Consider the following 243793-nt stretch of genomic DNA (forward strand, 5'->3'; position numbering starts at 1 on the left):
ACCGGCCCAAATCCCAAATCCATCTTAAAACCTCTGACCCCCATGTACAAAACCAAAATCCCCTGTACAGCACTAAAAATTCTTCCCTCTACTTTGTGCCTACTTCTACTCTAATATCTAAACTTTTGTGACTCCTTGTTCTTCCTGCAAGGCTGGTAAATCATTCCATGGTTCAAATCCAAAATCACAGCTGTTTCCAGCTGCCTGCCAGGGCCTCAAATGCTTCTGACCTGGGCCTGGAACCTCCAAAAATGTCTGAGGGACATTGTGAGTTCTGACATTTCCTCACAGTCAGTTTCCCTAGAAAAACAGGTTATGTTGTACCTAACTGAATGTGAGGGGTGAAAAATACACACTTGAGCAGAACTCAATTAATTGTATTAATTCATCAAAGTGCTTTAGTCTGTGGTGTTTAATGTAGCAACAGCTGAGGATAAAGTGCCAGCTGAGAAGTTCTATTGGGGATGCCAGATGCCCATATTGTGACTCCACACTTTTTATTTTCTTTGCTTTTCAGTCTCACCTATTTTTTCCCTGTCAGAATTAAAAGAAAAGATAAACCAGAAAAAGCTTACAATATAATAAACTTGCATCCATAGCATTCTGATGTGACTGATGTTTGCACCTTCAACAGACATGAACACAGATTCAGGTTGGAGACTAAAATCAGGGCCAGATTTTGTGGCTTTGAGTCCTTTCAATGACTGCTAACTCCCAAAGTATTCCTTTATTTTCTTCCCCAAAAGAGGACTCTGTTAGTTTCTTCCCAATATGAGAGGGGAATATAAAGCTAATTACAGCCTGATTGAGACTCTTTCAGTTTCCAAGTGAAACAAGAGCATCCTTTCCTTTATAAAGAAATTTGGAAGTGTTAATATGGGATATCAAAATGAGTTTTTCTTCTCAAAGAAGTCTGGGATGCTTATCCCTCACCCATTTGCCTTGGACCAGTGCTCAGGAACAGGCTGTAGAGCTGGCATTCCCAGGAACAGAGTGTGCTCCTGCTCAGTGCCACAGACAGATGACAATGACAATGAGGGACGGTTTTCACCTGAAAAATCTCTTTCAAACCAGTTAACTTCAGGACATAACCTCTTGAATTATAAGAGGAAATCATCTACTTGCAACTTTTGCAGGAAGTGGGAAGGAATCTTCTACACATCACCATAGGGGCATGCTGAAAGGACAGATTTTTCATCTAGTTTTGGGGACCATTTTGAGGCATTTCATACTATTAAAGCTGTGCTTATAACACATAAATCAGATTCAAGTGCATGTCGATACTCTTTATTCATTGCTGCATATGTTTTCGAGAGTGGGAAAAGCTTTACTGAAAGTTCCCAGAAAGGATAAATGTACTTCCTGGGGCAGACCCAATTAACAGGAGTTTCTCTAACGAGTTTATGGCATTTATTTCATTTTTGGCCTTTAAGACTTCTTTCTACTGGGAAATCTCTGACTCTTATATAACACAAGTACAGTCTGGCAGGGTGGAGTCATTGGTAAGAGGTCATTAAGCAATACATTGCTTTAAGTTGCTGCTGTAAAATTGTGTGGTTCACTTCAAAACACAGCACAGAGTTGCAATTACCTGCATTAGCCTGATTCTCTGTCTGAAATTACTCAGTTGTTCCTAATATTCCTAGTACGAGCCACACTGGGGAAATGAAAATTCCATTTGAAGGGAATTGGTCTGTTCCACCAAAGGTCAAAGAGCAGCTTGGCACAGCCTTGGCATACACTGCTGCACTTGTCCTCTGTGCAACCCCTCTTCCTCTGCTCCTCAGCATCCAGAATTGTGATTGTCACTGCCCTGGGGCCTCAGTCTGGCTCCCTCAGGACCTGGGAAGGTCTTGAGGCTCTGTACATCTACTGAACGCTATCCCTGATGAATTAATCCGAGCACACAAATCCCAAAAGGTCTTCGTATTTTGGGAAGGCAAATGGTGTCTTACAAAGTCAACTGAGATCAAGCTGGATTTGCCAGTTGTACATAGATGCCCCAGCAGTTTGAAGGGATTGATCTGATATTTTTGGTGATCAAAACAACCTGACACGTGCTGTTTGTGCATGTCAGGGAAGCTTCCTGGGGGAACGTGAGCAGAGGGGAGGAGAAGATGCCGGATTTCCAGTGAAGGGAGAGCCAGGGAAGAAGTAAGTAGCTGCAGATAGCAAGGTGTAATCTAGTAAATCCTCTGAATAACTTAATTAGATTTGATTCAGCAAAACACATGTCCAGCTTCTGCTGAACACCACTCAGTGTTGGGGAGGCAGGGGCTTTTATGAATTCTGCAGGAAACTGCTCTTGCAGAGATTAAAGGAATTGGGCAGAAGAGGTACTGAGATATTCCTGCTTTGATGAAGATTTTTAATTTAAAGGTGCCAGATTTGCTGATGCTGCCAGAGAATCAAAAGTATCATAAACTGGTAAGGGAAAGGGGCAAAGGGTTTCATTATGTGAAGCTGGGACGAGAGAGGAACCTGTAGCCCAGTCAGGCTTTGCCCATCTCTTTTCCTTCCCCACTCCCCACGCTGTGTGAACTTTGCACTTGATGCATAGGGAAAAAAGTAGAAACACCACTGAATTCAAGAGAGAATGCACTATTCTTTTATGTGGCACCAAAGATACAGGGCAATTTTGAATTCTGGGTTTTTTCCTGTTTAGGTTTTGCTGTCAGACTCCAGGTTGCTGTAACTCAGCAGAGGTCCATTTTGGAACCAGCTGGAAGTCTGGTGGGTGTAATTGCATTGCTGCCTGTACAATTCTTGACTTGCATCAAGGTGAAAAAGAGAGGCAAGTCCACTGCATTGCAAAAATTTTGGAAAGTGCTAGAGAAACAAAGATGTCTCTGTGAAAACTGAGGTTGTAGAAAGCCTCTCTGTTCACTTCTTGTTTTAAAGGGTAGCTTTCCCCACTTGTGCCAGACGATTTGGCTCTTCTTCATCCTTCTTGCTCCATAATGCTTGGATCAGCTTTTCAGTGGGCAGTGCTTTTTGTCGGGACTGTCAGGAGGTGATCTCCAGAGCAGGATGGATTTTCTGTCTTCCTTTGGCTATCTTGCTGGCTGGCTGTGTGCTTTTTGCCTCCTCTGCATTTTGTCTACTCATCTTTGTGTTTTACTCTGCCTTTTCGTATCTTTCCCAGTTCTAGGTCTTTCTGACTGTTTTTGGACAATCTTTTGTTTACTTTTTGCCAAGTTCCATTCTTTTAGCTGAGGATGTTCAGAAACTGGATCTGGTCCTCAGATATAGACAATCCAATTTATAATGGATGCCAAAAATACATTTTCATCATGACACTTTGAGGATGTTTATTTCAATTTACTTAAAATGTGCCTAGGTCAAATCCTGCATGTGTATACAAACTTCACAGCAAAAAGAGACGTGCCTCACCACTTAAGATTTCTTTGAGCAGGATTTGATCCTGCACAGACTTGCAGATTTCTGTTGAAGAGCTCATATCAGCTTGTGCTCATTTTAAATTTGTCTACTTATAAGCTTCTCATTATGATAGTATGTCAGCATCCCAAAGGCAGGTGGTTGGGTAAAAAACACTCTTAGCCCTGTTTGGAGTTAAATGACCTGCTGGTGGTCATTTAATGCCTGAGGTTCACAGCAGAGCTTGTAGCTGAGCTGTAGTTCTGAGAAGAGCTGGAGCTGGCAGTGTGAGCTGTGCTGGGCTGGCAGCCTGGTGTCTCAGCTGGGAACAGCAGCGAGCGTGCTGCACTCCCAGGATTTTATCAGCAGTGACGTGACCCCAGTCCCTGCTGCAGGCACTGCCACCCAGCCAGGGAAGTGAGATGTATGGCAAGAAGGGAAATACTCGGGCCTGTGAAAAATCTGTAGCTCAGGGGATGGCTCCAAGGCCAGAGCCCAAGGGCTGCAGTCCCAGCTCTTCCATTGCCAGCTGCTGTGTGAGTCCACAGAGCTTTGTGCTGCAACCTTGGGGTGCAGCCACAGCTCAGAGAGCTTACCCAAAGTCACTACAGGCAGAGCTGAAAGTATATGCCACACGTATTCAATGGCAACACGTAGCCGATCCCAGGATTTGAGAAGGAAAAGAGGAAATTCGGTGCTATTTTGGTCTCCTGTATCACCCACCCCAAGTCATTCTGTGCAGCCAGACCAGATAAAAGGTTTATGACTCTGCCTTTCTTCTCTATCAAGTACTTTGTGTCTTTGGAGTTCACATTCCTGGAGTTCGTTCGCCTCAGCAGACTCAAGTGACACTGTTGTTACCCGTGTGTCTGCAAGTATTTGATTTTCACTCAGGTTTTCCAAGAGGAGGAGGTGTTCCTCCAGTCATGGCAGTGTAGGTACAGATTCCTCTGCTGCTTGTTTTCTGCCGTTGTTGTACTCGGATTAGTTAGATGAGACTTCTGACATGGATCTTCAAGTGATATGTTCAAAGCCTGGGGAGAGGAAAGGGCTATGGCTATAAAATGAAAATAAATCCCCAGGAGTATGGGCTGAAATAACCTCATGACACATAACCTACTTGGTAACCTCTTAAGTGTGCAGTACTTTTGCATTTACAAAAGAGTTTTCATTTAAAAACAGGGTAAGTCAGGCTTCATCCATGGCAGATTTTTCCCCACACAGCAAGCTCCCAGCTGAGGCATATTTTGGGACTCTGTAAGCCTCGGGTTTCTAAACTAAGAGATGATACAAGAGGCCAAAAGGCACAATGTCATCTGCAAGAGAATTAAGATTTGGACTGTATGGGTGTATCTGACTCAAAGCTATTAACTTTTGGTGGTAATGATGTGTCATCTCAGTTATGATCTTCATTACAAAATTCTCCCTGTCTTTGCAGGGGTTTTCCCTGTCCTCTCCATCTGCTTTCATAGATGAATCTAGGAAGTTTTAAGAGGAAATAATTCGGTGATTTTATAGGAAAGCAGCAACTTTCCCCTACTGCCATCCTGCTACTCCCCATGGCTCCTGTTTTGCAGTCACTTCTCCCATTCCTCAGGATAATAAGCAGTTCTGAAGCAATGGGATGAACATCACCAGTTTCCCATGAAGTTTCTCACATCTGGGTGACTGCCTAGTCCAAAAGCTACGATCTCTCTTAAATGTTGCTGCGTTTTGGGGGGGCACAGTGATGGAGTTTGTGTGCAATTTCTGCAATCTTGTAAGGTTTAAGCCCACAAGTGCTCCAGCTGAGGCACGGGCAGACTCCCTCCCCCTTTTCACAGAGAACAACTGCTCTCCAAAGGCTCAGGAGCGACCGCTGGGTCTTCTGGCTGTCGCGAACAGAGTCAGACGCCGGCCAAAAGCCTGCAAGCTCATTTGGAGCAGCACACGGGCATTGCCTTGACGCACAGGTGATCGCATACGTCTCAGTTCTGTGGGAAGCAGCTCAAAACGCGGCTGGCAGAGCTGCAGAGCACCAGCTTCGGGAGCTGGCAGGCTGTTGGATGAAGTAAACTCCAAAGCTGAGAATTTGTCGTAGACATTTGCCTCTCTTCCCACATCTGCTCTTAAAGGGGCACTTTCAGCCTTCCCAGGACCTTGCTGGGACTCTCCGGCTCTCAGCTGAACTGCGTTCTCCTCGCCGCTCTAAGTGTGGAACGATTTAAGTCTTTACGCGGCCGTTGTCCCGCCCCGCTGGGGGAACCCCGGGCAAAGCACCGGGGCCCGCCGCAGACAAAGAAGGGCTCGCTGCGCGCTGTCCTTGCCCAAGGACGGCGGGCGGCCCCGGAGCGCCGTGCGCGCCCTGCCCGCCCGGGGATGCTCGGGGATGCCGGGGATGCCCGGGATGCTCGGGGATGCCGGGGATGCTCGGGGATGCTCGGGGCGCTCCGGCGGCTCCGGGCGCCGCGCAGCGCCCGCGGCGGGGGCGCGGGGCGGGGCGGGGGCTGCGCCCCGCGCGGGATTGGCGCGGGCCGCGTGATGCCACGTCCGGCGGGGGAAGCCCTGCCCGCCCGGAGCCGCCCCGCCGCCGCTCGGCGCGCAGGTGGAGCGGAGCCGGCACAGCCCAGCCCAGCCCGGCCCGGCCCCGCCGCGGGAGCAGCCCCGCAGCCCGCCCCGCGCCCCGCCCCGCCGCGCTCCGCCCGGCCCGGCGGCGCCGCAGCCGGCAGCATCGCGGCGGGACTGCCCGGGGATGCGGCCGCGCTAAGAACAAAAGCCCTCAGCGCGCTCTCGCTCCAGGGCTCTGAAGCGGCGCGGCCGAACTTGGATCTCTGCCCCCCTCGGCCGAGCCGCGGCGGCGTCCGGGGCCGAACTCGCCGTTGCCTTCCCCGCACGCCGCGGGCAGCCGGGCTCGCCCGCCGCCCTCGCCCGCCCGTCCCGCCGGGGCTGCCCGCGGAGGGGCCGCACCCGGCCGCCCCCGCGCCGCGGGACCTTGGCTTTGCCCTTCGCTCGGCAGGTGGCGGGGCCAGCGGAGAAGGATGCGTGTCTTCCCGTGGGGATTTTGGCTGCTGTGTGTCGCCTCCGCCCCGGCTCGCGGTGACAGCGGCAGCAAGGCGAGGAGCTGCGCCGAGGTCCGGCAGCTGTATGGAGCCAAGGGCTTCAGCCTCAGCGGCGTGCCCCAGGCCGAGATCTCCGGTGAGTGCCGCGGGGCGCCGGGGGCGCGGTGCCCGGGCCGGGGCCGCTGCCAGCCGGGAGATGCCCGGGCACGGCTGGGAGCCGCGGGCTGGGGAGCGCTCGCCGCCCCACGCTGGAGTTTGTCTCGGCTCGTGGGCGGCCAGAAGTCGGAGCGGGGAGGTTTCCCCGGAGCCGGGCTGCCCTGCCGCTCTCAGCGCCGCCGGCAGCCCTGCCCTGCCCGCAGAGGGGCTCTCCCCGGCGCTGGCGATGCGAACGGAGCTGCGAGGGGGGCTGGTCGCGCCAAGTGTTCAGCGGTGGTTCTTTCTTTTTTCTCATTGTCTCGTTGCTTCTGTGCTGAGTACAACTGAAACGGGTTTCAGGGTTTTGATTCGGAAATCGGAATAATCGGAGTGTAGTGGGTTTCGGTGTCAGAGGTGGAAAGCGCCACAAGGTTGTGAGAGAGGAATTGATCTATTTAAATCTTCTTCTGGATGGGAAGCAAACGTGTAAATGATATTGGCTACTTAATAAAAATGAAGCAGGAGTAAAATGACCGCGTCAAACGTGAAGTGCAGGGGAAACCTGTGTAACCTACGCTAGAGTGTGTCCTCTTGCTTTCATTCTGGCTTTAGATAAATCTTGGTTGATTTCCTCCTCTTTGTAGAAACAACTGAAATAGCAAGGAATATTCAAGGTCTGGTTTGTGTGGGTTTGGGTTTTTTTCTTTGAAGGCTTGGGGAAAATATGCTGAGGCATTGTAGGGTTTTCTAAAATTCTCATCAAAGTTTTGATACACCAACTTGTGACCCATATCCGAGAGCCTTCTCCTCACTTGTGGGAGCTTCCTCCTTCAGACAAAGCATAAAACATGCAGGCGTACGTGCCAGAGCCAACCCACAGGGACACCCCAGTAAAACTGCAGTTTGTACTGCACATCTAAGCTACACAATGCCTTATGCTGAATATTTCATCAGGTAATTTTTCAGAGAAACCAATTTGTTGTCTGACCAATGAAAGGAGAAGGCTGAACCATATACATCCCTCATAAATGCGAATAAATTAATGCCTTCTTTGTCAAGTTACAACTGAGAGTAAATTTCCAAAGTAAGACGAGCAGCCCTCAAAGTTAAACAGTGGGGAGTTTCAGAACCGTTTGAACATCACTATTAATGGCATAGCACTTCAGCTGAGCAAGAAAGCGGCTTTTTATGAGTTTGCATCTCATTATTGCAGATGTGAATACATTAGCTGTCGTGTTTCAAGTGGGAAGTTCTTGGAAGGCTGAATGTTTACAAACACGCTGGAGGTGGCTGCAGCACTGCGCACAGGGATAGTACTACGGGCAGCACCGAGGCTCGCAGCAGCTGCGGTTAAAAGGATCACGTATCGCAGGTCAGCTGCCAGTAAAACACCTTGTACCTGCAAATTGTTGAGGTTCCAGGAGTGTCAGGACACAGATTTCCAGGATGCAGGAGTTCTGTTTCCTGCTGTGCGTTGGTACGAGCATACACACTGGCAGTCACAAGCCACAGTGGTTAAAATTGGAGTATCAAACCGGAGTCTCTGGCTGTTACTGCAGACAGGGAAACTCTGTAGATAAATGCCATGAAAACTTGAGGAATACTGCATGGAAAGTAATGTGAAGAAGTGCTTGGAGGAAGAAGGTCCCACACATAGAGCCGCTGCTGCTACCATTAGCCCAGTGTTTCAGACAGCTGCCAGACTAGATGATTTTCATTGGTAATTACCTCCTGACCGATGCACATTCAGGAATGCATTTTTGTGTCAGTGTGTTACTTGCCCAGTGCAGTTAAAACATCAGTGAGCGTAGATATAACCTTAGAAACGTCCTGACAAAGCAGTGTTCTGTATCCTCTTTGCTTTTTAGCAGCTGTGCAGGTTAATGCAAAGGTTGGTGCCAGTTTTGCTTGTCTCCAAGAAGAGGCATCTCAAGAGCCTCCTTGCAGTATCCTTATGTGTACCAAGTACAGGACCATGCAGTTTATAATTCCACATTTGCTCGTTGTTTCAGGCTGGTTTCAGTGGCAGTGGTTCAGCTTGCTGTCACTTGAATGGAGCCTTCTCAGGTGACACCACTGACACCTGTGAATGCATCCCCAGGCATACAGCTGAGGAGGGGCAGGTGTCTTCTGCTGTGTCTCAAGTGAAGGGAGAGGAAAGGGTCTTAGGTTGCCAGGGCAAGTCAGATGAGATATTAGAAAGAAATGTTCACAGAAAGAGTAGCTGTGCATTAGGCTGAGCTGGTGGAATCACTCAGTGATGTGCATTAGGCTGAGCTGGTGTAATCACTCAGTGATGTGGATAAGGGGCTGTTATGGTGGTGCTGGGTTGATGACTGGATGAGATTATAGTGCAGGCTTCCAACTTTGGTGATTCTGTGGTTGGGCAGCTTTTGGATTAGTTAAGAGATGTTGATGAACTGAGATCAATGTTGTCTCCTATTGGACTATGCTGAAGTTTCCTGATGGTGGCCTTCTTCATGTTTTAAGAGCTGCCCCATGAATCATGTTTTTATTTTATTTCTGAGCTGCCTAGAGACAAAATCCCTTTCCATTGTCCCTCTCTAAGGAGACCTCGCTGTTCCTTCCCTCCACTGCTTGCCCTGAAGCAAAGGGGAACATTAATTTCTTAGCCCTATGACCCCAAAGTGGTGCTGACCTTGCTCCTGTCTGCCTGTGCCTGGCTCCAGGCACTGCTTGGGGTGTGTTGGTGTCACAGCAGCCCAGCCCCAGGAGCCAAACCCCACACTGCACCCCCAGAGCTGCCCTGCAGAAGGAGTTCAGTGAGCTCCCAGCACGCAGGCTCTGACTCAGACTGAGATTGGCTGTGTTTGTGTTGGGTTTAGAACACTCACTGCACGCTTTACACCTTCTAATCTGTATTCTTAGTTATGATTTAAGAGGATTATGAATAATCTAGTGTCTCCACAGCTCACCAGAAGGTAGTCCCTGCTTGTGGCTGCATGGATCAGCTGGAGAAGAGTCCCACAGTTATTAGCTGGCTAATAGATAAGCATCTGATGCAGGGATAGACTCTTGGCTTACCAGATTTCTCATGAACCACCTAGACAGGGTATCCTGGTTTTTTGCTAATGTTGTACAATGCCTTTAACATGTCTAAGCACTTTAAATGTGTCAGGTGCTGTTATTAAGTGTGTTTAGGGAGTACACAAGGTGTTATATCTCAGTACTTTGAAGTCAATGGCAAAATTCCCGAACACGATAGCAGTGTCTGCTCGTGTTAGCAATCCTGACAGACAGCTGTGCACCCAGAGTCTTGGGTGAAGATCTGCCTACCAGAAAGTTTCTAATGCTGGGGGTAAAGCCCCCTACTCCTTGAGTTTGGGAAAGTTACACCACTTGCTCCCATGGGATGTGCTACTAGCTCGATCGCAGCTTTCCTGCGTGTTGGGAGAGCGTTCCCACTCTCCTTTTTGATGACCCACACCCCCTTTCTCTGATTGCTACAAAATAAGGGAAACCTTATTGTAAGTTGGAGAGCTTCCAGTGTTTTCGTTTCCTCTCGAGTTTTCTGGAGGTGGCAGCTGTTCCTGCTGTCTCACATTCCTGCAGGATCCCACTGCGGGTCCCTGCTCTGGTGGTGAAGGGGAGGCATACCCTGCTCTAGGGTGCTTCTTAGTGCCCCTCTTAGGGACTGGTTACCTCAGGCTCACAGCATGGCTTGTGATAGAGTGAGCCCTCACCACCACGAAATACTGCCCTGTGAGGGGGGTATCCCGTTTTCTCTGACTTGTGGCAGTGTCTTGGGGTTACTGATGTTGGGTGGGTGACTGCTCCCCAGTATCTCGAGCACAGGTAGTTCCCTCATGGGCTGGAGAAGACCTAAGGGTTGTGATTTGATGTGAATGTGCTTGGCCCTTGTTCGCTGTTTGGTTTGAACTTCTGCTTTGGTTTGTTTATTCCTGAGACTAATCGTCTAGCCACTAGATGTGGCTTGTGTTAGGTTGATCTTGTTGACACGGGCAGTGGGTGCAGGGCAGCCAGAGAAGAGGAGGGTACAGAAAAAAGCCAGCTGGACTTTGCCAGGCTGCTCATCCAGTGACACGTCTCACACAGATCCTTCCCTGGCTCTGCAGCTGAAAGGAGTCAGAGCAACTGTTTTAACCTTTTAGTCCTTTTAGGCTATATAATTAGGTTTTATGATGAAAACATTGTCAAGTGTATGTGTTTGAGCCCTTTAGAGAAGTGTTATCTGAGTAGAGAACAGGTCTGGCAACCAGCTGGGACTTGATCAAGCTCTTGGAAGGGGGACTGGAACCCCATCTTGGAGGGTGTTTCAGCTGCTGGCACTTCCAAAGTGGGACAAGCATACATCTGTGGTGTGACACATAATCTGGGGCTCCTCCTTTCCCAAAGAAAGATCTGTACCCGTGACTAAAGGGGTGCTCCAGTGCTTTCTGGGGTGGTCACTCCATTTGGGCTGTATTTCCTCAGGGCAGAGGGATTTCTCAAGATCAACTCCACAGAGGACTCCCAGATGCAACAGCATCCCGTTAATGAGCCGAATTCCTTGGGGGCGGATGGGAGCGGCCTTTGCAGCCTGCAGCTTTAGAGGGGGAAACACGGGGAGCTGTGCCTTCTCCTCCAGCTGCGGGTGTCGCGGTGGGATGCCCGGGGAGGCGGCCGGGCGCTGCGCGGCCAGAGCGGGCTGGGATCCGCTGCGGGATCCGGGATCCGGGTTGGGATCTGCTGTGGGATCCGCTGTGGAATCCGGGATCCGGGCTGGGATATGCTGCAGCATCTGGGCTGGGATCTGGGCTGGGATCTGCTGCGGGATCCGGGCTGGGATCCGGGATCTGGGCTGGGATCTGCTGCGGGATCCGCTGCGGAATCCGGGATCCGGGCTGGGATCTGCTGCGGGATCCAGGCCGGGTTCCCGGGCTGGGATCCAGGATCCGGGCTGGGTTCCCGGGCTGGGATCTGGGCTGGGATCTGCTGCGAGATCCGGGCTGGGATCCGGGATCCAGGCTGGGATCCGGGCTGGGTTCCCGGGCTGGGATCCGCTGCAGGATCCGGGCTGGGATCCGATATCCGGGCCGGGATCCACTGCGGGATCCGGGCTGGGTTCCCGGGCTGGGATCCAGGCCGGGATCCAGGATGCGGGCCGGGATCCGGGATGCGGGCTGGGATCCAGGCTGGGATCCAGGCCGGGATCCGGGATGCGGGCCGGGATCCGGGATGCGGGCCGGGATCCAGGCTGGGATCCAGGCTGGGATCCGGGATGCGGGCCGGGATCCAGGCCGGGATCCGGGATGCGGGCCGGGATCTGGGATGCGGGCCGGGATCCAGGCTGGGATCCAGGCCGGGATCCGGGATGCGGGCCGGGATCCGGGATGCGGGCCGGGATCCGCTGCGGGATCCAGGCCGGGATCCGGGATGCGGGCCGGGATCCGGGATGCGGGCCGGGATCCGCTGCGGGATCCAGGCCGGGATCCGGGATCCGGGCCGGGATCTGGGATGCGGGCCGGGATCCAGGCTGGGATCCAGGCCGGGATCCGGGATGCGGGCCGGGATCCGGGATGCGGGCCGGGATCCGGGATGGGATCCAGGCCGGGATCCAGGCTGGGATGCGGGCCGGGATCCGGGATGCGGGCCGGGATCCGGGATGTGGGCCGGGATCCGGGATGCGGGCCGGGATCCGGGATGCGGGCCGGGATCCGGGATGCGGGCCGGGATCCGGGATGCGGGCCGGGATCGCGGATAAGGCGCTGCCCTCTAGCGGCGCGCCCGGCCCGGAGCCTCCTGCCGCTGCCCGGACGCTGCTGCCGGTATTTCTGAGGGAATCTGCTCCTCTGTCGCCGTGAGATGGATGACTAAGCTCTCCACCACGTAATTATCCTTATCAGCTGGGATAAAAAAACACCGCTATTTCAACAGCTTCTTTTGTTGGTGAAGCAAAAGCCTGCTATTTCATTTTCCAGGGAATTTGCGTGGATGTATAGCTGGAGCACCCACCAGCACCACTGTGGGAAGCTGCGGAGCTCGCCTCATCTCTCCTTTCCCTGCTCCTGCCCTGCAGGTGCCCCGTTCTGTTTAAGAACACGTGTCAGTCGGTGTCTGGGTTCTCCGGATGGGCTTGATAGGAGACGTGTGGTTTTTGGCAGCGATTGTAAAACAGTTGGTTTGATGTTCTATTGCTTTCAGTGCCATCGTCTCACATGGAGGGGACCAGATAGATGTATTCCTCTGGGTGTTTTCAATTATTAACTGTGCTTTGACTTAGCCAAAGGCAGGGTGGGAGCCGGTAACTTTGTTATCAAAAATGCGTATTTAAAGCCAGAGGTTTTCCCTTGCAGGTCACAACAACAGCTGAGAACAGAGCAGCAGAGGCCCTGGAGCACCTGCCCATGAGCAGCAGCTGAGCATAGGCTCTGTGCCCAGCCCACCAGTGCCCGCTGGGCTGGGGAGGGGGTTGAGGATCATCTATTTTTATTGCAGCATCAAATTGCATTAGGCACAGTACGGCAGGGGAAGGCAGGATGAAAGGATAGCTCCAGCCTCAGAGAGCTGTTGGTCTGAGCAATATCCTGGCCCTGCTGTCTGCAGTGGTCTGAGCACTGTGTGGCTGGGCAGTGCTGCAGTTCTGCTCCGTGGCAGCAGCTCGTGTGTTCCTCCCGTCTTGTGGAGCTCTGGATGTGAGGAGCAGGGTGGCTGGGGATGTGACTGACAGGTAGCACTGGCACAAGGAGAAGTTTTGTATTTGCTTCCAGCATTCAGCTGAGAATTTCAGGGGAAGACCAGGGAAATAGACATCTCAATTCTGTGGAAATCCACGGGCTTCCTTGGGGAAAGCAGCTTTAATTTCTGTTTGCTGCCCAGGTCCCTGCTGACTGCTACATGTTTCTGTATATTGGGTTTATTTCTTTGCCCCATGGGAGGCTGCTGTGTACAAGCAGCAGGCAGGTAGCCCCAGGGAGGGAATACTGTCAAAACAGCAGGCTGCTCGGGCACACAGCTGGCTCTGCTGGCTCTGCCCAGCTTCTGTGATAGGGTGGTGTTGCCTCCAGACAGGAGTGCTGCTTTCCCCCAAGCAGCTCCATAGGTGGTGAGTGCTCATGTTGCTCCTGCTCAGGAAGCTCTAAGAAAAGCCCCAGCAGAGAGTTGCCAGCAGCAAGGTGTCCTGTCTCATCGTGGTGGGGTGTCCCTGATGGAAGCACACCCAGCTCCACAGCAGCAGGGCTGGGCTCTGCCTGCCCTGGGCACAGCAGAGGGGCCTCTCCTGTCCCTGCCATGTCCTGCCCTGCAGAGGGCACAGAGCAAACCCAGAGTCACCTTCTTGGCTTTTCCGAGTGTTAGCTCAGAAAGGGGCTGGACGTGCTGATTGTGGTTGGGTGGCAGGAAAGTCAAGTGTTCTCCTTGTGGGAATCCAGAGCTACCCTCTGACTGCCCTGGCAGGCCTGGGACCCTGGCAGGGGTCAGGAACCCCCCTGGACAGAGCCCCCAGAGACACTGGCTGTGATCTCTGTCCATGGAAAAGAGTTTTCAACCTTACAGCATGAATTACCAGCTCTGAATGTTCGATATAAGTAATAATTAAGTGTGGCATGGGTGCAAAAGTAAAATTTTAGGATTCTAGATAAGGGGTCCAAAGGAGACAAGATGGAGGAAATTGGGTGTGCCTTGTCCTTTTTCTCCTCCTTCATGCCCTCCATGTTTCACTGTGGTGTTGGCATTTTTCTGTTGGTTCAGGCTGGGGACACACTGTCCAACGTAGGTGACAGATATTGGCACGTTCTTGTAAATCCAGCCCAGGGAGTTTCTGGTATTGAATGTTTGTAACATCCCACTGAGGGCAGAGCCCCACACGCTGCCCTGCAGGACAGAGCTGGGCAGGGCAGCAGAACATGTGAGAGATCAACAGAATAAACAACCTGGAAACCAGCACAGACCAATTATGGCTTCTGCTTTGGCAGCGGGGCTGACAGACAGAGACTTTCTACAATCTCGGGATCATCAATACCTCAGATTCCAACACTCCTCAGCTTTCATCTGCCCCTCCTGAACTGCTGCATAAATTGAGTCTTTCTGAAAATCCTAAATCACTCCTTTCTACCTCTGTAAGTTAAGCAAGAGTTGGCCCTTCTTTTTCAGTTTTCCTCCAAATATTGACTCCCAGGCACAGCTGTGAGAAGGAAGGAGAGGTGGGCAGCTGGTGGGCCAGACACGCCACCTGCATGGGTGGTGGTCTGGAGTAGGTTCATAACAATCCCTTCACCTTTAAATTTACCTGGGGAAAAGTGACACTTTTGTTTTGCTGTCTGTGTCCTGCTGATGGCTGTAAGGGTAACTCTGCCTCATGGAGAGAGACACAGGGAGGGCAGATCCTAAAGCTTGCAGGAACCCTCGCAGCAGTTGCCTGAAGGTTATTCCACTGTTTTGTAGTTTGTTTGTACAACACTGCTGTAGCTGCCATTGTGTTAGAAAATTTCCCCTCAGAGTTACAAAAAATAGATAAAATTTAAAACTCAATGAAAGCAGAAAATTTCCTCCATTCTCTGTTAGCTGTGAAGGACAGACTGCTCTCTCCTCTGATGTCTGTATACTCTGGCACTCTGTTACTCAGAATATGTTTTATCCCTGACAGGTGAAACCTGTCTTTAAGTAACATTTGATTCCCAGGGAATCGGGTTACCTACATTGCCAGATTGTTCTACAAAAAGTAATGAAGCTTTAGGCTGCAGACACTTAAAATTCTTGTCTGAACGTGACAGGGCTGTGAGCTTGGTAAGTCACTTCTGCCCGGTAATGTGTTTCTGTTTTACTTGGAATTCTTCAGATACAGAAAACTTTTCTTTCTTAAAGTTCAAATAAGCAGAGCGCTGTGACAGTTTTTCCCAATGCTCTTGCCTCTGAGTTTTAAAAAATACATTCATCACAACTGTGTTGCCTGTATAGAAATTATAAAACTAATTTGATTTTATGTGTCTTTCTGTATAGTGCAGCGTGAATCAGAGATACAGAATTACCCAGCTGTTACAGGCTCCTGTGCTAGCAACATGAGTAAAACCAGTTTTTCAATTGCCATGCACTCTTCTGAAGTATAAAAAAGAGAAGAAAACAAAAACACAAGTTTTGCTGTGGTTTTGGGGAGAAACGTGGTAGTACTTATGTAGACAGTCAATCTTTTATATTACTAAAATGCAAATACTCTATGACAAATAGTTTTGGCTTGCAAAAAAAAATTAGTATTTTATAGGACTGTAAAACTATCGTGTATAATTCAATTGGATGGGCATATTTCTAAAATATGAGTATTTTTAGAAATTCATAGTTTTAATTTTCACGCATAAATAAATCGTAATAAAAGCACTGTCAAAATTAGCATCAATTTGACATTTTAAAAAACACTGACATAAAAAGGCTACTCCAGTCTCTTCTGCTGTCGGTGGACGTTGTTGCACGGAGGTTTGCATTGTGTAATTGATCCTGGAGCGAGTGCCAAGGCAGCAGACGTTTGTGTAGGGCTGTGTCCCAGAGCTCTGTTCCTCCCTGGATGAGCTGCGTGGTGCCAATCGGGTGCTGCCATCGCCGCCTGCGCCTGGCACCAGGGACGTCTGCTCCTAGTCCCCATCTGGATGCAAAGTTTCACCATGGAGCTGGAAAAGCCGCTTCACTTTTCTTGTTTCAGCAGTTTCCTCTGCCATAAACGCTAAATTGGAATGAGGGAGCTTGAGTAACCCATGGGAAGTTTGGTTTATTAAACTCTAGTCCCTAAATGTGAGAGCAGTGGTCTTCTCCCCCGATGCAGTTGCTGGCTGTGCACAGCTGCACGACTTTAAAACAGTTGTAGAACCAGCTTAGATTTTTACAAACATCTGTTTGGCTTTGTGACAGAATACCAAACAGCCCCTGCAAAAGAACCCCTCTCTGTCTCTCCCCCGTTGCATTTGCGGGAGGTCTCGGAGAGGCTTCCATGAGGGAGGAGGAGGAGGCTGGTATTTTTATTAGAGAGGCTCTCAAGGCCAAAGCGTAGCTAAGGGACTCATGTGCTGTGAATTTGAAGAAGGGCTGCACAATAGTGGGAACCCATGGGTGGGAATCCCGAGGCCTGTGCCCCATCCTGTCCGATGGCACTGGGGTGTGGCAGTGCCCCAGCTGCTGGTGTCTTGAGGGATCGGTGTGGAGGAGACCTGGGGAGGCCAGAGGAGTGTTCCAGTTTGCTTTTTGCGAGTGGTGGGCTTGGCAGTGCTGGGTTAATGGCTGGGCTCGATGATCTTAGAGATCCTTTCCAACCTGAACAATTCTGTGCCCTGAACACAAACTCCTGCAGGTGGCTGCACGCTGAGCTCGTGAGGGGTGAGTGCTAGCTGGACGTGTGCCCAGTGCCCACAGACACACCTCTCATGCAGGCAAAGTCCTCTTTGGGGCACGATGTGATCCATGGGTTTCCATGTAGCACGTACCTTTGCTTGGTGTGGCTTTAAAGGTATCCCTAGATGGAGGAATGGCTCATCCCAAAGCTGGGACTCCACTGCCCTGCTTTCACAGTTGGTATAAAAGTGCCATTGGCATCCAGAGCTTGCCTCTGCCACCCAGCTGGTTTGTCCCACCTGGACAGCAGCACGGGGGACAGCTTGTTTTGCCATATCCACGTGTCCTGCACCGTTCAGCTGTGGGATCCCTGCAACCCCAAATGTCTCTGTGCCAAGCCTTTTGTATCAGGATAGCTGAGTGGGCTGACCGTGCTGCTCCTTAGGGCAATGCATTCAGGGAAAACCTAATCCAAATGTTGATAGCACTTCTGCAGAACTAATTAAAAGGAAAGTTTTATTGGTAAATCTTCACAGGTGCCAGCAGATATAAATAAGCAAAGCTTAAGCTGTGACTTTATTCTTAAAATAAACAGAGAGCAAACACCTTTTGACAGGGGGCACATTTTACTTGTAAACCAGGGGGGAAAGACACTGTGTTGAAATGCAGTATCACTTCTCCCACTATCCTGGATCAGCTGTCTGGGAGCTTGAGTTTTGGTTTAATTAGTAACACTGCTGCTACTGTTTGTGTTGCACTGAAGACATCTCCTGTCACGGTCGTAAATGAAATATTTTTCACTGTTAGCAAAACACTGTTGGACAGGTTTTAGGACTGAAATTCCTGAATGTATCTGCTGATGTATGTGTGTGTCCAGCAGCATGGTGTCTTGTGTTATCCTGCTGTCGCTGATATATTTTGAGCACTTTACATCACTCTGGCTGACCTGGCTATCCTTTTTGCCAGCTACAGAAAAAGACTTGTGAAATGTCTCTTTGCAGGGCTCTTTATGGGAGCAGTGGTTGCTCTGGGAGCCCGGTGTGCCTGCATATGCTGAGACCCTTGGAACAGCAAACATCCACAAGTGATGTGCTAAAATAATGTTCCTGTGTTATTCTGTAAACTGGAGGCTGCAGGATTTGTGTAGTGTAGATTGAATAAAAATACAACAACTGATAAAAGAAAATTAGGTATTTGCATCCTTTATTTGAAAAATGGTGTGAAGTGCCTTACAGTCTTGTGTTTGGTGGCTTTGGGGCTGCATCTGAGCATGATGCCCATTTCAGGGTACCTGTCTAGGAAAGGTATGGCTGCAGTGGAGCTGCTCTGGAACAACCACCAAGCCGCTGGTGGGGGCTGCAATGTGCCCAAGGGGTAGCTCTGAGTGCTGGGCAGGTTCAGCAAGTGAAGTCCAGCAGAAAGAGGGCTAGAGGACATCCCATTGCTGCCTGCAACTACTCAGTGTGTGGGAACAGAGGAGACAAGCTGGACTTGGTGCATGGCAGCAGGATAGGACGTGGTGGACACAGCTGAAATAAACGTCTGAGTCCCAACAAGAAATTCCATCTCAAGCGTTCAATCCCGACCCTGGCAGAAAAGAAGCAAAAAAAGTCTTTCCATATATGAAATTCTCATTTCATACATGGAAAAACTTTTTAAACCTGAGTTAAAAAACATAGGCTTGAGTTTGGACACAGGCACAGGAGTCCAAAGAAGTGTTGTGATTTCCATCTCCATCCTTGAAGATACTCAAGGGTTCGTGTGGGCCAGGCCCTGGAGCATCTGCTCTAGTTTGTCCTTTTGAAGGAGGCCTTGGACTCGATGGCTGCAGAAGACCTGTAGGCTTCAATTATTGTGCGATTCTGTGCAAGTGCTGTAATTGTGCCAGATCAGGTGTAGGCAGAGGGCTTTTGTTAATGATGATCTTCTGAGGAGGGAGGGATGAAAGAAAATCCTTCCAGTACTGCCATGTAACATTAGCAAATTTTGAATTTATTTATTAGCTTATGAAATATGACATCTAGTGAAATCAAAGAGGAGCAACAGCATTCTCCTACATGAGTAAAAACCTGTGCTGGTACTCCAGAGATAGTTAAATTTTCTGCTCTGGCACATGTGTCTGGCATGACCTTGGGCAAGTTGCTTAATCTGTCTGTGTCTCCAATCCCCATCTGTTCATTACTGTCTTTAAATTACAATACCTTGTTTTAGTAATTTGTCTTTGAATTACAAAGTCTTGGAGTACAGATTCTCACTATGTCTCTGAATTTTGCTGTACAGTACTTAGCACAATGGGACCATAAATCTTCATCAGTCCTGTGATACATGAATAATAAACAGTAACGGCATCATTTTGGGCCACATTCCGCCTCTGATCTCATGATGCATAGAGACAGGAGGGTTTTGTTGATTAAAATGCTGTTCTGTTCAGCCTAACGAAGATACATGGGCCTTCCTGAACAGATTTTTACAAGCCTGTTGTTGGCTTTTTGGTTTGTTGCAGTTTTATTCTGTTTCATCATTACTCATTGATTGCAGGTATCTAAAAAATTTGCTTGGCAGATCAGGGAATAATAAATTCCTTTAATCTGTGTTTCTTTCAGTTTAATTATTGTTAACTCATTACTTTGTGTTTAGTTCAATGGATAATGAACTCCGTTCACTGTGTGGTGAAACAGAGTTGGACTACAGAGACAGAACTGGCTTCTCTGGTTCTTTTGAAGATACAAACCAAAATTGCAGAGTCACTGAGTGTTTAACTCCAGGCTGGATTGAAGGTTACCAGCAGGCACACTGTGGTTGCATTTGCAGGGCTCCATGTAGGTTGGCATTATTCCGCTTGGTTCTGTGTCTGGCACTGCCTTACGTTTGTCGCTTTATTTTTAGACAGTTAAGAAACTGGTAACTACAATGTAGGCAGCTATTTCAGTCTTGATTATAAGACACTGTCTAATAAATCATATGCAGTACAATCCTAATTACTGCAGACAGACTTTACATTTGTGACTGTGGTAATACTGTGTTGGACTACTTCCTGCAGAGTTTAGCACTGTGTTCAGACCTTCCCACTTTGGCTGCAGCTGGGGGAATAAATCCTTCATTCTCTCGAGGGTGCTGTGGTCTCAGTGCCATGCCACTGAGCATCTGGGTTCTTTTAGGGCATATCCCATTTCTCTCGTTTCTTCATCCTGAGATTCTGGCCATGTTCTGTGAGCTGCACGCAGCTGGCCACGGCTGCAGGCTGTGCCAGCAGCACACGGGAGGGCACTGCTGGTGCTGAGGGCTCTGTCCCCATGTCCCCAGCCCCGGGGTGCACACGGGGGCCAAGGCCACCCCTGTGGCTTTGCTGTCACATCAGCAGCTCAGTTCAGCCCCAAAACCAGCACACATCTAGCACAAACTGAAATACACCCATGTGGGTTTTAGCAGTTATGGATCTTACGTGTTCCTCCTGAGGCTGGGCAGCAGGATTTGGGGGACACTGATGCACCAGGGAGGGGAGCAGAGCATGTGGAGTCCCTTCAGGCATCCCCCTCTGCTGTGCAGCCATTCCCAGCTAGTCCACAGCAATCAGAATAAAAATACTACCAAGGCTTTCCCCTCACCACCAAGGCTGGGTCTCTGGAGCAGAGCATGAAGCCTGCAAACACAGCTGCCCTGGTAGAAACATAACTTTCCTATCATCAGCTAAAATGAAATAAGGAAAATAGTGATTTTGGTGAGATCCATGCTGAATGGCTTCTGAGGGTTTGGCAACGTGTCATGGAAAGCTTGAGTATGGCTATATGTCAAAGATCACTGTTGAAATGTTTATTTTGGGCTTGCTGCTGTATTCTGTTCAGTCATCAGGAGAAGACAGTTTCTAACATTCACACTGTCTGACCATTTCCCACACACATTTAATGCAATAACTTTCTTGCACAGTTAACAGGGAGACAAAACTTGAGAGTCCCAGATGACTAAATTGCTACTCTGGAGATATTTTTCCTCTCCTGGGGAAGGAGTTGTTTTTTGCAGTGTCCCCCACAAAAGCCCTTTAATACAAATGACATTACTCACATTTGCAGAAAGAGAAAATGGCACTTGCCAAATCTGCAAATCACAGTTGTGTTTCTGTCAGCTTTGGCAGCTACATGGCTTCTGGTAACGCTAATGAAGGCAATGTGCTTTTAATTTAAAATCCTCCCTGCAGAAAAAAAAAAAAAAGTAGCTGGCAGTTGAGGGATTCGGCGGTGTCTTTGTGTGAAACTTCTCTTTCTTTATTTTCTATGGCTTGCTTTAGCCAAGGAGAAACTGTTAATTAAAAAATATTCCTAATGTAGCCAAATATGCAGGAATGTACTTATGCAACAACTACCTGCACCAGTTCTGCAGTAAATCACTCCTTTGTTTTCATTTGATGAGCAATTCTAATTAACCAAATAAAAATACTGCTTACCTTGCACTTAACTCAGCATATTTGCTGCTTCTCGGATGATTGAGGGGCCCGGGATGGATGGGGCCTGGTTTTGTTTGGATGACTTTTGGATTCAGCACGGCCAAGGTGGTCAGATGACAAAAGGAGAGGATAACCCTGCCTGGGGAGCAGTTCCTGCAGGGTGGGAGCACCCAAGGGTGCAGGCTGCCCAAGAGGCTTGCCCTGGCTCTGTGCCTCCTGCAGGAGAGAGGAGGGGAGAGGACAGCATTGCTCTGACCACGTTTAAATGCAGTTTCTTTGAAGGCATTTTTCCTTAGTTCATAAAGCACTGGACCAAGGAATGGATCCAGTCCACATCACTTGGTGCTTTGCAGAGCAGTGGAAAGTCTGTGCTTGGAGAGGAGTGTGAGGAACATGCCTGTGTGTTGAACATGTTCAGTGGTGGTGATGTGGTCCTGCAGCAGAAGCATCCAGAAATGATCCAGGTGTGTTGTGGTCCCTTGCTTCAGCCCTTGGTCCTGCCCTGGAGCCTTTGCAGCAGTCCAGAGGAGCTGCAGGCAGGAGCTGCACCCTGGTATTTTGCTGTTTTTGTAGAGCTTAGGATGTCTCTGGAGCTGTAGAATGAGAAGGTTGGGCAGGAGATACAGAAGGCTCCTGACAAGTGTAAAAGTGATCTAACAGCCTGGTCAACAACTGGGGTGCTCCAAGTGCAGCACAAGTCCCATTTGATGGAGCACCATCAGCTGCAACCAGTCTCCCACATCTGGGAGCAATGGAATTTTTTTTTTTTTTATTTAAAAAGAGAAAATTTTCTCTAGCTTTAGAAAAAACCAAGGTTAAATCTACTGTTGAGTTGTCTTGAATTTGTCTATAACTAGGGTAAGTATTTATATTGTCAAATGATGAAAGTATTTTACGCTTTATTGGATTGTAGTAACTTCTTCAGCACTGCATTTCATCTGTGCAGGAGGGAGGCGTTTGGCTGGGTTTGCAAATATATCACAATGATTTGAAACTTGTTCCTTTTTTCATCACAAATGAAAAATGGCCAAAGTTGTTGGGCCTGTAGCTTACTGCCCTTTCACACGAACACTTGTTTTGGAAGGGCTGGGGAGCTGATGGAGGCACTGATACACCCTGAAGCAGAGACTGCTGCCCCTGGCTGTGACAGCAGGAGTTATTGTAAGGCAGTAGCTGGAGCTGATGCCTTGTGCAGGCTGCCCTAGAACAGAGACTGGGCAGAGCTAAGGAATAAAGCAGGGATTTATTAGAAGGCCTCCATGGATCCACCTTGGGCAGCACCAGAGCCCAGCCAGGGCTGCACCCAAGATGACCCAAAATGGTCACAAAATGCACGAGCGCTCCCGGGGTCTCTCACTTTGATCACTTCTGCTCCATTTGCACCTTGGAGTTCATTGTCCAATTCCAGCTTTAGCCCATGAAGTCCCATCCTGCTTGTTTTTCTCTCTCCAGCCCACGTTGTTTGTGCTCTTGGGCCTGAGATTTGGATCATTTGTCCTTGGTGCCCAGCTGGAGAAGGAATTGTTTTGTCTCTCTGCTCTGTACAGAGGGCTCACCATCCCCTGATATGAAACCCAGACCCACACACTAAAGCAGCACAGAATGTGAAAAATGTAAAAGCTAAAACCTGAGGCATCAGAGCTATATTTTACTTCCCAAAGTCTGGGTGTTCAGCAGGAGTCGTGACCGCCCCGTCAGGGCTGGTGTAGCAGCAGCTGGTGCAGGAGCTCCACCAGGTCTTCACAGAGCTGAGAGGTTGGGCACAGCCTCTCAGGGCTCCACAAAGAGTGGTTTGCTTGACAGAACTGACTCCCTGCTCCCATCTGCTTTAAGGCTGTACCCCAGGGACAAAAATCTGGCCTCATTGCTTCCTCCCAGGGGATTTATCTTGGAACTTTGAAACCTAACCTCCTGCTCCATGCCTAAATTTAAATCCAGAGTTTCTGACTGAAGATGGAACCATATGTCAGGGAAGCACTGGGGCCCAGCCGTCCCCTGTATATTTATAATCTGCTGTTGCTCTGGGAGTTTGCTGTAGAAACAGGAGCAAGAAGAGGGCCCAGCTTGGCAGGAGGGGTTTATGTGATGTGCAGCCTGAGTGCTGCCCTGTTAGGGGCATGTGAGGAGCCCCGTGCTTGGCAAATGAGCACTGGGAGGGGTGCAAGGATGCTTGGTGTCTAATCCAGAGGTCACCTGAGGTAATCCAAAAGCACTGTGGGAGTGCCATGGTCATGTTTCCAGAAGCAGCCATGGTCTTGGAGCCTTGCTGCACAAAGGAAGTCGCTTGAACAAAATGCTCACCAGCCCAGCACAGCCTTCTGGAGACTGCAGGCCAGCTGCATCTTCCCCAGTGACCCTGGGGAGGGAGCAAGGGGTCTAACAGATGGAGAAGATATATTCTTGTGATTAGTGGGTGATGGGCTCCTCCTAAGCTGAGAAGGTCTGTTCTTTTAATTAATTAGCTGGGTAATATGTTTGTGCAATGGCATGCCTAACTAATGTGCAGTTTCTATGAATACACATACCAATGGTAGTAATGGGTGCAGATGGCTGTAATCACCCAGGTTGGTTTCTGCAATAATCACACATGCAACACATCAAGTTGGCATAAAAATGACATGTATTGGGTGATTTGTTTCCCTCCCCCATTGCATGTGGAGTTGCTTATGTGGCCCTGGTCTGTACACCCAGCTTCCCTGGGCTCGCTGCTGGCCTGACCCACCCAGCTGAGGCAAGGCTTTAGGTTTTGCTGTGTGCAAAAGCAACTTGGGCAAGGTGATGACAACTCCAAGTCAGGTTTCCTCTGCAGTGACCTCCACCCTGTGGAAGCTTTGGACAGTGTTTTTTCCTGATGATGGTGCAGAAGCAGGCCTCCAGAGCTTCTGAGCACTTCAAGTGCCATATGTGTGTCTGCTTGGCCTCCTCAGGCAGCTGGTTCTTGCTCTGACAGCCAGGAGTGCTGTGTGAGGGGCCTGGGTGCTCTGCAGGAAGGTCAGAAATGTCTGACAGGGCTGGCACAGGACACATTTAGGAGCAGAGTGTGGCTGTGCCACCTTTCTGAAATCTGTCACTTTGAACTCCCAAACACCCTCAGCTTCTCCAGAGTGGGTATCAGGGGTACATCCCTGCCCAGTCCTTCATAGACCTTCTGTCCATGAATATTGCCTAATCTCTTTTTAAACATGCTGGATAAGTTCTGCCCCACAAAGTCCCATGGCAGCAAGCTCTGTAAGCTCCTCTCCCACTATATAAAATATGACTTTTCCCTCTTTTAAACTAGCAAAGCCCTTGAACTTGCACAGCTGTTCTTCACTTGAATGAATCTGTAAAATGGCTTTCTTTAATAAGCCTAATACCGAGGAGGAGCTGCATTCAAAAGACAATTGAAGATTTGGGGAAGTGATTGCATCTTCTTTTCTATAAGGGCTGTGTGGAGTGAGGGGACAATATCAGATAGCTGTAGTGTGGTGCAGCTTGAGAAGGGAAATTGAGCTGCTTGAAATGACTTGGGGACCTAAAGATCTTGGCTAGCAGCAGCAGTGGGTGCTGCCAAAACCTCTTTTTGCATCCTGGCTGAGTAGTGCTTACTGGAATTGGATGATGGACTCCCTTTGAGCCAAGAGACTGAGGAGCTACTAATCCATGAGGCTGAGCTCTTGCTTAGGGAAGGGCAAAGACAGTTTAGGGCAAGTCCACATCAGAACACAGCATTTCTGAGATTGCTGAGCCCTGCTCCAGGTATAAGCTCCGAGCACCATCTGCTCTGGGGTTGTTCAGCATGGGGCAGGAGCTGGGAGAGCTGCTGCCACTCCTGCAGCCTGGATCCAGAGGGAAGCACCTGGGGAGTCTTTGCCTCTTTTCTGCCAGGGTTGGGATTAAATGTGTGAGATGGAATTTCTTGTTGGGACTCAAATGTTTATTATCTATTATCTATGTCACAGTCTCAAAAACTGTCAGTTCTGCAGCACTTCACTCTAACAAACTGAAAATGGAGCTGTATCTCTCTCTCTACAAGGCCTTTTAAGGATAAACTGTCCCATTAAGAAGTGGCACCTAAATTATTTTTACTTTTAACTCAATAGCCAACCACTCGTGCCTGAAATGTGGACTTTTTTATCCAATTACACAAAACCACCCAAACCCATGGAGAAGAAGGTGAAGAAGAAGGTGAAGAAGAAGGACCAGCTCTGCCTTGAAACCTCTGTCTTGCTTTATATATATTACTGTATTCTAAACCCTTAAACTCTTAAATTTTCCACGTGATATTACACACTTCTATTCAAACTCCACACCCACAATCCCAGTGCTATCACTCAATTTTGGAAGCCTTTTCCATGGCCTCAGGTCAATGCAGTGTTCTCCTGCGGGTCAGTGCCCGTCAGCACAGAAAGCCTGAAATTCTCAGCATCCAGGGTTCCAAGAAGCACCCACAAGGAAAAACTGCTGGCTGCTGCCCTTCATCCCTGAGCATCTCTGGGGATGGGTGGGGGTGTGTGTGTACCTGTCTCACACTGCTCTGGGCAGCAGGCTCTGGGAGAATGGAAGACCTGTGGATAATTCATGTGTCTGCAGTTCTTTGTGGAGTGCCATTAATCTTTGCATCAGGAGGCCGCTGCTTTGTCTCCCAGCACTAAACCTTGAAGGCTCATGATGGCAGTTAAAAAGCTGGGGGTACAAAGGGAAGTTTAAAGAGCCTTGTAAGAGAAATTTGTGTCAGGGAGTGAATAATCGGGAGGCTCTGTGCAGTGTAAGGGAGAGCCAAGCTCAGGCTGATGGCTCTAACGTAGTCAGTAGTGCAGAAAAGAGCTGTAAGTACTTCCAAATCCTATGGCCATCCTTTTCTTTCTGCAGCAGAAAACACCTCTCTTGTGATCAGGGCTTTTTTGTTTTTCTCTTAGCAGGTATTGGGCCCTGTTAAATATTTATTTTTCAACTAACGTTTTCCCGCTTTGGTTCATTTGTTTTGGGACACTATTTCTCAGTTTTTTAAAGCTTGTTTTGTTAGGCTGCTAGGTAAAGCCTTCCTTTTATGACAGCCTTTTTACTGGTTCTTTAAAGCTTTTCTTTGATGTGAGCTCAGAAACACAGATCTTACTCTTTTATCGCTTTCCTCTGTCAGTTTAAAACCAGTTATGAGCACCACAAACTATTAAAAACAATCTAAGCTAACCTCCCAAGTGACAGATGCTCTGGGCCTAGCTCTTCTTTTCAGGCATGTGTATAGGGCAGACTTTAGTTTTGGGGCAGCAAGAAAGGATGCTGCTTGGTAAAGAAACAGGATTGTGGAGGCTCAAAAAATTGTTTTGGAAAATTCACGTGGAAAAAGGCAGAGCAGTGGGATATCCTGATGGGTTTAATATACCAATAAACTCACTGTCCATGTGGTCTTGCCTGTCCTGATCTTCTTGCCTGTCCTGAAAATTAGTGTTTTCTACACTAATTTAATTGAGCCTTTGTTGATAATTGAGTTACCTGAATTCATTCCTTCTTCAGCAAGAAGGAATATTGGCCTGACATGGGGAGTATGGAGCCGGAGAGGACAGCTGGGTCATGGCTTAAGTCCTCTCATACCTCATGCAGCCTCATGAAACAACTCCCTGTGTCCCCAGGTATCTGAGGTGCTGCAAAAGCCAGTAATAAGGGGAAGTCAAGCAGAGCAAAAGCATCACTGGGGTCCCAGTGCATGGTAGAAAAAGAACTGTAAAGAACTCCCCAAGCTTTTTGTAGTTCTCCATGAGAGAGCAACTTTAGGGTTCTCTGAGCAGCCCATCTCTGCTACCCCATGAGGCAGAAGGCTCAGTTGGTGCAAACTAAGTGATGTTTTATCACTTGTCTTGTGCAGTAATGGTGCTGCTGCTGGTTTTTTGCAAGTAATACCACCCTGGAGGGAGGTGTGTGCTGGCAGCCCCTGATCCTGCACACCAGGAGCATCCCTGGGCATCTCCTGGTGCTTCCACCTGCTCCAGCCTTTGGCTCCTCACTGTAATCCACCCAGGAAACCTGCAGTGAGCCTTGGTTCTGTAAGAGCCAGGTGAGAGCAGGAGAATTGAGGAATTCCTGGGCTGAACCTCAGTAAAATTGCCATCTCTTTGCAGACTTCTGTCCCTCAGAAGTGGCCGTGGCTGCCAGGTCCTGGTAATGAGAACTGGTAGAAACATCTTGGAGTGGAGCACTCCAAGAAGGCCAAGCACAGCACTGGCAAAAGGAAACCAGCTGTTAAAACTGCTAGGAGAAAAGCTGGATACCTCCTTAAGAATCTTCTCACTTCTGCAGCCAGCTCTGACATGGCAGTGCAAAGCACTGGTTGTACACACAAAAGAAGGAAGCCACCATCACCTGCTGCTAATAAGGTGAAACTGTTTAAAAATGCCTTACTTTTGCCTCTTACAACACTGCCATAATTTATATTAAAAAATAACATTTTTCTGATCTGTAACCATTCCCAAACAAATATGATTTTTTTCTTGCTGTACAATCACCTGGCGTTGCTCAGAGGTCCCTGATGTGCTGGGAAATCTGTGTTTCTCTGGTTCACTGCTCAGAGGTGCCACTGTAGCTGTGAACAGCAGCAGCTGGGCAGAACTTGGCTGGTTCAGGGCTCTGACAGGCCAAGATAGTGTCTTTTGACTCTATCAGATTGAGTTTCCCAGATCCAGACTTTCAGTAAGGGGGGTTGGTAACTTTGCCCTCAGAAGATCTGCCAAGCTCTTTTGCTCTTGCCTTTTTGGTCTGAATTAACCATTTTCTTATGGGCAATTTCCTCATCTTCCTTTTGCACAGCTGCCTGACAGTCCTTCAGACATCTGCAAAAGCTGGAATTGTTTGTTTGCAGTAATGCAGGCATTTGAGCTACCAAATCCCACAGAGCCCTTTATCTTTTTTAGCAGCTGGGGGATGCTTTGTGAGGCCTGTGCCATGCCCTGGTGGAGACAGCATTTATTGGTGGTTTGCCTGCTCTGCCTTCTCCCTGCTTGGTTGCTTGGGCAGGTTTTGCAGAGCAGCTGCAGGAGGAAGGGGCAGTCCCAGCAGCATTGCTGGCTGAGGCTGCAGGGCTGGAGCCCTCCACGTTGCCCTCTCAGCCGCTGGTGGACATGGGCAGCTGCTGTTGTCTCAGCATGGGTTTTGCTTTGTTTTGTTTTAATCTGTCCACTTCATTATGTGCCTGAATTAGAGGGTTAGAGCTCTCTTTGAAGATCCAACTGTGTTTTTGCAGCCTTATGGGAGTACTTCTGGACGTGTGTCCCTTGGCTTCTGAATGTTTTTCATTATAAAGTCACACCAGATTGGGAAGTGAGGTGTTTGCATGGTTTTTCTCCCTCCTCCCTTGCATTTAGCTGAACATCAGGGTATCTGGCACTTGGTGCATCTGAGGGCTTCTCTATAATTCATGCAGGAGAGCTCTCTACCTTGTCCAGCCTGAGAGTTAACAACAGGACCTTTCACAAAATGCTGCTGGGATGCAACCTGTCCTAGGTCCTACCCCTCCTGAAGCTCTCAGGGCTTGTGTGTCACCACTGCAGCCTTTGCTTTCATTTGGTTTCTGTAAACACCAGCCTCCTGCAAAGGAACCAGAAGTCAAGACAAATTGGAGCTGCTTCCCAGGTTGCAGGGCTTTCCAAAGCAGCCATCTGGCTGGGCTCCTCTCCTTTCAGCACCATTTGGTAAAGCCCCACGAGGGCTGTCCGTGGTGTGCAGGCACAGTCTGTAAAGACCTTTCTTCAGGATTGACAGGGTGAAAATCTGACTTGTCACACACAGGGGTCGGGGTGCTGAGGTTTATTGAGCTTAGTCGTGAGGAAAGGACATGCACTAGTGGCTCTGGGGCTGGAAATCTCTGCAGCAGAGATGCAGCCAGGGTTTCTGACTTCCCTGAGCAGAGCACAACCTCAGTCTTCGTGCTGCTGTTGCATCCTCCATCAGCCAGCAAGGCTCAGGCCAGCCAGGAGCCTCAGTGCTCACAACAAAAGGGGAGAAGCAGTTTGGCTGAAGCCTCAGGGCTTCTCAGTTGGCCAAGGAGCAGCTGCCAACACACAAAGGATTTTAAGAGTAGGATTTTCAAAGCCACCTGTGTTGACTGAACTGCTTCCATTAAAGCTTCTCTTACAGCTAAACCACTGGGCTGGGAACAAGTGCTTTTGCAGCTCCAGTCCAACAGGTACCAGAGTCCATTCACCTTGCAGCCCACTGGCTCCCCAGGTCCTCCCCTCAGGACTGCTCTCAGTCCATTCTTCTCTCAGCCAGAAGGGGGAAGGAGTGTAAAATCTTGACCCAATGAAAGCTGCTCTTCACAAACCACCCTGCCAGGGACACTGCCTGGTTGAATGGAGAAGAGGCAGCCTGTGCCTTTGAGCCTGTGCTGTGAGAGGCTAAAAACCACAGAGCAGGGGCTTCCAGCAGCAGAGCCCTGGTTGTGATTAGGACTGAGCTCCCCCAGAGCAAGCTGTCTGTGGTTTGGGTGCGTGTGTGTATCCGGAGTGCATTTCCTCTGCCCTGCTCAGTGACACAGGGAAAAAAAAAGTTGTCCCAATTTGGTGCACGTGTCTAGCAGTATGGCCCCTTATTTGTCTACCAGTATGGCCCCCATTAGATCAGCCCTTGTGGTTTGCAGCACTTGGCAGCTGTGCAGCTGCTCCTCTCCTGGATGGGATAGAGCCATCTGCAGGAATTTCTCTTGTCTTGGGAGAGCCACATCAGTGCTGCTGATAGTGCTGCATTTCCTTGCATTGCCTGGCTCTACAGCACACACCCACCCTGCTCTAGGGACAGCAGGCAAAGTTGGGTTGAAGTTGGGCTTGGTGCCACTTTCATGGTGCATCTCCAGAGCCAGACATCCATGAGGGGAGGAGGAGAGGGGATAACCCATCAGAGCAAACATCTGTGTGGCTTGGCAGTCCAATTGCAGATGTTAGAGGAAAAGAGAAGGACAAGGGTGAGAATGTTGTGACTCTTTGCCCCAGGATGCTCTCCATACCTTGAGAGATCTGTGGCTTCAGGTATCCAAGGGTTTAACAGCCTTTTTGGACTTTCTCTTCAGGGCTATGCAATGAAGAACACGTTGGGAGTTTCAAGCACCTTTTCTGTACTTCACAAGGATGGAGAAACTTAGCACATGATTTCCTGCACAAATTCTCTCATCCTGTCACAGAGTAATGAGATGAAGAGGTCTGCCCATCTCAAATATCAGGTCCCATTTTGTCAAGCGGGGCACAGGAAATAGCAGTGTGATTTCTGCACTCTGCTTCAATTTCAACTCTCTTTGAATTCCATTCCCTCTCAGAGATAAATTTGTTGCAGAGAAGCTCAGCTTTCTGTGTGGTGGGTGCTGGCTGCCCACAGCCTGACGGGGCCAGGGCACTGCAATTACACCTGGCAGAGGCAATCCTCAGGCTGGGAGGAGTCCGTGCTCATGGCTTTTAAGGAACCTCCTCGTGTGCCTTCTCGCTTAAATGGAAAGCGTTAAATGGCCTTCTGCAGCCAAAAGGGGGAAATAAGGATAGGCTCCTCAGGGCACTTCTGACACATGCTGACTGCCTGACTTTTTATAATTCACATTTCTTTCATTGAGGAAATAGTCTGTCTGGTATGCTGTCATTTTGCCCCATTGCCTGCAATTTCAATTTCTTCATTCACTTTCTGCTTTTGAGACTCCAGTTTCTTGGAATTATTCCTTGTGTAATGACTTCCGTTGCTAATTTAGTTCTAAGTGATCCCTGGACAGCCACAACCATAAATGCATGGAGGTGGCTGGGTGATTTGTCAGGACTCTGCTCTAGGAGATGCTGAGTTCCAGTACTTTTATGAAGTATTTTAAATAGTTATCATCTCTTTTATGTCTGCGTTATAAAGCACTCCTGAAATATTGCCCTCTTAATTTTTAAGTCGGAACGTGCTGATTTCTGTTAGCAGTCCCAATTCTCTGGCCGGCCCAAAACATTCCCATACTTTAAGTATTTCCTTGCTGGGGGTTTTGCATGGATCTGGGCTGCCTGTCTTTAATGGCTTAGCAAAACACAAACAAACTCTTCTGGGAAATAATTTCACAATTAAGCGTTTAGGAGATGGGCGCCGTCCAGAGCTAACAATTTTATCTGGAGACATTTATGCAATGTTTTGCAGACTTGTTAGGACCTCTGTTCCCACAGGTCATAAAAAAATATCTGCAGTCTTTTCCCTTGATAAGTTATTTATTTTCTCCTGTTTGTCCAGGTTCTAAAACATAGGAAAGTGTGTTGCTAGAAGGATGAACTGTTCATAGCTGGTGAAATGAGATCCCACCTCACTTACCCAGGCAATTGCACCTGTGGAAGGAAGGAAGGAACTCATGCTGTTACACTTCTGAAAGCTGCCATCATGAGTTAAATGATATTTTCCACTTTTCTTTGCCATTGCTGCTTTGCCATGTTGGAAGCTCAGCATGCTGGGGCATATGAATGTTTCATATATGCATATATATATATATATATATATATATATATATATATATATATCCTCATCAGCTTCTCCATCTGTGAAGCATATCCTAAGAGACTTCAGAACAGCCGCTCAAATAAAGTAACAGCACAGCATTTGCTCTTCTGTTTTGTGGTTGGGGAAATCAAGTTGCTATGAAGTAGAATGATTTGCTCAAGGTTGCTTTTGAGAACTCAGTATTCAGAATTACATTTCCTGTTTTCCTTGATTTTCATTAATATGGTTTCAGTCTTTACTGTATTTTAAGAGTGACACAGGATGGTCAGGGAACAGTGATTGATTCAGCTGGGCTAAGAACAAAATGAAACTAAATTTGTGATATAGGCAAAAATGTGATTTCTCTTTCTCTTCCTCTCCTCCTCCACTGCAGCTTTAGGCTTGCTTTTAAACTTGTTTTTCTGAGGCTGGCAGCATGGTTCTTGCTGGCCATGTCACCCTACACCAGAGAGCAAAAGTTTGCTGAGTGAATCCAGCTGCTCCCAGGCTGGTGATCCAGGAGAGGCTGCCTGGGCCAGAGGGGTGTTAGGGGTGCAGTAAAGAGCCTGAACAGATAAAACCTGACCTACAAACTAACATACCACAGTGTTAAAAAACAGACATCATACAGTTATGGGGGTGTCCACTCATATTAATTGAGAACCAGCTCTTTCATGGTTAGCATGAAATTTATTTTTTTAGTCCTTAGTGCAGACCATGAATAGATAAAATGGCTTTTCACTGGCAAGATGATCAGAATGTGGTTGTGTCTCTGATGCCTGGGCATGGTTGGTGTGAGGACAGGAGGAGAGTCAGGCTGGCAGGTTGGAAGGGAAGTCTGCAGGTAAATGCTTGTATTTCCCACTGATGCTGTAGTCTGAAGCCTCCTGGAGACCCACTGCCCGAATGAAAAGCAAATTATGTGTCTCTGCTTCTCCAGGAAAGGTGGCTTTGTACAAGGTTTGCTGCTCTGTCTGCAGTGAAGTGTTGGGAAGGCTGGTAAAAGCTGCATGTGCAGCCTGCAGAGAAAGGAGGGGGACAAAGGTCCTTGTCAGCCTCACATAATCCTCAGCTCAGTTCCCCTCAGACTCCAGACAAAGAGATAATAAACCACATTTTCCTCGAGCGTGAGAAAAGCAGATCTTATGTCAACACAAATGCTCAATTTGTCATGTATCTTAACGGGATATCCCCTTCGGAGGAGCCCGGTCCTCGAGCTCCTTCCAGCTGTTGAGCCAGCGTGTTATGAAATATCATTTTTTAAAACAAACAAACACAAAGCTGTGTGTTTCCGTGCATTCATATATTCACTATAATGTGTTTCAAATGGACCTCCAGGGCAGCACCTTGGTGGGAAAACATCTGCTTTTGCTCATGGACCCCTAATGGTACAAAATCCAGTTTGGAAAATCCTTCTGATAGTGGGGGAAGCCCTAAAGCCCACAGGAGTCAAAGGTTGGGTGTTGCAGGGGTATGATTCATGTGTGAATTGAGGTATCAATGCAAGAGCTAATAGATTTATAAGGCCAGAAAGATCCTCTCCATCTCAGACTGCGGGCTGTGTCCCCTCTGAGCATTAAAAAAAGATGTAAAGTACAGTGGGCTGTGAACTTTTATCAATAACCTCATAAGGTGGGTTTTAAAAAAAACAAACAAACCAACAACCAGAAAACCCTTGCCAATTATTGTGAAAGAAAACAAGATAAAAATAAAAATCAATAAAGTTAAGTGGTTGCATACACCTTCTCTTTCTTACTCAAGTGCTGATTGTGAAATTTTACCCATTGTTTCAGCCTGCAGCAGGTTTTATGAAGACAGGTGAGCCACGAAGCAAATCAAGCTTTCAGAAAGTTTGATAAACTCTGCCTTTTTTAATCACCCAGCATAGCTCTGGATGTAAAATTTACACAGAATGCAGTTTGTAGATTCAGGGACTAAGTAATCATTTTTCCAGAGCTGCAGAGCAAGCCCAAGAGAGCTGTTAGACATCCTAAAATAAATAAATATTGAGCCCAAGGGAGAGATGAGTATGTAATTACATGAGGTCTGGCTTTTGTGCCCTCTCAGAAAGTTAATTTAAACTTTGCTTAGCTGAAAGCTCTCTGCAAGAGGCGACACCAGAACTGGTGAATTTGTTTGGTGTGGCATTTTTATCTGTCTGCTTTTTGACTGAAATCCATGCAGATGAGGAAACAAGATAATTTGGAGGGGAGCCATTGTGGGGTGCATCCAACAGGTGGGAGGGATCATGAACAACAGGAAAGAGAAGGAGAATAAAAGGCTGGTTCTTCACAGCCTTCAACAACTTTAACATTTCTGTTTGCACAGCAATTTTTGGTTGGTTGGTGTTCTGCTTGTTTTTGTTGGGTGCTGATTTACATCCTCATGCTTGGGAAGAGATGAACATGGGATAGCTGGGGAGAGTCAGGCTTCAGACACATTCAGCTAAACAAAGGCAAGTCAGTGGCATGATGCAAGTGTTGAGGACAGAAACAAAAAGTACTTACTAGAGATGAATTGTAGGTCAGCTCTTGGGGGACATGTTTTACCCAGTTACTCTTTACTCTGTCTCACATCATCATGAGCTCTCTTACCTTGGAATCCCACGTGCTTCCGTGGGATTGCCCTTATCTCAAATTCAGTAGCACATAGGAAGCTTATAAAACCCACTGGATGTTTATTTTCAGTCTCTTTGCTTTTAAGGATCTGATTTTAGATGTATTTTGCAATGTACAAAGTGATTCCTCATAAATCATATTAAAGTCTTCTGACTGCAGAAGTTAACCCAGAGCTGAAAATATGAGTTGAGAATTTTTTTTTTTTTTTTTTTTTTTTTTTTTCACTTTTCCTGCTGTTTTAAATCCCTCTACCTTTGCAGTACCCAAGGATGGTCCAGGCACACACAGGAGCCTGGTTGTGTTCTTTGGTCATTCCCTCTGCCTCTGTTCAGCCTTCCAATCTTTTTCTATTTGTCTGCTTGAGGCAAGTAGCAGCTGTAGCTTTAGCCCAGTGTGGAGGAGGTGGCAGTTTCTGTATATTGGATGTATAAATACTTGTGATCACTTCCCTAAACATTACAGCAAGCTATGAGTAAGTGGTGTCGTGACTCATTGCTGCTGTAGCTTTTGAAGCCATGCCCAGGTCTGTGAATCACAGAGCACAGCAGAGCTGGGCTGGCACAGGAGCAGCGTCCTTGGGGCAGGGAGCCACCGCTGCCCTGGGCACCCCTGCCATGGCTGGGATGCCTTGGGATTTCAGCTTTTCTATCTTTCAGATCCTGTACTGCATCAGGGTATAACTCCAAACTCCATACAGAGTGCTAGTTAGTTAGTTAGTTAGTTAGTTAGTTAGTTAGTTCATTCGTTCGTTCGTTCGTTCGTTCGTTCCCATTTTGGTCACACAAAACAATCAAGCCTAAGAACCAAGGACACCCCACAGCCTCAAGCCCCAAAAAGTAAAAACAAAAGTGAATTGGAGGAGAGCAAACTGGGGGTAAATGACTTCATTAGCTGAAGCTAGAATTGGACAATTAACCCCTGATATGCAGCATCAGCCTGGTGAAGCTCCATCTGCACACCGCTGCATGGGGTGCATTTGAAGAATGACCCAGTGTTTCCCCACTGAACTTAAATATCACAAGAAATGCTGCAGCTTTCCAAAGGCACAGCAGCAGGCTGTTCCTGGTGGCCTGGGGGAACATCCATCCCTTCCTGCTGTGTAACCTCTCCTAGACTGGGAGTGGAGGCAGCGCTGCCCAGAAAGATCTGGTTTATTGTTAGCCCTGGTCTAAGCCTTAGAAGCTCCAGTGAAATCCCAAACCCCACTGCAGCTGATGCCTTGGAATGGCTACCTAGAACAGAGTTAAAGTAGGTATTTATTAAAGGGCTTCAACAGGTACACCTTGGGCAGTGCAAAAGCCTCGCAGAGGCTGCACCCAAGGGGTTACACAGCACACACAGCCCAGGGCTGCGAGCTGGGGTGCTGGGGGGAAGCAGAGGATGTCCCCCCAGGCCACCAGGAACAGCCTGCTGCTGTGCCTTTGGAAAGCTGCAGCATTTCTTGTGATATTTAAGTTCAGTGGGGAAACACTGGGTCATTCTTCAAATGCACCCCATGCAGCGGTGTGCAGATGGAGCTTCATCAGGCTGATGTTATTTTGTTCCTCATGCTAATCCCATTTATCTTCTGGACAACAGGGCCTTGCAACCCTATACAGACTTTAGAACCCCAGCTTTTGGGAACGTTGTACAAGGTTTGCCTGTTATTTTTTGCTTTAAGCTGCTCAGGTTTGGAGATGTTCCAGAGGTGTTCTGGTAATTTTGGATGTGAATGTTCTGCACCAACAAAAGAGAAAAGGACAGTGAATCTGCCTTTCTCTTTCAGCTACTGAAGAAAGTGGCAACAGTCCAGTACCTCAGCAATGATATTCAGAGGAGGATGTTATTTTTACCTTTTTGCATTTGCAGAATTGCCTTGGCTTTTGGAGGAGGTAGCTAAGTCATTGTAAGTAAGGACCTCAGATGCAAACTGTACTTCTTGTACTATGTCCTTTGTCCTGGACCATTTTTGGGTAATTGCTCATGAGGTCTCTTTTTAGTGCCTTTGATTGCTAATGAAACAACATTAACACCTACTACAGTGGGTTTTAACCTTAGGCTTGAACACATCCTAAATCACAGCAAAATATTAAAAAAACATGGTAAAACCCCTGTATCTCAACAGGACTATGCAACAAAGCTGTGGGGGATTACTTCTTTTGCATTTTATAGTGCAGTAAATCATTTGAAGTTGCTCAGAAGTGAAGACAAAACCAGAGGGGATGTTTGTGCTGTAGATACTTCTCTTGCAGTATGTGGTGCAGCTGCTCACTGTTGCTCTTGAAGGTGACCTGTGCCCATGGAGAAGTAGCCCCACAAACCCAAATGGTTCCACACTGCAATCCCCCAGGTTTTAACCACTGAACCTGGGTGGGATTTTGGCACCCAAGAGCCAAAAGCACCTAAGCAAACCCTGGTCTTAGAGCATTAGTTATTGAATTATCTCTTCTGCTCTGTATGTGAACACTCAGGACTGGAGAAGCTGGAAGTTGCTTTTTTTTCCTACACAGATGCTCCTGGCCCTGGTTAGTACCTGGCTGTAAAAGTCTGGCCTGAATTGGTAGATTTTTAAGGCATTAATCCTGTCGCCTCATAATGCTCTAGGATCTTTCTGCACACCTTCCTTGTTTTCATAAGTAGAGGTTTTGTGTGTTGGGCTTTGCTAGGTGCCTCCTTCACCTGAAAAACAGCCTCAAGTTAAATTCAGGGTGACTCTTCTGAGTTGCATAAATCCTTCCTTTTAAAATGCACTTCTTCTGTGAGGCACTGAACTTTAAAACACTGTACACAGACACGAAGTATGAGGGGTTATAAGTCTCGACATAATCACTGTACATAACTGTGTAGAAATAAGGGCAGCTCAAAATGTGTTCTTCCATGTACTGTTTGTGACTGCTCAGTATTGTTTCTGCTTCACTTACAGTGAAATCTCTCTGAGGAAGAGGCAGTGTCTTCTGCTTTTCCACTGCAGGAAGCACAGCATTGTGGTCTATAAATAATAACATTTTACCTAATGTTCACCTTTCACCTTTCCATTCCCTTCCAAATAAATAACTGTACTGCTGTCTTTGCAGTATTCTTTATATTAAGCATAGAGGAAAATAGCAATATTTAGAGAAAGGTAAATTGAAGCATAAGGGTGTAATATATTTAGTGTGGAAGACCACTACAGTTGTTCCTGTTTCTGGTTTCTAATGAAGGCAGACTAGATTTACAGCTAGTGACTGATGGTTAATAGAAAATATTGCATAAATCCTGTGGTTAAAGTGTATGATTTGCATAGATCTCTCTGGACACTTCCCAGGTTTTCACTTTAGAAGGCAGCATTACTTCCCTATAATTAATTTTCCCTGGCATCCCTCATTAGACCATAACAAAGTGCTTTGCAGCAAATATCATTCCTCAAACTCACGACCAGTATGAAATTGTGCAGCCAACATACAACTTTGGTGCCAGGGGCTGCTGGTGGCTGCAGCAGGATGGGGTGTGTGGTGCTGCCCTGCATGGACATCCCCCTCTGCCTGCTCTGCTGGGACCCCTGTCATCATCATCTTCACAGCCACCTCCAGCAAGTCTCTCCCCTGCAGAGGAGAGGATCTGGCTCTGCACAGGGATCCCCCTGCCCTCCTGAGCTTTATGGGCTCCTGCTTATAGGGAAATTCCACAACAGCCTGTAATGCCTTTATGTCAAATACCTGGGATGAATATGAAATCAAATGGCTGAATGACTAGCTTGTGTTTCCAGGCTTCTCCAGGGGTTTGGGAGTTGAAGAGGGCTGATATGTGTTGCTATTGGACATGAAATGAGTACAGAGAAGCTTGGTAAACTGGGGGTAAATGACTTCATTAGCTGAAGCTGGAATTGGACAATTAACCCCTGATATGCAGCATCAGCCTGGTGAAGCTCCATCTGCACACCGCTGCATGGGGTGCATTTGAAGGATGACCCAATTCTTCCCCACTGAACTTAAATATCACAAGAAATGCTGCAGCTTTCCTAACAGTTTCAAAAGAGAAAAAGAGCCAATTTTATTTTTGACCTCGCAATATATAGAATTCTAAAAGTGACAGTGGATTGGAGGATGAAATTGCCACCTCTCCAACCACACTGGTCAAACCAACAGTCCATCAATTCTCTCCTCCCACAAAGAAGAATGCAAGACGATCATTATTTACATGAACAGTGCATGAGAACTGCAGTAGAAATACGTAAACATTATCAGAAGGCTAAAGATGTTTTATGATAACTTTAAAACTTTCAAATGAACTATAAAAACTTAACACTTAAAAATCAGGGCAACAGATATGCAAGTGATTTATCTGCCCCTTCCACGTGCACAGGGTTAGCTTTGGAGATTTTTAGAGTTTGACCAAATGATGATAGGCTCTGTATGGGCAATACTTGAAATACTGAGAAAGTATTAGCTCATTTCCTTTTGCAACAATGCTGGAAGTGAGTGCCCAAAATATCCTTTTGCATGTGGAGTTTCTGCCTTATCAGAGCAGGTAAAACTTCAGGCAGTCAGAGGGACTTTGGAAAGCTGATCTGGAGCTCATGGGACTTAATGCAGTTCCTGCAAAGTGGCATACACTGCACAGAAAGGTATTCCCAAGGCCAACTTCAGGTATTTTCCAGAGGCCAGCCTGTGTTTGTTCTTGCTCTCCAAGTTCTGGTCTGTCTGCATCACTTATGTAAGGAGATTAGCCTCCTAAGAGAGCCAGGGTAAATATTTATGCAAGTAATGTGTCTTCAGCCTGTATTTAATGTGCAGTGATTTCACTTGGACTTATTTCTTACCTGTAAAAATGAGGAGTAGCATGGAAATCTCTTCTCATTAGGTTCCCATATACATTGTGCAGTGTGGCTTGCACCCTAATTTAAATATAAATTTGGACTCCTGTGCATATTGGCTTTTGAAATCCTGAATTTGCTGCATTTCTACCCACACAGGGCAGTCTAAACCCCCTTGGTTTGGAGAAGGCTCCTTGAGGTGTTTATGCAGGGGCTTCGTGAAGCAGCATATAAAAAATGTTCTTGTTAATTACCTCCAGTCTGGCCTCTAAAGACCCTTATTCCATCTTCCAGAAAGTAATTTATTCACTGTGATAGAGAAGCGCAACTTCAACATCCAGTCCCAAATTGCTGAGGCTGCACAGGGGACTCCTTTTGCCAAATACACTGAGGTGGTTTGAGCCACTGAACAGATTTGGAGTTAAACAGACTATCTTGTTTTAAAATATCAGTCCAAATGAACTCTTTCTTTTCACCCAAGAGCAATCTCTCCTTGCTGGCTGTCTGTTATATCCACTAGAATTCATGGCAGCTACACAAAGCAGGAGAGAAGCATTTTACTTTGAATTCTTGGAACAAATGTTGGGAATTAGTGCTTGCAGCTCATAAATAAAATTGCTTTATTTTATATGCTTTCACTTTATTCATTGGATCAAATGTCTAAAAAACATGTGAAAAAGGTAACTGGTGGCACATACCCAGCTTTCTGGGGGAAATTTCCATTAAGATGAATGACCACATAAAAATCACAGTGGAGGAAAGAAACCAAGGGAGCTGAGAAGTGACAGGAGAGAGGTTTTTTGAAGAAAGTTTGGAAGCAGTTGGAGGATTGACGTGGCTGACAGATAAGAGGGCTGTTCCAGACAGCAGAGGTAGGCGAGGGGGGATGCAGTGTTATGAATAATGTTAAAATAATCTGAGGGGACAGCACAGGGAGTGGTGAGAGTTGAACTGGGAGAGGCAGAAACGTGCTTTGCATTGAGAACAGTGACCCAGCTTGCACTGAGCGAACAGGAGCTTCCTGCATGTGCCCAGAAGCTGATTTGTCAGCTACCACTGATGGCAGAGCACTAGGGGAGAAAACACTGCAAAATCCAGAATTCTGCTCTGATACTTTTGCTTTTCTGCATTGCTGGAGGTGCATAACGTGGATGGAGAAGAGCTGGTGGCCTTTCAGAGGGCACCTGTGTTTCAGGGTGGTCTCACTGCTGATCATTGGTTGGCTGTACAAAGCTGTGATAGAAGCATACACACAATAATTCCAGAGATAAAATTCAGATCTGTCAGGGAGGATAAAACAAACCAATTCCCTGTCTCTTCCATCCATGAGTTGGGCAGCAATGAATAAAAAACCCCAGGTGTCAGGCACAAACCAAGCGAGCTGTGGTGGTTGCTGTTTTTTCCTTTCTCTTATGCATGACTAACTCCCAATTTCAAGTATCAAAATGCAGTTTCTAGTGCATAGGATGGTATTTTCTTGCTGCTATAAAACTTGTAGTGAACTATTAAAGTGCAGCAGCTGCAGCATTTCATCCCTGAGCAGCCCATACCTCAGTGTTGGGTGAAGTGACCTGGAAGGAGAATGTGTACTTTATCTTGTTAAATTCATAAAACACCAAGATGGTTTTTTGAGAGCTGAAGTGCTATATAAGGATGCAGGATCTGATTATTTTGGGAAAGATGCTGTGGCAAGTGATCCTGATGTATATTAGCTCACCTGAGGGCAAAGTGGGCTTGGTAAGGGAAAAGAGTGTGTGCAGGAGACTTGGTGTTGGTGCTGTGGGCAGAGGTGCTGCTGTGGAACCCCTGAGCTGATGATTGTGCTGGATGAAGTGCCAGCTCCTGGCAGGTGCAGGTGCACAGCTGCTCCCTGCAGAAGAACAGCAGTATTTCATTTTGTCTTTTCCCCTCCCAAAACTCTCTGCTCCATCCAGTGCCTAGATGGGCTGACCCATAGCTAAATGTGCAGTGTGATTCTTATTTTTGTGTATCTCTTCCTCCTCTCCCTTCCTGGTTGTTTGCAGCTGGATGTGACATGTGAGTGAATTCCTGCCTTAGAGGCTGGATCACCCTGTGTTCTGCTGGGTTTGCCAGGCTGGATTTAGCTGTTTGTGCCTTTGTGATAATGCAGTGGGGTGGCAGTTTTGGTGTTTGCCTGAAATCAGGTTTTAGAGACTCTTCTTCTCCTCAATTACACCATTTTATTCACTTCAGCACTGGATTTTTATTTTTTTTTTTTTAATTGAAAATATTTTGGTTTTAAGGCTGTCCAGCTGGCAGGATAAAAATGGCATTACCAACTAGGAGAGGAGAAAATAAACATTTTTTGCCACAATGAGTTGCACCTAGGAGCTTTTCAGAAAATGACACTTATTTCCTTCTAACACCCAAAGCAGTGCACTTTGTGCTGACACATAGCTTGAAATGGAGGTGAACAGCACCAGATGTTGGTGTGGATTATTATTCATTGCTTGCATGATGACAGCAGCCTTTGGTGGCCTGGTTCAGAGTGGGTGGTGCTGTGGGAGGCTCTGCCACAGCAAAGGAGGCACCTGGGACCTCACCTGAGCAGAGAAGGGCATGAGGATGACAAAGGGACACAGAAATCTCCAGATGCGACTTGCCCCAAGTTATCAGCCTGACTGAGAACAGAAATCAGTTCTCATGAAACTCAGTAGAAACAGTAGGTAGGTGATAGCAGTTTTGTCCCTTAATCCCAGTGTAGTGCACTGGTTTATAGGTTTATAAGGTGACCAATCAGTTTGATCCTCTTTAAAGGTTCCATATCTTTAATCTCAGTGTCTGGCAGTTAATGGGGAAAGCTGGAAATGGAATAGGAAAGTGACAGTCACTTGAATTTGTCCTAATCCCACAGGTTCCAGTAAATCAGTGGTGGAAGCATATTGCCTATCACGGTGCCATGCATGACTGATCAGCTCTGTCCTTCAAATGCTATTAACTTCAGGCTGGTTAATCTATATTCCTGTATGTTGAGCACAAAGCAGAGCTGGCCGAGGGATTAGGGGAGAATTAAGTATTTGTTCTCTAATCCTAAATGTTTATAAATCAGTATTAATTACTTAAGGTGCTTTTAGAGAGTTTACATCCCAGTTCTGCTAATAATTTCATTATCCATCTGGCTAATAAAAATACTTAATTGCAAGAGAAGAAATAAAATCTGTGGCTGTGAAGTGTAAGCATGCAGATCCTTTGCTTAATGGGGACTAATTGCTGTTATTATGGATTCTGATAAGTTAATATTAATAGTGGGGGTAGCCACATCCCACATCACTGTCTGTAAACATGCTGCAGAGATTGGGCCCAGTCCTGGGAGACAGAAAAACTGAACCCAGGCCAGTGGAGCCCTTCCAGTTTCTAAGAGTAAATGTATGCCTGTGGTGCTTTTAAGGGTGTGTGGGGATTTTGAGGGTGGCATTTTTGGGCTGTGTGAGAGACTGGAAAGTCTGATTGTCTGGAGACACTCAGAGGTGCACATGTTGGGGGGAAGGGGCTGGTTTGGTTTTTTGGGGGGAAGGGCTGTTGAGTGATGAGCACAGGAATAGGGAATTGAGGAATAGGGAATTGAGGAATAGGGAATTGAGCATCCAGCAGGGTTTGTGTGGCAGTGGCATCCCAGGCACGGTGCTGTGGTACAGAAGTGCTGAGGAATGGGGTGTGTGGGCAAACAAAGACAGACGTTCTCTTCAAAGGATCATCTTTCCACTGATAAGGACAATGGTCTCAAAGCAAAGAAAAGAGGGTTTGACTGGAGCAGGAAATCTTGCACTAGGCATTAGCAGAGCTATTGATTGCCCCAGATTCAGCATTTAATCCTTCCTTTAATCACAAATCAATTCCACCGTGTCTTTGAGGTTTTTAAACTTTTCATCCAAATGCTTCAGACTTGAGAAGAGCAGTGTATCCTGTGCAGGGCTTTGGGGTCCCACAGCCCACCATCACCCTGACACTGCTGCCACTTTGGGGCAACCAGAAAAAAGATATTTGGGGCAAGTGAATCTCTCAGGCCCTGCTATGTTTACATCTTTATTTTGGAAGGGAGGCCTTTCTAATACTTTGTCTCCTAAAGTCCTTAATCAACTTGGAATTTTGCTAGAAAGAAAGTTTGGTTTTCCTTCCTTTGATCTGTGTGCAGCTCACAGAACAGATCATTTGACAGGGGTTACACTCCTGTATGCCTAACACTCAATTTTCTGCATTGGAATCATGCACTCATTTAGCTTGGAAAAGACCTCTAAAATCACTGAGTCCAACCACTAACCCAGCACTGTCAAGCCTCCACTAAACCCTGTCCCTGAGCAGCACACCCCTTGCATTTAGCCCCAAAACTCAGCTTTTGGGCTGTCACCCTGTTCTTTGAAAATTTCAAAGTTCTTCTAAAAGTTTTCTATGCCTTCGGATGTTGACATATTTCTACTGAAGTTTTCTCTCACTGTTCATATAAACACTGATTGTTTTGTATTCTTTGTGGGAGGAGAGAATGGATGGACTGTTGGTTTGACCAGTGTGGTTGGAGAGGTGGCAATTTCATCCTCCAATCCACAGTCATTTTTAGAATTCTGTATATTGCGGAGTCAGAAAGTAACCTTCCTCTTTTTGCTCTTTTTGCCCTCTTCTGATCTGTCGTGAATGTATGATTTTATTTCGTGTCATAGTGCGACATTGGGCCTGCTGAGAAACAAAAGCACTGGAAAATACCATGGATATGTGGGAATGAAATGGCATACCACTGGGATTCCACCAGCCAGTGGGACAGCAAACCCTGGGGATGCTGCCCCAGCCTCTCCTGGCCTGAAGACACTTCCATTGTCACCTACAGGGCAGTGGCATGGCTGAGCCCGGGTCCCTGGTGCATCCTGCTGGCTGCAATCTGCCATCAGCACAACACCTACAAGGTTTTTAGGGTTTTTAGGGTGCAATGCCTCAGCCTGCTATCTGGCTTTTAGGATCCTGCTTCCAATGGGTTGCTTAGCTAGCAGTCATTGCTCACACCTGAAATGGAAAGGGCTTGGTTGTGCATATATGTCACAGAAGTGCTTTTTAGCAGCTAAATAATAATCTCCACAAGAAAGAGAAAACAAAAGGGTCTGGGAGAGGAAAGCATTTGAAAGCTTTGGTGCTTCTTGTTCCTAATTAAATATGTTTTGTCATAATGGTTTAGGGTATAAATTTGACTGGAAGAGCATTACACAAAGAAAGAACTGGAGCTCAAGGCTTCTGAATTGAATAACTTTTTTATATAAATTATTGCAGCTAAATTTTTCTCTTGAACTGTTGGAGTTGCTCAGTGGGACAGCTGGATTGGGGGCCAAAGCTCCAGGTCTACAGCAGTGTCTTAAATGTTAGCACAGCTCTTGGGGCTGTTCCTGCCTTCCATCACTGATGCTTTGATCATTGCACTGCCAGTCTCATCTGAGGCCTCCTTCAGGCCCACTTCTATTTATTAGTTTCTCCTGAGGAGTTTTTAACCACTCTTTTCCATGATGGTGAAATGTATCAGCCTACCTGCAGAAAGAGGCAGGGGAGAAGGGAGATGTTAAAGAAGTGGTGGATTTTTGGCTTTTACTGCCATGGCTGCCAATGACACATTGCTCACAAGCAGGATGGCCACTGCTGACTTAGAGTTGCCCCATTGTAGTAAAACTCCAAAAATTTCACACTGCCTAATGTCATCTGTTATGTTTATGCCACATCTGTTTGGTGAATAATTTATCACCTGCTTTTAAAACCTCCCTCTGGTCTCTGTCACCACAGTAGCAGGCATGCTGTTTATTGGGCAAACAGGAGTGTTCCTAGTAAAATGATATTGGAGATAACATGTCAGTGGAAGGAGAATTACAGGTCGGTGTGGGGGACTTTTCCAGGTGTTTTTAGCAGCTGGAATTTGGACTGCTGGCTCAGTTACAATGCAAGATCTTAGCTGATGGTCCACATTCCCTGACAATCAAAGGACTTTCTGTGGCTGTAGTGTTACTTTTGGTTTTCTTCTTTTCTGGTTTAATTTTGTGGAATATTATAATCTCTGTCTTGTATCAGGCTGTGAAATAGCCTTTAAATGTCAGTCTTGACATCACTGAACGTGTCCCAGCACCTTCTCATTTTCCACTTTTCTGACAATTGTGCCTGTACTTGCCATATCACGGTGGCTGGCACAGGGGACACCTCACTACAGTACATCCAAGGTGAGAATGAATGGTTTTTGGACATGGGGAGGTTTTTTTTGTACTTGGCATGGGACTTTGTTTCATTGGGGTTTTTATATCCAGTAAATTTTATTTTTTTTTACATACTTATGTTTCGTTAGGTGTTGCTGGCTCAGACCCTGAACCCCTGAGAAGGGGATTCTTTCAGTACCTAGCCCTGAGTCAGGATCAACAGGATTTGGTCATGGTTGTAGTGAGTTTGATACTGTCCAATCCCAAATGTTCCTGCCAGCACAGTCACCTCACCAGGGTCACTTTAAGAAATACCAATTTGACCCTAAATATTCTGATGTAGGTCAAGCCTTTGCATTCAATAATGGTTTGTCATTTCCTCCTGAGCTCCCTCCAGTATTGTTTTGATATTGGACAAGTTGGTGGAGGAGAAAGTGGGCTCTGAGAATAGGTTATTCCTGACACAAAAATAACCACACAGGATGGAAAAAATAAACCATCTTTAGCAATTAACCGGAGAAAGAATGTGAAGGGTGATGAATGCTGGGTGATGAATGCTGGAAGGTATGAGAGGCTGGTTTTCAGCTGCTGAATTACTCTACTATCATGTGGCACCGTGAGAGAAGCAATGTGATACATGAAAATAAAAACATTGACTAGCTGAGCTGGAGACTTCTCTCGTGAAGCAGAAAGCTAAGGGCGCCAAATCCTGTTAAATTTTAATGAGATTTTAGATGCGACTCCTCGCGTGTCACTGCTTGAAAAACATCACTTGATAAGAGCAGAGCCTGTGAGCTGCCACCTGCAGCCCAGCATGTGGCCAGCAGAGCTGAAATATTGGCCACTCTGGAGGCTCTGTGGTCGGGAGGGGGGAGCATCTCCTTTGGCTGAGCCATCAGAGCTGCTCTGCAGCTTTTGCTGCCTCTGAGCCTTGTGAGAGCACGAGGGGCTCTCCCCAGGAGAAGGGAGGACTGGCAGAGCTGCTGCCCTTCCCCAGCCCTGTGTTCCCAGTGCCCTGGAGCAGAGTGGGAAGGAGGTGTGGAATCCTAATTGTATGTGAACAGAAGAGTGAAACTTTGGGGTTTGTTTTACTGCTGCAATCATAGCTTGGCCGACAGGTGATATTTCAGGTTTTGCTGTTGTTTTTGGGTGGTGCAGAGGTGTGATTGTGCATGCCTCCTTTTCCTTTTTGGGCATGTTTTCTTAACGGGATGCTATTTTTGTACCAGGCCCATCCCTTCTTCTGGTGGTTGCAGGAAGTGAAGTGTTCCTTCAGTCCTCAGGTGTAACAAGTAGCATAAGAACAGCAACATCATTCAAGTGGATGGGATTTGTGAAAACACCTCTTTTTTTAGTAAGTTTTGCAAGCAAGCTTTCATGAGGACTGAGAGGAAGGAGAAGGGGCAGAAGAAAGCTAAACCATCTCAAAACATGACTTCAAAATCTTTAAAGTACCAATACTTACTAATTCCTTTGGCATGTATTAGAATGGTATTAATCCTGATGAACTGAATTGTTATTAGTGCAGATATCATAAGCACTTCTACAGACATTCAGCTGCAATTTAGCATCAATTAAATACACCATTATTTAAAAGTGGGTTTTTAGTACATTAAATTTCCTTGTGTGTCCTCAGGCAGTTGCTGGAGCTGCTGTTAACTTCTCTTATCACTCTCCATTTTTATTTCTAGCCATTGCTGCTGCTGTCCTTTCCTTGACAGCTTGTGCTTCCTGCAGCCACAGGACAACTCAGGGTGCTTGGCAATGCAGTCCCACATTCTGTTAACCTAATTTAGCTGCAGGAAGCTGCTGCAAGGGGCACTCCTGCCTTTTCCCACACCCCCACCTGATACTCTTTACTTCCAGAAGTAGGATTTTGAAACTTAGATATTTTTTTATCGGTTTTGTGACCCTGAACACATCGTCTGAGCCCCACAGCTGCTGATCAGAGCAGTGCCGAGCTCCTGGTTGTATTGGCAGCACCCAGGGACGTGGCATTTGTTCTGTCCCTGCTTGGAGCTGTGTGGAGATGCTGGTTTGGATGCTGGCAGCTCTGTAGCCACACGAGCACCCTGCCTTAGGGGACTGCATGGCCTTGTCACAGTGCTGTGACAAAACAGCTGCTTGTTCAGGAGCTGCCAGGGGAATGCCTGTGCCTCCAGCTGCACAGCAGACATGGGGATTGTTCATTTTGTCTCCCCTTTCTTGGGGAATGCCCTGAAAACAGCTTCTGCCTTCAAAAGTTGATGTAGAGTGCCCCGTACAGCAAAGCATTTCTATACATTTCTGGAGCACAAATTAACGCAAAGACTCTGACACTGGAGAGTGGAACAACCTTTTCCCCACGTAATGTGTAGGAACTAGCCTGCAGTCAGTCGCTATTGTGAAGCAGGAATAGCCCAGTGGTTTGGGAAGTGTTGGTTGGTGTTTGCATCTCAATGAGCAGTAGCTGCTGCCTTGCTCTTTCCCCTGGTAAGGGCTGTCTCTGCTGAAGTGTGAGGCACCATGGCCAGGGTGTGATGCAGAGGGCACTTCAGGCACCTGCCCTGGCCTTGGATCCATCTTCATGGTGCTCAGGATGCTTCCCAAGGAGCCTGGTGAACAAACAAAGCTCCTGCTGCCCTGGCAGCTCCCACCCAGCCACTGAGCTGTATTCCAGCTGTATTCCAGCTCACATGCAGCGTGTCAGGACAGGCAAAATTCCCGTTTGTACAGAGTGCTGTTAACTAAGGCTTTCCTTAATCTCTGCCTCCAGTTTGCTATTCTCATTTACTCCCTCTGCAAGGCAGATCTGCGTGTCCTTTCAAATAACCTTTAGGATCTGCACTGGTGCCTGCAGAAGGCAGGGAAGTGGCTCTGTGGAAGCAGCAGCAGCTCTTAGTGTGGCTCTCACCCATGAGTGAAGACTCCTCTGTCTCACTTGTCTGGAGCAGTGTTTCTGTTTGCATTGTTCTCTCATGATACACAGACACTATTTTGGACTTAGGAGTTTTATGGTATCTCTTCCCTCAGCTTTATGGTGTTTGCAGTCTTTGTGCTCCTGAGCATGCCAGCCAAAGGCCACAAGCGGGGCTCGGTTGGCTGGGGAGGTAATAACTCCTGTTAAAACCAGCTGGTAAATTGAGACAAGCTAGGTCCTAGCCCTTTGCTTGGATAGAAAGCAGGAGCTCCTCACCTCCTCACCCTCAGTGTTACTACATTAAGCAATTTTTCTGCTTACAGACCAACAGAGCCTTGAGTGTGAGAAGATCATGGGAAATTTAAAATTTCTGAAGGAGTTGGCAAATCGCTATCAAAACCTCCTGAGTTCAGTAGAACCACCAAAGTCACTGCATTAATATATGTCCTGTACTGCAGTGTATTTTTGGTTTTGTACAAGATGATTTTGAGAGGCTGGTGTGGATTTGAGCAAACAACTGAAGAGTTCTGAAGTCATTGTACAGCATGGAAATACCCATTTACTAATGGGAGAATATTTATCACCAAACATCCACATCATCTTACTCCTTTCAGTAATAAACCTCACAGGAGAGCAATCAACAACTATGTAAATGAAAATTTATAACTCCACTAAGTCTCTGATTTTTAATTGCAGTAAAGATCATGGGGTTTATGTCACAATTGAATTTTCCCCACACACTCCCCAGTTCCCTCCTCCATCCCAGACACACAGGCACTAATTGTAGGTCTCCCTCCTCCTTCTCCTGTTCCACAAGCACTTTTCTCTTAAACTAGATCACAGTAGGTAATTCTTAATTTGTACTTAGCTTAATTTATGGCTTCAATTTTAGACTATAAGGAAGACCTGTGGCTGTGAAGTTTGTCATTTTCCATCAGTCTGATGATGATACCTCTCCCTATGGTGTATTCCTGCATTTACTTGTGTTTCACTTAGGGCCAGTGTTATGACTTCTATATGATAACTTTTTTCCCTTTTAAGCAATCAGAATTCTTTAAAGTGTTTTGCAAGTCTTCTTTAACAAAGCAGATGATTGGTACGTCCTGATGATTTTGTTGGCTCTCTTCTCTGTCTGTCCCTGTTGGACGTCAGCTCTGTTGGACACTGTTTAACCTCAGGGCTGTTCATCAGCCTGAGACTTTGATTTGCCATCTGGCTGCCACATTTGACTGTGCCTTCTGCACAGTGATGTGGCCTGAGATGCCTTAGAAATGATGGTCTTTTGTGTTGTTGTGCATGGATATCTAATCAGTCATTAAGTGATTAAACCCTTGTGACCAGTGTAGGGAGTTTTATTTATGCACTTCTTCTTGGCTTTCATACAAGCTTCTGTGATGTGTTTGCTGCAGTATTTTAGGGTTTTTTTGCAGCTCAGTGGTGTCATCCCTCCATCTCCCTGCCTCTGGGGTTCCTCCTCTTGGACTTGTGTAGCCAGAAATGGGCTGACATCACACCTGGTGAAGATTTCATCGCAGAGCAGTCATTACCTTCCCTCTTGTGTCTTTGTGCACATCAAAGAGCTGCAAGTCCCAGCAAGCGAGGTCGCAGGGAGTGAGGTTTGGTTCAAGGCTCACATACAGCCAAATTGGCAAGTCTGGGTGGTTTTCTTTTGCAAACTGAATCAGGAGTCTGGTCAGACGTGGAACCGGAGCAGCCACTGCTCTCAGACTGACTCACCTGGACCCAGCCACTTCTGGGCTTTTTGCTGCTGCCTGGAGGGGCTGGAAGGAGCTGCCAGGGCAGCCCCTGCTTCCTGAGGATGGAAAATTGGCAGTGAAACCCTGGGAGCTGACATTAGAGCTGAGATCCCCTGTGAGACAGTGACTGCCCTGACTGTAACCATTGGTTATGGCTTTCAGAAATCCTGAACAGCACAAGGGATCAAGAGGTCAAACCCAGGTGTTTATGAGGGCAAAGAGTGTGAGAAAATCAGTGATTTATATAAGTAAGTCACTACCTGAGGCATGGGGTGCAGAATTAAGGGATTTTCTAGTTTTATTGTTTGAAAGCAGAATTGATCTTCTCTTCCATTTCTGATGTGTGTAGTCAGTTGAGATGTTATTTATTTATTTTGACATTGGGCACAGGCTGTAATGCTCCCTAGAGACATTCAGCTGTCTCTTGGTCTTCTCAGGTTTGGATATTGCTGTCACTGTGGTTTCTGAGTACCTTCCAAGCACGTGTTAAGCAATATGACTTAGCATATGTCTCATTTAATGTCTTCTCTGATCCTTCAGGATGTTACTGGTTTGGATATGTTTTGCTAGTTAAGCTTTTTTTTTAATTTCTCATTTTTAATGAGCTACAGATGTGTCCATTTAAGCCAGTGAAATTTAACAGGGGCCTCAACAAAGTCAGTCTTTGCTGTGCATTTGGAGAATTCCTATTCCTAACAGTGAATCCTAAGGGATGCCGAGTGTCCACAGCTCCATAACTTCAGAAACAAACAGTGGGTGCTTGACTCTCAAATTCAAACTTTACCCCACCCCACAGCCAATTTGCTGAGATGCTTTCATTATACAGCATTCATGATATGTAAAACTCATACTGTTCTGAGGGCTCACTTCAGCTCATTGAGATGAAATCAGTTGTGAGTTTTTACCTTTGCAGGACTCCTGGGTTGCCTGTTCTATTCACCAAATCCAGCTGTAAATTGTGCTGTAATGTGGACTACAAATTGGAAATGCTGGGGACAAGGAGCTGTGTTGTGGTCCTGTGTCTCAGTTCAGCTGTATGCTTATGTTGTTTCCTTTACACAGTCCAACAGCTTTCAGAATTCAGCTGTTGGAGCTTCTGCAAACAAAACAGGCATAAACTCTGCCCAGCCCAGTGAACATTGTTTTCCCTCAGCCTTCTGTAGTAGAGATTGCAGAGTTTGAAGCTGTGTTTCAACTGCTTGCATTACAGTGTCAGAATAGATGATATCAGAAGAAAATAATCTCTTCCTGATAAAATTTGCTGCCTCATTGATACTCAGTTTGAAATGGAAGATTACAGGGAGCTGTGCAGGTCTGGGCTCTGTGTTTGAACACGCTTGCAGTCAGATGTCTGCGTTGGGAGACACCGTGAGTGGGTGTGCGTCGCTCCTCCTCTTGCTGGCTACTGCCATACGGAGCTTGCACCTTGGTAATTTAGGGAGGATCACTGAGCTGTTGGCTCTCTGGGCTTGTTCCTGCACCAGCTGAGTCTGATCCTTGTTACAGAGTCAATGTCACTGCCAGGTCTGCCCTCAAAGCACCCTGCAGTCATTGCAGCACCTGATACTCACTGAGGAACTGGGTGGTGCTGGCCCGCAGTCAGCCCATGAGACTGGGCTGGTCCCAGGGAGGAGGGCTGGGGGATGCAGACAGGGCAGGGATGATCCCTGGGGGATGCAGACATCCTCAGGGAGCAGCACAGGCACACAAGGTGCTGGGATGAAAGCATGGGAGTGTTCAGGCAAGGCTGTTCCTCAAGGGTTTGCTTGGAGTCAATGAAGGAAGAAGGGGATTTGATGGGACGCTGTGTGTACAACACTAATGATGAGGGGCAGGTGCAATGCACTGAGGGGGAGCCCATTCATGTCTTGGTTACATACAAAGCCATGGTGTTTTCTCTCAGCTCTGTGGCTGTGTAAACTGACTGAGATTTCTCTAGAGGCAGCTTAGTTCCAGTCTGTGGTTGGTGCTTACTCACAGGGCTCTCCAGGAAGATGCTGAATTTCAGTCAGTGACTTTCCCCCTGGTTTGTGAACCAGATTGGGGTCATCCTGTAAAGGCCCTGAAGATGACAGCTGATGGTCATGTGGAGGGGTCTGGGTGGCCACTAGATCTGCGCCTGCTGGAGTGCTTCTGTGAGCCCATCAGGTACTGGCGTGGAATTCGACTGAAAATGAGTTGTGGGGTGGAGAAATGCTCTTCACTCTCCTTACAGAAATGAACCACAGACAAAACTCTGCAGGGGGATGTTTTATAATTAAATTCCTAAGACTTAGCTCCTGCTGTCTTTACAAGGATTAATTTATGTTTTGAAAATCTCAAATGACTTGCAGCTATTAGGTAGAAATCCCCACCCTGGAGCTCTGACTTGCACCTTTCTGTGTGTATCCTAAGGTGTGTATTTAAATGCATCAGTGCATCAGCTAAGGAGACACTACCTGTGGGAATATCCAGCCACATGGAGTTCTGCCTTTTGGTCTCCAGGGATCTGGGAGGGCTCAGCCTGTCTGGTGCCTCCTTGGTTAAAGCAAAAGTTCTTCTCTGCAGCACCTAGAAATGCATTCAGAAACATGAGAATAGAATGCAGGGGGCACCAGTGCTGACATGAAACTGTCCCAGGCACAAGAGGAACCCACAGCCCCTCCTCAGGGGCTGTTGGTCCCAGTTTCCTGTGGTCCCATCAGTGTTGTTAGCTGTGCATTTCACATCAAATCATTCACTCTCTGTGCCCTGGATTGCTCTCTTTCCAATTAGTGGGTTTTAACTCAAACCCAGACACCTCCTGTTTGAGTTGTGTTTGGCTTTTCTATGTGTGCTGGAATTTGGTTCAGTTTAGCATTGTTAACCATATATAAGCTTTATTTTTTCAAAGGATGCAATCTAAAGCGTGCACTTCAACTAATTGATTGGTTCTTTCTCTTCCCTTTTGGTTTGGATTTCTGGTTTAGGTAATATTAAAAGATCTCATATTTAATTGGAACATGTTTTATATTGGAGAGGTCATGAAGTGCCATTCCCAAATATGCCAATACTGTTATTAGGCAAAATTCCTGTTTCAGGTGCCTTGTTAAGGAGGCCCTTCTTGCCAGAGTAAAGAGCAGTATGAAAAGTTGTTGGGTTTTACATAAAGTGGCAATATTGACATGCCTGGAGGCTGGCAGAGCGCAAGGCACACAGAGCAGTCCAGATTTATTTGTGTGTGTGACCAATGGCTTTGTCACAGCCCTGCTGTGGCTGAGCTCTGAGGGGGAAATTCTTGCACTCTGCTGCTGTACACAGATCCCAGTGCTGATAAGTCATGAGATTTCATCACAAGCCTGATGATAGGGAGCATCTGGTTGCCATGAGTGGGGATTTGTGAGAAGTTTGACTCCAATTAAAAACACACAACCTCAGACAATAGAAAACAAAACCTCTTCAGGATAAAGAGGAAGAAATAAAAGATACAACCCAAAGCATTAAACACTGGAAGAGACATACAAAAGATATGTATAAACCATACAATGTTTTGATTGTTTGGACTGTTTTTTAGTAATTTCTTTAAGTCTTGTGGTTGGGTGCTTCAGTAGTTTTCAGGGTCTTGAAGGGGTGACTTTATTTTTTGAAGTTTGGGTTTCTTGTGGGATCAGACTATGTGAAAACACCTCTTGTTAGTCTCCACTGGACCCATTAGGGAAAAACAGCTGAGGAGTTAACAGAGCTGAACAAAAGGTTTCAAGCTGATGGGCTCAGGATTTGGTTCAGGTGCCTTTTACCTCCTGTCCCTCTCAGGAACGTGGTTTGGAAGACCTGGCAAAAACACTCCCCTATGGCATCTCTTGCTGATTGTCTCTGTTTACAGAGTAGAGAAATTCTCATTATATTCCTTCAGTTTTGATCACTGCAATCAAGTGAGGATAATTTTGAAAAGAAAGAGCAACATTGTGCACTGCAGAACAAATAATGAGACACTACTAGATGGGAATAATGGATGGTAGAAGAGAGAAGTTTTTGGGAAAAAAAGGATTCAGGAGCTAAGTACATTTAATGAAAGCTATCTTTCCGAACTCTCTGACACAGCCTTAAATAAAAGGAATATGAAGTAAGCAAGAATTTAATTTAAAAGCCCATGGAGAAATTGAGTTGGACTTCAGATTGTGTGCCTAGATGTGACATTCTCCCTTCATTCATTCAGACTTCCTTTTATTTCTGTGTGATCTTACCGTGAGTGCTGCTGGAGTGGGATCTGCCCACACAGCAGATTGCAGCTTCAGTGCCGAAGGCAGTGTCAGCATCCATCCACTTTCTGAGTTTGGTTGGGAGGTGGGGGAATCCCTTCCCTTTTGGGTAGCAGATGTCAGTCTCCTACTCTCCCACAGCTCCCAGAAGTGAGCTCTGCCTGGCTCGTGTGGAGTACAACACGAAGGAAAGGATCCCCCTGCAAGCACAGGATGATAAATGAGTATAAGACCTTAAACTTCCTTGAACAGCATTAGCCATAGCTCTGCTCCCAGGGTAACCAATGCCAGCTCAGCTTTCTCTGTCTCCTCTCATGTTTTTTGCTCAGTTACAGCACCTTTGAAATGAGTGCTTTGGTCAAGAGCAGCCAACGCTTCCATCTTCAGCTGCAGGGTTCCTCTGGCTCTGAGCAGGAGGTGGCAGTGTGTGTGTGGCTCAGGTGACCAAGGCCACTGTCCTCACTGAAGCAGCTGGCACTGCAGTGCTGGGGGCTGTCTGAGACCCTGGGAGCTGGGAAAGGAGGGCCAAGGATTGTTGGTGCTGACTAGATGTTGGAACTCAAAATGTCCCTCAGACATTTTTGGAGGTTCCAGGCCCAGGTCAGAAGCATTTGAGACCCTGGCAGGCAGCTGGAAACAGCTGTGATTTTGGATTTGAACCATGGAATGATTTACCAACCTTGAAGAAAGAACAAGAAGTCACAAATTTTAGATATTATAGTAGAAGTAGTCACAAAGTAGAGGGAAGAATCTTTGAGTGCTGTACAGGGGGGTTTTGGTTTTGTACATGGGGGTCAGAAGTTTTAAGATGGAGGGATGTCCTCCCTCTTTCTCCTTCCTTTCCTACATGTTCTTAGTGATGTTGGCACTCACAGATTGGTTTAGAGTAGAAAGGCACCATTTAATCTAGGTAATAGGCATTGGGGAAAAACTATAAACATTTATCATGTAATGTACCATATAAAAGACAGCAGCAGCCCTGGGCAGGGAGAGAAGAAGCAGTTGGGAGTCAGAGAGGATGTCAGGGTGTGTGTGTGCCTCTGCCTGAGCTGTGAGCAAACCACAGCAGCCCAAGGAGAAAATCTTTTAGATAACTTGCAAAAAACTGCCTTGAGACCCAACAACAGAGACTGCCGAGCCTTTCTTTGGAAGCACGGTTTGGAGGAGAGACTTTTCCACCACATGGAGCCACCTCCGATCCAGGGTGAGCTCTGGCAACTAGAGATGCACTGTTGGCCTTTTTCAAGTGCTTTGCTTCAGATTGCTTCCCACGCTGGGCACCCGGCACCCAAGGGTGCTACTGGAATAGCAGTGGATTCTAAAGCAAGGCTGCTTGCTGAGGTGCATCTGCTCTCCTGTGGAAGAGGTCATACTTTAGCAAGGAGGACAACCTCTGTAAATGAGCAGAGTGAGCAGGCTGCAGGCCAGGATAAATATTGGAGGTGGTCACTGGTCTCATGTGCCTTCCCCTGTAGCCTGGCTGGTCCCAGCACTGGGACACTGCCTGCCTCTGGCACGGGGCTGCAGGGACCTCTGACAGCACCTCAGGACAAACTCTGCTGCCAGCGGTCAGTCTGTGCCAGGCAGATCCTCCGTGGCTCCGTGGGAAGGGCAGGGCCGAGGGGAGCAGAGCTGCAGCCTGGGCAGGCAGCAGTGGCCACCAGGACACAGAGGAACAGCAATGTGGCTCAGCACTGGCTGTGCCAGCACCTTTCTCCAGCTGCCTCTGGGCACTGGGGACTGGCAGGGGCTGCTGCCAGGCTGGAGCAGCCCTGGTGTGCTGCCGTTCATTGTGGGTGCCAGGCAGGCTGTCCATGGCTGGGAAGTGTGAGGGGTGGTAGATCCTGGTGGGCCTGGGGCAATGTGGAAACCACTGGCTCAGCTACCCCGGAGATGGCTGGGTTTGGAGATGAGAGCAGACATGGAGGGTCATGGTGGCCCCATGACACATCCAGCTCAGAGCTTGCACCAGAGCTGTGAGCTTGTGGTGGGTGCTGCCTCCAGCACTGCAAGGGAGCAGAAACTTGGGACATCAGATGTCGCTGTCACAGCTTTCAGAACATTGTGCTGAAATGTTCAGCAAAACCAAAACCACGTTCAGTTTGGTTTTGATCACTCATAAAGGCTTGCCACAGCCCTTGTGTGGAGTACAGCATGCTCATGGCTGTTGTGGGGTTGGTGCCTCCTCCCTGACCCCAACCCTGCTGGAGGGCTGGGATGCCCCTGGCCCTGCTCATGGCCTGGATCTGGCACTGGGGAGCTCCAGGGGCTGAGCTGGGCTGGGCTGAACTGAGCTGAGCTGAGCTGGGCTGAGCTGGGCTGAGCTGGGCTGAGGCACTGCCTGGTTCTGCCTCACCTGCTGAGAGCAGGGGTCAATCCGTGCGTCCTGGTGCTTTCCCCAAAGCCAGCCATCACCGTGCCTTCGCTTGTGGTCTGCCAGGAAAAGGTCTGTCCTGTGTGGGAGAAGGGGAGAAAACAGGGATTGTGCTCATTTGTTGGATGGACAAATGCCCTTTCCTGATGGAAGGAGCCACGTCCCCACTGCCCACAGCCAGCCTGTGGGAGCACTGCCCAGCACAGGCCGTGAGGGCTCCCCAGGGTGCCGTGCCTGCCCTCAGGAAAAACCAACAAATGCCACCATTCCAGTCCTTCAGCAGGGGGACTGCTCTGCCAGCCCTGCTGTGATTTATAAGCTGCTTTGTGGGTGCAAAATTGCAGATGGCTGCATATTATAACTGCAGCAGAAAAGGTGTTTTTTGGAATGGCCCCTGGCTGCGGTGCTGAATGCAAAACCCTCAGCGTGCTGTGGGCCGGTTCAAAGGGACCGGGCTGAGCGTGTGGCAGCCCGTGGGATGGATGCTCCTGTGGGACCTCACTGGCCCAGGCAGCTCCCCTTCCCTGCCAAGGGGCTGCTGCACCTCAGGAGACACGCCGGGTGCCCTGCAAAATCAAAAGGGAAAGGCAGAATTCGTCCCTGCAGGGTTTGGGGCTGGGGTTGGGTTCCCCCCGCCCCCCACCCTTGTAACAAATCATGCCCTGAAGTGGTGAGGCCTGGGATAAAATTACCTGTGATCTTAACGACTTGAAGTTTTAAACATTACATTCTACCAGCAATTGATGTGGCAGATGTAGTTTCTTCAAATAAGAGATGATGAAAAGTAAAGAAGGATGAATAGATTATTGTTTTTATTAAAGTTATTACAGAGGAATAAATTCTTCTCATGAACAAGCTTTCTTTGCTTATTCCCATCCTCTCAATAAATCATTGCCACGGTGTCAGTTAATGCTGTTTGGGAATGTTGCTCAGGAATGTTTTAGATTGGAAGAAAGAAATTCATATCACAAAGCAAACTGTCTCTGCGATCACCATAAGGGTTACTGTAGTTTAGAGAAAGTAAAATATTTACCATCTGATTCACGTAATAGGTAAGATAAAGATTGATGCTAAGGTGGGGAGAATAGCCCGAGGGCACAAGCCACTCCTACCAATACCAGCCGGGATTAATGAATGGCTTTCAGCTCCTACACGCTTTGCTTTGCTTTGTACTTGAAAGTCTTTGCTGCTGTAACTTCAGACTGTAATTAGATTGACTGGAAAACTGAATTATCTGCAAAGAGCTGCTCAGATCACAAATGAGGTGCTTGAACTTTATTTGTCCACCCTAAACGTGTCACCTTCAACAAGCAGCAAAATGATTCCAGCATTTAATAAAATAAAAGCAAGATGTGCCTTAGGAAGTTGGGCATAAAGACACAGCAGCATTAGGCTAGAGAAGGACAAAGTGTCGTGTCTTCTTCAGCCTGACAGTCTTAAATTAATGGTTTTGATAAGGGTACATGAGTGGCTCAAAGAATAGTGTTTACCTGCCTAAATTGGTGCACTTGCTCTGAGGATGGATAGATTTCATTGAGCATTGTTCTTTGAACTGACTTAAGCTGTAGAAACTCTACTTTCTAGGCTTGTAAGGACTGTTTTGGTGATCATCTCAGTTTCTTTTTAACTAGCCTGTTTTTTCATCTTGCCTTCCTTTTTGATGGAATGCTCTCATAGTTTGAGTGTAGTGTGTGATAATGCTGGTAGGCAAACGTGGAGGGTCTGAGCAGCCCTGGCTCTGGCACTGCCATTAAAGGCACCTGATGTTGCTCAGCAGCTGGAGAAGATGGACCTGTAATGGGTGTATTCTGGAAACTTTGCAGATGTCTCTTGGCACTGAACTGTAGTGCTGAGCTCCCACGGGCTCTGGGCAAAGGAATGGAGCTGGAGATAACTCAACTAAATGTTCTGAGCAGTCCATCTTGCAGACTGGGATCCCTAGGGAGGCTTTGCCCACAAGTAATCCAATTTCTGTTTGAAATGAGCTTGAGTCAGCTGCAGAGCTGCAGTCTGCCCTGGCTTTTCTCTCACAGCAAACCAGAGGGGACCACCAACCTTTTAAGCCCACACTGCACATTCCCCATCCCCTCTGCCAGCACCACAGATAGAGGGAGCGAGTGAGAAATTAATAGTTGGAAAAAGGAAAAACCCCTCTTTTTGTGAGGTAAGTTGTCAAAGGGGAAGCTGAAAAAGAGATTTCCTTCATTGTTTTCTCGTGTGGTAGGGTAGGCTGGGGTGCTGATGCTCTGCAGTGTCCGTCTGCCTGCAGCAGTACAATGCCAGCACGGCTGCAGGCTTGGGCTGAACTCTCTGACAAGATCTGGCAAATAAGGGCAAGGATTTTACAACTGAATAAAATGTGAAGTCTATAAATTTAACGGGGCTTGCATTTTGAATTACAATGGAATAAATTTTCCTCTTAAAAGGAGAAATTGTCTCACTTGTGACTTTCTCCAGTGTTTTACAAGGTTATGAAGGAAACTTCTGAGCATGTTTTGGCAGTTCATGTTCTGTGGTCTCTATTCAGAAGATATTTTTTAATTTTCCTCTACAGTTAAGTTTCTCTTGGGGCATCTCCCCTGGCTACCACTTTGAGTTAAGCACCTAGAAAGTTGGCAGCACACTTAAAACTTCAAATGCAATTGCAGCAAAGGCTCTTGTTGGGACATATGAGTGTGATCAGATGTGAAACCAAGTTTGACTGACTTCTCTTGAGATCTGCTTACCTTCAGTTTCAGTGAGACAAGTTGTCATCCGAGGAATCCTTTGAAGAGTCTCTCTTGCATGTTCAGATGAGGTACCTGCAGGAGGATGAATTACTTGGTGGCTGGGAGCCTGAGGTTAGCAGACATATCATATGTCACTGTGATTTTTTTTTTTTTATTATTAAATGAGGGTGGAATGCAGGATCGAAATTACCTCATGTGCTTTTAACTTTGAAGTTAATGGGGTTTTTTGGCTGCCATGAGAAGTGCCCTTTTAATGAGCTAACCAGTGATGGTGCTGGCACACACATGCTCCCTGCCAAAGGCTGAGCTCCCTCCCTGATACAGACCTGGAGCCTGGCCCCTGGGGGAGCAGGCACAGCACACTCTGTAGGCAGCTGAAGGAGGTGACAGTGATGGTTTTCCAGTAAGCACCAATGAGGAGGACAGTGAGTGCTGGGCTTCAGGGGCTGCCACCACTGCTGAGCCCCCCACAGCACTGAGCTATGAATAACCCCATTCACTCCTGCTGCTTGTGGGCTCAGCATTTCCTATTCTCTTCTGCTCTGAGTTCAAATATCAAAGGTCAACCTGAGTTCATGTTACTATTTTACCACAGAAGTGTTATATGGTTATTGAAAAATAATAAGAAATACAAGGGCATAAGGTTCTTTTTAATATCTGGTTTGCTTCAAGGAGGCATCAGTTCTCAAAATCTCTCTGGTGAGTCTATGGCAATAGTTTTGGTCAGTATGATCTTAACACTTCTGTAAATCTTCTAGTCACTGTGCTTGCCTAAGCTTTGCCACAGTGTTAGTTTTTAGGGTTTGCTTGATTTATTTCTTTCCTTTACTTTTTTTTTCTTTAATTTATTTTTTTCCGTCTAGTTTGCAAAGTCCGTCCTCTCTGTGATAAAGCAGAAACAGTGAAACTCTCATACTGCTCTGGTAATAAATTTTTAGTCTCTTACAAACTGCAGCAAACTTGAAGGAATTAAAATAAATGTGGAGAGCAAACACGTGTTTTCTCAGGAGGAAGCAGTAATTATGCTGCTCCTTCCTCTAAGTCCAGTGCCATTGGGTACCTATGGAAATACTGGACTATTACACCTATGGAACATGCTTAGCATTAAAAGCTGAAAGAGAGGGCTGACCTCAATATCCACACATTTCTGGCTGGCTTTCAGTCACAAAATCTGCTTCACTTAAAGACACCCCACCTCGTTCTCCACCCAGCTGTGGTAGAAAACCTCAGTCCCTTGCCTAAACACAAGTGTCATTGTGTGGCTTCTTTTGAGAGCACGCTGCAAAGAGGAGTAATTGTGCAGAGGCAGAGAAGGGCTAAGCTCAAGTATTAAAGTCCTTGTAGAGGAATGAGTTGAGTGCTACATCTCCATGCAGCAAGTGGCACTGTGAACCTGACCTGTAATTGGGTTTTCCTAACAAAAATTAGTCACTTTAAAGCCTTTCTCATAAACAGTTGAAATAGTTCAAAAGATGTGATGAAAACAGAACGGAGTGATAGTCCATGGGCAAAAAAAGGCAAAGACCAAGAACTGAAAGGGAGCCTGTGCTAGAGAGAACAGGAAAGGTATGAGAAGAAGAGAAAATGGGAGCAGGACTAAAATGAATTAAAAGGTGGGTAAAAGACAGGCGTAGGAAAGGAGAAAATGTGTGAACAGGAAAGTGTAAGAGTACAACTACAGAAATAAAAGCAGAGAGGTGGGCAGAGCCCCTGTCCATGTGTTGTACCCTGCAGGTGGTGCTGCCCAAGTTACACCTTCTCATGAGTCAGATGGGCAGGTTGGTGTTTCCTGCACTGGCTGACAGTAGTGCCCACGGCTGAGACCTGTTTGGTGCTCAGAGCACTGCATTCATGCAGCAGAGGTGGGATTTCTCCACTGCAGATGAAGGACCTGTTCTAGGAAGGGGATGTTTAGGGACAGTGCTGGGCACCAGGCACCAGATCTGACTGAGTAATGAGCAGAGTAAATTCACTTGCCCACAGCCTGATGGCTGGGCATGAAGAGAGGGGTTCAGAAGGCTCAAGTGTGGATTAGAGCATCTCACATTAAATCTGAAACACCAGGTCCAAAAGTCAGCTCTCTCCAGGCTGAGGACATACAGCAGGTGTGAAGGTGCATGCAGTGTTGCAGGTTGCAGGAGCTCACTTGTCCCCAAAGTCAGCCTCTGTTGCTCAAACCCAGCAAAACCAAAAGTAAAGAAAGAATTCAGGCTTTGACTAACACCAGTATAGTTAGGTGCAGGAAGCTGGTAGTAAAATGATTTCCAGATCTTTAAAAAATTGCTTTCTAAATGTTTGTAAAGTGGCAGCATGTAAAGGTCCCAGACCCATACTCCTTATAAAGCTCCTTATTGTTCTTTTCCCCCAAGTGGAGGACACATGGGCTGCATAATTCTAGAGCTCATGGACCAATACATTGGGAATGGACTTGTGCACAAAACTCTCCACCATCTCCAGATGCATTGCCCAGTCCCCCGCTCTTCACTTTGACATAGGCTTTTTTTAGGAAATAAATGTTTGAAAAGAAACCAACAAATAACACTATTGTGTAAAAATTCTCTGGAATGAGGGTTTGTTTTTATTTCTGTGGGTGTGGAGCTACAGATCAGAGGCAATAATATTCTTTATTATTTAAGATTACTCATTTTGAGAATTTCCCCAGTTCAGCTGTGTTTCTAGTCCTTAAAGGTCACTGCTATTACTTTTCCATAGCTTATTATGAGCAAGAAGCCAAGGGCCAATATCGTGCATTGGGTTTGTCCGGGACTCTGCCAAATAATTTCCCGTCCTGATCTTGACTTGCTTTTTTTTGAAGCTTATTGCAAGTCAGGTCACACAGTCCTGTCTCGTTTTTTCTGATGGGCCAGAATAAATCTCTGCCAGACTGAGAGGTGTAATGACTGCACCCAGCTCGCTCATCACCTCTGCCTGACTGGCTCTGTAATCACACGGGACAGCTGATCTCCAGTGAATATTGGATATTTGCTTCCTGAGCTCCCAGAGTGTCAATGGTAAAAGTCCACATTTAAAACTGCCCTCACAAGCTGCATGTCCCATTTCCTGCTGAAGTGCCCTAGCCTCAGGTTTATGAGCCTCTGCTGGGTGTGAGTTGTTTGCTCAGCCAGTGGTTTGGATCAGATTTAGCTGTTTGTGCCAAGTACAGAGTGTCTGTCTGTGCATGTGTGTTTGTAGGGAAAGCAGCTCCAAACTGTTGACTGGCACTTCTCTCTCCTGTGTTTGTGGAATGACACAGAGAACTGGGGTCATCTCCAGGTGAGGAGATGTAAAGTGGAGGAAGACCCACTCACCCTGCACTAACTGGCCTTCACAGTGACTTTTGTGGAGGGGTCAGAGAGCAGATGGACAAGGGGACTACATACTCCCCAGGCTTCAGAGGCAGAACAGCATCCTCAGACCTGCAGGTCACATTGCTGAGGAGCTAGACAGAGCTGTCTTTTCAGCTCCTCTCCATTCCAGCTCTAAGTAGCTTCTGTTACCACTGCTTTGGCAGCACTTTTGTGTTTGTAACATCTCAGCACCACGTTGCCCCGATGCTCAAACTAAGTTCACTTCTGCTTCTTTCCATCATACTTGACTTCCTTATGAGACCTGCTATTCCTTCTCAGCTGTTCTTGCCTCCCCTGTGAGCCAGCCCAATATCCATCTGGGATGTGCTGTAAGAGAGCAGCTCATGGGGTCTTGCTTTATTGACCACTCTTTCAGCACTGGTTCAGTGAGTTGTGACATGGGAGCAGAAAACTAAAAAGAGGCTGCTCTGATTAGATGATGCCACTCTGAGCAGGGGTGAGCTAGTGAAGATACATGCTACTACCACTCTGGCTCTGTTTCTGTCTTGAATAAATAGTACAGGGGCAGTTCACTGACAACTATTTTGTATTGTACTATGTGATTAACTGCAAGCCACTCTGCTGGCCTCTGCCCCTATTTATGTAGAGCAAAGCAAACTGCTAAGAGCACTCTTTGATTATTACGGTTCTGAAAATGAGTGTGTGAGGGAGTGCTACATCCTGTAACTGCTGGCTTTTAGGTACCACCACGTTTTTGTCATCAGACTCACTGACAGGCACGGCTTTACTCAAAGCCTTCCTGCCATGACAGCTCTGTCCCTTGGAGAGGGAATATTCTTCAGTCATCAGCACAATCCTGCTGTCATGCTGAGGGGCAGCAAGCCCACAACACAGCTGAAACTCCAGGAACTGGGCTTAGATCCTGGCAAAATGCTTCAAAACAGAATATATATATATATATATGCATGCTCAAAACTTCAGTGTAAGGAACTCTCTTCCCTAGCTAAAATCTACATCATTCTGGTCTAACATGGGAGAAGTTGTGCATTGCACCACTTGAATACAAAAGTGCTGCTTGTGTTCAGGCACTGCAATCTCTGGTTTGAATCAGAACCAGACTGCTGGTGCCCACAAGCTTTGCAGCAGCGAGGCAGTTCATCTGTGCCCAGTATGTGCTCTGATTTATGGACCCCACTCCAGTTCCTAGCAGCCACATCACACAAGTGCCCAGCTGGAGGTGTTACTGGGAGCCTCACATGGGAAGTCTGGGAATGGAAGAAGCTGGAAACTCAGAAGCTTCTGGGCATCAGAAGCAGACCCTTTGGATCAGGGTTAAAGCAGAACATTGCAGAGAGTTCTGAATTGACACTGGCTATGGTTTTTGTGTCCTAGGTATCAGCCAAATTGCTGCTAACATACTGCCAGTGCAGATTTAAAGGGAAAATATTTTCTAAAGCGGTGACTAACATGTCAAATTTCACTGTTCAAAAACTTTATTGTATGCCTTCTATCATTCATCTCTTCTGCAATTTTCTCAAGCAGGGCTCTTGCCAGTCCTGGGTAACCTGAGTCAGGCTCCATCTGGAGGCCCTTCCTGTGCCCACCCCAGGGAGGTGAGAGGGGAGATTGTGTTTTGTGTTCCCCTTTGGGCTGGACCCCAGAGACTCTGCAGCAGCTCCTGAGCGCCAGCTCATTCCAAGAGAGGGGCCACTGAACTCAAACTCATTTTATCAGTCTCTTCTGTGGAGTGTTTTACAGTCAAAAATTAGTTTTTTGGCTTTTCTCTCCGTTTGTAAATTCCTCTATTGTCAGCTTCTCCATGTTGAGTAGCCAGCCTTCTATTCCAAACATGCATACAGCAAATGGTCCTGTTCTGTGTAATTACAGAGCTGTGGCTTCTCCTCAGGAGGTGGGGCTTGGTGCTCCCAGACTCCAGCAGTGGGGAGCTGGGGCATTGGGACAGTCCTTTAGTGCAGAAAGTGTCCATGATGCCACACAGAGAGTGGAGGAGAAGGAGCCCAGCCCTTTCCACTTCATCTTTTCATCGTCAGCAAAACTAATTCCAGACCCCCGACAGAAAAGTCTCAAACCTTTGTTCAGCACTCCCCTTTATTATTTTTTTAAAGCAAATCTTAAGAAACGTGCAGGCACCCACACATGCACAAAGTTAGATTTCAAGTCCTAACAGGAAATGTGTAATCTGCTTGAAGATTAAAGTGCCAAGTGCTTCTCTTAAGATTGGGAACCTGACACGGATGTGATTATGAATTAGAGATTGCTTTGTGGTATCAGTGAGGGAAAAAAATGAAGGGGAAAATAGAAGGGTACAGACTTGTTGAGTTCTGCAACCATCTTCAAACAGATACGGGGAGCCTGGAGGTTTTGGATGTTAGGGGATATGTGGAAGTTAAGCCAGAGTGTTACAAGAATATATTTTCACTTTTGTTAAGCTTCTGTGATAGGAGAAAAATACTAATTTTTGACAAAATGTTGCAGAGTAGATGTCTGAACATGTGTCCTCAAAACTGAAGGTTAAAGGTGTACTATATAAGTCTTCAGAGAGAAATTCCTTAGTGCTGTATCTTGGTGGGAAAAATGGATCATCCCTGCTCTCAAGAAATCAAGAGCAGCAAGAGAAGAAATCTACATCCTGCTACAGGCAGAACTGTTTTTGAGGAACAGAGCACAGCACCTGCCAGATTATTTAAAGTTTACTCCTACTGCCAGAAGACATTAAAAATAAACATTGTCAAAAAGCACTCCAGCAGAGTAAAAGTTTTGTACCTGGCTTACAAAACTGGAAGCAAAGAAGCAAAGAGGAAAGACAGCAGATTAAGGTGCTCTGCCTGGTGACAGCTCTGCTCATCACTCCTGGATGCTGATCCCCAGTGCTGGACGTTTGCCCAGTACAGCTGGAGCTCGTGTTCTGCCTCTGAATGTGCCTTCCCAGAGAGAAAAGCTCTCTGAGCTTACTAGGGGTGTTTCCTATAGTTTAGGAACTGTACAAATACCTTAAAATTAACCCATTTAACTTCTATCCCATTCTATTAGAATAATGGCAAAAAGTGTTTGGCTTTACAGTTCGGAAAAAAAATGAAGGCGTGGTTGGCTTTTCTGAGACCAAAGGTAACTTCAGTCTGCAGAATGATTCCCCTGCTTTTGCTGTTGTAGCTGGGCCATCAGTGCTCATCTGAAGCCCATCCTTGCCAGTCTGCACTTCAGCCTGTGACATGAATAATGTCACAGAATCCTTGAAGGGTTGAGGTTGGAAAGAATCTCTGAAGGTGTCTTGTCCAACCACACTTCTCAAGCAGGAACATCTTGAGTGTTTAGACAGCACCTCGTGTGTTTGGGTTTGTGCCCATTGCCTCCTGTGCTGTCCCTGGGTGCACTGAGAAGATCCTGATTCCATCTTCTTTGCACCCTTCCCTCAGGTGTTTGCACACACTGGTGAGACCCCCCAAACCTCCTTCTCTCCAGCACTGGAGCCATGAGACTGCCATGGCAGGGCCTTGAGTGCACTTGATCTTCTTACTAATCAAGATCATATATATAAAAATACATATTCATATATTTATGTTTATATTATAATGTGTTGTATAATAGCACAATGTATATATATATAATATTTATCCAGATACATTATCTGGGTAAACTGTAAAAAAACTTACTGTGACACATAATTGTGTCACATGGGGGAAGAGCCACAGAAAGGGAAGAAAAAGCTCTCCTATGTTTTTAGGATGAATTCAAGCCTTGTCAGGAAAGCTTGGGAGGGAAAAAGCTTTGAGTGTGTTGATGGCCTAGCAGAGGCAGCTGTGGGCTCTGGGCAGTGCTCTCAGGCAGGTGTTTAGGTTGCAGAAGCCCTGTTCTGCTGATCACTTGTCTTCACTGCGGCACCTGCATCCCCTCGGGGCTGTCTGGGCACGCAGCTGGTGGCTGCCAGGGGCACAGGCCCATGTGAGTAGCAGCACAGGTACACCCTGGCCCTCCACAGCTGCCTTATCAGAGCCCCTGGCATTTTATCTCCTGGCACGTGGAGTGCCCGCGCGTTATCGGGGCAGCTTCTGCTTCCCTGAGCACTCCCGGGCTGCTCCCTGAACAAAGGGCACCAGCCTGGGCTCTCCCTGCTCAGCTGATGCCTTAGCATTTCAGCTTTTGTGGTTTCCATCTATTTCTAACCCTGCAGTTCTTTAGTGTATAACTCTAAACTCCACACACAGTGTGAGCTGCTGCTTTCCCATTTTGGGCAGACACAGCAATTCCTCTCCAGGCCTGGAAGTCAAGGACACCTCACTGCCTCAGGCCAGAGAGATGGAAACAAAAGTGAGTTGGGGAGAGTAAACTGGGGATAAATGACTTCATTACCTGAAGCTGGAATTGGAAGATGAACCCCCAATATGCAAATGGACCAAACTTATAGAAGTGTGAAAACCTGTGACCCATGGTCCATTTTTGGATGCAGCCCCTGGGGAGCTTTGTCTACCCTAAATGTACCTGAAGGCTCTTCAACACATAGAACTGCTTTTTGTTCCCTTAATTTTGTCTGACCTCAGTTTTTAGGTAGTCCTGAAAAGGCATCACAGGCTCACTGGACATTGCAGCAGGAATGTGGCCAGGCAGGAGCAAGGGTTTTGTCCAAGGGGGGAAAACCTGACAGCAGCTGCCTGCTGCCTCCTGTCAGGCAGTGCCCACTGGCAGAGCAGAGCTGCTCTGTCCTCTGGGATACCTTTGGAAAATAAATGTTGTTAGCACATCAGGTATAAGCAGAAGGGAGGTATTTCATCATTAGTTCTTCTGGTTTCCAGGCTCCCTAAGAGTTCTCCTTCTCTCTTCTGTGCACAATCCACACCATCTGATCTCTGTATTCCCAGCCTGCTCTTCCATGGGGGGTTTCTGGCACTGCCTGGATCAATAGGCTGAGAATGGATAAGCTGTCAGTGGGTGAGGTATGAGGGTAAATGGTACTGCAGTAGTGCAGAACCACTTACTTGGAGAGGTTCTACCTTGGCAGTTATTTCAGAAAATAATTTCCAAATAGCCAAGAATTTACAATACTGCTTGTTTCTTTTCTTTTGGCTTTCTAAATCTGAACACTTATGCAAGCCTCAAGCCCTCTTTCTCTGGGTTTGCTGGCAGTACTGCTGTAGGCTATGAGGACAAATTGACCACTAATTTTAGGAATTAGAAGAGTTTCAATCTAAAAAAAAAAATAAAAACAAAACCAAAAACAAACAAACAAAAAATCACACAAAAAAAAAGTTAAGAGAATTAAGATACCTGTTTCTGAAAGAACAAACAATGGAAGGGTACAGGACAATTTCTCCTGATTTCTCAAAAGAATTAAGATTGTCTGTACACCTGCAAGGAAGGAGTCACAGAAATAGCATTTAACCAGGGGACTTGGTTCTCAGGCAGGAGGGGCACGCAGGTTTTGGCACTGGTGCTGCTCAGGCAGGGACAGGCAGAGGGCTGCATGGTGGCTGTTGGCAGCAGCAGGACACCAGCCCGTGCCAGAGCTGGGGAGCGAGGGGGAGCTCCCTCACACCCCTCTGAGCAGGGGCTCCTTTGGCCACAGAGATTTCCCTTTGTGGTGGCACTGGGCTCAGCGTAGCACAGAATTGTCTATTATGGCAAGAGTAGCCCCCAGATAAGTGCATGTCCCTGAATTAATTTTCCATTGTCCACCACGAACTTCACTTAGGAACCTTCTTTCCCTTGGGGTACCCATGCTGCTTTCCTTTATTTTGCACTTCTGGTTTTTACCTTTCCTTGTAGCCCCGTCGTGTTCTTGTGCCCTTTCAGCTGTAACCTGGAGCAATCCCAAGCAGCCCCAGGCAGAGGTGGCTGTGGAGCCCATTTGGCATGGGTCTGATCCATTGCAGGTTCACTGGGGACATTTGTGGCCAAGCTGATGCCTCCCTGCCTAGCTGATGGCTCAGCTGGAGATGGGCTGGGCAGTGGGCAGGAAGCCTGGCAGGAGCTGGCACCTTCCACGGTGCCCAGAGGCCTGAAGCCTGTTTCTGTTGACATGAGGTTGTCCTGAGCCATGTCACCACCACCACAACCTTGCTGGGTGCCAGGGGACATCCAGCTGCTGACTGGCCTCTCCTCCCACTGTCCTTTGGCATCACACCTGGGAAAAAAAACAACTTTCTCACTGCTTCGAATTGGTGAGTGATGTGGCTGTTATTGCAGCAGTTCCCGTGCCCTGGGATCTTCCACTATTTGTTCTCATAAGGGTAGGATGAACCCAGTCAGCCCCAATAATAGAAATGTCAGAGGCTGCTGAGGATTTGCTGAGATAAATGCTTATTGGAATTTCAACGTGGCAGGAAGCATCAATTTTGATAGTAATTTCCTTTGTGGAAGAGTTTCCTTGATTTTTTCTTATTCAGATACAATTTTATACCATCTAGGCTTCTTTATAGCAAGAGTTTGAAAAGTAGAATTTTTAAAAAATTGTAATAAAAAACTTTATCAGTATTGCAACATGCCAGTGTAAGTTTGCTGAAGCTGAGCTCCAAGGCAGTGCTGAAGCTGCTATAATGACTGGGTTTTTTCCATTTCTTTTTTTATTTTGTGAGAGTATTTATTTACAGAAGTAGCAGCATAAATAATTACTGGAATTTGCAGAAAACATTTAAGCAAAACAAGAAATGTGTCACACTTTAGACTTTTCTACCTTGATTATATATGTGAGAATTGTTGTATTAAAATAATTTTTACTGTTGTAAACTTGAGATATTTGTTCTTCACTTAGATACCCATTGCAAGAGCACCTGATTAAAGGAGGTGGCTCCTTGGATTTTTAAAATATTTCTTTCTTAAGGTTTGGTTTGTTTGGGTTTGTTTTTAAGAGACACACTCTGTTCAGAAATATAAATCCTGGTATCACAGTCCCTTGCTGCAAAATATGCACTTGTTATTTTATCACCTTACACGTTTGTAAAGCAAGTACACAAAGTTTTGATGGTAATTTGTGATGTTGGGGCAACTGGAGAAGCAGACAAGGAGACAGAATATCTGCCAGAGTGGAAAAAAACCTATAAAGATGAAAGAAAACTGATCTCCCTGGACTGGTATGTACTAGTACGTTTGGCTTAAGGCCAAAGTTCGTATCAAAGTATCACACTTCAGGACTAAACCTACGAGAGAGATGTTTAGGATGGCTCTATCAGCTTTCACTGGATTATTTTTAGGGACTTCTATCCTGATGGAGAGAGGCTCAGGAGTTCCTTCTGTAAGTAAATTTGCCAGATGAGGCCAACTGAACTCTTGCTTTTTGTCATTTTCTCAAAAACGTTGGGTTTTTTTTCTAGACCAGGCTGCTTTGTGGGTGGTTTTACTATACAGGATCAACCTCACCCATTGGTAGAAGATTTCCAGGGGAGTTCTAGAAATTCTTTTCTCATCTCTTGCAATTTTTTAATTTTGATTTTTTTATTGTAAGTATTTGGACACAGCTGTGGAAATGAAATTAAACAGCTGCAGCACAGACCCATGGCACGTGTTGTGTGATGCAGTGTGAACAAACAGCTGTGGAGCTTTTGTAGATGCTTCTCGATTCCTGGGATCACTAAAGAAAAGCAGGATCAGTTTGGAATCTTCTCTGCTGCGTGCTGAATCTCCTGCTTGCTTTTATTGCATGGGGCTTTTTTTTTATTTTATTGAGTGGGACTAATTTTTTATTTCAGGGGCTGTGGTCCCTGATGTACATGGAATCGATGGTGGCAGCATCTTCATGCTTGTGTTTGCTTTGAATCCCAGGGAGCTGGGTGCCATCTGTGCCCAGTGATGACAGCATTTCAGTGGCACCCTTGCTGCACTGCCAGGGTGCTCTCACTGCCCCTCTGTGTGGATGTGGTTTCCAGCTGCCGTGGGATGCACATCCCTGTGGGAATCCAGGGCTTCCCTCTGGCTCCCTGGCAGGTCTGGGACCCTGGCAGGGGTCAGGAACCTCCTTGGACAGAGCCCCCAGGGACACTGGCTGTGATCTCTGTCCATGGAAAAGAGTTTTCAATCTTACAGCATGAATTACCAGCTCTGAGTGTTTGATATAAGCAATAATTAAGTGTGGCACAGGTGCAAAAGTAAAATTTTAGGTTTCTAGATAAGGGGTCCAAAGGAGACAAGATGGAGAAATTGGGTGTGCCTTGTCCTTTTTCTCCTTCTTCATGTCCTCCATGTTTCACTGTGGTTTTGGCATTTTTCTGTTGGTTCAGGCTGGGGACACTCTGTCCAACGTAGGTGACAGATATTGGCACGTTCTTGTAAATCCAGCCCAGGGAGTTTCTGGTATTGAATGTTTGTCACATCCCACTGAGGGCAGAGCCCCACACGCTGCCCTGCAGGACAGAGCTGGGCAGGGCAGCAGAACATGGTAGAGATAAACAGAATAAACAACCTTGGCAACGGGGCAGACTGAGACTTTTTACAATCTTGGAATCATCAATAGCACAGATTCCGACACATCCCCACTGTGCTGGTGATTCAGCTGCCCGTGGTGGGGGCCTGGGAGGTTCTGCCCTGTTTGCAGAGCTCCCTGCCTGCCTCGGCTTTGCCCTTGGAAGAACAGCAAACCCCCAGGAGCTGCTGCTGCTGCTGCTTTCCCAGCCTGTGTGGGGGTACTCACATCAAACCTCTGGCCTGCTGTGCTGCCACTGCCACCCCCAAGGTGTCCGTGGGCATGGCCCGTGTCACCGGTCCCTCTCTGCTGACCCAACCCAGCGTTTGTGCCACAGCCTGAACGAGGCTGATTCCTTCTGTGCTTCACCACCCAGCTCAGGCAGCTGCTTGGATGTGAAGGTTAAGCTGCAGCACCAAAGGACTGATTTTTCAGAGCCTCGCCAGGGAGACATGCTAATGGCTCGGTTGGGGATTTTCCTGCACGTCTCTCCACACAAGCACACCTTAATCAAGTACTCACTTGAACATAAGAAGTGCTTTCGTTAAGAGGGCTGGCATTTCAGAGATGCCCTTTGCTTAATTCCAGTTGTCTGCTTAATTAGACATTTGAGAGTGCCGTTAATTGATTGATGAACAATTAAAACAGCTCCAGCTTCTCTCCTGACTAAGATGCATTCAGCAACTAACCCCTTCTTGTCTTCCCCTCTGGGAATTTGCTCTGTGTTGGGTAGCTGTTACCTTGCCTGTTTTGGTCTGTAGCTCTAGAAACACACAACACAAACACATTAGAGAGGTCTCTAAATAAACACACATTAACGTTCTGGGCTTATCGTGCACTTGGAGCCACAGCTACACTCTGGGAAAAAGAAAGCTGGAATGGGAAAAAGTAAAAGCTACAGAAGACCGGGATTTCTTTCCTGGAATCTTGCATTTGCACTTCCACATTATATTTTAAAATTAGACTGAGGGTCATGGGGCATTGTGACAGTCATGCCAACTATAAATTGCCCTTTATCAAAACAGGAAAAAAAAATTGGAGTGAGCATGTATTAATTAACTCTGGCCCAAGCTATCCGTGACCGCCAGCCTCACCCCAATTTCTGTTGCTGGGCATGTTGTAATAACCTTTTTTCATTTAATATTTAGAATCCCCGAGGGAGTTGGCAATTTGGAAACATTTAGCAGATGAAGGGGTGGCATTAAAGGGAACGTCTGGCAGGGCAGCAGTGCCCGCTGTGCCGCTGCCTCGGAGCAGCAGCGTGTGCGGGCAGCCTGTGCCTGCCTGTCCCAGGAGCAGCACGTGCACAGGGATCCCAGTACCCCGGGCAACACAAGGAGAAAAATCTCAATTAAAATTAAGATTAGATAACAGAGAGAGCAGCTGCTCTGAAGTGTGCTCTTCACAGCAGCCTTGGGGGGATTTATTCCTTCTTTCTCCCACACAGCTTTGTAACAGAGCCCTGTGCTGTGAAGCAAACCCAGCTGGAAGGCTCATGGTGGTTTTCTGGAGGAAGCAGTGGGCTCCTTGCCAAGCTGTGAGGAGCCTCTCGACTTCTTTGGGTCCTTCCTGCTCGCACTTGTAGCTCCAACTTGGAGCTACCATATCCCAGCCTGCAGGGACAAACTGGACGTGCCCCACGTCGAAAGCGGGGCTCCCACACCAGCACCATGTCGTGCAGGAGCACGTGGGGCAGGAGAAACCACATCCCTCCCTTGGCCTTATCTCTCCTCAGCACCCCTTGGTGGTGCATCTTACTTCCAGCAAAAGCACTGCCTACCTAGCGGGCAGGGATGTGTATGTACTCCTTCGTGGTCCCCCCTGTGTGCAGGTTGGCAGCAGGTTCTGCTGTAGTGCTGTAAGGCCAAAGGAGCAGATGTGCTGTGTGCTCATTGCTGTGCCATGGTGTGGAGCAGAGCAGTGACTCAGGTGGACGTGGGCAAGCACAACACACATTTCTTGGAGAAATCTTGGTAGAGCTCTTCTTTCTCACAGCAGAGCAGCGGACACAGCTGAAGGGCTGTGCTGGGCTTGGGAGAAAGGGCAGTTTTCTTCCTTGTGGCTCTACATATTCTCATCCCTCTGTGTTTCATACAGAAACAGCATTTGCAGTTTTCCACAAAGCCTTGCTTCTGGAGGCCAACACGCCTCCCTGGCTGGCTCCCCAGCAGATTAGAGGTCCTTCCGTCTCTGACAGCAGTGTGAGACTAAGTAAGCTGTTTGTTCTCCTTTTTCCAGCAGGGAAAAGTCAGCCACTGTTTGTGTTACTGCCTTTATCTTGGGTTCTGAGCAGATTCCCCATGCTCTCCTGCTGCAGGAGATGCCGTGTGGAGCAGCTGTCAGTTTGGGAATAGCTGTTAGCTTTGGACAGAGTTTGTGAGTGGTTAGAAAATCATCACCTCTGCCTTCTGCTGTGATACCGTGGCTTCAGAGGCAGTGTCCCTGCTCCCTGGAACCTGTTAAGTTTTGGCTTTTTTTCTACAGTGATTCTTAACAATATGTTAAACTTGCCTATGTGCTAGTAATAGGCAACATGACTCGTAGGAGACTTGATTAAAACATCAAGCAAGATCAGAATGTATTTTAATGAACTTCCTTGTTCTCCCAAATGTGATTTAAGTTGCTTTTATGTGAAAAATAAATTTATCTGCCATGCTAAGGAAAAAAACCTCTTGAAATATCATGATGTTCTTGTTAAAGAGATGAAGAACATGCTCTCAGTGGTCAGAGGTATGATGTTACAGTCTGAGTTTGTCTCTGTGAAAGGTAAGAAGACCTGGCATTTCAAGGTGTTAATTTAAGAGCACAATAGAAGATAAGACAATAAGGCTGCTGTCTCTCCACTTTTTCTGGATACTGGGAGCTGTTGGGGACAGAGCACTGCACACATGCTGGCTAATGATGCTTTGAATTCCTCCCTAGATGTTTTATTACCTCCTGGCAGCCTCGTGAAGGCATCACCAGGGGCTTGCTCAGCAGCGTGCTGTAAGGTTAACTATGCTGGGTGCCTTGCCATGCAGGAGGTGGGAGAGCTCATGTGAATGTGGAGCTGCCTGTTTGTCAGTGAGATAAATTAATATTAGTTCATGCTTGAACTATTGCTCACAAAATAGTTCATTTTTTCAGTGACGTTTCAGAAAGTCCAAAGTTGGATGTGGAACGTGGTTTTAATGAGCAATACTTTCCACTTCTTCCTGCCAGGTAACTCCACCACAGGCACAGCCATAGCATCAGTACCTGATTTTCTTTTCTTTTCCTGGTTTTGTCAGGCCATCTTCCAGGCTGAAGGAGTACTGGTTTGTGGGAGGTTGGAAGCACTCAAGCTGGGAGTGATGCAGGCTGACGTAATGCCAAGCCTGATGGAACACTCTCCTAAAGGACTGATGGATATTTGTATTATTCAAAATACCCTATCAGAATTCCCTTCTCACAGTACTGATATGATTGCAAAACAGTTAAAGCATATTTCAGCTTTATATGAAGTCTTGAGGATCTTGTTTTTTCAAGCACAAGAGTTTTCTGGTATCTCCAGTATTGTTTTCCCAGATAGTTAAGTAAAATTGTCACCATTGCTGCTGGCATTAAGACAGCGAGGCCAGGGTTTGAGTCTGGGAGGATGAGCAAAGTCAAAAGTTCAAAATCTAGTTCCTATATGACTTGAAGCCATTCTTAATGCTGCAGCCTTGACATAATGAGTATATAGAAATCTTCAAACAGAAAAACCCAAATATGGCTCGTTCAACCTAAATTGAGGTATTTTTCTCAATTTCAGAAGGGCAGCTCAACAGCTTCCAGAAATCTGTTCACCCTTTGACTCTGATTTTAGAATTTTGCACTCAAAAACCTTCACTGTTCATTTCTGAAGCTCTGAGGATCCTGCAAAGGACTGCCCTTGGGGAATTAACTTTGTGTTAGCTACTGGAATCTTTTGTTTGCTCTTTCTATGTGCAATGACACATGCTCATGCTGGAACCCCATTTCAGTGTCTGGATTTCCAAAATCTCCTGAGACACAGAGTGCTTCCTGTTGGTCCAAAACTGCTGTGGGAATGACCCTTCCTGTGGCCCTTGAGTACAATCCCCTGAGATTACCATATGTCCAGCCATATGAATGGCTGTAATGTTTAATTCATGCTGTCAAAATAAATTATCTCATTCAGACAAACGTGCTGGAGCCAGTTTTGAAGGAACTCAAGTGCTTCCCAGACAGATTTCCCCCTAAGTTCCGTGCAGTTTTGCAGGTGGGGTGCTTGCTGAGATGCTGAGATGCAGATGTCCTGCTGGGAGGTGGTAGCTTGCTCCTAGCATGAGATTTTCCTTTTCTGCAAAAGGGAGGGATATCAACCTGGTACCACCTTTCTCTGTCAACAGACGGTCTTCAGTGCCCTTCTAGGAAGATCACAGCTATCACAGAGGACATAATTTTAATCTAATTATGTGATGCCACTTTGTACCACAGTGGAGAGCCCAGTAGTTGGCTTTCAACAAGCTCAAGTTGCAGCCCGTAGTGCAGCAGCAGTAGTGCTAACAGAGTCAGCAAGGGCTACTTTGGAACAGTTTTATTTATTTGGGTTTATAAAGTAGCTTATGCAAAAGTAAGGAACAGTTTTACAAAGCAGTTGTAGTAGACTAAATACCAGATTCCCCAAACATCTGTTGCAAAAGCCCTGTTAAATTCTCATTCCGTTCCATGGGGAAAGCCTGAGAAAAAAACAAGCAGACCTTTCAGAATGAGCTAAAGGAAATTAGTTGCAGACTAAGGAGGAAGGGAATTGAGGTTCCCAGGAACGTGTATTCTCATTTTTGCTACGGTGAGCTGTTAGCTGGAAAATTCCAGCTGCCGCAGACAGCATTGGACAGAAGACAAGTCTATTAAGCACATGCATCTTCCAGAAGAAAATAATTTAGTTAACCTGTACGTAGACAGGCAATGTGTAATTTGCTGGGACAGACACCTGCATGTTTGGTGTTCCAGGTGAAGCTGAGGTGGCCAGCTGTGTGCAGGTGTGGGTGCAGAGGCTCTGGAAAGGTGTTTGGGCTGCTCAGGGCAGAGCTCAGCCCTGAGCATCTCTGCTTTATGCAGGCGTGGGCCCTTTGCTTGCAGTTTGGCTGCACACTTGAATCAGCAGCCCTCGTCCAGCCTTTTAATGGTTGTACTTGCTTTGTCTTTCCTTAATTTTCTGAGGATATAGCAATAAAACCAACTGTAACTTGCATTCAGATGGACACACTGTATGTGCAGAGAGTGCCAAGTGCAGACTGTGGGTGCAGCCCAGCCAGCTGCTGTGGAGATGTGGTGCATCTAAATGTTCTAAAATGCCTCCTTTTTTAACTTGTATGTCCTAGAGTAATTTTTGGAATTTAATAAATAGCATTAGTCTAGTAAACTGGTCCAGAGAGTTCCTTTCTCCAGCTTCCAGCTTTTAATCATAGTCTGTTTTCACATTAATAAAAGAGGGAGTTATGTAAGTAATTTCACTAATATTAGCCCCAGGCTCCTCACTACTGAGTTTTGTGGTACAGAGCTATTCTCTGAATCCCAAAGCTATGTATAATTGTACAATACACAATTCAGCTCACCATATGCACTTCATATAATTGAGAAAATTTACTTAATTTTATCCACTATTATACCCAGCTTTAAATGAGAAATGAAACTAATTAATACAATGGACAATTCCTGCTGCCTGTAATAAACCCTGTTTGTATTTTGTTGGTATCAAGCAGGGTTTATTTTATTATGGAACAATAAATATGTCTGAGCATCCAGCCATTTGTCAGTGCAATCAAGGACAGACATAATTAAAAGGTAGAGCTGACTGACCAAATAAAGTTAAAAACTGAAACACACTTTCATATCTTCTCAGAAATCTCTGGTAGGTGTCGAGTCATGCCCACATCTTGGAAGGGAGAGGTTGGTAGTTACACAGCAGCCTGTGTATGGCTCATGTCCAGTGCTCATCTTGACAAGCATTTGCATATATCATAATTTTTCTGGCTTTGTTGCTTTGTTGTTTTTACATCTTTCATTATTCTGATACTGCAGAATGTCCTCCTATGCAGAAGTGTATCCAAAAGGACAAATGGGTGTGATCACGGACTTAGGATTCAACAGATGAAACTCCTGTGGATATCAGTTTTTGTCAGATCATGCCCTCTGCTTTCCCTGCCAAAAGTCACTGCAATCCATTGACACAATGAGAGCTAAGTGCTGGGCTTCCCTTGACCCTTTGAGGTTATCAGGTGTAGAGTTATCTCAATGTTCAGTGACTGGAATCTCAAGATACCTCCTGTATGGCAGAGAAACCAGTTGAGAGCAAAATAAACCTGGCTCTTCAAATGTTCTCTGTGCTTTTGACCCTCCCCTGGAGAGCCATCAGCACATGATGCTGTTGTTGCCCTGTGGATCACACAGACCTCCTGGGGACTCCTGTACAACACCTCCTGTCTCAAAATCTGCTGGATCAACATCTGGTTTTGCCCCAGACCACTTCTGCAGTTTGGAAGAAAGTGGAATTTGTCACACGGGCTGCATGTGGGTCACATCCCACTTTGCCTGCAGCAAACAGAACAATTTCCTTGTGGGACCTTTTTCTGTAAGACTGGCCCACGTTCCTGGGGGACTGCCTGATGGATCATCAGCTTCTCAACATCTCCCTGCGAGTGAGAGGGGCTGGTGCTGAGCCCAGCTCTCCTTTCTTGCTCCCTTTGTGTGTGGGAACCCAGGGCTTCCCTCTGTCTGTCCTGGCAGGTCTGGGACCCTGGCAGGGGTCAGGAACCTCCTGGACAGAGCCCCCAGAGACACTGGCTGTGATCTCTGTCCATGGAAGAGAGTTTTCCATCTTACAGCATGAATTACCAGCTCTGAGTGTTTGATATCAGTAATAATTAAGTGTGGCATGGGTGCAAAGTAAAATTTTAGGATTCTAGATAAGGGGTCCAAAGGAGACAAGATGGAGGAAATTGGGTGTGCCTTGTCCTTTTTCTCCTTCTTCACGCCCTCCATGTCTCACTGTGGTGTTGGCATTTTTCTGTTGGTTCAGGCTGGGGACACACTGTCCAACGTAGGTGACAGATATTGGCACGTTCTTGTAAATCCAGCCCAGGGAGTTTCTGGTATTGAATGTTTGTCACATCCCACTGAGGGCAGAGCCCCACACGCTGCCCTGCAGGACAGAGCTGGGCAGGGCAGCAGAACATGTGAGAGATAAACAGAATAAACAACCTGGAAACCTGCACAGACCAATTATGGCTTCTGCTTTGGCAGCGGGGCTGACAGACAGAGACTTTCTACAATCCCAGGATCATCAATAGCACAGATTCTGACATTTGTGGACACTGGGCAGGTGTGAGAGAGCAGATGTGCCAGAAGCCACTTCTGGTGTATGTGAATCTCTTGTGTCCTCATGACAAATATTGCACCTATGGGTGGGTGCAGGAGTGATGGATGCTTGCAGTTCTTATTGCTTAATTAAACAATTTCATTAAGATATTAGTCAAAATATGTGCCTGTGTTTACCTGCAGTGCAAGAGGAGCTGTTTCTGACTGCTGGGATGAACAATGCAGTCGGTTTTCTGGTAACTGTAAGCAAATAAAAAGGGTGGTTGTTTATGGTCTTAAAAGTTTTCTCCAATAAATTAATTTTGTTTATTTCATTAACTCTGACCAGTTGGCAAGGGGCCACTGGGAATCTTCTCTGCCCAACCTGCTTTTATTTTGCATGTCATGTGAATTTACCTCTCAGTTAGGAACTGGTGTAACAAGATAGTGGAAATAATATCTTTGGCTGAAATATGTTCAGAACAGGTTCACTGTTAAGAAAACCCTCAAGTAATTCAGTGCTTGTTATTAAAACAATAAAAAACTTAAACAAGATTTCAAATCTATATCTGACCTTTAATTTAACTCAGCAAGGCGGAGCTGAATTAGCATCGTGCATCTAAACAGATTTTGATTTCCAGAATGATGTGTGAGCTTTGATATCATTCTCTAGTTTTGCAAGCCGTATTATAGAAATAAGAAATGTGGGTTTTTTTCCAGTATGCCTGTTTGTGGAGTAAATGTTAATGACATATTTTCTCCTCTTTTGTGGGCTTTTACATGTGAGTGCTAGAACTGACCCCCTGCTCCATGACTGTATTCACTTGGCATATAAATGAGGATTTATGACAGAGTTTAAGTCTTCCAAATGGTTGTGGAGTCAGAGGTGACTGCTGCTTTATGGTATAGTCTCAAGCACAAAATGTGATGTTTGGGGTAGGAGAGTTTATGGTATGAGTTTCTTGTGGTAACACAGTTTTTAGGAGGAAAATGATTTTGTGCATCCTGGTGGCTCTAAACAAGAAAAAAGTTTTGTTGAACAGGGCCTACATGGCTGGCTTAAATCTTTGGTACCTCAATAAGGCCTTTAAAATACCTGACGTTTGGAGCAATGATGCATGCCATGGAGAGCATTCTCCATCCAGGATGGACTCCTCAGAAGTGGTATCAGCAGGTCCAAGGGGAGCTGCAGGAAGGTCAAGAGTAACTTCTTTCTTCTGAATTCATCAAGGCAGCCTCATGGTGTTGCAGGTATAAAGCTTGCACCGGTAAATGGGGTATAGCTCAGTCTCAGCCCTGTGGTGCACAGATCCAGGAGGTCATGAGAGGGGTTCTCTGCACTGCACTTCCTCTGCTGAGAAAAACACTGTTGTTTCCACAGAGCTGAAGTGCATGGGACAAAGTGTTACTGGTTATGGGATCCATATGTCTCCTGGCATGTTTGTGCAAGCCAGGAGTTTGAGTGAGTTTTCCTTCTTTTTCTCCCACTTTTTTCTGTTGTTTAGTGGATGGAGGAAGGGCTTTGTTACACTTCTGAAGCCAACTTGTGCCACAATCACACTCAAAGAAAACATTTGCACTTTGTAACTCACATGTGTGTGATTGCTCTTGGTTCACTCAAAGGCAGTTCTTTAGGTAGGAAGCCTCAGAAAGGTTGTTTAATATAGCAGGAGGTCCTTGGCAGAATGAGGGGACAGGGAGGGAATTTAATAAACAGTGGAAAAGCCATGCTGCTGCAAAGGTGCTGAGTGCAGCTGGGTGCTGTTCTGAGCTGGGATTTGCAGGCAGTTCAAGGGATGGTGATGGGTGATGTGCCCCTCAGCTGGACAGAGCCAAGCAATGCTCTGCACACTGTGCACTGGGAAATATTTTGGGTGTGTTTCAGTCCCACCACAGCTGCCTTTCCCTTTCTTTGGCTTTCTTGTTCCTCTGTCATCTTCTGCTCCTCTTGTTCCTCATTTGCCCTTGCTTACCTATTGGCTTATTCAGTGTTTTGGTGGCACTCTAAAGATGGGCAAATTGTAGCAATACTTGTCCCCATGCTGGCCTTCAAACCATGCCCCAATCACACCCCCAGAGCAGAAGTGTTAAAAACAAACTTCCAGGATTGTAGTGCCCCCTTGTCAGTGCAGGGAGGAGGATTGAGGCAGCTGAATCAGGGGTTTTGATTCTGGAATAATAACAGAACAGTTCATGGCTCAGGTTCCTAAATTAAAAGGAATTCTGAGCCAGCTTAAGTTCCATAAGCGAGGAAGGAAGTGTAATGTGGCTTGGTGCATGCAGCAACATGCTTATTTTGTTGAGCTGATTTGTGATTTTTTGTTTTATCATAAGAGAACTGATAGAAGGCAGCTACAAGTGGCCTTTGCAGAGGGATTGTCATCAGAATTTCAGTGCAGTCCTGCCTCTGTCCTCATAATTCCTCAGTTTAATTTGCCATCCTTGTGGAGTTGCTGAGCTTGTGTTTAAGAACTCGGGAGGATGTGAATGGTTATGTAGCCAAGCACAGAAAGGTTTTAAAAATTACTTTCCCAAGAAAATCCCTTAAATATCAGGAGCAGCAAACCCCACAAGGAAGATCAGTTTTTTATGATTACTGCAGCTTATTTGGGTCAATGAAGAATGTCTGCTTTTATTCAGAGAAAGTGTGACTGGGGCATAAAAAAGCATTACAGGGACTGTTGAGGGATTTTTAAAGTTCCTTGTGATATGTGAGGAACACCCAGGAGGCTCTCAGAACTTTTTTTATTATTCTGAAGTTGTTTTATGTTGTGCTTGGTCTTTGTGTGGAACACCAGAACTGTCAATGCTTCAAGCTCTAATTGAGTCGAAGGCAGTTACTGGGCTCAGCAGGGGAAATGGTACTTTACAGGTGGCCACATTAAATGATCCAGTGGCCCCCTTCTGGCCATAAAAATGTAGGATTTTTTTCCCCCATTATCCTCAAATGTAAAATATGCACCAAGCTCTTTGTTAGCCTTTAAATCAAGCTACAGAAGTTGCTGAAAGCAAACCTAGAGTTTTATACCAGAATATGAGAAATGTGAAGAGAATGAAAACAGGAAAGAAAGCATGTCTAAAATAAGCCAGTGTCCAGGCCAGGCAAGCTAAATCAGAGTTTTACAGTGCCAGAATATAATACAAAGCATAGCAAACTGTTTCATGCACTGCAGGCCCTTCTGCTTGCTGCACTGCTCTGATGTTCTGCGTGACAGCCACAGGACAGTCTGTACAAGGTGCCCCCAGAGCCTGGCAAGCCCAGGAGGTGAGGAACACTCCTGCACTGCTGGGACACTCCTCTCCTCAGCTGTGGGGCTCTGGCTGTGTCACTGCTGTCCCTGCAGCGGTGCCCAGGAGAGCAGCACCTGCCTGCAGCCCCAGTGCCCAGGGCTGTGTGTGCCATGGCACCCGCCCAGAAACTGCCACCAGCGTGTTCTGCTCCAGTGTTCTGCTCCAGGCTGCAGCAAAGGGCTCTCTGAGGCCTGGGGACTTGTCAGAAGTACCTACAGCAGGAGGGGACTCCCTTCAGCTTTTCTTACATACAAGTGAGTGCAGAGAGAGTGGGAATCAGCCAGGGGTTGGGGCTGCTGCCCCACATGGAGGATGGGAGTCTTGGGGTTCACCCTACTCCTTGGCTCCATTGACACTCCTTAAGTATGAGAGGGCTTTGGGGTATGGGACTGGAAACATGAAGCCTTCTACAGGGCACAGAGCTGCATTAACTTTAAAGATCAGTTGCATTTTTAAAGAATTATTTAGTGAAGGTGAAGCGTGTCCCTGTGGGGATTGTGGCTCTGTGAGGCTGCACAGCAAACATTAATGACAGAAGAGGTAGTTTAAGCCAGATATGATTTAGCAACAGCAACAACAAAAAGATGTGAAACTGCATGCTCTGGATGGTTGTTGGCTCCCAGCTATAGCAAGGACTGACCTGATACATCTCCCACTGTCCTTGGTCACTCACTCATATTTCCTGGCTTTTTGTGCCCCATGAATCTCCTGGAAAGCTTGTTTTCTGTTCTGTGCAGCTCCTAGATTGGGTAAGGTGTAATCCTCTTTTCTCACTGCATCATTATTTTATTGGAAGCCAGGAGGTGTGTCCAGGTGTGTGTGTCACGAGCCATGTGCTGTGTCACACCACTGAGCTGGCCACCCACCCCACAGGGTCTTTAGTTCTTGTGGCACAGGGTGGTTTCCTTCTGGACTTCCCATCCCAAATGGCACAGCTGGTATTTCTGCTGCTACTGAGAGGTCAAAGACTTTGCTGCTTTGAAGTGGCCTGAAAGAATCCTGACTGCAGTGCAAGGTGGCAGCAGGATGAGACTTTACTGTGCTGGCTCGGTCTGCAGGCAGTGGGGACAGGTCACAGTTGTCACTGGGTTGATGTCTGGCTGGGATGGGTCCCTGGTGCTGCAGATGACAGAAGTTGGCCTCTTGCAATTGCTGGGGTGGGTAATAATTTTGCCTTCTCCTTCCCTAACCTCTCCACTCAAGAGAGGCTCAAAAAACTGAAAGGCAGGTTTAGCCTACTGTTAAAAGCCCTTTGCAGGCATTAGGGCGTCCCCTGTGTTGGGCTATTTTGGCAAAGACTTCTCTTTATAATGGCATTACCTTGAAGGCTCTATGCTGCCCTGATGAGAGACAGCACACAGATATTTCAGGCAGCTTTTAGAATATGGAAGGGGAGGCAGGAGGAGAAAATGCTGCACAATTGTTTGATGTGCTGATCAAAAGATAAACTAGAATCAAATTAAACCCCAAGGGTTTGTACAACCTGACTTATGTTTTATGCAAACCTTCCTCTACTAAAGGAAATAAAACACTGCTGCCTTTCAAGGCAGATGGAGTGCAAATGATGAGCAATTTTTCCCTATTTTATTCCACTACTTACGTTGGTGTTTTACAATTTCTCCTTACCCCTACCACATAATTTCTGATCATTAGGAGTATGGTACTTGCTATTCTTTCTACCACTTTGAGTCCCTCTCGTGTGCTGGCTGGAGAAATGGAGACATTCGTCTCTTGGTTTCTCATCAAAAGGCCAAAGGTGGGCAGGCAAGGAGCCCTTCATTTCATTCCCCGAGATCAAGAGGGAATTCAAAAAATGGACTCTTTCAAAGGCACAGACAAAATCTCAAAATATATCCAGGTATCTTCTGAAATTAAACACCTCTCAAATGTTCTAGGTCACCTAAAAACAAAGAGGAAAACGTGTAAGAAACAGTTTGTCTCAGGTATGAACAAGTCCCAAAATATCTTAGAACAAAACCTGCCAGTGCTGCTGGCAAACGTGAGAGCTCCTGCTCTTACAAAGCAGGAGAGCTTTGCTGAACAGCAAAGCAACAAGGACAGCACAGTTCTCCCCTGTTCTCTGGACTGTAGGAGCAATCCTGGGAACAGGAGATAGCCTGAGCTGTGGGACTGACTTTATCAGTAAGGGGCTTTGGATTTGTTTTCTTTGGCTCCTGCAGTTGTTGAGCCAGCAGAGCTCCCCAAGGCGTTGGTAGGTGCACATGTGCAGATCTGCACATGTGGGAGCACAGAGGCTTGTGTGCCTTCAGCTGGGCTGAAAACACGAGTGCAGAATGCACAGACCCTACATCAGCTTCAGGTGTGCCAGCCACTGCCCTGCCAGCTCAGAGGAATGGCCTGGCAGACTCTCTCTGCCCATCCTGCAGTTGTTCAGCAGCAGCAGAGGCGTTCCAGGGGCACGTGCTGGCCGCCCTGTGCTCACATTGTGTTTGCTCCCTGCTGAAGTGTTTATTTCTGGAAGTGAAATCAAGAAACTGGCCTGTGCCAGGAGAGCCAGACTAAGTTTACAGGATGTTTTTTGTCTTAAGAGTTTGACTTCCAGCAGGTCTGCTCTACTCATGTTTCCAAATAGCAGGAGTCAGTGTTTTCCTTGGACAAAGGACAAAGTCAGGCAGTCACTGCTTCAAATTTCTGGTTCTTTATCTTATCATGAAGGAGTGTAGGATGGTTTTTAGAAGGTGGCTATTGCCATAACTACTGTGATCATGTTACTTGCTTGGCTGTATTCCTGGCCTTTTGTCTTTGGAGAGCTGACTAAGGAAATGCTAAAAAAGCTACTGGTGGTTGAATCCACAAAATGACAATGCCGGGTGCATATGCAAGGTTTCGAAGCCCTGGCTCATTTTTCATGATCCCATGTTTATCCCCTTTCCACTGAAGCCAGAATCCCCTGTGCTAGAGAGGACCTCTGTGCTTGCTTGGGGTGTTGTACCTGTGTAGGGTGACCCCACCCTGCCAGCAGAGTGCAGTGACACTCTCTGACATTTGGGAATTGTGGCTGCCCTGGCTGGGTGGGTGTGATGTGCACAGGTGGTTTTTGCACAGGGCTGCAGCACAGGGTGCAGGAGACAGCCCTGCCCGGGGCTGTGATGCTGTGGGGACAGGCAGAAGTGCATCCTTGGGTGCAGCACTTCCTGGCATCTGAGTTTGTCAAGTGTATTTAAAAGAGAACATCAGATGAATGAAAAATGATGAGGGATGCAAGGCACTGAAACTCTTCAAGACTATCAACTATAAACCAGTTTTTATCTTTAAATTTATCTTTTTTTTTTTTTTTTTATCTTTTAAATTCTCACTGCCATGGCAATCTATGTACAGATGGTGATAATATGGAAATGCTGACATTCACAGAACCTTTTTCTATCACAGAACTTCCGTATAAAGATGGAGTTCTGAGATTCTGGAGCTGGATATACTGCATTTTCCCGGCCTATGCAGATGGCCCTTCCTGCTACATGCCTGTCAGTCATAGCACAGGGACAGACAAAGAACAGCCTGGTGGTTCAAGGGCAAACAAGAGATGCAGGAGTTGAAGTTACAGCTTCTGGTTCTGTTGCAGACTTGCTGCACAAACTTGAGCATGTCAGTGCTGCATTTGCACAGAGCTTCCCTCACCTTCCCTTTTCCTGCAGTGTCCAGTGAGGCTGTAAGTTCTTTAGAATGTGGAAAGACCTTTCCCAGAGCTAAGAAAGCAGCTCTGTACATCCACACAAGTGTGCAGCCAGAACCCACATCACCCTGATGGCTGTTGGCAGTAATTGCTAATGAGGAGTGAGCACTTCCCCATCTGCCTCTCCTCCCAGGGTCTGCCCACAGCAGGAGCCTTGGAGCAAGTCTTGCAAAGAGCAGGCAGTAGCCCAGCTCCTTCCAAACCATCTCACACCTGTCCCTTGTTCCTCCAATACTTTCAGGGAGATGAAAAGTTCTTCCTTGGCAGTAGCACGGAGGAGGCTTGCTCAGGAAGAGCCCTTGTGGCAGAAGATGAAGCAGCAGAAGATGAAGCAGGATAGCCCTGCATTTGAGCAGCCCTTCCACAAGCTCCTCTGCAATGAGGGTAATTAATGGATGCCAGCTATTAGCAAATGAGGCCCAATTCAATGCTCTGGCTTAAAGCAGCCAATTCCCTGAATCAGAACTACATCCATTAATCACAGGCTGTTGCTTTTGTTATCATGATTGAAGGTTGGATTCAGACCTCAAATCCAACCCAACTCATCTGACTATCCTTGACTATCACTGTTCTTAAAAAAATATAATATAAAAACATAATTATATAAAATATAATACAAAAATATAATTATCAACCCAGGTGTTCCTTGAAACAAGTACAGGAATGAATTTTTAAAACAACAACAAGCACACATGGCTGATGTGGCCAGACTTCCCACACCCATTGACTCTGCTGACTTTACTTCTCAGCTGAGACTCACACGTGGTCATCCTGCTTATCCTCTGGAAGAGTCAGGATATTGAGATGCACAAGAATTGTGCTCTTGTAGCCTTCAGTGATCTGTCAGCTCACGGAGTTGAGCAGATAGGCGTAGGCCAGGAAAGGCATGATGGAAACCAGGGAGTCTGTTCACCAGGAGTGAATGGAAAGAAAGCCACGGGCTGGGAGTCCTGGCTGAGCTCAGGCTTTTGGGAAGGAAGCTGGGGAGTTTTACCCTAGTGTGAGTGGTGTGCCAGCTGCCAATCTGGCACCTGCTTCTAGGTGGAAGGTGCAAAGAAAGGTGCAAAGAGGAGGAAGGCATGGCAGCTACCCAAGGGAAGGCACTGGGATCTTTCCTTTTGGGATGACAGTGTGTTGCATTTCAACTGATGTTAACCAGCAGCTTTGCAAAGTAAAGAATCCGCTTCTCAGATGTTTTCCAAATGGTGAAGTACACAGTGGTTTCAGTGAAGTATTTAATGGTCTGGAGCAATCACAATTATCTATCAGCTGTTGTCCTCTTTGGGTTGGGTAAATACAGAGCACAAGACCTGCAGTTTAGCAGGGTTGTGATGACATACTAAGGTGTTGCAGTCACTCAGAATGGCACCGTCTTGAAAGGGGAATGCCAAATTCCCAAGGGGAAGCTGTGTAACAAGGATTCAGCTTTGCCATGGGTTTGTGGACATTAGGATAGTTGCTGACTTCAAGCTGGGCTGTCAGGCTTGCTGGTTGCAAAAAGCCCCAGGACGTGGGGCTCATACAACTGGATTTGGTTCGAAACATTTAGCCTTCTATCTCCAAGCCTATGCTACTAGGCTGCCTTCTGCATCTTCTCTGCTGCTGGGTGGTAATGGAGTTTGACAAGGATTTTTCCCTCTGGAAAACTCGGAAGAACTTGGCTTCCTTGCACGTTCATGGAGATCATTTAGTGACATCAGTACCAGGGCCCTGGTGGAGTAGAAACAGCAAGTGAGTAACTGCCCGTAAGTAATTGCAGCAACATGGCCCTCACAGGAAACTCTTCTGTGATTTATTTTAAACAAAACCAATCTGTAAGTTGTGGTTCATTGAAACAGTTGATCCTGAGGAGCAGTTCTCCTCTGGAAAATGACTGAGCACAATAGATGTGCAGGTGGCCTGTATCAAGTGTGGTTTACTGAAGTTACAGCCAACATAAGCAAGTGTTGCTGTTAACACAGGGTGTGTGTGACCCCTCTGCAGCTCCGAGCATGAGCTGTTTTCCTTGCTCTTTCTTGAATCTTCAACTAAAGATTCACCTGGTTCCAGTCAGGGAGCAGTGTAACTGCACTAGGCCTGCTGAGTCTATATTTAATAATAGTATTTTCTGGTGGTACCACAGAGCAGAAGCTCTCCAAAACTGAATTTGCAAGGTACCAGTTAGGGAAAGAACATGCCTGTCAGCTGCATGCATGCACACAGACATGCATATAATATGCATGCACATCTCCTCCCCTGGGCCAGTGCAGTCATCAGGCAGCAGCAGTACCTGGAATCACTGGCAAGGAGCTCTGCCCCAGTCGCTTTCCTGGTGGTGCACAGGTGAAGCACAAATCAGTGGGACAAAGGAAGCACAAGGCTGCAAAAGGCAGACAAAACAGCTGCTGAGGAAGGCAGAGGTGTACTCAGCACGGATCAACTCTGTTCAGCACTTGGAAGTTGGGAAATGCAGATGACAGCTTTCACAGCACCCAGGGAGCATCTGGGGACTGGGAATTCAGCAGGGAGTCTGCCTCACTCCCTGACTGGTTTGGATGAAACACGAAGACACACAGGCTTAGCTGCACAATGTGCCTTTTCACCCTTACCATGGTCAGCCCAGAAGACAAGGAGAGGCTGAAGGCAGGGAGGAGGAGGAGGATGAAGTGTTGGTTCTTCAACTTCTTTAGCTGCCATTGTGGTGAATCAAAAAGGTGTTTTCCTTGTTGGTGTTCTCAGGCACGGCTGCATGTGCTGCTGGATAGGAACTGCCAGGCAGATCATCTGAACAGGATTTATTCTCTTCTCTAACCCAGTGGAAAGAGGCAGTGTCTCTGGAAACAAGGATGATTTTGATCTTCATTGTCTGTCCTGGGCTGAATGCACAGGGTTGCATCTAATTTTGCAAGCAAACAGTTCTAGCCTTGTTCAGACCTTGGATGGGAGGTGGAAAAGAAATTCCAGATATTGTTGGCACATACCAAGGAGTCTTGGGGAAAGAATTAGACCACAAAAATGAAGTGAGTCTCAAGATTGCATTTTGGGTGCTGTGGCTTCTGCAGACAGGTAGTAGGAAAGGCAGCATATGCTACAATCTGAAGTGGCTTAGGTGGTTTAGACAGGGCTTTTCAGGAACTTCTCTTTCTCTTTTTCTTGGGTTGTTGAAGATGCAAGTGTATTAAAAGTCCAGTTAATGACTTAAATGCTCTCTTTACATGTAAATTCCTTACTTTATATACAGACAAAGCAAAGAACTGATACAAATACTTAGCTTTGCAGCGGGCCTGTCACACAGAAGAACCCCTGTCCAGTGGGTATCTGCTCTCAGAGTTGTTCTGCAAGAGAAACCTAAACAGCAAATGGCAAGCTATCCCTTCTGCATCATATTACACCTTTTCTCCAAAGGAAACTTAGAAAAAAACATTAATATCTTCTACTGCCAATGGTAGATTTCTTTGAAACAATATGGGTTCAGGAGACAGCTGCTGTAATGTCAAGAATGCAGAGTTTATGGCTATTTAAACCAAGCTTGTTCCCAGCTGTGTGCCATTGTACTGCAGTGCACTATCAGTGTGTTGTAATACCTACTGCAGCTTGTGATTGTCTATTAAAATACTAAACAATAGCAAAAAATTAATACCCAGTGTACCTGAACTCCATCTGAGGGCTTTTCATACCCCAAGGAATAGGGGGACTAGCAGGGGTATAGCACTGAAACATTGGAGAGCAGAGCTCTCTGCTGGAGGAGCAGCAGCCAAGGCTGCACCAGAGGACACTTGAGAGAGGCTCTGTGGGTTTGCTCCGGGGCAGGGGCAGGACAGCTCCTGTTCCCATGAGATTTCCCCTGGGAGTGAGGAGGGCAGCAGGCTGGGAGCTTGGGCAGCCAGCAGTGCTGCTCCTGCTGTCTGCTGGACAGGCTGTTTCCCATCCATCTCATCTCCTCTGCCTTTCCTCCAGGCATGACAGACAGAGACAGCAGCGTCCATCAGCTGCTCCTTGGCAGGGGGAGGCCAAACCCAGCCCTGCTCCTGGCAGGGGCTTTGCCACCCCTGGCAGGGCACAGCTCACTCAGTTGTCTCCTGCACTCTGTCAGCAGATAAGAGCTGGGATATGGACTGCAGAGACCTGGCAGTTGTTTGAGGAAAGTTTCAGGCTTGTCCAAATGACACAGAAATGTCACCGGGGGCTTGCAGCATCCGCCCAGGGTGGAATGGGGAGCTGGAGGAGGGTGGGTAGGGAAGCACACTCTGGCTGGCTGGGTTTGTCTCTGTGGGGTGGGTGATGGCTTCCTTTGATCCCACAGCTCTCCCCCTGAGCAAGTCTGGCTGCTCAGCTCATTGCCACGTGATCTGGGCACAGCAGCATCCTTATAAACCTACTGCTGGCCTTAAAGATGCCATTTAGCTCCCTGGTGTTTTCAAAAAGGCTCCATGTGGTGATTCCGCTCCCATCTCAGAGGAGCATCTGCCGTTTTGAATAAATATAAACCCAAAGCCTTTGCTCACCCCAGGAGCTGCAAGCACCCTTGCAAGGCAGAGGTGTGCAGCTCTGAGCACCGTCTTTGTCCCCCTTGTACCGATTGTCCTGGTGTGTCTCAGCTTGCAGGCACAGATTGAAGTGCTTTGTAGCCCCCTTCGTGCTCAGTGAGGTACATTTTTACCTCATCAGAGGGACACATAGCTGCTTGCTGCTGCACTCTGACATGAGGGAGGCAGGGAGCTTCCCCTGCAGGGAAAGCTCACACCTGCTGAGGTTTTGGAGAGACTCAGAGGAGTCATTGCTGGGGACAGCTGGAGTGGGTGCCTCAGGTAAAGGCACAGCACTGGTGCTGCTTTGTCCTGCTGCCCGTGGCTCTCCTCTCCTCTCCTCTCCTCCCCTCCCCTCCCCTCCCCTCCCCTGCCCTCCCCTCCCCTCCCCTCCCCTCCCCTCCCCTCCCCTCCCCTCCCCTCCCCTCTCCTCTCCCCCAGGGACCCAAGGGTGACACAAGCCCCAGCTTTATTCTGCAGCTGACATCTGGTGTGCCTTGATATCCAGCCTTTTCTTCTTTGGGGCTACCTCATCATGCTCAACAGAAAGAGAATTTTAAAATAAATCCATCTGGATTTGGAACACTGGAAATGTGGGGGAAAGGGTGCAGAAAGATGGCTGTTCCTGAGTAGCACATGCTCTCCATTTGCTACCAGATTTTCATAGTTACTTCCATTTCCTTAACTTGTCCAATTCACAACAGGAGAGACTGAATTTTGGAAGCATATTTTAGTGTTTTTTGAGAGCTAGGCTCCTAAAGATGCCTGGAGTTAGGTACTTAAAATAACAAAACATTCTTGAAAATACTAATCAGATTATTTAAATAGTTCATCTCCCCGGGGAATGATGGCTGGAGTGGACAGGAAGATTCCCAGACTGGGGGCTTCCCTCATGAGTCCCCTGCCTGACCTCAAGAGCCAGGTTTAGGCACTGTCACATTGCAGGGCCACTCTCTGCTAGTCGGTGGCAGTAAGTACATGGTACAACCAGCACAGATCCAACTGTTTACTCTTGAGCATGCCCTGGAAGCAGGGGGACAGCAGGTGCTGCTTCACGGGGCAATACACACCCCTCCCACAGCACAGGTAAGAAATTCTGGGCCAAGTGGAGCCCACATGGACCTCCCTGCAGTGAGGTGCTCACCTGGGACTCTGTGGTGGTCTGCTCCCTGTGTGTGAGTGTGAGCAAAGGTTTGTCTCAGCTATTGATGCCACTTCAGCTAATGCTGAACCACATTTGCAATGACTGAAAAATACAAGGGATAAGAAAAATACAAGGCTGAGTGTTAGTCAGGCCCTGGGGGAGAAAATACCAGTGACCAGTGGGAGATAAAAACACCAGATACTGCTTAATTTGCTGGCACAGAGGTTCATGGGCTGGGGGAGCTGAACCAAAAGCAAAACCGTGGCTGTGCTGCTGGGAAGGACAAGGTCTATAAGCTCTTGTAAGAGCCTCCCACAATCTTCCTTTCATCAGTTAGTGTAAAGAAAATATACAGCCTAGCTGACAGCCACTTTTTACTGCTCGAGGAAACAAATAGCTACTGCAACAGGGAATGACAGACAGACCAGAATTGTGCTTTCCCGGGCTGAATAGAGCTGTGAAGCAGCATCTGAAGGGCTTGAGCAGAGGTGATTATAGAAGATGCTATCTCCCAGCCCCAGCAGACTACAAAAGGTGTATTTTCAGTGGCTAAATCCTGAAACAATTATGGCCTGGAGTGTAGTCAGGTTATTTCTTATCTTTCTGATGGCCTGCTGGCAAAATCTGTTTTCTTAAATGAGGTTTGTAATGTCTAGTACTTCCAGGGAAAGATGGTATTGCTGCTTGCAATGTGTGTGGTAGTGAGGATCAAAATAAACATAGCAGGCACTGCTAGAACTGCGTAGGCTTATAATTAATATCCCATTCCTCAGGGAAGTGATATTTTCATTTCGGTTGTGGAGAGACTTGTTGCTTGTTACAGAGGAGTGCTGAGGGTTGTGCCTGCTCCACCTTGCTCCCTCAGCACAGGCAGGTTTGGCATTTGCATCTGAATTGCTGGGCTTGTTCCTCTGGGCTCTCCAGAGCTGCTCCTCTCCTCCAGCAGTGGAGGGGAGCTCGCTGCACGGAGGCTGTGGCCATGCCCCGTGTCTGTGCAGGGTGTGCTGTGTGTGGATGGGTGCTGACACCCAGCCCAAGGCAGTGCTAGGTTTCTATAGGTGAGCTTTGATCACAGCACACAATGGCCTTTTTCTCATCCTGGCCCTTGGCCATCTTGCTGGGCCTGTCCAAGATGGACAGAGTGCCAGAGTCCTTCACTGGAATAATTTGTCTGAGACAATGATGACAGCACCAATTATTATTGTAAGATTTAGTGCAACACTTGCAGAAAGGCTGCTTTGTTAAAAGTTTCTTCTTCTGACATCCTGAGAGCTTTGCTATGAGGAGTTTGTTTTCTTTAAAAAGGAACACCAAAGGGATACCCATTGTGCCTTGCAGAGACAGTGAATCCATGGCACTGCAGCTGATGGTGTTTATTTCTTCCCACTATAACATCCAACCTCACCATTGCATTCAGGCAGTTAAAATTCCCAGTTGTCACACTGCTTGTTTATGAGATGGGGGAAATGACATGATGGCAAAGAAGTGTGAATGAGTGAAGTCAGAGGAAGAGAGAGCAGGCTGCTGAGAAGAGGGAAGTCTGAGGGAAGTCTGAGCACATTTTAACACACTGAGCTTTCCCAGCAGCATTTCTCCAGAATTTAACTGGTAGGTGCTGAAGCCACGATGGATTGTGATCTTCTGGAGTGCCCTTCTGCATAATCCGTTCTGTAGGATTGCTCTACATTCATTCCTTTATAAGGCAGCCTGTGTCAGCCCCAGACAGCTGAGCAGGGAGAGGACTGAGCAGCCCCAGGGAGGGGTGTGGGAAGGGGAACCAGGGCTGGGTCTGTGCTGGGTCACAGATCTCACTTGGGCATGGGGCTTTCTACCCCTTGTGCTCTGGAGCTTCCTGACCTGGTACATTGGGGACAACTGCTGACCAAAGTGCAGGTTTTGTTATTTGTGTGCCTTCATAAATACCTCAAGGCAGATGCAGAGCTCTGTAAGCAGAGGGGAAGGAATCAGTTGCCAGTGGAAGGCCATGGTGGGATAGAATCAGGGATGCTTCCTCCATCTCCTCAGTAAGCCAGGTGATTGCAGTATGCTGCAGGGTCTATGAGGACTTTGAGGAAACCCAGGATTTTGTCTGGCAGGATCCATGGAGTTTGGAGCATAGCTGTTGCACTGCCACTCCAGCACTGTGCTTTTACTCAGCACAAATGTGGGGAGCCAAAGATGGGAATGAAAGTGGTCAAAGGAGGAGTGAGTGGATAATCTGTGTCAGTGGGAACAGCCTGGCAAGGAAAAAGAAGAGAGGACAGCTGAGCTGCCAGTCTCCTTTCTGCAGGAGTGCAGTGTGGGCCACAGCTGCTGAGGCCTGTGTGTGTGAGGACGTGTGGAATTACATGTTCATCATCTGTTGGTTACAGGAGATCAGTCACGTACCTTTCATAAATGTAACAGGGAAGTCTCGTGGCTGAATTTCAGAGTTGGGGCCTGAAAGATGCATGGAAGACAATGAGTTTGTTTTATTAAAGGGTGAAGTTCTGTACCAAGGGAAGGAGGGCAGTCTGGAGTGCTGAGGAAGCTGAGTGAGCCAGTCATACTCAGAAAGGAGGGGAGGGGGTGTTTCATGCAGGGGAGAGGTATCCACAGCTGTCTCCTGATCGAGCGAGGCTGAATGATGGGCACCACAAATCCCAGGGGGCTCTCAGCAGGAATGGGACAAACATCCTCTGCTCATGGTTGGAATTTGAAGTAGATCAAAAATAGACAGTGTATGAAGTGTATTAATTAAGGGGGTTCCAGCTGTCACAGGAGTGAGGATGCAATTAAAGGTGCAGATCTTGTTACACTTTCTGATTTCTGATGCTGGGTAAGTGCAGTTTCCTGTCACTCTCACACACTGATGAGTCTGTTGTTCTGATTCCCAGATGAGGGAATTGTCTATACCACAGTCTGAGACCCTGGCCAGGGAGATGGGCAGGCCATCACATCCTGGGAAATGGAGAATGAAAAAGTCATGAGACCACATGGTTTCAGCAGATACAGCAACTAAGAGTGGATCAGTGGAGTCTATTTAGAGCTGGTTGCCCAGCCTGTTTCTAAGCATCCCCAGTGACAACACCTGTTCCCATGAGATTTCCACTTGGATTTTCTCCAGTGCAGGTGCACTGAGGCTCACTGTGACTGGCATTCAAGCTGTTGGAGCACATATGGCAGGAGAGCAGCAGTCCCTCAGCAGTACCCTGAGTAAGCCTGGAGGCTGGAACATGACTTGCTTGTAAATACCAAAACCAAGAGGATTGCACAGTTTGCTTCCGTGGGTGCTCTGAGGATTAAATCCCCTCCCCTTTCCTAACAAACTGGTCAGCAAAGTCCATAGAGTTAGCTGTTGGGAGGCAAGCAAGCTGCATAGAATTGTGATTGCTCTGCAGAACAGTCCTCTCTGCTCTGGAACACTTCTTCCATGTGGGCACTTGGTTTTATGTCAGTGGCTCAGAAACAAGCCCAAAGGCAGGCAGGGTCTCTGCAAGGCATTGCTGGAAAACTACTGACTGTGGTGGTAGTCACTGTCACTTACTAGTCAGACCAGTATTAAATTTTCCATAATGGCTTGCAAAAGGAGAATATGCTTTTGAATTACATTCATAATTTAGGCAAATAGTGGCCAGACTAGTGAATGTCCAGAGGTAATATCTTTAGGACTGCCAAGAGCATTTCCCACTGGCATAACTGAATCTGGAAGTAGAGTTGACTTCCAGACTTGATAAACCTCCCAGGGATGGTCCCTTTTTTCTTATGACAAGAAAGAAAAATTTGGTGGCAGTACTATTATGCCATGATGCACAAAGGATGTGATTATTCAAGAGCAAGAGCATCTCAGTGAGTAAGAGAACAGAGGAATCAACAGGAGAACTTGCTGCTTTGACTGGGGTCCTGGGTTTAGACCAAGTTAAGTATCTGGGACCTGGTGCACTTTGAAGCAGTATGGATTTTCCCAGGTGGGAAGAGCCTACTCACTTGGATACACAGTATCAGGAGAACTAAATCCAGATTTTAAAAGTTGTGATTTTCACTGACTGGCCCATTATGTTTTCTAAGGTGGGTGTAGAAGACCTGTTGCTTACATTCAGGAGAAATGTGGTGAAGGAAGAAACTGGGTAGTTTGCATTTAATGTGAATCTTAGCAACATTCAAGCAAAAAAGACCCAATAATCAAAATGTTGAGAACGGACCTTTTTCAAGTTATAAATTCCTGAAATCGCAGAGCTTTTCCTCCAGCCATCTTTCTGCATTTAGCTGAGTGCTTAATGAGTGACAGTTTCTCTAAGATATTCCCTAATCATAACCATATTCTAGGGAGACCAGTTACAGCATCGTTATCATCTCTTCCTCTATGAACATGTTATGTCAGGTTAATAATGGTTGCAGCAGGTAAGTGTGATCCTCTGAAGAACAGCCCTGGCTAACATTCCTGTAAATGATTCAAGGTACACGGGTAATCTTACTGAGTTCATTTGCTTCTTAATTTCTGAGTACCACCTTGAAAAGCAAATTCAAGCAGTATATGTAGAAAGCCTGCTTTGTTCTGTTTTTAAGACATGGCAAGAGTTCAGATCCTCCTTCCTGCAACATAAATACTGTGCTTGCTGCAATTTTTAGCAAAGATGAAGCACATTCACTCTAAAGGGAGAAATTCTCTTTTATGGCTTTCACAAATCATAGTGGTCAAGGTAGTGGGGTATCTGCAGAGACAGCTGGTGTTGCTGTTCCAGTCCTCTGCAGAGTGCATCAGGAATTCAGGGAGCTTGGAGGCAGCTGCCCTCAGGAATTCTGCCTGGTACCTTGCAAGCACTCTTATCCTTGTCTCTCTGCCAAGCTGTCCGAGGGGAAGCTCATTAGTGCTGGAATGGGGAGCTCCAAGGAAGGCATGAACCTTGCAAGGTGTGAGAAGCTCAGAGGTGGCCCAGTTTCCCATATGCCAAGATCACAGTCCAGGAAAAAAAGGGTTTGAAGCATGGTGATGGTAAATGGTGCCATCTGTTTCGCCAGAAAATCAAATTGCCTGGATAAACTAGTCTGTTCTTTAGAGAACTACTCTGTTCTTTAGAAACTGTGCTCCAAAGATGTTGCTATGAACACTCAGGCCATTCACAGTGATCCAGTTGCAGACTGAGGCTTGTAAGTCTTCCAGCTCGTGGTTTTACACTCGTTTTTTTCAAGCTGTGTAACTGCTGCCCCACTCAGAGCTGGGACTGCACTTGAGGCAATTCCTTGTCACACTGCTTGTGGCATGCAGTGACAGCCAGGCATGGTGCCCAGAGGCTGCTGTACCTTTCTGGAGTGTGGTCCATATGTGTGAAAGCAAATCTCATTCAGGCATGCTGAGCCCCTAGGATGCTTCAGCCAAAGCTAGTTGGAAAAGAGTAGATGCGTTCCTCTGATGTTCTTACAAATGCAAACAGTAGTTTTTTTCTTGAGTAGCTGAAAATGCTGTTTAGTTTTTCTGGGATAAAATGTTCCACGGGGATGTTTCTCCTGTCCATTTCCCTTCCTCATGATTCCTGTTAGTGGTCCCCACCTTACTTTTTGTTCATTCTGAAACATGAGCCCTAATGGAAGTGTCAGGCAAGGAGGAAACAGGGGGGTGAACATAGAGCTCAGGGTTGAGTCCAGCAAAACTGGATAATCCCTGGAAAATGTTCTTGCAAAGCAAAAAGATGTAAAGAAATCCAACAGCTCTATCCCATGAGATGTAAACTCATCTTTGGCATTAGATGGGTATGCAGGTGTACTCAGGATGTCAAGGTTCTTTAATGCATTAACAGTATAGGTATGAATGTTCATGGGAACATCCAGAGGAAAGTTGATTTGTAACTGTTCTGGGAATCAAACTACAAGTTTTTAAGACTTCTGTTTGAAACTCCCTGCTACATTGATATTTTTTGTCCCATTAACCACACAGAGACATGCACAGAAACCAAACATCAAACAGCACACAGAAGTGATTTTTGTTTCTTTCGTAAGTACTGCTACAGCTTCAGAAGTGAGAGGGGAATTGGAAGTGGGGGCAGAAAAAAAGATCTTTAAACTGTTTTAAAAAAAAATAATCCTTGCTCTAAAATGTCTACTGCCAAATTTCATCACAGACTAATTCCTTGCAGCTGAGCTGCAAACCTCTATGAAAATAGGGGTTTACAGTGGAAACACTGACTAACTATAGCTGTGCAGTCCCATGAATAATGACGCTCTAATTACGCCTTACGATTTACCAAGACTTGCTTTGTGTATAGCTGTTGCTGGTTTGGGGAGCAAGATCTTTTCTTTCCTTGACTGTGGTTTGCTTCTTTTTGTTCATATTGTGTTGGCACATAGTTTTTGAAAAGCTTTTCTCTGAAGGGAGCTGGGCAGACAGCTATGATTAAGTATGAAATGATTGGTTGAGCTGTTTGTCAAAGTTATAAATAGGATACCACACAAACCCAACACTAATCTCGCTGAAAGACAGATACTGGCAACATTTCTTAGTCATCTGTTCCTGACGCTCAGGGGAGAACAGCTACACTTCCATTAAGTTTTCAAACAGAAGTTGCCTAAAATACATTTCTATGGTAAAATTTTGGGCATATGCACTGTAAGCCACACTGAGATCTAGCAGGGTGTTGGAGTTTTAAATGTTCATCCCAGTTTAAACCTGGTCCTCTGGATCCACCCCTCTGTGTAGGGGTGAAGGGTGATGGTTTGATGTTTGTGGAAACAAAGATCTGTTAGTAAAGCAGTTCTGGCAGGACCAGACTGATTTCCTTATCTCCTCATACCCCTGGATTAATTTTAAGGGTGGAAGAGGAGGTCTCTAGGGATGTCCTCTGCATCTTCAGGTTTACAGGCAGCTTTCTGTAATCTGCTTTTGGAAGATCAGATGGAGGCATAAAAAGAAGAGCAATGGCACAGGTTTCACTTATGTGCGTCTGCAACCAGAAGGGAAAGGCAGCATATTGAATTCCTTCTGCTGCAGATCCCTCACACAGCAGCTTCTGCAGGCTCCAGCCTGGATGCTGTTCCTTGTCCACTCCAGTTCTGCATCAGCTGCACCTGTTCTGTCCAACTGGAAGTCTACAATTCCGTGTTCCCACAGGATGACCCCATATTTGCCGTTTGCTTTCATGGTGCCTCAAATTGTAGGGAAGGGCTCCACAGTTCAGCACTTTTACTGGTGGCCAAAACATTTGTGAGACAATTAAAGCAAAGCAATAGCTGAAGGAGAGCCAAGCATTTCTGGGGCTGAAAAAAGCTTCAAGTTGAAAAGTGAAAAAGCCCACAGCAACCAGAGCTTGCCCCTTCAATCCTGCACCTTCCCACATCCCTGCCAACACATACAGCAAGGAGTTTTAGAGGAAGTATAAGCACTTCTAATTTGTGGCATAAGTCAACGGCTCTTCTTAGGTGAAGTCTCTTATATTTTTACAGAAATCTAAAAAAGGATTATCTTGAATTTCTGGTGTTTAGACAATTCAGACATGCATGTTTTTTTATTTTTAGCTTCGGTAAGTGTACACATGTCTGTGGAATTTCAGATTAATGAGCTTCATTTAACCTAATCTCTTAAATTTTTAGCCATGGACATTTTGGTTTTGCAAACTCTCAGAATCAGATTCAGGTCCAAAAACTATTTAAAAATAAGGGGTTTTTTTCCAAATTCAGGAGTCAAATTCATTCTTACCAGCAGACAGAGTGATTGAGGGTATTTTAACTTCCTGATTTTCCCTGGGATATCTTTGTTGCTAAAGAGTAGGACCCTCCTTGTGTGCACTGGGTGAACTGGCAGCCAGGAGTGGAGCTCAGCAAGGTGGGCAGCAGTGGCCTGTGCCCTGTGCAGCCTTTCCAGCCTTCTCCTATGGTGTGGTACACCCTGTCATCCCAGTGTGCTGCAAGGGATAAAGAACAGGGAGTGCCTTCCAGGAGCTAAGGGTTGAGCATGCAGCTGAAACCCAGAAAGATGAATTTCATGGTTTTCACACCAGCATCAACTGCTTGAGTTTTGCTGGGGTTGAAGGGAGATGTTCTCTAATTGCTGACTTCTCTGTGAGAGATTAATACAGATTTGTTCTTTTCACTGAAATGACTGGGCCAGCCATGGGCACTCCCCATTCTTGAGCAGTGATTTTACAAGTCTCTATCTCAGACCAGCCACAAGTGCAGTACCACTATCTTCCTTGCAGAGCTTTAGCAGGTGAACTGGAAAGGCCTTTGATTTTGTCCTTTCCTCAAGTTCCTGACATGGATTATATGAATTATTGCCCCAAAGTTTGGGGTTTCTTAATGGAGAATAAACCAAAGGCCTTCAGCTCTTAAACTTCTTAGTGTGAGCTACATCTTTAATCCTCAGTGTACTACCCAGATTACTTTTGCAGTTTGATCCTACTGGCAGTGAAGAAGAGCTGACAGTTTCTCCAGTAGATATTTTTCTGAGAAGAAGCTAGTAAAAAAGATGCTGCTTAATGAATTGCTTTGCCTCTTATGTAATAACATATTTATGTTGTTATGAAGCCTGCAGTGAAGCTGCATCTGCTAAGAGTGATAGGTTTCCAGTTTGATCTTATTTTAGATTGCAGCAAACTGAGGATAAAAAGGCTCTTTGTTCCAGGAAGAAAAAACACAACTAAACATCTGGTGAGAAGCTGATGTGCTCAGGACAACTCTGAAAGAAGCTGATAGTGATGGATTGCAACACACAACTTCAATACGACCCCACAAGTGTTATGTGAAAAGACAAGATAATTCTTCCCTTGTTTGAGATTAATTTTAAAAGGTTTCTGTTTTTCAGGGAACTGGAGAGGAAAGAGTGTAACAGTGCACTCCCTGTGTGTTTCTCCATGATTTTTGCAATTGGTCTAGTTTGGACTGAAGGCTTCTTTCAGGATTGATTTACTTGGAGAGTGTTAATTGTAGACCATGTCCTAACTCCTAGTGGAAGCCTTTCATAATGGATCATCTCCTGTAGCAGTCCTGCTCAGAAGCACCCCCACTGTGTGTCCAGTGCCCAGAAGAGGATCTGGGGAGTGTTGGATTCAGTGTGTTCAGTCAGTTCTGCTAGCTGGAGGTCTTTCACTGCTTGTGGTACATGTGGATTTGGCCCTTGTTCTTCCATTCCTCTCTTAACCACTGAAAAAGGTATTTTCTACTGCAAATTATAAAGCATTTCCTACTCTGTCTTTAAGTACAGGCTTGGATCATTTCACCCTGTGCTCATTCCTGCTGTGTGTGCACAGCTCAGAGGCAGTCAGGCCCATGTAGCTAAAGGCAGGTCCTGGGAGAAACTGGGGCAGCAGAGTGATGGGAAGGGCTATTCTGTTTCATTCAGAAAGACACTCCCAAAACCCAAAGGAGCAATGCGTGGGTGAAGTGCTTTCATGCAGAGCTTTTCACTAAGAATCAAGTCTGTTGTCAGCACTTGTGACATTTTCTCTGTTCCCTTCCTCTGGGCAGTTTGCCACTGTAACATACACAGATGACATTAGGATTTGCAGACTGTCGTTTCTGAAGGCACTCTTATCTAATCTGTACTTAGTATTTTTCCAGGACACGGAGGTGGCTCTTTCTCTTCTGTTAATTAACTTTTTTTTGCCCATGTTTGCCTGTCTTATAAATTCCTCTGACATCAGGGTCTAGGATTAAACAAATTGATACCACACTTCCAGTGCGTGTGAGCTTGACACTGAGCTGACAGCCTCGGAGCCTGAAGTATTTTGACACACGAACAGAGCAAATACAGAGGGAAGTGCTGTTCAGCCTCCTCCGTGTGCCCCTGCCAGGCTCCTGGTTTGCACAGCCTGTGTCAGTGCTAATGGGGCAGTCCCAAAGTCCTCCCACCCATCAGTGGGTTTCTGCTCGAGGTGCCAGTTGTGACATTTCTCAGAAGTAGCTGTATTTATTCACTGTGTCAGGTTTTCACTGTAATGCAATTACAGAACAGCAGTAACCTGGTAGGGAGCCAACTCCATGCCGTAGCCAGATTAAGTTGTCTTATTTGGTTAACAGTATTTTGATAGTTTATTAAATCCTAGTAGGAGTAGAAAGATAAGAGTGGCAAGAACAAATATTATGGATTATCTGCTCTTGGTTGTTCACTCCTGTTGGTATAATCCTGGTCTGAATGATGAGCTGTGGGAACAAGCATTTAATGTTTCCTATTGTCCCATCTTAAACGTGTGCATTGCTTTATCAGAATAAGCATATTCTCTAGCTATTTTTTTGCCAGTTTGCTGTTTTTATCACTGATGTGGAACATGGTGCTTGTTTTCTTTATCTGGAACGGAAACATTAGTTCATCTCAGATAGCACAAGCTATTTGATCAGCCTTCAGATGGCAAGGCATTACAAAAGCTGCTGACATGGGACAAATCCAGATCTGTGGTGTGCAGCTTGAAAAGACTTCATGCCCTTGTTTTCAGTCCCCCGAGATGACCAGCTACTCACCCAGCAGCAGCAAAGAGATAGGACTGATTGTGCCAGAGACAAACCCCTCTCTCCTTACTGAGGCCAGGGATGTGCGTGGGTCACCGGCATGGTGCAGTGGTGAGAGAGCCCCTGCCTCCTCTGCAGTCCTGCTCATGTGTCAGCTGTGACACTGCTCTGTGGTGGCCTTGGGCCAGCTGAGATTAGCCTGGATCTTGCCACGTAGCAGGAACTGAGGTCCATGAGTGGTTCCTGCGGGGTGCTGGTGAAGCAGACAACTTCCCTGTGGTTGTCCTCTCCACCTTGCTGCATTAGCTCTCAGGACAGCTCATCTGAGATGTCCCTGAGTCCATGGCAGAGCTGGTTTCTAGCTGCACCCTGCCACCTCTGCTTCTCATCCTGAGAGTGCATCTTCCTAGGAAATGCAGGAAAACCAGGACTTCATTTGAGCACAACTTTTCTTCATGACCATATTCTGCCCCCTCTTTCTAGGCCAGACCACAGCCCTGCCCCACCTTGCTGTCCTCAGCCTGCAGTATCTCTGAGACCAGGGAGAACATGGTTCAGTGCATTTTGATCACAGTGTTTGCTGTATGATACTTGATATTCAGGCCTGCTGTGACTCCCTTGACATTATGTGCAAACTGAAGCCAAAATGATGATACTGTTAATACATAATCAGAAAATAGAAGATATCGTATTTTGCCAACAGCTGACTGCAAATCAAAGAAATAGGCTGCACAGCTAACATCTGCCTTTGCAATATGGGAAAAGATCTGATTTTCACACTGCTTAATAGAGCAGTCTGGTTTCTGGTTCAGTTTGATGGTAGCAGCTACAGCAGGGGATGAGCTGTACAGCTGGACACCTTACACAGGTGGTAATGGAGTGCAGGTGTTTGGCAGAGCTTGCCAGCAGATGGTTCTCAGTGAAAAGGGCATGAGGAGCTCTTCCTAGGCTGGTCAGCCAGGACTATCTCCTAGGCCAGATTTTTTTCGGGTCCCTGTTTCCCCTTAGGAGTTATCTGTGGCAAGGCTGGGATTCAAGGTAGCATCATGGTACTAGTGTTGGCTGTGCTGTCAGCTACTTATTAGCAAATGCCATACTGTGTTCCCTGTAAAGATACATATTTGAAGATGCATGGGGACAGGAGCGCCTGAAACAGGAAAAGCCAGGAGCCATAAGGAAAGGAATTTACTTTCATTGCACTACCTCTTTGGAGGGTATTTTTAACATCTGTACCACCTCCAGGCTCATTTTGCATCCGCTGTAGACACTCTGACATGGTTTGGGAAAAAGAAAAAGAGAACCCATATTCTAAACTACACTGTTCTGTCCTCAGTTCCTGGCTGTGATGTTCATTAGCCTGGATGGGATTAGGTGTGAAGAGGGAGAGGCCAGCAGAACAGTAGTGCCTACCAGGAGAGGACTGGAGCTCCTCAGCTCCTCAGGCTCTCTGGCTGCACCTGCCCAGGGGCTGTGTCCTGGCATCCCTGCCATGCCTGCCATGTCCTGCACTTCAGCAAGCCTGATTGCCTGAGACATGTCCACCCAGAAACCCCCAGGAGGGAGCTTGGGCTGGAGTTGTTCCTGGCATGGGGGGCTGCACTGAGGCTAGGGGCATGAAATGAGCTGTTGGAACAGTTTGGAGTGCGAGTGGGAGGATGGTTACAAATACGAGGGAGGAATTATGATGGATTTATCACAGCCTGAAATAAATGAACCTCTGGGAGGAATGATTTTGTAATAATTTGCATTTAGATACTCTGACACAGCCACATAACCCCAAACCTTCTGCAAACATTGTAATTAATTCAATCTCCAACATCCTGTGAGAGGGATAGAAATAGCACTATTTACATGGTTAAATTAGCCAATGATTCTTCACTCAGTATTGCATTTTACACCCCTGGGACTGCCCTTCTGTCTTGTTTCCAGAGCCTCTTGGTGGGGTGAAAGGCAGGAGCAGTGAACAGCTGGAGAGCTTTCCTGGGCACAGCTAGCTGAGCTCTGGTGTGTTACAGCACACAGCCCGTGGCAGGCAGCCCGGGGAGCCCGTGTGGGCAGGGCAGAGAGGCTGGAGCACATGGCAGAAGAAGCAGGGAGCTGAGCCCTGTCTCTGTTGTAATGCACTATGTCTCAGCTCCTGGTAGTGGTGGCTGTGGGCAGGGCTATTCCCCTGCAAGGACCCTGGGCCTAACTCTATCCCTGAGTGAGAAGTAATGAATTTGATAGCCAAAATGATCTGCTAACCCAGCCAGCTTGAGCGGGTGTTTCAAGGACAAGCCAAACCTGTAGCTATGCAGTGGGGTAGTCTCTTATCATCATCAGCCTCCTGCCTATTCCATCCAGGACAGTTAATCATAAATGAGGTACTTGCTTGATGCTGTTCTTCTACCTGCTGTACCCTGCTTCTGTTTCCAAGGGACCGTGCAGTCGGTGGGTTACGTCCCACCCCAGCTTCAGCAGATTTTGCAGGACAGCTGGCTCTTCCAGAGAGACCCAGATTGAACCTTACACTGTGACTCTGGAAGGCTTGAGCAAGCTGGTTGTTTTCAGAGCATCTCAAAGTGCATCTTCTCTTACTTACAGATGTGTTGTAGATCCAGGGTTGGTTCACTGGAAAGGTATCTGCCATCTTCAAGGAGATTTGAGCAGCCTTCCATTTGCTGCCAGTTTGGTTTCTCCTATGCCTGGCTGCTTTCTGCAAAGCTCTTCCAGGGGTGGGAGCACGGGCTGTCCAGCAAATGGTGAGCAACAAGTCAACTGTACCCAGGGAGAACTTGTGTGACACAGCAGCAGGCAGAGGACACACCCTGTATCATGGAGGTTTACTCCTTGTAAAACACTTCTGGCTCTCTGTAGGTATCAGCAGATGTCTCCTGCCGAGTGAACCCAGAGATATTTATAGTGCAAGCTTCAGCAATAGGACAAAGGCAAGTTAGCAAACAAAGGGACTTTGAAATATAAGGAGAGCCAAAATATGCTCTGGAGCACATTTATTTTGGAATCAATAGAAAAAGGTTAAATAATAATAGTGAATGTTTCCAGGGTGGGTCACGTTAAAAAGCAAAGAAAGCAAAGCACATTCACAGTGCTGTAAGACTGTTCAGTGTGTGCTGAGTTTGAGTTACAGAGATAAATGATGAAAACTTTGCTTCCCACTGAGACAGAATGTGCTGGTGCTGAGCACCACACAAACACCTGCTGAGTACCTTACAAACACCTGCAGAAAGCTAAGATAAATGCTACTTCAAAAGGGATTGAAACTGCTCTGAGTTCAAGAATGGAAACAATTCTATATTCAGTTCACAAAGTTGTGTAAAATTAACCAATTTTAGCTATGGGTGTGATTTCTCCCTGGCTTTCTGCCTGTTTTTCCCCTGTCCCCCTCAGTGTGGAGGCTGTGGTGTGGCAGCGGGGCTGCAGCCATCCTGCTCAGACACGCTGTGCCTCGCCCGGGCTGGGAGCGCGGCACATCTGTCTGGACGTGTCCCGTTTTAACGAGCACAGCTCTCAGCACTGCTGCTCCTCGTGTCCCTGGGGAGCTCGGGGCTCTTCCTCCCCTCCTCTCCTCCTGGGGCAATCCCCACACCTTCCCCCTTGGTTTGCACAGCCTGTGCAGGGAGCCTGCCTCGCGGTGAACACGTTGCTGTCTTCTTGCAGGGACATCCATGTTTGCTCTCCCCATTTCAGGCAGACCTCCTGCCCAAATCCTGCTGGCAGCAGGCCAGGAGATCGGAGATCCCCAGGGTTCCCACTGTTATAAATTAAAATTAATCCAGACAAATTAAAAATGAAATAATAAAAAATTTATTTAGGATCAAATTCTCTCTGAGGCAGCCACAAGGACAAGGACAGCGCTGAGCCCGGGTTCGGCGCTGGGTGCGTGACAGGAAGGAGCCTCTCGGCAGAGGTTCCCCTGGACACACACACACCCCCCTCCTGGATCCTGCAGTTCTTATAGGAAATGTTCTGCCCGAGGCCAGGATTTCAGCCATCCACCTTTTCTTTCTATTCAGAGTTCCACATACTCATAAAGTTCTTTTATCCGAGCAGGGTTGACCAATCCAGGTGCAGGTATGGACAATTTTTCCTGATGAGGTTATGGGAACCGTGGCACTCAGATGTATCAGCCCGGAGGACTCCAGGGATCCCAATCTTGGGTCACTACCAGCATGAGCAGCTCCCAGGTGTTCCAGTATCACCTTTTGGGACAGCCCATCTCCAGACCAGCCACATGTATTAGATTGTAAATGAGGCATTGGCCAAGAAAACCCAGCTCTGGGGTAACCAAATATGTGGGGGGGCAACTCTCAGTGCTGGTGTGTGCATTTTGTAATAACTAAATATTGTACATGCCAAATCATATTTCCCTTGATTCAATACAACAATATTCCATTGGCACGAATTATAATCATACATAACGCCACTGATTTGCCTCGGTTTCCCAAAGCAGGGCATTTGTAAAGGGCTGCTGGAGGGTTTGCCTGAGCCTGCCAACCCTGGTGGGTAATGGCACCCAGAGGAAATGGTGGGAGTGCTCATGTTGTTGAGTGCGAGGCCTCTGAGCATGGCCAGCACTTCACGGCCAAAATTCACCATCAGCTGAGGAGGTAAAGGCACGTCTGGAAACCGCTGGGGTCCCCATTTTTTGTTGATTGGCTTTTCAGAGAGGCCAGGCCTTGTAAAAACCTTGCTTAGTGCTGAGGGCATCGAAGGGCTCATGGCCGGGTGCATGCCACAGTAAAACCACTGTGCACAAAGCTTCCATCCTCGCCAGAAATCCTGTGGCAGCAGAAACGGGATGGAAAAGGCCGGACAAGAAAAAAGTTTTTTTAACTTGCCGTGACAGGAATTAAAGCCATGTCTTGTCAAGAAATTCCAGCTCCCTTTTCCTGCCTGTCTGCCACATGTCAGCAGCCCTGACACTGTACAGATAAATACAGCTCTACAGAAAGGAGCCCAGGGAACGACTCGGAACAACCCAGTTCGTGAGGGAAGGAGAGGCTCAGGCAAGCCCTGAACTGAGCTTGCACTTGGTGTGGCAGGCATGGAGCTACATGCTATTTATATTTGACTCTTGAGGTTTGGTGTTGAAGCAAGTTGCTGTTTTTCCTGCTGCTTTGGGCACTGGTGGGGACAGAAGTGGATCCCAAAGGACACGGGTAGCCCCAGGACACAGCACCCTGACACTCCTCTCAGCTGGGAGCACAACACAAGGCTGGAGATGGGAGTTTCTGTCCTACAGAAGCTGGTGAGCAGCAATTCCCATCACAAAAACACGAGGACTGGCAGTGGAGGTGCCCATGATAACCTGTTTTCCAAGGGCAGGTTCACCCCACACCCTGCAGAGGTTGCTCAAGGGTCATCTGTGAGCAGGAATCCAAGGCCCAGCAAAATACAAACTCATCCTGAATGGCTTCTGCCTCAAATCCATCAACTACAGAACACTGCAGTTGCTCTTAGGCTGCTAATGAGATAACTTTCACAAGGGTAGGACACATGCCCAGTTTCAGAGACCCTTTACCACCCATTTGCTAAGAGCTTTACACTGGAAATAGCTAAGGACTTCAATGGGAAACTGGAGACTGTGCAGATTCAGGATTTGAAGCTGCTGAGACACACAAGATAAAACAAAATTTTAAAGATGTTTGGGCTCAGCTGTGACATTAAGACAGCAGTCCTGTAAAAGTGCCAGCAAAATCATTGGCAATCCCAATCAAATTATCTTAAACATGGTAACTGCTTGGTAATTGGTTTATCTCAGAGCATGTTTGGAACAAGAGGGATATTTTATTGAATTGTTTTTAATAAATGTTTGATTTCATTCAAATTAATTCTTATTGCTTGGGTAAGGCAAAACATAGGGTGTGTTTGTAGGTGGATGTGTCTTTGTAAGGACTCATCAGAACTTGAGCAATTATTTTTAAAACGTTGCTGACTTTGCCTATGTGAGCACTTCTCCACAGTAAAGAAATTGCAGAGGCCAGGAGAAGCTCCATACTAGAGAATTTTTCAGTTTGACTGCTGAGTCCTCTCACCTTTCCTGTTCTTCCTTATAGCAAAGGGTATATTCAATCAGTGATTATCCTAGCAACCTTTTTTGGGGTGGTCTTTTCTCTTTCTGGGAGATAAATTTTTCACTGAAAATTACATGTGGAGGGGAATTAGCTGCCCAAATTCCACTGACATTCATCACATCTTTGTCTCTTGAAAACTTCTCATTAGCCTTACCTCTCTGGTTAAGAAAATGCCTTCTTAGGATATATTTGGTAGGGCAGGGAGCACTTTGGAGTTGCTTTTTTTCTTGACAAAGCAGTTTCAAACAGCAGTGCTAATGTACATATTAAGTTTAATGAGTACAGCTGCCATTTAATCAGACTTCCACGTCTTCTGGGATTCTAGGCAGAGATGGATTTTAGGAGAGACTTTGAGCAGGAGACACTTGTATTTACCTTCTCCTTGCTCCGTATATGGATTTTTTCTCCTTTGCTTTTTCTTCCCTCACAGTCAACAGTGAAAAGATTTGTGCCTGCATTGATACCAACCACTGTATTAATGCAGAAGAACTCCAATTAGGTGGTAAATTTGACAGAAAGACCTGATCAGATCCAGGTTACCAGGAAGCTGGGATATTTTTAAGCTGAGATTGTCCAGCATGAAATTCTCCCTTTTCCAGGCCTGACCACTAAAGTGCATTTTCTCTCATTTTAGGGGAGCACCTGCGAATCTGCCCACAAGGCTACACCTGCTGCACCAGTGAGATGGAGGAGAACTTTGCAAACAAAAGCCGAAGTGAATTTGAAGCCATGATGAAAGAGGCTGGTCGCTCTGTGCAGGCCACTCTAACAGCACAGCACAGAAGCTTTGACAGTAAGTAAAACCTGCCTGGTTCCCTCTGCTCAGGATCCAGTCACTGCTCAGGATCCAGTCACTGCTCAGTTTTCCAGGCACTGTTGGAGCCAGGAGTTGGTGTTTGAGACGCTTTTCTCTGCATCTCACTCAACAGTTTGCGTGAAGCATTGAGCTGCTGGAATTGTAGGAATTGTACCTCTGGCAGTGTTTCTGTAAGACCAAGGCATTTTGAGATCTCCATTTCGGAGCAGCCACTGGAGGAGGCTGGCAGCCTTGGCACTGACACAGCTGTGACAGGCGTGCTGTAATCACACAGCAGAGCAGCGTCTGAGGCAGTGATGTAAAACCTGGCACTGTGCCTTGAACTGTAAGGTGAACAACGTGGTAAAGGTGACTGGATAGCCCTCAGTGGGTGGGGAGAGTTTAAGGAGACAGATTTTTCTTGCCCTTTCCATGTAGATTGCAAGTGAAAAGGAGGTTAGTTCATATCGGATGCTTATAGCTGTCAGTTTAATACAAACATCAGGAAATGTTACAGAGCAGGAAAGCTCTTAGAGACTGTGCTGCATAAGATGTTGTGGACAAACATTCTCCCCAAAGTCCAGTATCCCTCCTATCTAAGCAAAGGCTAAGGATGGCTCTCTGTCTTCTGTTGTTCCCTGAAAAACCCATTTAGCAGTGCACAGTAAGCCTGGAGGTCTGAAGGCCGTTGTAAATAAATGGTTTACTGACAAAATTGAGATGACCTGTGATTCAGAAACTGTATCCATTATCAGATTTTGAAGAAGGTCAAACACTTAGAATCATGGCCCTCCTAACTTTATCAACAGTCATCATCACGGAGTTACCGTGAAAAGGAGTCAGGAAAAGAAGCTGTAATAGCCAGAAAGGTGGAACTGGAAATTCAAGTAGTAAATAATAGATCTAAAGAAATAAGCCTGACCTTCAGGCTTACAACCAAGATGAAGTGCTTTTACACTAAATAGGAAAAAAAGGCAGTGCATCTCTGCGAAAGGCATTGTGTGTGTGGCCAAGGTTGGCCACAGCAAAGGCTCAAAATTAATTGATTTTCACCCGCTTTAAAAGGTGACAATCAGGATTTTAAAAAGAGCCTGACAATGGTGGTTGCTCAGACTGATGTCTGAATGGGACCTGACATAGCTGCTGCTGAGCACAATCCCCAACCTCTGAAATCCAGCCCTTTGCAGGGGTTAGTGCTTGGCACCCTCTGTCTCCACGCCCTGTCACAACACTGGCTGCTGTATCTGCTCTTTATTTTCACCACAGCCACTCCAAAGAGCAGAGTTCTGCATCTGTCGTGTAAGAAAGTGCAAAATTTGATGGAAGCATAGAGGATTATACTAATAAGCTGAAATTTACTAGTGAGGAACTGGTTTAGTCTAAGTATGATGTTTTGGTGGATTAATAATAATAATAATAATAGCAGTAAGAGTAAAAGTAAGCAAAGCCAAGCATATAAAAGGGGGATGCTTGTGTTGAGATGTCAGTTAGAGCCATTTAGTTTTATTCCCCAGTATTTTACAAAGATAGAGCTTTATTTCTGTGGTGTATACCCAAGTTTTTTTTAAGTATCAAACAACGTAAGTGTTCAATAAGCCAAGTATTACTTTTACAGACCATAATGCACAGATCATTGGTGTTCTGTAGTGGGAACAACCTCACTTGAGCCCACAGGACAGGAATATGTCTCCTGCTGCCATTATACCCTTTTCGTGTGCTTAACTACCCTTGCAATCAATACAGAGTTCATAATTTATGCAAGACATGATTTAAAAAATCATCATATTGTGTCTCAGTTTCAAGCATGACTTTACCTTTAAATAGTACTGTTAATTTTTTCTTTAACTGCTGCATAAATGGTTTGAAATTGAGGGAGTTCTGGTGATGGGGCAATGGGATCACCTCAGCTCCTGAAACAATGCCACAGAAACTGCCCTAGCTTCCAGGAAATGTAATTAATCTCACAGTTAACAAGACTTTTTGCAGGTAGTGCTTCTTAGAGCTGTTGAATAAAGCTTTTTTATGGCAAATGGATGAGTTCTAGTCTTGCTGGCATGGGATGCCTGCGTTTGTTGGATTTCCTCAGCAGCAGCTTGGAGTGCAGCTTTTGGGGTTTCAGAACTATCAATGCACAGCTTGTCCTCACATTAGTGATTTAATTTGGCCTTAGGAGGATGCACTGGACGGGGATGTCCAACCCTTTCTCCAAGTATTTGTAGCCTGGAGATCAGATTATTCATGTATTCCCTGCTAGCAGGTGTGGCACACTGAATTTGAGGCCTGGAGCTGTCTTATTTTTGGATTCATCACAGCAAATCTTGTGCCTGTACTCTTACTGCTGATCATGGCAATAGTCTTTACTAGTAAATTTCCCAAGCTCCAGATAGAAAATAGCAAGGCTACAGCAATCTGCCTCTGAAGTAATGCTCTCCATGCTTGTGGTCAACATTTTGCTTTGGAGAGTAGTTCATCCTTGCAGGTTGTGGTCTGTAAAGCCCTAAATTGTCAGTATGCCTGTGCTCTGAGCTGCAGCTTTGTGTTGTTGCAAGGAATTACAGAGTTTGTTGTTGCAGTCTCCCTGGCTGATTTGGGGCAAACACGTTGTGTCCAAGAGCTGAGTGCCCTTTATCTAATACAAAGTACTTTTAGAGAAAATGCACGTGTGAGATACAGATGACATGCAAGAGGTGTAGCCATATATTCAAAAGTGAGGCGTGTGGAATAGGATCCTACAGTCTGAGTGCTCTGCACAGCAGAGGACACATGGCTTCTGAGATGCCCTTCCTCCAGGATCTGCCAGGGCTAAATTTAAACAGCCTGTGGTGTTGCTTAGCTGCTTACTAGCACGTTTGTTGTTTTGCTTTATGTTACTGTAGTTAGCAGAATTTGGAGACATCAGTTGCAAGCTATACATGTGGTCATGGGCTTGTTGTTAGCCTTTTAACTGAAAAAGTAGCATTTTACTCTACAACCAATTGGTTTTAACTTAAAGAAAAAGAGCCAGAAGCAGAGACCATGAGGGATAGGAGCATATGCTTTTGATAACTAAGTGCTAGGGAGGATGTTGTGGTCAGAGTAGAGGTGCTTTATTAGCAGGATTAGAAGCACAAATTCTTTGTTAATTCTGATGGCCCAGGGCTCTTGGTAGGACAGGGAAGGAAATGTAGTTACCTGGGAGCAGGGCCTGTAGCAGAGACCTACTTGAGGCTGCTAGGTTGGTTTTGGTTGGCATTTATGTACCTGAAAAAATGTATATAGCCTATACTTAGAAAGAAAACCATGAACAATAAAAATAAAAACAAACTGGGGGTCTTAAAGAGAGCTGGGGTACAGCCTCTGTTGAGACTAATACTAAATACTGTTTTAAAGGTGCTTCCAACACTGCAGAACGTGCTTCTTTTCAAACTGGCATCTTGTCAGTGAATGGGGAAATTTCAGTATCTATTATTGCAAAATTAAATACCTTGACAAGGAGCTTTGTCTACTCAGTGGTTCAGGATACAGATGTGAGCTGGCTGTGCCCCCTCTGACAGCTGCAGAACAGGACTGGCTCTTCAGTTGTGCTGAGAGTGAGTTACAAACATTGCTCGTGTCTGGGGGAGATTCCTGTGGAAAATGAGCTTTTTTTTTTCATATCACACAACTGCATGTCAGTGTTGCTCACAATCATGGGAATTCTGAACTCTTGTCTTTCCCAGTACAAATTAAACTTGTACTGCCATAATCTTTTGTAGCAATGAGCCTGGAAAAACTTCTGGGCTGTGCAGGAAAGGCTCTAGCAGTGATTTGTGGTGCCTGGTCAGAGCAGTCCCTTTCCGAGGCCGTGCAGTCAGGGATGGCTGCAGAGGGGTGCACAGAGAGAGCAAGAGCAAGCTTGGAGTGACAGTGAGGGGCAGCAAGCAGCAAGGAACAAGCCTGTTTTCCTAATCTTTGTGAAAGCTCAGTTGCTGAGAATATGATCTTTGTCTGTCTCTCTGTTTTCTCCCTTTTCCCCCACTTAAATCACTTTTTAATAATACTGCAATGTTGCGCCAATCTTTCCTTTTGGTGCACTTAGCAAGCAGTCCCTGTGTGACTGCTGACCTTTAGCTGTGAGCCAGGAAATCTGTCCTTTCAGAATTGTTTCATGTTTTCAGAAAATATCAACAAGCCAAAACAAAAAACCTTGGCTTTTAGTCCACACTGCACAGTCTAAAAATGATTTGTAGCTCTCATAAAATCTGTAAGTTTTAAGCTGTGACAATCAAATGCAGATTAAAAATTATGTGCTTTATAACTGGCTGGTCATTGGAAGGCTGATGTCATGTAAAAGCTTTCATAATGTCCAGTCTTGGTAGCTGGAAACTGCACATGCAGAAACACAGACCATGGAGATAATTAACATTATTTGGAGTTAGTTTCAGACAGTTACATATTTCTCATGAAGATGAATCATTGTTTTGAATGTTACAAGGTGGAAAACGTCCTAGAAGCTGTTACACACTGATGGTTAAAATTTTACAGTTTTCTAAAGGTCCCTTGTTTAAAGTTCAGCCAAATGTGTCTTTGTCAGAGGAACTGAGTTATATAACCCTCAATACCCACAGGTGCAGCCCCTAAAATCACTGTTGGAGAGAGGCATACATAAATATTTTTTTTTTTTACATTCATGTGAATGCTTAAGGAAGCTGATCAGGAGGTTGTGGAGTAAGCCCAGCAGGCAGAGCACTCTTCTGGACTACAAAATCCAGACCCAAATCCAAATTTTCCTGGCATTTTCTCAGTTGATTGTTGACAACTGAACCAAGGAAGCCCTGATGACCTGAAATTTTAAAGTATCTGAATTTGGTGGCCCATGCACCAAAAGGTGTATTCTGAGAGATGCAGGGCTTACCTGTGCAGGAAATGATTGGCACAAGCCCTGAGCAAGGGTTGTCTGGGCCACCAGAGCTGTTGTGTCCCCAGAGCTGCTGTCCCAAAAGCACCGCTCCACACCTGCAGTGTCCTGCTGCCACTGCCCTCGCCCGTGGCTCTTTCCTGGAGACATCTCATGGTTTGGTGAGGTGCTGCCTAAAAGATACTGTTTATGTAGAAACAGGGAAGAAGGGTTATGCCTTCAGATGTGGAAATGCTGCTGTGTTTAGAGATAAGTTCCTTTGTTTCAGAGGTTGTGGAAGGGAGCACTTGTGGAGCGAGCAGAATCGCTCCAGCAGTCACGGGCTGTGTCTGTGAGCTGCCTGCCTCCCACTGCCCCTGGCACCAGCACTGCCTGCTCCCTAGGGCCAGGAATTTGAGTTAGGACTTAAAATGTATTGCTTTTGATCCAGAAACCCCAAATTGCCTGGAAGCACTCCTTCTTGTGGTGACTCCCCAGGCCAGGGCTCTGCCCTGAAATTGTGGTGTGTGGCTCGGTTGGTGGCCTTGGCCACGGGCTCAGCACTGTGGGAGAGCTCTGACCTCTGAGGCATCCTCAGGCAGATGGGAGGCAGCAGGGCTCCTAGCACCCCATGGGACAGCAGGTCCAGCTGTCCCTCTGGATATGTGCTGGGGACATGGCATGGCTTCCTTAGCTCACCTGAACTTTGTCTTTCTTAACATCGATGTTGCATTGGCTGCCTGCTGTCTCCCTACTGAACCTCTACTATGAAACAGTGCCTGTGCATGGGCATTTTTTCCAAATGGAAAAGAATGAGTGGGCCTAGAACATTTCAGCTCCTGAACTAAAAGCTGGTAGAGTCAGGAAGACTGAGTTAGATGGGGGACTTAAGGGTAGGAAGATGTTTAATCATTTTTTCTAGTGGCGTGACAAAGGAATAGGAGGAAAAGAAACCTGTGAATGAGTGTTCATCACCTGCACTGCATTCTTCTGACAGGCCAAGGGCAACCTTTTTGGTAAAATTGCTCTACTGGAAACACCATTGTTTTGTGCCTCTTTCTGTATAGTGCTTAGGCAGCATCATTCAGAAGAAGGCCATTTGTCCCACAGCTTTACCTCTGGGATGCATTATCGAAAGGATTTAGAGACCATCAAAGATGATTCTTCTGGCTGCCATGGACTTCCTTCCCTTAGAGTTGGTTTGAGGACAATACAGACAGGGAGAGCACCTCATTTAAGCTGAAATAAAAAAGCAGAGTCTCAGGTGGATCCAGACAGAGAAGCAAATACGGGGGTTCCCTTGGAGGTGTCCATAGGAAAAAGGCAGCAAACACCCATGCTCACTTCATATCTTGTTCCCCACAAGGAACCACCTTAAAAAAAGCCCAGCACAAAAAAAGAATTCATGCTAGCCAGGCTGTCCCCCGCCACAGTCAGGGTCCAGAGAAAGGAGATGCTTTCATGTGTGGTGCTGAGCATCTCGTTTGTTATTTATGGGTTCCTGGAATGGGGTGCGGCTGCCGAGGTGCATTCCTGGGCAGAAGAGATTAATCCTGACAGGTCACTGCCTTGGGGAAGCAAACGCTTAGGCTCACCTGTAACAGCTCCAGCACCTGGAGTTTTCTCTCTCCTTACAGCCACTTCTCTTCACATATCATCTGGGAGGCTCTGCTCTGTGCTGCAGGGTATATTGCAATGTACGTGCAGCACTTTGCTTAACAGATGGCATAGGCACAATATTCTCTTTTACTGAAAGAAAAGACAACAAAATGCTGGAGTGGCTGGGAGGAGAACACTGCACTGGGGTGCCTCCTGCAAGAGCCTGCACACCCCAAGAGATTAGCTGCTTCATCCTTGCAAAAGTCAGGTTAGGTAGAAAAGGTACATCAGGCATCTCAGTTTCAGCAGCTGTCACCATCTTTTGTCACACACGCAAAAAAAAGCTGCCTCTGAGTGCTCAGAGAACAGTGAAATGTGCATCTGCTTGGGGCATAAAAGAAAGCACCTGCTCTTCTGAGATATGGGATAACACAGGCATATTTTGCAAGAAATTAGTGGTGCCCAGATACTAATCTCAGAAGAAGGTGTTGGCAGAGTTTACTTTAACATTCAGGACACAGTGCATGAATCTCTTTGAAAGCCTCTGATTTCACAGAGCAAGAAGCCAGGCAGCCTAACTTTTATCACAGGTGCTGGTGTTGCCTTCAGTGGCTGCAGAGCCTTACTCCCAGATGGCTGGGTGGAAGTCAGGGCAAGGAATGGGAGATGAGCAGCTGAGGTTTCTCTGCAGAAGAGCCTGTGTCTTAAACCACTTTCTGCTCAGCCATTTTCCAGCTGGTTTACTGGCTTCACATGAAGCAGTTGTCACCCTTCATCTTTCTGATGGCCAGTGTTTCTCCTAAGAGGAAAATAATAGGATTTCCTGGGCTGCTTTTATTGTAGAGAAGTGTAGGTGCTCGGAATCAGCTTTTGAGGGAATATTTTTGTTTCAACTTGATGTTTGCCAAGACACTCGTCTCTGTTCCAAGCCAGGTGCTGTGAATATTTAGGAGCATGGGGGGCTGCTGTCCCCACCTAGAGATCACAATGAGCTGGAAAATATGCTACTGAAATATGTAACATGTCCTGACATAGGAGCTTGGGTTATTTTGAGTACTTCAAGGTATCTGTTCTCATTTGAGATGATAAAAGTACTTTGTTCTCTCTCACCAGAAATGCTTGCAGCAAACTGTTGATTCTGCTTTATTAATTATTGCCATTGAAGCAGCATAGAGCCAAGAAGTGCTGTACTGCACTGCAGGGCATCCTGCACTCAGGATGAGCCTCAACCTATGGTCCAAGGACTATGTTTGAAAATAAAAATAAAAAAAACCAAAAAAACATCTGGTTTGGAGAAGTGGATTATGGAGGGAAGAGATGAGTGGAAGGTCATACCATAGATCTGTGCTAAAGATGGGAACAGAGCTCAAGTCCTTGGGTGTTGAGTGAGGTGCAGGAATACATCTAGCTCATAAGTCTCTAAGTTCATAAAACAGTAATCCTCATAAGACAGCAAAAAACATCATGTCATTCCCTGTCTTACAGGGGTTTATCAAATCTGTTTTCAGCACCCCAGCCTAAGAGGGAATGCACACTGGCTCTAAATACTCTCTGGTCATTGGTATTTGTGGTTTTTCTGTGCAAAGCCCCTTCTGAGGTGGAAGTAATGATCCAAATCATGAGGGAGGTCTGCAATAACTTGTGTAAATGGGTGCAGGTGTATAAGTCTTTTGGTGTCAGGTAACCTGTTGTGATTAGAGGAGTTGATCTAGTTTTTAGAGTGTAATATGAGTACCAGTAGTGCAACTAGGAGCTTTAAGTTGATGTCTGCCTATGAGAAACAGGCTGAGAATTGATTGTCTACAGGGAGACTCAAAGATAATCCCTTTTTGTGGTAAAAAGAGTCTGAATACCTTCACTCATGAACATTTCACCTTTGTATTTTCTATAGCTGCTTAAGGATGTAAACTGTTCACTTCTTCCCCCTCCTATTCTTATTTTGTTTTCTCCTTTCAGGGCAACACAGCTTCTTGCTGTTAAAATGCACAGTTAAAATGGTGTAATGTGTGCAGAGCTTTTTCTAGTGCTTCATTTCCTATCCAGGCAATGTTGGGGTATCTTTATTCTATTTCTTGTATTTTGTGAAATTTAGCCATGATAGAGGGAAAGAAAACTCTCATTTCACCCAGTAATTCATAGCTACTTCTGAAGAAACCAGGGAGTGTTAAGTCATTCTCATTAAACCTGAAGATTTGGCCAAGATAGCAATGGGCTGAGTTTGTTTCACTGCAAAGAAAAATGGAGATCAGGAAACCCAGCTTCTATCAGGCCTGATATTACAAAATGTGAGTGCAGCATCAGGTGCTCTGAGGTGGTGACCCAGGCAGGATAGACAGTGGGTTTACTTCAGCTTGATTGAGATTTTTAGGAGAGTACAAGAAAAAAAAGATTGAGGGGTTTTAAAGATTTGCCTTCAGTAATACTCATTCTAATCCACTGCTTCCCCAGCAGATCTCCCCGTTGCAGGAAGTTGTTTGACATTGCTCAGCAGTGATTCCTGCTGACCGAGGGGTAACATCAGCACACTCTTCACCCCAAGGCTGGGAGAGAAACAGCGAGGCTGTTCATTAGTAGAGAAAATAAAAACGATTCATTTTTTTCTCTCTGAAGTGCCTTGTTATTGATTACGCACCTTTGTTTTTGCATGTACTGCTGGAACTCTTGTTTCCCTTTGTCTTAGCTGCATCTCCAAGCTGTACATTTTCACATTGATTGCTACACCTGCCTATTTTTCAAAGCAGTACAGTTAAGATTGTGAATCCATTTAAACTCAGTGACTTGAGAGATGCTGATAAAGGCAGAGAGTCATATAAAGGAATATATATGTATATATATGTATGTGTATGTATGTATGTAGATAGATGTGTGTATTTCAGTTGAAAGGAATTGCTGTGTTCTTTTGTAGGTGTTGCTGGGAATGAATATTACAGTATTTTACATGTTGAGAGGTAACAAGCTTGTTAATTTGACTTTGGAATGCCACAAATATCTAGTTAAATGTGAATGCTAAATTGTGAGTCTCCAGCTGTTCTTAAACAGAAAGGAAGCTCCAAATGAAGGAGACATCAGATACAAAAAAAGAGGAGCAACCTTACTGTGAGTATGGGGGGGGATTCAGTTTTTTGGTTTTCTTTTCCAGTAGTGTTTAGCAAGAAATGCACCCCATGGTGACTGTCTCTGCTCTGCAGGTTCCCAGGCTGCGTGGCAATGATAAAATAACAAAGCCCAGTACTCCCAACCTCCCTCCCAAAACCTGGGACAGCTGTGAACTGGGGGTCAGCCTGTGGGTTTATCAAGGCTCAGGGAAACTGTTAAAATTTGAGTGTTGAGTTTGGATTCAGCTTTTAGTGTTCTGGAGATAATTGAGCAGCTTCCTACAGCCCCAGCAGTCAAGCAATTCCCTTGTAAAATGCAGCCTTGTTTTAATGCTGCTAAAAATGAATCAATTAGTCTTCAAGGAGCAATGAATGCCAATAAAAGTATTGTGTGGCAGCATGTAGTAAACTTCTTGTGGAGGAAATGGCTGGAATTGACTTTTCTGAGAGCAGGATTTCAGCTCTCTTCTGATGCACCCATCCGTGCCTGCGGCTCTGCTCCTGCCTTCCGGGTCATTAAGAAAGGCAAGGGCTTAGGTGGAAATAGCCAAGAATAATTATAGCCTCAGTTTGCTGGCTTTGTGCTTTATTTGTGACATCTGAGGGCACAGTGGAGCATCCTGTTTGTCTTGGTTCACTGTAAATAAGGACTTGCCTGTGTCTGCTCTCCAGTTCTGGCTCACAGGTAATAATGAGAGAGGTAGGGTTCCTCCTCCTCTAGTGCTGACTTCTTTGGCTGGAGCAGGGACTGATCCTCCTCCTTCACACCTGCAGGTGAACAGGAAAGCTGTGCAGTTGGCTGTACCCGTGACAAATACAGCCAGTATTTTACATGTCAGCCTGCATTTGCTTCGGCTCTGAAAAAACATGGCTGTTTCAAAGCTTAGTTTTGTCCAGCTTCAGGAAGTTTTTGAAAGCAATGTGACCTTGTTTCTGCAGGATTTGGCATCTTCTCCCTTCTGTATCTGCCATGCAGCTCTCAGTCAGGTTAGAGATGACATGGCTGAGCCAAGCCAGCCCAGCTTTCCTGTCATGCCCTCGCCGTGTCGGGCTCACTGCAGGTCACGGTGAAGCCCATCCCAGTGGTGCATCTGCCTTCCTGGTGGTGCCTGACTGTCACCCCCAGGCCCATGAACTGCTGCACAGTTCAGCTTCTGTTTGAGCATATGAAACGCTAATCAGCAGATAAGAAACACTAAATATGTTTATGTTTCCATACTCCATATAAAGAAAGCCAGAAGGCAAAAGACAAAAACTGAGATTTTTTTTTTTTGCAGTTTTAATTTGTGCCTCCCTCTCTGGCACAAACAAACTATTGATATTTACTCTTCATTTATGTGATCTTACACTGCTTTTTTTTTCCTCACAGGCCCCTTGCCTCTTGCAGGACACATGAGAAATGATGTCTGCTGAATCATCACTATTCATTGAGTAGAGTGGTGCATTATTTACTGTACATCAGCCAAATCCTACACTCAGAAATAATTATTAATTTCCTCATAAGCTAATTAAAGATCATATCATAAAGCATGTGCATCAGGAAGCTGAATTAAGGTTTCACCAGCAGTTTGAATTTTCTCAGCTCCCTAAGTATGGGGGTGTTTGGCTTTGCAGTTATAAGGCAGTCTGGAGTGGAGTCTTTAAAATCTAATGTAAGGCTCCATTTGCAGCAGGAGGTGCCAGCCTGGCTCTCTCCCTGCCATCACTGCCTGCTCCAGCGTGCCAGGGCCCAGCAGCTTCTGGGGAAAAAGCAAAGCAAGGGCAGCTGGTCCTGTTGTAAAGCACCAACTCCTTTACTTAATCTCAACTTCACACACAAGTAACTTGTTTGGCTGATCTTCTTCCCTAAATTTCATCTCAAAGCAGATTCCCAGCACAGAAGGTTGGTGTAGGTTTGTTGTGATGTGTATAATTATACTGGGAGATTTTCAGTTTGGTCATCTAGAATTTGCATTGAGTATGATTAGTTGAGACCTCTTTATTTGATTATCCCTTTTTTGTTGTTGTCTAAAAGAGAAAATGACACAGTTAGGCAGGAAAAGCTTTAGAGAGGGGTGATCTCTTTATTATATGTTTCTTTGGTGTTTGGCACAGTGTGGTTGAGAGCTTCCAGTTCTATAATAACAGTTATAATGAATGTGCATTGCCAGTGAAATTGTACTTCAAACATCACAGGTGAACTGATACAGACTCAAACTGTTACCTAAGAAGAAAATAGCTTTTCTTTGTTGTTGCCTTTAGACTGTGATAAGCGTTTCAGCTGGAGAAGGAACAAGTACTTTTTTACATTTTTAAAGTTAACACACAGAAAGTCTTCAGTTGATTAGCAGAGGTCCTGCGTAGGATGACTGTTTCATTGCTAAGAGTTTAAGTGAGCTATAAATATATTTTATGCCCTTGTACAAGTTCAGAGGGCCATGAAATATAATTAAAAGATTCTGGGCACTGTACGCATAGGAGCAACATAGGAAATAAACGTTTGACCTTTCTTACCTTTGGTCCCCAGTAAGCAATTGCTCTCTGTGCTTCTTGCCTGCATTACTTTTGGCTTAAATACAAGATTCAGATACCTACTAAAAATGTTGAGTGAACATTCACAATTTAGTAGTTCTTCTGTCTGAATTTTTCTCTTTGAAAGGTGCAGTGAAAAATGCCAAGCTATTAGAAGCTAACAATTACCTTTAATTATGCAGACCAGCTTTGGCTATGAATGAGAAAGAGATTTGGAGTCTATTGTTATTTCCTTTTATCTCTGAAAACAAAACAAGAAATGCTAATCAAGACATTTTATACAACTGGAGCACAGTGTGTCTGAAGCAGTTCTGTTCTATTCCTAGCCAAGGGAAACTCCGTATAGGTATCATACCAGAGTAGGATCTGCCTGTGGATTAGCATCCCTGAAGATTTACTGGGAAGCTGACTCACCAAAGAGACTTCTCTGTAAAACTGAGCCAAGTTTTGACACTGAACAAGTTGATGTAACTGGGTTAGGACATGGCCCGGTGATTTTCAGATTTGCACTGGGGAATACAGCTGTGACAGACTCATTCTGAAAGAAACCCAGAAAATTAAATACACAGTAACAAATATAAATTTTATCTCTTGGGGCCAAAGGAAATAGAACAAGCCCTTGTCTGCCGTGTGTAAAACAGAGGAAGAAGCCAGTGGCTGTCGAGCTAAGGGAAATGAGTTTGCAGGATCTGATTATCTGTTATTTGAGTCTGTAGTCACAGAGCTGGAAGCCAGCCTGTTGGACTCAGCTCTGCTGTGCCACAGCTGCATGCCACAGTCTCCTGAGCTCCAAGGGATCATTCCCTTGGCTCATCCCAAGTGCTGGTGGTGCAGGCTCAGAGCTGGGAGCCCTTTGGTCAGTGATGCTGCCATCAGTAATGCTCCTGGAAGAGCTGGCAGTGTCCGTGGCAGAAGTTTGAAACACTTTTGCTTGTCCATAGTAGACTGTCACGAGGCACCTGCTTCAGCCATCTTCAAAGGGAAGGGAGGAGGTGGCCAGTTGAAATGTCAAAAGCTTGCTATAAGCCTGCCCTCAGTACCCAGATAAGAGCTGCCTCAGGGAGTGTGCCCAGGTGAAGCAAAGGTGGAATGAGTCACCCTGAGAAATCAGCTCTCAAGGCCAAGTGCTGCGTGAACAGCAGCAGCAGCAGTACAGCTGTGGCATAGATGTCTTTATTAGAGCAGAGTAAGCCCTGTGGCAAGACAGTGGATCTGTGTAAGGCCTCTAAGTGCCTGCAGTGCTGGGGGGCAGTGATCCTGGTTGTCCAAGCTCTGGGTTCCACATGGGAGCTGGTGGGCACAGGGATGAGGAGGAGGCACTTACCCCATCCTGCACTGAAGGGCACGGCCATACATCCTTCTCGGGGAATCTCTGACTTCCCTCTGCAACAGGCAGACATTGACACCACCAAAAAAAGTCATTGATACAAACTGGCCTGTCCTCACAGCAGCTCTTTCCCTGGTGTCTCTGCTCTTCAATGCAAGATGAATAGACTCACTCCTAATCCCATGGTACTTCTTATGGAGTATAAAGTCACCCTTCTGTTTAAATAAACATACACATGGCAAGGATCTGACACAGAGACTGCTGAAGTTGCTGGAGGGGCACTTCCACAGGCACTAAAGTGGATATGTGAAAAACCATGTGGATATGGTGAAAAACTACCTTGAGACGTAGGTGTGAAAAAGCTGGAGAGGCTGAGTTTTACCAGGCTGTCCCTCCTGGGTGTAAGGGCTGAGAATTTTTGTGCTGTGCACAATCCACATTTGCAGAACAGAAAGAATCTCTGCAGAAGGTGACCCGGCTTTGAAGATGTGGGCAGCTTATCACCAAGAGAATATATAAATAATGGGTAATGGGTAAGCAGTAACTTGCATACCCTCCATTGCATGTTCCTGAGCACAGAGGATGGAGACTTGGGCAGACAGCAGTTGAGAGAAAACAGCCTGATCAGCAGCATCATGTTTGAGCATCTTGGGGATAGCTTGGGATATAAAGGCAAAGAAGGAACAGGGATATTTCTTACCACATGAAAAACACATTTGAAGGTACTAGGAGTGAACACTGTCAGTAGACAGAGTTTAGGTTTAGTCTTTTTCCATTAAAAAAAAAGTATGATGGGTAATTTTCATTAAAAGGACTATAAAGATTGGAATCTCTGCTGTCATAAAATTTACAGGTCTCCGTAGTGCAATATATTTTAAAAAGGCAGGCACTTGAGAGAGCAGGTGATGCTACAAAAACCACAGACCACAGCAGGGATAAAATACTTCCCAGTCATACCTGAGTGATGGGACACAGACCTTGACTGAGTGCTTCCACCTTGGGAATTGGGCTGTGATATTTGTTGTGCTGTGTACCAGAAGCTTCCCAAGCAACCCAGGAAGGAAGGAGCCACCAACAGTACAGTTAAATCTTCTCAGGTCTCTTCTGCAGTCATAGCACTGCAGTAAATCCTGCTAATTATTTCACTGGAGTTTTGTCCTCTTTGTATGTAAGCCCAGACATTTATCTGTAAAGTTTCACATCTAGGGTATTTTTTAGTGATGGTAAACTGAAAATAGAGTACCTATTCTCCATAATTCCAGAGAGTCACAATGAACTGAAACAATTTGGAACCTGAAATCAGGTACTGCGAGTTCTTTTTCTTCTGATAATAGAAATTCACTGTGTCAAGATAAGCTGATAAAATACTTCCATTTCAGATTGCTGCAAACAGGCAATTTGGGCAAGGAAGCAGTCTGAACTCCTATTAGGAATAGAGTTTGTTTTCAACATGGTCAGATTAGGAAAACCAGTATCTAAGGACCAATTTGTAATTTCTTATTTAAAGTAATTGCTGATCTGCTGTACGAGACCTGTGTTCATACTCAGAGGGACTGCAGTCATGGCCATGCTGGCATGTTAACATCTAAAGCAAGCCTCAAAACACAATATAATCCTTTATGGAGGCACTTCTCACCTTTATCCCTAAAGGAGTTCTCAGCTTCATCCCTCCCCCGCTCAATGCACATGGTTGTTGTGTTTCTTAGCTTTATACATAATCCCCTATTTTTCACATTCTAGACCACTTCAAGTTAATACAAAAATCCACCTACAATATTAATTTGCAACTGGAAATTGATAGTATGGTTTTTCTCAGCTTCCACTTTAGGGAATTTAAGTGGTCAATTTTCAGGCAAAATTCTGTGCCTTTAAATAACAATCATCAAAGGCTGTTTTTAAGATGCTGAAAGACACTGAAAATGTTCAGGTAGTTAGCTTTGGATGATTTAATACTTGGCTTAATTTAAATCCTGGAAAGATTGAACTAACGCATATCTTAAGAAGTAATTGCTTTGAGCAAGTGGAAAATACCATCTCTTCTTTATTCAAAGGAGTGTGTCTGTGGCAATTAGGATGGAACATTATTTTGAGCTTACTGTGGACTGCTGAGTGACCATGGAGTAAAAATCGCATCTTCCTGTGGTCACAGCTAGAAAAAAATACCCACTTGTGTAGTCCTGATGAATCTTTGGTCACTAAAGGTTTTAGTACTGTTGCATCAGGAAGCCAAGGTGCTCATGGTGACACCCCCAAGGCAAGAAGTTATAGGGAGCTGCATGTGTGACCACCCAAAGGTGCCTATAGAAAGCCCAGCTTTGACACAGTGAGGTTTGTTTCATTATGAAAATTGTGTGCCTTGTCTTAGTCTGGTTTGCTCTTTGCTTTTGGGAAGTTTTATGCTGGAAATAGATACTTGTGTTTGGAAGCAAGTAAATATTTGACTAAATATGTTTAGACAAATTTCCAGGCTTGGAGGACAGGAGCTACATTGCTCCTGTTGTGCCATCTGGGTAAGTGGCTGATGTGTTTTGTGTGTCTGTTGCTCAGAACAGGGCAGGGAACTGGTGGAGTCCCCAGGAATGATGGAAATTTCTTTTGTAAGTGTCCATGCTGGTGAGGAAGGGTTCTACAGACACTGCACACCCACCTGGCCTGCACCTCAGCACACTTTGCTTTGCAGGAGTAAATGCAGAAGAACTTGTGCTTCTGCAGAACAAAGTCAGGTGCAGAGGGCAGTAAAAGTCTGTTTGCTGCTCTGTAGGGAAGAATCCAGGAGTGCTGAGCTAAATAGGAGATTTGGTAGTTACTTTGGCAGTTTTACATAAAGCTTTGTGAGAGAAAACTGAGCTGGAGTAAAGCAGAACATACCAAGGTGCTTTGCAGCCTGTGCATGCCAACAGTGCTGAAAGTTTTTTAGTTATTCATAGATAGAGTAGAGCAGGGATGGGGTTTTTACCTTACCTAATACCTTCATCATTGTGCAACATAAGACTAAATCAAAATGGGAAATCTGGTCCAGAAATGAGCCCCTCAGCCTAGGTAGTAAGACTCTTAGGAGTGGTTCCCTGCTTCATTTAAGATGTCCTTTGTGATTTTAGGGACACAGTGGAGGCTCTGAGCCAGAAAAGCCATGGGGCAGCTAATCCTATTTATCTCAGTGGCAGGTCCTTAAATATCTCTGATGTTCGGAGCCTGAGACTGTAATAGGACTTTCCTAGCTCCCACAGGTATTACAAAGATAGATAGGCTAAGGAGGTGCTCACATCCTTGAGTAACAGCAGCCATGTAAGTACCTTGAATACACTTTATTATGCATGGAAGGAGTAGGATAGAGGAAAGATAACATTACGTGTTAAAAACAGAGATTGGCTCTATTAAAGAAGATCAGTTGAGAATTAAGCAGTACCCTGAAGAAACCCATTTTTGTAGACAAATCTTTATCTTGTCTTTCTCCACTCTCATTCCTCTTCATTCCAAAATGAAGTGACTTGCTTTTCAGAAAGCCCTGAACCCAGAAATTAGACTAAAAACTTGCAGCACATAATGAGGGAGATACCAAAGTACATCATCATAACTCTGAGAGGTAATTTCCAGGGCTAGATGGCCCTACATTTGCAAATGTTCATCTATCAAAGCCATTCACTTTCTGCACTTCCCAGGATTTTCTAGGTTACTGGAACTTTACAAAGCACAGAAATTGGTTCTACTCTGCCTAATTTCAGGGCAGGGCAGCTGATGTACTCCAGTGTCATTGCTCAGTGCTCTGCACTCATACCAAAATCAATGGACATTTGAAGGAGGCTCAGGATGGCCCAAGGTAGGCGCAGTAATGACCATTAAAAGATGTCTCCTAGGCTTTGAAGTGCTTGCAGTGATGGTATTTTGAAATGGATTTCCCTCAACATAAACATGCTGGGAAGATGAAACTGTGAATTGCTAGGAAATACAGCTTTCTATGTGCCTAGCATTTTAAAGTTAGTTTGAGTTAAAAGGACAACAGATTTACACACTGGAAAGGAAGCTATACACAGCCAGGCCTCTTTACATAGCAGTGCTTCATGGGACACTTCTCTGTCTTGTTTCTATGTAGTCTGAGAAATGATAAAATGAAGAAGACATGGAATTTAGCATTCATTCTGGAAACAAAACACGGGCACTTTAATATTTTCATGTACATTTACTTTTTGTGTCTCTTCAGTCTGATGCAATTCTATACAGTTCTATTACACTATTTCCTTATAAAATGGAGTTTTATGCAAAGATTTGCAAAGCTCCCACACCACAGGCTATATAGACTTTTTCTTAATAGATGCAGAAATCAAGCCACAGTGAAGGTGTCAAAAAATAGCCCTTGAAATATTTACTCTTCCAGCTTCGAAAGTAATAACGTTTCTACTGCTGCTAAACCCGAGCCTGGCAAATATTTTCCTGTCATTAAAATAAGCATTTCCCAATGCTATTTCCTTCCTGTCACAGTGAGTATTGGGCCATAATTCTCCCTGCTTTGCTTTGCTTTGCTTTTCTCTGGGAGCGGGTGGAGGAGTCTAGACGGGACGTGGTTTTGAAGGCGCACCCTGAGCCCCGCTGTCCTGGGAGTGGATGGGTTTGCTACAGGCAGCTCAGTGCTGGTACCTCATTCCTGCTCATTTGAGGTTACATATCTTTGCTTTTGGAAATGGCTCTTGGAGCCGGTGAGATTTAACCTTAAAATAAAATAATAGCGAATATAGGGGTTCAGATAGATGGCTTGGTGGATGGAAATACCGAGAAGGACCTGCAGCAATTAGTTGCTCACGGATTAGAAATTTTATGCTCTGCAGCCCTCATTGTAATCCCATTTCTTCTTTCACATATTTCAGGAGAGGTACCATTTAGTTTACATTAGCATGAATGATGAGTGCTAATCTGAGATGACAGAGCAATTTAAAACTGGCAGGAAGTTGCTGAGGTAATATCTAAAATATGAAATGTCTCATTTGTTAGGAGAGGTGAAGATGACGAGCTTAAATGCACCCTCCCTCAAACTGGTTTTATGCCAAGGCTGTAGAGCTGGCTTCAGATCAGATTAGAGTCAAGGTCCAAATATCACCTTCTTCACAGTAGCTCATCAAGGTGGGTATGGAACCAAGTGCTTTATATATGTCAGCAAAAATCAAGCAAAAAATGTTAATAGGGACTTCACCCTTTCTTTTCCTAGTGACAGGTAGGATAATTTAGAGTGATCCAAGAAAAATTAGTTCTCTTAAGCAAGGCAGTGTGCTTGCTATCTTCAGAGAAAAGGAATGACAGCTGTCCTTCTCCTTGAAAGCACAAATGACACTGTGGCACAGCTGGCATAATTCAGATTTTTAGGAGGATGTGCAGTTTTTTTCATTACAGGTTCCGCTAAATGATCTTGGCCAGAAATATATGACCAGATGGCATTAGAGCTGCTTTTCCTATAAGATTACAAAGTGCCACTGTTCACAATCTCAGCAGCTGAGAGATTATAAATTGCTTGTGCAGGCAGTCATTGCTTTTTCAAGCTCATTTTCTTGGTGCATGGCGGGGGGTCTTTAGATTTTTTGTCATCATACCTTCAACTTAAATATATCAGGCTTTATTAGTTGCCTGGTTAAGCTCTCAAACCCCACCTCTTCTTTGTTGTGAAATTGGTGTGATGTTGTATCCTCATTCTTTACTCATTCTCGTGCTCCATCTGTGGTCTTTGTCCACATTGGCTGTGGTCCCTGACTGCAGGGTGCTCTTCTGACCTGGGTGTTCACTTGGGAGAGTGTGCTTAGACACCTGAGAAACAGGCTGTGGTGTTCCTGTGGGACAGACATGCTGCTGAAGAGGTAGAAGTGCATTTCTTGCTGGCTTATTCTGGCCTTTCTCCATCTTGGGTTCTAGGGCTGACAAAAGAATAGGAACCTGCTCTGGAGCCAGGAGGAGAGCGAGTGGGATTGGGGTTGTGCCTGAGCAGAGTGTGGTGAGAGGAAGAGATCCTCACTAACCCTGGGCAGTTTCTGGCCAAGAAGAAGCAGCAGTGGGGAATGAATCTTGCTGGGTAGTATTCTTCAGTTCATCAGCTGTTGTTTTAGTAGTTATAGCTATCAAATGAGCCCAGTCTATCCACATAACATGTGGATCTTTGTAAGACCATGGAAGGCAAGGATGAAAAAAACTTTACTATTGTAGACTCCTGGCAATACCCATTTTTTGAAAGTCAGACCAAAAGTGTAGCATGATCCCAGAGAATCAAAGAACCTCATGGGGTGAGTGAAGGAGGATCTACGGATGCAACTCCATTTGGATGCATCCCTCTGTTTGGAGGGCTGCCCACTGTCCCTCTGCACTTCTAGTGGCATTCCAAATTACATTTGAGATTTTCTATGGTGGGAGATGCAATTAGTTTGTCTTACAGGTCTAAGAGCATCAGTGTTTTGCAAGAGCAGTATTTGAAAATATCTGCCTCTGCTGGAATCCATTGAAATGGAAATGAAAAACACTTTGGTTGCTGGTCCACTAACCTCTTTTTAAGTACAGAACTCACTAGTCTTATGAAGATGGTTTTAGAGGATCTGAAATAGGTTTCTCATTAAGCATTCCAAAGAATGCTTTTCAGATATGTATTAAAAGACATCCTCTATCTATATACACATTTATTTATTGCCTGTAATTTTCTCTGCACCGTAACTCTGCTTGCACAGTGCAGCTGGGCATAAATCTCATTTTTAGGAGCACTGCTCATGTTATGTTTCTTGACTTTCTATAATAGCAAGAAATAGGATGCTTTGAGAGAATCTAAACAAAGCTTTGTGCAATAGAATAACATCTAGAGGAGTGACAGAAAGATCATTAAAGCTGGGGAACCTAAATGACTGAAGGCTGATGGTCACTGTGATTTGAAGGTGACCTGAGCTGGAAATCAGTTGCAGTTGTGTTGGCCAAAATGCTCACTAGAGCTCCAGAGCAAGGTGGAAGGATCACAGTGTGAAAGAGGATCAGCTTGGCCAGCATTCAGGAGAAGGTGCTGTCCCGTCCAGCCCACCCTGCTCTCCTCACCCCCTGTGCTATCAAGGCAAGAGCAGACTGGTGGAGGAGCAGTTCACCAAAGAGGGAGGAGATCTGTGAGAACAGACTCTGGAGCCTGGTTACACCTCAGTCAGGGTGGGCAGGGTTGTTGTAGAGGGGGTGTAAGAATCTGTTCAGAGATGGAGCCAGGAAATGAGCCAAAGTGACTCCAGAGTCAGAGCTGCTCCCGAGTACGTAGGTACTGTAGAGTTTAGCAGTATTGCATTATTATTGTTATTATTGTTGTTGTTGCTATTGTTATTATTATTACTATTATTATTTATTGTTCTGAGCACTGCTGTGCAGTAACATACTGTATTGTGTTCTGGGCAAGAGGGGAATGCCAGACTCTGAGGGGATCTGGCCCATGTCTTCACCCCTGCTGGCTCTGTGTGTGACCTAAGGCAGATTCTAAGCAGAGAGAAGAAAAGCAGCCTTTAAATTTGCAAACAGTGATTAATTCTAGCTGTATTTGAACTGATTATGGATGGAGAAGGAATCAAAGCTGGGATTAGAGGCTTAGGAAGCATGAGCACATCCTTGGGCAGCTACTGCTCTCTTACAACTCTGTTGCATGTGAATGTCAGTGTGCTGGAATAGTGTCCTTGTCCCATGTAACCTGCAGAGACCCAGTGGCTGCACCCAGTAAAAAATCATCCTGGTGCTCCTGCCTTCCTCATGTTGTGGCTGCTGGAGCCAGTCTTGTTTATTTGCTAATAAGCTTCTGTGTTAAATTTTATTATCCTCACCAGGTTAGGCTGATATTTGCCTGCTGTTGAATGTGAAGGATTGTAATTTCGTGTATAGGTGAAATTTCAAAAGGCTAGAAAAGTTCCTTGACAAGGTGACATTTCTTGGCTGTGCCTGTAGTCCTGGGCATGCTGTATCTTTGCATTAATATTTCTTGCATTACATTTAGAGCTGATCTTTAACTTGGAAAGGTTGTGGCCTCTTTCTCCTGGACTCTCAGTGCCTCTTTCTATTCCAGTGCTGAGCTACGGACAAATCACCAGGACAGGCAAGGTCTGTCTTTCAGGATATACCTTGGAGCAGCCTATGTTACTGAAATGCTGTGGCAGTGCTGCCTGGCCAGGGCCATGTGGCTGCTGTGTCAGAAAGCACACAAGACACTTTTTTGAGGCACATTTCTGGGTTTGGCACACGGGCATTAATTGTTTCCCAACCCAATATTTGTTGGGATGTAGAGGTTTTCAGGCTCCATTTGCCTCCTAGTCTCATCTTAAGAAAATTAACAATTATCACATTGATCTTTGTTCTTTGAAAATAGCTCTTTATCAGAATAGTATTAATAAAAACTTTAAAAGAAGTTTGCTCTGTCAGGTACTTGCCAATAAATGTTGCATGTATGTATTTTTAGATTCAAAGAATATTAGCTCTCAGTGTTTTTAGAGCTGTACAGAATTTCTCTGAAGTTGGCCTGAACATCTTAAAACATTACTTAAATAGGATCAAGAGTCTTGAAAATAAGATTTGTTGTAAGCTTTCTATTGTTGCTTCTCATACCCTTGTATGTCTGTTTTTAAAGCATCACTTTATAATCTGCACTAAGCCCTAAAGGATGCTTAGTTGTTATGGTTTGACTTAATATAATCTAAAAATGGCTAGCAATAAATCCAATCATTTCCTTATAAAGGAAAGGTGGGATTGGACTGGTGGAACTATTATACCTCACTCAGGGGAAGAGCCAGTAAATCAAATATATTTGTTCAACTCCAAAATATCCACCTTAATTTGGTGCAAGGGGGGAAGTTAAAAAGCACAAGCCTATATTTTGAAGTAGGGTACAACAGTCGTGGGAACCATGTCTTGCATTTCTGAGAGTGGAGAAGGCTGAGAGGAGTGGGATTTGATGTGATTAATGCTGTCCCAGGGATGGGGAAAGCTGAAAGGAAGACAGAGCTGTCTCCTGAAGGCTGTTGATCTCTGCTCTGGGCTCCTGGCCAGACTAGCTGTCCGCTGAAATGACTGTAATTTCCTGAATTACACAGAGCCAAACTTCCATTTTTGAAAAGGACAAATTGGGCCATAGGACAATCACTTGTCTTTACAGCTCATGACAAAGTGCTCCCAACTTAGAGGTTGGCCTCACCTTTCCTTGATTTTATAGAGCTCTTATTGGCAAGTACTAGTCTTGTTATGGTTTAATCAATATTAATCTCAGTTGGAAGGATACTTCTGGTTGCTAATTGAGATCAGGTTCAATTCCATCTCGTCATATTTGCTGTATAATTATTATATGCTTTACATCATGTCAAAAGAGCCCTGGCTAATAGCATTGGTATGACATTCCCATATGGCAGCACAATATACAGCACAGAAAAGGCTTCCATGAGCTTCTTGCTGTCTCTGCTCAGGGTATAATTCCCTGAAGTTGTCCCAGCTGTGGAAAGGTTCACAAAACCTAGCAGCAGCTCTCCTGCTTCTGTTCAGCACATGTTGATCCTCTCTCATTTATAGTTTAGTTCTTCTAAACACTGAAACATGATGATATGGCTGGATATTTCTGGAATGTGTTAAATAAATTACACCCTTTTCTACATGTTTCCCTTGACCAAGAAAGCATTTTCTGTTAGGAGGAAAGAACAGTGACCAACAACACCTCTAAAATAACTGTGGTGGGAAGATGTGGGCAATAATACCCACCTGAAACCATTTTTTCTATCCTTTGAGAAAGGCAGGTCCCAGTGGGGAATGCACTGACCAGCACACGCAGCAGAGATCACCCACAGTGCCCTCACACAGACCATCTGTGTATCCCAGGCCATTTTATTTGCACAGGTCCTCCTAAAGAATTTTGGTGTATGTCAGGAGCATCTGTTCTGGGCTGCACACACACTCCACTGCAGGATTTGCTCCCACCTCTGGTACTGCAGCATTTCTCAGGATCTCTGCCTATGTGCAGATGGTTCCAACCCCTTCACTTGCTGTGGGAATCAGGAACACACTGTAAAAGTGGCTGTGCTGGCAGGGCCTGGGCATCCACCAGGCAGCTGCAGGAAGCCCAGCTGGAAAGGCTGTCCCCAGGTAAGCTGCTTCCTGCATAGCTTTGTGTCTTTGTGACATGGTTGGCATGGAACTACACTAGACTGATTAAGCTGCTGTTCCTGGCAGCAGTTTCTGATGTTAGTGGGATCACTTCAGCCCCTGGAGATCAGAGCCAAGCCTGGGAACAGGACATGGGATGGGAGGAGTGGGTGGGGATGGTTTCTATACTGGGATCAATGTCCTTGATTGAAGTGTGCAGTGCTCCCATAGGAAAGGGAGTCAAGTCTGGGAACTATAGGAGTTGGTGAAAAAAATAACTGCTCCCTCCATTCTTGCTCAGTGTCCCACACTGACAGTGAATGGCCTTTTACAGATTAAAAAAATGTGGGCAAACATCAGTGCACTGAAAGGTTTCAGTGAAAAGTGGAATGTTTTGACAAGAATATGATTTGTTCCGCTCTTTGGCACAGTTGCCTAACTGTGATTGTGCTAAATGTGGCCTCTAACAAGTTGGTTCCAGCCAAAATGGTTGAGACTGACCAAAAAAAGGAGCAGAACTTCTGATGCCTGCAGACCTGGGTGCAGCAGGAGCCTCTGGCCGTGGTGGGTGGAACAGGGTGGGAGTGCCAGGCTGGGCAGCAGCCAGGGCAGCTTTTGGGTGCGAGGGCATCGCCCGAGGGCCACAGGCAGTGCTGCTGGGGTTGGGTTTGATGTTCCAGGGTCTCCTGGGGAGCCTCGCTGCAGAGCAATCTGGCCACACTTTGGGGAATGCACATGGGTATTTTTAGAGCTTATATTGCAACATGTGCAAATTTATTAGAGCTTGTTAATTAAAATTACTGTGGTGAGTGCTCATTACTATATCTGACCAAAAAGCTTGCACAGACAGTTAAAAGAAAAACCACTAACCCCACGTTAGAATAAATGCAGGTTAGAACTAAAATGGGGTATCTAAAAATAGTCACACTGCAAATGAATTTAGGCCTTTATGTGGTGCAGTTGCTGCTTTTTCCTGCCTGTCATTTTATTAGTTTCTTTAAAGATTTTCTGGTTTCTTCTTTGTCATATATATTTTTTTTATTCATATGTCCAGAATCCATTTTTATTTCCGTGCTATTGATCCAGATGTACAGCACACAGCATTGATTTCTGCTTGTATGTAATACACACACATTACCAATGGCATCCACCTCTGGCAATAGTGAGATCCTGGCCAAGTGTGGTCTGCAGAAGGGTAGGAGTGATTTTCTGGCTGTAGAAAGGACTGCAGAGTGTGGAGTGAGATTTGGCTCAGCAATGTGCAGTATTTTGAGAGTATCACAGCAAATTTCTAAGTAGATCTACATGAAAAACAAAAGAGGGTGGTAAATTTAAACTGTGAAAAATAAGGAAGAGAATGTAAATGGATAAGAGCATCGGGACAAAGAAATGGCATTGCAGAAAATGCTTAGAAAACTAAAGAGAGTGTAAAGAGGCCAAAGGATCCTCCCTCCAGCATCCTCCCAGCCCTCAAGTGTTTCTGTGCTCTTGGTTCTTTTCTGCAGCAGGGCATGAGGAGTTTTTAAGATGAGATCCAGACCTCATTGCTCCAGCACAACTGATGACCAGACTAAAAGGCAAGGGAGAGATTTTCTTTTCTGTGTGGTTGGACTGGACTCGACCTTCCTGTGGTGGGGATTTCAGCTGTAGCTTGTAGAGCTGGCTGGTTTCACCATCACAATTAATAACTATGGCTTAATCCTCTTTACCTTCTTGTTACTGATTATTGACACCACTTCTTTTTCTGTCAAAAGAGCTGTTTGGAGACAATTCCCTGTGTTGGTTTGACAGGCTGCTCGTAAGTTATCATCTTCCTATACTTCTTTACAAGTCAAACCTCAGGTCAGGCAGGGCACTGGCATCATCTGGCAGAGCTGCAGCTGCTCATTTACCTTCCTCAGATTTTGTACAACATTCACAGTTTTCTTCATCTGAAATTTGTCCAGTGTTTTATGGGTTACTAAAAGTAACTATAAAAGTTACAGCAGTTTTAGCACTTGCAGATACTGAGTAGCTGAAGGGTTTGGATTTTTTAAATGTGCTATTTCAGTTGTTACTGCTTTACTGCTGGAATGAGAAATTTGGTCATCACCCTGTGATAACACTGCATTCATCTGAATTCTTTCTAAATACTGAGGAAATATAATTATTCTCCCCCTTGTGTTATCTTTGGCAAGTCTGCTAGTTCTGCAGAGAAATAGCTCTACGTAATTGTAAAAGGTCTTTGCAGTATCCTTAATTTTTTTTTCTTAATATTCTTCCCCTTGTCCATTTTCCTGCTGGCTCTAGAGCCCTCCTGCTTTATTCTGCACTGGAGCATGGGCCTGTCTGGGATATGAAGTATTCTTCAGAGGCTCTGCAAAAAGACCACTTTGGCACAGCTGTTCTGTTCAGGTTACATTCTCCTCCTTCTACAAGAAATCCGTGGTAATCAGTATTTTTAATAAGCAACTACACAAAAGAGACAAGAAAGGAAATTTCTACTATCAGCTTCAGGAGGAGCAGAGAAGATGGTTTTCTAAGGTCTCTCCTACCCCAAGGTAATGCTGCATTTTGACCTTAACTTTGAAGCCCTGTTCTTTCAGAGGTTTTTGGTTCTGGAGTGCAGAGATGTGATGCGGACAGGCTCAGCACTGGCTGTGTGTGACACTCCTTGGAAACCTCCAAAAGACAATGTCCCCGAGGGAGCCCTCCCCCCTGGCAGCAGGAACAGGCTGCTCTGCCCTGTGGAAAGCCCCTGGTGCTTGAGCAAAGGGAAGGGAGGTGCCCCTTTGCTTTTAAGGCATGCATGAAATATTAAACAAGGTTTTACTGTTCTTGAGGAGTAAGAAGTTAAGACAAGCCCTAACCAAAGCCTCCAGGACTGCATGACCACAGAACTTGGGAGAGGTATGGCTATAAATACCAGATCTGTGGTGGAGCTCAGCACTGCTTCATGGGAGGAGCTGGGTGGGGAGATGCTGCAAGCACAGGCGCTGTGGTCTTTGGCAAGTCTTTGTCTTGAAAGAGCAGGACCTCTGGAATGAAAATATGAGAAGTGTCTAAAAAGATGTGAAGTATAGGCTTGTCTTGCAGCTATGAAGTGTTTGAAACTCCTTATTTCTTGCAGTACCCAGACACACACCAGACATTTCATAGCATGGAGGTGATGCTGTACTGCCTCACCTGTGCTGCAGCAGTACAGGAAAACAGGCTGGATGCAAGAGACACAATGATGGTCTGTCACATAATCTGGTAGCTCACTGGAGCTCCACATAGGCCTGTACCCAATAGGAAGTATGTTTTTGAAGAAATAAAATGAATTGCAGAGCAATGGGAGAGGGAGGAGAAGAGGGTGGAGGACGGGAGCAGTGGGGGAAGAAAGCACAAGACAACTGCAAGAGGAACAAACATCGCTTTGAGGATTTGTGCTTTATGCCTTTTGTGGGGTTTTCTACATTGCCTTCAGGCAGTTCAGGATGTGCAAGAGAAATTGGGAGATCAGAAGTGGTTGAATAAAAAGTCTGCTCAGCCTCCTTCATCACTAAGCACACTCTTCTGGAGATGAAAAACAAACATTGGGTGCACAACCTGCTGTTTACACGTCTGGTGGAGCTGTTCACACAGGGCTCTTCTTGCAGCCACGGAAAAGGCTTTTTTCATGGCTTCTTTCTGGGGTTTCTTATTATTTTCACAGAAAGGAGAAATGTGCAATCTGAGCGAATGACTTGGGGGCACAGGCCTGGAAGGGCAGGGTCTCTGGCATAGCAGATGGCTCTTACAGCAGCACAGGTTTTCTGAGAGCACTGCAGACCAGTCCCAGAGCAGGAGGGGCTGTGGGTCACCCTGCCCATGCCATGAGCCATGGTGGAGTGCAGCTCTGGGCTCTGCAGTGGGGCTTTTCCAGGGTCACTGGATACCTGTGTGCACCAACCATCCTGGGGCTGTGCTGTGTCTTGAAGTGAACAGAGATAGTGTTGTGATGCAACAGGTGGGCTTTAGAAGTTGAAATAGTTTCTTACTGCAGTATTTACAGCATGGACTCGATCCCTGTGAGGTGGTGGGTTTGGAGGAGCTTGCTGTGTGCCAGGCAGAGGTGTCCTGTGCAAGGTGGGCAGGACTTCCAGGGACATGTATGATAAATATACTCTACGATTTAGAGCTACTTATCAAAAACAACTGAGAAAGAAGAAAATTTAGATGTAGGCCATGTTCCACACTTCAACTGTGTCAGCATTGTTTCAATACTCCATTGGCTAGGAAGCATTTGCTATCACTGATTATTAGTGTTCCATAGCAGCCTTTCATTGTCAGATGGATTTTCGATCTTTATTCACTACTCTGATCATGTTTCCTGTTCATGCCCTTCATCACACTGTCTCCTGAAGAAGAAATCCCAGTATTGCATGTATTTTCAGAGTTTAAAAAAAATCCTAGTAGCTGGAAATAAAACGCTGATTTCGATTTCTAGTCCTGTGAGACATCAGACGAGTAGGTCAGAGGAAGCTTTGCTGACACGAGGCTGGATGTGACAAGCCTGGTGCACACAGCCTGCAGCCCCTTGGTGTTCCGAGGGTGCCTGCAGGTACAGCACAGCCTTGCTTTGTCACAAGGGTTTGTTCCCTTTAGCTGCCCATGTGGCACCCACAAGGTGCTTCAAATAAGCACCTTTAATTTAAGCCTGTAAACACTGCTTTTGGTGGTCGCTTGACAACAGGCATGACTTGATGGAATATTACTGCGAACACAAGGAAAAACCTGCATCAGTTTTCTGTAAACATATTTATCTTGTCAGCTGCAAATTAAACATTACAAATTTAATTGCAAATTAAACATTTGGGCCAAAACTCAGAGTTGTTATTTGAAAGTGGAGCCAGGAGCTATGGGGTGTTCCCATCTTTGCTGGCTGGGCTGCCTGTGGGGCTGCAAGGCTCCACTCCTGTCTCAGGAGCTGGGAGCGTCCTCAGGAATGTGCTCTGACCCAAACCCAAAAGAGAATGGTTGCCATGAGGGATGGAACTGTGGGTCCCTCTCACAGGCTGTCCAGACTGAAATATCTCAGGTTCGGTCCCTCCTTGGAAAATGACACTTTTGGCAAAATTCTTTTCTTAAAAATATTTTCCCAGCCGTACAAGTTTCCATAGAAAATATTTGTCATCTTTTCCTATTTCAAAGTAATTTGCCAATTAAAGTAATCGATACTTGCTGTTTAATAGAAGGTAATGGTCACACCAGCCTTAGGCAACATATCCACAGATTGTCTTTTAAGGGCAATACTTAGTTGTGTTCTCTTAGTTATAAACTAAATAATTTTTCTGTTATTATAATGATTAACAATACAACTAATTTAAATTATGACAGCAAATCATTACAGTATATTGAGATAAAATCAAGCTAAATAGTGTCGTAAATAAGAATCCATAATTTACCAGAATTGCAGGACTAATACGTTATTGGATTTTTCCCCTAGTCCCATGGTAAAAAGATAGAGATTTTATTAAATGTCTTTTTGCTTTTGAAAACTTAAAGTTCACACTACTTTCATTTTCCACTAATAAATTCAAGATGTCCATATTAGTTTAACCTGAAATTAATTTTGTTTATTGCTGAAACTGAAATTCCCTGTGAACATCTCAGTGGATTAAATATATGTTGGTTATGTTCTTCTATGATTAAGTTTTTATTGATTTTTTTTAAAGTCAGTCAGTTTATGTATGTTACTCCTCATTGCCCACCCATATTCTGCCGTGCTGCCCTTGACGTGTCAAAAAGGATGATATGTATATTTACTTGGTTTCTCAAGAAGATATTAATGGCTGTTTAATATCCTTGAAGGTATGCTAATTTGGGCTCTAAAATAGATGGTGTTTTATACAGCAGGATTCAGTGCTGCTGATCTGCAGAGCAGCCACTGTGGCCTGTTCTTTCCTTGTCCACTTGCCACAGTGCAGCCCGGTGCAGTGTTTGGTTCCTTTGCTGCAGGCTGGGTGTGCAGCAGCTGGACAGGACACGGGGCTGTCTGTCACCCTGGGGCACAGCAGGCTCTGTATCCTCCAGTCACGTTTGGGCCATGGATTTGAAACACTGGCCAGCCTTCAGCCCAGGAGGAAGAATTCCTATTTTTTAAGTAACTATTAAAATAAGCAATGATCCATCTTTTGGAAGGGGAAAAAGATGACTGCTACTGTTACAAACACATTTTGCTGATGAGGTGCTGAAATCCAGACCCGCAGAAGCTGGATCAAGTTTAAGAGATTTTGAAGGAGCGACCCATCACGGTATTGCATACTTAAACACAAGAAATACCAGACGGAGTCAGATTTTTCTCTGTGTTTGATTTAGATAATCCCTATTTGTCCCTACAGGCTGAAATTATTTTCTTCCCAAGCATGTGAAATAGCTAAATTATTTTTATCTGTTGTGTCATGACTCAGTAGCAAGAACTTTCTGATTGCTTTTTTTCATCCCCACCCAGCAAAACTCCCTGCTTTGCTCCAGCACAGAGCCAGGCAAGAAGGCTTTAATCATACCAGGGTCACACCTTGCATTTTGCAAAAGTCAAACACCTGCACTTCTGCCCTTGCTGCCTGTGTCACACAGTGTGAGCCCACGCCCTCTGAGCATGGGGCACTTTTTGGGTTGGGTGGTGGTTTTTGGGGGTATTGGTTTGTTTGGGTTTTTTTTTTTTTTCCCATCGGAGTGTGATGTCAGAAAAACTTAGTCACTTGAACTGATCAGTGATCCTAATAATTCTCATCACATTAAATGATTCAGAGGGAAGGGGACTGTGTCCAAAAGTATAGAGAAATCCACTTGGCTGGGAAGAAGGAATATTAGAAATGCAGATATTGTTTTCCTGTGGTTTGAAGGTCATTTTCACACTGCATGGAGATTTTCAAATGCATCCATGTATAACATGCCTGTTAGCATTTTGCTGTCATAACTTTATATTGATTGTCCTCTGCAAAGATTTTTAATAACAGCAGAAACGTAAATTCATTGAATGTGAATAAAGGCTAATTAAGAACAAATGTGCTGGTCCTGTTAGGAAGTTATTTATCACTAATTATTGTAGCCTTCATCTGTGACATGCTATAAATACTCTGGTCCAAGCTCATGCTCTAGAAAGGCCAGTCCCACCTGTAGGTGTATGGGCTGCCTGTCCTGCAAGGACAGGAGGAAGAGGGCTGTGGCTGGGGCAGCCCAGCCCCTGGGTGGGAGTGGGAGTGTTTGCCAGAGGAATCTAGCTACGTGGGAGAACTGGGGGAAACTCCACTGTGAACCAGAAAGCCTTTTGCAAACTTTCACCTGCCTTGGCACTGTAAACCCCCTGGGAAACGTGCACAGATGTGCCTCAGCCCACCATGAACACCACCAGGTGACTCCCAGAGTGGCTGAGTTTTGAGATCATGACACTTCAGCTGTTTTCTCTCTGCAAGTCCTTTGCACAGCTGAGAAAGAGGGCTTGATTTGCAACAGGTTGATGCAGAGGATAATTTTAAATGTTCCCATTTGAGCATTTTCAGTGGTATTAGTGTTTCCCTGTGCATCAAGAGATCCTCTGCTTGCCAAGCCCTGCTGAGGAGCCCTGGCACCAGGCAGTTCAAGGGCTGGGAGAAGCACACAACAGCACCATGTGTAGGCAGGAGCACGCCGGGGCCCTGTGACAAGGGAACAGGGCAGTGGTGCGTGCTTACAAGGCTGGACACTGCTTCCCAGCAGCACCAGACCAGTGTTCCCCACCCTCTGGCAGCTCAGGCTGTGGTATCACATAGAATCCTGAAATACTGAGCAAATCCAAGCACTGGCTCTTACCTCTCATCCCCTTTCCCTTGGAAAGGTGCCTGTGCCACCTGCCTGGCTTGCCCTGACAGAAGTGCACTTACATAGTGGTGCTGCTTCTCCATCTTTCACTGAGCTGTGGGAAAGCCCCAAAACGTTCTCAGACCTTCACATCCAACTCAGAAAACTGAAACTTGCTCCAGGTGCTGCAGAGACTGGCATTCCTTGGAGCTTATGACACAGAGCAAGAGTTGTTCCTTGCAAACAGTTGGTGATACAGCTCATAAAATGACAAGAGCCTGTAGAAATCATTAGGGTTCTTCAAATAAAAGGTTGGTACTTAAGAAGAATGATTAATTAAATACTTGACTACTGTTTCTTTGCCTGTAACATGTATAACCACCTCATATCACAAATTATTAACTTAAAGCAGATTTTCTAAGGGAATAAAAGCCCTTGTTCAGGTTTTCTTATTAATATGCTTTCGTTCTTGGGAAGTGATGTGTTATTACAACATGCCTTTTGCAATCAACTTCTGTATATTTGCTTTGAGTGGAAAGCTTGTATTTGCTGTTGAAGGCATGGTTTATCCTCATGTCTGTCCTACCTGCTCCAGGATTTCCCACTGCAATGGGCAGGATTGCATTTCATGCTGGGGAAAGCACCCTTGGCAGCCTCAGCAGCTGAGGGGAGCTGCCTCACCAGATGGATCCTTGAGCCTTTCCCACCACAGCTGTATTGACAAGAAACTGAGTTTGGGTTTAACAATGCTCTTCTGTTTTCAAGGGATGATATATTGTCACTGGCACAATAATAGAGTGATATCATATTGTCCAGGGAAATCCCTTAGCAACTGATTCAATATTTGCAGGAAAATAGTTGGAATGGTGAAAGCCAAAGCTGCCTAATGAGTGACAGTGCCCCAGCTTGCAAAGCTCTTCCCTGCAGACTGTTTTGCACATTGGATCCTCAGAGCTTCTGGGAAGGGTTTCAGATGTGATGATTCAATGGTACCTGTAGATAACAAAATTATTCTTTTCTTGGTTTTTTTTGGTGTTTTTTTTACCTAACATTTGTTTAGTGCTCGAAGCTTGGCTGGCAGCTGCTCGCAGCATTTGAAGCGCCCTGGAGCTCACGTTTCAATGACAGAAATTGGGCAAGGCTGATCACTGGAGACTGTAGCACAGTAAAAAGCTCAGGTCTGGAAGAAGTGTTCAGTGTCTGCTGCTGACATTTGCCTTAACAAAGAAGCACTGTTGTATCAGAACAGCCCAGAAGACCATAATAATGCTGCTCTGATGTGCAGGCTGCTGTTGCACAGGGTTTTTCTCTCTCTGTGCTCTTCATGGCTCGAGGGGGAGTGGGGTTTTTTTCCCTTTAGTGAAGGCCACAAGGGGAGGGGGGCAAATTTCACATGAATCCACTGGGACCTCAGTAACTGGCCGTGTTTTAGCAGACTGTTAAGATTTATTGCACAAACCCTTCTGAGAGCTCTGAAGAGATTTGCCGTGCATTTTGGTGTCAGAGGAGCTGTGGGAACAGAAAGGTTGGCATTTAGCTCTAAATGACTCCCATAAAAAATGAACTGTTCTCTCTAAGTAGATGAGAGCTCCCGCACTGGCTGAAGGCATTCGATGTGTTCATCACCTCGTGTGGTAATGAGCAGGATTGTTAATGTGTGATGAGAGCCCAGCTGGGGTCACACAAACTAAATGAGCAGGGGAGCTGAGCTGGGGAAGAGGAACCTTGGAGTCAGCAGCTGAGGCAGCCAGAGGGGCACAAGCTTTTCTGAATATACATTACATTAAATGTAGTTCTTTTTGAGGTTTTTGCCCTCAGAAATGTTCAGGAACGGTGCCAGAATTGTGATATGTAAATCCTACTTTTCACCACGAACTGTCTTCCTTGTCTTCTCTGTCATCTGCTTCTACATTAGTGCTGTCAGCACTTCTGCTCTCCTTCTTGCCCTCCATTTTGTTTTCTTTCTGGCCTACTCATCTTTATCTCTTCTCCTCTCCTAAGCTTTCTAAGTTCTTGTCACTATTTTTTTTCCCCCCATCCTTTCAAACCAAATCCATAATATAATTCAGCTCTACCTGATTTCTCTGTGTTGATGTCTGGCTGAGGCAGCTGTCAGTAATCAAACTGCTGGATACAGCAACCAGGCTAGGGTTGTATATTCCTGAGTTTATATTCTGTCCAGTCACTTGGACTTTGAGCTCTTTTCTTATCTACTGCTTCCAAAAATGCATATTCCCCATTATTATGGGCTTACTTGCAGTGTCACAATCTGGAATCCAAGAGAAAACGTAATAAATAAAAACAGGTCAAACGTGAGTATTTAACTACAAAACTGAGAGTAGGAAAAAAATACATAAAACTTTAAAATTGACTGTTTTCTAAACGCTTTATTCCTGTGCTTATCTCTTTCAGTTATACGAGACTGTAATTTGGTTCAGATGTGCCTGTTCTGATACTTGAATTTGATGAGGTTTTTAATAGCATGACCATATAGAGGCTTGATCTTCGACAGAAAGGAAGGTTTTAATCTTATCATCAGGCTGGTGTAGTAAGGGAGATTAGTTCCTATCCAGCCCACATCTTGCTAGATCGTAGAAGTGTTTGGACACTTTCAGTATTCAGGCTTTTTAATCAATTGTCCTTGATTGCAGCCTCTTCAAAACTCATGCAAGAGTCACGTAGACTGGAGGAATTTGGTTTACTTTTAATGTACATGAAAGGGAAAGCCAACCAACAGATAATATTTTTATTAGGTTTATTTGGGTTTTGTGTGTTTGCTTCTGATTTCATATGATGTTATTGAACCTTTGCTGTTTTTCAACATGTTTTCTATCAACTCTTTAGCTGGCTTAGGTTGGCAAACGTACTGGACATCAGCAAAGCTAAGCTGAAGATTGGCCCTCTGATCTAAGCAACTCCATGCAGCTACAAAAATTCCTGTTCCACACACATGGAGAGAAGGCATATTTTTAGTTTTGTCCAGCTGAATACCAGCTGCTTTGATTTTGCTCCAGCTTCCCAAAAGCAGAGAAGGTTGAATGATGAAGCAGAAATAAAGCAAGGCAGAAGGCTTGGTCAACCAGAAGAACCTTGGGCATTCCATTTGTCCCTGCCATGGCCTCTGAAGAGCCCGTGCTGTTGCAAGGATGTTCAGAGAGGGGAATTAACCTGTGCTGCCCTTGGCAAAAGCTGTGCCTGTGCCTTCTGCCTTGGAGCCACTGCCCAGAGCAGACACGTGTTACTTGTGCTGCTGGGAAAGCACAGGGAGCTGGGGAAATGGCCTGGAAGAAGCCCTCTGAGGTCTCCTTCCACAGAGATACCATTTCCTCAGTGGGGAGAGAGGGTCAGTGTCTCTCTCTGCACACTCCCATGGGCCATCCTCAGTGGCTCACAGAGGATCTGGGGGACACTGGGGCCATTCCCTTCACGGCCAGTGATGTTGGCATGGTCTTTAGCAAGTCTTTTGCCAGCCATGGCAGCTGCCAGGCAGTTTGATGAGCCCAAAACAGGCTTGTGCATGCTTATCTCTACTAGCTGACATCCTCTCTCCTCCTAAATTTTTAATGGGTATGTTATGAACAACTGGATTATAAGCTGCTGGTTTGGGAAACATGCTTCACCCTTAACTATAGTTCCAGGATCCCAAGTTCATCAAGACATGTGCCCTGTGCCCTTTTCTATTTGTAGCTCTACTGCCATTTGCACTTTCAGGACTTAAGTTTGCAAACCACCTCCAGTACTAGCTGCTTTTGCCAAGCCCCCTATGCTCTGGGAAGCCTCCCATTTCCTCTTAGCTTGGTGAGTCCTTGGCATCTCCTCACCCCCAGGGCTGCTCATCAGCTCACAGCATAGCCAATGGCCAAGTCCTCATGTCTCCTTCTGGCCCCAGATCCTTTCCAAACCATTGTCATTGGAGTCACATTGCTCTCTGTGCAGCGAGCAGGGGCTTTTCAGGTTGCCACAGCATTAATATGTGCCTGAAGCTGAGCAGATGGAGCAGGGATGTTTGCACAAATAAAAGCAACATGTCCAGAAAACAGCAATTTGCAAGAGCTTGCAGTGTGTTCTGGTGAGTCTCACTTTGATGGAAGGAGAATTACACTGCAGAGGCAATTTTCACATTGGAAAGGAGAAGGGTATTCCTGAATAGCCCAGGCAGTGTCACCAAGTGGGTTCCCCATTCACACTGCACCCTGTTGGAGGTGGCACCACCTGATGACTGTGTGTGATTCCTCTGCACTTGGTTGTTGAGGGAGGAAGTGGCAGACCTGGGGAAGAGAACAGGCTGTCTAAAACCAGGCACACTGTATGAGGACAGAAAGCTGACAGAGATGAGAAGTGCAGTCCCAAATGTTGTGCACAGATAGCACTGAACCTGCTCACTGAGTGCCTACACAGGTAAAATACTGAGAGTTCTGACAAGTGCCAGTGCTTCCCTAACCTTGTTTTCATTGCAAGCTGGTTCTGTGGGGACAGGAGCACAGATGTGTCAGGGAGACAGGGAAATGCTGCCCAGCATGCAGCCTGCGTCTGGAAGGGCCAGTCCACCACTGGAAGAGGTTACAGTTTTGCTCAGCTCTTACTATGAGAAGAGCTTACAGTTTTACCTTGTTGTTCTCCATCTGCAGAGGGGTGCAATGGTTTAACAGCTCACGCCTCTGCTTAGAGTTGTATTTTTAAAATGTTTGATTTTAAACATCATATTTCTACAATAACTTCCAGTTTAAAACCAGTTTTCTTGCTCAAGGATCCCGTGAAGTTGAAAAGAGGAGCAGAGGAAAACTCTTCCTTGCACAGAACATGTGGTTGGCCCCGGCCACATGCTTTAAAGCCTGTGCTGCACTGGAGGCAGGAGTACCCTGAGCTGTGACAGTGACACAGGGGTCCCTCACAGCTCCCCAGGGCAGGGCTGGGGACAGGGAGCAGACTCTCCACACCCAGCAGCAGGGCACAGGAGCACACGGGCAGGTCCTGGGCTCTGTGGCCAAGTGTTCTTTCTCACTTCTGTGCCTAAGAGAGCTTTTCTTGGCACTTCTGTCCATCCCTCTCTAAAGATACTGGGTCATTTGGGGGGAAATCCCAGTTTTAAGACCAGCCACAATGAAGGCAACTGTTCTTGGCTGTTTGAGAAATAACATCATTTTTGGTTTAAAGCACTGTTCCCTGGAGCTTCTTTCTGAAAATATAAATAATGTCTTTTTACTAAAGATAACAGTGCACATTTCCAGGAGAAATATAGGGCTGGTGTGTTTGTTCATTTTCTTAGAGAGTAAAGCTGTGTATTTAAAAGCCTGAATAACCTCCCCAGAGGAGCCCTGATTTCAGTGAGGTGACTCCAGGTTTTGAAGCAGAGGGCAGTGCAGCCTCCTGAAACAAGAAGGGGTCTTGTCAGCCTTGTGGCTGAGGGCCTGGTTATTTTTGCTGACTGAATGTTCCCTTCCATTTTGGGGGGTGTTTTCAGATATTACCTCTCAGGACAAATTACTACAGTAGGCTGGAGGTGGCACAGCATGGGTGGGGCAGGCCTTCCCCCTGGCTGAAAAAGCAGGTTGGGCTGCACTGCCTGGGCCCACAGCCAGCCAGGCCTGGGGTCCCCTGGGCTTGGGGTCCCCTCCACCATTCCCTGGGGCTGCAGACGGGGCATGGGCACAAAGCCAGGCTGGGGTCTTTGCCCTGGACAGGCACAGCCAGGTGGGTCCTCACCGCCCCTACCACGCATGGGGTGTGTGTGGTTAAAATGGAGAGAGCAGCTGGTGGGAAGGGTGGTCTGAGGGGCCAAAGAAGTGCTTATGGAGCAAAGGAACACTTTCAGTTGGGAGGGAAAGGGAGGAAAAACCACACAGACATTCCTTTCCCTACAGGCTGCCAGTCACCAGCTTTTTCTTTCTTCAGGGGGAAATACTGCACCTTTGGATTTAAATTATTAAATTACTAGTTAGTGAGATCCTATGGGACTCGTGTTGGTAACATTTCCTAGCATAAAAATTGTCTTGTTGAGAGATTTTTATTTTTGCCCCATTGGAATTTTTTCCTTTGGCATGTCATGTCCAGCTGCTTCTCCAGATGGAGGCAAGGGAGCAGTTGCCAACCCCCTCTGGGACGAGGAGAGGGATGGGAGCGATTGTGCAGGAGGCACCACGGTGCAGCTGCTGGGCTGCAGACACGCGAGGCTGAGCTGCCCTTGCTGCCCCTGGACACTCTGACACCCTGCTGGACAGCCAGGCTGGTCACTCAGCAGCTGGACACCTGGCCCCTCACACAGCATGCCTGTTTGCCCAGCCCCAGCTGGCAGGCTGGTATTTTTGGAGGCACAGTATTTGTGCTGGCTCCCCTGGGTTATTCTGTATTCCAGCTGCTTTCAGAAAAAGAAAAAAAAAAAAAAAAAAAGACACTAAAGTTCTAGAGAACTTCCCCAGATGCTGCTCATGCTTTCCATAGTGTGATTTCTGATGTGGGGAAGTCAATAGGATTCAGTCTGTCTGGGCAATAGATGGGTATTTTATCTAGACCTTTATCTTACCTAGTTTTCTGTTGAATTAGCTTGCCAGCAGGGACCCAGCATGGCACACAGAGTCCAGCAGCCTCCCTTGCTCAGCCAAAGCCATGTGCTCATGGTCAGTTTGCCAAGGTAGTGCCGTTCCCCTTCAACTTGATCCTGTTCCATCCTCGTGGTTCCCAAAGGGCCAATTTCAAAATGAAACTTCCTCAGAGTTTGCTATCAGCCTTTACCTGTGTAATCTTCCTTGTTAAAGGCTTGTATTTCAAAGGCTGATAATAACCTTTCTACCAGAGAACTCTGATACAGTTCTATCATGCTCTGTGTATCCAAGTTGGCTAACACTGTTATCATTCTCAGCACCTTCTGGGAACAGGACCTCCATTCCTCAGAGGCTCTCAGACACACAAGAAATTCCACTCAAAATTCTGCCTTTGCATCTGGGTACGTGAAGTTTGTACTGAAATCCAAGGCAAAGAGAAAGGGATTGAGGGCAAGACAAAGCTTGCAGTGATCAGCCAATCTTCAAAGTCAGCAGGCTTTCCTCTTGCATCCCTGATTGGGAGGCTGGAGCACACATAGCTGCTGAGCAACAGTTTTGTGTGGGAGCTGCTCGGGGAAGAGCTCGAGTTTTAGGACCAGGCTTGCAGATTTTCATACATGAAATCATTTTTATTCATTTGTATCTCCCCATTACATTCTGTAGATTGAAGATGGGCTTCAGCTGGAGACATAATTTAATTACAGAGTGGCACCTGAAGCCTTTAGGACTGTGATGGAATTACTCTCCATTTCCAGGTCTCTTTCCCTGGCATTATTTTCCCTTTGATTTTGATTTCATGTTCTGCACCGCATCAGAGTTTCCTTATCCAGATATTATGGGTACCTTTCCCCTTTGATTTAGCTTGATTGCAAACCACATGTCTGTGGTTTCTGCCTGCAGTACTCTTCTATTACTTCAAGCCCAGCCTAGCCTGGATTTCCCCTCTCTGGCACTGCAAGCAGGAGGTTCAGGACACATGAAACCCATCTTCACTCTGTCTCAGGCTGCCACATTTTTAGTGCGTCTCATCTCCATTGACGTAGTAGTCGATTCTTTGCAGGTCACTGTGATTCATCTTCCAGTGTTGCACCATGTAGAGAAATCATTCCTGGGGTAAGGCAAGATTCTCACTTGCCTGGGATCAGCCAAGATCCACAGAGGTGTGCTGAGCTGCACCCAGCTGGGACACCTGGCTTTGAGGCTGGAATTGCATGAAGAGGGTTCAGTGTGGTGAGTGTATGTGGATATGGACACAGATGGTACAAGAAGCTCAGAATTTCCTTTAGCCAAAGGCACTTGACAAACAGGACAGCTTTTCTCAGCATGTCTCGTAATATTTATTCATTCTACATATGTGAGATGTTCCAAACTTTCATCTCCAAAATAGCAGGAACAGTATGAGTAGCACTGCCAGCCAAAGGAAAAATAAGTAAATCCCCAAAGAAGTGATTTATAGGATGTAAATCACTTACAATAATGAATGTAATCCCGTCAAACAAGTTCTTCATTGTAATAACAGGCATCTGTTGATTTTTATATCAGATCATAAATGCGGTCCCTGCAGTTTTATAAAAGCACTTATTTGCAAATGATGTTGAGAACTGATTGACAAAGTAAATCTCATCTCCTAAACGGAGGGCAGAGCTCTGCATTCTGTTTCAATCTGGGAGTAGCTGGTGAGCCTGCCCTCCCTGCCTGCCTGTGAGGTGAGCAAAGGGGCTGTGTCAGCTGTGTGGACAGCGCTGCTCTGGTGCAGTGACAGCAGGCAGGACACTTGTCACCAGACTGTGCAGCCCCACGAGCAGCAGCTCCTGAGCCCAGAGCCAGCCGGCGCTCCCGGCACAGGGGACGTCTGTCTAGGGGGGCATATAAGTAATTAGAATGCTGAGAGCTACAATTAGAAGTCAGATATTTATTTTGCAGACCTTGCTGTGATGTGCTAATCCCTTTCTTAGTACAGAAGAATATTTATTTTCTTCTGTGCTTAGTGTTTAGCTTTGAAGTTGTTCAATAACATCTGCTGGTGACCGCAGTAGATGTTATAATTCTGGTACGTCAGCTGCAGCTTAGGCTTCATTTGAGGCTCTGTCAGAGGCCCTGGGTCTCTGTCAGTCAGTTCTCTGGTTCAAATCAGCTCTTTTCCCTCTGAAGACCCCAGCCCTTAAGGCACTGGATAAAATTCTCATACTTTTGGTACTGCACTAATTAGTTGTTTCAATGAGTGTTTAATTACCTGCCTGCCTAAAACACTGTTTACAGTGTCAGAGAAAACTTTCAGTAAAAAGAAGGAAAAACAATTTAAACAATATAAGAACCCATGCCCACTTCCTAATGAAGCTAAGCACAGGCAAGGTCTGAGAGTTAGGAAGGGGCTGACACCCTTATGGTTGTTGTATCAGTTTGCCTTGCCACACTTCCCCAGGAAGCAGAAACAGAGATCTCAAAAGAGCGAGTAGGAACACAAACATAAACAACATAAGGAAAGCAAACTGGATGTGTTTGGATAAGTGGGCAACAAAGAGTGATTTTTCTGCCTGTTTCTCTAAACCCAAACTTTTGAATAAGGTTTTTGTGCAAACCAGGAAGCCGGTGGTGGAATTTAAGTGTCTGAGGCTGTGGGAACCTGAAGCCACAGCTCAGACTTCATCTGCCTCTGAGGTGTGTTCTCCATAACCATATTACATCATCAGTCTCAAGAGCATTAATGATATGCTTGTTTGCCTTTTTTTAACCTTGAGTTTTTTCTTCATCAGTTCCTCTTGCATATCTCCTCTTTTTGTACTCTCCTATATTTGTCTCTTTATGAAGTTTGAAAAAGGTGACATTTTGAGTATTAATGAAGGTGTACATTCACACTCATCATATGATAATGGAGAGCATTTGGGGTCTGGTGGATGTGATCCAAAATCCCACTAAAGTCAGTAGCAGCATTTCTTTTAAAGGGCTTTCAATCAGACTTCGAGCTGTGAATGTTGTCTGCCTTTCCACAGAAAATGCTGAGTAGGTTCCACATGTTACACTTTCTACCATATCTGCTGCTTTTCTTTCCTTTCTTGATGTGCATAAAGGATGTTCATTGTGACTTGGTGAATATTTCCTCCTGCTGTCTGTATGTAAGACAGTGTTCAGCACAGTACACATGTGCTTCACACATGGGCTTTGTTAACTTCTCAGGGCAGGTTGAACATTTTTCTTCTACATCTTTTCCTGTGCTGCAATTAAATTCAGATTTTGCTGTAAAAAATAACCTTATCTGGAGAGTTTGTGTTGTGTTGAGGGAAGCATCTGTAATCTGCTGTTAACTTAAATGGGTTCCTCCTTGAATACAGAGTTGATCTACAACAAACTGATTCATCTCGACAGACTGACTTGTACAGCAGCTCATCATCCAAGTGGTTCCCACTGTGGCATCACTTGGGTTTAATTATAAAAACTGTTTTGAATGGTTCAGAGTGGAAAATGTTGGCTTAAGTAAAAACTCAAATCCCAGATCATTTCTGAAAAATTCAAAGGTCTGAGTTGGCATGGGAAGATCCGTGTGCACAGAAGAGTTCCTGAGGTTTAGACCTCAGTGATCATATGTTAGACTCCCAGGACGCTCTTTTAAGTCTTTAGATAGAATTAGTTTTCTCAACTGGGTACAGGGAATGAGTCCCAAAGAGAAGTCTGATGCACAAGCTGAATTCTATCAAATACTGTGGAAAGTAAGTGATTTTAATGAAAGCAGCCAAGAAGTGTTATTCCCTACTGTGCAGCCCTGTGTGCCCTTGGTGTTCAGTGTGGACAGTGTTCATCTGGCAAGGGAAAAAAAATCCAGATTTCCTGCTGACAGTAGAAAAAATACTAAATGTTGCTGTAGGCAACTTGCCACCACACATTATTTCTTATGAAACATGTTTTTGTGGTTTGATTTTTGAGTCATAGCGTTTTTAAGGCTCACAGAGGGTGTGTCAGGGTGGCAGGATGGGTGCTTCATGTGGGCTCCCAGCACACTGCCAGGCTCCTCATCAGCTTGCTGGGTTCTGTTTCTGGCCTGTCACTTGTCTGTGGCTCATGAGTCACTTGCTTTAAGGGGTGTTTTATAAATCCCCCACAGCAGGTGTCTAAAACTAGATTTAAGTATAATAGGGGTTTGTTTTGGTTTGGTTTTACTCTAATTGTTTTTTCTCAGTAGCTTTAGGCTTAGCAAGTCCCTTAATTATGCATCATCACCTGGAGGCTTCTCTGAAGGTTACCACAATGCTTTAGTCATGGCTTTGTGTGTAACATATGCATTATGTATGGAAGCAGCCCCAATTCCTGACTCTTAAAGCCCGAATACTTTGGATACTTATCTCTTTGAATCTACGTGTGTGTATACAGTAAACCAAAGAGCATGATATATATCAAGTTTGAAAAAGAAGAAACAACACAAAAAGCATTTATCATGGGGAGATGTGACTTAGTTATTGACATGGCCAAACCTTTCTGTGTGTGTACAAACATCACTGAACATTACCAGTACTGGGACTGTCATTTCACCACTGCCCTCCTGCCAAAGGACTCACCTTGGCCAAGCCACACTTGCAGCTTCGTATGTAAGGGATGTCTGGGTACACAGTCATTCTCTTTTTTCCCCTTCACCAAGCACCTTTCCTTCCTGGCTCTCCAGTTCTGCTTTGCACAGGCAGGTGAGGTAGGGCTGTCAAAAGCATCAAGTGGTGCTCTTGAGGAGCAGGTCAGGGAGGCAGCGGGATGCTGCGGGAGCTGAGCACGCATTACACATCCACAGCCACAGCCAGGCAGGCTGGAGAGCCCGGCAGCCTGGGATTCATTATTGAAGATGCATAAAACAATAGCTGGAATTAACATTTTTTCCATTTTAAAGGTCACTTTCACTTGATCTTCTTTAATTTCGTGTACTTGCTGGGCTGTGAAAGGCAGCGTGAGTCAGTGTGCAAGGGGAGTGCTTGGGAGGCCTTTGTGGTGTTGGTAGCCAGGATTTTGGAGTGTCTCCAGTATAGGTTTGTGTATTGTATATTCAGTGAGCTGCCTGAAGGGAAGAAGATCACAGGAAGTTTGCTGTCTGCCTTCAGCTGCTGCCATGTCTGCTTTTGTTTGCTGGGTCTTAAAGTCACCCCTCAAAAAAGCTTTTTTTTTGTACAGATTAGTCCGCTGCTTTCCTTCTGAAACTTTCTGGAGTAGTGACCTAGTAAGAAAGAGCCAAGTCTGTGTGATGCATGAGCTGATTGCTGCTGATGCCATATCAGTAAGGTAGCAACTCCCATGACTTATCCAATGTTTTGTAGCTGAATGTTAAAATGGAATGAAGAAAGGTACCTTTAAAAAGTAGGGTAAAGGAATGAATAATTTCCAGCACTATTGCCCAGTCATCAGAAGTTATTCTCATCGGCTCTAAATTTACATTTCCCTTGACAGAAACACACACAGGTAACAGATGAAAATGGTTGATTTTTCGTTTTGGATACACTAGCAATTAATTGCAGAGAATCCTACTGATTTGTTCAGACCTGCCTGCAGTGAGAGGAGACAAGGATGTTCTCATTTTGATTTACTGTCATTTATGAGGTTTCAAAAGGGAGTGGCTCTTTATTTTCCATTTTCTATTTTCTATTCAAGTTAGCCACTGTTTCTGGAGTGTACAAGGCTTGTGTAGGAGCCCATTTTCCCCCTAAATAGACAATCACTGCTGTCATACTCTTGTAGTCAGGTACTGCCATGGTACTCTCTATCTCCCAAGCTCTGGAACCTTCTGGTAGCAGCAATACTTCTTTATCTTTTGGAAAGGATAAGCAGAGCATAGAATCTTGCCTCTGCAGCTCCTAGAGAGCACAGTTCTGGCACAGCCAGTTAAAATGCAAGTTAATGCAGTGGTCCTGTACCTGTTTGCTGGGGAGAAGGGTAAGAGTGTTCACTTCTCTCCAGTCCTGCTGACAGAACAGCTCTGAACACCCATTCCTGAAGGAAGGTGGCCCAGGTCCAGGCAGGGCAAGCCCAGTGTGCCATCAGCAGCTGCAAACAGAAAAGACTGATCATGTTTGAGGGGTTTGGTTTGATAGAAGAGGGCACAGATTGGAAGGAGTGGCATCAGCGAGACCAGGATATGCGTGTTGGCCTTTTGGAGAAAAGAGCCCCTGGCAGCTTCCTGGGCTGGAATACACTTCAGCTATTCACGGTACTTAGGGGTGGCAAATACTCAGCAATAAACAAATGGGAGTTAATTTCTTGGAGGGACTCCGTTTGGGTTGGCACATCTCTCTGTTGCTTCTGAATGGCTGAATCTCTTTTTTTAGAGTCAGGCAGCAATTTGGGTTGGTTTCAGCTGACAGTTGTCTTTCTGTGGGCAAGTGCTCTACAAGCTGCCCAGGGACCAGCAGAGATTGAGAATTACATGTGTCAGCCCACCACCAGCCATCACTGCGGCCAAGGAGGGCCTGGAAAATATAGGTTTCTTTCATTGGGCTCCAGAGGGACTTGCCAAAAGCCACACTTTTCAGACAAAACATGGAGAATTACATCAGTTCGAAGGCATGCCACGCTGAAACCTCCAACACAAACCAGCTGACTTAAGCATGGCAACATATCCAATTGCACCATGATTATAGAGCTGTCATCAGCTGTGGCAGGCACCCTGAATACTTCTGTAATGACCATGGGCACCAGTGCTCCCAGGGCTTAGAGAGAACAGAGGCTTGTTGGGGAGGGCAGAGAGATGTTGAAGAGGTGTAGGGTGAAGAAACACATTTCTGCATTTCTTGGCACTATTTGCCGAGGGTTTGGTGTTTTTTTTTTAATTTCTTGGCACCGTTTGCCAAAAAAACATGACAAGCACATGGTCTTTTAAAAAATAATTAATAAATATCCTTTGAAAGAAAATAAATATAGTCGAGTAAATAGTAATTTTGTTGCTGAGGGAGACTCTGGACCAACAGGACTGAAGAAATGCCTTGACAGGTTCAGATAAGCACCTTTGGAAGCTTCAGTTCAGAGTCAGTGGGTGCTGTATAAATATGGGATGAGGGGACAGTCCTTGGCCCTAAAGATCCTATCAGCAAAAGTCTGTGTGAAAACCAGACAGAAATCACAGAATCACTGATATTCTTGTAGGATTGGTGTGTTTTAGAAAGAGCTCATCCACGCATGAGAGGAATGATGTGGATACTTGTGCAAAACACGCCTTCCCCTGGTTCCTCCTGGATGCCCAAGTGCTTCCCATGGGATTGCTTCAGAGTTACAGTTGTGGCTCTCACCTGTGGTGTCTGAAATACTCCACTGTACCCAAAAGAGAAGGAAGAAACTCCATGCTTCCTGCTAAACCCCTGAACAAGCATTTTGCCACTGGAGCTGCTCCTGTCTGTTTCAAGGAGCTTGGCTGGGAGGTTCCGCTCTCCAAGGCTGCTGCTTGTGTTACACTCGCACTTTGCTAGCAGGCAAGCTGGGTGCTAAAATCAGTTTGATGTAAACTAAGGCGTGTGTTTTAGCACCCAGGAAGATTAACTGCTGGAACATATTTCTGAGAGGAGCAATGGAGTCCTATTTCTCCTAAACCCTTCTGGAAGATGTGTATTCCCAAAATGGAAGTTAGGGTGCTTCTTGTGATGCAGCTGATGAAACTTGCCTCTCTGGCATGAAAGAGCCTTAGTCAGCCTGCATGGTCCACAGGCACTTCTGCACTCAAGATCTCTCCAGCCGTGGAAGTACCACACCCTGAGGGTGGCTGGGCACTGGCACAGGCTCCCCAGAGCAGTGGCACAGCACCAAACCTGGCAGAGTTCAAGAAGTGTTTGGACAATACTCTGGGGCACATGGTGTGACCCTTGGGCTGTTCTGTGCAGGGCCAGGAGTTAAACTCGATGATCCTTGTGAGTCCAGCTCAGCATGTTCTGTGATTCTGTGTAGTAGGATCACATAAGTTGTGCTTTCTAGGGTCCAGAGTAGTCCATGAGACAGGCTGAGTCTAAGGAGTTGTGTGGCAGGGTAAAATAATTAATGCTCTGAGAGACATTCCTACAACAGCTTGGGAGGCAAGTACAGTATCTCTAATGGTTTCAGTTCCTGCACAGCCTTGGGCATGCAAGCCCGTGCTATCCATACAGCAATGGGGACTGATGTAAGCCTGATCCAAGAGATCCTTGCTCTTTATAAAATACGTCACAGGATCTCCAACTTTCACCATATCAGCTTCTACTTGAAGGAGATACATGGAGGCAACTCTGTTTATCAGGACCATGGTGCTTCTCCTTTCCAACAGCTCCTGGGCCCTGTGGGGTTTGGCTCACATGAACTGGTGTTCTTTGAAGTTGTTCTGCTCTAAGCAGCATTGCAATGTTTCTGTGATGCATTGATTTAATCTGTGGAAATGCAATTTATTACTGCCATCAACTTTGGCATTTGTTGGCAAACAAAGGCATTGTTATGAGAGACGCCCCATGGATTAGGTGAGTTAGGGAATGCAGAAGTTGTCTCCTGGGGTTTATTAAGAAAAGGGAGTGGAGCTATTAAAGTGATCAGCTATGTGCTTTACCAGAGCAATGTAAATTCTTTATCAGCAGCTTGTGGTTAGCTCCTGTACCAGAGAGCAGCACTCAGGGGAATGAGTACATTGAGTGGACCAAATCAAACCCCCAAGAAGCTCTTTGCTCATTTTCCTGCCTTGTTGGGTCATTATTATTACACTGTGAAGCTTTGGAGTACAGCATGAGTTGGGTGACACTGTGCCCTGGCTGTCACTGGTCTTCAGGAGGAGCAGGAGGTGCACAGGTGGAGCTGCTAAGGCAGAGCTGAATCCCACAAGTCAGACTGAGTGGAACCATTTTCTCTATGGGTCTGGCAGATTCCACCTCTATGGGAGAGGAGCTACTTGGTGTTTTTTGCAGCTGTGTCTGCCAATTTTTTATCAGATGGGAGAGGGGGTCTCAATGTATGACTCAGCTAATTCTGTGTTTCTTAGGTTTATGGTGGGACCAAAGTTCTCCATAGATGAGGGGTGATTAATAACAAAACTGAGAGTACTCTTGAGTATTTCTGCAGAAGCAACTTGTTGAATGATGCAAACCATGTTTTTCTGGTTCTGTTGCAGAGGGGGAAACCCCTTTGAGCAGAAAAAGGGTTGCTTTATCAGGCTATAATGTTGGTTTGTGAGTCCTCCCCAGGAATACTGGCTGCAGATTGAGTAAAGGACATGGAGTGTCAAGCATAGAGGAATAAAAGTCAGGTAATTTTAACTCAATTAGTTCATGCAAAGTCTGGGATGGAGGAACTGTTTGGGCTTTGTGAAAGAGTAGCCTGCATTTGAATTTTAACTCTGGATGAATTCACAGTCCTTTACTGAGCTGCCTGCTGGCTTTTGGCATCGTGCCCCTGGGATCTCTGGGCATGTTTCTTTCATTAATGATTTGAAGTTCACTCTAGCTATTGCTGCATGGAAGCACCATAACACAAAGACTAACAATACAATTACTGTTGAGCTTCTTTGAAGATCATATAGCAGGCCCTCAGATGCAGAATCTTCATTCTTAAGATAGAGGTGTGCAGATGTAAATTTTTTCTTTTTATATCTATAAAAACTTTTCACATGATTCAGGCAAAACCTTAGCTCAGGGGTAAAGCATCTTACTCGTTATTGCTGCAGATTGTATGTCACATGTACAGTTTCTAACATGTTCACACTGGTCAGATTTGAAGTTTCCAGCTCATTTCTTCAGGGTTAAATTTCTTGAGGTGTTCTCATCCTCCCCAGCGAGTTCCCCCAGGGCAAGTAATATTTTGCAGTATGTGGGAATTGAAGTGATATGCCTTTATCCAGTGTTTTGTTGGCTCCATTGTTTGTATGCGTTGGATTGCCTAGGAAACCATAATAATCTCGTTAAAATAAAGATTTAATCTCTCGGTGGCATTGGGGCTAGTTCAAAAGCCACGCTAACCCTGGCAGCTCGTCACAGAGCACATTAATTTAGAGCATTTCTCGTTCTGGGAGGTGGCTGAGCTCTGGCACCTCCCGGCCCTGTCCTCAGGGCTGGGCTCCGGGCTGGGCACCTGCAGCTGGACAGAGCCCTGAGCAGAGCCCTGGGCCAGCATCTCCTGCAGGACGGGCCACAGCAGCTCTGCACAGCGCCAGGCCCAAGGACACCGAGCCAGCTGCAGCTCAGAGCTGCCTCTCTCAGCCTCCCCTGCACCCAGAGGAGTTGGGAGTGGAATCATCTGCATTTCCCTGTGGTTGGGTTGTGGCCACTCATTGAATGAACTTTTATAAGCTCTGTTCTGCTTAGGTTTCCCCAGTTACATGTGCTGTTATGATTTTTAGCAAAAGAGTAGGCTGCCTTCTCCTCTAGCTCACTGGAGATCCCTCTGGTGTGGGCCTTCCAGGAGGGAATCTCTGTGGCCTCCATCATCTCTTCCACAGAACCGTCCCAAGTGGCTGGGGCTGGTGTGGCCTGAGCCATTACCCACTGCTCAGGATGCTGAGACTCTGGAGTTGGCTGTTCCTCCCCTCTTGGTCACAGCTTTCAATTTTGGATTGCATCAGGTCATTTGTACATATGTAGTTAAGAAGTGAAACCAAAGTATTGACCTCTGTTGACATCCAGCAGCTCCTTCAAACAGCTCCAGCCTTTCTTCTCTTCCCTGGTTCTTAATTTGCACTTTAGAGAGCGGGCTGCTGCTCTGAGTTGCTGATCGAATGAAACCTGTCCCAGTTTGAAGATAATCAACAAAGTTAGTCCATGAAACAATTTCTAAGATATAAACAAGATCAAAGCACTATCAGATGTGGACACCAAAAGAGTAGGCTTTGATAATTTAATCTACCAAATTACAATTTTGGGGCATTTGATTTGTTATTTCTTCAAATTAGAGGCCAGACGCTGCTGCTCTTAGTTTTTAATCTCTTAAAAATAGAAGAGATTACTTCCAGAGGAATGTGCTGCTCAGGCAGAGTGATGCTGGTTAACCCTTTCTGTAAATTGTTTTAATTGCAGTTTGCTCTTTCTCTGTGACAATACAACCCTGTGCTCAGTGTGGTGTTTCCAGACAGGGGAGCCCATCAGAGGTGCCTGGTGCAGCAGAGAAGATTCCTTGGGATCCTGGCAGCTTCCTCCTTTGGTTTATACATTTCTGTCTCATATTTTTCTGCTCTTACTCCTGCTCTCAGCCCAAGCAGGTCCATCTTGCATTTTCAGGCTTTTCATTTCAGGAGACACTGGCTGGGCTGGTCCTTCTCCAGTATCCTCTGGAGAAAAGATAATGAGTCTGGCACTGATAAAAGCTGCTCACCTCATGCTGCTGGGTGGAGGAGGCTGGATTATGTGATGGGCAAGTCTCTGTTTATGTATTTCTGATGGGATTAAAGAGCCTGTGTTTGACCTGGACAGTTCCCATGCTTTGGGCTGTTTGAAAAACCTCCCTGGAGGAAGGGAGGTGTCTTCAAGGGGCAGAGAGTTTTCTATTATGTAAAATAATACAGAATAATCTCTTGTGTTATAAGTATGTTTTACTGTCTATAGTTGTTCAGCCCAAATTAATTCAGCATGTTTTCAGGCCATGAGAACCTAGCTGAGCCCTGTCAGAAGTCAGCAGCAAATTTGGTAGTAGCTACATTCTTTTCTTTCAGCAATGAATACACATTAAAACTCAGAAGAGCAGCCCTTGGTGGGGGAAATTTCATCCTGGAAGGGAGATTTAGAAAAATCCCTAATTGTGGGGCAGAGAGCCTGCGAGAAACAATGAGATGATATATCTCCTGCTGCTGCTCTGCTTTCTTCTCACTCTCCTGAAAGCTGGTGTTGAAACACTTTTTCCTCTTCTGCCGACAAGTGCTTATTATGGCCTGATTTTGGGTGTAAGTTTGGAAGTGAGCATTTTTGTTTATCAAAGCAGGCCCTTCCCCAGCTCCCCACAGCCAGCAGCCTCCTCCCAAGTGCTCCTGGCATTTCATCCCCTGCAGTTGGGTGCTGATGAGCAGCACATGTGTCACCATGTGGCTTTGCAGAAGGACAAGCACCAGCTCACACAGAAAAAGGGAATTCCTATGTCCTGCAGTTTTGCAGAGGACACCAGGATAGCCTGCCTTCCTTCATCTCATTCAGTCATTTTGGACTCACTGATCTTGAAGGTCTTTTCCAACCTCTTTTCACCTGTTTTCTGACTAGCACAGGGCAGGAGAAATGGGGAGATATCCTGGGGAAACGTGATGCACTTTCCTCTTGGCAGGAGCAGGACAAACCTGGAACAAAGCAGGTGCTCAGGACAGCACCTCTGTCCTTCCATCACTGAAGAGTGTCACTGAGCTGGTGCCAGCCATTCCATTTGCCCACTCCAAGCAGAACAAGGGCTTCATTTAACCACATCACCAGAACTGGCAGCAGGGGATTCTGGTGTTTTGGAGGTTTTTTAATTTAAAAAAATCCAGATATTTACCAGGCCTTTGGAGTCTGTCTCACTCATTTGTTAAACACACATAAAAATAACAACCCTGCTGTTTTTTGAGGTCCCAAGGGAGCTGCTTGAGCTAAGTCTCAGCACAAGGAAGGCAGTGCTGAAGGAATGCCTGAAAGAGTTTCACAGCAGGAAGAAGAAATTATTAACCACCTCGGCTGATGTCTGCTGGACTCTGGCAGCCTGCAGCTTACATGCCAAGCTGCTGGGTTTGTATCAAAGGAACTGCAAATTGTGGATTGTGATGGAACTCTGCTGCAATGTCACCCCTTGGTGGGGTGGGAAAGCCTGATCCTTCATGGAGAGATAAGAGAAATGAAAGCCCAGACATACCAGCTCAATTAGCCTTCAGTTTTCCATATAGCCTTAGCAGTAAATTAACCAGAGATAAAAACATGAATTTTTCTGTCAGGATCCTCTCTCACACAGCTGTGGTGCTGTGAGAAGTTTCCCTTTGTTCATGCCTGGAGGGGCAGCCACTGCTGGGTGGCTGGAGCAGCCACACCTCTGTGGTTTTTTGGCTGGGTAGAGCAGGGAATGCCATGTTCCACTGCACTGGCAGTGGCAGTGTTGCAGGTAGCATGTAAAGCACTGCAATTAGCTCCACAGGAGTTGAGCATGTGTTTTATAGTCCCATTAATAACAACCATTTATTTGTTATTGCAGTATCAACAGGGCTGCAGTCTATCAGGTGTATGTATACAGGACATGAAATTATAGATTACACGTGTGCAGGAAATTGGAAGAGGAGGAAGGAATTATTTGTAAAATTTCCTGATCTTACAAATACACACATTTTCCTGGGGCAGACTGGTATCTACTATTTGCTGTGCTCAAGCAGCAATATACCCTTGGGACATTGAGGACCTCTCACCTTTCATGCTTGCCACCAGAAACTTTTCTGAGTATTGCTGAGGTTGGATGTGCAAAGCCACAGCACACACAGCCCCTCTAACAGCAGGGCAATGGATGTTTGCTGGGAGGAGGTTCAGCACTGCCTGGGGCTCAGCAGGATGAACCCTGATGAACATGTGGGACCAGCAGCATGGGACAGTTAAAGTCAATGCTCCTAAAAATTGCCTTTCAAAAAACTGCTTCCAAACCAGTCTGAAATGATTTAGAAAATGTTTAATGTTTCATGTTAAACCAATAGCTGAAATACAAAGGCTGAAATACAAATATCACCCCTAAATAATTCCCACACACTCCATGGGAGCTGTGACACTGAAGAAGCACAAAACCCACGACAGGCAAAGGCAAAACAAAAGATAAATGCAAACAAAGAGCCCCAATCCCACCAAGTTCAGTTCTCAGAACTTGTTTAACTTGTGTGACCTCTCCCATTGACTCCTGTAAGACAATCAGCATGCTGCAAATTAAGCACAGGCACAGATGTTGTTCCTGAAAATGTCTATTTGTGGAACAAATTATTTATAATAGGAAATGGCATCTGTGTCAATTTAAGAAAGCACCAGGCAAGGATAATGGGTGCTTTATAGTGTGAACTGCTGTGGGGCTCAAGGTGAGCTCCTCATGGGTGGGTGGTGGCTCTGCAGCCCCAGAGAGGCACTGAGGAGTCACAGCCTCCTGCTCCTTGCCTCCAGGATGCTCAGTCTGTCAATCTGTTGCCAAGTCTATCACTCTGGTAATTTTAGTGGGAGCATTTTTTGCATCACCAAGCCCCAGGTCTGCCTTTTGCAGTTTATGGAATATTTTAAATGTAGAAGTAGAAATCCTATGTGATAACTCTGATATTCTTGTAGGAATTACTGGCACTCAGTTGTAAGACTGTGAAACAGCAAAGAGGAGGGAATAAAACTCTGGCAGTATAGGGAGAAAAGTTTCATATTTTAAATTCTAAAAATATTTAAGGTTGTTGATTCCAATAATTTTAGCTGGGGCCCTCTGCATGCTTTCCTGACCTCATCTATAGAGTAACTCCTGAAGTTGCAGAAGTCCCTGAGCCTTAATATTAAATTTTGCAACACTTCAGACTGCAAGCAGCCAGGAGCTGCCATGCAGCTTGTGAGCCACAGGAGAGGAAAGCTTTTGTTGCTATAAAATCATTATTTTTTCCTCACTCCCAGAGAACAGGGCTGCAAATGCAGTGTTCACACATGGGCACTGCCAGCAAGGGCTGTGAGATTGAACCCTCTGTGCTTGGGATTTTTTGTTACTGTGCTGATGAACTCTAATAATTAATAGCAAAAGCTCTAAGAAAAATAGGAATTTTGGTTTGAAAACCATGTTTCTGTGTGCATTGTTTAAATCAATACCTTTTTCTTACAAAGAAGTAATTGCAAAACTCAGTATTGTGACAAATTGATATTTTTCATATCAAAACAAATGGAAATCTCAGAGATGACTGGATTAAATTGAAGAAGCCAATATTACAGCACTTTTATTTGCTTTTATGTGTGGAAATTCAGTGTCATCTAATTTTTGCTACTTTTTGTGCAATTTCATGTTTGTTGAAACCATTGCTTTCCAATCTTCTTCTCCTTCCCCAGGGATAGCCCAGTGTTAAAACCCTAAAACACACATAATTTTTCAGTAAAAGCAATTACTGGTTTTGCTTTGTTTATGGTGGAAATCAGCAGTACTTGATAGCCTACCTAAATTATCACAGATTCGATTTTTATGTAGTGTGAAATTATTGGCGAATCAAACTCCCCACCGTGGCAGATGACTCAAGATTGTAATAAATACTCTGGATGAAGAATTCTTCTACTAAAGGATGTTCTTCATCCCTTCCTCTTACCTACCAAACACTTCCTCAGGACCAGTGGGTGTTATAGAAAAAGTCAGAAAATGTGCAGAGAGCTCTGATCCCTGACCCCTGCAGCAAGGAGGATGTTCAGATGGTGCTGGTTGATGTTTCCTCACACTGGGGCAATAAAAAGCAGGTTTATGTTGGAATAAGACCTTTGAAGTGAGACACCCTGGGATGATGTGCACTCTTATCTGTGCAGTAAATATGTGATTTTTATATTTAGTGGCATATGGTTACTGAAAGGTCTCTGAATTGCTGAAGAAAAGTAATTTAATTGAAGTTAAACATGAAAATACAGGGCAGAACCAAATATAAAGAAATTAAATATATTCAGCTGATCTTATTCTAGCAAGGGGTTTATTTTTAACATTGTGATTATGGATTTTTATAATGTCACATCAATATAAAGGGCTTTTCTTCACAGCAAGAACAGAACAGAGGAAGTCCAAATAAATGAGATCCAGTGTCCTTCAAGGAGGCAGTGGTAAACATGTTCTCAAAGATGGAAAAGTTCAAATATAAACTAACTATTCTTGCTGTGGAGAGAGAAAAGAAGACGTGGATTATGTTTGAGAAGACAGCTGGTTAAAGACCAAAATCAGTATTGTTATCCCCAAAGTCTGCCACTGTGATATTTCTGAAAGCCATTCAAGCCTCACATGCACAGACAGACAAAAATAAATCTGATAGAGCTAATTCAGTTTAAAACCAAACTGCAGAAGCCCTTCAGATTCATCAGAGCCTCATTAGGAAAAGGAAAAAGATAAGGAAAAAAGGAAGAAGAACATTTTGGAGAGAAAGCTCCACAAAACCAATGCCAGTGGTTGTGGTTGTGCAAGCAGCACTCCCAGGCGGGCAGGGCTCCAGCCTGGGATGTGTGTGGGATTCTGCCCTCCTGGCTGCCACAGGGAGCCCAAGGAGCCACTGTCCCACCTCTGCCTGTGCCTTGGTGTCCTCAGGAGCTTCAGATCAAATTACTACAGAGCCATGAGTCCTGTGCTTCAAGCTACACTTGTCTTGCAGCTGATTGTCACCCTGCTAATGAACACCAGCTTAGTTTTATTTTTAATAACAGTACTTTAGCATCATGGTCCAAGTGTCAGCCTAAGTAAACCTTTAAAACAGCCTCTTTTAAGGGGATTCAAAGAAGGAATGCTGTTAGATCAGACCAAGTGATAGAAATGCCAAGGGCTGAAACTCTAATTAGACTTAGTTCAAGCTTTCAATAACACAACTAAAGTTAGTTCCAATGTGCACACTCCACCTTTAATAGTGTGTGTCTGTTCTCCAAGTGGTCTCATCCCAGTTTCTGTCACACAGCCCTTGTATCCAGAGGCAGAGAAGCAGAGAGGAAGGGCATGGCTTGCTCTGCTTAGGATTGAACCCCCATTTTTCTCTCCCACCTTCAAGTGAATCACCTGGATTTGTGTTATTGGTGTTGTGGTCAAGGAGCCATCAGAGACCAATTGCCCCACACTGAGGTGCAGAGAAGCTTCACACCTGTGCATTCTGTTCACTAGCAAATGCAGGTGACTTTGGCTCCCAGTCACTTGCATTCAAGTGCTTTCCCCTGAAAAGTGTCAAGAGTGTAACAGGTCCTGCTCAGAACGGTGGCTGTTAGACTTGAGAAAGTACTGCTGTGTAATTTAAAAAAAATAAAATCAGCACAAATACGTTCTGCTTTAATATTGTTACAGATTAGTTCATTCTAAGAGTGTTCTTTAAGGAAACAGCTTTTACTTTCTCATTTGTTGAGGATGAATTGGTACAGTAGTTTCCATGGGTACTGTAGGGTCATTTATTTGATAGATCTCTTATAAATAAGTTGCAGCTATTTGGCATCTTGTTCCGAGCTCATTTTACCTTCTGGACGTGTAGCACAATTCTGCTGATATTTTATGACCAGCTTTTCTATTATTTTTTTAACATATTGTCCAAGTGGTTCCGTGAGCACTGGAACTAATGAAATCTGTTTTTCTAGGGCTTTGTATTTCATGCACAATTGACTTCCATGTCACAGAAGGTGCAGGATCCCACTGAAGCTGTTCCTGAACTCAGAGTGTTTGTAGTGGTTTGTAGTGGCTGCCCCTGTGTGTTCTAGGAGTCAGGCTCTCCGAGCCTTTCCCATGCAGAAGTTCTTGGCTCAGAGGGTGCTGAGGCCCTGGCACTGTTGCCCAGAGAAGCTGTGGGTGCCCTCCCTGGTGTGTTTAAGGCCAGGTTGGATGGGGCCCTGAGTGACCTGGTCTCTGGGGGGTGGCATCCCTGTCCGTAGCAGGTGGGTTGTAGCTGGATTATCTTTCAGATCCCTTTAACCCAAACCATTCTGTGATTTTATGACTCAGGACAGCACGCTGAGGTGTCTGTCTTCTCCCTAGCCTGCACTCCCTCATTTCCCAAGAGTGGTAGGAGTGTGTTAATACCCATCTCATTCAGTCTCTTTGATGGGCCTGCTTTGAATCCACCAGCATGTTCAGCTCCACCCTAGAGGATGGACTAGCATAGACAGAAACTCTGCTTTTTTTCTTTCCCCCTTTCTTTTAACTTGTTCAGTTCACTTGCACAGACTTCCACATGCACATCTGGGCTAGGTTCAGAGATGTTACAGGCACAGTGCACACTGCCAGCTGTGTCAGACTGCACACAAAAAACCTCACCAAGGAGCATCAGCACCTGTGCCACCAACTCAGCAACTGCAAAACCTGCAAGGACTTCTTTCCTGTCTGCAGCCCCACCAAGCAGCAGTGGTTTGTACCACTGCAGGACACTGATGAAAGGAACTGGAGCAGGAACAAATTCCCAAATGCCAGGGGTTTCCTTCCCCAGGTGTTTGCTATGAAGGGCAGGGAGGTGGTCCATGAGAGTAACGTGTTAATTTAATTAATTGAGGGGAAACTGAAGCTTGAGGCCTCCATTTGTGGGATGTAAGCAAGTACAGATGGGTGAGTGAAAGGATGAGTGGCAGAACTTCCATGTGGTGCTGAAGGAAGGCCTGGGCAGATGGATCATGCAGAGCAACTCCTCTGTTGGTTGTGTAGGAGAATTATAACAGCAAAGGATCAAGGCAACAGTGTCAAAAGCTTTGAGGGCTGAAGGTTTGGTTATCTGCAAGTGTGAAATGGGGATAGGGGAGCATCTCCTCATAGATCATTGCCTCACTGATATTGGCACATAAATGCTACCCCTTCCTTCTAGTTCTTATAGTTTTCTGTGTGCAGAATGCAATGCTGTGGGCCCTGCAGCGTGCCAGAGGAACACAGGGAGCTTGGAAGGAAGGGACATTACCCTTCAATTTACTAATCAACAGTTGAGCTACTCTTTCTCTCTTCAAGGAGATTAGAGCAGCATAAACACAATGTTGCCAAGCATGTAGCTGAAATGAGAATTAAAATAGAATGAAATAAACTCTGTAAATTGTTGGTTCTGTGCAGCAGTTCCATGGTGCAAATGGGGATTTTGGAAAAGGCACTGTGACAATCAAGGTCAGGTCCTCCTCCAGTCAGGTGCTTCCACATCCATAGTTTTTAGGGATAGGAGTGCTCTTGTGCTCCCCTAAACATTGGGAAGGGTCATTCAGTTTGCTTTCTGCTATTTAAACTGCACAGAATTGTATTTATGTCCTTTTGAAAAGCTCACAAAACCCAAAATTGGTTCCTCCAGACACAGATTGGCTTACTTGGAGGACATTCTCTGGGGAATATCCATCATCTCACCACCAGTATTTTCTCCTGAGCACACCAGGAATTTATAGGACTGCTTTACAGTCAGCAAGTTGAAAGCAGAGTTCAGCTGAAACAGCTGGGTGGGCCATTGATCTGGACCCAGATGGAGCATCCTGAGGGAATTAAAGGCAAATTGTCGAATTACCCAGCACCACAACAGGCATGGAAAAGTCAATATATAGGATGGGCTCTCCTTACAGAGAGCCTTAATGAGGGCGCTGCTCAGGCTGTCTTGTTATCTATTGCCTCTGCCCAGGGCTGACACTAAGCTGCATTTATTGTAATTGCTGTTTCAGTGGTAGTATAAGATAACTTTGTAGGTTTCCATGGATTCACTAGCAGGCAGAGGAGATGTTCAGGTCTCACTCACTGGTGTGTTTGTAAAAAAAAGCTGGATCTGTGTCACCTGGACAAGCTGTTACTGAGCTGGGCTGTGCTGTGGTGTGCTTCACCCAGTGTGAGCTCCTGTCCAGAGAGCACTTCTCTATCAGCAAACAGTGGTGCAGCACACAGCTTTTCATTACAGGAGCTACATAATTACTGTCCTCATTAAGTTAATTACTGAGCTTCTGGGTTATGGAAGATCTCTGGAGATTCACTGAGGCACAACAAGGTCACAGGAAGGTCAGGAGGAGGAGGCAGTGCTGGAAAGAGGAGCTTGGCCAAGGCTCAGGTGCCCAGTCCCTGGTGGCCAAGCAGGACCCAGCAGTGGCCCTGGGCTGGGTGTGGTGGGTCTGTGCTCTGAGTCTGCTTTGCCCAGAGAACAAAATTCACTCTGATTTTTGCCTCAGTCTTGAGAGTATCCTAAGCCAATTACTGTAATGGCAATTAGTGGGGTGCACTCTGGCTTACAGAGAAAGTTCCAAAGGTATCCTGTGTGCCTCTGCCCCAAGATGTTCTGTGCTTCCTCTGCTACCCTGGATGTCTTGTTGCCTTTGTTTCACATCCACCCACTGGACTTGCTTTTTTCCTAATTTGATCATCTGCATTTATTATTTTAGTCCTCAGCATCCAGGACATTTTGTAAGAGGAGTCAGGTTTTCCATAATTTGGCTGTTTAAAATAGTACTTCCTTTTGTCTTTTCTAAATCTTCTGCCATATCTGAGATTATTTTGATTGGCTTCAAACATTTGTGGTTAGAGGAAAAGGTGAATGACAGATGCTTGTCAACCTCTCTGTGCATCCCGGTAAATTCATTAATTTATCAAGGTGTTTAATGAGGGTTTTAATCTATATTCATGAGAGGACATTTTAAGGAGATCAGAGTTTATTACTCATGTCCAATTCACTGGTGCAATGTACTTCGGATAAAAATCTGACAGGAAAAAAAAGGAAAGTTTTATGTTGGTTAAGTGAATCAAGCACATGCTTTTAACAAGTATCCATTTCTCCCATCATTCAAATTTGAAGCAGAGCCAGGGATGCTTCAAAAGCTGCAGAAACCCTAACTCAGGCAGGAGGAGTGTGCCAGCATCTCAGGGTAACCAAAGCCTTTTTTTAGTTGTTGTAAATTAATTTTTAAAAAGAGGAGCACGTGTAGTTTCCTGTCTTTTTTTCCTAAGTGTAGCTGCAGCCAAAGTGGAGTTGAGCATTCCAGTTCCCAGCTAATATTTTCTTTAAGGTGCATTTTTGGTCTCTGTTCTGTAAGCTGGGTGTCAGCCAGGGGTGGATGCAGATGTCCTCAGCCCCTGATGGTGACAGTGACAGTCCTGAGAGGCACAAGGCACCCAGGCAGGTTGGCTTTTAAGGTTTTGTTGTGCTTGCAGATTTGAAAGTGATTTGTGTTTGCTGAATACAGATTTCAAATATGTGTGTTATGTGTACATTTCAGAATGGAATTAGTGAGGATGGGAGATGAGACATTTCCCAACTTTTTTCAGACTCTTTCCCAAGCCTTCAAAATTGTGTTTCCTCCAGATGAAGTTCAGATGAGTTTTAAATGTCCATTGGCAATGTGGAGGTGAATGCCAATATCCCAAAGCAAATAGATTTTGTGGCAGATTTTCCATGCTGGTCACAGTCATGATGTGACTTATACACAAGTAATAAATTAAGCCAGTAATATGTAATGTTAAAATATTTTCACAAAGAGGCAAGTTATTTTCTGAAGGCACTGAAGGAGAGAACACTAGAGATTAAGGGCTTTATACAGACTTAGATAAACTCTTGCAATAACAGGGGAACTTAATGTAATGTGTATAGTCCACAAACTAAAGAAATTATGTTCATGTCTGTTAGAAAATATATTCAGACATAACTGTAAAAGGTCTAAGTACTGGACAAGCTATTATTTCTACCTCAATGAAATTAAGCAAAATCAACCAGCAGTAATTCAGCAGATGTACAGCTACAGCTTAGGTGTCTGTAGGTTGTGGTGTGTCAGTGTTTAACTCATTCTGCTTTTGAGCTGATCCTCTTCATGAGCCTTGCAACACCCAGTCAAGGGACAGGACTGGAGCTGGGGCTGCTCTGGTGCCACGCCTGCACCCATCCATTTAGAAGGAAGTGTTTGCACTGAGGTGCTTTTCTGTGCTCTAACACTCCCTGAGGCTCAAGCCCCCCATCCTTGGCTGCAGCCAGCACTACCTGGGGGTTTTAGCAAAGCTCCCAGTCTGCTTATAGCCAGTATATGCCTAGCAACCTTTAAAAAAAACAACAAACACTTTGAAGGAAAAGGTTGGGTAATAGGATTGCTTTTTAAGTGCCTTTCTATTTTAAAACAATAGTTAAATGGTGCTAGGGTCTTCGAAAATTTGTCTTTATCTAGATTTTTATCTTTGGACAAGGTGAAGTTAGAGGTGTTTAACAGAGCAGGAGCCATCAGATGGGCCAGAAACTAAAATTTGCAACTGAATTTATTATTGTAATGTCTGCCAGGGAACATGAATTTCTTTTCCTCAGCAATTGATAAAATTTGCTTATTTTGAAGCAGGCACCGGGGGAAACAAGTACCATGTGGTTATCCCTAGGAAAATCCCCAAGCATGGAGGGGATGCTTTGTTACCCACATCTTTCTGACTGTTCCAAATTGCTAAAAGTGTGCTGTAATTAATTATTAATAGAAAAATATATATTATTCACAATAAATATATTTATATATCGTATAAATATATTTATATTGATTCCTAATAAGAAATAATAAATATAAATAATATTAATATTCTTTTAGATGAGCTGTATATAAGATATCCATATTTCATCTATATTAAAATAGCAATTGAGACTAATTTGTTTAAGATTCCAATAACAGTTGTGCATGTTTCTGTCTGTATGTACATTCTGTCCACTCCCAGCTGTCAGAGGTACACCTGTGCTGCATTCTTCAGGTTGCATCTCAACATCAGCTGTCTACACCCATCTCTACCTATTTCTCCTTTTCATACTGGTTCCATGGGAGCAAAATATTTTTACAAAGAGGCAAGTTATTTTCTGAAGGCACTGAAGGAGAGAACACTAGAGATTAAGGGCTTTATACAGACTTAGATAAACTCCTGCAATAATAACAGGGGAACTTAGTCTGTCTGGAATATTATCCCCACAACCAGCAATTCCTATCCTCCTTTTCCCTTTGGGAAAGCCCACATGTCACATACTCAAGATTCTTAGAGATTCAAGGACCATGTGTCTTAGATACTCTTAGACTGCAAAAATGCAGTGGCAAGCATAGATCCAAACGATCTAATTAACCCAACAGTAAATAGTTTGTCTAGAGACCATTCAGAGCAGAGGGCATCACTAATGAAGAAGATAAAAACCCAGTTTTGTCTCACTGCCACAGCTTTTGTAAAACTCAAACAAGGAGTTTTGATCTGTAAAACCATGTAATGGGGATGCTCAAGCCCCTCTGTGAATGCAGAAAGTATCAAAAATAGACACAAACCGTGGGATTGTTTCTTCTGCTTTTTTTTCAGAGACAAATACCTTTAATTCTAAAGAAGTAATAATTCACCAATATTTTTCTCAATTAAAATAATACTGCAAAGGGCCTGACTGAGTGACAAATTGGTTCATGGTATATCTCATAAGTAAGGAAGAAGTTGAAATATTTATTTCAGATACAGGCAGATCCACTGCCTGTCTCATTCCTGCCATGTCTCTGCAGCTCCTCACCAGCTCACTGCTCAGCTGGAGTAAAGGAACACTTCTCTCTGGAGGGGAAAAAACCTTTGCTCTACAGGTGTGTGCTGTATCCAGGGTCTATATGACACCTTTTAAAACTGCCAGCAGCCCTCACTATTGTTAAACATCTGAGTTTATTTTACCCTTGAAGAAATGGAGCCCTTCAGGTCTTGCTGAGTAAACCTGGAAAGGAACAGGCAGTATTAGCAATTCATTTTACTGCCTTTATGTTCCTGTTAGTGATAACTGTGGTGCTTATTGGTGTGCCTTTAAATGCAGCCTTTCTTGGAGGAAAAAAATGAGAGCTAAATTTATCTCACAAAATTTCATTTATCCAAAAGTTCAGCTTGCTCTGGCTCAGTTATCCCAACTCCTACTATGGTCCAGAGGGAGAGGAGTGGCTGTAAAGAAGAGCTCAGCTCATGTTAAGGAGGGAGGTGCCTGCCCTTCTTCAAGGAGGACTGAGCTGCCAGGTCAGACTTGACTCCCAGGTTAGGAATCCCACCCACACATCTCCCCAGTCCTTATCTAACAGACAGGTTGCTCTGAAATCAGTTTGATAAGAGCCTGCTGGGGCAATATTTGCAGTTCATCATTTGCTGCAAGTCTCTGGTTGTAGCACAGGTATATTTAGAAGGTGCCATGATTAAAATCCCTTGCCAGCTCAGATCCCAGAAAAACACAAACATGTGGGTAAAATAATCTTCAGATTCACATCTCTTGTATTTGCTTATCCCACCCTGGATGCAAACAGAGCAAATCCCCTATACAAGGGCTTTCAGTCTACAGGAGTTTTCCTCACAGCAGCACAGCTCTTCATTCTCTGCCAGGCAGGGCTGGAATTAGATGGTTGAAAACCCCTGTGAGCAGTCTAGCCTAGGAGCAGCCTGTCTTTGGTTCTCACACACTCTCACACACTGCACTTGTGCCCAGGAGCACCAGTGCAGCCCTGCAGCCCTGCTCACAGCCACACACACTGGGCACTCCTCAGTGCCACCTCCTGCTCCCTCACCCTGGAGCACCAGTGCACCTCCCCATGTGCAGAGCTGCCCTCACCCCACACTGTTCCCAAGTTCCCAAAAATTCCAAGCCTAAGCTGTCAAGGACCTACCAAGCAACTGGCAGAATGTGTTGTGGCATTTTATATCCCAGGGGCTGTCTGGTGCCTGAATTCCTCTCCAGGCAGGTGCAGGCTGCTTGCTCCAGCTCTCTCCTTGCCCTTACACTGCCAGGCAGGAGGGAATGCTGGAGCAGCTTAGGTGCTCCAAGGAGGGGAAATGATGCCTCAGGTTTTAGCTTTTATATTTTTCAGATTCTGGGCTACTTCTGAGCTTCATATTAGGGGATGGTGAGCTCTCTGCACAGAGCAGGGTGACAAAACAATTCCTTCTCTAGCTGGGGACCAAGGACAAATGATCCAAATCTCAGGCCCAAGAGCACAAACAACGTGGGCTGAAGAGAGAAAAACAAGCAGGATGGGACTTGATGGGCTAAAGCTGGAATTGGACAATGAACTACAATATGCAAATGGAGCAGAAGTGATCAAAGTGAGAGACCCCGGGAGCAGTTGTGCATTTTGTGACCATTTTGGGTCATCTTGGGTGCAGCCCTGGCTGGGCTCTGGTGCTGCTCAAGGTGAATCCATGGAGGCCTTTTAATAAATCCCTGCTTTATTCCTTAGCTCTGCCCAGTCTCTGTTCTGGGTCAGCCTGCACAAGGCATCAGTGACTCCTGTTACTGCAGTGTGTCACAGGCTTTGCTTCTGTGTCCTGCCACTCCTACAGATCATTTTGTGTTCTTTACCCCTGCCCCAAGTGACTCTTGTCTCTGAAGATTTGTTGAACTTAAGGGGTGTCTTAAGTTTTGCACAGAGCTGTTTCCAAGGGTCATCAGGATGGAAATACTGAGTGCATTGGGATCATCAAAGCCTGAAGTGGTTTCTTCACCAGCCATGTTTTGGAGAGAGCTGCTGCTGGGGCTGGAGAGGGTCTCTGTGGCTGTGCTTGTGACACTCAGGCTTGTTGCTGTCGCCTTGGGTGACACCCTGTTGGGCCCTAGTGCTTATCAGGAGGACAAGCAGAATATCCATCTTCCCACTGTTTGTGGAGTAAGGGCCAGCTCTTTCCTCTGGGGAGCTTCCCTGCCAGGGAACACCCTCCACTCCCTTATTTTGATAGCTGGAGCCAGTCCTGCTTCACTTAGATAAAGGCAACCTGTCTTGGAAATTTGTAGAAACAGAGGAGAGGCAATATGCAGAAGAAATAGCTGCAAATAATTACATCTCTCTGCCATTCAACACAATGAAATGAAAGCATTGTCCAAGTCCTGGCAGGAAAAGTGCAGCTTCTTTGGAGTGCCTGGAGGTGCTTCCTCCTCTCCTCACTAGCAGAGCTCTGCTCCAAACAGCATTTCCATGCAACAGCATTTCTCTTTTTCAAGAAAAGGCTTTTGTTTTCTCAAAAAGCTCTCATTTTCTCTGCCACAAGAAGCAAGCTGTCTGCTGTATGTCCCAGTCTAAACCAGTTTCAGGAAGGCCAGCTTTTGCTCTTACCCAAAGGCAGCTTGAGTAAGAGATTGTAGAGATTCTGTCAAATCCTACATCCAAAGCCTGCTTTCACTGTTGCTCATGGTGTGTCTGTTCTATCAACTAATCCATCTCAGGAGACTTCAAAGACATTTGCATCTGTGCCTTGAGTAGTTAATTAAGCTGAAGAAGATGGAAATTAGTAAAGGAATTATCAGGTGAACTAGCTAAGGGGGAAGCAGCAATACACTGTGTTGAAAGATGAGCTCCTGGCCTGGAGGGAGGTCCCAGTCGTGGTTCTCAAGACAGGCCTAGACCCCATCCTAGTTAACAGCCCCATTAAAACCGGCACAAATGAGAGGAAATGCAGTCATGAGATTAATTTGTGGCATAGTGCTGGGAAAAGTTGTCACTATTGAAGGGTATAGTGGATAACCATGACAACCAAAATAATAGAAATAGGATGAAATTCAATATTTCAGAGTTAGGCATACAACTAGGGATTAATTGGTTTGAAATAGCAAGGGGGAGAATTAGGGATGTACCAGTTGGTGGCAGAAAGTCTGTGAAATGCTAATGTGATGCGTTCCTAAAAAAGACAAGTGCAGCCCTTGCAGTATTCACAGAGTTATTGCCAGTGAAGGAAAGGAGTTGTGCTTTGTGCTTCTGACCACCCACACCTCAGAAGAGTTAATGCCAAGTAGAAGAGGTGAAGAAAAGAGCTAGTGGAGAGATCCAGAGGACTGGAGTGCCTGTCAGGTGTAAAGAGGAGAAAGTACCTTCATTTGTGTAGGAAGGCAGCATGGATGCTGAGAAAGTGTGAGACTTGGTGAGTAAATGTCTCAAAGAGTGAACCCCAGGAAAAAAAAACAATTGAAACTACAGGACCATATTGGCAAAGACCAAGTGGATAAAAAATGAACTTCAACCAGAAATTGAGAAAAGTGGTTGTCCTCTGATAGAGTAGGTGCCCTGGACCAACCTTACAGCAGGATTGAGGTCAAAATCTTGAAGTGCTTTTGTGCTGGCCACTGAGCAGGGTTAGGAGAGTACAAAATCGATCGTGCATAGCAGAGCTGGCACTTTTTGTCTCATTGACCCACACTATCTCTTCAGTTCTGTGTTCCCACACAGTTCTCAGCACACGCTCCCAGGACACAGTGTGAAGATGAAATATCAGTCAAGTGGTTCTTTGGAGCAAATCCTAAGTTTTGAATTTGCATTACCTCAAAATTCTTGCATCCTAGCACATTCATTCATGCCTTTGGCTTCTAGGGAAAAGCTGATTTTATCTCCATTTTTTGGTTTTGGTTTTGGGTTTTTTTGTTTGTTTTTGTTTTTTTGTTTTTTGCAATCTGAGTCTTGGTTTATCCTGATGCCTCTTTGGTCACAGCCACCAAGCAGGAGTGTTGGGAGGGATGTACATGGGAGTGATCCAGAAGACAGCAGAGAGGGACTGTGTTCTCCGAGGTGGCTTAGAACTGAGGAAACAGCCCCAGAGCAGCAGTTTTACAGGAGTGGGAAGCTGTGAGGAGAGAGGAAAATGACACCAGCATGGCTGCATCCAGGGCTATCTGCACATGGAGCTAAGTCACTCAGTCTCACTGTGCTTATTTCCTGTGGAAGGACACAGCCAAGGTGTGAACCAGAGTATATCGCTCTTGGATTGAGACCAGCTCTTCAGCATAGCCATGTGTAGTGCTTAGATTAGTAATAACTAATTTAATTAACTTATTTAAAATAAATAATTTTATAAATAAAGTATCATTGTACTTGAAGTACATGTCATTGTACTTGAATAAAATAGGCATGACTGCATTAGATTTAGATTTTAATGGTTTAAACCTGTTGCTGAATTTTTCCCTCCGAATAGTAGGTTAACTGCAAGAACAGCATTAGAAGCAAACTGGTGTTGGGAAGTGCAGCAGGTATTAAATGGGAGCTCTCTTCAGGGCAAGACTTCCTCAGACCAACAGGGCTGGCACCGAGCAGGAGCTCTGCTGTAGCAGACATCTCTATCCTCTTTCTTTCCCTGCTTTGGCTGGGGTTCAGGACATCACAGAAGCAGCTACATTTCCTCTCCTGTTCTCAGTCCAGTCCTGCACACAGCAGTTTGTTCATGGAATATTTGCCCAGCCTTCCTCCAGAGCTCCATGGCTCTGGCCCTGCATGATCCACCACAGGCTTGTGTGCTCACTAAGAACTGAGAAATTGATCCTCAAAACTGAGGATCTGACACTTCCTCCTCCTCATGTTGTTGCCCCAGCTCCACCTGTCCTGGCAGTACATGGCAAGGCCCTCAGACCACAAATAGAGCTCACCAGGCAAAGCTGTCTGAGCAGCAGGAGGGTTTTCATTTCACCCATTGCTGCAAAACTTCTACAGCATTTTCACAAGAGCACCATTGGTGTTCCTTCAGTCTCAACTCTTCCCTGTTGTGTGTAAGACATTTTGTGCTACAGCTTTCTGCTTAAAATTTTGATAATATTCAGATTGAAAGTAAGTCAGCCACCTTTCTCCATTTCTCATATTTCCTCTAGCATGCCTCTCAAATTTGATGGGGCTTAAAGGAAGCCAGCTCTGCTGCCTGCCTAAAGAGCATTTGGGTGTTCTTTCTTCAGTGATCTCTTTCCCTCCTGCATCCATTCCAATTCCATCACTGGATTAGTCAAAGGAACCCCAGTGTGCTCCAGATGTTGAGTGATCAAATGGCAGCAGAGAGCTTGGATAAAGTATTCGGTGCTGGGGGGGCTGAGGAAGGAGAAACTCAAAACTTTCTATCTGCAGAGAGAAACTGCCGGTCCCTGCCGTGCTGTTCACAGCTTCCCAATTTGAATCCAGAGTTGTGAAAATGTGGAAACTGTGAAAATATGAGCTGCGAACACTGGGAAGCTGCAAAGCAGGGAAATGGGTGGGGATTTGCAATCTCTCTTGAATGCAAAGGTTATAGATTCTGGTTGAAAACTTAATTCTCTGAGAAGTAAGTTTTTGTCACTACAACAGCAAGAGAAAGCCGAGGTGGCAGAATTGTGTTGGTTGTAGAAACCTTTCATTTCTTTACTCATAACTTTCTGGCATCTTAGCATTTGAGGCAGAGTTCTTCAGACGTGGCCTCTGCCAAAAGACAAATTTTCTTTGAGCAAAGCCAGTTGTCTAGTTTCTGAGCCTGGAAGTGAGAAGCAGTAATAATAGTAATAAAACAGGCTTCCATTTCATTTTATTTTTATTTTGAATACTTTGCAGCAAAAGGGTGTGAAAGGTGATGTTTAATGTAGGAGCAGCCTTGGTTGAGGAGCCGTGCCTCGCATTGGCCCAGGGAAAATCGAGTTTGATTTGTCTGAAGTACTGGTGTTGGAAGCCACCTGCTGGGCTTGGCAGTGTCGTGTCCTTCAGCTGGCAGTGGTGAGGAAGGACTCACCTGTCAGTGGCTCCTGAAGGAAACTTTTTGAAAGAGGGGAAGGCCAGTCATGGATTTAGCAGGTTACTCACAGGGAGGTGTCTCTGGCTGGTACTGTCAAATTCCTGGGGCTCCAAGAAGCCAAGAACAGCCATGAGTTTTTCAGCACAGAGGGCTCTGTAGCTGCTTTCTTGTGACTCAGAGAGGAAACAAATGCATCCTTTCAGAGGGAAGAACCCTCTGCAGAGCCACCTCAGCTGTGCTGCTGCCCCAGGGATGGGAGGGCAGTGGTGCCTCCTGGAGCCAGAAGAGATTTATAGCTACAGCACGGGCTCCTTGTGAGTCCTTTCCCTGTATCCTGCCATTCCCAAGGTGACAGAGCCCTGTGCTGCAGTGCCTGAGTGCAGCTCATGGCTTGGGGCTGCTGCTGGCACAGAGGATGTGGTGGCAGCAGAGCTCAGGGGCTCGGGGCTGTGTCCAGCTGTGCCCTGGCTGAAGCTGCTCCATGTGCTCATGGAGCTGAACACTCCAGTGGTGCTCTGGGAGCCAGGGCAGACCCAGCAGGGGTGACCAAGTGGGAGCTGACACATGCAGAGGGACCTGCTGGCCCTGTTCCTGGTAGCTCCTGGTAGCAACAGTGGGACAGCTCCCTTTTTGGAGATTGGAGCACCTGAGGGTCCCCCATTCACCATGGCTGCAGATAATGGGCTGCTTGCCCTTAAAGAATTAATTCCTTCTACCTGAAATCAAGGTAGAAAGGCAGGAGCCTGAACTGTGCCTCAGCAAGTTGTCTTATCCCAAGGCCCTGCATATCCTTAATCTGTTCCAGGTGCCTAAAGTCATGAAAAGGCTGGACCTTAGCAGGCAGGGGGTGCTCAGGAGAAGATGCAGTGTTACTGGGGGAGCTCGGCTGGCACTCTACTGAGGCACAGGATGTTGGCATCCCTCTTGACAAACCTCACTTCATGCTACCTTCTGATGCTGCAAAATGGGCATTTAAATTCCCTGCCAGGTCAGCCACTCATCACAAACACGTGTAGGCTTAATTGCTAATTAATTTTCTTTGGCTAGTGTAGATTTTTTTCCCCCGGTGTGTGAAATCTAGAAGAACTTTGTGAGAACCAGCCACAGATGAATTAGCTGTAATCGGTGTTCCCTCACTTGGGTGAGAAGTAACAGTTCATCAGCCCTTCATTAGCTCTGACTTTTCTGAGTGCAGTCTCCAATTTTTTGACAGGGAGATATATATCTTGTTCCTCTTGTAGCAAAACAAAGAAAGTAATTTTGCCTTGAGTTAACAAATTGGGCTGTGTTTGTTGGTGATTTCTTCCTCCTGATGTTGAGTGCTAAGCTGCACATCATACCTCAATTGTTGAGCAAATTGTTTGGTTTGTGTCTCTAGTCACACTAAAAAGAACACCGATTGTACAAGGAAGAGAGTTTGAGCTCATTTTAATTACCTTGTGAATGGGCAACCGACAGTGCTGGGAGTGATACATTAAGGTAGGGAGGACTTTTTAGACACCTCATCAGCATCAGAGAAACTTTGTATTTTGTTTCTGTTGCAGGTGAGTGCAGCATCTGTTTTTATTAATCTAATGGGATCGGTTCTCTATTGAGAACCCCCCATTTTGACATCATAGGTGACTTTGATGCCCTGTCACCTGATGTCCGTAGGAAAAAAATCCAGTTTTAGTGGGGAAGGTGCATGATCAGTCATTTGAGAGATGGAGGGATCCCAGTAAAAATGGTTGGGGATACAAACTTCCAACCCAGTCATGTTGATTAAGAATAAATTTCTTCCCAAAGTACGTTTGAAAACCAGTTTTTAGTCAACATTCCAGATAACAGATTTTTACTTTCTACTTCTGCATAAATGATGAAACTAGACTTCTGTTAAGACCTAGTTTGCTCACAATCTTTTAAGAACAAAAATCTCTTTGATCAAATTTTAATTTGTTAAACAGCACATGATAGTGGCTGGAGAAGGCCAGGCTATTAATGCTCAGTATTGCTTTGTTAAAATAGTACAGGAACTTTCAGTATTAGCAACCTGTGGTGTAGATGCAGAGGGTTCTTTTCACTTGTTTGATTCACCTGTTAAGTTTTAGCTTAATTCAAATCTGAGAAACCAGTGAGAGATGATTAATATAGGAACGCTTGTATGGCCCTTCTCAGTCAGTGAATACAAGAAAGGTTTATGGATCTGAGCTTTACTAGTTTTACAATTCTAGAGGTCTTTAATTGTAGTCAGTGCCATTCCCTCAAAAAAATACTTTTTTTAATAAAGCTTTTTACATGCAGTATGCATTTTTCAGGAGCTTCTCTTTCATTTCTTATATGTGAAGTTAATTTATGTACCTAAATACACGCTGTTTGATTTTAATTGAATAAGAGTTTCTTTGCAACTAGAGCTTATCATGTATCACCAAAAAAAAAAAATAGTACTTTAGATTTAAAGAATAGTTTAATCAGGTTTGCTTCAAAAAGACCCTAAAAGTACAAGTGTACTTGAAATTAAAATTATTATTTAAATTATTTTTCCTGTTACTCACTTAAATGATGATTAAAGTTGCTTATGTAAATCTATTAATTGGATCAGGCCAATCCTGCTATGAGTTCCATACTGTGCAGTCTCAGCCTGACTGAGATGATGGAAATACCTAAACGTGCTGGTAAGGGAGGGGTCACATCTGTCATTCTTACCCTGCTGTGTGCAGCAAGAGAGTCACATTTGTGTCACATCCGAGACCACTGAACCACAGGTGTAAAAGCACTCAGTTATCTATGCTGCAACAAAAGCAGGATGCACACCCAAGTAAGCAAATGGGATGAGAGCCCCAGATAACGTTGGCCTTGGTTAAAAAGCCCTTGGGTCTCCAGGAAGATGTGTCTGTTCCTGACACTGCACCTGGACTCTGGCTGTGCCTGCCTGGCTGCCACCACCAGGGATGTCCCTGCATAGGGTTGGCACCGTGCTGGCAGCCCTGCTTCATCTCACCAGGGCTTTGGAAGTAACATCTGGCAGCTTAGGGTTTGTGTAAGCAATGCCAGCTGTGAAGAAAACTTATGAGTGACACTGTGACGCCTTGTGGATTTAGAAATGAGCCCTGGCTTTGCTTCCAGGTGAGGCTGCCAGAAGAGCTGGAGAGGCCCAGACCTGGGTTCTCCAGCATGAAGGGGCAGAGGAGTTTCCTCCTTCTATCTTCATGGCTAAGGCTCAGACCTGGGAGTGTGGGTGATGCTGGTTGGAGGAAAGCTCTGTCAGGGCCCTTCTCTTTTCTCGGGGTACTCAGCTGTGCTGCCCAATAACACAGCCTGTTGGGTTCCAGTTTGTCTGGCTGGCACATCACCTCTCCTTTCCTCATCTTTCAGGTTATTTCCAGGATTTGTTGAACAAGTCAGAGAAGGCCCTTTACGATGCCTTTCCAAGCATGTACGGAGAATTGTACACTCAGAACGTGAAGGTGTTCAAGGACTTGTACAGCGAGCTGCGCCGCTACTACCGCAGCTCCAACATCAACCTGGAGGAGGCCCTCAATGAGTTCTGGACACGGCTGCTGGAGAGGCTCTTCAAGCTGCTGAACCCCCAGTACCACATCACGGACGAGTACCTGGACTGCATGGTCAAACACGCCGAGCAGCACAAGCCCTTCGGGGAGGTGCCCAGGGACCTGAAGCTGAAGGCCACCCGAGCCTTCATCGCGGCGCGCTCCTACGCACAGGGCTTCCTGGTGGGCAGCGACGTGGTCAGAAAGGTGTCCCAGGTACGCCGGGTGCTCCCTTCTCCTCCTCCTCACCTTGGCTGCAGCCACTCAGCCACTGCTGTTGGGAGGGGGGGTTGTTTCCCCTCGTTTGCTTTGCAAAGCAAGCAGAGGCTTTCCAGTTTCAAAGAATAAACTACTCGAGGATTGCCCATCAGTGGGAGGGAGCAGCAAATCTGGATTTCTACAGGCACTGCCAGCAGCACTGAGGCTGTGAGATGTAACTCGCCACAAATCAGCTTTTGCCTCATTTTAACCCGTGCAGCAGAGTGCCAGGGAGATATCACTCAGCCAGGCTGGAAAGCCATTCTGCTGCTTGCCCAAATCCCTCGTGCTTCCTGACATGCCTCTAAATCACACTGCCGTGTTTTCCTCCTTGATGGGGATGTGCTGCAGAGCTGGCTGGCCATGAGTGTGCTGGGAATACAGGCAGAGGGATGTGTTTCAGAGGCTGGCAGTGGGATCCTGTGTCTGTTTATGTAGCCTGTCTATTTGTACAGCTTCTGTGTATGGAGAGGGGGAGTTTGTAAAGTGCGTTGGGATCTTCAGGGATGAAAGGTGCTATATAAATGTAAATTAATATGACTGAATCTAGGGTTCCAGAAGGAAGGAAACTGTCTGTATTCTTTACTGCAGAAGCAGTCTTTCAGAGCCAGAAGAAAGTGATTGTCTTTAAATAAGGTAGTCAGGCTTTCCACACAGGTAGCAAGGAGAAAATCCATAATAAAAAAAAGGCTTGCATAGCTCATGTGGAGATGGGAATGAGCAGGTGTGAGAATGGGGGTGTGATTAAGCTGTGAATATAAAAATGCAGAACCACAATTCATCTCCTTGGAAGGTGACGTGTGGTGATGCAGAGCAGGGGATGGTCACACTTCATGCAGCAAATCCAGACTTTGATCTCAGGAAGAAACATTAATGTGGTAACAGTGACAAATGCTATAATTTATCAATGTGGGACTATAAAACTGTTCAGCTACCCAAAAGCCTTTGTACATCTCATTAACATCACACTCTCCTGACACTTAAGACAGATAAAATAGGAGAATGATGTAATTTCAAGGGGACAAAAGCAAAATTCTTTTCATAAATCCTCTGAATGGCAGAGGTTTCCAGCTCTATGGGCATGATCCTCCCTGTAGCTGAGATTGGTGGGTAAAACAGGTTGGCAGGGCAGCTACAGGCATGTTATCAGCCAACAGGAGGGACCTGAGATGCCAGCATGCAGCAGATTTTTCCCCTACCTTCATGTAGGCTTCTGACCCACTGGATTTTGATTCTGGTCCCCCCTTTCTGAATTTGCCTTCTCTTGGGCATCCCTTATCAAACAGAATGTGGGGAACATGACAATCACAGATCCTCCTTTTCCCTCAGCTTCCCCCACTCCATTCCTTCAGGATGGGGAGTTTTCTAGGAGGGTCCCAACCATTCCTCTCTTACTGGAGCCCTCCCTGGCATTGCAGTTAGCCCAGTGTGTTGCTGTTGCATGAACTGAGTCAGAAGACCTCAGCACAGCCTTCTTGAGAGCTAATTTTATTATGAGGACCAAAACTGCCTCATTTTCCCTGTCTTCATTACGGCCTTTTTAGTTGTGGATTTACACTTGTGTCAAATGGATGTGAAGTGCTTGACTCAACCCACAACTGGTGCCTTGGTCCTAGTCATTTTTCATGTTGCTCTATACTTATGACATCAGAATAAGGTCAGAAACTGGAATTCAACTTTCCAGTCAGCTGGTAACAGAAATCTTCAAAACTATCTTTTTGAGTTGGAATTTCATACAGAGCACTGGTGAGTGTTTTTGTCAGTAAGACTGAGGAAGCCTATTGAAACAAACACCTGGAAAAAAAATTAGCTAGCTTTGGACTTCAGGGAAATATATTTTATTTATTTGCAAATTCCACAAAAACTGCGGATTTCTACTAAACTCCTCCTGGTCTCAGCATCTGGGATACTTCCAGTTCAGTGTATTGCCTGTATCCTGTCGCTCTCTCAGGTCCTTGTGCAGAGGCAGCATCACTGGGCACTCCAGAGAAGGGCTGATGCTGTTTGCCAGAGCTCCTGGCTGCGTTTAGGTGGGGAAGAGCCTCCCTGAGTGAGCTACAGACATGGATTTCAGGAGATTGCTTTAATCCCTGCTCCTCTCCACTGTGCCCAAAGGGTATTTCTTCCCCAGCCTTCTGCTGCCCTGAACCCAGAGGAAGCCCCAGCTTCAGGCAGCCCTTGGCTGGCAGGGATAGGAACAGGAGCCACGTGTGGGAGCAGCCCCTCTGAGACCTGCTGGCCATAAATAGCTTGAGGGCAGATGAGGAGAAAATGGCAGAACCATTTTTCATCTTTACTGCCATCCAAGCTTTCAAGGCAAAGTCACCCTGACGGACTGCAGGCTCTGACACAAGTCCTAAAACTTCAGGTTGGTGGTTGCTGGCACCGACCTGGCCTGGCACAGACAGCAGTGGCAGTGCTGCCATCTGGGCTGGGACCCGGGCTGGGTGTGCCCCTTGGTGTGGCAGGTGAGGATGGACGTGCAGGCTGGCACCCTGCCCTGACACAGAGTTACCATGGGCCATGCCTGGGGGGTTCAGGGCAGCACCTCTGTGTTCATGTGCAGGCTCTGTGTTCCTGTAGCTGTGCTTGCAGCACAAATTGCAGGTTTTCATCTAAGTTGCACAATGCCAAGTGGGTTTTTCATCACTGGCATGAAGTAGCATCCACCAAAATGGTAGCAGCCACAAAATCCCTAGTGCAGGGCACTTGAGGAAGGAGCTCCCCTAGGGATGCTGTCAGGGTGAGAGAGAACACATATCCCAGTTCTGTTTAGGATCCTGTTCATTGGCTGTGAGATTGGCAGCTGCCCAAAACCAGCATTTGCTCCAGCTCTGAGTATCATCATGCGAACAGGAGAGGGCCTTGTGCTGGTGCAGTCGCTGCCTGCCAGCTGCTGCCCAGAGACCCTCCCTCATTGCTGCCCTGAGATCTTCTCTCACTGCTGCCTGAGACCCTCCCTCCCTGCTGTGAGCAGTTGCTGTGCTCACTCCTGGGAGAGATGTGGTGGAAGGGAGCTGGGATACTGCAGGACAAGGGGAACAAAGCTGAAGGAATGGCAAGGGCTGAGAGGTAACCCTTGATAACACAAGCAGAAAACCCTGAGGGAGAGGCAGTGTGACAAACAGTAGTGGCTGTGACCCTGGCTGGGTTTGTCAGGTGCTGCTCAGCCCCTTGGGCCAGCTCTGCTGCAGAGTGCCATGGGCATGGGCAGACAGGGCACTGGGAAGGGCAGGGAGGGTCCCCAGGGCAGGGAGGGTCCCCGGTCCGTGCTGGATTCCTCATCCATGGGCAGTCAGGAGAGCTGCCTGTGCATGCCAAAGAGTGTCCAGAGTCCTCCACCCTTGCAGCCCTGGCAGCCTGTGGCTGTCAGGCAGAGCACAGAGAGCAGAGATATAATGTTCCATTTCCAAAGGCAGCCAGAGGAAGGAATTGGAAATGAATTTTGCTCATCAGTCAGAAAATGAGTTGTTATGACAATCTTTCCTTTGCTGGGTCTTCATTGGTTCTTGTTTCTAAATTTTAAGTTTTCCCAAGGTAGTGGGGATTGATGTGAAGCAACACCAGCTACGTAAGCAAGAAACACTTACTCAAATAATCGATTTTAATAGCTGTTTGCATTTCCTTTTCTCAGTAGATGTTCTTAAGGCTGATTCTCATTTGAGTTTGAAACAAAATACAATTATTTTCTTTACAGGCTTTTCACTAAATCCTGTATTTCATTTTTCCACTGAAAGTTTAAGTCAGCTATCAGTACATTTTTATTTAGCCATTACTGTGTTTCACAATATATTTCAGCCTTATTTTTTTTAAACTTTTCTGTTAGTATAAGGTACATGGCAGCTTTCCTATTTACCACATGAGTAATTTTTAAACACATGGTGGGTCAGTCTGGGAACCAATTTCCAATTAAAAAGTCCTAAAAATACATTTTTAGAAATGTTTTTAATGGTTAAGTGAATGTGCTGATAGAACATATGGAAAATAATGTTTATCTAAACATGCTTTGCATTTCCAACAAGTCAATAACATAACAAAGACAGTATGGTCGTCATGTCCTTTAAGATTGCAGCCATTTTTCATACCCACTTTTTTCCACAGCTTGAAAGGGCATATTTGTCTTCTGTCTTTCAGCTTTCAGTTGCTTTTCTGGTGAAGTAGTCATAAAATTGATCTTACTGAATTAAATGAAGATAAAATCTTCTTCTCCCACCCATGAAACCACTATGGTAAAGCATCTCAAGAGAAGTGAACTCTGGTCCCGTGTGCTTGGTGGGACATCTCCATCCTTTCAGTGGCTGATCTTTTTTGAGAGCATCAGCAGCAAGTACATACACACAACCATAAATAACATGTTATTTCCTTTAAAGGATTTCATTTCTGTAAAAGTATTAAGCATTTACCTAAATTGACTTCCTCTTGATCCTGAGACAGTGTTAGTGTTTTTAAGTAGATGCTGTGTTCCATGGCAGTGTCGAGTGGCAGTAGCCTCATATCCCCACATTAATTTCCTTGTCACTGGCTGTTACCCCAGCTCTGGCTTTGGAGCTGTATTGCAAATGCAGGTGAACCCAATGGGAAGAAATGACGATGTCTGACTCAATTCAGAAGGCTGAATTATTTCTTTATTATAACTATGCTAAAATACATTAATATACTATTTAAAAGGAGGATACTAAAACTACATAATACTTTCTCTGACCCTAACTCTGACACAACTCGCGACCCTCTCCAGAGTCCAGCCCCAGGTGGGTTGGATTGGCCATCAGGCTCAAACAATCCTCACCAGACTCCAACCAAGCACTCACTCCAGGTAAACAATTCTCCAAACACATTCCACGTAGCAAAAACAAGGAGCAGAAACAGAAATTGTTTTCTCTTTCATTTCTCTCTGTGCACCTCTATGAAAATCCTGAGAGGGAGAGAAATGTGCTTGCCACAGAGCTGGGCAGGTTTTGCACGGCAGAGATGTGTGGGTTTGTGTCCTGCAGAGCGGCAGCGGGGAGCAGCAGGTGCCACAGGTGCTGGTGTCAGCAGCAGCAGGGGAGGAGGGAGGGTGCAGGGGTGCAGCTCACACAGCCAGGTACCAACTGCAGCTGCTGGGGCAGCCTGGGCTTTTCCTTGGTTTTCCTTCCTGTCATTGCAAACCACAGGTGAGGCTTTCCAAAAATGAGCTAGTCAGTGCCTGTGCTGGAGGTTTGTGGTGCTGCAGACTCAGCAGCAAGTCACAGGGTGCAAAAAGCCCCAGGGATCCTTTGCAGGACTGCCTGTGCTCAGGAGGAGGGCAGGGAGGACTGCAGGCCCAGGGTGGGAACCTGCAGTGCTGCAGACACCCCTTCCTGTGAACCACCTGAGGCTCCAGGCTGAAATAACCTTCAGGGCCTGGTCCTGCAGCAGCTCCTGTGCTGGCTGCCTTTGCCCTTGTAGCCTCTGGCACAGCTGCCCAGACCTGCCCACCACTGGGTGACCTGGAAGGGTGCTGGGACCTGCCCTTCCTTCCCAAGGGAAGTGTCACCTCTGCTGAAGTGCCTCATGCTTTCTTACTTGGTGAACTGTCCCTGGCAGTTTGTATGTGAGATTGCATGGCTGAAACCATTTTAGGTCTGAGTTCCAGTCGGCCCAATTCCCCCTACAAAGCCAGGAGCTTAATATCCCTTTCCCTGAGCTGGCTGTGCTCCCTGGATCATCGCCCTGCCACCAGCTGCCTTGTTGCTTTAAACACCTTGGTACAGCAGCCCCCCACACATCACTGCTCCTTTCCAGCACTGCTGCATGTAAAGCTGGGTGAGAGTTTTGTAATAACACTGGAATTTGTTTGGATAGATTCAAATCAAGCTGCATGAGAAGCATGCAGTCTTGAATACATCCTTATGTATTTCACATATTACTTTTCAGTATTTCTATCCCTTATTATGTTTCAATCACAACCCTTCAGGGATAAAAACCCATAGGTGTTCTGAATAGAATAGAAATAATGCAGGAAAGTAGATATATGTCTCCCATATTTACCTGGTGGTTAAAAGTCAATTGAATCTAGTTTTCAAAGGATTGAAAATTGTACCAGCTGGAAATACCTGTGTTAAATGAACAGAGCAGGGAGTGTGTGGAACAGGCAGGTGTTGACTTGCAGTATTTTCCTCTGGAGGGAGAGGACATGACAACAGTCTGTCTGTCTACATGAATCTCTCTCATTTTAATATCTGACGGCAGTTAAGTACTAGACAGGAATCTAAAGACATAGATCCTCCCAATTAGCTGTGGGTGCTGCCTCTGGAGCCATTGTCACTGCCCTCTCCAAGTGCCCTCACACTGCCTGGAGGGAGATGGGAGCAATGCTCCTCCATGTTTTGCTGCGCCAGTTTTCCTCAATTACCCTTGCCTTCATATTTAATTCTTTTTTTCCTGAGTCTGCAGAATGGCCATTTGGCTGCTGGGCTGGCAGGGCTGGACCCAGGCAGTGTGTCTGGCCTCAGGCCCAGCAGCAGCTCTGGTGTGCTGGAGCATGAAGGGCATGAATTGGCAGCAGCCTCCATCCTCCACATCCCTCCTGCAGCACAGCCCTGAACACAGAACGGTGACAGCAGCAGGGGCTCTGAACTGTGCTGGCATTTTCTGTGTCCTGCCCGTGCCACCAGACCCAGCACAGCAACCCCAGCACGCCATGCCTGTGCCCTGTTTGCCTCTCATCCCTGACAGGTTTGGGAACTTGATGGATCTTGAATGATGGGCATGGTGAGGCCTAAACCTCACCGTGCTCCAAGGACTCGTGGCTGTGCATTTATGGGGGGAAGATGCAAAATAACGACTGAAGTGATTATACAATTCGTTAGACTTTGAAAGAATCATATTTCTGTCAGCCCTGCAGCTGTTTCTTTCTGAGTTTCACTCTGAAAAATGAGAAAGCTTGGTTCATTTAACACACGTCAAGGTGCTAATTACATCAGGGCTGGCATAAACATGCACAAGGCAGCTGCTGACCATGTGGTGGAGGGAGCAGGGTGTGCTCCCCACAGCAGCTCCCCTGCACCAGCCAAGGGCTGGGCACACCTGCAGCTCCCACTCCTGTCACCACAGAAACTGGGCACTGACTGCCCAGTCAGTCACATTTCCAGTACACACGTGGAGGTGCAAAGAACTTTGCAGCCCTTCTGGGTTTTGAGCATAATATTAGAGGGTTCTTCCCTGGGGAGACTGTAAAAGTGAAATGTTTCCCAATGTGAAATGGCCACATGGCAGATAGCTCTGATCACAGAGCTGGCCAGTTCCCCTGTGAAACACAAACCTCTCCTCTGAGTGCTGGTTTGTTCTAAAAGAGAGCAAGGCTGGCTTTCTGAGCCCATTCCTGGGCTCTTGGGCATCCCACTGGAAGCTCAGGAGCACTCCTCACTGCTGGCCCAGCAGGATCAGCTCCTGTGCTTGACTTGTTTTTGGAGCTGCTGTTCTTCACACTGACAACTTTATCCCGACTGTAGGATTCCAGCCGAGGGATTTGGGGTAATTGGAGTGGCTTTGGATACCTGCCTGCATTTCCCAGCACACACAGCCTGGTCTGTGGCTTGAAGAGCTGACCTGCTTTCCCTTAGACAATGCCCCAGAAAGGGTTTTTCACAAACTGGCAGAACTTCCCTCTCCTGCCTTTACAATTCCCATGAGTGAGGTTGCCAGCAATGGCTCAGCCCATGGGGCTGCTTCAGCCCCAGCCCTGGGGAAGTCTCCAGCTCTGGGTGCTCCTGCCTCCTGCAGGCTCCAGAGCTTCCCTACCTTGGAATCCTGAATTGCCTGATGTCGCTGGTTTTGACTGGTGCTTCTGGAGGTTAGAATGGCCATTCAAACATCAAGGCCTTCTACCTGGGAAAACAGACCTGAGAGTCGGTGCAGGCACATTTTGACAGATATCTGACACATCTGGAGGTATTTTGTTTCACCCCAACCAGCCCCACATCAGACCAAAACCACAGGTGCCAGTGCCCACCTTGGGTCTGCACTGCTCCTGGGAGATGAGAGCCAGGAAGGGAATGGGAGAGCAGCCACAGGGCAGGGACGTGGTCAGTGTGGGAAACACCAACACCACAGCACAGAGAGCTCCCTGCAGGCCACCCTCACACTGCCTCGAGCAAGATTTTAGGGGGACTAGAGCCCACAGAGCATCACTTCCAGCAGCAGTGTTAAGGACCAGCTCAGCCTCCGTCAGCTGCCCTGCCCTTGTCCCTCTGCCAGTCTGGGGGCGTGGGGGTGTGGCAGCACTTCCAGCAGCCTGGAGTTTTCACCAGGCTGGTCTCACTCTCCGTCCCCAAATCTCTCCACTCTACCTAGCCTGCTTCCCCTGGGAAGAAAGGCACAGATGGCTCACAGCAGCCTGCGGGGAGTGTGCAAGGGGAAAAGGGGGATAGGAAAAATACCAGCAAGAGCTCAACTTACTTTATTGGTGTTAAATGCCTTTCAGATGTGCTTAAAGGCCCCTGAAGGCCGAGGAGTCCAGTCACATTGCAACTAGGCTGCAGGTTCTCATTTGCTTTTAAGCCAGGCTTCAAAAGGAGAAAGGATTTGGGGTTAGATAATTCTTTTCTTCTTCTTTTTTTTTTTTTTTTTTTTTTTTTTTTTTTTTTTTTTTTTTTTCCTTTCTTTCCTTTGTTTGAAGCCAGCACTTCAAAAGCAGCATCTGCAGCTTGGCTGCAGGCTCTGGGTGCCAGAGGAGCTGGCCATCTCCTGTTGGCACAGAGGAGCCCTGCCACTGGCCCTGGGGTCAGTCCCTTGCCTGGAAGGCATCTGGAGCCAGGCTCTGTGCCCAAGCACAGCCCAAACACACTGTGCTGCTCTGGTAGGAGCTTGCTGCTGCCACTGGTGGAAGGATTGTCCAGGTACCTGTGGCTTCCTAAAGCTCCACTTTTCTCCAGCTCTCAGGAAGCTGGGATGGGAAGGAAGGATCATTGCTGTAACTGCAGGTGTGACAGTGCTGGTCCCAGCACTAATGCCTCTTCAGCTGCAGTTCCCTGAGGCCTTCCCCTCTTCATCCCACACTCTGGTCCTTCCAGACACCTTTTCAGGAAATAATTTACCTATATAAAGAAATGTTTTTTGGAGTGAGGAGAGTATAGCAGCTTTTAGCTGTGTGCAAGTCAGATCATCACTACTATGGTCCTTTCGTGCCCTGATACAGCTCAGGGTGTTTTTGGAGGCTTTGAGTATTTTTGAAGCACTAGGCATTAGGGTAATGACAGAAAATGCCTCTTTGCCCCTCTCTGTTCTTTAGTGAGACCTCTCAAACAAGGTCCCAGTTCAGAAGAGTAAAATCCCTCCCAATGTTGCAGGTTCAGCAAGGTCTGGGGTCAGGAGCAATTGCACCCTTCTTTTGCACCAAAGCTTACACTGCAAAAAGAATTCTGCAGATCAGAGAGTGCTGTTTGGAAAATCAGCACCTAACCTGGGTAGGAGCTTCAGAATAGGCCATGCTGGGGCTGAGGGAGGAGTGTTCCATGGATCTAGAAGATGTGCTCTTGTTACCTCAGAGCATCTGCAGGCATGCAAACATGGATAACTTGGGCTGAACGTACAAATCACAAGTTTGATTTGTTCTTCACAGGCACAGAGGAAAGATGGGAAGGGTAACTTCGCCCTCCTGAAGTGCAGAGGGAGAGAGCTGGTGACTTCTGTTATACTCAAGCCTCCTGTGTTTCTGTGATTCTCTGCTTGGAAAGCATGCTAATAAACATGGCAGGAGCCTTTTTTTTTTTTCTTTTTGTTAAAAACCTTTCACACTGAAGGTTTTCTAAATTGTCTAGGGGGTGGCAAGGAACCCTGTTAGTGCCTAATCCCCCAGCCCATCCTCTCAGCAAATGGCTTGTGAAAGTCATTAATTTCACTGTAATTGATTTAAACGTTGCTCAGGAGGAGGAAAAATTAAGGAAACCAATGCCACTCTGAATAGAGAATTATGTGTTCTCAATTTTCTGTCAAATTATCTCCCCACGTGCCTGTTCTGTGCTGGTTGCTGAGCAAACACCGTGCCAGGAAGTCACACAGCAAATCCCAGCTCACAGAACCTGTGATGAGCTCCAGCACCAGGGCAGGAGGCAGGAGAGCCTGCAAAAGTCTTTGCCTCCAGCAATTCACATCTGGTTGGGTGGCTCCACCAACAAAACATGGGCACATGAGGCTTTGGAAAGTGGCCATGGAAAAGCACAGAACTGGGCCTGCTGACAGCCTCCTTCAAATGGCAGTGCTTGTGGTGGTGGAACTGGGCTTTTTATGAGGAGCCACCTGTTCCCCTTGCATTACCTCATTGCTACTACTGTATCCCCAGCTGTAAAGTACTTTTAATTAAAATTATGTATTGCTCAGTAAGATTTGTCCCCTATTTTTGGTGTATCTTAGAAGATAACATTTTTTCCTTATCACTTCATCACTGGGCTTACACTTCAAAGGACTGTACCTGTGGATGTCACTGTGATCAGAATAGAGTATGTGGATTTTAGCTGAGCAGTGACGTACAATCAATGTATTTTTAAGCTGAGCTTAGCTTTATTTTGCATTTTTATTTATACCTCTGACAACTGAATGAGTGCCCTGGCTCCAAGCCATATCTCTCAATAATAATGATCTTTTCTTCAGATTCTTGGGAAATGGCTTCTCCACTGTATTGTGCATGTTCTCTTGACATCTTAATGCAGTTTCTAGGTCACTGAGCTAAGAAAAGACTATAGGTGCCACTAAAGTCTCCTTAAAGGAGAACCAGCCACAGGCTGGGCCACATTGATGGCACTTAGAGAAATCAGTTTATGTCATGTGCCACCTTCACGCTGTGCCAGATCAGTGAAAGCTGGAGCAGTGTGGTCAGGTTTCACTCCATCCTCAGGACTTCTGATGCTCCTGCCCTCGGGCCACCCGTGGTGAGTGGATGTTGCTCATGGATGCATCAGTTGTTGCAGGTCTGTGCTGGGAAGCCGAGGGACTCCCTGCAGGTCTTAGCTGACACCCACTGCCTGTTGGGCAGGGGGAACTCAGTGCTTCAGGCTCCTGTGAAGGCTGAGGGGTGAAAGCAGAAGCTCTGGGAGGTGAAGCTGTCTCAGTGTGCAGGTGGAGGTTGGTCTTGCCTTTGCCAGCCTGGAGAAACGACTTCATCCCCACTGAGTGAGTTCCTGTGGAAGGAGCTGCCTTCCAGAGGGAGGGAGGGTGTGTCCCCACAGCTCTCCCCAGTGCCACTGCTGGAGCTGGCTGTGCCCAAGAGGGGCAGCACAGCTGCAGTGATCCCCTGCTTGTGTTGTTGGATCCATATCCTGGGAGGGAAGCTCAGCCTCTCCAAACTGGGGCTGGGATACCCCTGTGTGGATACAGCATTGGTGAAGAAAACCAGAAGAACCTGGAAGCTAACAACAGCAAACTATCCATGAGCACCCCAAGATGTTAGAAGGACTATGTTCCTTAATATGCTGCAAGTGCTCCAAGGAGATGGTGCAGGATCAGGGCTGGGAGAGGTTCTGGTAGCCCCAAGCCCTCACTCTGCTGCCCTGTGTGGAGCAGTAGTCCATGGGCTGGGTGGAACAGTGAGAAACTGAGCTCTGGCCAAGCAAAACACAGAGAAAATATTCAGTGTGGTTCCTCTTCTTGCTCTCTTACCCTTCTTTTCCTCAGTTCACCTCTGCAGCTTGTGCCAAAGGACTGCTGCTGCCAACAGGACAGGCTGGAATCATTCTCTGGGGACAGGGACTGGAGCCTGGTGTCTTGCACCTGCAATAATTAACGCTTATCCTTTGTGCCAAGAGATTGGGCTGGGCACTTGACACCTGCCAGATTGAACAGAGCAATGCCTGGTGATGGATTGTCACCTGCTCATCTTCAGAGAGCCTGTGGGGCAGGGAGCAGGGCCAGGCTTCCCCTCCTGCAGTGTCCTCCAGGAGACAGAGCCACCCTGTGAGAGTGACAGACTGCCAGTGCACCCTCTGGCACCCAGAAACTGAGGTGCAGAAGTACTTTTTTTTCCCCCCACACTCTCGGGAGTTGAAACTGAGCTCAGGTGCTGTTGTTGCCTGCACCCACTGCCCCAAGGCAGGCGGCAGCATCCCAGAGGAGCTGCAGGGGCACGGACACGGGAGGTGTGGCTGGGGCAGTGTGGCTGGTGACAGTGGCATGGGGAGGAGGACAGAAGGCAGCTCTCTGCAGCATGGGGCCTTGGAGATACTTATCTAAACCAAAATCTGTCTCTTGCCTCTTTCAGCGCCTGCCATGGGCTCTGGCAGGGTGTCAGTAGCTTTGTGTCCTTGCTGGTGGCTGTCCTCTCTGTCTGGGGGGCTGGCCCACACCACCTCAGGGGTGCTTCCTGCAGGCAAAGCTGTGCTCCTGTTTTCCAGGGCATTTCATCTCTCTCCACTCCCAAGGTCTGCACAGAGCAGCCAGGGATGTGTGTGGGAAAGGCAGATGATGCTCTGGTTCCCTCGGGCTGTGGGAAGCCCCAGGTTTCAGGAGTGAGCTGTGTCCCAGACCCCAGTTTGTGCAGTGGGAGGTGACAGTGCCCCATGGGCACCGCAGGATGAGCAGGGATGGGCTGTGCCAGGACAGCACAGGGGCCAGGTTGTGTTCAGGAGCCGATGGCCTGTGCAGCCTACAAGACGGGTTGTGAGTGTCACCGTGTCCTGCTGGTGATCGCTCTGCCCGGGGAAGGGGAGGTCACAGCTCCTTTCCCATCTGCATCCCTGTTTTTTGTGTGGGTGCTCTGGTTTCAGAAGGTCTGAGCTACAGCCTGTGCTAGCGTGCACCGTGCTCTTACGTGGTGTGTTTCAGGCACGATTCAGCCATGGGTATTCAAGCCCTGAGGTGAAAAATGAGCTCCTCCTTTGTTGGCGTGTCCCTGCGCTTTGCTGGCGGGCTGAGCAGCGGAGGTCGCGCTGCCCGGCGGCGAAGCGCGCAGCGTGTGCGTGTGCAGGACAGAGCCTCCATCTCCTGGCGGCACAGCCGCATGGCAGCGCTGCCGGCGGGGCCCGGCCGGGACACGGCCGGACACGGCCCGGACACGGCCGGACACGGCCCGGACACGGCCCGGACACGGCCGGGACACGGCCGGACACGGCCCGGCCCGGGACACGGCCGGACACGGCCCGGACACGGCCCGGCCGGGACACGGCCCGGGACACGGCCCGGGACACGGCCCGGACACGGCCGGGACACGGCCGGACACGGCCCGGCCCGGGACACGGCCGGACACGGCCGGACACGGCCCGGACACGGCCCGGGACACGGCCCGGACACGGCCCGGGACACGGCCCGGACACGGCCCGGACACGGCCCGGACACGGCCGGACACGGCCCGGACACGGCCCGGACACGGCCCGGGACACGGCCCGGCCCGGGACACGGCCGGACACGGCCCGGACACGGCCGGACACGGCCCGGACACGGCCCGGGACACGGCCGGACACGGCCCGGACACGGCCCGGGACACGGCCGGACACGGCCCGGACACGGCCGGACACGGCCCGGACACGGCCCGGACACGGCCGGACACGGCCCGGACACGGCCCGGACACGGCCCGGGACACGGCTGGACACGGCCCGGGACACGGCCGGACACGGCCCGGACACGGCCCGGGACACGGCCCGGACACGGCCCGGGACACGGCCCGGACACGGCCCGGACACGGCCCGGACACGGCCGGACACGGCCCAGACACGGCCGGACACGGCTCAGGACACGGCCGGGACACGGCTCGGGACACGGCCGGGACACGGCTCGGGACACGGCTGGACACGGCCCGGGACACGGCCCGGGACACGGCCCGGACACGGCCCGGGACACGGCTCGGGACACGGCCCGGCCCGGACACGGCCCGGACACGGCCCGGACACGGCCCGGGACACGGCCCGGACACGGCCCGGGACACGGCCGGGACACGGCCCGGACACGGCCCGGGACACGGCCCGGACACGGCCCGGCCGGGACACGGCCCGGGACACGGCCCGCCCGGGACACGGCCCGGCGCCGGGGGAGGCTGCGGGGGGCTGCGGGTGTGGGGTCCCTGCCAGGCCCAGCCTCTCCGGCCACAGCCTTGTCCTCAGTCCCCGCTGGGCTGCCAGGCCAGGGAAGCAGGCTCTGTTGGGGTTCTCTCTCTGCAACTTAGAAATGTTTGTCCTCATCCCGGAGAAGATTCTCACAAGGTTATTTTAGAGCATTCCTGCCCAGTGAAGGCTCAGCACCATCCAGTATCTGTTTTCCAAGCTTTACTGGAAGCAAGGTGCCACCACACAGGCAGTTTCAGTAGGGGGAAGCTTAGGGATTTTCTCTGATACAACCTCTGGTGCTGGCCTCGGCATGTTCACTCTCCCAAGGGTACCTCAGAAGTGAATCCTTCTGGAGTCCCCCAGAAGGCCACATTCAAAGTACTTTTCACAAATAGTAAAGAGAGTTCTCAGCATTGCAGCATTGCAGCTGGAGGCCCAGAGATTTTCCCTTTCAAGATTTGCCCTTCTCTCACTTTTCTCCCCTCTGAGTTCCTCATGAGTGTCAATTATCTGGAACCAAGACAGACTTCATACAGACATTCACTTTCTCTTTTTTTAATTATTTTTAAAGATTTACAAGGAAATTGCAAAGACGGAAAGTGACCACAAAAGAGAAAGAACAAGACAGGGGAAGGTGGAGCTCTGCCAGCACTCCTGCAGAGCCTGCCAGGCTGCTGCTCACCCCTCAGGGCACTGCCAGCCCTTGCCCAGGCAGCTGGGGGCCACTGGCCCATGGCTGGTGGGCTGGGGGGACACTGCTGAGGCTGTGGCCCTGCTCTCTGGGTGGTTTAATTAAAGGTGGCAAAGCCACCTCCAGGGTCCTGCAAAGAGCCAGCTGCACATGCAGGGCCTGTGAGCTGCTGGCACAGCGTGGCTTGGCCCAGGTCTGCCTGTGCTTCCTGAAGTGCTCACAGACAGCAATCACTTCCCTGTGCCAAGTGCTCTCAATTGCCCATCATTTTGGAATTGTGCAAGTCTTCCCCCAGGGCTATTCTCCTTTCCAGAGATGCCAGCTGGGAAGGTTCTGCGTCCAGGGCCTCACTGTGCATCCCCCCCGGGAGCCTGGAGGTGCGGCTTGTGTGGGACAGCTGTGTCTGCAGGACAGTGGCAGCAGACCCTCGCAGAAGGTGGTGGCACTGATGGCAGAACCTCCAGGGGCTCACATGCACCATGCCAGGTCCAGGTTACCGCTGGTGCAGAGCCTGAGATGTCCTCGTGGCTGGAATGGGGATGGTGCTCACAGGTTTTCCCAGAAGCCTGGGTTCAAACACAGCCTGAGGAGCTGACAGCTGCCCCCAGGTGCCTCCCTCCAACCGGGAGGGAGAGTGGGGGAAAGAGGGACAGGGAGAGGGGAAGTGCCTTTTCCTGGTCCACGTACCCAGGGGCTGTGCTGCCTCTCAGACCACAGCAAGCTCCTTCAGCCCAGGGAAGGGGGGAGCTCACCCCACCCGCTGAGCAGTCTGTGCTGACTCTGCCCTGTCCCCCCAGGTGTCCCTCAGCCAGGAGTGCACCCGTGCCATCATGAAGCTGATGTACTGCCCGCACTGCCGGGGCATGGCCAGCGTGAAGCCGTGCAACAACTACTGCCTGAACGTCGTCAAGGGCTGCCTGGCCAACCAGGCCGACCTCAGCACCGAGTGGAAGTACCTGATGGGTGAGATGGCCTTTCTCTGCTGCAGCACTGCTGCCTCCCACCCTCCAGCTCCCCGAGGCTGGGTTTGGCCAGTAAAGAGGATGGCGTGGGGCTCAGGGAGGTTGTTGGCAGTGGCAAAGCTCTCGGTCCTCTTTGATGCTGCCCGCACAGCATCGCCAGCAAGCTCCTCTCTCTTTTTTTCACACTGTGCATGCACAGCTGGAGTCATCTGGGACCTGGGACACCTTGGCGTTTGTCTGGGCTCACAGAGGGCAGCACTAGAGGAGATGGCTTTGGGCTTGGCCTTGTTTTCCCTTGCCTTGGCAGCTGCTGGCTGGCCAGCAAAGCTGCCAGCTCAGCCCCAGCTGCAGCCCCCAGGCTGGCTCGGGGTTGGCATTAAGAACAAAAATCCCACCAAAGTCAAGGAGTGTCACCTGCCTCTCAAGGGACACTGCAGCAGATGGAAAAGCAGAGCAGGTGCTGCCAGGAGAGGTGCCCAGGCCAGTTGTACCACAGCTAACTGGAAATGCTCTGTGGGAGCAACTGGGAGCCTGTTGCAAAGGAGGGGGAGGAATTGTCCCTTGCCCAGGAGTTCAGTGCCCTTTGGCCTTTGTGACCAGAGCCAGGCAGCTGTTCTGTCACTCTCTGCAGGCAGGACGGCAGCCTCTCTCCTGAAACACCACTTTACAGCTTTCCTTGATTGACAGGGAAGCAATTCCATGTGCATTTTGCATTTATTCTGGCTTCCTCTTCCCAAGAGACACTGTCAAGGGGTGACAGCTAGGAGGAAATTGGAACTTCTTTCAAATTGCAGTTTTACATTTCAGTGTCAGAGGTCACAAACTGATCAAGGACGGGAGCAAATTGTGGAGTCAAAGGCAGCAGTTCAGTGTCAGTGTCCTTCCTTCACCCTTCTCCAGGCCCTTCTGTGTAGCCAGGGATGATTTTGTTACACTAAATACAGAGTTACTCTTTCAGTTTGACAAATTAGGGCAGGTCAAATTAAGGGAGATTTTTATAGTAAGTGGTTCAAATTTAATTTATCACTATTTAAGGGTGCAACCTTTGATTTAAATGTCTATATCTCAAGATTAGTGCTCTGCAAGGCACTATTTGTCTGAAATACACAGTCTCAAAGATGACATCACAACCCCTGAGTGGCAGCAAAATTAAACTGCAAGCTCTTCAGTGTTACAGGAGATTTTATTTCCCAGAATACAAAAAAAGTTACCAAAATTTACCCCCTTATATTGAGAGCATAAAGGCTGTCCTTGCTTCAGACCCAACTGGAGTTTTGAGAATTGTCTCTGGGGGTAGGCAGAGATTGGTAATTCTTTGTAAGATGTAGGAAATTGATTTATAGAAAATTCTATACGGTAATCCAACCATCCAAAGTCCAGCAGTAAGCCAAGCACAGTCCCAAAGCAGCCATCCAAGCAGGAACTTCCAGGCAGGTGGGAATGCTTGGACATCAGAGCTTTCCAAGAGAAGCTGAGAGCTGAGGCAGCCCTCAGTCACTCCCTGTCCTGTTTACCAGTTAGCTGTGGGCATACTGATCTGCTTCTGTACCTGTATAGCCTGATCTCTCCCTGGCTGTTGTCCTTCCAGAGGTGAAGGTGAGAACGATTACTGCTTTTCTCCCTCCATCACTGCCACAAAAACTATTTCCCACATCCACTACCTCTTGCACCTTATTGACCAATTCTCCCACTTTCTCCTGGCTGCAGTGCTTTGCTGAAGACGTGCACTGAGTTAGGAGGGTGAGGGCCAAGTATGGTTCTGTTTCTTAATAATTCTGTACCAGTTTTCTGGTTTTCCTTTCTGTATCACCCAGGGAAATGCTGGTTACTTTAGGTGAACACTCTACCCAAAGTGTATTTGCCGTTTGCAGGAAGTTCCTTTGCCACAGAGAGTGGCTTTACCTGCATAAAGTAGGGAAAACAAGTGTGCACCTGGGCAGTGGTGAAAATGGAGAGGTGTGTCCCAACAAGGAGACCTGCCAAGGGCCCAGCAGCTTCTCCCAGCCAGCACGAGCTGATCTTTGCCCTGGTTTGCCCAGAGTGATGATGGGAGCTGTCCCTGCCTTGTTCTCCAGATTCCCTGATCGGGGTGGCCGATCGGATTGATGGGCCCTACAACGTGGACACGGTGATCGGCACCATCCATGTGAGGATCTCTGAAGCCATCTCCAACCTGCAGGAAAACAGAGACTCCATCACCAGCAAGGTAGGAGCGTGTGCCTGGGCCTGCCTGAGAACTCACCATGTGCAGCTGCCAGGACCAGGTGCTCTTTTGTGCTCACTCTTCAGCTGAACTGGGAGAGACGAAGAGTGAAAGAGAGCAAATGCCCACTCTTTTAATGATAATTACCTTGCTTCCTACCACCCATCTGACACAGGCAAAAACCTTTGCGGGTGTTTCCAAATACTGCTCCCTGCCACATCCAGCCAGCCTCCTTTGGGTACAGGCACAGGAGGTGGGACTGCATACACAGTGATGGAGGGGGCATGTGCCATTTGCAGTCAGGGCCCTCTGTGCTGAAGAGTTCTGAGATGTTTTGGCTGAGCTGAGGCACTTACACAAAGTGCACAGTCCCCAGTGACAGGAGGCAGCTGCTTTAACCTGCCTCGAGGGGATCTTCTGCAGTGGAAACACGGGGCTATCAGGTGGCACCATGGGACAGAGCTGCAATCTGGCAGTCCATCTGGAGAGTACAAACCAGGCTCACCTGAGGCTCACCTGCCTTCCAAGAAGTATGTGTCATGAAGGTCTCTCTGTCTTCTATTTTTAGTATATTTATCCACTTAACCACAATCACCTCTGTAGCTGCAGGTAAGAGAAGCTTTGGGAACAAAAAGCCCTCCAGGGCTCCTGCCTTTTGCCCAGACACTCCCCAGGTCCTGCAGCTATCCCACAGTCAGGGCAGAGATGCAGATGAAAGAAGTGGGACAGGTTCTAACTGGGTTTTGGATAAGGGAAGGGCCAGAAGTGCTACTTGGCAAACAGGAATTCACTGGCACACATCAAAAGCACTGACAGCCGTGTGCATCCAAGTTCTGGGTTAGGTTTCTTTTCTGACATGAAAGGCAATGTTCTTTCTGCCCTCCTTAGGTGAGACTGAGGCTTTCCATATAAAAGCAAAACCATGGTGTGGGAAAACACAGCATCATCTGCAAAGAAAGGTGTTTCCAAGGGGAATACAGTAAATCTGGTGAAATGAAAGGGGCTAAACAGTCTAGGTGGTGTCTGATTGGAGCAACCAAACATGTTTGATAAGCTCCTCAGTATGACCTGGTGACCAGGTGAATGGGGCACTCTGCTGGTGGCACAGCTAGCAGAGGACAGGAGCTGCCAAGCTCTGAGCTCTGTTTTTGAGCATGGCAAAGCCATCAGGTCAAGGATGTTGTTGTCAGCTGAGTTCAGGACTGTCCCATCTCAGAGCCAAGGGCATGACCCAGACCAAGGGCACTGCTGTTAAGGTAACCTCCCAGTCTGACCAGGCAGGAGGCACTCTGGCAGCCACGCTGCCACCATCAGAGGCTGTCACTGCAGGCCCTGGAGAATGGCAGGTCACAACCCTGGGTCCCTCCCTGACTCCTGCACACCCCACTCACAGCCAGACCAGGTCTCACCGGTTCCATCCCAGGTTTCCCACGGCAGTCTCAGATCTCTCCATCCATAAAGCAGTTTATTCACAGCACAGTTACACAAAAAAGGCTTGAGCTGGTGCCTGTGAGGACAGCAAAGGAACCCCTGGGCTTTTATCCCCTCCCAGTGGAAGCAAGCAGGAGCCTCACCAGCTCTCTCAGTGTCTGGGCACCTGGCTGGGGTTCACAGCACCAGAGCTGAACCTACAGCTGCACCCCAGCCATCTGCAAGGAATGCACTTCTCCACACAGAATGCCTTCTTTCAGAGGAGCCAGGAGTGGCACCCTCAGTCCCAGCCTGTCCTGGGATCTGGGTAAAGCTCTAAGAAAGCACTTGTGGTACTGAGGCTTGTGTTCAGGGCAGCACAGAGCCCTCTCCCTGCTTCCTCACACTTCCCTTTCTCCCTGTGGCTCTCTTGGATTTCAGGCACCAGGAGCTGTCAGAGGCTGCAAATGCCTATTAGCTCTCACTGTTCAGGAGACCAGTGACCCCTCAGTCTGCTGGAGCTGTGTTTTCTCCAGCAGTAGTTTGCATTTCTCACCTGAAGCATTTAGAGTGGCCAGGGGTTCGCCTTGGTACCACACTGTGCTGGAGCTGCCGCTGTCCTGGGCATGTTCCCAGACTTTTATCTCCTGGGAAGGGGCCAGCAATGGGCCAGTAAGAGACAGCAGTTAAACCAAGGTTTTGTCTTGGTAGAGCCAAGTTGAAAATGCTCTACATGCAATTTTCAGGGTGGGTTTTTTGCACAGCAAACGAGACCAATGAACAGACAAATTGGCTTGGTGCTGAACTGCTGGAGTCATCAGATCCATCTGGTCAGCAGGACAGGGCAGCCCAGGAGGGGCCTTTGGGGGCTGAGTGTCCCTCAGACACACGGACAGTCAGCCAGCACGTCCAGCAGGTGCACGAGCTGTGGCAGCAGAGCTCTGCCTGTGGCCCTGCCTCCTCTGCTCTAAGGGGACACCAGGCAGGGTCACATTTATCAACAGCTTCTGACAGCTCCCTGGAAACCACAACAAGCTTGGAGCTCTCTTCAAATCAGGTGGCTTCCTTTGTAAAGGCTGGCATATTCTGACTCAAAGTGACAGTGCAAAGTGCCTCCTGACCTCTGATGCTTTGTCCAGTCTGGCCCTCTGAGCTCTCCTGCCACCAGTGAGGCTCAGCTGCCCAGCCCTGGTGATCTGCAGCAGAGCTGTTGCTGCCTGGACAGGTGATGCAGACTGGGAGAGGCAGGTGTTTCCAGGACACCCTTCATCTCACCCTAGAGGCCAGGTATGAGGATTTGTACCTTCCAAGTGCTTCTGCTGCCCTCTGGCTACAAAGCTCACCTGGGTAGGTAAATAGGATGATAGGAGGTACCTGCAGATAACAGATGAATCAGTTCTGCTGCCTCATTTGCCCCTGAAACATCCAACCTGACAGACTGTGGCACATTGCTGTCCTTGAAGTGCCCTGTTGGAGGCACATTGATTCCCCAAGTGGGGATGTTGATTGCAGGAGTCATGGGGATAGTCCCACCTTGGTCTGTTGTCCATCAGTGAAGCTCCCATGCTCTGTAGTCTTGAAGCCCACACCGCTGATGTAATGAGTGTGAGCAGCTCCCATCTTTTTCTTCCAGAATTTTATTTTCCAGTCATAAGAAGAACAGATAAAATGCTATAAATAACTTAATATCAATATTGGTGACTCATCCAAAAACATGTGTTACTGCTGACTGTTTTGCTTGATAGTGGTAACCAAAACCAGTTACAATGTGCTGAAAACACATCTGGCACTAGAAACTAAGCCAGAATCTCTGAGAATCTTGGCAATAGGAAGGATAAACATACTTAAGAAGGAAAAAACCCCCATAACTGTGGAGTGTTAAATAATTAAAGGAATAGTATCGAAACATGGGATAGAGAGTTTGGTTTCTTTTTCAGGTATTCCAAGGCTGTGGAAATCCCAAAATCAGCACAAAAGGCTCGAGTAGTGAGGACAAGAAGAGACGGGGGAAGGTGACATTGGAAGCCAAATCCTCTGCCCAGGCCCTGGAGATGCTGGTGGGTTTGTGTCTGGAGCTGCTCCTGGGCCCTGCGGGTCGGGTCACACGTGCTGGGGCTGCTGAGCTGCACACCTGGAGAAGATCAGATCAAGGGCTGGTGTAACCCAAGCAGACCTGGTCTCCTTGCCTCTGCACAGGGTTGTGTATCAACAGTCTGTGTTGCTGATAACCAATTTCCCAGGGATTTGGTGCCAGACTTACCTGAAAAGGCTCCTAGTCTGGTGGTCTTCTCCTAACTGGTCTTTGGGTACTGGAACAGTCCTTGGCATGTAACATTTAGCCTTGGGCACTTGGGTTGATGATTGGTTCTTTAGGGGAAGGTTGACAATACATCCTATTTTGTATTAAAACAGATTTTGTAGAATATGCAGAATGGTAGAATATGCAGAATCCTTGTACTTTCCTCCACCCTGGGCCACCCCAGAGCTCCCGTGGCCCTGAACATCCCCTTTGCTTACAGGTTTTAGATGCCAAAGGGAATCTGACAGCTCTCAAGACATACTGGATCACCTTGCCCAGCAGCCTGTGCAGCAAAAAAGTAATGGCCAGCTCAGCATCAGATGACAAATGTTGGAACGGGATGACCAAGGGCAGGTATGCAGTGGGTCACAGTGCCAGGAGCACCAATCTGGGCTGAGAGGAAGGGTTTGAAAAGGCACATGTCATCACAGCCAGCCCCACTTGTTCAGAGTGAGCAGTCTGTGCCTGCCCGTAGAAATGCTGCATTTCCAGAAAACCTCATACCTGGGAATGTCAGGCCTGGTGTCATTTTGCTGTGTGTTGAGGGTTAAGCACTGAAATGCACTCACCATGAAGTAACTGTGTTGTTTTCTACTAAGGAAGCTGTTTTGCAATTCCACATGCACTCAGAAGCAGCAGGGCTGGATTTACCACCCAAGCTCCAGAGCTGCTGCAGAGAATTGCATACACATCCCTCTAGCCACACCTGCTCTGAAATGCTGCTCCCTCTGAGATGGGGCACCTGGGGGACATCAAACAGCTACAGAAACAGTTCCTACCACAGCCAAGGTTAAAGGACTCCTGAGGGGAGAGTGGTAGCTGCTGCCTTCTCTTCTCTCTTCAGTTCTCTTGGGCTTGGCTTTGCCAGCCTGAAGTCAGCACCTTCAGTTCTTCCATATTTCACATTGTTGCCAGCAGTGTCCCAAATCTGCCAGAGAAGCAGGACCAGGGCACTGTGAAGGCAGCAGTGCAGCTCTGGTTAACAGCTCCCAGCTAATTAAGCTTCCCTGGGAGCCTGTTGGTCAGACTGGGCTGGGGCCAGTCAGTGGTCCCAGGCTGTCAGTCTCCACAGGATTTAACCAAGCAGGGATTAAAATGCTCTCAGCCTCCCATATGGACAGAGATTTTCCATAGGGGAGTGTCACTGTGGGCCCATTGTACCAGCCTGGGAGCAAGCCCTCTGTCTTTCCTGAGGAAATCACACCCCATGCTGGGACAGGAGTGCTGCAAGGCCACCCAGCCACCTCCTGCGAGCTGAGACCCCTCTGCTGGGGTCTGGCCATGGCTGCATGGCTTGGCCACCCAGGGAGCTGGGCTGCCCAGCAAACACGAGCTGCAGAGGCTGTTCCATAAGTCAGTGGCACTGAGTGCAGCCTCTCTGGGGTTCACAGAGCCTGGATTATCCCTGGTGTCTGTAGGAAGAGCTAAGCTGAGCTAGGGGGAGACATCTAAACCTTCTGCCTTCCTTCCTAGTTACCTGCCTGAGGTGATGGGGGATGGCTTGGCTAACCAGATTAACAACCCTGAGGTGGAGGTGGACATCACCAAGCCAGACATGACCATCCGCCAGCAAATCATGCAGCTCAAGATCATGACAAACCGCCTGGGCAACGCCAACATCGGCAACGATGTGGATTTCCAAGACACGAGTGAGTGGAGCACAACCAGAGAGGTTCAGGGGGGGCTGAGGGGGGTCCAGCAGTCCTGCAGCCTGCACAGGTGTCCCTGCAGCCCGCACAGGTGTCCCTGCAGCCCGCACAGGTGTCCCTGCAGAGGCTGCTGCTGGGCCTGGGGCAGGGAGCGGCTGTGGCAGCCTGGCTTTTGGCTTGGGGCTGCTGAGGGGCTGCTTGAGTGCAGTTTGTGGGGTGGCTGGAGGTTGTGCTGTTCCCAGTGCCCCACTGAAACCTGCAGGGCTGTCCCCACTCCCAGCCCTGCTGACAGGGCCATTGCTCCTGTCTGCTCGAGTTTCCAGCTGCTGCAGCAAGCGGTGATTAAAGCCAGCAGGAGGTCAGGTGTGAGCTTGTATCCCACGCTGAGGGAGTGGCCAGGGTAGGGCTGGTGGCCAGAGCTCCCGGGGTTGCAGCAAGGGAGGGCCTTGCCCACCGTAAGGAAGGCAGTGTGTGCTCACCCCACCTCTGTTTCTGTGCAGGTGACGACATGAGCGGCTCCGGGAGCGGGGACAGCTGTCCTGATGACGTCTGTGGCAAAAGACTTTCTAAGAGCCCCAGCACCAGGCAGCCAGAAACACACGCTATTCCCAAGCAGTCTGGACACGGTGTCAGTGGGGCCAGCAGCAGATCTTTGCCTTCTGCCTCCCTCCTCCTCCTCCTCTCGGTGGCTGTCATCGCCGCGCAGCACTTGTGGCGGTAACTCACTGGCACAGCCAGGAAACAGACTGCGGCTGAGGGCTTCACTTCGCCAAAACCAACCAAGCAACCAACCAACCAACCAAAGGACATATTTAATTCACCTTGGCAAAAAAAAAAAAAAAAAAAAGGAAAAAAAAAACAAAAAAAGGAGGAGAAAAAGGTTTTCAGAAGGTTTCAGTTGTTTGCTATTTCTGGCAGTGCTCGAGCTGTTTTCTTCTTTCTAGGTCTTTCCCCAGTGCTGGGCCCTTCTTTCCATACCTCATTGTTTTACTTTTGTTATTGCCACAAACTGGCTCCTGGGCTGACACGAGCCTTTGCAGAGGGCTGCAGGGGAACTCGGCCGAGCCCTCCGAGGGCAGCTGTGCTGCTGCTCCAGTGGAATATGCAATTGCCCTGCCCCTGTTCCCAGCGCCACGGGCAGCGCCGGCTCCACCGCGGGGAGAGCGGGATCCTCGGCACGGCTCCCGGGCTGCTTCAGGGGCTCTCTGGGTGCCTCCTCTGTGCTTCCTAGCTGGGCAGAGATGGCCCTTCACTTCCAGTGCTGGTCGTAGGAGCGTGAGCACGTTTGGTGGGTTGAACTGAAAGAGTTTGGCAGTGGCTGTTGGACCCTTTTTCTTTGGAAAGGTCACAAGTGGGTTTCTTGACTAGAGCTCGTAGCTGACAACAATTTGAAATGTAGGTTTCCTACATCTATGTGACTGGGAATGAGTGTTAGGGGTTGGGGTTTGGGGTACTTTTTCTTTGCATGCTAGTTGGAAAGCCATTTTTTACCCAAGTAACAATGGTCCAATTTCTACCTGCAGTGCAGTACCATTGTAGGTAACAGAGAGATGCAAATATACACAGTGGGATTCTCTGTGTGACAGACGGTTGTGCTGCCTCCTTCTCTGGCCCCAGACATAGATAGGAATCCGTTTTTTCTTGGTAATGAGATCAGGGACGTTTTACTAACTGGAGCTTTGGGACTGGTTGTGCCCCTTCAAGCAGCTGCCTTAGGGCAGAGAGGGGCTGGTGGGGGTCACCATGGGCCCTACCCAGAGCACTGGCTCAAGGCAGCACCCACCAGGGGGAATGTGAGAATGGGAAACATTTTGTTTGGGATTTCTTTTTACCTTTGGTGTTTGTTTCAGTTGTACTGTAGGTTTTTAATGGATTCCCACTTTCCCTGTTCCTTCCCCATAATCCAAATCACCTTCCCTAACCCCTGCAGGCACAGGCTGAGCCAGTGGGTCAGACACCACTGGCAGCCCTGCTCTGGCTCAGGGGAGGGCCAGGCTCACCCTTTGCTGCCCTGTCCCACCACTCACCAGCCTTTGGGTGGCATGGGCAGCTGCCCTAACCCCAGATTGCTTGGTGGGGTGGGCTCTGTGCCAGGTTTTCAGACTGGGGTGGTGAGTGAAGGTATAAATGTCCTGCTGTAGCTGTAGGAGTGTCTGTGCTTGTTAGGGATGTGTGTCTGGGGCTTCCAGAGGCTTCTGTGCCTGATGAGCAGCAAGCTGGAGCCGTGGGTGTAGCAGATGCTGGTTACAACCCAGTCACTGTGACTGCTGGGGCCAGGAGCACACACAGGTTGGGTTTGAGCTTCACAGGTTGGGCTGACAGGGAGGGCAGAGCTGGGCCTGTCTCTTGCACAGCATTTGAGCATTTCTGTTCTGTCTTGCCAGAGGAGATTTGCCTTTGGGCTGAGCAAACATTGTGGGGTTGGGGTTTGGCTGTTTTCTAAGAAAGGGGAAAAAAAAACCCTCATTTTTAACATGCAGTTTCTGAAGTGTGCAATTTAAGGAAAGATGAGGACATGAGCAAGGTAATATGAGTTCACTTCCTGCCCTCCCTGGGGCACAGTGGCACTGAGGGTGTATTAAACGAGGCAGAGATTTTAGGCCAGCTTTGACCAGCCTCTCCAAGTCACAGTGATTAATGTCACTGACTGTGCATCCTTTCTCCTTGAAAGGCAAAATCATACCTGGTTTGGTCGGGTGTCAGAAATGAACACTGGTGTGCTGGACAATTGCTGAAGGACAGACAGTGGCCACTACACCCATCAGAACCCTGGAGAGGATAAATGTAAGCAGTGGTTTTGTCTAGATTTATTTACTTCACATGATTTTTACTGCTCTAAAGAGTTCCTATCTTTTCTTTTTAACTCTTTTAAACAGAATTTCAAATACAAATTTAACCTTCCGTTACAACAATCCCCACAACCAATCCTGCAGAAGCTTTACATCCAAAGCAAAAAAAAAAAAAAATAAAAAAAAAAAAGCTGGAGAGGGAGGAAGAATTAAAACATTGTACCCTCATCAAAACACAGTTGGGTTAGGGTTTTAACACATGGATGCTGAGGTCAGTGTTCTGCTTTGCAGAATGGGAGCTTGAAAGTCACTTTGCATTTCTGTGCAATTAGTTTTTGCTGTCTGCCTGTTATCCTCAAAACCTTCTTATGGGCCCTTTTACATCTTAAATGTGAAGCCAGGAATTTACTGATTATCCAGTTAGTATTTTAACAATTTAATAGCCCAAATTAGTGGTTCTGTTACAATAATAAAAAAAAAAAAAAACTGTTAGTTCAAATCAATAAGACAAAACCTCAAAGAAACAGTAAAATCTGTTATGCAGGGGAAACCCTTCCTGAAGCCTTCACCTCCGGGCTGGGGTGGAGCACCCCCTTCCACATCCCTCCTGACCCTGAGGCTGGCAGCTTGCACCTTCCAGAAGCCAGGCCAGGGTGGGAGCAGGAGAGCAGCTGAGGTGAGGGCAGTGCAGGGGGCTCGGCCCCTCTTGCCCAGCCATGCTCGATGGTGGTGGCCCTGCACCTGCTGGGGTTGGTTTTGACATCTGTCCACGGGCAGCCTACACTGCTGCTTTTCGTTGGTCCCTGGTTTCTCAGTTTTTCTGTTCTCCCTTGCTCTGAAATTGTTTCCCCAGCTGCTGCCATTAAGTGCCCTGGGGTTGTGGTTGGCCATGCCACCTTCCCCAGGAGCTGAAATGGCCTAAAGCCCCCAGGACATCAACTCTAAACTAAAGCAAACTAATTACTGCTGACTAAACAACCACTGTTGTGGCTGAACAAGCTGAAATCAGCCCAGGTCCAGAGCCTGTGGTCAGGCAGGTGCAGAACCTGGAGCCTTTCAGTGCTTATAAATGACATTTCCTGGGCTGCTGCCTGCTGGAAAACACTGTGACACACCTCCCCGTGGCTGGTGGCTGCTCTGGGCTGGCTGCATGAGGGGATCCCTGAGGAACTGGGCTGGCTGGGGAGAAACATCTGCTTCCATGTTATCAAGATGGTGATCCATCGTGTTCTGGTGTGAAAAGACCTCATACTTGACAGGGGTGTGGAGGGGGTGAAGGAAAAAATATTTACAAAGGCCCCGTCCCTGGGAAGGGGAGAACCATAAATGGTGGATTTCCAAGTGTCTCTGTCTTTCAGCCTTCTCTTTGTGCCATAGAGTGTGTGTTTTAAACAATGGTGAGGGTCTCAAAAGGCTTTGAGAGCACAGCTACTTCTCATTTACAAATGACAAGCTGCCTGTTGTTTTCTGGTGAGCTTGGTAGGGGCTAAGGTATAGCAGAATATCTAAAGTCCACCTTTGCTTTAAACAGATGCATTTCTATCTGCAGGAGTAAGAATTATTTCACTTATCAGCATAGCTGGACAGTTATCTATTTCTTTCTGTTACCAAGGTACTTGTAACTCTCTTGCACTGTTTATCTAAAGTTGAAATATGTTCTTTGAATCCTTGTATAAATAAAAAGGCTGGAGACAAATCTGTATTTACAGGGCAATTATTTCTTCTCCATTTAAGCCGGGTCTGGCATTTTCTTTCTTTTTCACTTGTTGAGGCACAGCTGAAGGGCCAGGGCAGGGGCCCTGAGGAATGGAACCGTGTTTCAGCCACAAGTGTGTAATGGGCTGATGCAGCGTTGGCAGTAGGGATTCACCTGTGTCCCTGCAGAGGAGCACTGCTGGGTTCTGTGGATGTGTGTTCATGGCAACAAGGTGAGCCTGGCCTGAGGCATCACAGTGAGGATCCTAAGTTGTCTCTTTCTCATCTAGAAGCACAGAAAGTCATGGCATAACAGTGTAAAAAATCAGAAATGTCCTTGGTACTCGTCCAGCTCCACCAGTGCAGCTGCTGGACAGGCTCACAGCAAGCAAAGCAGCGAGAGGGTGTTTGATCTCCAGCATGTGCTTGAGACTGAACTGGTGCAGCAGAAAGGTTTGTGCTTCATCTCTGTCCACTTGCAGAAGTAGGTGAATGCAGCTGTCAAGGTGATGTGTTGGAAGCTGCTCATGAAATGTCTAAGAGAGACTTGGTAACTGAAAATTCCTAAACATGTATCTTTCTGCCTGGAAGCAAATATCAGCTAAATTTAATAAACTGACTGATATCCTTAAGTGAGTAGGTATTTATTTAGGCTCCTGTCCTGCAGCTACAGCTATCTGCACCATGTCCACACATTTATATAAATATAGACAAGTGCAAAAATACACTTCTCCTTGGAAAAGTTTTGTGCACACCAGTTGCCTGCTTTGCCTCCTTGGTGTCTAATTATGACCTGAAATAACAGCTTCTTATGGTTTGGTGTTTACTAAAGGTGCCTGAAAACATTTCTGCAGTTCATAATGTCATGAACACTGCATGTTTGCAAATTCAGTGTCGAGAGCTTGCAGGAGGTGTAGGGTGTGGTACAAGCTCAGTTCCTGCTCCACTGCAGCCACACATGACTGCTTCCCTAGGCATGGAAGGCTTCAAGGCTTTCAGCAGCAGCCCAGCACATACCGGGAGCTCACCAAGCCAGCAGGGCCAGGCACTTTGCATGTGCATGGCAGGAGGACAGGAGACAGCCATTGTGACTGGGGCTGCTGCCTTCAGGACCAGAAATAGCCCAGCCAAATCTGGCCCGAGGCATCAGACCCTTTCTAGCGAGGGGGTGAGGCTGTCACCCTGCAGTTCAACCATCTTCTTACAGAGGCAGCAACTGGCTTCACTGCCAGGAGATGGCATTTGTGTTTAACTTACAAATTACTCTGTGTGTAGTGAGCTGGGGCAGGGCAGGCTGGTGGGAAGGGCCCTCCTTTCTGGCATGAATGACCATCCTGAAGTCAGCTGCAGGCAGAGCCAATAAACATCCATAGCCTCAGAGAGAGGGAGCTCAGGTGCAGCCCAGTGGCATTTGCTGGTGCTAAAGTGACAAGAATGGTGCCCTGAGATGGTGTCACCTGGGTAACACTTGGACCAGCGCTGGGATGAGTTACCAGTAAACCAGTAACTCACACCAGGCTTGTCTGGCAGATCCCAGAGCAATCTGATGGGCTACTGGCACCCACACAGATCAGTGGAGGGTTCATGGCACAGCAAGTGTGATGCCATGCGAAATCAAGATCACGGTTTTGGCATGAACTGGAGTGTGCCCATAAAGCACCACCCAGGGGCTCTGCAAGGGCCCAGGAAAGGCCACTGATGAGTGCAGGCAGAAAAAGGATGAGCCTCTGTCAGAGGAAGGTAGGGCAGCAGCTGGCTCTTTTCCACAGCGTGGGGAATTGATGTGTGCCTGTCCCACAAGGGAAAGGCTCCTCGCCTGAATGCCTGCATCATGGCCTGGGAATAAGGGGTGTGCCATGGAAAATGCTAAATTGGGCAAGAGCCACTGCCAGGGAGGGTCCCAAATCCCTGGAAAGAGTGGCTGTGGAAGAATCCCAAGAGTCCTCCCCATGCTGCTGGGATGGGCAGCATCAGGGGTCTCCTGTTGAGTTTTCTCCTTTCCAGCCACAGGATCCCAGCCTGAGCCAAGCTTTGTACCAGCCACATGCCCTGAGCCCAGGAAGCAAGGGGGCAGGTGAATAAACCTTCATGTGGGAGCTGAGGCACGGGCTGGATAACAGAAGGGGACTGCATACCCTTGTGCTTATGTGAGAGAGTCAATTCCTTTGGCCCTGGAGCCAACATCTCACTGACAGGCTGCTATTGACACAAATGATGGCAGGTGCATGGTTGGTCCAGTTATCTTTCGTCCATGGTGGAATAAAAGCTCATCTTTGTACTTCACTTGTCATTCCTTAGTGAGTGGCATTGCTTTTCACACTAGTCTGTGCTCTGCTGCTGCAACAGTTCAGGTTCATTTTTGTGTCAGCAGCAAATATCAGTCAAATGCTCCTGTTTTACCTGAAAGCAAAGGGTTGAAGCAGCTCAGCCTCCAGGAAGCAGCTGGCCCCTGCGACCAGCCCTGCAGCACCTGCCTGGCACTGGCCAATGTGACCTTCACCTGGCTGGCTTGGCCCATCCCCACCCATCCTGTGCAGTTCAAACCCATGTCAGCACACTCAGGTGTAAGATGCTCTCTGCCCTGGCAGCACACCAGCAATTCTACTGAAGTCCAGGAAGATTAGCACTATGCTATCTGGCCAGCCTAGTAAATAATTTTCTGGGCACTCTAAAGATGCTTTTGTTGTAGGAAAGGGGCACCATGATGCTCTGGAAAAATCACAGAATCGATCACAGAATATGCTGAGTTGGAAGGGCCCACAAGGATCATGGAGTCCAAGTCCTGGTGCTGCACAGAACATCTCCAAGAGCCACACCATGGGCCCAAGAGTACTTTTGAAACGCTTGATCTCTCTCAGGCTTGGTGCTGTGCCCGCTGCCTCAAGGATCCTGTTCCAGTACCCAACCGGATCTTCTCTGGGTGAAGGATCTTTTTCTAACACCCAACCTAAAGCCACCCTGACACATCTTCAGTGCTGCATCACTGCAGCAACAGCACCGCCCGCAGCAGCAGCAGCGGCAGCAGCGGCAGCAGCAGCAGCAGCAGCAGCAGCAGCGGCAGCAGCGGCAGCGGCAGCGGCAGCGGCAGCAGCAGCAGCAGCAGCAGCGGCAGCAGCAGCGGCAGCGGCAGCAGCAGCAGCAGCGGCAGCGGCAGCAGCAGCAGCGGCGGCAGCAGCAGCAGCAGCAGCAGCAGCGGCAGCAGCGGCAGCAGCGGCAGCAGCGGCAGCAGCAGCGGCAGCGGCGGCAGCAGCAGCAGCAGCAGCAGCACTCCCGTGCAGAGCACGGCGGGTAAGCAGCTGCTCTGGGGGTAGCGCCTGTACAAACCCAGCGGCTTTACGAGTGAGCGGTGAGCTCTGAAAGTGCTGCCAGCTTTCCAAGCCAGCTCTGGGGACGCGGCCGGCACTAGGACCCGCGCGGAGCCTGCACGGCCCAGCCGGTAGGGAGCGGATAAATTCCGCGGAGCGCGGCGGCGGCGCGGCCGTGCCGGCAGCGGGAGCAGCGGCCCCGTGTCCGCCGATGCTGCAGCTCTGCCCGGTCACGGCCTCGCTGCTCCTGGGCACGGCCCGGGCGGCGTGCGACGAGGAGCTGCTGGCGCGGGAGGGGGTCACCTTGTGCGTGAACGTGAGCCGGCAGCAGCCCTTCCCCGCGCTGCGGAGCGTCCGCGGGCTGCGCGTGCCCGTGTCGGACCGGCCGGGCGAGGACCTGCGCCGCTGGTTCGAGCCCTGCGGCGCCGCCATCCAGGAGGCCGTGCGGGCCGGCGGCAGGTGCCTGGTGTACTGCAAGAACGGCCGCAGCCGCTCCGCTGCCGTCTGCACCGCCTACCTGATGAGACACCGGCAGCTCTCGCTCAAGGAAGCGTTCGAGGTAACGCGCCTGCATCCCGATTCGTATTTACAGCTCCTTCGGGGACGAAATGCAATGTTTCTTATGAGTAATGATGACTTATTGCAGAGTTATTTTGGTGCTTTCTCCTGCCCATCACCGGTTATACAGAGATTCAGCATTTCAGTAAACAGTTCCCTCTAAATTTTTCAGGCCCAGCTTGGTCCAATAAGTTTTCAGTGTGGGGTTTCTAGGATGAAGATAAATACAAATGCACGGGTAGCAAACATACAAAGCTGGTTGCTTAGTGAACATTTTCTCTATCATTTGCACAGTCACAATAAGTGAAGGAGACATGGAGTGAGTGGGTGCAGGAGCTGTTATTCAGGGTTTGCTCCACACAGCAGGGAGCATCCTGTCCTGTCAGGCCTGCCGGGTGCCCCGGGAGTGCCAGCCATCAGCCACAGCTGTACTGCTGTAAGCAGTGGCACGTCAGCTTCCCTGGAAGCCTCTCCAGTACAAACTCCTTGTGCTCTGTGGGTTTTGTCTTCACCCATTTGTAGGTGTATCACTTCAGATAGCCAATTTGCTTAATTTAGACTGAGGTGTGCAGACAGTGACCAAGTTTCACACTATCGTCTTAACCACGAGCAGTGTCACTGTGTGTGGTGAGAGACTTTCCCATTCCCAGCAAATCCAACAGCTCTGTCTCGTGTCTTGGCCATGATTCCATTCTGTGACCAGGCCCTCCTGCCAGTTCCTGGCAAGTACAGAGTGAAGTCAGCTCACCAAAATAGCTGTTTGTTCCTCTGTAGCCAAATCAAAACAAAGTAAATCTTCTTGAAATTTTAAGTTCCAACTTCATTTGCATGACTCCCACAAATGCAGAATACCTTGCTTCTACTATGTCTCTCCTGTTCTCTAGGCTGTGAAAACTGCCAGACCCGTAGCAGAACCGAATGCAGGATTTTGGTCTCAGCTGCAGAGATATGAAGAAGAATTGCAGATAGCAAAGCAGTCTGCTCTGCTGAGCAAAGAACTTAAAAATAGCGATGTGTGAAGATACTTCAAAGAAAGTGAAGTGACTTTTTAAAAAAAGGGGGAAAAAAATCACTTCCTAAATCACCTGTAGATAAAATACTTTACCCCCATAACTGAGTTGATGGTTCATTAAATTCATTCAGAGCATTTATGTTGATAATTCATTCAGAGCATTTCTGTTGATAATGCATGGAAAGAGGGCAGATAAGCAGGGAAAAACAGCAGAAACAGAAAATGGCTGGAAGGACTGTAAACAAACCACAGAAAGGCCTGGAATCTTCAGCAGTTATTTTCCCCTGAATGACACTAAGTATGGTAACAATGTACTGAACGAGGGAAGGAGTTACCACACAGGGATTATATTCCTATTTTTTAATTAAACTTCCCAGTGATGCCATTAGAAGACATGATGCCAAAATAAGGAAATTCTGAATTTCTCTCTCACCTACTGGATCATAATTCACGTTAATGAGCTGACAAAACCTTTGGTGGGAAACTGGCAATGGCTGATGCTTTTACTCTGTGATTTCCCTTATGTTCAACTAGACTAAAGTACCTTCACAAATGACCTAAAAATCCAGAGGACAGAATATACAGGTGATGGTAAGCAGTTCTGCTCCCACCATGCAGGCCAGTGCCTTTTCAGCTTTTGAAATTATTCTCTAAAACATCAAAGGAATGATTTAAAAAACTGCAGGTGATAGTGGAGGGAAGAAGATGACACTGGCAGTGTAGAAGTAATCAACACTCCTTTTAGCTTTACTTACTAACAGGGCCCAGTTCATGCCTTAATGTCTCAGTTTACAAGTCAGCTGTTCCTGCATGCACGCAGCATGGCTAAATTAGTCTCTGCTGAGACTGCTTCCAGGTTGCCCTCTGAAATTATCTACTGGCCATGAAACTTCCAGATCAGACTGCTACGTGTTTATCATTAGCCATTCAAAACAGAGTTTTGTCAAGCTGTATGAACACACTTGCCATTTAAAAGGGACAAGTTATAGAACCTGAGAACCTGCAGGGTGAAATTCCATTGCACCTTGCTGAAAGCATAACTACAAAGTAAAGTTACTCACTGCCATCTGCCTAAGTGCTCACACAAGGTAAACATATGCTCCCAGCAGTGGAGTAGTTTAAGGCAAAAATTGTAATGATGGAACAATGACAGAAAATAAAACCACTAGGGAATTACATGAATTAGACAATTCAGATGCAGTATAAGTTCCCAAAGTTAAAGACTGCTCAGAATTAAAGCAATGTTATTTTAAAAGCTGAAACCATAGAAATAGAAAATTTAGGCTATCATTTTCTTAGTTACCACAAGGCATTTTCACACCAGATGCTTTCTCCACTCCCAGCTGTGTTTTGTTCATTCTGTGTTGTTTATCTTCCGTATCTGCATTACAGCCAACAAGAAATTTGTTGCACATCTGCAGATTTTAAGGTGATTCTAGCAGGTTTGCTAGAAAAAATGTTGTAGCTTTTATAAACCTTGACTATCATATATAATAAAGATTTCAGTATAACATAAGAACCTTGTTAGAGAATTCCACTTGTCAAAAAATATGTTTCAGTCTGTGGAACAAAGTTTATTTATTGTCAAAAGCTTAAGCTGCTAAACAAAAGAAGGAAGCTAAACATTAATGAAAACAAAACACATTTCTAACTGTGAGGCATATGAACTTGCAGTCAGTTACAGCTATCAGTTCCACATGTTTGAGTCAGCTGAAATAGGAACCATTGCTCTTGAGTGTCAGCAGATACTGCACTCTGGTTAAATTTTACCAGGCTTCTCAGCAGGCAGAAAACCTTCATGCCACAGGATTTCACATCACAGCATCTTCTGTAGAAAGCTATTTACATCTGAAAACCATTCCTATGTACATCGAAAGCCATACCTCCTCCTGGTACTGCTCCAAATTAAGGCATAGGATTGCAGCTTGGAACCGAAATAAAGAAGAATTCACCTCTTTATTGGAGTTCATAACCCATGAAGGCTGCAGGGATGCAGGATGGGAGCTCAGACATATTCCTTGTTGCTTATGACTGTCCCAGAGCTCCTGGGGTACATGTGTGGCTGAGAAGCTGCCTGGGCTGCTGAATATGCATACTTCTTGGGACTGTAAATCAAGAAAAAATCATACCAAATAATAGGGATTAGACACATGCCCATGGCTTCAGACACTTAGAAGTTATTCAGTTAGCTTTGTATCCAACCCACCCATAGCCTGCTCTTCACAACAGGGCAGAAATTAGAGGCCTCCTGTTCTCATTGTTCTGGTAGCTCAGGGGGAATAGATGGGGTCCCTGATGGGCTGCACAGCATCCCTCATAACCTCAGCCACACTCTGGATTTCTAACTCACATGTGCTCTTCCTTGAGGCACTTCAGTCAAGGCCCTAAAGCAGAAGCTCTCAGCACCTTTGTTCAAGCTGCAGGTTTTAATACAGGAATCCAGATGATGAAAAAAGAAAACAGAAATATCTTCACCCAACCCCTTCAACTGTCATTCATCATGTTGAACTTCTGTTTCATATATCAGTTTTACTTGTTTTTCAGGACATTTCAGGACATTTGGTACTTTGTATCAAAGGAAGGTGAGCAAGATCTAAAGTCCAATGTGGCTGATGAAATATTACCATAAAACTGAAATGGTTTCAGATTAGGCAATGGAGTACCAGAGGAACACTCACTTACTACATTTTGATGTAATTTTCCTAAGATTAAATTAATTAACAGTGAATATGCTTCTTCCTTGCATATTATAACCCTTTCAAGCTTAGCTAGTACAACCTCCAAGCTATTTGAGTTCTGGTAGACATGGACCTCTGCTATTTCTGCCTGTTTCATCTCTCTCCTTCAAAAAGAGGCCTTCTGTGTGTCAAAATTTAAGACTGAAACAAAAAAGCAGGGAAGGTTAAATACTGAGGCCAGAAATCTCACCTTTCCTGATCTGATGTGTGACAAGGCATTTCCATAAAGAACAAGAGAAAAACCATGTTTCTAGTGATCAATTCTATGTGCTTTGGCAGACACCTTTACACTTTCTGCAAATTGAACAGTGTGTGAATATTTTACTCACAATAAGTACTGCAGAGAAACTGGATCATAATACATTATGGGGTTTTATATACTTTTCTTTTGGTGATAGTTTGCTCTTTCACCACACATTTTCACCATCAGCAGTGCCCTGAATTGCCAAATACAAGTTAAAGGTGACTGCTGATGGTGATGCATCCCTGTCTGGGAGGTACAAATGTTTGGTACAGCATCCCCAGTTTGTGACATGCCGTAGCACTGTTTGTAAATTATACATATTTACACCAGGGGGTGAGAGAGAGACAGAGTAGTGCACAGGTATAAAGTGGTATGTGATTGACAGCTACTACTGCAACTGAGAAATCCAAGATTACCTGTAATTTTGGTTTTCCTTCGCTCTGCATGAACAGGTCAGTAAGATCCCACCCAGTATATAAAGGACAGATCCAGACCAGCCTAAGTACAGACCTTCTCCTAGTTCATACCTGAAACATGAAAGATTTTATGGAAGCAACTTATAACAAGACCACAAAGCTGTGCAAACAAATTCTAATCTGCATAGAAATCAGCTAACTGAAAGGCACTTCAGCAATTAACAGAGAAGAGATCTGGCTTTGTGTCTGCTCAGTAAAACTCTTATTTGTATAGAGCTGCTCTGCCAAATTAGTGACAGTACAGAGAGTGCTAAGCAACAAAAAGATAAGTAGCAATAAGTAATTGTGTATATTTGACAAATTGTTGATAATAAATAATTATGACAATGTGCAATCCACAACACTTATTTTGCCCTTTGATTGGTTGTGTCACTGAAATGATTTTGTGAAACTGAATGATTCAGATCTTACTGTATATGCTGAGAAAAGGCTGACCACAGACATCAGTTTTCTATGGACACAACACTAGATGACTTAAAAGTAGCTGGTTGTATAGGGCTTGTTTCCAAACTTAGATATCCTAAAGGATATTTAGCACCCTCTGTGGTTGTATGGCTGAAAGGTATTTATGAATGTCTCAGGCTGAAAAATAGTTCCCTATTTTACTGTCCCTATTCTACTGGAAAAGTCTGGCAGGAGTTTCATAAAAAGAGGAAAATAAATTTTCATGATCAGACAAAAACTACATCCACAATCCACCTGTACATCTCTATCTGAGATACCCAATGTAAGAGTAAAATGAGGGTCATGGACTGCATTGAAGGTACCATGGAACCAGAGATTTGTGTTTTCTTTCCACTTGGAAACACAACTATTTAGTTATCAAAGGTTCTGACTCTGGAATTCATTGCTAACAGGAGGCTTTCAGGGGTTTGCACAGCTCTCCATATCTCATCGCACGTGGGAGCCACAAGGTCTCCACTGCTTTAGGTACTTCCAAACATGGAACAAGCAGAGAGTCATTATCAAACTAACCCAGCAGTACAAATTGCACATTGCCCAGTGCCTGCAATCATTTCTGCTCACCAGTCACCTACAGACAATAATGCTGTAGATGTCACACCAAAGCAAAGTATATAGGAGAGCTGCAGAACTTTGTTTATCTTCAGAGGTGTAGGAGAAACTCCTCTAAGAATTAGCAGAGGTCAACTGCACTAATTTGCTGAAAATTAGACCAAAAAATACAATCTGAAAAACCAGATTTGCCAGTCTCTTAAGACTGAAGATCAATACTGCTATACAATTTAATTTAAATTTGTCTCACAGACTGCATGTCCAGCTTTACCAATGATCAAATTTCATTCATCAAGAACTGCTCAGTGAATCAATAGCTGAAATATGAAGTTTAGATATTAAAGAAAAAAAAAAGATTTCTTTAGCTACTGAATGTATATCTGGTAACTGATTAACAGGCAATTCACTTACTGATGTTGAAGCCCCAAAGCTATAGCAGGTAACTATCAAACACACCAACTATCCAACTAACCGAAATTCCTTATCAACGGTTGTTTCAGTTCTCTAATGCATTTATTACCCTTCATATACGTCTCTCAAGGGGATATAAAGCAACAAAAAGTAACTGCACAAATACAATTTTTTTCTAAGCACTTCATTGAAAACGCAGGGAAAACTGACAAACAACAGAAGCAATTGCTTAAAGTACTTTGATTTATCACAAAGCACTTCACCTCTGACTTCCTTGAACTGATTCCTGGGTGGGAACTTTACAAAACACTTCAAATACGAGCCTAGCAACTAGCAATTTATAGATTACTGATCTATGATTTATATACTTGGTAGAAGTATATTATAGATGTCTCGTATTACACAGGCAATATGTTTCCCTCTCATTTTCCCCCTCTCTGAAGGAAAGGAGCAGTCACCTCTACCCTTGTTCCTCATTCCCAAACAGGACAACTAGATAAGGTGCCATAAGATGCCATTTGGTTTTGACAACTGTTACTTTTATATCAGACAAAGAGTAAGGGCTTTTATACCTCAAAACTTGTTTGTATGCAACTGCACTAGCTGGTAATCCCAGAGATTTTGTGTCATTTTAACTCATAAGGCAAACTGAGCTGTTAATATATAGACATGTATAAGAAAGGCAGCAGATTTCTCTGCAGGTCATTAGTACAAACCTCAAGCTGCTTTCCACATGATTTTCCCCTGCATGTACATCTGAGGTACTTTATTTATTCAGAACTTGAGTTTTGTACCTCTTTTGGTCTAAATGCCAAAGCAGATTAGGAATTTTGCCTTTTCTTCTTCATAACATTGAGATACACATTAGTTTAGTCTCTCAAGAAAATACACAGTACAAAACCCCCTCAGATGGGGATTGGTATTACTCACACATTCACTAACTCTTCCAGAAAAAACTCTCCTCCCTCCCCACCAACATCTCTGAGGTGAAAAGATTCCCTGAATACAATTTTTCACTCCTGTAGGACTGGATAATGGGATCCATCCAGGTTCTGAAACTCTGGAGCAGCTGAGGTTAGTGCAGCTAACACACAATGGAGTTTGGTATGACAAGATAAATTAACTTACTTGGTTCCAGCGTACAGTTGGTTAAAAAATTGAGCAGTTACCATTGCAGCATACCAAGAAATAGCCACCATGGAGCAGAGACCTACCAGAAGAAGTTTAGAGAAGAACACAGGTGAATTATTCCTTTAATGGCTGTAACAGATTTAAACCAAAAATAAATTTATTTCATTTAGTCTGGCTGTGAAAGCCATACAAAATATCAATAGTGCTCTCATTTCAGCCTTGATATTACCTCCTAAAATAAAAAGAAATCCTCCTGTGACAGTAAACTTCATTTTTCCTTCTTCATCACTCAACCCAATGTTTGTGCACTTCATACCAAGCAGTGAGAGTACTGCAGCTAAGAATCCCAAAAGGATGGAAGTGATCATCAGGGCACGGCATGCCTGAATGTGAGCTAAGACAGAAAAAGAGAAAACAAATCAGGATCTATACAGAAATTACATTAATCTTGTGCTGAAAGAAATAAAAGTGATTAGAAGAAGTGACATAATTAACAGGTGCAGTAATGAATGAATCTTGTCCAACTTTGTCATATGGTTCAGAGAAGCCTCAAAACCCAAGTGTGTTTAGCCTTCAAGTCAAACAGTTTTGAGAGTTGAACTATGCCTACACTTATAAGCTCAGTAAATCTTCTTGTGTCTTTAGTAAATCCTGAAAAACGACACCAAGCCACTCATCCCTTACATTCCTGTGAAACTGCCTAGTGGTATACATGGTCATTTGCAGGAGCAGGAAGAAACCTCCTACTCACAAGTCCTTCTGAATTCCTGACACGTGTACAGCTGAGTGCACAGGACACGTCTGAAATGCAGGTGATAGTCAAGGTGTGCAAGGCTCTGGCACTACTGAGGAACTGGAGAAAGGTGCCAGCTTTGCTGCTTCGAGGGAGAGACAGGAAAGAATGGTGCTCAAGTTAGCAGTGCACTTCAAACTCAGTGTAACAAACAGGAGTGAGCGTGTCTGAGAGCTGCAGCACTCTTCCCTGGGACATTCTCCTGTGGAGAGGTTACAGCTGCTGTGGGCACGTTAGAGAATCTGGTATGCTGGCAAATCTGCATCCTTTAAGCTCCTGGTCTTCACATCAAGGTATCAATTGCACAAAAACCAGGACTAGATTATTAATCAGCCTAAGAAAGAAGGTCACGTGGGGATTTGGGGCTCCTTTAAAATGGCAGCCTGCATTTGGCAGGCTCCAGGTCAAATGGCATTTCGGCCCCTTTGTTGTGAGAGAAGCATGCCAAACATCACAACCTGGCAGGGTCACAACTGCTAACTTGGTTAACTTGATTAAGTTCTCTTCCAACCTAAATGATTTTTTGACTCTACAGTTTCTATGATATGTCAGAAGGGTCAGACCTGAATTCCAACTGGACACTCACATCATTGATGCCAGCATTCAAGCTCTTGCTCCCTGACCACCTCCACATCCTCCACAATAACCTTCTGTCTAGTTCTGTGCTGGAGTGGGCTGTAACTCTCCAGACAACAAAATCCAGACAGAGAGACAGGAGGCAAAGTGATGCTCACACTCCATCTCAGCCTAATGTGGCTTAAAAGGACTGGTCCTACAAGCTTAAGAGTTACCAAAGATAGCAATAAGAATTCATGAGATAAATATACAGAATTAAAGGCTAAAATCATTTGAGGAGTTAACGCTTTGTTAAGCACTAATTTTAAAACTTTAATAGAAAAAATGAAGACAGCAGTAAAAGTGGAAATACCCCTCAAAATACCACTAACAGTTCAAGGTTTTTGCCTGCAGAAGATACTGTAAAGGTAAGTACTCAACAACATTGCTTTCAGATTTGGGATCTTTCACTGTGGCAATCACCCAGCAGGGTCCAACAACTCACATTTCAGGTCCTGGGATCTCCTGCAGTGTTAGATGGACTCCCCATATCTTTCCAGGACACATAAGCATACCCTTGCTTGCAATCCAATGGGAAAGGGATTTCATACAAATGTACTACAACACCATAATCTCAACAGCTTTAACTGAGGATCTTAGTTCACAATTTAGAAAACTCAAATTTTTATTTTAAACTTAGCTTATTTAACAAGATAAAAAGTCAGTGCATTTTATTAGTCCACACCAATTGTAAGAAATTATCCCCAAATCCTGACACTGGAAAAAAACCTATGGAACTTTAAAAAGAAGAGGGAAAAAAAAAAAACCACAACAAAAAAAAGGGAGTTTACAAAGCTTTGGCAACTACTTACATTAAATGTTTGACTTAGTTGTGACTAGACAGACAGTGCTATATGGAGTAGCCAGTCATTGTTTCAGTCTTGTGCAATATTGCATTTAAAAGCTCCTCATTTCAAATATTTGTCATTTAGAGTAGTGGTTTAGTGAACTCAAAAGCAACCAAGTCAGACTGTTCCCATACATAAAGCAAAACCCAGAAGTATTCCATATAGCTCAGTTGCCAATAAGGAAACTTTCGAGGAAAATATTCATTGTCCTTCTGATGAGAGGTAACAAAGACACTTTTGTTTTATCTTTTTGCCCTCCCTCCAGTCCCTGGCATCATGGCAGCAGTTTCAGCCAAGTTTCTAAACCGGAATTTGAAACACGCCTAAACTGACCTGGTAATTTTTAATCTGCCTTGGTTGATATCTGCAAGCACTATGGATGTTTCTCAGAAGTCCCACTGTCTGCTGAGCCCTTGTTGCCAAACCCATTTTCCTCCTTTTTCCTGCTTTGCCCATCTGTCCTTTCAACTGTTATACCATCCATTGTCTTCTGACTTTCGTTTTTCATCTTTCCTTTCTAAAAACGTTTTATCTTCAATTTTGCAAGCTGTTTTTCCCTTCTGCTTCCCCCATCTTTACCCCTTGACTATACTACCCTATTCTCAACTGCAGGACTGATCTCCTCTGTAACAGATCAAAGATAATCTTAACAAATTCATTTCAGAGCCTGTTCCAGTCATTTACTTTCTGGCCCCACTTTTCTCCTTCCTGCTAACTCCATGTTGTTGAGCCCTGCTGTTGCTTGTCTTCGGTTCTGTTTGCTTTAACACTCCTGGTGCTCTTTTCTGACCCCCACCAGGTTCTTTCAAACCCACCTTTTCCTCCAGATGCTGATCTCCTGTGGGCCCATGGCCCAAATCTGCTCATACTCTCAGAGGCAGCACCCCGTGTAAACACATCAATGACAAGATGCTGCCTGGAGTCAGTGGCAGTGAGCTACAAACCAGCCTTGGAGTGGTTTTTACAAGAACCAAATAAAATCACAGAATCATTAAGGCTGGCAAAGATCTTTCAGATCAAGTCCAACTACTAAGCCAGCAGTGCTGGTGCACACTGACAGAAGTGCTCTGCAGAGGATAATGCCTGATGGAATGATCCTGCTGTTACTGAGGCTAAAATGTTTAAATGGGGTTATGATCCTCTTCAGACACACACACACACACACACTAAAAGCAATTGTTAGAGAAGAATGACAGATTAACTTATTGTTCTTTAAATACTGGACACCATTTCAGAGAATTGTTATGCAAATGTTAAAGTTGTTAATCAGAAGCCTTTACTTCAGATTGAGGGAGAAAGTGAATTTAACACCTCATTCCCACTTAATCCTATATAACACATTCTTCAGATTAGGAGTATCCTCCTACCTATTTAGTTTAGCCACCTCCTAGGGCAAATTCAGCTAGAAGGAAGGCATTTTTATTCTGAGTAAGTATCTACATACTGAATTATTCAAGATTAATAAAAAAATAGCTTTACTGTCTAAAAAATGCTTAGTATCCACAGAATACTGCCTAGTTGGGCATTTGAGGACAACCACAATTATAATGTGGTTATAATTATAAACCACAACCACAGTTATGATGAAGACTGATACAGAGGACAGGGGCCAGCAGATCAGAATTTCTTTATATTTAAAACCACATCCAAGAAAACTTTAGTTGCTGTCAGTTAACTAACTGACAGTAGTTAGCATTAGTTGACAAGCCTAATGATACATTAATTTATAGCATATACTCCTTCTATAAGTTATAATATGTATAGTGTATTATAATGTATTTCTTGGATTATTACAATTATTACAATTTTCAGTGTCAACTCACAAAAACCACTACCACTTCTCAGGTAAAACCAGTATTTCCTATTACATTAAAAACTCCATATATGGTACATTAGCTATGATGTATTGCAAAATAAGGTCTATACAATAATTCTAAATAAATAAATAGTTTAAAAATCTCCTACTAAGACATCCCACAAGATGCTAGAGAAGAGATTACAACCCACTTTAAATGCCTGTTAAATTCTTGAACAACTGGCTTTGTTTGCCTTATTTTATAGCCTTTCCTAACATGCTTGACACATTCTGCTGCTTGAGAGATTTTTATTACTTCAGCCCACAAAGTCCTTCTTGGACAGTTATTTTCCAGTATTACCAGATTACTAAAACAAAAGCCTTACTACTTTTTGCCTATAAGTTTTTAAGCAATATAAACAAGGCTGCCCAAAGTCACCTACCAGGCAATGCAAGCATAGAGTCAAAATCCCTGCAGTTGGATACTCCAGTGCTGTCTTCTGCACAGCTCTTCCACAGGTTTTCAAACAGGGTGGATGTTGTGATCACAGAACCATGTATACTGGAAACTTTCCAGTAATTATTTGGCAAAGTAGCTCCAATAACTGCCAACCCACCCAAGCACAAAAGAAAGCCAACAATTTCCAATGTAGCAGTCATACTTGTGAGTAGTAACAGTTAAGTATCCTTATAATTAGATTACAATCAAGTGAAGCCTTTCAGAAGCCTCCTTGCTGTTTTATCTCTGAGTTTCGCTCCAAAATGAGTCTACCTTTGCTCTTTGCTCTTTCCCCATAGATAAGGCTTACTGGGCATGACAATAAGAAGTGGGAGCAGTTCATGATAAAGATATTAGTGTGTAAAAAAGTGACCATATTAATTCTTTTTCTAATAGGAAGTGAAAAATGAGCCTATTCTTTTTCTCAGCCTAGAACGTCCAGTCAGTATTTCTATAAAATACCTTGTAAGTGGGATAATATAGCCAAATACTTTATTTCTATCTCTTTTTCAGAAATCAACTGGATTTTTCACTAGATTAGGATTGCTTGTATTTTTATTTTTGCTATCAAATCAAAAAGCTTTTACATAATAATTTCTTGAGGATTCAAGCAAAAAACAACTTGGGAACAGAAGCTTTATACTTCTGCTAGAAAATTTAGCAGTTTTTGGAGTTATAGTCATAAGTAATCCATAACAACTGTATTGCCAGCTTCTTTCAGGAAGGTTAAGTTTATGGATGAGTGGTTTCCATTAATATTTTACTGTCTATTGATCTATAGCTAAACACATACAGTCTTAAAAACCATCCCACTTACACTGTACAATTGTACAATGTATTCCAATTGTAATAATGCAATAGAAATGTAAGGAAATGCCATGGAATTGAAATGTAAAGAAATTAAGGAGCTAGTGTGACAGACCTGTCTCTAAAGGAATAAAATTATGGAGAAAAACAGCTACAAGAAAAATAGTATATATCAATAAATTGCATCTGTTTGTTAGAATACCTTAGGATTAAAAAAAAAAACTATTCTAGGCAAAGGATATGTTAAATTCAGTTTAGTTACCTGTGCTCTTGGCTAGATAGAATCGTAGCCTCAATTCACATCACCCACTCATGTTAATACTTTAGAATACTTGTGGATCCAAACGTGGTTAACCATTTTTTCAGTGATAACCTGTTCTTATCTCCAGGAAATGGAGTCAGTTTCTTCATAAAATAATTCTGCTATGATGCAATATGGTAACAGTTCCACAGCATTTATGTAAACACTACCAGAATAATTAGCCTTTGAGAGAGCTACAAGTCATCCCTAACAGGTATTTGTTGTTTTTCATCAAAATTCACTGCCACTTTGAGCTGAGGTTCAACTGCCAAAGGGTATTATAGTGCCACAAGGACATTTTGGCTCCCATGGCAGTCACTAGGGTCATTGCCATTGATTTAAACAAGACCAGATTTGGCACTGTGATCCTGTGCAGCTCTAAACTTGCAATCTTTTAAGGAAACCAGATACTGTGTGGTAGGAATTGATCTCAGGAGACTTACAGAATTCCCTCCTTCTGCTTAGTCACTGCAACTTGAAAAAGGATGGCATAGTAAAATGAACACCTTGTACCAGTATTCTGGAGTATCTGCATTTCATTAAAAGCCCTGTAAAGAGTTTCCAGCCAATTTACCTATACACTGGTGCTGTGCTGGTGATCTCAGCAATCACTTCTGCTAGCAGCACTTTCAGTTGGGCCCTTGAATCAAGTGTCCACAGCTGTTATACTGCTGCCAAGGATAGAAATCAAAAATGAAGCGTGTAATTTTTTTAAAATCTCTTCTTAGTTAAGAAATGTATTTCAACAGGCAGTCATAAAGCACATACATAAACAGAAAATATTAAACTGCAGACCTGAAGTGCATGAGTTTTCCTACACAGCACCAGGCATTTTAATAATTCCCCTCAGAAAATCACTCTCCCATGTGTTAAAGAACATAAGGCTGTTCTTCACTATATTTTGTAAACTGTGGCTTGTCGGGCAATGGGCATAACAGCCAGCACGGCTAAGAGCCTAAGAGTTGGTGTGGCCAGCTTCACATCAGCACCTTCCACATACTGGGAGCTTTCCTTTGGGTTTGCTCTAACCCAGTCAGTTGAACCAAATGCTGTCATTGTTGGTCCCATCTCGTCATTCTGAATTCCAGAAATATAAAGCATCCTGGTACCTACACAGAGGAGACTCTGGAGAGGGGCTGAACAGGTACCAGGATGATGTGAAAAGCTGATATTGCCTCTGATACAATGAGCAATGTTTTTTAAATCCTTGGAAGCATGTGGTTAGCCTCTTTTTGAGGCTACAAACTCTGGCCTCATTATGGGATGCTGATACTTTTAAACTGGCCTCCTCATTAGGAAGGCAGATGAGGCCACCAAAGTGAGGGGCCTGCAGAAGAACCATGAACATGCTGCATCTTGAGAGTTAAGCTCTTACCCTTTAGAGGTCTGCCTTACAGTTAGGCAGCTCTGACTCCAGGGAAGTCCACACCTGAGACACGAAAAACAAGGGTCATAGTCTGTGACTTGTGATATTTTTAAGGTTCAAGCAGTGCACATTCAGAATAAAACTGCTGGAAAAGTCCAGACAAATAGCAATGACAGCAATCAGGAACCTATAAAGCACGGAAGACTTAAAGAAAAGATATTAACATCACTCATAAAGTGACTACACAAAACTGAAGGTTGTAAAATAATAAATGCAAGGTTCTGTTTAAGTCAGAAAGCTTAACAAAGTACCATTTCCAAAGGCTTCAGTGTTACTGTTTCTATACTCAGTTTGCTGAGGAAAGAACTTCAATGTCAGTCCTTCCCAGTCCTTTACCATAAAGATAGTGTTTAGAGGTATTTCTAAAATCCAGAATAATTCAAACAAATACTTTCCAGCACCTACTGAGACATTTCTTCTCTTTCTAGCTGCAGGTAACTACCCTGCTAGCATGGTCAACCCTTGAAAACACAGAAGCATCCATTGCACAGATGTATTTTAGTCTAAACTCACCACCTCTGAGAAAGTCCATAAAAAATACCCAGGTACACAGGTTTAGCACAAAGTATCAAACCAGTTCTGGAATATCTAATAATTCCTGTCTCACACCAAAGCACAAACACCAGTGGTCACGGAACTATGATCTGCTTGTATTGAAGAATTAGGCTGAGTGAAAAGATGCTATTTCTTTCAAAACTGTTTTTTTAAAAATTCTCAGATTTACTGTATATCACCCATACCTCTATGTCAACACACCAGAGAGGGCAGCAAAGCCACAGCAGTGACTGAGCTGAACTGCAGGGTGAAACACTGGTTTCATGGTGGCCATTTAAGCTGTCTGCAACCACTACAGGATTTGGCCATACTGGACATACAGCCCATACTGGGCTGTTCTGACACCTCCAGTGTGTGGCTGCTCCCTGATATCCCAGCACAAAGATGCAGGGACACAGGTGACACCTAAAGCATATACACCCCTGCAATCCTTAGGCTGAATTTTGGCTGCAATCCTTTTTCTGGCATGTCATCATACCAGAGACAGGGATTTTGTCTTGTCCTAACCCTTCTCATTCTTTTGTGACATAGGGCAAGCCACACCACACTGAGAAACAAAATTGAAAGCTGGAAGTTACTTTAATTCAGTGAGAGACACTGATGGAGAAGAAGGCAAGTGGAAATAAAGCACAGAGAACTGCAGTGCCTTCTGGGACACTCTGTGCCCCCCAGCCTGCTAACACACTGTCCAGAAAGAAGGAATAAAACCCCGTCCTTGGATTTTACAAACATCTGCCATGACCACAGAGCTCACTTACGGTCTGAACTCAGCATGTAGAGAAATTTCTTGCACTGTACTGATCCAAAAGCAGTTGCTGTACAGTCCATCCAAAGACCTTCAGAAACCCAGTCTGCAGTAACCAGCTCTGTTGTGGTGTCCAAAACCTTCCATCTGCTGGACATGGTAGTAACAAGTAATGTAGTGAATCCTGCTAAAGCCAGCAGCAACGCACAAATCTGTAGACAGGATGATGCCATTGCGACAGAAGTTTCCTTCAAAGATGTTCCCCAAAATTTCTGGTATTAGAAACCTGTTGAAACAGTTCAGACACACACAGTGTATGGAGTTACCTTTACACAAGCCTGGCCTTTGCAAAAACAGCCATAAGATGCCTACCTTCAAAATAATGTATCACACAAGGGAACTGTAACTGTAAATGTAATGTAATGTAAATCCCATTAAGTAACTAAAATAACTGAATATTCTATACATTATTTTTCTTAGGAAAACTTCTATTATTGTACACATTTACCACAAAAAAAATGCAAACGGAGCAAAACCACAGGAGACAACCAAAGAATTCTCTAATTTTAATTTGCAATGTTTCATCCACTTGTTACTTGTTTGCTAATTCAAAATTCATTTAAAAATGAAAACTATCAAGTGTTTTAGTAAATTATTAATCTCCCAATTACAATATCTACCAATACAAATTTTAAGCAAGATAAGTTGTGATACTCACGTTTATGGTATGTTTCTAATCCGTTTTCTCTACCTTCCTGCAAGATACTAGTGTCAGCACTTTGTGATGACCAATTCGATCACCCAAACAAAAGTTTTGTACTCTTTAGGACCTTTGTCCCATTCTAAAAATCAAGGACCCAGGGCCAAAGCTCTGTCCAACTGTTGCACAAAGATCTGGCATGTCGAAAGGGAAAATTACCAGGAAATTATGGAAATTAGTACCAAATATACTCAGCTCAACCTCACATATAATCTGCTTTGTCAGGGCCACTGAGTTGCCCAAGCACCATCAGAGTGCAAAAGACTGCAGTAACATTGCTACAACTTCCACAATGGCTGGTTTACCTGAAATTTTTTATGCATTTGTTTTAGGATGCATCCTAAAGAAGAAATATGAATATCCTGAAGAAGAGCAGTGCAATAAATCACACATCTGTCCAGTGGATGACATTAACAAACCAACCTGTTTGTGTCTGCAGCCATGGCCCGAGGCAGGACAGCCTTCCCGGGCTCACAGCCAAAGGAGGTCTGGCAGCCTGGGACAGCTCTGCAGCCACTTTGCTGCTGCACTTCCTCCTCTCTTTGCCTTCCTCTGTCTCAAGGAGCCACCCTCATCACCCCTTCTTGACCCTGTTTCTACCACACAAACCCCATATGACTGTCCAGATAATACTTTATTCCAAGAGCACATCCATCCTCTTTCAGCCCACCCCATGGACACCCTACCCTACAGGACCTGATTGTGCCAGCTGTCACACAGTGTCATGTTTATAAGTTTGAGGTGATGCACAGCTGATAGCAAATATGCATTGTAACTGTCTAAATGAGAATGACAACAAACCAAAAAGGAATGAACACACAAAGTCCAGAGCATCTTCCCTCACAAAGTACGCATATGGGCTATATGCAAATAAGAGCTGTAATGTGATAAAAACAAACCCTGAGGGAGCAAAAAGGATCACTGTAAAACATTAAAAGCAGCACAGCCAAAATGTACAGTTTGAACACAGCGCAGGAAAGGTTAGCAAAGAAAAATATTTAAGTCACTTAAATAAACAAATTACTCCTGATAGGTGTTTGGAAGCAAAAGTGAGTGGTACAAGTATCTAAAATGCAAAGTTAAAAACCTCTTTTACTTATTTTTTATTTTGATACATAGAAAAACAGAGGAAGAGCAGTGATTATAACACTGGTTTCACTCATATATATACATTTCTAACATCAGCAATATATGTCTTTGAACCTACTAATCACTTAGTTCAGGCAAATTCTGAGGCTGACCCATGGCCACCAGTGCAATCAGAAAGAGATAAAATGCAAATTTCAATACGGTACTAAACTACTTAGAGCAGTTTCCCATCATAGCTCACAGAGGTTTTCTCTGGTCAGAGTCTGACCTTGGGGTGAGAAGGCAAACTCTTTTCACTCCTAGTTAGGAAGAAGAAAAAAAAAAAAGAGAAAAAAAGAGGAATAATGTTAATTCATTTCCTACCACTTCCCAAGAATATGACTTTGTAACTTTGCTCCTGAAGTTGTCACAATATTTTAATAAACTAATCAGTCTTATAGCCACTTGCAATTATAATATGCAGATAACTCTCATCTTGCTATTAACTTTGCCTTCACACAATTAACTACAAAATAACTTGGGGCCACATGGATACCAACCTCCCACTGAAGCAGAGTTTCAGTGTTGGGTCAGGTCACCCAAGCCTTATCCCATCACAACAGAGGGGTTTCCAGAGCTGGAATTTGCATAACACTCTCATGTAGAGCGTGTTCCTCTCACCCTGCAGAACTTTTCCTGCTGCAATATGTGACTGCTGCCTCTTGTCCTCCACGTGCACCCTTGAGATAAATCACTGTTTATCCTGCTGCTGGATTTTGGCAGCTCTGCACTCTGTCTGGTAGCCCAGGTGTGTCTGGCATCATGTAGGTGGCTTTGCTGTCCCCTGAATATGTCCATGGCAAAACAGGCAACCTGGAAGGTGCGCGCAAACTTCTCCAGACTTCCAAGCTGCTTTCCAAGCAAACACCTGTCTTCTTTTCCCATTTAGTTTCAGAAGGCTGGTGGTGTTCTCTGCTAACACAGCTCTCCAGCCCTGCAGAGCTTTGCCGGCATGGACATGGTGCTGGGAAGAGCAGCACAGTGCCAGAGAGCAGGAGCCCTGGCTGGCAGCAAGGGCACCACAGGGGCAACTGTAGCACCTGCTGAGGCCTGTGTGGGTAACTCCAGAATCACAGAATCACCAGGGCTGGAAGAGACCTCCCACATCATCCGCCCCAGCCATCCGCCCGCTGCCACTGCGCCCCTCAGCCACTCAACCACAGCGCCCAGCCCCAGGCGGAGACGCCTGTTGAGCGCCTCCAGGGTGGGGACTCCACCAGCTCCCTGGCAACCTGTTCTGATGCCTGACCTCCTGAGCACGGAAAAATGTATTTCTAATATTTTATCTGATTCTCCCACCCCAGCTTAAAGCCATTTCCTCTGGTCCTCTCACTGCAGACGTGTCAGAAGAGACTGGCCTCATCTCACTACAGCCTCCTGCCAGGGAGTTGTACAGAGCAAGGAGGTCCCCCCTGAGCTCCTGGAGACTGAACAACCCCAGCTCCCTCAGCCACTCCTCGTAAGACAAGTGTTCTAAACCTCTCTAAACCTCTAAACCTTGGTGCCCTTCGCTGGACATGCTCCAGTACCTCAATGTCCTTTTTAAAGTGAGGGTCCAAAACCTGCACACAGAACTCAAGGTGTGACTTCACCCATGCTGAGTACAGGGGATGATCACTTCCCTGGTCCTGCTGGCTAAACTATTCTTGATACAGATACAGGGAAGAGACTGGAAGGACCTGGTGGGGTGGGAATCTGGTCATCCAGCAGCCCTTTGCTGGAGCAACCCTGTGATGAGGTGAGGTGAGGTGGGGTGAAGTGAGGTGGGGTGAGGTGAGGTGGGGTGAAGTGAGGTGGGGCAGGGCAGACGAGCCCAGGGAGAGAAGGTGCTGAGGTGTGGCAAGGTGATGTGGAGCCAAACACGGAGCAAGGCAATGCTGAGGCAGCAGCTCCAGCCTCCACCTTGCCTCCTGGGCTGCTGCAGCCTAGGAAGAAACAAGATCTGCTTATTCTATAAGGCTTCTGGAGAACAGTACAATAAATCAGCCCTGCAGAGAGACCTTGATAAATCAGAGTGCTGGGCCATCACCAACTGTGTGAGGTTTAAAAAGGGAAAGTGCTGGATTCTGCATCTGTGGTGGGACAACCCTAATGTACCTACAAACAGGGGAACAAGAACCTGGAAAGCAGTGCCGAAGAAAGGGACCTGGGGGCAAGTGAATATGAATCAGCAGTGCCCTGGCAACCAGGAAGGCCAGCTGTGTCCTGGAGGCAGCAGGCACAGCATCATCAGGGGTGGGATTGTTCATCAGGCCAGGGCTGGGATTGCTCTGGTCTGCTCTGCTCAGAGATGGCCTCACCTCGAGTCCTGGGGGAGTTTTGGACACAATACAAAAAAAGACGTTAAGCTATTCAAGAGTGTCCACAGGAGGGCCACAAGGATGGAGAAAAGCCTTGAGAAGCCAGATGAGAAGAGGCTGATGACACTTGGTCTGTCCAGCCTGGAGGAGACTGAGGGGAGGCCTCATTGCAACTTCCTCACGAGGGGATGGGGAGGGACAGCTCAGCACGGAGCTGTGGTGGCCAGCGACAGGACAGGAGGCAATGGCCTGGAGTTGTGTCGGGGCAGGTCTAGGTTGGATATTAGAAGAAGGTTCTTCACTCAGAGGACGGCTGGGCACTGGAATAGGCTCCCCAAGGACGTGGCTGCAGAACCACGCCTGGCAGAGTTCAAGGAGCACTTGGACAACACTCAGGGGTACACGGTGGGATTCTTAGGGACGGTCCTGTGCGGAGCCAGTAGTTGGACTCGATAACCCTTGTGGGTCCCGTCCAACTCAGCATATTGTGTGATTCAGTGAAATCGCGGCAGCCCTGGCCCGGGCGCAGCGCCGCCACGCTCATCGTGGCGGCAGGGCCGGCACCGCGTCCCCACACGGCGGCCCCGGCGCGGCGGCGCTGCCCGCTGAGCCCCGCGGCGGCCCGGGAGCTGCGCGGGCGCCCATCCGCCCGCCGCGCGGAGCGGCCCGGCAGCCGCGGGCAGCCGCGCCCGCCCTCTGCCGAGCGGCGCCGAGCGGCGGCGGGGCGGCGTGCGGGAAGATGTCTCCCCGCTGCCCCGGAAGCGCTCGCGAGGCGCCAACATGGCGTGGCGGTGCTGGGCCCGCGCCGGGGCTCCCCGGCCGCACAGGTGCGGCGGCGCGGAGGGCACGGGAGGGAAGGGAGGGGAGAGGCGGCCGGGGCGGGCGGTGCTGACGGTTCGCGTGTTTGCCCCGCAGGCTGGCGCTGCTGCTGCTGCAGCCGCGGCGCGGGTTCCGCCGGGCGCGGCCGCGGCCCGAGGAGCCCCCGGCAGCCGCGGCCGAGGCGCGGCCCGCCCAGCCGCCGCCGCGCCGCCGCCTCTGCCCGCCGGCGCCCACCGCGGCCGCCGGCCGCCCCTCGCCGCGCCGCCTGCTGAAGCCGCTCCTGTTCGCCGTGGGGGTAAGTGGCTGCTGCGGGCCGGGTGCTGTGCCCGCTGAGGGGAGCCGGCCCGTAAGGAGCGTATTCCAGCTGTCCCAAAGGAATGCTTCCTCCGTGGGCTTCGCTTCTCAGCCCCTCAAAGCTAACGCAAGGTATTTGGCCAAATACTGTAGCGTTATAATGAGCTAATACAAAGTAACTTGAGCTAAATCGGTGAAAATACTGTAAAGGGATCCTACCTTCATTCAATTTCGGAGAACTTAGTAATATCATTGAGGAGTATGTGAACCTTTTTGATAAAGCATCGTCCCGTGGCACTGAACATTCAGTAAACCTGAGGAAATGGCCTCAAGATGCACAAGGAGAGATTTAGATTAGATATTAGGGGGGAAAATACCAGAAGAGGTTGCAAAGCATTGAAACAGGCTGCCGAGAGCAGTGGTGCAGTCCCCATCCCTGAAAGTGTTCAAAAAACACGTGGATGTGGCACTCGAGGACATGGCGAACTCAGTGGTGGTGCTGGTTTGACATTTGGACTCATGCTCTTAAAGGTGTTTTCCAGCCGTAGGGGCTGTGCCATGCTGTCAGTCCCGCTGGTCAGCGGTGCCACAGGTCCCGTTGCTCGCATCCCTCGGGTGTGGCATTAGCCCGGGATGCCCTTGTGGCAGAGCTGAGCCTTTGTCCGGTGTCCCGCAGTTCACAGGCTCGGCCTTCGGCTCCGCCGCCATCTGGCAGTACGAGTCGCTCAAGTCGCGCGTCCAGACCTACTTTGAGGAAGCTCGGGCGGACTGGATGGATAAAATGCGGCCGCAGAAGAGAGGCAACTTCAGAAAGCAGGTACGCGGAGCCAGGCCGGGCTGCTCGCACAGGGCGGAGCCCTGCGGGACTGCGAGGCACATTCATCTCCTCGTGTGAGCGTCGTTTGTACAACAGATTCTTGTCCTGGTTTTTCTGATTTGGAACTTGCAGAAATATTGCCTTCTCAAAAAGTTACAGTAGATAAGTTGACTTGCAAAGGAAACTGATAGAATTAGTTCTAGAGAACTGTTACTCAATAGTCACTGCGAAGGTTATAGTGAAATAATGGAGAAATATATAATCTTCACCCAGAACTGCAGGAAAGACAGGTCAGTAGTAGGAATTTGTTAATTTAAACTAGGTATCGTTTGCTTTTTCACCATAAAAAAAAAAAACAACAAATGTTCTTGCGTTATCTTAAGTGCTCTCAAAAGTGAACATGAATTCCCAGAGGACAGAACTAGATTAAATTTTCAGTCTTATGCTTAAGGCTTTTTAGTGCTCTGTCTTCTGAAAAGAATTTGTATTTTCAGCCTCTAAACCCTTAAAAATACAAGGTTTTAAAGGGTTTTTTTACTTTTAAGAGCTGACATTTCCACACAAGTACTTTTAAGTCAAGTACCTTTGAGTTTGAGCAGTGAGAACAAAGTAAGTGCTGCAAGATTTGTTATAAATTTAGTTGGCATCGCAAAAGTATCAGCCATTTAGTTTTTAATTTAGTATACTTAAAACTAACCTAAGCATTCATGTATGTTTGTATTTGTTTCAAGGTTACTACTGGCTTGTGATAGACCAGGCTTGATACTCTTTCAGGTCTTCTCGTGCAGGGGAAGTAGGGCTGAGCTGGAGCTGGAGCTGGAGAGGCTGGGGATCCTCTTGAGGATACACAGGGGCTGTTTTTCTAATGTGCATGGTGCACACCAGCACTGCTGTGGAAATGGGCACGTGGGATAACCGTGGTGGGCAGCAGAGCTCCATGTGGCTCCTCGCTCATAGCCCCCACAAACCCCCGGTGGGCTGGGGGAGGAAGAAAAGCAAGAAAACTTGGGAGTAAAGTAAAATAAACACCAAAGAATTGTTTAGTAAGTGTGAGAAGAGAGAAGAAAACAAGTGATGCATAGATAGTCACTCACAATCTCCTGTGGAAAGACCATTGCCCAGCCATTTCATGAGAAAAATATGTTAAAGCTCCTGAATCCCGTCTTCTGGGGGATGCCATTATTTGGTAGGGACTATCTCTGGTTAGTTCACATCATCTGCTTGTTGGTGTCCCCTTCCAGCTTGTTGCAACCTGCAGCCACAGAGTGAGAAATGCAGAAGATCTTGATGTTGTGCAAACACCATTCACCAGAATTTAGAACATTAGTGTGTAATCAGTACTGTCCTGGTCAAAAATCTAAAACACAGAACCATGTATAAGCTGCTAGAAAGAAAATTACCTTTATACCAGCATACTTTCTTGCTTGGTGTATATGCACTGCAGGAGAGATTGCAATCAGCACTTAATATTTTTAAATAATTATGTCTTTATACTTTTGTTTTCCTTCAAAACCTGAAGGGGAAGATCTGGTGATTAGATATCCAAAAAAGAAAACTAAACTGCCCTGTTGTTAATAGGCTTAAACTCCCAATCCCCATCTTCAATGGGTAAGTTCTATTTCTAAGAGTTCAGGATTCCCCCTGTTGTTTCTGAGGGTCTATAATTGTTGTATTTTAGAAAAATTATGTTTGTTCTGTGTTCTTATACTGAAGAATATCCTCTGCCAGAGAATTAAACAAAATATGCAGTGAAGGTGTTACTTTGATATCATATAGTGAATACTTTGTTTCATACAGCATTACATCCCCTGCTTCCAACCTGCAGATAATTTTTTATGACATTGTCCCCATCAATATGGTTGGAAGGTCATTGAGGTATACAACAAAATATATGTCCCAATTTATTACAAATCTGAGGAAGGGAAAGGGGGGTGCAATTTGTCTGTGGACTGACTGCACTCAAAATAAACTTTTTCAGGGGTTTTAAACTTGGAGGAGGGCTGGGTGAACTGGACGCAAGGGGGAATGGATTCCACATCTTGTGAGCCACCTCTGCAAAAGTGATCCTGGCAAAAAGTGGAATCACTCAAAGGTGGGTGGTGTGATGTTAGACAGCATTAGGGTGAGGCTTAGTCGAGGCAGGATTTATGCTAACTTTGGCTAATCTGCTAAAGTCAGCATTATGGGCTAGATCTTTGTTTATTGCAAGCAGGGTAAACCCACTGGAGTTGTGCAAAAGGATGTAAACCCATTCTTTTTGGAGAAACTCTTCATCCATATTGGGGTATTTTTTGAAAGGGAGGGTAGATAGCTGTTCTTCAGTAAGGAAATGTCAACTTGAAAAGCTAAAGCTATCAGAAGTAAAGAAAATTGAAACCAATTTACTTCACAGATTTCAAACAAATGCTTTCCAGTCTTAAAAACATATAAGCTTTACGTGGCTATTTTTGAAATTGCAAGTGCTTCATGGTGGCATTGATGGACAACAATTCTGTTCCAGGTTAACAGCTGGTGGAATAACCTGACTGAGGGTCAGCGGACTGTGACAGGTTTGTGTTAGCTTACAAGTATTAGACATTCACAGGAAGAGAAATATGGCAAACAGGTACAGTATATTTAAACAGATGGCTTTCATACCATGTTTAGGTTGTTGGACACAAAACATGTGTAAATTTACACCTGCACATACACTATTTCTGCTACCATTCCTTCTCACAAACTATTTTTTGTGTGCCTTAAAAAAGTTCCTGTGCATCTGTGTGTGTGAGTGTGGAGGATTAAGTAGAATCCTCCCCCAGCAAAAATTTGCGCACAAATTATGAAAAACAGCAAATGCTTTTAGAAGAAATAGGTGGATATGTGCCACTGAAATGTGGGACTGAAAAATTCCATAGTAGTTACATATTTGCAGTATGCCATGTGAAAAGTAGCAGAAAATTAGCCTTTTAGCTTTCCTGTGGTTACAATGTAGTTTTGATTGGTTAGCATAATGCCAGCTGAAATCCCTGAGATAAATGTAATGTGTGAAACAAAATTCATGAGAATTTGATTTGAATTCAGTAGTTGAGCCTTATATCCCGCTACATATTCTACATTAAGTATTTACTGAATCTGTATTAGTAGGTTGTTAGTGTAAGGTTACTTAAATGCCATTTAACAGTTATTTTCACCTTTCATGTTTCCAGCTATTATAAAACATTTTAAATACCTAAATGCTTGGACAGAAACAGAGAAGGCACTTTAAACAAGAAATAATACATTTTCATTATGTTTCAAATAATTTACACTCCTCCTTAAAGTAAAGTAAGATAGAAATAACATCTGTGAAGTAAAAAGCTGTGTGTTTGCTGTCTCCTAAAGGTCACTAACCCCTAGCAATGCCAATTCAACTTTACAATTTTCTTAAAACCAAAACTCCCCCCCCAGAAATGGACAGGACGTGTACTGTGTATTTGTATGGTTCCCCCAGTCTTCTCCTCTTGTGCACTTAAATGCAACTGTGCAGTAGATTGGTGGCATTTGGAAATAAACAGCAAGAGGGGCAGGAAATGGGACCTCTTAGCTGGCTCCTGTTTCATTGATTCTGCAATAGAATATAGCACTTTGAAACCATAGCTTGAACCTTCTCAGCACAGGTCTTTCTGGACTGTTGGAGTTATTACACTGTATGTTAGAACAGTTGCAATTAAATGTCATATTTTTGAAAGACTTACACTACATGAACGTAGCTTTCAGTATTTTTCATTGCTTTTTCTAAACTGTGTACAAAGTAAGAAGTAGATATTGCTTTTAATGGAATTATGAAGAAAAAGTACAGTTCTACAAGCTGCCTTTATAAATGCTTTCTTTCAGTAAGCATTATGGTATATTACAGTTGCAATTTGCTTTCATACTTTCTTTTCCCCTCTTCACAGGTATTATAGCTGCAAATGTCTTTGTATTCTGTTTGTGGAGACTGCCTGGCATGCGACGGATTATGTTTACATATTTCACCTCAAATCCATCCTCCAGTAAGTGAACAATAATTTGGGTGGCTTTCCTACACAGAGATGTAACAGAATAATACTGCAGAAGGCTCAGATGGCACATGGGTTACTTAGATCTCCATCACCCACAAGCAATCTCAGTCGTGCCCAAACACATTATTCCATCTAGGCAGAAAATGGTTTGAGGGGAAGAATGTTAGAAGTAATGGATCTGATTTTTTGAAGCAAACACAACTGGTACTTTTCTAAATATTGTAACATCAAAACTGTTGCCTGCTATGTGGCCTTTTCCTGCATGCAGTGGGATGCAGCTCCTGCCTGAGTAAAGCTGAGAGGTGCTCTTCCAAGTGACATCAGCCAAACTGCTTTCTGGACAGAATGCAAATCAAGCCACTGAGTGGAGGAAAATAAGCTGTACTGCATAGTGCTATTCATAAACTAGACTCAAATGTGATTATTTCCCCCCTTTAATGTTCTGTGGGCTGCAGATAGAACCATCATCAGTCATGTGCATCTATGCTTTCATCAGTAGACAAGGATTAGAGTGGAGGTTGTGTACAGAGTCCCTGTTTCAAAGCTATGCTTTCAGTCACATTAAGAAAACCCAAACAAACCCAAGCACTAACTTGGCTTTCACTGTGTGTGAAATGTCCTGAAAATACTAACCTAGGGAAAAAAATTAGTAATATTTAATGCCAGAAAAATGAGGTTTCATTTCTACAGCAGAGAAAATAATTAAAGAATTAAAAGGACAAGGAGACAAATGTGTTTGCAAGGTACTTCCTGCTACCGCTTAATTTCTGCTGAAAATGTGGAAACTCAACCAGTTCCCCCACGCACTCCAAAGCTAAAGATATCTGCTACCCAGATCTGAGCATGTCACCCCAAACACTCCTGTTTGAAATAATGTTGACCTTCAAACCTGCTAATTGGCTTGTGTGCATTTTCAAGGCTGCCATTTCAGTGAGAACTAGTAGCTTTTTCAAAAAGGAAAACTATTTTTCTGAGTTCATCTTTGTTGTAAATTCATTTTATATGGCTGCTCATGTATTAAAAATCATTCACCATATACACATATAAATTAAATACCTTTTTTCTTTTTCAAAGCATAGGACACATGTCATAAGATAATGTTTTTATGAAACAATCCCCTGTTATTACAGCTTCCAGATCTTTGGGGTATATGTTCTACCTTTCCAAAAGGCATTGCGTGGAATTTTAAATTTATTCCATTGCTGGGTTTATTTCCTAGCTTGTATTTGAGAATCTAGGCATAATTATCGTAGTGTCTCTTGATAAATTTCTAGTCTGTATGATGTGTAAGTTGAAGCAAATTAAAATACTGGCTTTATGTGCATTGCTTTTCTCTTTTGTAGGAGCCCTGTGTTCTCCCATGCTGCTCTCTACGTTTAGTCACTTCTCTCTCTTCCACATGGCAGCAAATATGTATGTTCTATGGAGCTTTTCCAGCAGCATTGTCTCTCTTCTGGGCTGTGAGCAGTTCATTGCAGTATATCTTTCTGCTGGTAATGTTAAATATATTTATATTTACAACACTTAAAAAATATAAATATGTGTTCATACAAGTAAAATGTGTGCTTGGTTAATAGATATATGATGACAGATGGCCATTGTTCAGTCCCACACATTGCTTTATACTAAAGGCAATACTACTTTGCTGTCATACAGATTTTTTGGTGGGTTTAAGATACTGGGCTTTGAAATATGATAAAACCATATCTGGTTTTAATTCCTGCTTTACTACCAAAATAAAATAGCTCTTAATACAGTCTCTTGGAAATTTTGTGACAAAAGATGACAGTTAATTTGTACTTATTGATGGTGGTCTGCATTGCTGCCATCATTTCCAGTAGTAATTTCTCTTTTTCAGGGGTTATCTCCACTTTTGTCAGTTATGTTGCTAAAATGGCCACGGGAAGGTTTGAACCGTCCCTTGGAGCTGTAAGTATCTTGGAATATGAGACACTGATCATGAAGCCTGCTGTATTCTTTCGCCTCTTTAAAAGCCAAGAGTGTATCTGGGGTAATGGAAATTAGAAAGGTTTACCAAAAGCAAGTAACCAGGTATGAACTGGTTCTCCTGTGCAACAACTTGCCTGTTCTTCTGATCTGTTACCTCTGCTGCAGCAGCTGCCCAGAGCCAACACCACTTAATGCTGAGAGTTGTAAATGAGTCCTGAACAGCAGGAGCTCTTGTCCCTGAGCAGATCAGTTATGTAACTTTTTATTGCAAAAAAAGTATTTTGTAATTGCGTAGCAGTCTTCTCTAATTAAATATAGAATACTTTGGAAAGAGATAATGGAATCAGACAATCAAACTTAGCATGTGATCCCAGTGGAAGTTGTAGAGCATGCTGTGCAGGAAGGGCAGCACTCCTGCCAGAAGTCTCACCCGATGAACGATATGAGACAGGCTGAGGAGTTTCTGCAGCTGGCAGTTCTTTCCAAGTGTTTTTAGTAGTAGAATGTTTTAAAACACTTAACTTGCATTAAATTTGAGGCTAACCTAGACATTTGCCAGGTTTAAAGGCTTAACTTACTATACGAAATAATTTTGATAAAAGCCCAAAGTCATAGTATTCTGTTAGAATGAAAAAAATACTTAGTTGTGCTGAAGTTAGAACTTTCAGAAATGCTGTCTGTGTACTGTCCCTTTGCCTTATGAATGAACTGTATCTGGAGCAAGTTACTTTCCCTTAGTCTTACTGATCTGAACTTACTGAAATTACCAAACATTGCATTAATTTGCTGCATTCAGAGCCTTTCCATTGAGATATTTCAGGGATACAAAACCCCATGGTCAATTCAGTACAGTCCAGGGAATTATTTATTTCATTGACAAAAGATTTTTGTTCCTGTCCATCTGTTATTTTCCTTTGTTTTGTACAAGCTTCAGAGTGTTTTGCTTCATCAGATGTGTCTATGTTTGATTGATACATATTAGATTTCTAGGGTTTACTTGGGAAAAAGCATGTTTCTAGAAATCATTACCTTAAATTCAGGAGTCTGTATTTCTTAATTATATAAGAGGATTTGAAGGATGTTTTCCCCCAGTATTTATAATTCCAAATATTGAAATTAAATAATGGTGTCTTGTTTTTTAGGTTTTTTTTTTTTTTTTTTTTTTTTTTTTTGAACTTTTCTGTGTGCTTTGTACTTTGAGGTTTACCACAGGGCTGCATTTGAAAATAAAAGCCAAAAGGAAAACAGGTTCACATGCAGAAAAATATATTATCCTTTATGTAACATCTTAGCTTGCTTTGATGTGTTTCCTGTATTTCAGTCAGGAGCTATAATGACTGTCCTTGCAGCCGTGTGTACGAAGATGCCAGAGGCAAAACTGGCCATCATCCTTCTTCCGATGTTCACATTTACAGCAGGAAGTGTAAGTGCCTTTGAACTTCAAAGAAATGCTACTCTCAAAACATTTTCCTCCTCCCTCTTCAGTATCTGAGCATGTCTCCTCTTCCTCTGTGTTTCGAAGCTGTTAAATTTATTTTGAAAGAGAAGAGGGTCCATGGAATCCCAGAGATCAATTCTGAATTGTTGCAGCCTAGCAGAGTCATTACAACAGAGTGTGGTGAATTCAGAATTATCCTAAATTCCATCCTCCACGGGTCTGTTTCAGATCTAATCCCAAGAAGTCAAAGAAGTTGGGAGGGAGTCAGGTTCACCTGTCTGAGGAAACCTACATACACATCCTCTTCTTTCTGATGGGTGGTATTTTTATAGCAGCACTTGAAACAGGCTGATGTAAAACTGCTACGTGGTCTTTAAAGAAAAATGTATCAAGATGAGAAACACAGAATTTCACTTCTCAAGATTATATTCCAACCCTGGAGGAACATTTGCCTTCTCATTTGCTATCATCTTTTGATACTTTTAGGAGCACTGTTGGAATTAGAAGTAGGCTACTGAGACTTGTCTTTATGTGTAGTACTACAACTTCTTTTTTTGTTTCATTAAGTTCTTTTATGCACATCCACTGCCACATTTAAGAAAAGCTTCTCATGTATATCTTAACTTGCTTTAATAAGTTAATCATGTTTGGACCACTACTTAAAGGTGTTTTACTGCTTAAAGCAGTTGAGCCAGGTCATTCCAAGATCATGAGATTTAATACTCTTTGTAAGTGAAGCTTATAGGTTTGAACAAACATGCTTAGATTTAGCCTTCATGTTTTTGGAGTTTTTTTTGCATGCTATGCTTTAACTGCATCTTTCTTTAAAAAGGTGGCCAGGGTGGAAATATAGGTAGAGCCATGAGAGCATTGCCATGAGCAAGTGCTCACTGCAAAACAAGAGCAATATCAGCTATTGCAGTAGAAACATTGCAATGATTTTGGCCTGAGTATATAATTGTATAATAGCTTATCTAAACTTTACAAACTCCTTTAATCTACCTTACCTATACTGTAATGGGCTTTCAAATTAAACAAGCTAGTGTAGCAATGGAGCTTCTATTCTAACACCTATGCTTAAGGAAAGAAATCCTGCCTAAAGTACCATTTCATCCTAGCATTAAATCCTAGGATTAGAGAATGAGAATGTTGCAGTTACATATTTTGTGGTGTCTTTTATAGCATGTAGTCTTTCAAGTAATTTCTGTTTCCTCCTGACCCACGTTTGGAATGTATTTGTAGCTTTAGAAATGAAGATTGGAAGAGACTGAGTGTTAAAAAAGGACACATTCCCACCCTGAGATTAAGCGTTTAAAAAGAACACATTCCCACCCTGCACTATTCTGTAGCTGCTCACATCTGTATTTTGACAGCACAATACAGCTGGGACTGAGTCACTTGTTTAAAAAAAAAATTTTACAGTAATTTCTTTGATACAAAATCTATAGGATGTTTTTTGATTCCAAATTTTTGCTCTGTGCTAGAATAGAAAACTGTTATCATTGGCCATTTTATGCTGTGACTGATCTTGTCCATTCCGTGTTCTCTTGTTTCTAGGCTTTAAAAGCCATAATTGCATTTGACACTGCAGGGCTTGCTTTAGGCTGGAGACTTTTTGACCATGCTGCACACCTTGGGGGAGCTCTCTTTGGAATGTAAGTCTGTATTTACTAACTCTGTTGTGTATTTAAATTAATCCTGTATTTTTCTCTTTCTATATTGCTGAAGTGTGAGGGTTTTTCTATAAAGGTGTCTTAACTAGCAAGGAGTACAACTCACTGTTACCCTTTTAGTGCTGTAAATTTTTATGGAAAAATAAAAGTCATTGTTAACTGAAAGTGTTGAGCTGAACTGCCTTAGAATCATGGATTAAATGTCAGGTGGTCTGTAAGCTGGGCTGGCTGTTTCTGTCCTGCACTTGCCAGCACATTGAGAGAGTCACAGGGCAGAAAAGATTCTCACAAAACACAGACTGGACAAATTGAAATAACTTTAAAGAGATAAAAAAATGTCTTTGTGTCAGTGTTTTTCCTCTAATTGCCAATTTACAGAGAGCCACAGAGTTAATAAAAGCTTAGGCCAAATTCCTATGAGCAGCCTCAAGTGCAGTTTTCTCAGTGTTGCTGTATTGCCTTTGTGGGAACAAATTAGTAAATTAGTTCTTCCTAATTAGGAAGAACTACTAGAAACAAGTTTATAGGAAACAGTCCTGTATTGTTCCATGTTTGAACTACATTGAATTTTTCCCCTTCTACCCAATTGCACACCTATTCCTAAGTGCATTTTTTAGTATTTTAGGTAGGCATTTGAAAAGAGATTTCACTAGGCCAGACTTAAAGGCAAACCAGCTTGTAGACCAAATTGTTTCCTATTTCTTGGCTTTGGTGTCAGTAAGTCCTGTGCTGTACAGTCTCCCTTTTCTCCCTGTCTCTGGTATCACAAATGCATCTGATGTAGTCTTGCTGATTCATAACTGCTTTCTGTCCTGATGGATCTGAATCAGCTTGTTCATTGTAATGAAGGAGCAGTCTGCATTGGTAAGGTTCACATATTAAAAGAGGGTAGCAGTTGCAGTAAAAATTATCTCGAGTTGGCAAGTTTCTTGCTTTCCCCACCTACATATGTTTTACCTGTTTGTTCTACTCAGTGATGATTTTGGTCACTTCATCCTAAAAGAGAAAGGGCCTTATTTAGGACCTATGTTGAATGACCAAAGTATTTTCTATACATTGCCTCCCACTTTAGAAAGTAGCTGTATAATTTAAAGGGATGGCCAGTTCACTGGCTGCTGGCTCACAGAAAAGTGCTTTTGTTCCTCAGGATTCAGGTGTGGAGTTGGGCTTGGGAGAGAACCTTCCACCAATTTCCATGTGATTGTTTCCCCTCCTGCCTCTCCACCATAACCTCCATTGCTTAATCACTTATGTTGATATTCATGTATTAGCATATAATTGTCTGTGAATATAAACAAAGCTAGAATACTTTGATAGATTAATCTTTAGGTGCATATAGAAGAAAATTCATCTTGAATGGAACATGGTTGTTCTTCATGGGGCAGTTGTTATGTATATAGAGGAAGAAAGAACACTTTACCTTGGTGTTGTCAGTAAGGATCAGCACAAGCAACAGAACTGTTTTAACAGTCTTAGAAAGGCATAAAAAATTATCTCCCTTTAAAAGTAGAAATCACAAAAGCCTGAAATTAAAGGCAGGAAAACTGTTCATTCTCAGGACTGAGACAAACGAGAACAACAATGTTAACTGTTTGGAGTCAAGAGAATGAGTGGCTTACCTGCTGTTTTCCAAGCACGTTGTTCCTTGTGCCTTAGTTTATCTTGTCTCTTATACTGAATATTTCCTTGATTTCAGGCTCAGCCTGTTTTCCCTCAGATGCAGAGGGAAGTCACAGTTAACTTTGACTTTCTTTCCCAGGTGGTACGTGACTTATGGCCACGAGCTCATATGGAAGAACAGAGAACCACTGGTGAAAGCTTGGCATGAAATGAGGACAAAGAACACAGGAAAGGGAGGAGGTGGAAGATCTAACTGATTCTAATCCTAGATTACTTGTGCCCAAGTGGTATCTTACTTGAAGACATGGGATTGGATTGGTTTTGAAGGTTTTTTTGCTACTCCACATTAGGCCTCTAAGGAGCTGAAGTTTCTAAAGTAACAAAATTATGTTACAAAAATTCATATCCATAGAAAATGAACTCTGACAAAGGTGGAACAATAAAAGTTTTTATTCTATTGCTTTCTGAGGTAACAGTCTGCATTACCTTTTTAAAGGTGGAATAAAACATGTTTTTTCAATTAAGTTACCTAAATCTTTGTCAAAAAAAAATTAAAATTGGGTGCAACTGGTTAATACTTAAGAAGATAAAAATTTTTAGAACTGAGGAAGTTAATGGATCACACACACCCCCAATGTCTGCCAGACAATACAAGGCGCGTGCTTTCCTAGAAGGGAAATGGAACTCAAATAAGGCTAATATGGTGAAGTGGTTTTTATTGTTTAAATTATTGGATAAAGTGAGGCAATGGTCTTGTTTGATTTGAAACTTGAAATACGTGAAGCAATACTGGATTGTTTGCCAAGGCTTATGTACTGGTTTAATGGTCCAGCTTGTCACTTGTGCTTATTCGGCTTATTTCTGTTGAATTCCAACAAGCTTTTAGATGTTGTTAGATTTTCCTACAATGACAAACCAGAACTCCAACAATATCCTTTTTATAATTACATGCAGGGGAAGAATGACATACTGTGTTTTTTTATATTCTACCAAGAGTTACACTGCTTTCTGTATTCTTTCACTGCATTGATTTGCAGGTGGGGTAGAGGGGTATTCATTAAGCTGTACTGTATTGTTACTTTTCTTTAAGGTTTTTCTAAGAATTTTAAACCTGTAACATCTGGCTCAGAGTCTGCCAGTTGTAGAAAATAAGCAAAAACAGATGAGGTGACCGAGATGAGCAATGCTGTAAACAGAAGTAACTACTAAAGTAAACCTGAGCGTAGTACCATGACCAGTGT

The 243793-nt window shown here is 45.9% G+C and overlaps 4 protein-coding genes and 1 long non-coding RNA gene across 8 annotated transcripts; 4 read left to right on the forward strand and 1 right to left on the reverse strand.

The window, feature by feature from the left end:
* The first annotated feature begins 6282 nt into the window (after positions 1-6282).
* Positions 6283-206462, forward strand: GPC1 (glypican 1). The gene is made up of 9 exons (XM_021555775.2): positions 6283-6552; positions 108030-108188; positions 178341-178732; positions 194252-194417; positions 196492-196622; positions 199967-200086; positions 200549-200682; positions 201802-201977; positions 202478-206462. Exons 1-9 carry the CDS (start codon positions 6396-6398, stop codon positions 202696-202698), a joined length of 1656 nt encoding a protein of 551 aa, XP_021411450.2. The 5' UTR covers positions 6283-6395; the 3' UTR covers positions 202699-206462.
* A 3401-nt stretch (positions 206463-209863) lies between these two features.
* On the forward strand, positions 209864-211471 carry DUSP28 (dual specificity phosphatase 28). Its single transcript, XM_021555780.2, has 2 exons — positions 209864-210325; positions 211209-211471. The coding sequence occupies exons 1-2, from the start codon at positions 209978-209980 to the stop codon at positions 211341-211343; spliced, it is 483 nt and encodes a 160-aa protein (XP_021411455.1). The 5' UTR covers positions 209864-209977; the 3' UTR covers positions 211344-211471.
* A 1418-nt stretch (positions 211472-212889) lies between these two features.
* Positions 212890-226561, reverse strand: LOC110484839 (claudin-15). Of its 2 annotated transcripts, XM_021555777.3 has the most exons (6): positions 226453-226561; positions 225748-226020; positions 217580-217744; positions 217348-217429; positions 214735-214845; positions 212890-213441 (listed from the first exon to the last, which is right to left on the reverse strand). In XM_021555777.3, the coding sequence occupies exons 2-6, from the start codon at positions 225965-225967 to the stop codon at positions 213342-213344; spliced, it is 678 nt and encodes a 225-aa protein (XP_021411452.1). In that variant the 5' UTR covers positions 225968-226020; positions 226453-226561; the 3' UTR covers positions 212890-213341. The 2 variants fall into 2 exon arrangements, with proteins under 2 accessions (XP_021411452.1, XP_021411453.1); XM_021555778.3 differs by lacking the exons at positions 225748-226020; positions 226453-226561 and adding an exon at positions 221845-222159.
* On the forward strand, positions 222145-227317 carry LOC144246796 (uncharacterized). Its single transcript, XR_013340501.1, has 2 exons — positions 222145-225601; positions 226827-227317. It is a non-coding gene; the product is annotated as an uncharacterized LOC144246796 (long non-coding RNA).
* Positions 227318-230956: 3639 nt separating this feature from the next.
* Positions 230957-243020, forward strand: PARL (presenilin associated rhomboid like). 3 transcript variants are annotated; one of them, XM_021555781.3, is made up of 9 exons: positions 230957-231036; positions 231712-231852; positions 234353-234401; positions 235767-235862; positions 237215-237364; positions 237730-237800; positions 239143-239244; positions 240817-240914; positions 242692-243020. In XM_021555781.3, the coding sequence occupies exons 2-9, from the start codon at positions 231808-231810 to the stop codon at positions 242807-242809; spliced, it is 729 nt and encodes a 242-aa protein (XP_021411456.2). In that variant the 5' UTR covers positions 230957-231036; positions 231712-231807; the 3' UTR covers positions 242810-243020. The 3 variants fall into 3 exon arrangements, with proteins under 3 accessions (XP_021411456.2, XP_021411459.1, XP_021411458.1); XM_021555784.3 differs by lacking the exon at positions 230957-231036 and adding an exon at positions 233831-233944 and having other exon boundaries at positions 231743-231852; positions 234353-234457; XM_021555783.3 differs by lacking the exon at positions 230957-231036 and adding an exon at positions 233831-233944 and having other exon boundaries at positions 231743-231852.
* Positions 243021-243793: the final 773 nt, after the last annotated feature.

The sequence above is a fragment of the Lonchura striata genome, chromosome 10 (assembly GCF_046129695.1).
Source record: "Lonchura striata isolate bLonStr1 chromosome 10, bLonStr1.mat, whole genome shotgun sequence".
NCBI lineage: Eukaryota > Metazoa > Chordata > Aves > Passeriformes > Estrildidae > Lonchura > Lonchura striata.

Bases quoted from the DNA above. Each gene is read 5' to 3' on its own strand.
- GPC1 (XM_021555775.2), top strand. From the start codon at position 6,396: ATGCGTGTCTTCCCGTGGGGATTTTGGCTGCTGTGTGTCGCCTCCGCC. The intron at 178,733-194,251 runs GTACGCCGGGTG...CTGTCCCCCCAG, and splicing joins TGGTCAGAAAGGTGTCCCAG to GTGTCCCTCAGCCAGGAGTG. The intron at 196,623-199,966 runs GTAGGAGCGTGT...TTTCTTTTTCAG, and splicing joins GAGACTCCATCACCAGCAAG to GTATTCCAAGGCTGTGGAAA.
- DUSP28 (XM_021555780.2), top strand. From the start codon at position 209,978: ATGCTGCAGCTCTGCCCGGTCACGGCCTCGCTGCTCCTGGGCACGGCC. The intron at 210,326-211,208 runs GTAACGCGCCTG...CCTGTTCTCTAG, and splicing joins CGCTCAAGGAAGCGTTCGAG to GCTGTGAAAACTGCCAGACC.
- LOC110484839 (XM_021555777.3), bottom strand. From the start codon at position 225,967: ATGGCATCATCCTGTCTACAGATTTGTGCGTTGCTGCTGGCTTTAGCA. The intron at 217,745-225,747 runs GTAAGTGAGCTC...TTTCTGTCTTAG, and splicing joins CTACATGCTGAGTTCAGACC to CTCACATTCAGGCATGCCGT. The intron at 213,442-214,734 runs GTAATCTTGGAT...CTTGATTTACAG, and splicing joins AAGGAAAACCAAAATTACAG to TCCCAAGAAGTATGCATATT.
- PARL (XM_021555781.3), top strand. From the start codon at position 231,808: ATGGATAAAATGCGGCCGCAGAAGAGAGGCAACTTCAGAAAGCAG. The intron at 235,863-237,214 runs GTAAGTGAACAA...TCTCTTTTGTAG, and splicing joins CACCTCAAATCCATCCTCCA to GAGCCCTGTGTTCTCCCATG. The intron at 240,915-242,691 runs GTAAGTCTGTAT...TTTCTTTCCCAG, and splicing joins GGGGGAGCTCTCTTTGGAAT to GTGGTACGTGACTTATGGCC.